General features: G+C 39.0%; 1 protein-coding gene, 1 long non-coding RNA gene and 1 pseudogene across 4 annotated transcripts; 2 read left to right on the top strand and 1 right to left on the bottom strand.

Annotated features, from left to right (window-relative positions):
* Positions 1 to 39,161: 39,161 nt before the first annotated feature.
* On the top strand, positions 39,162 to 45,189 carry LOC141576391 (uncharacterized). Its single transcript, XR_012504770.1, has 4 exons — positions 39,162 to 39,288; positions 39,398 to 39,512; positions 40,864 to 40,931; positions 45,004 to 45,189. It is a non-coding gene; the product is annotated as an uncharacterized LOC141576391 (long non-coding RNA).
* Positions 45,190 to 45,776: 587 nt separating this feature from the next.
* HUWE1 (HECT, UBA and WWE domain containing E3 ubiquitin protein ligase 1) lies at positions 45,777 to 184,256 on the bottom strand. Of its 3 annotated transcripts, none has more exons than XM_074359490.1 (85): positions 184,129 to 184,256; positions 183,831 to 183,929; positions 177,925 to 178,060; positions 154,066 to 154,134; positions 149,561 to 149,659; positions 148,643 to 148,849; positions 147,117 to 147,269; positions 132,810 to 132,872; positions 130,955 to 131,032; positions 129,987 to 130,034; positions 129,835 to 129,903; positions 129,134 to 129,233; positions 127,572 to 127,672; positions 127,114 to 127,264; positions 126,849 to 126,976; positions 126,172 to 126,312; positions 125,882 to 125,987; positions 123,628 to 123,753; positions 122,998 to 123,099; positions 122,463 to 122,543; positions 113,987 to 114,093; positions 113,536 to 113,713; positions 112,593 to 112,684; positions 111,738 to 111,949; positions 106,709 to 106,766; positions 105,540 to 105,716; positions 102,281 to 102,526; positions 101,155 to 101,288; positions 100,288 to 100,382; positions 97,961 to 98,152; positions 96,217 to 96,433; positions 95,713 to 95,835; positions 94,861 to 95,098; positions 94,256 to 94,486; positions 92,878 to 93,000; positions 92,356 to 92,451; positions 91,511 to 91,780; positions 90,095 to 90,247; positions 88,500 to 88,627; positions 88,244 to 88,325; positions 87,396 to 87,572; positions 86,757 to 86,916; positions 86,106 to 86,464; positions 83,355 to 83,550; positions 82,267 to 82,434; positions 81,002 to 81,147; positions 80,511 to 80,577; positions 79,102 to 79,316; positions 75,904 to 76,115; positions 75,266 to 75,448; positions 72,386 to 72,558; positions 71,885 to 72,033; positions 71,061 to 71,136; positions 70,135 to 70,233; positions 69,414 to 69,547; positions 69,058 to 69,226; positions 67,518 to 67,746; positions 66,711 to 66,889; positions 66,343 to 66,432; positions 66,026 to 66,180; positions 64,818 to 64,863; positions 63,062 to 63,349; positions 61,846 to 62,101; positions 61,524 to 61,654; positions 60,789 to 61,003; positions 60,424 to 60,712; positions 60,185 to 60,287; positions 58,816 to 59,362; positions 57,521 to 58,124; positions 56,633 to 56,754; positions 56,361 to 56,517; positions 55,421 to 55,553; positions 54,954 to 55,156; positions 54,243 to 54,370; positions 52,945 to 53,041; positions 51,794 to 51,949; positions 51,117 to 51,362; positions 50,714 to 50,831; positions 49,970 to 50,110; positions 48,690 to 48,977; positions 48,462 to 48,567; positions 47,689 to 47,806; positions 47,211 to 47,392; positions 46,737 to 46,927; positions 45,777 to 46,223 (listed from the first exon to the last, which is right to left on the bottom strand). In XM_074359490.1, exons 4-85 carry the CDS (start codon positions 154,108 to 154,110, stop codon positions 46,121 to 46,123), a joined length of 13,254 nt encoding a protein of 4,417 aa, XP_074215591.1. In that variant the 5' UTR covers positions 154,111 to 154,134; positions 177,925 to 178,060; positions 183,831 to 183,929; positions 184,129 to 184,256; the 3' UTR covers positions 45,777 to 46,120. The 3 variants fall into 3 exon arrangements, with proteins under 3 accessions (XP_074215591.1, XP_074215593.1, XP_074215592.1); XM_074359492.1 differs by having other exon boundaries at positions 54,288 to 54,370; XM_074359491.1 differs by having other exon boundaries at positions 61,846 to 62,086.
* LOC105081662 (tubulin alpha-1A chain-like) lies at positions 168,083 to 169,485 on the top strand (annotated as a pseudogene).
* Positions 184,257 to 243,551: the final 59,295 nt, after the last annotated feature.

Raw genomic sequence — 243,551 nt, 5'->3', positions numbered from 1 at the left:
TAAATAAGGTATTGAGATCTTAGCCCTAGATTCTATAGACAGAAATGGGCTAAAATGAAAGAGGTGATAATCCAGTTTCCTCAGTGCTGTTCATGCTAGTCTTAGACTATTTTGTTCAGTTATCAAGGCTTTAACTTGAAGGGGAGACCAGCAATTTTCAGAATGAATACCAGTAACCCCCCACAGAGTAATAGAACTCGTCATTCTCTAAGTACCTCCTTTGTGCAGGATCTGTGCTGGAGGAAAGTAAGATGGAAAAATCACAATCTTTGCCCTCCAGAAGCTCAGAGTAACTGGCAACCCAGACAAATATACGACAACTAACACACTGTGCTGAGTGCTAGTGTGAAGGAAAAGCCCAGATGGGCTAATGAGCTAAGTCACAAATCTAAGTGTGATAAGTGTCGGTTTACTGATCTAAGTTCTGCTGGGCTAACTCGTAAATCTGAAGTTTAGTGTCAGTTTACTGGGCTAACAAGCTAACTCATAAATCCAAGCTCAACAAGTGTCAGTAACGTGATCTGTTCCAAATTGATAAGCTCCAGTGTACTGATTCCTTGCTTTTTGTTGTTTGAACCTTATTGGCTAATAGCCCCATACTTGTAATTAACCCTATAAAACCTCATGTGTATGTCTTGGAGGTGCTCAGAGCTTTGGAGCAGAAGCCCCTCTGAGCCCGCCGGCGTAATAAATCTGAGTACTCCAACCCTCCGAGTGGTGCTTGTTTCTTGGCTGGCCTGTCATTTCCGTAACATTTCTGGAGGCCCCAGCGAGATACAACCACGCGGGCCCCTTGAGCCGCTGGACTGGTGGCTCTGGCCGACCGGGGGACACGACTCCGGCAGTGAACGAGGTGGCGCCGCCCGATGGTATTCCAGGTTCTCTTTCGTGACGGCAACTCGGCCCCCGGGTGGCTGGGCTACAACCAGAGCCAGACTCCGTGGAGGGACGGACAGACTCACCAGGTGGCTGTCCGGACAAGGTAGGAACCCCCGGGAGGTATCAGGTCCTGTCCCATTGGACAGAAGAGGAGGCTGATCCCCTCCTACTGGCTCTCCGTCTGATGATATTTCAGACGGGGAAATCAGGTCAGGTATCAGGTCCTGTCCCAGTGGACAGAAGAGGAGGCGGATCCCCTCCTACAGGAAACAGGATATTGGTATTGGTGGGAGGAATGTTGTTAACCTCTGTGTGTGTGTGTGTGTGTGTGAGTGAATGAGCGGCCTGTGAAGCATGCGATCAGGCTCGAGTTTGTAGCTCCACGGCATTCTGCTACGGAGTTCGAGTGAGTCCCAACCTGCGGTTCCGTGGTGACCTCATACGGCTCAGGGCGGTATCGGTCCCTCAGGGTCCCGATCAGAGTCAGTGGCTTATACTGACCTGCCAAAGCTAAGAGGCACCTTCGTCCCCGGGAGGGGAGCGGCCAGGCGGACGCAACGAAAACCCTCCCTTGTCTTGTCTGCGACACCGGCACAGGGTGGCTACACTGGGAGGGAAAAGGACATAGACAGCCAATGAGTCAACGCCCCTGTGCCCTCGGAGGCTAGGATGCTATTTCTTTGAGAAAGTCTCCTACCTGACTCTGTCACAGAACACCCGAGACTTATTGTTCCCCTACTGAACTGACCCAAGTAGTGCCCCTTCTGCCTAGCCTCAGACCCCCAGGACTCAAATTTAGAAGATGAATTCCTTCAGGACCGGGCTCACCCGGCCTCGGAGGTCCCTTTTCTAGTCCATTTGTTTTACCATCTGTCGTCAGTCCCACGCCCCTGATACGTTAGTTCAGAATATAGAGAGAATTTAATGAAGAAAGTCCCTGGAACTGCTTGAGGCCTTGAGCTCCAGAGACATCAGCTGTGACTGAAACCCAGAGTCCCTGACCAAGTTAGCCTTAAAACAACTCATAGACCCAGCAAGAGAGCAGTCTCTCTGGGAACTCCGGTGTTTTGAAGAGTAAAGAAGAAAAAGATATAAAGGCTACCTTCCTAAACATCTAAAGCAACAGATCTATTATCCTTAAACATCTAAAAAGAATGGGAGGCTCTAAGTCAAAACCCACCACTCTAGACTGCATGATTAAGAATTTCAAAAAGGGGTTCTCAGGACACTATGGAATTCGAATGATCCCCGCAGGCTCCGCACTTTGTGTGAGCTTGAATGGCCGGCCTTTGGAGTCGGGTGGCCCTCAGGAGAAACTCTGGACCTAGCAACAGTGCGAGCAGTCTATCAAATAATCACTGGAACCCCAGGCCACCCAGATCAATTCCCTTACATTGACTCCTGGCTAAATATCGCCCAGACTCTACCCCCATGGATTCAGTTTTGCTCAAATGGGCCTGGACAATACAAGATACTAGCAGCTCAGCCGGCCCAGGCCAAAAAGACAGTCAAATACTTCGAATTTATTATCTCAGAGGGACACCGAGCCCTAGGACCAGAACGAAAACAAGTTATTTGCGCCATACCCAGACCGGAAACAAAAAGAAAACTGTGAGAGTTCCTGGGCGCAGCTGGGTTTTGCCGGATCTGGATCCCCGGGTTTTCAAAAATAGCCAAGCCCCTCTACGAATCACCTGCTGGATCAGGAAAAGAAACCCTCAAATGGGAAACTAAACAAGAAAATGCCTTTAGGCAATTAAAGGAACTGCTAACCCAAGCCCCAACACTAGGCTTACCAGATGTAACATGAGAGATTAATCTGTTTGTACATGAAAGAGACCAAACCGGTCTTGGAGTCCTGACTCAGAATGTGGGGCCATGGCAGCGACCTATGGCCTATTTGTCTAAAAGACTGGGCCCTGTAACATCAGGATGGCCACCCTGTTTATGGGCCCTCGCTGCCACAGCCCTCCTGGTCAACGAGGCAAACAAACTCACACTGGAACAGACTCTAAATGTAAAAGTGCCCCATTCTGTGGTGGCCCTGATAAACGGCCCAGGTTACAAATGGGTAACTAACACAAGGATGACCCACTACCAGGGGCTTCTATGTGAAAATCCAAGAGTCCATCTAGAGACTGTGTGGACCTTAAACCCAGCCACATATTTGCCTGAGGGGGAAGGGCAGCCTGACCATGACTGAAAAAAGAATCATCAAAGAGGTGTATGCAAGCAGGCCTGATCTAACCGACAAGCCCCTGCAAAACCCAGACCTGGAACTTTTCACAGACGGCAGCAGTTACATGCAAGATGGACAGCGGCGAGCAGGTTACGCTGTAACAACAACCCGAGAGGTCATAAAGGCAGAGTCCCTTCCCCCAGGATGGTCTGCTCAGTGAGCAGAGACCTGGGCACTGGTCCAGGCACTAAGGGAAGGGAAAGGAAAACGAGTCAATATATACACCGATTCCAAATATGCATTTGCAACCTTGCATGTACATGGAGCCATCTATAAGGAGAGAGGACTTTTGACTGCTGGGGGAAAAGAAATCAAAAACAAAGAAGAAATTTTACAGTTACTGGAGGCAGTATGGGATCCAAAGGAAGTGGCCGTTATTCACTGTAAGGGACACCAAAGAGGAAATGACCCTGTGAGCCAGGGGAACAGGCTAGCTGATCAAAAGGCAAGAAAAGCAGCCGCCTGGGAACACTCAGTAATTAAAGTTATGGCAGCGCCAGAGCTACCCACTGCCCCAGAATATAGCCACGATGAAAACAAGTGGGCACAGGCTGAACGAGGTAAGAAAGGAAAGGACGGATGGTGGATCATGACGGATGGAAGGGTTTTCATCCCAGAACGACTAGCTTATCATCTAGTCCAACAACAACACGAAGCCACACATATGGGAAAAACGGCTTTGGAGGCCCTCTTAAAGCGATATTTCCTAATTTCTCGTCTCCCTACTCTGTGTGCATCAGTTTCGCAACGCTGCTTGCTCTGTGCACAAAACAATCCAAAACAAGGGCTAACTGGGCCAATGGGAATACAACGATGCGGATTGACTCCCTTTGAAGATTTAGAAGTGGACTTTACTGAACTTGGGCCCAGTAAGGGATATAAGTACCTGCTGGTTTTCGTCTGCACCTTCACAGGGTGGGTAGAGGCCTACCCCACCAGGACTGAGAAAGCAAGGGAAGTGACAAAGGCTCTCCTCAGGGATGTTATCCCTCAATTTGGAATACCTACCTCCTTCGGGTCTGACAATGGACCCGCCTTTGTGGCATAAATTGTACAGCAAGTGGCAAAGGCACTGAGCATCCGCTGGAACCTGCACACAGCATACCGGCCTCAAAGCTCAGGGAAGGTAGAACGAATGAACAGAACTCTAAAACAAATGATAGCTAAAATCAGCCAAGAAACCCAGCTCCCCTGGGTGGACATTCTACCCCTGGCTCTGTTGCGAATTAGATGCACCCCAAGATTTAATACTGGGTACTCTCCCTTTGAAATCCTCTATGGGCGACCGCCACCTTTAGTCAGGATGAGAAATCCCACCCCAGAAATAGGAAATTTAGGGCTTCACCAACAACTGTTGGGACTAGGAAAAGTACTATGAGAAGTTTGGGGTTGTGTGATAGAGAAAACCCCCATTTCATTAGGGGTCCAAGTGCGTCCCCATAAACCAGGTGACCAGGTATGGGTGAAGGATTGGAAAAAGGAACCTCTCAAACCAACATGGAAGGGACCATATTTAGTGGTATTAACTACTCCTACAGCTGTTAAAGTTGCAGGAATCATCCCTTGGCTCCACCACTCCAGGGTCAAGAGAGCGACTGCACCTCAGATGGAGGGTCCCTGAAAAATTGAGAGTGTCCCGGGAGACCCGCTCAAGATCAAGATCAAAAGGGACCAGAAAAGGATCGACGAGCCCTGCTCTAGCCACACCCGGAAGCTGGCTAGTCAACGCACGGCCGAAGCTTGAGGAAAGCTCAACACAGCTGTTAAATGTATTTCTTTTGTGCTCCCTTGCCTCTTTCCTTGTTTGCTATGCCAGTCTGTGTACTAGCAGTGGGGCTAGCTAGCGCCGCCTCACCTGACTGGAACATAGGCCATAGAATCCTGATAGCTATTTTATATCTTGTTATAATTAATGCCATCACCACAGCATCATGTCTAAGATAATCATAAGGCTGATGCTACTGACGCTAATGCCCTCACTCCCCTTGGCTTTACAATGAACCTGCATGGAACCGGGTGACAAGTGGTCCATGTACCAACCTGTATTTTCAGCTTACAGGTGAATTCAGCCACGATCTCCAACAAATAGCAAAAACCCTGGAAACTTTGCAAAATCAGATTGATTCTCTGGCCGAGGTGGTCTTACAAAACAGAAGGGGTCTGGACTTACTCACGGCCAAAGAGGGGGGACTATGCCTCTTCCTAAACGAAGAGTGTTGTTTTTATGCCAATTAATCAGGAATTGTCAGAGAAATGGTTCAAGAGTTACAAGACCGAGTGAAAAAGAAAAAACATATTTTAGATAAGAGCCCCTGGACAGGCCCCTGGGGCTGGATCTCCTGGCTGGCACCATTCATAGGTCCCTTACTCCTGATTTTTGCAGTTCTGCTAATTGGGCCCTGTGTCCTAAACTTCCTGACCCGCTTTGTCAGTGAGCAAATAGAGGCTATAAAACTTCAGATGTTAGCCTCCAATTATGAGCCCCTGCAACAGGTAAATGATGATGCTTACTCCAACAAGGGTTGTGAAAGCATCAAGAGGGGGGAATGTGAAGGAAAAGCCCAGCTGGGCTAACGAGCTAAGTCACAAATCTAAGTGTGATAAGTGTCGGTTTACTGATATAAGTTCTGCTGGGCTAACTCGTAAATTTGAAGTTTAGTGTCAGTTTACTGGGCTAACAAGCTAACTCGTAAATCCAAGCTCAACAAGTGTCGGTAACGTGATCTGTTCCGAATTGATAAGCCCCAGTGTACTGATTCCTTGCTTTTTGTTGTTTGAACCTTATTGGCTAATAGCCCCATACTTGTAATTAACCCTATAAAACCTCATGTGCACATCTTGGAGGTGCTCAGAGCTTCGGAGCAGAAGCCCCTCTGAGCCCGCCGGCGTAATAAATCTGAGTACTCCAACCCTCCGAGTGGTGCTTGTTTCTTGGCTGGCCTGTCATTTCCGTAACACTAGAAATAAGTCCAAAGTGCCAGGGAATGGAGAGCAGAGAACACCTAACTCTACCTCAGGGAGACTAGAGGAGGGGCTCAGAATGGGCTTCACAGGAGTGCTGCATGAGCTGGGTCTTGAAGGATGAGTAAGAGTTGATTAAGGGTATCCTTGGGCCTGGGGATTTGGAAGAAGGCTCAGGCATAAGTGCGGCTGCAGAAGGGCAAATACTTTGGTATAGTAGAAGCACAGGGCATAAATACATGGTTGGGGAGAACCAAGTGATGAGGCTGGAAAGGTAGGTGGCCTGTATGCTATGTCCAGGGTTCCGTGATTTACCCTGTAGGCAGCAGGGAATAATCCAAGGGTGGAGTGTGCAGAGAACAGCGAGGTCCATATGTAGGAGAGGGCATCTAAGTTAGGTCTTGGAAGATGAGTAGAAATTGAAAAGGCAGGGATATGGCATGGAGAAGGCTTCCCAAGCGGTGTGGGGTGGGGGGTGGGAGGGGGACTACTGTGAGCAAAGGTGAGGAGGCAGGAATGAGCCTGACGTGTGTCACGTGCAGTGAGGGAACCAATAATCTGGTAGGAATGATCAAAATCATCTGGGGTGCTGTTTAAACATCTCAGTGCGCGGGCTACACTACCCCCCCCTTCCCTAGAGATTCAGATTTGCATGCTCTGGGGGGTGGGGCCCAGGCCTCAGTAGTTTTTAAAAAGTCTCCCAGGTGATCTTGATATGCAGCTGGGCTTGAAAGCTACAGATGTAGGGAAGCTGTGGAGGACATGGGTGGAAAGGTAGGCTAGGGCCAGATAGTAGTGATGATAAATCAGCTAACATTTATTGAATGTTAACTATATGCCAGACACTCTGTTAACCCATTTTATCCTCACAGCCCTATGAGGATAGGTACTATTATCCTGTGTTGCAGATGAGGAAACAGACATTTGACCAAAGTCTTATACCAAAGTACGTGACAGGGAATCTGGCTTCAAAGTATATCCCAGAAGGACTTGTATTCCAGGCCAAAGAGCTTGGATTTTCTTCTGTAACCATCTTTATTAGTTTAGTGTTTATCCGTCCAGAATATCTTTATGCATATGTAAGCAAGGATGAATACATAGTCCTCCCTTTCTTAAACAAAAGGTAGCATACTAGATACACTGTTTTGCATCTTGCTTTATTAACCATGTATCTTGCTTTATTAATGATACATCCTAGACTAGAGAGCTTCCTCATTCTTTTTTAACAGCTCCTGAGCATTTGTTTGTGTGTATGTACCATAATTTATTTATTCTTGGGTTGTCTTTAGTTTCTGACTATATCAAAGTGCTGTAATGAATACTCTTCCACGTGCATTGTTTTGCATATTTCCAGAAATGGAACTTCTGGGTCAAAGGGTAATATGCATTTGTAATTTCAATGAATACTGCCCAATTGTGTTCCATAGGTCTTGTACTATTTTGTATTCCTACCTGCAGTGTATGACAGCATGTAAGCACTTTTTTTTTTATGAAACAAGTTTTACTAACCATTTCAAAGATCAATAAAATTGAAAAATTCCTACCAGGACTGATCAAGAGAAAAAAAAAGTGAGAATTCCAACAACTAACATCAGGAATAAAAATTAGAATATCATTACATATTCTACAGATAGATGAAGGATAATAAGTAAACACAATAGACAACTTGAACAATTTGATCTCTTACATAAAATGGGCAAGTTCCCTGAAAATAAAGTTATATTAGAAGAAATAGGAACTCTTCATTGCTCCGTAACTGTTAAAGAAATTGTATTCAACAACATTCCCCCACAAAAAGCTCCAGGCGCAGATGGCTTCACCAGTGAGTACTAACATCTAAAGAGGAAATAATATCAATTCTACATGCTTAATTACAGAAAATAGAGGATGAGGGATATTTCTCACCTCAGTTTATGCCAGCTTACTGTCACCGAAACTTGATTGCCTATATCTTCTTGTGTTCATTTGGTGAGTTGTATTTTTCAAGAAATTGGCCCATTTTAATCTAAGTTGTGAAATTTATTTGCATAAAGTTGTTCATAACTTTGTTTTAATACTTGCGGTGTCTGTAAGATCTGTAGAGATGTCCTTTTTATTCCCGATATTTGTTGTTAGTATCTTGTCTGTTTACTCTTGATTAGTTTTTCTAGGTTTTTATCAATTTTTAAAATAAGTTTTGTAACAACCAACTCTTGGTTATTAATATTTTATACATTTGTGTTCTTATGTTTGTTTTCTGTACTTTCTTTTTTCTATTTATAGTTATTATAAAATATTAGCTATATTTCCTGTGCAATGCAATATATCCTTGTAGCTTATTTATTTTAGGAGCTTCTACCTTTTTTTTTTCCAACATTTTTTATTGATTTATAATCATTTTACAATGTTGTGTCAAATTCCAGTGTAGAGCACAATTTTTCAGTTATACATGAACATATATATATTCATTGTCACATTTTTTTCTCTGTGAGCTACCATAAGACTTTGTGTATATTTCCCTGTGCTATACAGTATAATCTTGTTTATCTATTCTACAATTTTGAATTCCTAGTCTATCCCTTCCTACCCTCCGCCCCCCTGGCAACCACAAGTCTGTATTCTATGTCTATGAGTCTGTTTCTGTTTTGCATTTATGCTTTGTTTATTTGTTTTTGTTTTTATTTTTTTTTTTTAGATTCTACATATGACAGATCTCATATGGTATTTTTCTTTCTCTTTCTGGCTTACTTCACTTAGAATGACACTCTCCAGGAGCATCCATGTTGCTGCAAATGGCGTTATGTTGTCGGTTTTTATGGCTGAGTAGTATTCCATTGTATAAATATACCACTTCTTCTTTATCCAGTCATCCGTTGATGGACATTTAGGCTGTTTCCATGTCTTGGCTATTGTAAATAGTGCTGCTATGAACATTGGTGTGCAAGTGTCATCCTGAAGTAGGGTTCCTTCTGGATATACGCCCAGGAGTGGGATTCCTGGGTCAAACGGTAAGTCTATTCCTAGTCTTTTGAGGAATCTCCATACTGTTTTCCACAGTGGCTGCATCAAACTGCATTCCCACCAGCAGTGTAGGAGGGTTCCCTTTTCTCCACAGCCTCTCCAGCATTGATCATTTATGGATTTTTGAATGATGGCCATTCTGACTGGTGTGAGATGATACCTCATTGTAGTTTTGATTTGCATTTCTCTGATAATTAGTGATATTGAGCATTTTTTCATGTGCTTATTGATCATTTGTATGTCTTCCTTGGCGAATTGCTTGTTCAGGTCTTTTGCCCATCTTTGGGTTGTGCTGTTTGGTTGTTTCTTATTAAGTCATGTGAGATGCTTATATATTCTGGAGATCAAGCCTTTGTCAGTTTCATTTGCAAAAATTTTCTCCCATTCCGTAGGTTGTCTTTTTGTTTTATTTAGGGTTTCCTTTGCTGTGCAGACGCTTGTAAGTTTCATTAGGTTCCATTTGTTTATTCTTGCTTTTATTTCTATTGCTTGAGTAGACTGTTCTAGGAGAACATTTTTGAGATGTATGTCAGATAATGTTTTGCCTATATTTTCTTCTAGGAGTTTCTACCTCTTAATCCCCTACCTCTATCTTCCCCCTCTCCTCTTCCTTCTCCCCACTGGTTACCACTAGTTTGTTCTCTATATCTGTGAGTCTGTTTCTTTGTTGTTATATTCACTAATTTGGTTCATTTTTTAGATTCCACATACAAGTGATAACATACAGTGTCTATCTTTCTCTGTCTGACTTATTTCACTTAGCATAATACCTTCCAAATTCATCCAAATTGTTCCAAATGGTAAAATTTCATTCTTTTTCATGGCCGAGTAGTATTCTATTGTATGTATATACCACATCTTCTTTATCTACTTATCTGTTGATGGACATTTAGGTTGCTTCCATGTCTTGGCAATCGTAAATAATGCCGCTATGGACATTGGGGTGCATATGTCTTTTTTAAGTAGTGTTTTCTTTTTTTTTCAAATTATATATTGTATAGTAGTTCTATTTTTAGTTTTTTTGAGAAGCCTCAATTCTGTTTTCCATAATGGTTGCACCAATTTACATTCCCACCAACAGTATATGAGAGTGCCCTTTTCTCCACATTCTCGCCAACATTTGTTATTTGTGGTCTTTTTGGTGATAGCCATTCTGACAGGTGTGAAGTGATATCTCATTGTGCTTTTAATTTGCTTTTCTCTGATGATTAATGATTTTGAGCATCTTTTCATCTGCCTGTTGGCCATCTATCTGTATGTCTTCTTTGGAAAAATGTCCACTCAAGTCTTCTGCCCATTTTTTAATTGGATTGTTTGTTTTTTAAGTTCTTCTTAAATAAACTTTAACTAATCCCTCTTTGTTTTTGGTTGCACCCTTACAGCCAGAGGTACCTGGTACTGTTAATTTTGGAGTCTTTCGGGGATTCCACTTTCAATAGTATGCTGATTTTTACCCTCCCAACCACTAGCATATGATTTAGCTTTCTATGGCCTGCTATATCTATTATCACTCATCTATATGCTTCCCACATACCAAAATACATTCCAGAATTTTCCTCTCCAATTCTTTTTGTCCTTAGGGTTGATGTCTTTCTTTTGTCAGCATGTTTTAAAGAATTACTTAATTTTAGAATAGGTGATATGCATCTACTTCAAAAATGAAGATTAGAAGGTGTGCAGTGGAAAATTCCTGCCAATTACTGTCCATCTACCCGGTGTCCACCGTCCGTCAACATGAATCATTATTACTCATTTATTAATAATCTTCTAGTGTTTTCATTCTCTCCTGCCTCCCCCAACTCCCCTTTTCTCATAGGGATTTTAAAAATTTTATTAATGAAACTTTTCAAAGATACACAAAAATAAAGAATCATTTTGAAAGGGCAGGAACAGTCTGAGTCCTATAAACTATCAAAACAGCCACACTCAAAATACTGGGAATAGAATCCAATGTGAGGAGGAGGAACATAGAGTTAAAGAAAAAGAAGGTCCAGATAAAAGTGATGGAGGAGAACAGAAACCCCAGTATCTTGGAGAGCAAGTTCCCACAGTTCTGAGCTCTTCACAAAAACAGAAGAGGGAGCTATAGAGCCATGAAGTTGGAAAAGTGATCCTGAACCATGCTTCCCTTCTAAACATTCAAGAAAATTGATTTCATATAAAAGAAGGGAGGTCAAATCCCATATAAAGTTATTATAAGAAAAAAGAAGAGCGGGGAGGGTATATCTCAGTGATAGAGTGCATGCTCAGCATGCACAAAATCCTGGGTTCAATCCCCAGTACCTCCATTAAAAAAAAAAAAGAGGGTAAGAAGCAGAATAACATTCTTAGGGACAATGAGAGAATGTCAGAAAGACATGCCTACGAACCCAATGAAAACTCCATCCTAGTATTTCCAAATGAGCAAAGAGATTAAGAAATAAGGGCAGCTCAGTGGTAGAGTATGTGCTTAGCAATGCAGAAGTCCTGGGTTCAACCCAGTACCTCCAATAAAATAAGTAAATAAATAAATAAATAAATAAACCTAATTACCTTCCCCCCTCTCAAAAATAAAAAAGTAGTAATAATAAAAAGTTTTAAAATAAGCCATTTTATAAGAGAAAGAGATTAAGAAATGATATGAGATATGAAAAAACAGTGTAAATCAGAATGAGAAAAATTCACAAATGAAGTAATAGAATTGAAGAATTAGAGAGAGAACAAAAAATCATTTCAGCAATGAATACTAAACTGGAAGGAACATAAGAACAAATAAACACAACAGATAATGGGTTAAGAAAAATAGATGAAAAGGAGGAAAGCTTTTTTTTTTCAATTGAAGTATAGTCAGTTACAATGTGTCAGTCTCTGGTGTGCAGCATAATGTCCCAGTCATGCATATACATACATATATTCATTTTCTTTTCTTTTTTCCTCCTTTTTCAGTTTTATTAGGTAGAATTATTACAGTTCGACTGCACATACACATTATATTGCATGTAAATACATGTATACAGTATACTGCACATTTTTTTAGTTTACGTATATGTACTAATTATTGTTCCTAAGAACAGATTAGATCTTTAGCTTTTTAAACTTACATACTTATCAAAGGATATATATTCGTTTTCATATTCTTTTTATTAAAGGTTATTATAAGATATTGAGTATAGTTCCTTGTGCTATATAAAAGAAATTTCTATTTTTTAATCTATTTTAATATATAGTAGTTAATGTTTGCAAATCTCAAACTCCCAAATTTACTCCTCCCCACTCCTTTCTCCTTTGGTAACCATAAATTTGTTTTCTATGTCTGTGAGTCTCTTTCAGTTTTGTAAAGAAGTTCATTTGTATCATTTTTTTGATTCCACATATAAGTCATATCATATGATCTTTGTCTTTCTCTGATTTACTTCATTTGGTATGATAATCTCTAGGTCCGCCCATGTTGCTGCAAATGGCATTATTTCATTCTTTTTATGGCCAAGTAGTATTCCATTGTATATATATGCCACAGCTTCTTTATCCAGTCATCTGCTGATGGACATTTAGGTTGCTTCCATGTCTTGGCTATATACAGTGCTGCTATGAATATTGGGGTGCATGTATTTTTTTAAAAAAAAAAAAAGGAGGAAAGGTTTTCAGATCCAAAATGAAAATGAAAATACATTTGGTTTCAACTGGGCCGGGTAAAGAACCGCAGAAAAGAAACTCCCACCCTTACAACAAGAAAGAAGTTGGCCAGAGAGCAAATTAACAACGGCGTGAACTCATCAGATCACAAGACAGATGGCCATCCTGAAATCTGGACAGAAACTAGTGTCTGCAGGGAGACACAGGACCAGAGCATTTGCTCACCTGGGGCAGAAGCCACCAGATGCTATACGAGCTAAGAGAAATGTTAAACTAGAAATTTTGAGAAATTGTCAGAGGCTGGAGTGCAGGCTAGGGAGAGAATGTGAAGCTGCTGGGGGCTGCAGTGCAGACTTTGACTCTGGGAACCCCACCAAGCTCTCACAGGAAGGATAAGGGAGAATATGGAGAAAGTTCCTTCCCTGTCCCCATGGTGGAGGAAGGAGACAGCAGCCACAAGGCCAGACCACCTAGACTGTCTCCCTTATCTACAGGAGGCAGAGTAAGTCTTCTCGGCTGGCTGAGGGACCATGTCCCAGGTGTGCGATCTCTCAGTTCTTTGGGGATCCATGTCCTAGGATGTGGGGTCCAGGAACTGTTTGAGGCTCTGCTTCCCAGTATGTGAAGAGTTTGAGTACTTTGGTCTGTGTTTCCAGAGTATGAGCCCTCCAAATTATTTGGGGGTTACTGACCCATGGTCTGAGGTTCTGAGGTGTGTGGGAGTCTGTATCACAGGATGAGGTCACTGAGATGTTTGTGTTCCTCTATCTCCAGCTGTAAATTCCTTGGGATATTTGGGGGTCTGCAAGTCAGAGGGTGAGGCCTCTAGGCTGTACCTCAGGCTGTGAAGCATCTGAACCCTTTGGCATTTTACTTCTCAACGTGTGACCTCTGAGCTGATTTATTTTTGACCATGGCGTGAGTTCTGTGAAGTCTTTGTGGGTCCATCTCCATGGTTGTGAGGTGGTTGATATTTTGAGGGTTTGTGTCCCTGACTATAAACATCTCTGAATTTTTGAGGTTCTCTCTTTGAATATGAGGCCACATTGCTGTTCCAAGGTGTGTTTAGCCATGCACCAAGTTTCTGAGCTGATTTAGCAACTATGTCCAAAATGTGAGGTCAATGAGCTTTTTAGTGTCTCTTGACAGGATGTTAGATATATGAGTAATTTTGGGAGTCTGTCTTCCAAGTTGTGAAATCTAAAAGGCTGATGCGGGCATTTTATCATCAGGTGATACTAGCTGCTTGGGGGTTCTGTGTCCCAGGGTATGAGGTGTCTGAGCTGCGTGAGGGCCTTTGTCTACATCATGATATATTTATAGCTTAAGATGTGGAGTTTCTGTACCATGGTATGTGTTATCTGAGTTACTTGGGTCTTTGTTCCACGGAGTGAAATTGCTGAGCTCTTCTGTGGCCTGTGTCCCATGGTGTGAGGTCTCTGAGATTTTTGGTGATCTGTGTCCCAAGTATGAGGTCTCTAAGCTGTTTGATGCCCTGTTTTCTAGGTTGTGAATTCTTCGAGCTGATTTGTCTCCTTTTGGATACCTGGGTTTGAGGCCTCTGAGTGCTTTGTGCTTTTGCTGTCCAGGGTGTGGGGACTCTCAACCTTTGTGGGACTCTCCCTGGTGGTGAGGTTTTGATATTTTGTGGGTCTGTGTCCCTGAGTATAGGGACTCTGGAATTTTAAGGTTTTCGGTTCTGGTTACTGTTTGGAGGTATGTTTCAGGCCTCTGAGCTGATTGAGTACCTACATCCAGAGCGTGAGGTCACTCAGCTGTCTGGTCTGTTCAAGAGGATAGCGCCCAAGCAGGCTATGGGTCTATATCCTTGTGTGGTATCTACAGTCATTTGGGGGATTTTATCATACAATGGGATGTCTCTCCTCTGTTTGGGATCTGTTTCCAGGATGTGCTGTCTCTGAACTCTTTGTAGCGCTGTGTCTCTGGGTATTAAGTTCTCTGTGATGCTTCTGTGGAGAGGGGCCAAGTAGTGAGGCTCTTTGAGCCGATTTAAGTTTTCTGTCCTGGGATCTGATGTTTGCATTCTTTCAAGGTTTCTGTGTAAGGTCTCAAATCTGCTTAGGATTCTGCATCCCTGGTATGAGAGGTGGAGGCCTTTGGAGGTCTGTGTCCACTATACATGGCCTTTGAGCTTTTGGTGGAGCTATGTTTCAGGGTGTGTATTGTATAAGATGTTTGGGATCTGGTGTGGGATACCTCTGAGCTCTTTGAAGATTTGTGTCTGATGTGTGAGGTGTTTGAGGTGACTGGGGTCTCTGAGGCTTGGGTGGGTTTGTGTCAGTGTTGGAGGTCTCAGAACTTTTGGGGGGGTATGTGTCTAATGTATGAGGTACCTAAGTTGTTTGCAGGTGTGTTCCAGAGGGTGAGGTCTGTGCTATTGGAGGTCTGTGTCCCAGGTTATAAAATCCCTGTATTTTGGAGGGAGGGGTCTGTGTCCCAGGTTGTGAAGTCTCTGATCTTTTGGGGGATGTATGTCCAGTCTGTGAGGTGCCTGGGGGCTTGGAGGGTTATGAATTTGGGAGATTCTGTCCACGTGGTAAGTTTCTGAGATTTTCACAGATCTTTGTCAGGATTTGAAGTCAGAATTGAGGTGAATGTTTCCATGGTGAGTTGTCTCTGATATGCTGAAGTGTCTGTATCCATGGGTGCAAAGTCATTAAGATGTTTCAGTGTCTGTTTTTCAGGGTGCGATGATTATTATAGTTGGGGTACTAGTGGGGATGAGCTGAAACAATAGGAAGAAGTTGTCTGAGAGTACGATGCATGAACTTCTATGGTACTTGTTCCAGTCTGGGTGACAATGTCAAGGTTATTACTGTGGGAGTGAGTGGCTGAGAAGATCACTGGAGGAGAGGAGGTCAAGGAAGTGAGAGGCCAGATCTCTGCGTGGAGGTGGCAGGATCATTTAAGTGGAAATGAAATCACCAGGCAAGAGAGGGAGAGTCCTCTAGAAGCTAAAATTCGAGAGAAATGAGAATTGGGAGATGACTTCGACAAGTTGGGACTCTCATAACTTGAAAACCAATGGACTTCAGGGCAAAGGGAGGGAGAATTGTTTGAAAGTATTCTCTGTACAACCAGGGTTTTAAAAAATAACTCACATTGAAGAAGGAATGACAGACTCTCATCACTTTGCAAACCCCTCATGAAATAGTGGATCCAGCCAATGGCTGTCCTAGGGCCACCAAGTCACAAGAGAAAGACCCACACATGCATGCCTCTTGATGAAAGAACTCACACCACCACCTATGAAGGGTTCTTGCCCCCAAACTGAACGTTTTGCAGATCAACCTCTAGATCCAACTACCGGTTTATAGATATCCAGGCGTCAGAGGAACATGTTGAACTAGACCATAGGAAGCAATTGGCTTAACAGTCCAGGGTTCCTTCAGGTCTCTGCGGGAATGTCACCTCCTTGGTTAAGTCTGCCCTGACCATCTCATATAAAATAGCCAGCCCTCCTGATCTCAACCACCTGCCACTCCCTCTCCTTTTGCTCTGATTTGCACTCAGTATCATCATCTGACTTTCTTATTTTTATTACTTGTTTATTATTAGTCTCTGTCCTGTGAGAAAGTGACATTCATGTAGGCAAGGGGCTTTGTCTGGTGGCTGTTTTGTGTGTTCCCAGCAGCTAGAACATGACTGGGTACAGGGTTAAGCAATGCACAAACATCTGTGGAGTAAATGCATGAATGAATGGATCTGGCAGAGCCTCAGAATGGTAGTCCCAGCCCAGCTCAGCCTTCATGATAATTCTTCCACCTTCTTTTTGTCCATCAGAAAGCCCTTCCTCTCAAACCCTCAGGACGTTAAGGCAGACATGGGACTCAATGACTCATCTTGAAAGGCTACTGTACTATTGTACCTTTTGTCACAAAACAGACTCCCTCAATCCTAAACACAATAAATATGTCTTCTGCTTCTCCTTTCCCAGAGTGGGGCAGGGGAAGTGGGGAATAAAATCCTATCAACATTCACTAGGTAAGTTCCTAGTAGACAGAGTTACTTGAGCCGCAATAAGTCTGTTTAGGAATTTCCTTTTTCTTTACTGGAGAACAGTGTATATCAGGTTGAGAAATTGAGACAAATTGATGGAAGCATATTAGCTAGAGCTGCAGTGTCTAATATGGTAGCCACTAGCTACATGTGTCTGTTGACATATGAACTGATTAAAATGAAAGTATCTGACACGTGCTACAACATGGATGAACCTTGGGGACATTATGCTAGGTGAAATAAGCCACTCACAAAAGAGCAAACACTGTAGGATTCCACTTATATGAAGTGCCTAGAGTGGTCACATTCATAGAGACAGAAAGTGGAATGGTGGTTGCCAGGGGCTGGGGGAGCAGGTAACGAGGAGTGACTGTTTTAACCGGTACAGGGTTTTAGTTTTGCAAGAGGAAAGAAGTTCTGGAGATGGATGGTAGTGATGGCTGCACAACAGTGTGAATGCACTTAATGCTATTGAACTGGATACTTGAAAATGGTAAATTTTATGTCCTTTTGTGTATTTTACCACAATACCAAATTTAAATTAAGTGAAAATTCAGTTCCTCAGTTACATTTGCCACATTTCAGTGCTCAATAGCTATATGTGGCTAGTGGCTACCGTATTGGACAGTGTAAAAATAGAACACTTCCATTATTCAGAATGTCTTATTGGACAGTGCTGGTCTAGTATAATGGCAGAAAGCACTGGAAGAACTAAAGTCCAAAAGAGGTTGAAGAGATAAAAATGGTTGTCTCTGGGGCTTTGATATGGAGTCAGCAGGGGCAGGCAGAAACCTTGCTTTGCACCAAAAGCTCTCAGGACTGTGGGACTTATTCCCATGCTCGTGAATTATGGTGATAAAAATGTCTGAAGGTCAAACAGTACAAACTTTCACTTATAAGATGACTAAGTTCTGGAGATCTAATGTACAGCATGATGACTACAGTTAATGATACTGTATTTTACACTTGAAAGTTGCTATGGGAGGGGTAATAGCTCAGTGGTAGAGCTCATGTTTAGCATGCACGAGGTCCTGGATTCAATCACCAGTACTGCCATTAAAAATAAATAAATAAATCTAATTACCTCCCCACATGCCAAAAAAATTTAAAAAAAAAAAGAAATTTGCTATGAGAGTAGAGTTTTTATGTTCTCCCCATAACAACAACAAAATGATAATCATGTGAGCTAAAGGAAGCATTAACTAACCTTACTGTGATGAGCATTTCACAATATGTAAGTGTATCAAATCATCATATTGTTCGCCTTAAATTTACACAGTGTTATATGCCAATTATAATCTCAGTAAAGCTGAGAAAAAATGTCTGAAGGAGAACCCCCTCTCCCTTCCTCTACAAAGAGTTAAAGTCCCTTCTCCCTTCCTCCTTTGTTATTTTCTTTTTTTTTTTTATTGAGGTGAAATTCACATAGCGTAACATGAACTATTATAAAGTGAGCAATCCAGTGGCAATTAGTATATTCGCAATGTTGTGCAGCCACCACCTCTGTCTAGTTCCAAAAGGTTTTCATCACCCCCATAAGGAAACCTTATGAGGCTTCTCCCAGGGAAGGAGAGGAGGAAGGAAAGAAGGAAGGAAGGAGGAGAGGTGGTTCTCCCAAGGGTCCAGGAGTGCCCCACCATTCCTATCCACACCACCCCCATTCTAATCCTGCCTTTCCCAGCCCTTAAGGCTTAACTGTATGCTGGCCCCACCCCCAGCGAAATCACCCAACTGCCAGAACCCCCACACCTGCCTCGTGTACCTACCGCTCTTCCCACCATCACCTGCACCTGCCACGCACAGGCGAGCTTCTCGCCTCCCACCTCTCCCCTTCCTCCTTCTCCCCTGTGCTACCAGATTGAGTCACAGTGGAGTGTGTGCCTGGAAAACCTGAGCCCCAAGCGTTTCTGCCCTTACTAGCTCCTTGTCACTGGCCAAGCTTGGTGGGCTTTTATAGATCAGTACCTTTACACTGCCTCTGCTTGGAACACTCATCCCCCAGATCAATGCACAGCCAGCTCCTTCCAATCAATGTTCACGTGTCACCGCAGAGAGGCCTCCCCTGATCACCACTGGTAAGTGACCCCCCCATCTCACCTCCCTGCTTCACTTTCTTCAGGGCATTTGTCAGCCCGACATAATGTACTGACTTATTTGTTTGCTGTCTCTGACAGAATGACAGCTTCCGGGGTGGGGGTGGAGGGCGGGGTGAAAGGAGTTTATGTCTGTTGTGTCCACCACAGTGTTCCTGGCGCCTAGGACCGTGTAGGTGCTCAGAAAGCTCTGTACTCAATGAGTTCTAGACTATCAGTCAAGTTAGCCCTGGACTAAAAGCTGTTCAGGTCCTGCCTAAAACAACAACAACAAAAAACTTAAAAGCAAACCTCAGTTGGGGGAGGGTATAGCTCAGTGGTAGAGTGCATGCCTAGCATGCATGAGGTCCTGGATTCATTTCCCAGTACTTCTGTTTAAAACAAACAAACAATTGTGCTGAACACCGGAATTTGACACAACATTGTAAAATGATTATAAATCAATAAAAAATGTTAAAAAAATATTAATTAAAGATATAACATTTGGAAAACAAACAAACCAACCTAAATTACCTCCTCCATTAAACAAACAAACAAACAAAAAGCAAGCCTCAAAAGGACCAAATTGATGAACTGTGTCCTATAACAAAGCCCCCTCGCAGCCCCCAATTTTTCAAGTAACCAAAAAAAGCACTCAACGAGGTAAAAATTACTATGTCTGGCATCAAATAAAACAAAGAAACAGGAAAATCCAACCCATAATGAGGAGAAAAATAATCCGCAGAAAATGACCCGGATGATAGAAACAATAGACAAAGGACATTAAAACAGATATTACAAATAAAATCCATATGTTCCAGAAGGTGGAAGCAAGCATGAGCATGACTGAAATACAGCACTGAGGAAGCCCCTGCCCCCCCAGCCCCAAACGCAGAGCCAAGATCCAGTCCTTGTTGGAGAGAATATGGTTGTGGTTCATTGAATGATGAAACTTGCTAGAAATCTGCTTTCTGGAACTTGCCAGAAATCCACCCTCTAGGATGCCAAAGAAAGCTGTTCATGGGGGAGGTGTGCGTCAGAGACCCTCTGCTACAAAACTACCTGAGGGAGGCTGCCAGGGGAAGTTGCTGGCCACTAGGCACTGCTGGTTTCCAGGCATTGCACGAACTGGATCATGGATATGCTGTGTGACCGCTTCAGAATCCAGAGACAAACTGCTACTAAGCTGTCTGATGGAGGATTCCAGGGAGAAGCTGCTGGCTACTGGGAGCTACTGGTCACCAGGCACAGCAGGGGCCAGGCACTGGAGAAGGCATGAGGGCTTCAGGACCCCGGTGCTGGAGAGAGCTGTGTGTGCTGTAGGATCCTGCTGAGTGGGCACCCCAGAACCAGGAAGCAAAACCATTTTCCTCCTTGCAATGTCTCTCCAGTGCCCTCTACTGGCCAAGCTTCAGAGCCAGCTGGCAAAAGAAAAAATATTTAAATGAGCCAGATCCATTTGCACAGAGCAAGCATAAAGAATTAATTTGCAAATATTAACTATTATATATAAAATAGATTAAAAACAAATTTCTTCTGTATGGCACAAGGAACTATATTCAGTATCTTGTAGTAACCTATAATGAAAAAGAATATGAAAATGAATATATATATGTATATGTATGCCTGAAACATGCTGTACACCAGGAATTTACCCATTGTAACTGACTATACTTCAATTAAAAAAACAGAATGAATTTGAAATCAAGAGGCAAAAATCAGTATGTGGTACAGTCCACCTCTTTGACTCCTCAGCATCCACGGGCCCCCTTCTACACACATTTGAATTCTTGTACAACAAAGCAATTTTATTTGGACCTAACAAGATAGAGCTACTCTTCTCATAAGAGAGAAGTGATCACTCTTTCCCCCAAATGAGGACACGTGCAGTACCAAGAGTCATTGTATCCATTGCCATCTAGGTTAGTTAGTCCTCCAGTTTCGTCCCAGTCCCACTGATATTCTGTTATCTAAAGGCTAAATTGTAAAATGAACTTCCAACAACTATTTGTATGTAAAATAAAAATGATAGGGGTGGGGAAGGTATAGCTCAGTGGTAGAGCACTGCTTAGCATGCACGAGTTCCTGGGTTCAACCCCCAGTACCTCTGTTAAAAATAAAATAAAATAGTTTCTCCAGATTTAAAATAAATTCATTTAAATGATATAAAATAAAAATGGGAAGGAGAGAGAAGAAGAAAACAGCTGGCATACACAAATAAACACATAACTATAACAAGCAAAAAGAAAATAGGCCAAGCTACAACAGTACTCATTTCTGTATTTGATCATGAGGCTGTAATTGCCATCTTTGTCTTCCTTCTTCCATTATCCATCCTGTATTTCCCCTGTCTTCCTCCAGAGCCTCAGATGTTTTTTCACCTGACAGAGTGACCCAAATTTTTACTCCTGAAGGGTCTGAGTCCTTGATCATCCTGCCAGTTTTTGGTTGCTATAGTTATCTATTTTTTAATTTAATTTATTAAAAAATTTTGGTGGGGGATTAGGTTTATTTATTTATATTTATTCATTTTTAACGGAAGTACTGGGGATTGAACCCAGGACCTTGTGCATACTAGGCACGTGCTCTACCACTGAGGCATACTCTCCTCCTACCCATAGTTCTCTATTAACTTTTACTATTTGGCATAGAAATACTAAGAGGCACCCTAGATAATCCTCTGAGTTGCAGACATAGTCCTCCTTGCCTTCGTTGTACAGCAGCTACCCAATTTCCCCATGGTAATGTAGATAAATCATTCCAGCCAGTAAATTAACTCTACCTTCCCCCATTTTTTTTTTTTTGGCCTGTAGCTTCATTGACATAGAGCCCAAAATGTCTCATCTTCCAATTCAGTGGAACCATTGTTGTGTCCCCTGGTAGAAGCCTCTCCCACTGGAAGAGAAGACTCATCAGAATTTAGGGCACAATGTCCCCAGTTTCATTAGGGTCTTCCCACATGTACCCATTCCATCTTACAGGATCCTGTTCCTTCCCCATCAGTGCTCTCAGTTTAATTGCAGACAGTATGAAGGCTAGGAGTTCAACTTGCATCATAATTCAGCCTGTTGCAGGATGATATTCTGGGTTTGATATTTCTGCCTGAGAAGACTGATGTCCCAGCTCAAAAATAGGTAGTGAGAGAGTGAGTTCTCCTTTTTATTGTATTCAAGACTTCTATGGATTGCCTGAGGCCCACTCACATCAGGGAGGGCAATCTGCTTTACTCAGTCTACCAATTCAAAAATATTTTTAAATTGAAGCTTGGTGCAGCCATTATGGAAAACAGTATGGAGATTCCTCAAAAAACTAAAAATAGACTTACCATATGAACCAACAATCCCACTCCTGGGTATATATTCAGAGGGAACTCTAATTTGAAAAGATACATGCACCCCAATGTTCATAGCAGCACAATATACAATAGCCAAGACATGGAAGCAACCTAAATGTCCATTGACAGATGACTGGATAAAGAAGTTTGGTATATTTACACAGTGGAATATTACTCAGCCATAAAAATAATACCGATTCCAATGTTAATCTCACCCAGAAACACTCTCAAAGGCACACTCAGAATATTATTTAACCAAATATCTGGGCACTCCATGGCCCAGTCAAGTTGACACGTAAGAATCAGAGGGACTTAGATTTCCAAACTAGCAGAGCTCCAAGTTGCCAAGATGGGAAGCAAAAATTCTGTGAGTGGATTAGGTATAATAGTTAGAAGGGGGATGGTATAGCTCAGTGGTAGAGTGCATGCTTAGCATGTATGAGGTCCTAGGTTCAACCCCCAGTACCTCCATTAAAAATACATTAATTAATGAACTTAATTATCACCCCCCCCCCAAAAAAGAAAAACCAGGAAGAGAGAGGTACTAGAGGAGCCACTCCTAGTTCTACTCTTTGATTTCAGGACCCATTTATACTGGCTATGGAGGGGGAGACAGCACCATATCATGGTCTCTGATTCAAAGCATATAGTGAGTCCTATAAAAACAGAATCCCATCCTTTTAGGGTGTTGGTTCCCAACCAGCATTATAATTGAGTCTTCAAAGCCATTCCATCTCTCATTTAGGCCAGCTGCTTCCAGATGATGTGGCACATGGTGAGCCTAGTTAATTCCATAGGCATGAACACATTGCTACACGTCCTTTGCTGTGAAATGAATTTCTGGATCAGATGCAGTGCTTTGTAGAAAAGTCCACAGATGGTGGTGCTGGCACAAACATTCTGGGCATGGGAGGGAAGACCATATCCAGAAAATGTATTCCTGTGAAGATGAATCTCTGTCCCTCTCCACGATGAAAGAGGTCCAATATAATCAACCTGCCACCAGGTGGCTGACTGGTCCCCACAGGGAATAGTGCCACCTTGGGGATTCAGCTTTGGTCTCCATTGATGGCAGATCAGTCACTCAGCAGTAGCATTAACCACATCATCCTCAGTGACAGGAAGACAATGTTGTTGAGCCCGGACATAGTTTCCATCGCTGCTGTTTTGTTCACGGGCTTCTATGGACTGAATTGCAACCCTCAAAATTCATATGTTGAAACCCTTACCCCCAGTGTGATGGTATTTGGAGATGGGGCCTTTGGAGAGAAATTAGGTCATGAGGGTGTAAACCTCATGGTGGGATTAGTGCCTTTATAAGAAGAAATATGAGACAGCCCTCTCTCTCCACATATGAAGATACAGCCAGAAGGTGGCTGCCTGCAAGTCAAGAAGAGGGATCTCTAAACAAACTTATGCTTACCAAGGGGGAAGGAGGTGGGAAGGGATAAATTAGGAGTTCAAGATTTGCAGATACTAATATATATAAGATAGATAAACAACAAGTTCATATTGTATAGCACAGGGAACTATATTCAATATCTTGTAGTAACTTGTGGTGTAAAAGAATATGAAAATGAATATATGTATGTTCATGTATGACTGAGGCATTGTGCTGTACACCAGAAATTGACACACAACATTGTAAACTGATTATACTTCAATAAAAAAATATATATATGCAAAAAAAGAAGAAGAGGGATCTCACCAGGAACCAAAATCAGTCTGCACCCAGACAGTGAAACTGTCTAGCCTCCAGAACTGTGAGAAATACCTTTCCAATGTTTAAGCTACTCCGTCTGCAGTATTTTGTTATGGCAGTCTGAGCAGAGTAATGCATGGACCCATTGCTTCTTTTACCAAACACTGCAGTGGCTGGTGAAAGAGGCTGGTTGATGCCCACAGAGCACATCATTTTGTCCACCTGATTATTAGGAGTCTCATCTGTAGTGTGTGCCTTTTGGTGGGCATTCATATGGGACACAAATATCTTCCCTGTCTGTGCCCATTAAGAGGTCCATCCACCTCTCTCTTACCCAGACTTCCTTGTCACTAATATTCTAGTCCTGTTCCTTCCAAATCCCTGACCACACATCAGCATAGAGCCATACGTTTGGCCATCTCCCACTCCAGGCGCAGTGGACAATGAATATACTGCTCTGTGTTCTGCTCACTGGAGAGCATTTTCCTTCACTACTGTCATTCAGGGTCACCCCAAGTAGAGCTGTAATGTACATCGGTCCATTTTCAGATGGCACCAGCATATCAGGCAGACACATATCTAAGCCAGGCTTGAGACTTTTCATCCTCAGTCAACTGGTTATAAGGAACACCCCATGACACCATAGACATTGATGGAAGGGGAGAGGTGCAATACTACAGGAGCTGATGTCAAAAGAGTCTGAGCCACTTGGTCGTGAAACTTACTTGGACCTTCTGGACCTGCCCGACTTGGTCTCTTCTCTACCATTTTCATTTGATAATGGATTGCTTCTACTACATGGCTATGTAGGTCAGACAAGACACCCACATGGGAATCTCAAGTTGCATGGTTACCTGGTATCTCATGGTTAGGTGTTCAGTCCCTGCCAAGGCTCAGGAGTAAGCCAGCAGCTGTTTCTCAAAAGGAGAATGGTTATCTGCAAAGGAGGGCTCAAATTTGCTCTAAAATCCTGGAGGCTTACGCTGTGATTCTCTCATTGGTGATTGCCAGAAACTTCATACTGCTTTCTTTTTTGTCATAGACACTCCAAGTGTCATTGGATCTGCTGGATCATAAGGTCCAAGTTGAAGAGCAGCTTGGTCCTGCAGTCTGAGCTACAGAGCTTTAGCTCGTTCTGATCCCATTCAAAACTAGAAACCTTGCAACCTGCTGCCTACCTCCTTTCAACTGAAGAATGATGGCTAATGGATCCTGAGTACTTATTTTACCTTCCCCATGGCCAGATGTGGTAGTGATTGTACTCCCCATGTTATAGTTGAAGAAATGAGACTCTAAAGGTTAAATTACTTGTTTGAGTTATATGGCTAGGCAGTGGCAGCACCAGGATTGTAGTCCAGGTATCTGTGACTCACAGCGTCATTCTTAACCCCTGAGCATCACTCCATAGATCATCATAACCAGGCTTTCAGCTCAGCACTCAGCCAGGTCCTAAAAGCCCATCACCGTGAGGCACTTCTCCACGACTTTCCATTCTTCCAACACAGATGCTTTGCTTAAGCCAAACCCATATTCCTTCCAACTCCCATTCTTGTGAGTTTCTCAACGGTCTTGTTATCTTTGTACCACAGAGCTGAGCCTGGCTCACAGTCAGTGTTAAATAAATGTTCGTTGAATAAAGTAATGACTTGTTTATACCCCCACCTCAGAAAAAAAAAATTGGAAACCTTGTGGGCAACTCTGTAGATGGGTTCAAAGTAGCCCACTCAAATGTGGCTTCCAAAACCCAAAGAAGCCGAAGAACCTGTCTTAGTCTGTTTGGGCTACTAGAACATAACACCACAGATTGGGTGGCTTAATAAACATTTATTTCTCGCAGTTCTGGAGGCTGGAAGTCTAAGATCACAGCGCTGGCAGATTCAGTGTCTAGCAATGGACCACTTCCTCAGGTCCTTCTGGGGAAAGCTTGGAGGAAGATTTACAGTATGTTCTTGAGGCAATGGCACAGGCTGCTTTCTCAAGGGGACCTGCCACCACCCACCCCGGCACCTTTAATCAAGGGGCTCTGGTTCTGTGAATTGACTTCTGGAAACAGAGAGGTTGACTCCACTGTGGTGACTTGAGTCAGATTTTTGGCTACTAGATCTAGGACTTTTCCTATCATGTAGATTGAGCAATATTCTAGTAAGCATTCCTCTATTTTATTCCTAGGGACATCATGATCAATTTGCCTGTACATTCATGCTACCCTTTATGGTAGATGTGCCCACCTTTTCTTTGGCAGTTAAGTCCTGCCACTTGGCCTCTGCTTCTCTGGGATTCCATTATTGCCATTGAAACCAAGGAGCCTGCCTTAGCCTGTTCAGGCTGCTATAACAGAATATCATAGCCTGGGTGGCTTATGAACAACAGAAATTTACTTCTCATAGTTCTAGAGTCTGGGAAGTCCAAGATCAAGGCACTGGCAGATTCAGTGTTTGGGAAGGGCCTGCTTCCCAGTTCATAGATGGTTATCTTCTTCCTATGTCCTCACATGGTGGCAACGGCTAGAGATCTCTCTGGAACCTCTTTTAGAAGGGCACTAATCCCATTCATTCGGGCTCCACCCTCATGACCTAATCACCTCCTAAAGGCCCCATCTCCAGATACCATCACACTGGCAGTTAGGTTTCAACATACGAATTGGGGGCCCATTCAGTGTATAGCATTCTTCCCTGGCCCCCCGCCAAATTCATGTCCTTCTCATATGTAAGATATATTTGTTCCATCCCAACAGCCTACAAAGTTTTAACTCATTCCATCATCAACTCTAAAGTCTAAAATCCAAAATCTTATCAAAATATCATCTAAATCGGATATGGGTGAGACTCAAGCTACAATTCATCCTGAGGCAAACTGCTCTCCAGCTGTGAACCCAGGTTATGTGTTTCTAAAATACAGTGTTAGGACAGGCATAGGGTAGACATTCCCATTTCAAAAGGGAGAAATAGGAAAGAAGGAAGGAGTGACAAGTGCCTGAGCAAGTCCAAATCTCAAGGGACAAATTCCATTAGACCTTAGGGCTTGAGAATAATCCTCTTTGGCCAGGTGCTCTGTTCTCCAGGCCCACTGGGGCAGATGTATTGCCTTTCAGATACACTGGGGTGAAACACACTGGGGTGGGTTTGCTGAGCAGGGGTTGGGCCCCCAGGTGGTTCTCTGGAGGGCTTCATGGCTCTTGCGTCTGGAGTCCTGAGCCTGCAGCTCTCCCAGGAGGTCCAGTCCTTTGAAATCTAGGTGGAAGCATATGTCCTCTTGGTTCTTTTGGATGCAGCCCCTACCACCCTGGGCTGCTGGAGCTGCACCTGCAGCAGCTGGGGAGCCCAGTGCCAAGTGCAATAGTAGAACCTGCCGCCATGTGAGGTGGTGCCGGGCAGTGTGCCAGTGGCCCCTCCTTTGAAATTAGTCTGGCCCCAGGACCCTTGCACTCTGGGCTTGTGATCAGAGGAGCAGCCCTGATGATCTCTGGATTGACTCCAGGGTTATTCTTCCCCTACAGTCATTCCTGGCCTATGGAAGAGAGCAACCACCAAGCTTTCCAAGGATGCAGGTGTTTTTCTCATTAACGGATTTCTCCACGTCTTGGTGAAGGTAGTGTCTTCTGAGCCTTTTCATGGAACAGAGTTGGGGGTCGTGTGCAAGTCACATGATAAATCCTGTCCAACATTCCTGTCACCCTAAGCCTTTGGATTCCCTCCTTCATATCATGCCAGGGCACCTCTGGCATCTCAATCTCATTAACTGTAGGCCACAACTGAATCTCAGTTTCAGTCAACCAACCAATTAAACTCTTAGAGCCACCTCCAGCTTCTTGTGCTGCCAAATTACATCTAGAATCTCTCGTAAGTGTACCCATATCAATGAATTCTTTTTTTTTTTTAATGGAAGTACTGGGATTGAACTCAGGACCTTTTGCATGCTAAACACATGCTTTACCACTGAGCTATACTGTCCCTCCAAATCAATGAATTCTGCTCAACCTATAGTGTTATAGTCTGCCCTCCTTCATCTAATACCCTTAGAATCCTCTTCTGCATATATTCCCCAGGTTTCTGCCTATATATTAGCAAAGTCTTACGATTATTTTGGTATATCAGCTATTTCCTCCTTGGTCATAGTGTGTACTTGTTCCCCTGGACTACGCTGAGAGTTGACCTTAGTTACAGGTCTATCAGCAGTAGGGGCTAGTTGTGGCAGGTCTTGAGGAGAATGAGCATCCCTTTTCAAGGCATCTGAACCAGGTGAGTTTGTCACAGCGTTTTCAAGGCAAGAAAGGCTAGTCTCAGACACTGAAGGGCAAGCTACTGCCGTTAGTAAGGAAGGCTCAGAGTGACTTGGTAGTTCAAGATTGTCAGTTTCGTCTGGGACCAAATAGATGTCCCCATTTCAAGCTTCAGGGTCCCATTCTTTACCAGTCAATACCATAACTTTCACATGAGAAACTCGTCAGGACTGTGAATTCAACCGTCATTGTAATTCAACAACTTATACAATTAAATGTTGTTTTTGATGTTCAGCAAGATTAGTCCTGTCACTAGGCATCACGAAAGCTCTCTGGTTCTTCAATTGTGACTTGAGCTGAGAAATTAATAGACCTAAGCTTGTTATTTTCTCTTCGTAAGTGTTCAGGTGCATTCTAAATAATCCATCACACATCACAGCCTTCATAGTCATGATCATGGCCATAACAGTCAAGGGCAGTGGCCGTTTCGGCTTCCAAGGCATGTGCTTCAGTTGGCACTTCATTACAATCAGCCGTAGGTTGATTAATTGCATGCCATGGATTACTAGCATCCACCTCATTGGCAAGGAGTTCAGCACTGTGTGTAAGCCCAGAGGCATGAACTAACCAATTCCAAAGTCCCATCTCTGCAGCTCTATTTCCTGGCACCACTCCTGGTAACAATTCTGTATCAGTCCGAGTCCTATCTGGAGAGAGGAATGACACAGTAATTTGAACAGAAAAAGTTAATATAAGGAATCACCTATAATAGGGGATTGGAATAATGAGGGATTGGCTAGTGAGATGACGGGAATTCTAAAGAATATAGGAATGGCAGATATAAGAAGTAGTTACTATCTCTAGGCTGAAATAGAATGCCCCAGGGCTGAGATCCAGATTTTATTGGAGAGGCACAACTGTAGTTCACTGAATGGCAGAGAGGTCATTGTGGTGCTGCATTGGTGGAAATTCTCAGAAATGTGCCTGCTGGTGGGGCAAGAGAAAGCTGTTCACTGAGTGCTTCTGGCCTCTGTGCACCACCGGAGCCAGGTGCTGGGGAAGCTGTGAGTGCTTCAGAGGTCCAGGGGCATGCTGGTTGCTGCCAAACTGCCTGACGGTGAGTGCTGGGGTGAGGGGAAAACTGCTGGCCACGGAGTACTGCTGGCCACCACGCACTGTAGAAATCAGGTCCTGGAAGAGTTGTGAGCCCTGCAGGAGTTTGATGCTAGAAAAAGCCATGCAGGAGGAATCAGGAAGGAAACCTCTTTTTCTCCTGCAAGATCTCTCCAGCACCCTCTACTGAAAAAGTTTCAGTGCCAGCTGGCAAAGGAAAAATAGTTAAAATATGCTTCATTGTCACAGGCAGAAAGGGTGAATTTGGAGTAGAGAGGCAATAAATTGATAACCAGCACATCATGGATCAAAGAAGAAAGCCTGAGAAAAATTAGAAAGTATTTTGAACAGAATTAAAAGGAAAATATAGTGTATCAAAATTTATGGAGTGCAGCGGAAGGCAGTGCTTAGAAAGAAATTTATAGCAGTAAATGCTTAGAAAAGAAGAATAGTCTCAAGGGGAGGGTATAGCTCAGTGGTTGGGTGTATGCTTAGCATGCACGAAGTCCTGGATTCGATCCTCAGCACCTCCATTAAAATAAATAAATAAATAAATAAATACCTAATTACCCCCTTCTCCCCCCCCAAAAAAACTAAAACAAAAAGAGAATAGTTTCAAATCAATGACCTCAACTTATACCTTAAGAAATTATGATAAAAAGAGGAAATTAAACCCAAAGTAAGCAAAAGAAAGAAAATAATAAAGAGCAGAAATCACTGAAGTAGAAAACAGAAAAACAATAGAGAAAATCAAAGAAACCAAGAGCTGGCTCTTTGGGAAGATCAATAAAACTGATAAACCTCTAGCCAGACTGATGAGGGAAAAAGGAGAGAAGACCCAAATGACTAATATTAGGAATGAGAATTTGTACAACACTACAGATCCTACAGAAACTAAGATAATAAAAGGATATTACAAAGAGTATTATACTCATAAATTTGACAATTTAGATAAAAGAGACATATTCCTTAAAAGACACAAGCTACTGAACTCACTCCAGAAAAAGACAATCTGAATAGGAATATGTATTTAAAGAAATTTATTTTGTAGTTTAAAACTTTTCTACAAAGAAAATCAAATGCCCAGATGGCTTCATTAGTGAATCTGACCAAACAGTTAAGGAAGAAATAATAGCAGTTTTATACAAACTCTTCCAGGAGATAGAAGAGGAGTATATTAATTAAATGTATATTTTATGTATTAATTAAAGAAGAATGTATTAATTAAATGTATATAATTAAATATATTAAATGTATAAATTAATGTAAAGTATTACAAAAGAGGTAGAAGAGGGAATGTATTTTCTATTGCTGCATAACAAACTTAGTGCCTTAAATCGATACCCATTTATTATCTCAGTTTCTGTATGTCCGAAGTACAGTATAACATGACTCAATTCTTTGTTCAGGGTGTAACAAGACTGAAATCAAAGTGTTGGCCAGGCTAAGTTCTTGTCTGGAGGCTCTGGGGGAAAGTATGCTTCCAAGCTCATTTTTGTTGTTGGCAAAATTCAGTTTTTGCAGTTGTGGGACTGAGGAGTCCATGTCCTTGCTGGTTAGCAGCTGGGGCTGCTTTAATTTCCCAGAGTCTAACCACATTCTTTGCCATGTGGCCCCCATCTGTCTTCAGGCCAGCAACAGTGTGTCAACTGCTTCTTGTCCTTCTGATTTTGCACCTTAATTACATCTGCAAGATCCCTTCACAGCAGTAACTAGATCCATGTTTAATTAAATAACGGAGAAAAAGTATGTATACACCAGGGTCTGAGAATCTTAGGGGCCATCTTAGAATTCTGCTTAGCACCAGGAGGGTACATTTCCTATGAGTTCAGTGTTACCCTGATCCTTATATTAAAACCAGAAAAAAGAAATCCCAGCAAGTTATTTTGTGGATATTGACAAACTAATTCTAAAATGTATAATGGAGAGGCAAAAGATCCAGAGTAGCCAAGACAATATTGAAGAAGAAGAACAGAGCTGGAAGACTGATGCTACCCGATTTCAAGACTTACTATAAAACTACAGTACTTAAGACAATGTGATATTGGCAAAAGAATAGATAAATAGATCAATGGAATAGAAGAGAGAGTTCAGAAATAGACCTACATAAATATAGTCAACTGATCTTTGACAAAGGAGTAAAAGTAACACAATGGAGCAAAGGTAGTCTTTTCAACACACTGCTGAAACCTGTCAGGATGGCTATTATTAAAAAAAAAAGAAGACAGCAAGTGTTGGCAAGGATAGGGAGAAATTAGAATCCTTGCACAGTGTTGGTGGGACTCCAAAATGGTGGACTACTATAGAAAAACAGTATGGCAGGTCCTCAAAAATTAAAAATACAACTATCATAGGAGCCAGCAATCCCACTTCCTAGTTATTTATCCAAAAGAATTGAAATTGGTATCTCAAAGAGGTATGAGCACTACATGTTCATTGCAGCATTATTCACAATGCCTGAGGTGTGTAAACAACCTAAATGTCCTTTGATAGATGAATGGATAAAGGATATACATACAATGGAATACTTTTCAGCCTTTAAAAGGAGGAAAATTCTGCAGTATGCAACAACATGGCTGAACTTTGAGAACATTATGCTAAGTGAAATAAGCCAGTCACAGAAAGACAAATGCTGCATGAATCTACTCATATGAGGTATCTAAGGTAGTCAAATTCATAGAATCAAAGAATGGAATGGTGGTTATCAAGGGCTGGGGTGAGAGGGAAATGGCGAGTTACTAATCAATGGGCATACAGTTTTAGTCAAATTAGAGGAATAATGTCTAGAGAGCTGCTGTACAACATTTTACCTATATAGTTAACAATAATGATTTGTACACTTAAAAATATGTTAACAGGGTAGATCTCATGTTAAGAGTTCCTACCCACACACCTACAGTCAATCTTTGACAAAGGAGGCAAGAATATGCAATGGAGAAAAGACAGCCCCTTTGGCAAGTGGTGTTGGGAAAGCTGGACAGCTGCATACAAATCAGTGAAATTCAAACACTCCCTCTCACCATACACAGAAATAAACTTAAAATGGCTTAAAGACTTAAATATAAGACAAGACACAATTAACCTCCTAGAAGAGAACATGGGCAAACCATTCTCTGACAAATTGTAGCAATGTTTCCTTAGGTCAGTCTCCCAAGGTAATAGAAATAAAAGTGAAAATAAACAAATAGGACCTAATCAAACTTATAAGCTTTTGCACAGCAAAGGAAACCACAGACAAAACAAAAGGACAACCTACAAACTGGGAGAAAATATTTGCAAAAGATGTGACTGACAAGGGCTTAATTTCCAAAATATACAAACAGTTCATACAACTCAATAACAAAACAACAAAAACCAACCCAATCGAAAAATGGGCAGAAGACCTAAATAGACATTTCTCCAAAGAAGACATACAGATGGCCAATAGGCACATGAAAAGATGCTTAACATTGCTTTTTATTAGAGAAATGCAAATCAAAACTACAATGAGGTATAACCTCACACCTGTTAGAATGGCCATCATTAAAAAGTCCATAAACAATAAATGCTGGAGAGGGTGTAGAGAAAAGGGAACCCTCCTACACTGCTGGTAGGAATGTAAACTGGTTGGGCGACTATGAAGGACAGTATGGAGGTTCCTTAAAAAACTGAAAATAGACTTACCATATGATCCAGCAATCCCACTCTTGGGTATGTATCTGGAGAAAACTCTAATTTGAAGAGATACATGCACCTAATGTTCATAGCAGCACTATTTACAATAGCCAAGACATGGAAGCAACCTAAGTGTCCACTGACAGATGACTAGATAAAGAAGATGTGGTGTGTATACACACACACACACACACACACACACACACACACACACAATGGAATACTACCCAGCCATAAAAAATGAAATAATGCCATTTGAAGTAACAATAGATAAACCTAGAGATGATCATACTGAGTGAAGTAAGTCAGACAGAGAGACAAATATCACATGATATCACTTATATGTGGAATCCAAAACATGATACAAATAAACTTATTTACAAAACAGAAACAGACTCACAGGCATAAAAACAAACCTATTGTTACCAAAGGGGAAATTTGGGGAGGAAGGATAAATTAGGATTTTGGGATTAGCAGATATAAACTACTACATACAAAATAGATAAACAACAAGGTCATATTGTATAGCACAGGGAACTATATTCAATAGCTTGTAATAACCTGTATTGGAAAGGATATGAAAAAGAATATATATATATAAAACTGAATCACTTTGCTGCACACCAGAAACTTAACACAACATTGTAAATCAACTCTACTTGTATTTTAAAAATTTTAAAAAATTAAAAAGAACAATTCATAAACAGAAAAATGGATAAACTGAACTGAAATAAATAGATGAATTGGCTTAACACACACACACACACACACACACACACACACACACAAAAGAGTTCTTATCACAATAAAATAAATGGTGCTAAACAACTGGACATCCACATGCCAAAAGAGAAATCTAGACTCAGATCTCACACCCTTTGCAAAAATTAACTCAGACTCAAGTGTAAAATGCAAAACTAAAACTCCTAGAAGACACCATAGGAGAAAAATCTAGATGACCTTGGGTTTGGCAATGACTTTTTAGATACAACACCAAATGCATGATCCATGTAATAAATAATTGATAAGTTGGACTTCATTAAAATAAAAAATTTCTGCTCTGTGAAAGACAGTCAGGAGACTGAAAAACCCAGTCACAAACTGGGAGAAAATATTTGAAAAAGACATTATCTGGTAAAGGACTATTATCCAAAGTATACAAAGAATTCATAAAACTCAACAGTAAGAAAATGAACAACCCAGTTTAAAAAATGGGCTGAGCTGCAGGCTACCAGAAATGAAGCTAGGATCCTCCATGTCCAGGCCACTGGATGCTGGAGGCAGTAATGGACTGTATGCTCCTGGCTGCCTAGAGCTTCAGACTGCACGAGGCCAGGGGTCCTGAGGACTCTGAGACAGTGCAATCTGGAACCCTTGAGGAACCTGAGCCAGAGCTGGAAGCTGAGGCCTCTGAAGGGGCTGAGCTGAAGCTGGAGCCCCAGATGGATCCAGAACCAGCACCAGAAGCAGAACCAGAGCCTGAACTGGAGCCAGAAGCCAAGTTTGGGGTGGAGGATGAGTCTGAAGATTCCTGAAGGCCACAGCGCTGACAAGCCACTCCATGCCCTAGCAGGTTAGGATCTGGGATTCTTCCCTGGTGGAGTCAGATGCCACCAAGGCTCAGCATCACTGAAAGTGAATAAACTGTGGAGGGTCAAAAAAAACGGGCCAAAAACTTTAACAGACATCTCTACAAAGAAGATATACAGATGACAAACAAGCATATGAAAAGATGCTCCACATCTTATGGCATTAAGGAAATGCAAATGAAAATAATAATGAGATGCCACTACACACCTATCAGAATGGCCAAAATCCAGAATGCTGACAACACCAAATGCTGACAAGGATGTGGAGCAACAGGAACTGTCATTCATTGCTGGTGGGAATGCAAAATGGTACAACCATTTTGGAAGACAGTTTTGGCAGTTTTGTACAAAACTAAATATATTCTTACCATACCATTCAGCAATAGCACTCCTTAGTATTTACCCAAAGGAGTTGAAAACATATCCACACAAAAACCTGCACTTGGATGTCTACAGCAGCTTTGTTCATAATTGTCAAAACTTGGACACAACCATGATTGTCCTTCAGTGGGTGAATGGATAAATAAACTCTGGTACATCCAGACAGTGGAATATTATTCAGTGCTAAATAAAAATGAGCTATCAAGCCATGAAAAGACATGAAAAAACTTAAATGCATATGACTAAGTGAAAGAAGCTGATCTCAAAAGGCTACATATTGTATGGTTCCAACTATATGACATTCTGGACAAGGCAATATTATGGAGAAAGTAAAAAGATCAGTGGTTGCAAGGGCTTAAGGGGAAGAAGAGAGGGATAAATAGACAGAGCACAGAGGATTTTTTGAGCAGCGAAAACACACTGTATGATACTGTAATGGATACCTGTCATTACACATTTGTACAACACCAAAAGTGAACCCTAATGTTAACTATGGACTTTGAGTGATTGTGATGTGCTAATGTAGGTTCATCAATTGTAACAAATGTACCACTTTGGTGCAAGATGTTGTTAATGCGGGAGGCTATGCATGAGTAGGGGCAGGGAGTGTATGGGAAATCTCTGAACCTTACACTCAATTTTGCTATGAATCTAAAACTGCTCTAAAAAATAAAGCCCACTACAAAAATAAAGCTATTATAAGAAAACTACAGGTCAAATATCCCTCATAAACATAGATACACAAATGAATGGATAAAGAAGATGTGGGAGATATCTATCTATCTGTCTATCTATCTATCTATACACATAAACAATGGAATACAACTCAGACTTAAGAAAAGAATGAAATCTTGCCATTTGTGACAACATGGATGAGGGTATTATGCTAAGTGAAATAAGTTGATGAGGGTATTATGCTAAGTGAAATACAGAAGTTGAATTATAATGTTGTGCACATGAACCTTACACAATGTTATAAACCAAATCTCAAAAAAAAAAAAGAGGAATAGACAGTTGTGGGGATTCTTTCACAATGTATACAGATATCAAATCGTCATGTTGTACACCTTGGATATATTATAATTTTATTTGTCAACTATACCTCAATAAAGCTGAAAAAACTCCTATAAATACATGAATTTTTAACAAAATTTTAGCAAACCAAATCCAACACAACATATGAAAAGGATAATACGTAACGACCAAGTGGGATTTAATCCAGGAATACAAGGTTGATTTAACTCTTAAAAACCAATCAGTGTAATCCATCGTATTAATGAACTAATAAAGGAAAACCATATGATCATCTCGATTGATGTCAGCAAAGCATTTGACAAAATCCAATATCCATTTCTGATAAAATAAAAAAGAAGCAAAAACAGGCTCTTAGAAATTTAGGAATTTGGGGGCTTCTTCAACCTGATAAAGTGTACCTACAAAAAAGTACAGCTAATTTCATTCTTAAAGGTAAAAGACATAGTGTTTTCACCCTAAGATCAGGAAAAAGGTAAGGATGCCTACTCCTACCATTTCTATTTAACATTCTGCTGGAGGGTCTAGCCAGGGTGATAAGGCAAGAAAAAGAAATAAAAATCAGACTGATTGGAAAAGAAGTAAAACTGTCTTTACTTGAACACAAAATGATTATCTATGTAGAAAATCCTATGGAATCTACAAAAGAGCTACTAGAACTAATAAGTAAGTTTAGCCAGATTGCAGGATACATGTTTAATAGAAAAGAAAATTGTATTTCTATACATTATCAATAGTCAGAAATTGAAATTAAAAATATAATATGATAAACAATCCAATCCAAAAATGGGCAGAAGACCTAAACAAGCAATTCTCCAATGAAGACATACAAATGGCCAATAGATACATGAAAAAATGCTCAATATCACTAATTATCAGAGAGATGCAAATGAAAACTACAGTGAGGTATCACCTCACACCAGTCAGAATGGCCATTATTAAAAAGTCCACAAATGATAAAATGCTGGATAGGGTGTGGAGGAAAGGGAACCTTCTTATACTGTTGGTGGGAATGTAGTTTGGTGCAGCCATTATGGACAACAGTATGGAGATTCCTTGGAAACTAAAAATAGACTTATCATATGAAACAGCAATCCCACTCCTGGGCATATACCTGGAGGGAACTCTAATTCCAAAAGACACATGCACCCCAATGTTCATAGCAGCCCTATTTACAATAGCCTAGACATAGAAACAACCCAAATGTCCATCGACAGATGACTGGATAAAAAGGATGTGGTACATATATACAATGGAACACTACTCAGCCATAAACAAGAGTAAAATAATGCCATTTGCAGCAATATGGATGGACTTGGAGATCGTCCTTCTAAGTGAAGTGGGCCAGAAAGAGAAAGAAAAATGCCATATGACATCATTTATATGTGGAATCTATGATATGAAAATATGATACAAATAAACTTATTTACAAAATGGAAATAGACTCACAGACATAGAAAACAAACATGGTTATCAGGGAGGAGGGCTGTGGGAAGGGATAAATTGGGAGTTCGAGCTCTACAGATACTAACTACTATATATAAAATAAACAAGTTTCTACTGTATAGTACAGAGGATATATTCAATATCTTGTAGTAACCTGTAATGAAAAAGAATACAAAGAGGAATATATGTATGTTTATGTATGACTGAAACATTATTCTGTACACCATAAATTGTCACACATTGTAAACCAACTATATATTCAATAAAAAATGGAAAAAATATAGTATTATAGAAAGAAATTTAGGAAAATGCTTAGAGAAATTTTAGCAAAAGACTTGCAAATCCTTTCTACTGAAAAGCACTAAATATTTCTGAGAGAAATTCAGGAGCCCTACATATATGGAGAGATATACCATGTTCATGGATTGGAATATTGTTGCAATGTCAGTTCTCAAATTAATCTATAGATGCAAAGAAATCCCAATCAAAATACCAGGAGGATTTTTTTTGGGGGTGTATGAAAATTGACAAGATTATAAAATTCATATAGAATGCAAATGACTTACAATAGCCAAAACAATGTTATAAGAGAAGAACAAAGTTGGAGGACCTAATGCTACCTGATTTCAAGGCTTATTATAAAGCTTCAGTAATGAAAATGGCATGATATTAGAATCAAGATAGACAAATACATCAATGGAACAGAACAGAGTCAAGAAAGGAAGGGTGACAAGTTACTAACCCCAAGAGGCTTAAAGGGCATAATTAGGATGGACTATAACAAATATAACTAGTCACCTATTGACTGAAATCATCTCCATCCGTTTCCTGCAATACATTTGTGCACATTTGCACATCAGCAAATATATATCTAGTGTTAAAAGAGGTTGGTATGGGTCAGATCCTGAAGGTGGCAGGGGATGTGACTTTTTTTTCATAACTGCATATGCAGTGTCTAGTGTTTGGTATCTGGTAGGTAACAAATTAATATTTCTTGAACTGATAAACCCCATGAAAGCCACACATAGGTGCATGATCTCTGAAATGCAGAATCACAGGTGCAGACTCTTGTAGATATAGCCACCTGTTAATACAGGCTGATGTTTACCCAGTGCTTCCTGTGGGCCAGGCACTGTCTTGAGCTTCAGACAAGCATTGCTTCATTTTATGCTCCACCAAGTAGAAATGATTTGTGTTTTGCAGATGAGGAAACCGAGGAATAGAGAGGGTCAGTACTTTGTTCAAGGTTACATGGCCAGTAAGTGGCAGAGCCAGGATTTGCACCCAGGCCAGTCTGACCCCACTACCAAAAGACCCAGGACACACAGAGACACTTTTTGGCTACAAGAAACCCAGTTCCAAACACAGAAGCAATCCCACGTGGGCATGTGCTCACGTCTCTGTCTCTCTGTCTCTCTGTCTCTGTCTCTCTCTGTCTCTCTCTCTCTCTCTCACACACACACACACACACACACACACACCCTTGTCCCAGAACATAGACACCCTTAGTATTGGCCAGTTTTTCACATCAGGCATTGACTGACATTCACACAATCACCAAGCCCAAGGCACCAGATCCCGGCTAGCCGTGGTCACAGTCACACTCCTACTCTGGAATCACAGACGCACAGTAACGCGCCCCCGCCCACACCCATTCGGTTACACACAGTCACGTACACAGTCATATCCAGTCATACAATCACACAAACTCCCCGACACAGAACTAATGCCCCATCCCCCAAGTTCTCCAGTCACACAAACACAGAATCACCGAGGCTGATTTTCCAGGAGAGGCGGTCCCAGGGAGGGGCCTCAGAGCTGCCCCGGGAGAAGTCCCGCGCGGTTGCTGGGCAGAGCGCGCCTAGACGCCACGTAGCGCTCTGCCAGTGGCTGGAGGTCCGGGCAGCCCCGCCTTCTCTGCCCCGGCGGACGAGCCAGTGGGTCACCGAGGGCTCGCCCGGGACGCGGGATTTTCAGTACCAGAACTGGCGAAGTCCAGGGCACAGTTGGAGGAGTTGAACGGGTCCTCACTGCGGTAGGCGTGCTGGGCTGGGCAGGATGCTTCTAGTTTCCAAGGATTGCGTCTAGGAGGGGAGGGGGCAGGGCATGCCCACTGAAACCAGGCTATTTATTTTTAATTGCAGAAATACATGGCCACGGTGAAAAACAGACAACGAAAACACCACCACCACCACCACCACCACTACAGTAATACAGACAAAATCTCAAGCATCATCTTGAGGCTCTGGCTCACCTCAGGTCTCCAGTCCCCTATCCCCTTAACAATGCCTTGTGCCCACCGACCCCTCCCCCCAGCCCCCTCATGCATGCATAAGCCTATGAAGGACTCTTTCCAGAGTCTTGGCAGGTAACTTGTGCCCTACCTGGAAGGAGGCAGCAGCAGCCTCTTGCAGGCTTTCCTGGCCCCTACTCTGGCCCTTCTCACCCACTCTCCCCGAGACAACTTGCCATCACTCACCTCCCTAGAGCCACAGTGGTCTTCCTTCTAGATGCCATGTGTATCAGAGCCTTTACACTGGCTGTTCCCTCAGCCTGGAACACTCTTCCTTTTTCTTTGTTATTGAATTATAATTGACATACAGTATTAGTTTCAGATGTACAACATAGTGATTTGATATTTTTATACATTACAAAATGATCACAATGATAAGTCTGTTACCACCTGTCACTATACAAAATTATTACAGTATTATTGACTATAGTTCCTATGCTGTACATTACTTCCCTGTGACTTATTTTATAACCGGAAACTTGTAGCTCGTAATCCCCTTCACCTATTTCGCCTAACCCCTAGTCCCTTCCCTTCTGGCAACAACCAGTTTGCTCTCTGTATCTATAAGTGTGCTTCTGTTTCATTTTGTTTGTTCATTTGTTTTGTTTTTGAGATTCTACATATAAGTGATATCATATGGTATTTGTCTTTCTCTGTCTGGTTTATTTCTCTTAGCATAATACCCTCTAGGTCCATCCACGTTGTTGCAAATGACCAAATTTCATTCTTTTTAATGGCCAAGTAGTATTCCATTATGTATATATACCACTCATCTGTTTATGGACACTTAGGTTGCTTTCATATTTTGGCAAATGTAAATAATGTTGCTATGAACACTGGGGTACATATCTTTTTTTAAAAAATTTTAGGAGGAGGTAATTGGGTTTATTTATTTATTTATAATGGAGGTACTAAGGATTGAACCCAGGACCTCATGCATGCTAAGCATGCACTCTACCACTGAGCCTCCCTCTCATATATCTTTTTGAATTAGTGTTTTCATTTTCTTTGGATAAATACCCAGAAGTGGAATTGCTGGATCATATGGTAGTTCTATTTTTAGTTTTTTGAGGAACCTCTGTACTGTTTGGAACACTCTTCCTTGAGCTCCTCCTATGGCTTATACCCTCACTTCTTCCAAGCAGGCCTTCCAAGCTCAAATGTCACCTCCTCGGAGAGGCCTTCCTCTGGCCACGATGGCTAAAATACACTCACCCTCAACTCTCTATCCTTTTACTTTGCTTTATTTTTCTTCAGAGAAGAAAATATATCACTCACTCTCTGACATATTTGTTTATTGTCTGCCTTCCCTGTTAGAATATCAGCTTCAAGATGGCAGGGATTTATATCTGACTGTTCACTGATGAATCCCCAGCTGGCACACAGTAGGTATTCAATAAATGTTTGTTGAATGAATGAGTGAACAAAGAAGGGGGGTATAAGGAGTAGTGGTGACTGTGGGACCTGGAGGAGACATGTCCACCCCAAACCATTCATAGCAACCACACACACACATGCACACACCGTGTTGTGTCTACAAGTCAAAAAATTTGGGCTGCCAGTTTCCACTGAACTTGTGAATATTAAAAAAAAAAACATTGACTGAAGTAGGATACATATTATTGGCACTTTTCTATGTATGTTTTAAGATTCTTCATAGTGGCAGTACCCTTGCAGCCAAAGGCCAGGAGCATGAACCCGCCCTGAGTCAATCATGTTGGCAGTGAGGGAGAACACATAGCGTGGGGGTCTGTGGGGCATCTCAGTACAAGAAAAGATATATCATAGGATTTGGGCTCGTGTTAGGTGATTTGGGGATGGTTTAAGGAAGTGACGTTTTGCTCTAGATTGAATATTATCCAGAATTGGGGGTAATTTTATGATTGGGTATGCCAATACATCTCTATAGAGAGGACAGACTAGAGAGAGACTTAAGCTGTAATTGGTTAAAAAAAAACAGCAGCCACTCAGATTAATCAGGATAGGGGATGTCTGGTTTATTTTTGTGGTTTGAGGGACAATGTTTACGTATTGTCTGTGTTCAGATATGATTATGGAGTGGTTTCAATTTTATCTTTATCACAGTCGCAGAGTGGCCTTGTCTAATGTTAACATTCTGTGTTTATGTTCAACGGAACACCAAGGCCCAACTGTGAATGCCAGGCCAGCTCCCGGTGGCTGCTTTCCTCTTTCTTGGTAGATTTCACAAAATTACGCATTAGAAAGGTAGTGCCAATTTCTCAGCAGCGTAGGACAGTGCCTGTTTCTTCACATTCTCTCCCACTTGTGTTAACACACACAAAGACACATGCATGTGTATATAGTTCAATTTGAAAAGTGGTTTTTATTGGGCTTTTATTGGATCTTTGATTATTACAGAGGTGGTAATAATTATCACAGAGGTAAGCAATTATGTATGCTTATTGCTCATTTGTATTTCTTCTTTTGTGAATTGCCTTTTAGTGTCCTTGGATGTTTTTCTGTTGGGGAGTTTGTCTCTTAGTGATTTGTAAATTAAAAAAATTATACATATAGGTAAATATGTATATTAAGGATTAACCCGTTGCCTGTTAGAGATGTACTTTTTTTCCGTAGATTGCCATTGCTTTTTAGTTCTGCTCATGATGTTGCCGACGTTTTAGTAGTCAAATATATTGGTCTTTCCCATTATGATGTCTTTTGTAGTTTTTAGTTAACACTAATGATTTTCCGTATTCCAGATCAGTTGTTATCCACCCTAAAAAATAAGTTGATGTTTTTTATGCTTGAATCTTCCACTTGGATTTTAGTGTGAAGTGCGGAGCAAACTTCAGATTTTTTTCCCCTTCCGATACTTAGGCAAGTTTCCCAAACTTAACAGTGACAAAGCTATTCCTCCCCTAACTGGCTCTTCATTTTGTCTACAGTAGACCACAGCACCCTGATAATCATGGCTGAGGCCATTCTGTCAACTCTGCCCATTTTAACTCCCACCTCGTTTAGCATGTCAGATTGTTCCCCAAAGTCTCAAGGTCAGCTATACTTGTATTTTTATGCAAATGAACAAAGTAAGTCTCTTCATTTATTTGCCTCTTTTTATGCTTCTTATGAATAAGAGTTTTGCAGCTTTCTTCTTCACATGGCTCCCAAACACTGCTTCTAAAAGTTATTCTTTGGTATTTTATGTTATTATTGTGAAAGGAATCTATTTCCTCTTATGTTTTCGAACTGATCATTGTTTGTATTTGAGGAAATGTTTAATGCTGCTACCCCTGCCTGTCAAGTCTCTTTGTGTACCCATCGCCCCCTGTTCTTTCCCAACACCCACCTCCTTCCCTTCAGTGAGTTTTTGGAAAACAGACTTTCTCTGTGTTGTCAGTACATGGTAAGTGCTCAATAGAAGTGTGATGGGTAATAATTGTTTCTCCAGCCGAGACATACATGTTTCATAAGTGTAGAGCCAAGTAATCTCAGTTTATCTGGGTTCATTTGCACCTGTGGCCCTTTTTATTCTTAAATTGGCCTGTTTGGATGATAAATTATATGATCATGCTAATTTTATGAGAAGGGGACTACTTTAATAAGGAGATAACCAGTGGTAATTGTAACACACAGATCAGTAGAGAGAATTATTAGGGGGCAAAAAGAGACATGTTTGGGGGGAAGGGTATACCTCAAGTGGTAGAGTACATGCTTAGCATGCAGGAGGTCCTGGGGATTGAACCAGGACCTCCTCTAAAAATAAATGAATAAACCTAATTACCTCCTTCCCCAAAAAACCTAAATAACTAACTCTTCAAAAAAAAAAAAAAAAAAAAAAGACATGTTTAATCATATCATGCAAGCAGCTGTTAATTAGCCTTCATGTGAAATTAGGTCTATTACTGATTCCCCTGATGCCTGCCTCAAATGCACTGTGAAATTTAATAAACTGTCCATCTCAAAGAATTATGAAATATCTCAGGTATATAAAAATTATAAAGTATTATATAATACTATAAGGAACACTTATGTATCCAGCACCACTCCAGCTTAAATAAAACATTAATGTAGTTGATGCCCCCTGGGCAATGTACCTCTTGTCCCCCATAGCTTATCCTGAATATCATGCAGTACTTTGTCACACTCATGCAAGGGTTTTCAAACTTCCTACATGTGGATGTGGTTTTTCATGCTCTTGGTACCTTTGTATATAGTATTGTTTTGCAATTTTTAAATAGGCAGTTCTCGTACTTTTTGTTTACCTTTGAGACTGTGCATGTTGATATATGCAATGGATACATTTTTACTGCCATATAGGATTTCATTATGACTTTATCAGACTATACTTGTTGGGCAGTAACTGTTTACATGAATATTTTGTTCATTATAACCAGGCCTCTTGCTGGACTCACGTGTAAGTTCTGATGACTTGATTCTCTTGGTTTAGCAAACAGTTTTCCAATGGCTGTACCTTGTTTCCTGCTTTATCGAAAGGGTTAGAACTGGCAGAACAGTGTTAATGATGGTAACTGACCATCCTGTGCTTGCAGTGTGATGTTAGCTGTTGGTCTGACGCTACCTTATAGGTAGTACCTTTACCTTTAAAAGTTACCAGGAATAGTTACTGAGTGGTAGTAAATGCCTTACATCTATTGACAGAGTTTTTCTCTTTTGACATTGAGGTGGAGCATCACACCATACACATATCCCAAAGGCAAGTCATACTGTCACATTTTTGGTGGTATGCCATTAAATTAGTTTCATTTATTTCCTTCAGAAGGATTATTCCATCTATACTTCCAACTTCCACATCCAGTTCCCTATGCTTGCACCCCTTTCAAATTTAAATGTCAGAGCTTTATTCTACTTAGACTTTTCAAAGAACCAGTTAAGCCTTTTTGATCAATTCTACTCTATTTCTGGTTATTTATTCATTTTAAAGCCCCACTGGACTCCCTGCCTCATCTCAGGCCACTATCCTTTGCTTGAGCCATGCCCTATCAACTAGACTCCTGCTGCCTTGGCCTAGATTATCCTCCCCTACTTAATCTAAACTCCCATACAGCCTTATGATTCAGAATCACTGACAAAAGCAAGCCTTCCCTGGTCTCCTAGGCTAGATCAGGTACTTCTGCTCTTGGCATCCAGAGACGCCCTTCCTACGTCTGGCTACAGAACTAACCAGTCCCCTCCCCTTGACTAGAAACTCAATAGCAGGGAAAGGGTTGTTCATTTGTCTTCTCAGTGGTCAGGAGGGCCAGGAGCAGACAAATTTGAATGCTGAAATAAAGCGTCTAGTAGCCATTTGCATCAGGACCAAGGGATCAGCTTAAGGACACACACACCACAGCTTTCCTAGATCCACACTTTGGGAATTGGTCAAGGGGAAAGTCTTTTAAGTAGAGCCTCAGAGAATGAGAAAAACCACACAAAGGAAGTACCAATTGAGGTTATTTTTCTAACTGAATTTTTATTACTTTTTTCTTTTCCTCAAAGTCCTTAGATCAACTTCAAGTGCTGGATGGAATAAGAACCACAAGAGACTGCTGGGTGACCTGTGAACAGACTGGTAGACAAACAGATGACAAAACAAAAACAGTAAGGATGGGAAGACTGTTTTGGAGAGCTAGTCAAATTACTTGCTTACTAAAATTTGTTTATTTCTAAAGTAAAACAATAATAAACGAAATAAAAATTTTAAACTGAGCTCCAGACTTGAGACTGTTGTAAAGGCTCACCAAATAGATCCTTTGGTTGGTTGGGTTGAGTCAATTCTCAGAATGTTTCTTACAACCTGTTGGTTTGTTCCCCTAGAGCAAGGTGATGCTTTGTCCTTGACTGTAATCTCTACACCACCACAACCCCCAAGTGCAGATCTCATTCTGAAAAAGATTCCCCCAGTCCTGGTGGCTGCTGCTCTCTGGACTGTGGGGAAACCGACTCTGAAGGAGGATGTACCAGTGTGGTGGCAGAGATGGTTTTCTGGAGAGCTATCTGGATCTTTTCTCCAGACACCTAGCATGTGCTCAAGAGTTATTTGTTTTTAAATTTGAAAAAAACTCCATTGTGAAAAGTGAGTTATGAAGAGTGCTCTTTATTTGAAACCTCCACAACACAGACGCCAATCTTGTCTCGCATTGAATCATTAGCTGTGCACATCAACACATTCCAAGCACAAATTAAGAAATGCAAACAGAACAAAAAAATATATATATATATAATTTTTTCCCCTATCCAAAGGTTTCAAGTCTCAATGCAGCAAATCCTTCTGAACACAGAATCTGAGGAGCACACTGTTCAAACAGTTGGGACAAACAGGTCCCTGCAAAGGCTACTGCCTTTTTAACACATGGGGTAGGGATCATGGACGGCATGGAACGGGGAGAGGAGATGAGGAAAAGGGAGGGGGGAGAGAGAATGAGCACGAAAGGGGGAAAGGGTATGCGCTGGGGCAGCTGGGGCAGCTGGGGCAGCTGGGACACACACATGGTGAGTTGGTGGATTTCATTTATTGGTTTTTGACATTTTCTTTCTGGTTCTTTTTTGTTTTCATTTCCCCCCTTTCCAGGTCCAACAATGGTAGAAAAACCCCACAGTGGTGGGCGGGGCCTTATTAGGCCAGCCCAAAGCCTTCAGAGCACTCCTGGATGGCCAGTAGTAGCATGTGGCGGAGCTTCTCAAAGCTCTCATAGGCAGGCAAGTCCAGTTGATTAAAACTAGGGAAAGAAGAAAGATCAGTTTAGGACAGAAAACGATAAATCCCTGTGTCCCCATGGTGCCAACCTGACTTTTGCTTGCGAACTCCCAATCCTGTCCTAGCCCTGTCTGCCCTCTCATCTGGCCCCAATACTGGCCACCAAGCACCTAAAACATAAACCTGACCCTGTAACTCCCTCCTTAAATACCACAGCCCAACATGAAAGCTCCAAGCAGGCACTCAGGGTCATTGGTCACCTCTGCTGAGTTCTTCAGCATTCTGATCCCTGCAACTCCTCACTCTAGCCATGCTGAGCCCTTGGAATACACCTTGCTTGCACGTAGTAGTGCTCACCTGCAATGTCTCCCCAGCCTCACTGTGAATCTGGGCCAGCTTCTCATCTCAAATATCACCTTCTCCACAAAACCACCAAACTGTGAGCTACCCCAGGTCCAGGGTAGGTGGGGCCAGAAGTGACAAATATGCAAGTTCCATCCAAATGCTGAAAAGGAGAACAAACCCTTCCTCTTACCATGTGTGAGCTGAAGGCAGGCGGTCTGTGGACCTGTCATCTCGATGAATCTGAAACTTCTGAATGCCATTCATGCCTTCAAGGGCAGCAAAACCTTGCAGGGGCACCTTGGAAGTACCCGTGACAAACTGGAGGAACTTGGCACGGTCAGCTTGATCGAAAGAACGCAATGCTCTCCAGAACCACTGGATCTGCACGAAAGGACACAAGAAGCCAGCATGAGGCAGAGAGCTCCTGGAAGGAAGGGGGATGGGATTTGCAGTGTTAGGCAAGTCCCTTCTGTGAGATAGGTTTTAGTTCCTCCATTCGTAAGATGAGCAAGAACATTACCTGAAAACAGTCCAGAAGAGTTAAGGGTTAGGTACAGATAAGCTGTTACTCAAATCACCCTTCTCCTAAGAGTACTGGTTTATTTGGTGTCATAGAAACTAGCACTGCTTACGGATTCAGGGAGGGATACCAGCAGCAGCTCACCTGAATAGAGTTGGACTGGTACTTGTGGTATTCAGTGTTGGATTTCAAATCATCAATGTCAATTGTGGGCAGTCCTGATATAAGCAGCTCTAACTCCTGCTCAGTGAAGATGGAAATGAGGCGCTTTGGAATGATCTCATAGAAGCCCTCTAAGAAAGCCGCCAGCTGTTTGCGGATGGCTCCTGGAGAGAGAAACAAGCCACGTGGCACCCAAACTTATGCAACTGTTAGAGGTCAGAGATCCCCAGTCTGGCCGGATGCTGACCGATCTGCTTACTTCACCTACCACTCTGTTCCTAGGCCCCTGTATGAGGGTAGATGAAGGGAAATACATGTTTGTCAGGTTTCTTAACTCCTTTTATGCAAGGCATTTGTGGCTGGCACAGTGGAAGAGAAGAAGCAATGTCTGTGAAATGAGTGAAGCCTGACCTCTTCCCATATTGAGCAACTAGGGGGTCTACGGGACCATTTCCCCTACCTGTCATTCTCATCTGGCACACCAGGTGTACATACTCCTTCTTATTCTCCTCTGTTACCAAGATGTTGGCTCCATTGGGTTTGAGGTCACGAACTTCACAGACTCCAAACTCTTGGACCTAGAATATCCAAAATACCAATAACATGAATCAGATTTGGTCTAGGATGGGACTTACTTACATAAATACCTGGTAACACATCCTAAACTCTTTGCTGTGTCCTGGGCAGAAAAATGAAGCAAGGTCATAAAAAAACAGTGACTTTTCTCATGAACTTATAACTCACTAATAGGGAAAGGGCAAGAGTTTGGCCCTAAAACACATAAAGGCCAAAAGGAAGGAAATTTGTCAGTGGTAAAAGCAAAAAGGGCATGGCTAAAATACATTAACAAAACAAAACATATTCTTTATGGGAAACAATTTGGGAGAAGAGTAACCTTAAAAAATTGCTTTTCTTTTATCTCTATTTGTACAATTTTTCTATAGTAAACTACCTTTGGGAATAAAGAATAATGTACTAGAGTACTTTTTTAATATAAGGGAAACTAGGAAACAGCCTGGATTGTTTTACAAATTCTGCTTTTTTTTTGTTTGTGCTGTCTCATACAAATATCCACTGCTCTCTGTTGGATGGGGAATGGGGCATAAGACTTTAAGACATCAAGACGCTTCTTTAGAAGCATGAAAGGTTATCCAATGCCAGTTCAAGGACAAGCCCACAATGAGTTTCCTAGACTAGCAGGGGATGTGCTGTGGTCAGGATTTCCTGACCTACCTCAGTGCTGAAGGTGAGATCATAGCCTAGCGTGGAGACATCATTTTCCAGCAGATAAACCAGGCCCTGATAGAAGTGGTAATCTTCGCTCTCCATATCCGTATACCTAGATAAACACAATTAGGATCATGAGCTGAGATGGAGGAGAGGCAGTCTAGGGGTGGGACACAAGAAAAGGACCAATTTTTCAGGACTGAGGACAGTCCCAGGACTGTCCCACATCCTCACCTGACAGACTTGCCCAAGATGTGTTTGTAGAAGGACCGAGTAAAGTAGCACTCCAGGAGGCGGTTGTCATATACAGCTTTGGCCACAATGCGTCCAACAAACTTGAAGTAGCTGAGGTGGTTGGGGTTGCAGTGGGAAGATGGATTGATGGTGTAGGTGACCCGATCACCGGGTGAGGTACGGAACAAGGCATACATGGGGTTAAACATCTCTCGAGAGATGATCATATACCACTCCCGCAGGAGCCCTCCAGCATCCTGCCCTTCTTCTCCTTCAAAGACTATATACCTGCATAAGAGAGCAGAAACAGAGATGTGTGGAAAGCCTAGGACAAATCCAGTCATTTGTGCAGCATGACCCAAGTGAGTGACTGAAGCAGTGGCTGAGGGGGGTGCAGGGTCAAAGAACAGTGGTAAATGCAGTGCCAGGAGAGCTCAGAGGAGGTGTGGATCTGGGACAAAAAAGGGTATCACTGATGGAAGAGGTGTTCTGAAATATCAGTTAAGGCTCACTGATATTCCAGAAAATGCTAATAGGAAAGGTATAACGGCCTACTAAGGCCTCCCTTAGGGAAAGGAGGGAGAGGAGTGATCAAATGGTATCAAAGAGAGCTGAGCTCAGAGTCTGATGTCTTTAAGGATTTGGTGGTGGGGGAGCAGGGCTCAGTTGGTTTTGGAGGACTCTCTGACTTCCTGTGTGATTATATGGATAGTAAGCCCATTCCACAAGGGAAGGGAAGAATCAAGTTTTTGAGTTCAGGAGCATCAAACTACTTCAATAGGTCTATAATCTTATAGGCTCCCATGACACTTGGTATTGCAAACTGCCAATCTCCTCTAGGTGGCATCAGAATCACCAATGAGCGGATTACCAATTTGGTTGGGGGCCACTCTTGCAAGTATGGTCTTCCCCAACGCAGGGTACCATTTGCTCAGCAGGCTTCCCGTCCCTAGTGTGGCAATGGAGAAAGCTCTCTTTGCAAAGCCATTAGGTGTACCTTTATAAATGCCAAAGACTCTCCTGTCTGTCTAGGAACTGTTGGGTAGCTCATCCCAAGGGCCAGCTGGCCAGCGGAAGACCAGTCTCATGAGACTGAGCAGAGAAGATGGGAGACAGCTCAGTGAGATTTTCTATGCTGGATTCCTATTAGGAATTCCTACTGAGGAGGGTAGCACCTCCCTAAGTTCCCCTACACATTTGGGCCCCGAGTAAGCCTTCACTACCACGCAGGAAGGGCCCCAACCCTCCCATCCTGTCTATTCTCTGCTCTGGGCTCTTACAATCGATTCTTCATTTCTTCAGGGGATTTCCGGTGCAGCTCACGATAGGAGTCTTCAAACACATGGTCACGGCGGACGTGCACAGCCATGTCTTCTTTCCGGAGCCCCTCGTCCAAACGCTCCAGCTCTTGGCGGAAATATCTTGGGAGGGAGTAAAGGAAGGAAAATAAAGTTAGGAGTGGCAGAGCAAACTTCTCCCCACCTGTTTCCCTGCGGAAATGCCCAGGATTTGGGAGAGGTAAGTCATTTACTACCAACTCTTAAGTTTTTTTCCATCTCCATCAAGTAAGGGCCAACAGACATTGTGCCACAGAATTTCTGCAACAAGCAGGTAAGTATGTGTAGGTGCACAGGAAGGAAGAGAAAAGTAAAAGCGACAAGAGTATTGTGGAACCCCTCCACTCCCCCAAGCCCTGCTCTAAGTATATATTGTGGCTACCTGGATCTCCTTGTATTACCCCAAAGGCTGGATCGAGACTTTAGAAATCGTAAGGTTAAACAAAGGCTCACATTCCTCTAATGAAGAATGGAGACTGGGGTTGAAGAAGGCCAGGGAGTATTTAGGTACGATGACTGTCAGTGGCACAGATGACTGTCTCCCCCAACCAAGTGCCATTCCAAGGGCTGCCACCAAGGGAAACTTCTTTCCCTGAAAACCCCACCCCAGGAAGAATTTTAGTTCCTTTCTGGGAGGGAAGATACCAATTAGAGAGTTCCCATCTCCACAATATCCAGGGCACATACTTGCGCTTGACATCAAAGTCGAGGACACGAATGTAGTCTACCAGGACAGCAAAAGGCCCATCAGCCAGGTGGGTGGTGGATTGCCGTAGGATCTGGTTTAACACAGTGCGATGAGTCTCTAAGGGAATAAAGGACAGTAGGAATCAGCACATCATGGGTCCCAGAAGAATGGATGACAGCCAACCAGCTAGCAACTCTCTCTTCTTTGTTTCAGGGAAAAAGTATGGCATACAAGGACTTCCAGACCCAGTCCCTACCCCATTAGCCTCACTTTACAACTCTCTGTCTCTTGCTCTCTCTCCCTCTCCCACTACAAATCAGCTAAGGATAAAATGTATGAAATGACCCTGTAAAAAAAAAAAATGAAGCCTTGTACGTTTGGGGGCCTAAGAGTTCCCTGTACCTGCAAAGCGAAGAAACTTCTGTGTGTCAGGGGGCAGGCTTGAGGAGATGTGCATAGACGAGGGCTCCCGGGAGAAGAATGGGTCAAGGGAAGAAGGAGTGGCTGGGGTTAAGGGGGCAGGAGAGAGTGGAGGAGGCTCGTCCTTGATGTGTGCCAGCTGGCTCTCACGGGTGTCTCGGACAGGAGGCTTGCTCTCCCGTTCTGTGGCATGGACCAAAAAGAAGGCCTCAACAGCAGGCTGTAGCACTGGGGGAAGGAATGAGAGGAAAGTGACATTTTACTTTACAAACTTCAATATACAAACCTCTTTGCCTTCATACTCAAATTTCAAAAGTACCGTATTAAAAAGTAATGAAAACTTGCAAGACAAATACAATGGTACCATAGAAAAATGAAACCATAGAGGAAGGCAGAACTTCCTGAAGCCAAAGAAAACTGGGATAGGCAACCAGTTACAAAAATTCCCTTGGTCTAAAAAGTAAAAGCTACCAGCTACCAAAAGAGAAGGCAAATTTTTTTCTGACACTGAAGTCAGAGGGAAAAAACCTCTCCTTTGAACTCTCATTACAGAGACACTAAGGGAGAGGAGTAATCTGGACGGAAGAAAATTAAGCTGGCAAAAAGGGCCCCATAGCAGATCAGTGGGTCGGGACCTGGGTCCTTAAGCCACAACTCACCTAGCACCGCATGCTGGTCATGGGATTCCTCCAGCTCCTTTAAACACTCTCCCAGCATGTCCCATAGCTCGTCCAAGCTCAGCTGCTCACTGAGCAGGGGTAATTCAGGTGGCCTTTCCTCTTTCTCCTTCTCCCCTTGTGGAGTTCCATCTGAGCCTAGAGGCCACACAGAGGAGAGAGTCAGAGAGCCCTCAAAGCTTTTCCTTCATTTAGATTTTTCCCAGACCAAATGCAAAGGCCATTAGACAGATCAAGCAGGTTGGCCCACTGGCTACTGAGTAACTGAGTGATATCTGAAAGCAAGCTCTAGTCCTATAGTGGACAGCATTTAAACTGAATAAAATTAATGCAGGAAAAAACTTGGTTCCTCAGTTGCACTAAACACTTTTCAAGTGCTCAGTAGCTACATGTGGCTAGTGGCTACTGCAGGAAAATTCTACCAGACAGTGCTGGTCTACTCATTGTCTTATTAGCTCTCAGAGAACCTGTGAATTATTAAATTATTTAATATATTTTAAAAATGGATGTCCTATGATAACACTATCTGTATCTACAGGAATGTGTTAAAAGGGTGCCAACAAGTATTCTATATGACATTAACCTTGGGAAATGCTGCTAATAATAGCATCCACTGTGTGCCAGGTACTGCTCTATGTGCCATACACATACTTGTTAACTCGTTCAATACTAACCATGAACATCTCTACCTACCTACCTATTTATGGAGGCACTTGGAATTGAACCCAGGACCTTGTGCATGCTAAGCATGTGCTCTACCACTGAGCTATAATGCCCTCCCCCCACCCCATCTCTATTTTAAACGAAGAAAATGAAAGAGGTTTGCCTCAGGTCCCAGAGATAGAAACAAAGAGCCAAGACAAACACATGTTGTCTCCACACACGATATCATATTATAGTTTCTATACTACAGAAATCACAATGTGAGCTATGAATCTCCAATGAGGACCATATGGTGATGGTTAGTAATCTTAGTTGACTGTTAAGTGCTTATTAACATACAGAAACTACTGTTCACTTAAGCAAATTGGAAAACCCTGAGCTTTTGTATGTTGAAAGCAGGGGATCCAGCAGATGTTCTGTGAAGACTGGCTCTCCCTTTTGTTGGGCTAGAAATAGGAATAAGTACTGACCAATGGACTGAGTATCTTGAGCACTGGGAGATGGCTGGTCCACATCCATGGGTGATTCTTCCCTTCGGACAGATGCATCTGACTGGCTTGACTCCGACTGGATAAAAGGGAAACAAAGTCACATAAAGGGTGCAACTCTGCTTTCCTCAGGGACAGGATAGAGGCTGCCTACAACCTCTCACATATCATAAGCTTGGAAAGAAGCCTCCCATATATTCTCATATGGACAGAAGTTTCATTATGTAGCTCTCCAAGACAAAAGAATGGCCTTCCTACTTCCTTTGCTGCCTTCCACCCTGAGCTAGAAGCTTTTCCAAAGAGCTCCCTGGATGCGTGCATGCGTGCGTGCGTGCGTGTAAAGCTCAGATGGGTGTGTGTGTGTAAATAAAGCTCAGATGGGCAGAAGATAAGTTTGCAGGGGAATTAGTGCAATCTTTGATGAGTGGGATTATTTGAAAAGCCAACATCTGTCCTATCAGGTGTGGAAAAGAGACTGGGCAGAAAAAATACTCCAGAATAATAGTTTCTCTGTTCTCCTTTCTACCCTGTTGGAGCCACGGCCCTCAAATTCTAGGCTGTTTCCAGCATGCTCAATGAAATCACACTGCGTAATAGTATTACATACAAAGGATAAACAGGCCATGGGATACTTTTATTTCCTGCATCTGGGGTAGATGACTTGCATGTTGTGCAAGGACAGGAAAAGAACCGAGTGCCACAGCATACATGCATGATGCCAGGCTTTTCCTGCAACCACTCTGTGCTGAGATCCCAACAATGAATGGACTACCTAGGAACCTGAAAGGCTTCCTCCTCAAAGTGCCTGAGTGCCTGGGTACCAACGGAGAATGAAGAATAGAGGAAATGGCCAGGGTGGAGGGACCAGCCACAGCCGTAAGAGGCTGAATGGGATGTGTACCAAGCTTGGGGGATTTTCAAGGGTAGGATTCCTGAGATGTCTCTGATGTACTTGCATTGTTCCATGAGACTGAAAAAATCTTTATCCCACATCCCCTCAGAACCCAGACACTTAGCATTATGCAGTTTGCAAAGCGCCACTGTTGACTGGATAGCTGAGAGTGGGGTATGATAGCCAAGCTTTAAATCAAACCAAACCAACAAACCAATGAACAAACAAAAAGAAAGCACCAAGATAAAATAACCCTGCTGTTCAGAAGCATTCATATAGCAAACTTGATGCAAAAGCATACAAGGTAAGGGCAATGAAACCCCACTGATGATGTGGTGGGGGAAGGAGGAGAGACAAATGAATGAGGGGCCACAGGCATCATGCTAACCGTTGCTGCTTGTTGCTGTCTCCGCGCCCTTTGACCCTCACGTACCATTTGTATAATGGCATCAGCCTCAGCCTCCAGCTGCCGAACAGCTGCCTGGATGCTGCTAGCTGAGCCTAAACCGGAGGAACCTGGGGAAAAGAAAAAAGAAGGTAAGATGTAAACTGTATAAAGAGGGAGTGCTCAATATTTTCTCTCTTGTCTTCTGGGCTGCCACAGGGCATCTTGCTGAGGTCTTTGAGCTTTAGCTCAGGCAGCCCCAGAATGCTCATCAGCAGGTACTAAGAGCTATTGTTATAGATGAGGACAGGGGAAATGGAGCTGAGCAGACAGACAGTGGCAGGTGAGAGGGTTCTGTGGGGCAGGAGGAAAGATGTAGGATTTGGCAGGCTGCAGCAACATGGCTGCAATGTTTTAGCCAGGATGATCAAGGAAGCAAAAAGGAGGAACATTCAGTGAGTTAAATCTTGTGCAGCAAAAGACCTGCCCCCAATTTCCTTGCCAGATTTCCACTCCCCTTGCCCTAATGAAATGTCTTATGTAGATAGCTTGAATGAGACACAAAACACAGCCACCAACATTTCAAGAAAGGATCATCACTTCCTTTTGAAAAGGTCAAACAGGGAGGAGACACGACATTAAGTCCTGCCTTCCAGGGTCTCTTGTTTTTCTACCACCAACCCTGCCCCTCAACTGGACACCCCAGTTCCATACCTAGCCTGCCTGTCTGCTTGGCTTTCTTGTTAGCTCGGCGTGTGTCGTCCCGGAGCTGGATGATGACCTGCAGTACCCTCAAGAAGAACTTCTGGGTAGATGTCTTGGAAGTCAACATGGACATAGAAGGCAGCTGGAGCTCCCGGCCACCCAGAGGTCGCTTCTGAGATGCCACGATTACCACATTCTCAGCCATGTCAAACCTGGATAGTGTAGAGGTGGCTCACGTATATTGAGCATCAAAGCATAAACACCCATAGCAAGCAGGGCTTTCTGGCGTCAACTAGAGGGGTAAGGAATCTCCAAAGGAAATCTCACAAGCAGGAAAAAATAGGGTTAAGTGTATACAGGACAGAGAGAAAATCTGCCCAGAGAGGGGGAAAAAAATAACCAGGAAACCAGCAAGAGCCACCTTTCAGAATGTCCTGAATTCCAGCCCCATAGCCAAATGAGTGGTTACCACTTACCTGCTCTGCATTTTGCCTTTCAGCTTGGTGGTCTGTGGCTGCTCCTCAGGTAGGCCGTCAGGAGAGAGGGTCTCACACTGGGCTCGCCGCTGCTGTTCCAGGTTGTATTCCCGTAGCTCAGCCAGGAGGGTACCTGAGCAGGGAAAGGAGCCAGCAAGTGTTTGGAGACTTCCCTAATGAAGCAATTAAAAGCCAAACCTTTCCAAGAAACCTTCCTAGGCCATCTTCTTTGCTGGAGTGAGCAAGAATTTTGCTCCGTTCATTTTACTATGTGTGCTCATGGATCAACTGCCCAGAGACCACTGCTTTACCTGGCCTCAAGAATTTATTGAATCTATACAAAATGCAGCTCAGTGCTAAGGGGAAAAAATATCCTTTGAGGCCTGTATACCTCTCGAACTTCTAAGGTTTTTGTGGTAATTTCAGGCAAACTGCTTAACCTCTCCCACAATTTGCTTACTCATCTCAATAATGGGATTAATACTGCCTAATCTCGTAAGGCTGCTTTGAGAATTAGGAGATAACTGTCTAGCAGAGTGTCTAGGACACTGCCTGGCCCATGGATGCTGAATAAATGGTAGCAGTCAAGAAAGGTCAGAGGCCTGCCTCTTCTGGGAAAATCTTGTAATTCTCATGTAACAAAGAAGACCCTGGGTTATACAGTCTGATTGACTTTCATATCACTTCAGCTCCAGGGACATTTGTGAGAAGGAGATAACTAAGCAGGTAGCTGAGATCTAGAGAGACCCATGATTGGGATGAGAGTGGGAGAGAGCAAAGAGAGTCTATGCTGAAAGGAAACCCAGCTCCACTCCTTGATTCTATCACTTTATCAGCCTCCTGCCCCTGACCCCATGTGGGTTCAGGGAAGGCTTCCACAAAGAGGTGACACCTAAGTGGAAGGTTTCAGAAAGACAGGATGCTTTACTTCTATTATTACCTATCTGTTTACAAAGAGTATAACCCAGATGGCGGGCTCCATTCAGTAGCAGCTTCAGAACAGTGTCCCGGGTACCAGAGTCCCCCCGAGAGAGCTGCAGTAATACGTTGGCTGCATCCTCTAGGCCTTCTTCAGAACAAGAGTGGGATGTCAACACCTGGGGAAAAGAAGGGAGATGGGGTAAGCCCCAACTTGAGAACTAAAACATTATCCACCCCAGTCAACTCTTTCTTCTCCCCCTACCTTGGGAGGTCAGAAGAGCTTGGACTCACCTCCACAGAGAGCTGGAGCTGGTTTTCAGTGAGGCCAGAGGATACCATCTTAAAGTCCACAGTGCTGCTGCCCATATCACCCAACTTTGCTGGAGATTTGCTGGCCTTAGTAGTAGTAGAAGCTTTGAGGAAATAGAAAGAACACCGTAAGCCTCTGAAGTGCGCATGCCAGAGACTTAAGTGGCAGAGCCAAAGAATCGCTGCACTGTACAGGGCTTCAAAATGCAAAAGTAGTGAAAATGAAGATCCACCCACCATAGACAAATCCAAATGACTTGGGATGCAAGACTCTGACTGTACCTTCTTAAGTGACCAAGTATCCCAGACATTTCTCTCAACTGTTCCCCTACCATCAGAGTGCCCTCTGAAAGCTGCCTCCTTCAAAATTTGTTTCTTCAGATGATTCTTACTAGTCTGCTGCAGGACTCATTCCCTTCACTCCCTAGGATGGCCTGGCTACTTGACTCTACCCTGATTCACATTGTATCCTGCCCGCTCTTCAACTGTTACCTCTGAGAACTAGCTTCCTAAACCAGGTTAGAAAGGTTGGGAGTTCTTTGAAGACAGGGGCTCTCTCTCTCTCTCTCCTCCTTTTGGTGCTTAGCCTAGGGGAAGCCACATTCAGTGAATGCCTGCTGGTCCTCACAGGAGTGTGAGAGTGTGTGTGTGTGTGTAAGGGCGGGGGGGTGGAAGGAAGAACAGGAGAGGAGTGGGGGAAGACAGAGAGAGAGAACTTGGACCGATGAAGGTGGGAATTAATACATCTGGTTCTCACAAACACAAACCAAGCTGACAGATATCATTAAGGGAGGAATACCTGGATGGGGAGGGTGGGGGGGTGAGGTGGGTGTATGCACCCCACAACTCCCAGCCTACATTCACACTTACTTGAAACAGTAGTGGTAGCAGTCGTGGGGGTAGTCACTGTGGTCGAAGCGGCTACGGCAATGGTGGATATAGCCGTGGCAGCAACCAGAGCTGGAGCAGAAGTGACAGGGGTGGTTGCAGCAGGGGGAGTGGGCGTGCTGGAGGTGGCAGTGGTAGTGGTGGTAGATGTGGTTGAGGTGGCAACAGTGGTGGAGGAAGCACTGCTGCCAGAATTAGCCTGTGCTTCCGATACTTTGTTCTCTGGGAGAGCAATTGAGATGAGAGAAAGAAGCCTGAGGAGTTTCTCAGTTAAGAGAGAGCTCCGTCGGATGACTGGGTGTGACAACATGTTCATGAGTTGCCCCAGTGGAGAGGCCTCGAGGCTGTATGGGGAGGTTTCTCCCTCACCACCAGCGCTCACTGGCACTGACTTCACGGAGTTCTTGCCTTTCCGGCTGACATTCATGTTGTCCAGTTTTACCAATAAGTCCCAGAAGTCTGTGCAAATGCCACTGCTTGAGGACTGTGAAGAGCATGGGCTGCAGGACTGCTTACTGCCCCTCTCCCGATCACTCTCACAGTTTGTTTCTTTGGTCCGCTGCTGTGTGAAGTGGCTGGGAAACACCTGCCGGGAAAAGAAGGATAGACTTGGTCTAGGAGGTCTACATAGAGAATACATCTTCCTGACAAGAAAAAACAAGTGGCTCCTAATTCCCCACTCCTTTCGACATCTTTGATAACATTGGAGAGATGTAATGTAGGGGTTTTATCCAACTGATGATGAACCAGCCTAGAGAAATGAACAAAAGCTTTGTAGGGGACAAGCGATAGCAAACTTCTGAGCACTGATCTCTACATTAGTCTACCTTGATCTATACTGTCTTGCAAAATTGTTGAGATTAGAGGAAATGTATTTTGCATGGTGCCCTGATATAAGGCAGGCCCTCAACAAGTGGCAGCAAAGCTTATTAAAAAGAAGACTGAACTAAGTTCTAGGTCTAGCCAGCTCCATCACTTACTAGCCAAATGACAAAGCCACTAAAAATTTCTGGGTCTCAGTTTCTTCATTCATAAAATGGGAACCATACAGACCACTGAGGGTTGCTTTGATGATTAAATGAGGTAATGCATAAAAACTGTAAAGAGTGAGGATAAAAAATCTACAATGTTACTTAACCGGACAATTACCCAGAAGCAGTACAGCCTTCAGCACTAACGGTGAAGACCTGCTAACTCCCTCAGAGTTCAGATTTCACCTAGGCTGTGGCTGATGCTCCTCTTCCATCCCCAGGAGTTGGGGTCCTCAAGCTCCTCACCTTGGCCAACTGAATGAGTGTGTCCAGAACGTGTCTGCAGACAACAGGAGCAGCCTGGGGGTGGATGTGGACAGTGGAGCCACTGCTTGCATGCTTCTCAGTATGTTTGCGCCCCCCTGAACGCTGAATCTGGAATATATTAGTCCTGCAGCCTAGGGCTGCATCCATGGATACTGAGAGCCAGGAGAGCTGGTTGGAGCTCTTAGACTCCACCTTGTGTAGCAGGTCCAGGGGCCGGTTCTCATGGCTGCTTGATCCACAGCTCTTGCTTGATTTTTTGCCCTTTTCCTCACTTGAGGAGAGCTTGGGTGTTTCAATGCATAGCTCACTCTCGCTGCTGCGCTGCAAGATGGAGAGTAGGCTGCGGATGACCCAGTGGCGGGTCTGGGCATGGTAGCAGAGATTTCTCAGTACTCGGTGTAGACGGCTAGTATTGAGCTTCGGCTCATCCACGAAAAGTAGGACCAGGAGACAAGACAGGGCTTCATGATCTAGGAGAAGCCGTCCTCGGAGGCGTAGTAGAGTATCCACATTACTTCCAGAAGGCCTGGAACAGAGCATGGTTTCTGTGTAACACTTTGGCTAGAGCTCTGGGATTAGGCATAGACCTAAGGGAGGGGGGTGACATACATAACCTCCCAGGAGGCTTGAGAAGGGAGGGTATCCAGTTCAAGGACTCTTAATAGTAACAAGAGCTGCCCTCTTGAGTGCCTAGTAGGTACCAGGCACTCTATAACATCTTTGACAGGTTCCTCATGAAGCTACTGTAAAGACTAGAGAACCACCCACTTTTGAGATGATGAGTAAGAAGCTCAGATAGGTTAAGTGACTTGCCTTACATCACACAACTGAGAAGCAAGCACAGATTCCAGCCCAGTCAGTATCATCAACTAGTAAAACTGGACTGCCCCTAAAGTCTTAGGAGACAGTGCTTATTTCTGCTTTCTCTAGACTACCAGGAGGTTGCCTGCTATATAGGGACTAATCACTTCCTTCACATTTTGGCATGTTGGGTCCATTCTGCTTTGGCCTGAACAATAATGAACTCTTTTCTACTCTCACAGCCTAGATGCTATAATCTCAAGGGATGTGGATCATTGTTTTCCTGTTTACATGGGAGGCCGGTGGCTTTCCTTTTAATCACACCTAGCACCTGCTGCCAGCCTGCCTTACTTTGTGAGTATGGTCTACAGTAGCTACACTAGCCCAAAAATGTGGCTTTCTGAAGGCAGAGTCCAAGGATCTGGCTTCCCAACTCATTCAAGTAAACGTCCTAGAGAGATCATCCAGCCTCTCCACATACAGAGTTAGACTAGTAGTAGACCTGACAGGTGGTGTGGCAAGGTGAAGTAAAGACAGGCAAAGTTACCTGTTATGGCTGCTGCTACCCCCCATCTGGAAGGTGCCGCCTCTCTGCACAGCAAGGCGAGTGTATTGGACCCCACGGTTGCCACTCAGGCGACTGGTGAAAGCTGAAAAAGAAGGAGGAAACTGAAATTACGGAGGGGTTGTGTGCTGAGCTGGGTCCAGGTAATACAAAGGGGAATGAGAGCCTCATGTGGCTAAAGCTAGACATTCCAGAGCCCTCCCACTTGCCTCCCTCTGTACCCGGGCTTCGGAGAATGGCAGAGAGTGCAGAGGTGCTGCTGTGCCCAAAGAGCCGTTCGTGCATCAGCTGTCTCTGCCGGGCTTCCTGCTCTCGCCTCAGGGCTTGAGCCTCGGCTGCAATGTCAGGTGGCATCACAGCCAACACGCTATCCTCCATGTCCTCTAGGACACTACGGCGCAGGTCGGAGGGCAAAGTCTGGATGAAGGTCACAGGGTCCATGGGGGTGTCAGAGCTGGCATTCTGTGCCAGTTCCCGTCGCTGTTGCTCAGCTCTCTGCTGTGCCAGCACCTATGGAGCAGGGGGAGTCAATGGGGGCATACCCATGGCCACGCAGCCTAGCTCCACCAGCCCCCTGCTCACATACTTCCTCCTGGATGGCTGGAGGTAGGGCAGCCAGGAACTCAGGGCTCACTTCGGTCACACCAGGATTCCCCACCACTGCAGGAGCTGAGCTATTTGTCGAGGGGGCAGTCCGTGTTGGTGGACGGATGCCCAGTTGGTTCTGTAGGACTTCTCGGCGGATGTCATCAGGCAAAGCAGCCAGAAAAGAGGGGTCCACACCTTCAGGGAGACTGATACCTGAGGGAAGATGCAAGATGTGAAAGAACTCTCACTTCTACTGATGCATAAGATGTATTTGGATGGATGAAAGCAATGGACTTGCTTGAGGGAAACCAGCTTTGTTTGTCCTCACTGCATGCCAAAGACACACAGAGAAGGCCGACCCACTTTCCCTAGATTCAGAACAGCTCTTGTTATGAGCCAGGTTCTGTGTGTGTACTGTCTCTTAATCTTTATCAAGACCCCACTGTGTAGCTATTATCACCCTCTCAATATGAATGAAGATCAGGGAAGTTAAGTAATGGCTCTAGGTCCTGAAAGTAGGAGGTGGCAGAGAGGGGAATTTAAACTGAGATCAGTTTGACGCCAAAGGCTCATTCCATTGTGCAGTGTCAGCATCCCCTTACTTCAGGCCCTCTTCCCGTGCATATGCTGCCCTCCGTCTGCACAGAATGGTTTGACTGGTGGGCATTTCCATACTAAGGGCTACTAGAAGCCTAAACAACCCCAGGATGGCCTGAGGACACATGGAGCTCACCTGCAAGAGGATCTTCTTCTTCACTGCTTGTTGAAGGCAGTGGCTCTTCTAGGATTCCCCGGGAATCTGCTCCAGAAATGGCCACAGCGGAATCTCTGGTGGAAGAACTCTCAGAGGATGCAGGGGGAGAGCTGAAGGAAATCATTTTCAGGTTGTTTTCTGTATTCTATTTTCTCACTTACAAAATACTCCTACATACCCTTTTTCTCACAGAAGTTGACTTCCCCAGTGTACAGAGCATGTGCATTAGTTAACAAGTATGAACGTAGCTTGAAATACCCAACAACACACCCTGCCCTCCTCTTGCTCACACAGTGCTTACCTGTCCTCAGGGGGCTGGGTAGGTTCCCCTGACCCATCACCCCTGCTTTGTACTTCTGTCACAACTGATGGGGCATCCCCAGGAGTAGAGCTGCCTGCTGTGGGCTGCTCAGAACTGCCAGCGGCTGAGGTGTCACCCACAGCCTCCTCCAGGGTACAGGAAGCAAGGCTGCTGGTGTCCATAGGAGAGCCTTCCAGTTGACTGCTGACAGCTGTCAGAGCATCAGAATCTTCAGCTCTCTCTGGGGAAAGAGAGGCTAGGAGGAAGTCACATGGAGAGGTTAGATCTCTGCCTCAAAGAGGGGGCTGAATTAAGAAGCAGCCAGATCAGACTTTTCACCTCTTCACCTTCACTTCATGCTGGTCTGATGTTTCCCCTTAATCTAATTGCTTAAAGGACTCAGCTCAAGCCCATTCTGTATCTGTTGAACATTTATAGTGTTCCAGGCATGCCTGTGAAATATCTTCCCTAGGCACCCCAGGTAAGGGATCCAGTCACTTTCAGATTTCCTGCAGGCACCATTTGCATACACACTTTGGTTCTGTTTATCTAAATAAATAAGGTTCCTTGAAGGGAAAAAAAATCCTACAACTTAAGGTTTCTCCAGAGCATGTCACAGGCAGTATGGTATAGAGCAGGGATGGTAAACAGGTTTCAGTTCACCCTGTTGGAACACTGCTGAGAATTTTGAGGCCCCATTTCAAACCAGTGGGAAATAGTGCCATGAGATAAGATGGTGTTTGCCAGGATGGGAGAGCTGTTATGTGTGTGGCCATATGCTTGCCATTCCTGGAAATGTTGAAGGAGAGCAAGCTTTGGAGTTACACAGATCTGGATTTTAATCATAGCTCAACCACTTACTGAGTCACCTTGAGCTAATAATTTCACTTCTGAGTTTCAGTTTATTCATGGAGAGAACACCGTTTACTTCGGAAGATTGTTTTTAAAGAAGTGAAATAATAATCCTGATAGCCAGGAACAGAGTAATTACCTCAAACTGTTGGCATTATTACTAGTATCATTAAGACACTCAGCTGAGAACACAAAGAAGAAACCTCAACCCTAGCTAAAAAGGTAATGTGCAAGCTGAGATCCTACTATGAAGACCTGAGCTTCTAAGTATTTCTCTACAGTAAGAGAATAAAGAGAAACTACAAAGATGCCCATTCTTCCCTCCTGTTCAACCTCCACCCACAAACCTTGAAATTCTACTCACTTATAGTGGGAGCTGGGGATAGCTCCATCTGAGTTGTTTCTGCTTCTCCACTTGGCCTTGTGGGACCCAATTCCTCTGGTTCTACAGGCATCAATAACTGTGTAGAGCTACCCCCTTCTCCAGTTGGGGACTGTAGCTCTTGAGGAATCTCTCCCAAGGCTGGTGGGGGTGGGAGTGTTGGCTGCTGTTGTGAGGGCTGCAGAGTGACAAGGGTCTCCTTGGGTTCAGATGTAGCTGCATCAGCTGAAGATGGGGTTGTTGGGTAGCTGTCAGGCATAGGTGTCCCATCTTCCTCGGAAAGAACAACAATGGAGTTGTTAAAGGGCAATCAGCCAAGGACCCGGGGAGCCAATCGGCACATGTGGTGTGACAAGTATCCCACTTAGTCAGTGATGCAGGATTCCTCCCCTCCAACCACCAATTGCTCCTAGGAACAGCTCGTGGCTGGTCTGATATACTCAGGATGAAGGCTAAGGTATAGTGCTATCTTAGTCCATCCCAAGAACTAAAGATCTGACTCTTTGTAGATCCTAAGAATTAAAACTTTCCTGTGCCCCAGGTGGAAGGGGGAGAATTCAAGTCACTTTGTAGTATTTGCCTCACAAATATCACCTGTCCCCTTCCACCTCCCTTTTCTTGTAGTCCTGATTATCCAAGGAACACCTGCAACTCTGAGAGGCAACAGTGTCAAGACTAAATGTGAATATGCTACACACCAGGGAAAGTAGTAAGTTGTATAGTTATCTTCTAATTGGGGCCTAAAATCCCTACCCCACAACAATACAACTTACTACCTCACCCCGGCACGAGCAGAATCCTCTAACAAGGGCAGTAGGCAAAAGGCCATTTTACATGACAGATCCTAGATTAAGGGCATCAGGATATAGGACACCTACCCTCTTTCACTGCTTTAAAAAATATTTTGTAGGCTTTGGTACAATCATTTCCCAACTCAAGTGCCAAAGGAGACAGAAGGTATAAGGAAGCAGAAGAAAGTTCTGAGGAAATAGGGGTGGCGGAGACATATACCACATGAACCAGTTAACAGAATCACAAAATGGCTATTGACATTAAGATTAGAAGGAGGATTAGAAAGCATACAGTAATAATACCATTTAACCCACAGAGCTACCTTCACCCAAAACAGATTGCTCAAGACAACATACCTAGACTTTTAAATTCCACATGAAATTTATATAAAAAAGGAAAAAATAAAAAGAGACTAACATAAGGTCACCAATATTTAATTTAGCCAAATAAGAAAAAAAAATCCTATTAATATCATTTGGATCCAAAAAACTAGGAAGTACATAATCGCTATAATTTACAACAGTCCTTTAAATTGCGTAAATTTAGCTTTCTGAAAAACTCATTAAATCTCCCTTATTCTATCAACTTCCACTGAGGACTAGCATTTAGGGACCACTGTCATCAGGTATTCTCACGAAGCACCACACCATGGTGGTCACCAAAGGGGACAGGACACATGGCCTCACTACACATGCCAGAATGCAGCACAGCATGATCAGAATGAGAACCTAAACAGCATGTCGGATGGGAAGTGTACCACCGTGGGAAAGACAGTAGACTGTATAGTTATCTCCAAGATGGGGTATGACCCTAAAACTATACAATCTACTACCTCATCCCACAGAGCACCAGCGTTCATCTTCAGCCCACTTGGGCCAGCTACTTGGAAAGGTCAGGAGAAAGAACCAACCAATTAGCAAGAAGGGGAAAAGGGAGGGGGAGTTACCTGAGAGGTTCTGTTCAGTGGAGTCATTTGTCTTAGATGCAGTACACTGCAAAGAGAAGGGACAGACCAATGTGGGACTTTGCAAGCACATGGGATAGAAGTCAATTGTAATAGTCACCATCTCCCACATATGCCACAAATGACCTGGATGGGAAACCAGCACTTCAGTGTGCAAATATATCCCTAATTTCTCTAATACATACTCATGTTCAAGGGTGGCTTGGGGACAAAGGGAATTCTCTCAGGGGGCTGAATAAACAATGAGAAGAAAGGATTAATAAAAACCATGTTAGAGCTGGGCTGGGCATAGGACATGACCTGAACACAATCGTTGAGACAGTAAGATTTTCAAGTTTCATCTCTATGTATTTCCCTTCCTTGGGCTCATTTTGTACACTCCTGTTTTTTAGATCACATGCCAGGCTTGCTTATTTTGTATCCCTTTTCATGTACCTGAAACAACTATTACTATTAGTTAGGTAAAAGTTATATACAAAGGTATTTGTCAGATCAAGTTTGTTATCATAACTGAACATTTCAATATCCTTTAAAATCTATCTGATACCCCGACTGCTGAATGGGGTATAATAAAGTCTTTCATCAAGTCTTTTAAATTTCTTTGTACTTCTATCAGCATTTACTTCATGTATTTTAAAACTATACTGTGCAAAGTTCCAGAAGTTTCAGAAAAACTAAAATCATGTTAGACTTTTCACAAATTGAACCCTAGAAAATGACATGTGGTGATGGGGTTCAGCAACATTTTCTCTGACCTGAAGCCCAAGCTGAACTTATTCAAATGATGGAATGGATCATATTGGTAAGGTTTCCCTGACACTTGGTGAACCAATCCAGAGAGAAACGGAATTAAACCCACCAAAAGCATGGGCCTGGTCAAAGCTATTCTTCCTGTCTAGTTGTAGTCTCTGAAAGTAGACTATACAGTGCAACTGGCAAGTCAGGAGCCACTCTGGTTTTGGCTCCAGTTTTCCCCAGTGAAACACTGAAGATAATTTTTGCTCTGGGTTTGAATTCTTCCCCCTAAGAACCATGTGAGTGTACAGTGAATTTAAAATGGATCATTTCTCAGGTTCAACATGAATACCTTAGACTCTACAGTGGTTCTTGGTGCCATGTGTATGCCGAAACCATGGGAAAGTTAAGGCAGACACGGCCAAAGATGAATCCTCCCAACTCTTGGGAATCACCTGTGCACTCTGATCCCTGTTCTCCTTATCTTCTTTGCCTTTGTCAGTTATCTTTGTTTCTTCCTCAGCCAGTTGTTTCCTGCGCTTCTCCCGCCTTTCTTCCAGCTCCTCATCCCTCAGGAATTCCAGGTGATTGACAATGGGCACTTTAACAACTGGACCAAAGAAGCAAAGATCAGAGGCTGCTCAGGGGAGGTGGGGGAGAAAGCCAAGAGGCAGAGCTTGTAGCCATGGAGAAACCAGGGAAACAACTTTCCATGCACTTGTCTCAGCCCTGGAAGACTCACTACTGCCCTGATAACCAAGCTGCCACACACCTGAAACACAGTCATGCATGCTCTCAGCATCAAGAACTTTGCATTCCTCTGTCCAGCGGGTCAGGGCTGTGGGGATGCTGGACAGGGTCCCTGTAGAGAAACAACGGAGAGTGAGACCCTTGGCTCTGTCATACACCAACTGATCCAAAAATTGCAGTATTTCTCTAATAGCACCCAATAACTACCACAAAGTTTGGCATATCACAGGTATCTAGATGTAATAGTTTTTATTGCCCTTGGCTAAATCATCCAGTGGTTCTGGATCCTATAAAATGGGGTTTCTCCAGGCAGGGCAGATACCGTTCTGCTTTCCCTCAGCAAGGAAAAAGAGGACAAACGTTACCCTCTCTTTCACCACATTAACTTGCCTGCTTGGCTGGTAGCTGTGCTCTGATCATGGAAGAAGTCATCCAGCAGTTCATCATCAGATCGGGCGATGATGTGGACATCATCATTGCCCACTAGGAGTCGGGCCCGGCCCCGGCTTTGTAGGGGAAGGCTGCTGCTCAGCTGAAGGATGTCAGCAGCAGCAGAGGGACCAAGCAACCTGTAGGGTGATGGTGGGGTGCCATGGTCACTGTACATCCATAAGGCCCTGCAACCTGGTATTGTGAGATCCTTTTTGTATCCTCTAGGAAATGCACAACACTATTATGGAACCCGATTATACTGCATGTAAGTCTTAGTTACTTTTCTAACTACACCACCAGTTTGGGAACTTTTTTGGGCTGAGGCTGCGTATTTCTCCATAGTTTCTGGAACAGAGTGGCACAGATAATGCCAAGCACTGTGTTAGGGTATAATATCTCTTTTGTACACTCACTATAGTCTGTACATGGACCATTATGACACCTATATCCCTTTCGTTCACTTCTAAAATTGTTTATCCCTAGTGGGAGAAATCCTAAGCCCGAACGTAGGGAATCCTGTCGGGTCTGTATCTTAAGTGCTAAGTGCTTGGAATGTGAGATGCTTCATGACTGCTGAATGTATACACAGGACACTTGAGCAAAAGAACATGTTACACAATTTGGTATTCCCTCAAGGGCTGCACATATAATCCACAAAGAAACAGGACAAATACATTATCTGTGTGGATGTGACAAGAACATTATCCCTCCAGGTCAAGACAATGCTGAAGCCCAGTGAGCCAAACAATCTTTCTTATGACTCACCTCTGAAGTATAAGAGGAGGATTGGGCTGGCGATTCCCAGGGTAGTGAACGTGAATGGTGTGGCCTGTATTGGCCGTCAGCTGCCTTAGGGTCCGCTGACTGCGCCCGATGCCCTGGGTGAGACGAGTTGTAGAGGAGCCACTGCCCAGTGTCAGGGAACTGTGGTCTGCATGGCGTACCATCAGTGGGTGAGTGGTAGGGATATTTCCTGGGGATGGGGGGATGTCTGCTGCAAGGACAATATGCAAAGGGGTCAATGCCAAAAAGAAATTTCTTCCATGGTTGTTCAAGCAGAACCATGTCTCCTGGGCCTTACTTCCTCACACGGAAACCTGAGCTTTGTCCTTTCTCCCTCATTCCCACACCTCATCTATGATCACTGGTACTACCATGGCTTATGACACCATCTCTATCTAGATACTGCAACAGCCTCCTAAATAATACCTTCTCCCAATCCATTTTCTAAACTAAGCCACAGTGATGCTTCTAGGCCCCTCAGAAACATGCTGCTCTCTCCACCTTGAAGACTCTCCTCCCTCTTTTTCACCTGCTCTTTTGTTCTTTGCCTAGATATCATTTCTTCTGATTCTACAGATTGGCTTAGTAATCCTTTACTTTGTGCTTTCTTACCATACTACAATGTAATGCTTGGTTACTCATAATTTCTAATAGATCATAAGCTCCTATGAGGGAAAAGGACTGTTTTCTTTTTTACTGCTGTATTTCTAGTACCTAGGACACTACTGTGGACACTCAACTCAATAAGGAAGATTGATAGAAATACACAAATGTAAAGAAAAATCACAGAATAGGAAGTGTCTTATGTAATTAAACAACCCACTCCATTTTTTTCCTTTTCACATTTTTCATTTACAGGTGACAAACTGAGGCTCAAAGAGGTAAGACACTACTTGGCCAAGAGAACAGACCAGAAAAGTTTAGTGTTTTCTGCTATACCATGCTTGTGATTTGGGGTTAAGACCTGCCTTCTCAAGACAGCTTGATTTTAAGAACCTGATGCTAAAAGGGAACTTTGATGTTGATGGAGGAGGGAAGAGATTCACTCTCTCCTCTGAAAAGATGCATCCTTGATGAACAGGGTGAATGTGTTCAAATCTATTCCCCAATGCCAAGCTCAAAGGTGTCCATCCAAACTCTAAAGATCCAGTGTTACAGACATAAGGATTAGTGGTTGCCCTACCACTGTAGTGTGCAAGACATAAGGATTAGTGGTTGCCCTATCACTGTAGTGTGCACATGGGTACCTGATGCAGTCAGCCTTGGTCTCATTTTTTTTTTTTAAATTCAAGTTGGCCAGGCTCTAAAATGGCTGCCTGTTTACTAAGGTGGAGAGAACAAAAGCAGCCTCTCACAATCCCTTCTTCTAGGTATACACTTATTGAGAGAGATGGATTCAGATATCCCTTGCCCTAGGAAGTCAGCATAGGAAAAGAAGTGCTTTCTGTATCAGACTGATAGCTACTCTGGTTCAGGGTATAAGAATCAAGAGAGAAAACCCAGCTGAGCCCCTGTATCTTACTAGCACTGGAGAACATGTTGTCAAACTCAATGATGAGATCATCCTCCCGGTCAAAGCGCTCAAATCGGACCAAGGGAGAAGCGTTCATATCAGGATAATCCTCATCCAATTCCATTTCAGAGCCATCGTCGTCATCGTCTTCATCTCCCTCTTCACCTTCATCATCCTCCTTAAGGGGAAAATAGGAGATGGAGAATTGCTGGAGGTAAGGATTTTCTGAAGTCTGGTGTCATGGCCATATTTGGACATGAGGGAGGGAGGCGCTGAGCCTGGCAACCCAGACTGTTGGTTTTCTCCAGCTCTGTGTTCCCATGGAAGAGGTTGTCTGAACCAACCCAAACACAGTCCCCCCTCACCTGATCATCTTCCTCATCTTCCTCCTCCTCCTCCTCTTCATCCTGACTATCATCCTCATCCTCGTTACTGCCACTGCTGTCCTCTTCCTGAGTGTGCTCCTCCTCATCCTCAGGGTCCAGGATATTCATGGAATCTAAAACAAAGGGAGCACATTGGAGGACTATACTGAGTAGCTAGAAAGCAGGCTACTGTGCAGGCCAGCAGATTGAGTGGGAAGGCGATGGGGTATTTGACTCTAAGAGAGGAAGAACCAGATCTTGGGTGATGTACAGACTTAGTGAGCCAGCCCCGATTTCCTGACAGTGCCAACCAATGCATCAACACGCTGAGCAGGGTGGCTGAATGTGGAGGCTGGCTATAGGGTGGTGCTTGAGGAGCCATGGTCTAGGACTTGGCCAAGTCTGCTGGTGCCCCCTTGCCTTTCCATCCCTACTCTGCTATTGACTGCATCCTGTTGTTAAGAGGGAATCTGGAGCGATGATAGCAGGTGGGTGAGAAGAAAGCGAACCAAGTAAGAAGTGACAAACTTTTGGGCAAGCAGTAGTAACATGTTATTTGAAAAACTGGCTGAGGATAAAGTGGATGGTGTATGTCAGCGCATGCAGACAGATGCTTCCTTATTCTGCACATGTGGGCAGCTGCCTCCAGGAAAACCCTAGTGTAGTGTCTGTCAGACGTGCAGGGCAAGAAGGGAGGCCTTTCTGGCCTCGGCACTCTCACCTTCTCGGTTGGCCTGCAAGGTGGAAGCTTGGCTGAGGTTGGAAGGAGCTTCATCCATCAGCACGTCCTCTTGTGATTCATCCTCTCCACTTCTGCTCACTGAAGGTTACAGAGCAGAGCCTTCACTGAACAACAGAGGACTTCCCCTTCTAGATTGGGTGCGCCTAAAGTAGCTATGTACACCCAGCAGATATCCACTTTTTTTTTTTTTTTTGGATGAGGGAGAAGACCTGGATTCTCTGCTGTCGACTAGCTAAGTGAGCTTGGCCAGTCAGTTTACCTGTCAGAGTCTCAGTTTCCTCATCTGTAAAATGGGATGATCATATCTGCCCTGCCAATCCCACTAATTGTGAAACCACAGAGGATAATGGGTGTGAAAAAGCCTTGTCAAATTTAAGAACACATGTCTATTTTCATTTATCCTTTGATTTCTTTCATCAGTAAAATAAAAACAAGTAACATATACCCTTGGAGCCAGGTGACAGTAGGGTACCTTTGCATTTTCCCTGAATTGTAAAAAAGGCTATCCTTAGGGAATGATCACTCTTTTTATACCACTGAGACTCAAGAGGCAGAAAGCCCCTGGATTTCACTGAAGAACTGAAAGGAAAGCACTTTCTCACCCTACAGCCTCTATAGCCTCCTCGGCCTCCATGAATAAACACTCTTGATGTGCCTGATGTATTATCTATACTGATGGCCACCCTCTCCACCTCCCCCACACAGGCAACGCTTCAGACCAGCCACAGGTCTGTAGATGGCTTGTGAATTTCTCATTTGTAAGACTGTCAACATCAAGACAAGCAGCGATCTAGGCTGGCTATGAGCCCTTAGGCAGAGCTGAGCAAGCAGATGATGAGAAAAAGGGTCCTCCCAAGAGAGACTGAGGCAAAGGAAGAGGCTGTACTCAGTTCTGGGGCTCTCACCTATAATTGTACTGTTCCCAGATCCGCCATCCCTCTCAAGCAACTCATCTATCAGGTCCTCCAGCTCATTCTCAACCTGGAGAGAAACAGAACATATATATGGATGCACACAAGTCTATCATTGTGCTAGCACTGAAACCCTAAAAAAAAGCCAGCAAGGGAGCACATATTTCTAGGATAATATTTGACAGAAGATATTACATAAATACCACACACTTGGTGCGAAGAGCACAGAAACTACCACGTGCTGCCAATCCACACTCAGACTGTCCTTCAAATGGGTCCATCCCAGTTGTCTGAGACCATATTAAGTCTTTATACTGTTCAGGAATACATGCAGATCTCCTTAGTACTAGCTCAGGACTGTAGGCCTCATTTCTTACCACTGCTACCAGCTCCAGAAATTACAATGCTTTCTTTAGGGTCTTTAGAAGACTGCCTTTTGAATGCCCCAATGAGAGCAGGTGCTATAGGTACAATAGTGATGTTACCGAGCTTCCATTAATGACCAGAGCCAAGTAAATCAAAGACCCCAGGCCCAAAGGGCTCAGGCCAGCTTTCTACATCAACATTTCACCCATTCCTAAGTTTTCTTGTTGCGATCTATTCCATTTCATAGTACATGGCATCCTGGCCCTGCACCCAACCCCTCATTTAATACAATTCAAACACATTGACTGAGCATCTATTAAGCATATCATCTGTGTTCCTCTGCAAAATAGACAGCATTTAGGCAAGGATCTAAAGTACTCACCCACCCACACCAATAGGGGGTTTGGTTCAGTGCCGCAATAGGGATAATGCTGGGTGATCTGCCTCCCTACCTGCATCTCTTGTGAACTGAGCACCTCAGGCTGCCCAGCAATCACCACTGAGTCGGTTTCAGCCTCCCCATCCATGATATCCCCATCTGCCACCTCTGTCTGAGTGACATCATGATCCTCCTCCTGCACTTCTGCTTCCCCAGGCTCGCCTGAAACAATCAACCAACCAGCAAAATAATCAAAGGGTGCCTATGTGAGGGGTACAACGAGGCAAGCATAAAGACAATAAGGTCCCTTCCCTGGGCAAATTTACAAGTTCTCAGAGAATAAATGAATGGGTGACAAAGGAAAAGACAAGGCTACGTGTGAGGATAGCCAAATAAGGCTGCAATTTTAAGGAATTCTTTGTGGGGCAGATTCCCACGCCACTATGACATATCTGTGGAAGGCCAGCAAGTTCCCAGGGAAACAATACCAAGCCAGAACAGCTGTGATGCCATGCCCATAAAATAACTATGCCCACCCAGCCAGCTCTCCAGTCCACTGACTCTGATTCCCTACCTGGGTCCTGCTGGTTGCTATTAGAGTCCTGAGTAGCTCCTTGGGCATCCTGCTCAGATTTGCTCTTGCTAGAAGCACTCTTGCTGCCAAAAAGGCTACTGGGCTGGTTCACAATCCGGGAAAGTGTTTCCAAAGGCTTCAGAGCAGCATTGACTGTGTTGGCCATATTGGGACTGAGATAAAGGAAGATACAGAGATGGACTGAGCACAGAAATCCATGCTAAAAGGAACCAAGGCTCATCAGAGTAACAACTGATCCCAGGAATGGAGCATGGAAGATACTAGCTGAACCTGGGATATCTTGTTTCACCAGAAGGCTTTCAAAAGCAAGAAGGCTTTAAAAAATTAACAGAGTCATTATTACCACAGGTCAAATTTGACAAACAGAAAGAATAATAATGGTAACACATTAAATAAAATCTGCAGCCACAGGGATACAAAAGCAGGCAGAAAGAGGTCTTCATTATATAAGAATGCCAGCTAATAACCAGGAATGAGAGGATCAGAAAATTATCACTTTGTAACCAGCAGCGTAAGTGATCTAGGCAAAGATCGCCACTGAATGTTGAAACTACTGAGTTTAAAACTTTCAGGACATAGGATATTCACATGATCTTTATATGAACTAAAAGCATCACACCTCATAGATAACTTACTAAATACAAAGATAAAATTTGACCATTAACTATGTGATCAAACTTAGCACCACCAATAATGGGACAAACTGTCATTATGTGCCTCTTGATGTAATGCACTGAGAAAGGCAGACATCAACTATAATATAGTATTCCTGCCAAAGAAGTTTATCCTGAACCTAACCATAAGGAAGCAATTAGACAAATTCAGATTATGCATTATTCTGTAAGACATTTGACCTGGATTCTTCAAAACAGTCAAACATTATAAAAAATAAGAGACACGTGACAATCAAATGCAGTAAGTGGTGCTCATTAGATTCTGGATCAACATATTCTCCCCCAGGCTATAAAGATATTCTTAGAATAATTGGGGATAGATTATGATGACTATGAAGTATAGAGTGAGTACTATTATATTAATGGTACATTTCTTAGAGGTAAAGATGGTATTCTAGCCATGTAAGAGAATGTTTGTTCTTAGGAGACACATGCTGAAGTATTCAGAAGTTAATTAAGCATCACGCCGTTTACAACAAATTTCAAACGATCCTTAGCTCCCAAAAAGGGGAGGGGAAGGGGGACTAAAGCAAATAGGACAGAATGCTAACCACTGGCTAATCTAGGTGAAACAGTGCTCATTATAGTATAGTGATCTCAAAATTTTTAAATGTTTAAAAAAATTAATGAGGCTGTATCAAAAGGACAAAGAAGTCAGCTTGAGGAGGCCCCCACAAGGCCAAAGGTATAATGAAAAAGAGCATGAAGGATGAGCATGAAAAGAAGGATGACTGTAATGATCCAAACAGTTCAATCAGATTTTAAAAATCAATGAAAATTCATGAATCCATAAGACTACTTATAAAACAAGAGTTCACATTTGAGGTGTTTAACCTATCTTTGACTTTACTCTGAAAACTGGTGACTTCAGGGGAAAATATTAAATTTTTATCCTGCCTTTTTTAAGTAGGAACTATATTTCAGGGTAACCAGACTTTCCCTCTTGAACTGGCACTATATCACAGAAAAATGGCAGCTAATAATGTAGAAGGAATGACAGAAATTAGAAAGTTATCACTGATAGCCCTCTAGGAAATTAAAAGATGCAGGCAAGGATTATTAACTGGTGTTAAGACCATTAAATAGGTTTACGGTTGACAGGGAAATAGATATTTACACTGTGCCAAAGTAATAACACAGTTTATTTTCTAGTAAGAAAGGGGAAAATATAACAGTACAACAATTATCACTTTGCCCAGTGGTCAATCTTATCATGATTAATGGTACTTCAAAGATGCATTTTCCCATGATACAATATGGGATGTATATCATCTGTGATATACCCTAGCCAATGTTAAAATTGCTCCATTAAGCCTCTACCTCTAACTATAAATTTATGGCAAAGAGGAAGTAAAGGAACAAGTTAAACTATACTGCATGGAACCAAGCAGACCAAATCTAGGAGAAACATTCTGCAGGAGAGTAGGTCTGGTCACTTCAACAATTTAGTGTCATGAACAACAGCAAATAAAGATTAAAAAAATTAAGGATCTGTCTTAGAGAGTCAGAGGACATGCTCAGATATAATGCAAGGTCCTTAACTGGATTCTGGTTTGGACAAAATTTTTGAATGTGGGCATTAGATAGGATGAAAATTTACTTACACAGAAAGGTAGAGACTAGTAACTGTAACACAAAAAACCCCCCTAAAAGACCCCTCCAAACCAAAAACAAACCCACCCCAAAACAAAATACACACACAACTCCCCTCCAAGCCCCAACCCAACCCAGATTATACAACAGCACATACTATGTTATTTTAGTAAAATATACATTATATATGTAAAGAAAACGACTGAAAGATATACAGTAATGTAACAGTGGTATCTGGGTGATATAGGACTATGATGTCTATGTGTGCTCATCTATATTTCTTACTGATACACACATAATCTTACAATAAAAGGTTATTTTAAATTAAAGGCAGGGGGGAACTTGGAAAAAAATTACCAATACTGTCCAACTCTTGAATTTGCAGCAAATGAGAAAACTAAGGCCTAAAAAAGTAAAGTGCCTTGCTTGAAAGTCACAATACTAAGAACTCAGGTTCCCACCTACCCCCAAACTTTACCTATTGCACTACTCACCTGGTAAAGATACACAAAATACTAGGCAAATGGAGAAGTCTGCAGCATGATTAAAGAGAGGGTAAAGGCCTGGGGCTGGAGCTTGGGAATCATTTTACCTGGACAGATCCAGGCTGTGAGGAACTCTGGCCAGGTCATTAACCAGTCCCTTCTTCAGGAAGAGTCGAATGATGTTGTTCATGCCATTGTGTTGGGTCTTGGCTGTGGCACTGCTGTAGAAGCTGGAGGTGGAGGGGCAGGACTCCATGATAGTACTGATGATACACATCACTGCCTGAAGCCTGGGAGAGAAGTTGGATATCTCTATCATGTGAATATAGCCCATTTTTAGGTCATGTCATCACCAGCTCATTGCAGATAACCCAGATAACCCTCCTGTGCCCTTTATGTTTTATCTAAACAGGTTAAGAACTCACTCCCTGAGTTGGAGGCATTCTTCATTGTCTTTAAACATAATTTAAAAATGTGAAGTTGAATAACATCTTCAACTTCTTGCTTAAAGGCCCTACAAATACAATGAAAAAATCCCTTTGTTTTCTCTAAGGTGCTTACCCACCTCCTCCAAGTGTAATCAGTGCTTTGGGTATTTTGTACCACTAGAACTATCTGAGAGAACCAGAGAATGTTCAGTGCCAGTACGACAGAACTCTTGTTCAAGTGCAAGAAATCCCACAGGCCAAGAATGGAGTAAGGGGATGCTACTGGTTATCAGCACTAAGTCAGGTATGGATTTTACCTGGCATGTTTCTCTGTACTCTCAGCCATAGCCAGTGCCCGGCCAAGGGCTGCTTTTACTTCATTCACAAGGGCCACTTGAGCATCTGTGCCACTCCCCGCGGCAGCCAGGCTTGCGAGGAATAGGCGGGCTAGGGCAGGTGTGTCCTTGTCTTCTGCATTCTGGGTATGTGGGAGGAGGTGGTCCAGAACAAAAGCTAGCACACTGCAGTCCTGAAAAATCATTAATCATGACATTTGCTCACAAGCACAATTATAGCATACCGTTTGTACATCAAGGTCCACATACACAGAATTGATCCTTAAAGTTACCCAGTTAATGATTATTAGGCCTACTTTGTAGATGAGAAAATAAAGGCCTAAAAGTTAAGTGAGTAGCAAATCTAGAGTTTATGCCTCCAAATCCCATTCATTTCTTACAAGTTTTCACATCTTCCTTAATTTGAAGCCCAAAGAAACATGGCTTGCTTGCATAAAGAACTTAGGTAAATGGTGATGATTCAAATCTTGATTCCTGAGTGCTATAACCACTCTAATATCTAATTGAACTGTAATGTTTACTGACACCTACAATGTGTCCAGGACCCTGGGCTAGAAACTGGCAGGTGTTGAATGAGAAACACAGAGCATAGTCAAAGATATGGATATGCAGAAACTCTTAATGCAGGGTTACTTAAAATAGCAAAAAGGGCCCAATAACAGGGAAGGAAATTAAGTCAGACTTTCCTTTTTCTTTAACTATGATTTCTGCCCTGATAATTCTTCATCTTAGAAAGAAACTTAGTTCTGTTGTCATTCAAGCAGATTTTGGATCAAAATGCACTGGCGATTTTGGAACTAGATAGAGATGATGATGGCTGCACAACACTGAATGTACTAAATGACACCCAACTGTATACCTGAAAGTGCTTAATTTATGTAAATTTTACCTTAATTTAAAAAGTGCACTGATGAATTCCAGGCTCTGGGAAATAATGTGATCTTGTTAAGACAGAACTATTAGAAATAAAAATTTCCCAGTAGTGAATAAAATACAAAGTTAAATAGTTTTCTGAAATAAAAGTGTAAATAATGTTATGTGATGTTTCAGCAAAAACTGGAAAAAAACCTTTGCAATTTGGGAAAGCAGTGTGACTGAGTGGAAGGAATTTGGATTCGAAACCAGAGTCCTGCTACTCTGTGGTGTGGCCTTGGGCAAGTTACTGAGCCCTCTCTTTTCTTTGTTAAGGGGAGCAATACCAACAACCTTGCAGTACTGAGATGAGGATTACCAATAGTACCTTTAAAGCACCTGTAAGTATTCAGTGCCAGTAAGTAGGTCACCTGCTACATATTAAAGCAGACACTTAAGAAATTTGCAATTAAATATCTTACTCCATAAGTAATGCTAATATAAATTTTAACTTCAACTGGCATAAATGAGTGTAAGCTTTGAAATAAATGTCTAATGTATATTTAATATACATAAATCCATAAAGGACTTATATCCAGAATATATAAATAACTCAGTAAAAAAACAAGAATAAAAGACTCGGATACTTCACAAAAGAAAATATCCAAATGGCTAATAAAGACAGGGAAATTGTAATCATATAACGCAATACAAACCCACTAAAATGGCTAAAATGGAAAAAAAAAAAAACAGGAAAATTACCAAGCATTGGCAAGGAAGTGAAATAATCTGAACTCCCATATGCTGTGCTAGTGATTATATAAATTGATGCAACTTCTCTGGAAAATTTCTGACACCATTTGCTAAAGCTGAACAGACCAGCAATTTTACTCCTAGGCATATACCACTCAACAGAAATGCTTATATGTGGTAACCAAGACATGTGTTAAGAATGATTGTAGCTACTACTACTTTTAATACTTTCAAAAGGAAAACTACCCAATTGTCTATCAGCATTAGAATGTTAAGAAGATCGTGTTACATTCACACAATGGAATTCTACACAGCAATGAAAATAAACAATTACATATGAAGATGAATCATGCAAACATGTTAAGCAAAAGAAGCCAGACATAAAGCAGTGAAAACTGTAAGATTCCACTTATATAAAGTGCAAGACCGATTTATGAACTCAAGATAATGGTGACCTTATGGAACTTTAAAGGGGAGGGGAGAAATGCACAAAGGGACGAGAAGGGTAGCTTTTGTAGCGTGTAATGTTTTATTTGGTGGTGGTCATCCGAGAAAAATTAACTGACAAATCACTTAGAAATTGTGTATTTTTAATGTATTTTAAAAACTTGGATTAAGATAAAAATAGCTTACAAAATGACAGTTGCTTTCATAGATTCTTTGCCGGCAACATTGTTCATATTCCATTCTCACATCCTTTACTGCTTACTAGTCATAAAATTACTATGTGACCTCCAAAACAAGGTCCACTTTATGAAAAAACCTCCTTGGGCACTCCTTTTACATATATGTGAACATGATATGGTTTCTTACAGTGTCCTCTCACTTGAAAAATCGAATCTGAAGATAATTCTGCATTAGAACATAAGAAATATGACTTCATTCTTTCCCAGAGCTCTACTGATGAACATTTTTACGCTTTTCTTATATTCTGTTTGTTACCAATATTGCTACCACAGCTGATCTCTTTGCACAGGTGTGAGTACATCTGGAAGATAAATACCAATTTGGTTTATTCTCCTGTTCCCTAAGTACCTCTACTTAGGAGACACAGATCCTCTCAAATTCCACATTTTCTCTTGGAATCATTTCCTCTTCTAACAAAAGGAATTAAAAAATAAAACAAGAAATATCTCCAAGTCCCTGATTTCACCTTCATCCTCTAAGTCCAAATCTTGTCCATCTCTACTTTTAAAACATCTCTTCAACTCACTCATTTTCCCAACTTCACCAAAATTCTGTATTACCTAGATTACTACATCAGAGTCCTAATTGGTCTCTTTGACTCCAATCTTGCCTTCTGTAGTCTCTATAAGGCAGACCAAGTGATTTTCTACAAAACAAATTAACAAATTGCACCAACTCACTTCCTGCAAATGAGCCTGATGGCTCCACATCATGGAAGAAAAGGCCTAGCTCTTTAATGTGTCTTAAGAGGCCTCTGCCTCTCTCATCATCGGGCTAGTATGCACAGGTTCCCAGTAAAGCATCCAACACATAGCAGGTATCCAAATGATGACAGCATAAAATCTTAAGCAGAAATTAGAATATTACCTCTTTTATCAGCTCAGACTGGCCCACAGTATAGCTGTAGTTGGCAATCAGTGTAGCAATACCAACATAGGATCTCACCAACTCTGCCAGAAGACGAAGAATAGTGGAGGTGGGCATTAAAGGTTTGCTGCCCTTGCCTTTCTGCTTGCCTTCCTCAGAGGCCCGGTCCCCTTCTTTATCTTTCTTCCCATCCCGAGACTCCTCTGGAGTTGAAGCTGTTGAGAAAGAGCCAAACATTGGTTTAATTACATACCAGAATACTGGTGAAATCAAACCTTAGGAGGAAATAACACCATTTCTTCTCTACTTTAAGGCTACTAGTACAAATTGAATGCCCGCCTCCTACTGCAGTGGAAGGAGACAGCTAAGATGACTCAGGTCTCAGACATGGATATAGTACGACAGAGGGGGCTTTACCCAACTGTTCCCACATATTCCACTATTTCCCTCCTATTATACATTATATTTTCCAGAAATACTGTACTAATAGTTCTCCAAAAACATGCCTTCTATTATACTCTTTTACCTCTTCTTCCCACATGTCTTTGAGGCACATATTTACTTAATCTAGCTCAGCTCAAATGCTGATCTCTTCTATAAATGCTTTCCTGTCTCATCCAGGCATACTGAGATACAATTGAATCATGTGTCCATTATATCTTATTCCAGCATGCCTCCATTCCAGCAGTTATCTTGTATTATAACCACTGCGGGCTTCCCATACTAGACAAAATTCTTTAAGTGCAGGAATGAATATGTTTCATTTTGGTGTCTACTATAGTCTGCCACTTAGTGGGTAAAGATGCTTCTCTTGAATGATGTTGCCATCATCCATACTATACACTACATATGAGCAATAAGTCCACCAAAATGAGTTAACAAATATTTTACTAATTATTAGCCTTTAAATTTATCTCCAGGGACTCGTCTGGTATTAAGTACAACATCTCTTAACTTAGATCTCAAAAGATCTTTCCTATTGAGAAGCAGCTCTTGAAAGGTCTCATTAGAATTGCTTCCACATGATATATCTCTAATTCTTGGCAAGTAGTCAATGGGCTCTGTTGAAACTGCTAGAAGGTAAGAATGCACCATGCAAATCTTACAGCTAGAATAGTGTCACTGGCACCAAAGCTCTATAAGCCAGCATGGAAGCTACCAAAAGAAATATACGGGAAGGTTTACTATAGCTACCACTACTGGGTTAGTGAAGTTACAGTTCCATTAATTTTAGCCTATAGAAACCCTTTATTTACAAAATACTGAGCTCAACCCTGAGAAAGTTCACTTAGACAAGTAAACATGACAATTATGCCTGTATCCTCCTACCTCCTGCCCAGGACACCTAGTTTCTTCAAATTGTCCTCTCAAGAAATAAGAACAAAAGAGGGAGAAAAGTGAACCATTACCTTCTCCTTGGGATGTCCCAGATGTGGAAGTCTCGGTGGAGGCACCATCTGCAGCAAAGACCTGACTCTATGGAAGAAGAAAACTCCTGAGCCATTACTGATTTCAAAGATAGTTGTCCCCAAAAAGCAGGACTCCTTTCCAGGGTACCAGCTGCAAATGTTAACAGATTCTCTTTGGCCCACCTTTTAACCACCTTTCCCGTCTATATACTATAATCTGTGGAAGCCATCATTATGGACAGCGACTGGGAGACTGGGGGGAAAGGGAATAGGGGAAGATGAGAATGAAAAATGAATTAAAGAAACATTTCCAACCCAAAGAGAAAAAAAATCCCATGGACAACTCAATCTTATCCTCACTGTTAGGCACAGAAAATTTACAGATGTATCAAAAGTAATGCCTTTGAAATTTCCTTGGCATAATCCTAAATACTAAAAACACACAGGTATTGAAAAGGGAGACAAAAGACAGGAGGCTGGAATTGACTTACATTAATGGAAAAACCTGACTGTGTATCAAAGTCACTGCTCTGACGAGTAAGTGACCGATACTGCTGGTATACATCATCACCCATGTCTTGCAGGAGCTGGCCAACCTCTTGAGTCATACCCCCTGGTTTAGGATCAGATTTGTCTGCTAGAAAAACAAAAACAAAACAAAACTCTTTAAATTGTGCAACGTTAACGCCCATTTGGTAGCTTGGTCAATTTTGTTCCAAGTTGCTACAACTGTTAACGTAATAATATTGCTAGGCTTTTATTTAAGAATGAGAAATGTAGTATAAGTAAGAGAGCATGGTCGAAAGCCTCATTCTATCACTAGTTTTAACCACAGGCAATTTACTTAGTCTCCTCACTGTCCTTAGCTATCACTACTAAGCTTAAATGAACATATCTGATATTTTGCCTAGTACAGTGGAAAGTCAGTAAGTAGTTCCTATAGCTATATAACTATTTTTTTTTGTTGGGGGGGAGGGCTTATGAGATAGGGTAAAGGTTTTGCAACTGTAGGAAAAGCAAGGAGCTCTATATGGATCAGAGTGCTGTATGGATAAAAAGTACCAAAGTAAAGACTCAAATTTTCTTGACTTATTAAATGCACTATTCAACAATTTTGGGCAATTCTATGGGACCTATCAACTAAGTATGTCCTGAATAAAATCCAGAAGGATTGGATTGGATTCCAAGCAATTCTTCATGACTTTTCCAGTACTTAAAAGCAGCACCTTAACTAGGAACAAAGGATTGGGATGGTGGTCCCAAAGGTCAGGAAGCCTAGCCACACCTTCTAATATTGTTCCCAGCTCTCTGGGCAACAAAGATGTCTTGTTTCCAAGAGTAAAAGCATTACAGAGACTTCTTGGTATTTTATTTTGAACCTACTTGTAAGATGCTATAATCGCCTTCTTAATCTTTTTTCATTCTGCCCTCTATATGGGATATACTCTCATACAACAGAACTCCAGAACTCTGGCAACCTCCTTATCATTCAAGACTTATTTCAGAAATCACTTATTCTAAGAAACTTTCCTACAGGTCCCACCCCACCAGGCCAGGTGCCTTGCTCTAGGACTCACCACTACCTTGTCATCTGTCATACTGTATGACTATTAGTTTCTTCAGAGAAGTGGACTGTGTGTCTAATTCATTTTGATTCCCAGAGCATGGGCAAATAGTTGAGTTCTCACTAAGCCATGATTTGGTTGAAATGACCCAGTCAAAGTGTCCAGCCTCCTCAGGTGGGACAGTTACATACCTTCCTCTGGAGCATGGTATGCGGCCAAGGCATTTAGCATGTCGTAGATTACTTCCTTTATAGTATCAGGAATGACAGGCAGAGGTGAGGGCTTCAAAGGAGTTGTCTTCACCAGCTGTACAGCATTAGGGCCTTTAATTCTAAGATTCTCAAATTCGTCATCTGAAGCTAAGCCAAAGTGAAATAGAAAAATCAATGAATAATGAACCAATACCTACACTTGGTTACTGATAGATTCAGAAGGGAAGCCACTTCCAAACAATGTTCAAGTAGTCTACTAGAAAACCTGGTTTTTACTTTCCTTAAATCCCACAGGATTTAATACTGGATGTTTATTTTACTAACCTTTGAACTTTTTTGTAGGGTTGTGAGATCTTTTTTTTAAAATAAAAAGTTGGGAGAGAGACTAATTACCTACCTCTAAATACACTTACCTGTACCTCCTAAGATCAAGGATATTTTTTTACATAACCAGAATATCATAGTACCCAAGGTATTTAATATGGATATAATTATATTATCTAGAGTCAGTATTCTAATTTCTTCAAATCACCTTTACCTAGATCCAGAATCCAATCAAGGTTGGTAGTTTTCTCTCTAGTCTCCTTTTACCTAGGAGATCCTTGCATTTTTTCTATTCATGAGATTAATATTTTTGGAAGAGTCTAGGCCAGTTCTTTCATGGAATGTATCACAATTTGTATTTATCTAATTGTTTCCTCATAATTGTAGGTCAAACATTTTTGGCAAGAATACACTAATGATACTGTGTGCTTCCTACTGCATCACATAAGTCACATGTCCATTTGGCCCTCAAGTATCGCTCTTGCCACATCAAGATGAGTTCTTTGAAGGCAAGGACTAGACTGAAATGATTCCTTGGTATCTCTGGCAGGAATTACCACAGGGCAAGGACCAGGGAAGCTCCTGAACTACCTCTGAAGTGACCCACCTGATAGACCAGCCAATGTCTCAATGATTGCCTAAGGAGGTTTCCCAAGTTAAGAGGTCTCCTTACAGAAAATCTCTGGAGTTATACTGTGCCACTGACCTCAATGTCTCAAAGGTCAGGAGATGGTCAAACTCACCAGTTCCTGAGCCCCGAGGGGCTGGAAGGGCTATGCGGATACAGCAGTTGGCCACTTCTGTGAAAATGTCTGGATTGCGGCATGCGGCTGGCCCAAGGACACGAAGGATGTAGTTGATCTCCCGAGAGCCGAGGCTGCCAGATACAACACCAGAGGTAGTGCTACCAGCTCCACTTGTAGCTGCTGAGCGAACAACCTAGTAAAGAGAGGGAGAACACTGCTGATTAAAGACCACTTTCTAAAACAGAACTGCACTCAAGGAAGAGTTACCAAGGATTAAAATACTAACCAAGCTCTGCCTTAAGACAGTGGATGACAGCCTTTGATCTCTGGGAGAAAGATACACCTGATCTTTTAAGTTCTATCCCTTTCCAATTCAAAAAATGTGGCTTATAAAAAAGTTACAGCATTCACTATACTGGCCCAAGTATCAATTATTAGACCAGATGGCATGTGATCTTTATAGAAATTGGGAGATGTATCTCAATCATTGATTATCCATCCAGATTATGGCTCCCAAATTTAAGTGCCAGTTCCTAACCTTCCCAAATGCTGTCCCTATTTTAAACCAGAATTGTTCAAACTTTAAAAACATGTAATTCTGACATTTACTTAATGTATAATAAATTGAAGGTATGTTTCAAAGTCAATCATCAGTCTTGGATAATGATAGCCACAGGAGATATCAAACTATTTATGGATTGCTTGCTTTGATAAAAAAGGGCTTAGATATCTTCATGCTTTGGTTCTTCTCATAAAATGACTTGTTAATCATGGAAAATACAGGACAGTATAAAGGAAATAACTCCATTGTATTTTCCGTTATCTATTTCTTTGTGAACTACGTTCATAAAGATAAACATCTTTTGGAATCTTAATGTTTTTCTTACCAAATCAGTCATGCTCTTCAGTTTAGTATATTAATCACTATTACCTTGTCTGCCAGGCTGTAATCGTAAAATAACTCCCATTTTTTAAATACAGAAAAGTGTAATTCCACTATTAAAGAATGTGCCATAGTTTACATATTTAGTCATCTGCTGGACATTAGATGTCTAGTTCTTGATATTACAAGCAATTCTACAGTGAACATTCTTGTATATGTACCTTGGCATACGTGACTTTAGTTATCAGATAAATTCTTAGCCATAGAATTTCTAGGTCAAAGGATATCTTAAACTGACAGTACCAAATTGCCCTCCAATGTGGCTGCACCAATTTCCACTCCTACAAAAAGTAAGAGTATGCCTGGTTCTCCACACCCGTACCTGCAATGGATATTATCAAGCATTTACATTTTGCCACTTGATACGTGAAAACTGCCACTGATCTTCCTTTGTTCCCCACACCCCCAAATAAAATTTCCTTTAAGCTTAGAAAGTTTTCTGTCATCCAACAAGAACCTATATTTTTTTCTAGCATTTTTTGAAGTTGTATAAGCTTTAACCATTTCAAATATTTTTGCTTTTAAGTCAGCATCCTGTCCGTATATAGTTGTTTCTTCTCTGTTGGGCTGTCTCCTGACCTTGGACAGTGTACATGCTGCCTCTAACAGACCCCCCTCTTTTGACTTTGCTCATGTTAAGTGAAATCAAACAGGCTGGGTGAAGAACTTTTTGAAGAATGTGAGATGTAAGTCACATACACATAAAGTGGTACCACCTTTCTGGCAAGCAAGGTAAAAAAATAATTTATACCTTTTGATCTAATTTCTAAGAATCTATAAGAAAAACAGTCTTAAACATGACAAAGCTCTGCACAAAAACATAAATTGCAACACTACTTATAAATGTGGTAAATAATGTCCCAAGAGAGGAAACTGGAAGTCCAGTAACATTCACACGATGGATTGCTGACGAAGAATTAGCAGAGAAAATAATTTGTGAAAGTACTGAGGAGAAAGCCTTACTAGAAAGATGTTAGCCCACAACCCTTCTGCTAATGTCTTAATGTTGATGTTATAAAGGTCTTTACTTTTCTAATTACTTTTATTATTTCTTTTACTGCTTTATATGCTTCCTAAAATGAACATAAAGCTTGTTTTCTCATGTGCACAATGGGTATTTGTAAAGAGCTTATCACAGTCATATACATTACAAAAACTTTACTATAGTTGACCCTTGAACAACGTGTGGGCTAGGGGTACCAATCCTCTATGCCACCGACAATCCACATATAACATAGTTGGCCCTCCATATCCGGAGACTGACCGCACGGATTCAACCATGGATTGTGTAGTACTGTTGATTATTGGAAAAAAATCCGTGTATAAGTGCATCTGTGCAATTCAAAGCTGTGCTGTTCAAGGGTCAAGTCAACTATACTTTTACAACCCCAAACACAATGTTTGGAAAATAGGCTCTTGGGTGAACATATGACAAGTATTCTTATAAGGGAATAATCTTTAAGACATGAATTTGGTGGAAAGTATTCCAGTGCTTTATTAACAATGTTTGGTTCAAGAAACCTATATGGCTAGAGAGGGCTTTCTAGATAAGAGCTATCACTGTAGTAAATTTAAGGGTAGCAAATGAATTTTCTAGTACCTTTAAAATGTCACTCAATAGGATTATCTACCATACCTAAGCAAACACCTGAGCACACAGCTGGAAAATTTTGCTGTGCAGAGCATATCATCTGTAATACCTGGTTATATACCTGATGATGAACCAGAAGTCTATCTGTTCTGAGACCAAGGAGAACAAAGTATGATATAAAGCTAAACCAGCATTGGACACCAAAAAGACTCACCTTTTCCATGGTATGACGGAGGGTGCAGGGATCCTCAATAATGTGTCTTAAGAGAAGGGTGACCAGGGGAGTAAACCCATTGAAGCCTGAACTCTGGGTCAAATTCAAGATCATGCGGGTACTCTTCAGCTCTGCAAACATCATGGCATATTTGTGGTCTCGGGTGAGCCTCAGGCAGAGGCGAAGGGTGGCATGCAAAGTGTCTGGGTCCACAGGGACTCCTAGCATGCTCACACAGGCCCGGATTAAAACAGTCACCATATCCTCTGTCAGCCCCTGGATCAGGATCTCCCCAATTTTTGTTTCTTCCAGGCTTGTCTCCTTTTCAGTATCTGTAATCTCTAGGGTCAAGGGGGTATCTACAAATGGGAAAGTAAGAGTTCAGACAGTTTAACCTGACATTTACTTCCATCCTCTCCCTCCTAAGTAACCAGTCAAGCACTTGTGTCTTATTAAGAGAAACATATCAAATACCAATTCTAAGATCAGATGAAAAGGTGTATAAAAAGGAAGACTGTATATCTTTCAGTTACCAAGTAATCTGATGGATAAGAAATTGCTCATGATGAAACTGTCCAGAATTTAAGCCCTAAGGTCACACTAACTTTATGTGAGACACTCCTTGAAAAATTCAAAACTAAAAGTCCATACCACTGGCTTTATTTTCTTTACGTTTGATATCCATTTCTTTGCTTTCTTCCAGTGTCTTCTCTAGTTCCTGTCCATTGCTGTTTTTAGAGTTTTTATTCAGCCGTGGTACCCTCAGGAGTGTCAGCATCACAGGACGCCGGTTCCCTGTTTCCTCATTAACCTAGGAATTCAAGCAGACAAAAACATGTCTACCAAAAAAATGACTATAAGGGGGTGGGGGTGGTGTTGGAACTCCCTGGAGAAATAGTGTAATAGGAAGGAACCCTGGCAATTTATCCCATCTCTATCGCTCACAGAGAGAAAGCCTGAAGGTCCCCGTAAGGAAAATGGTATACACAAAGCCCCGTAACAAATTATAAACTTTCCAACAAAGCAGACACCATCACCAACCACTCCCTAATCCTTGAATGAACACTTAAAATCACTTCTGGGTGGGACAGTATCAAATTGCTGGACTCACAGCCTAACTAATGACTTTAGAGGAAGACTCAGTTCTCTGAAAACTATACCCTACTTAGTGGTAATATTGTCCTTATAACACATCTCAGGACTGCTGGTTCAGGAAGAAGCATATGGAAAAGCATACCTAGCACTTTCCCCTCTTTTCAATCAAGTTTACAGCATCGAGTGAGCATGTACCTGAACCATTGTTGTGAATTGGACAGTGTATCTCCTTCGGCCTGCAGTGAAACGCACACTTGTCTCTCCAGATTTCCATGCAGAATCAATAGTGCTGTTGTTGCTTGCACTATAACTACACCAACGCCCAGAGCGGTCATCAAACCAGCGCCAGTTGTTGTTGTTGGACTGTAGGTACTAAATATAAGAGCACAAAGTTTCTATTTCCTACAAGGTTGACTGTCAGAAGCAATAGTAACTTCATCAATGTTCACTGCTAAAGCTAATCTAAGAAAAAGAATATACTGGATATTTAACGTATTTTGAAAACCAAGAGTAGTTTTCATATACGTTAATCCTCACATTTCTGGGCCTCTCTCCATAGGCACAAAACCCTCTATACACAAAATCCTTATTCTGTGATCCTCTGCTTTCCTTTTGTTTCCACTGTCTTCCACAAAAGGTAAATGTTATTTTAGATATTCTGGAACAAAATCTCTATTTCTGAGAAGGTACTGAGATGATGTAGTATTTATCATTTTTGTGTAAGGAGCATGTGATTTTTGAGGAATTGTTGCACACTCAGTCCTTTACATAATAGAAGAGCCACTCCTCCTCTGGAGACAGCACACTTTTTTTAACATTTACTTCTAGCCTAAGTTTTTGGGCTCTTTAGTAAGCAGCTCCATAAAAAAAAAATTCTAATTCCCCATTCAGAAGAGAAATCTAGCCATCAAGATCCCTCAAGAAGATTTATGACCTGATGAGAAAGCTTTATATTTTTTACGACTATCCTGCATTCTCTTCTGGTCTATTCTTGCCTCAAGAAACTAAGCAGTTCTGCCCACCATATACACCATAATATGTACCTTAGTCATTTGGGCTCTCCTTTTTGAGGAGATGGCTGTCTTTTCATAGAAATCAATCAAGAGCAACACTGGGGTGATCCACCTAAAAAAGGAGAAATGATTTACTCTGAGCAACCTCACAATTTTTAACTTACAAAAAATATCCAAGATTTGTCCCATATATTCCCCAGAAAAGTGCCTGATTCAAGCCTTAAGCCTGAAGGTCCAAGTCCCAGGGCAATAGAAATGAAACCAGGAGAGATACAGGGTCACTTACTTTGGTGTCTGGACCTCCTTTTGTTCCTTGGCGGCCTGTAGGCAGGGCTGAACCACTTCCAAGAGTTTGATTAGGACATTAAGGATGCCACTAGATTCAACCACCCAAGCACAAGGTAGCTTCAACTCCTGATTGATAGATCAAAGAAAAAAAAAGCAAATATCAACTTCTGCTCAGTATCAAGAATTAGCATGGTATAGAACATAAGAGTGAATGCTATCAGCACTGGTTGAATTCAAATTCTACCTCCACCACTTAGCCAGCGGTGTGATCTGAGATGAGTTATTTAAATTCTCTAGGCCTTGGTTTCCTTATGGGTGAAAGGGAATAATAATTTCTACCTCCAGGGGAAGTGTGATATATAGTGCCCAACACCGTGCCTTGTACATTAGTATGTGCTTGATATGGGAACTGTTATCAGTAACATTAATGTCATTAAGAACTGTCATCTAGGCTAGTTGAAAAGCTTCTGATTTATAGAGAACTTTATTTAATCTTCCAAGGAAGATAGAATAATTAAACACAGCAACACAGTTAATGGTTCCCCTTGTAGAGGATATATAAAGTGTTATTTATTTAACAGAAAATCACTGGAAGTAATTTAAATGTCCAACAATAGGTAATTAAACTAGGAAATGTCCAAAAAATGGAGTAATATATATACGACATGGAGAAATATTTATAATATAATACTGAGAGAAAATCTGAGCACAAAACTTTCTAAATAGTCTGATCCCAACTGGTTAAATGCATAGAAAAAAGACTAGAAGAAAGTGTAAGACTGTTGTTTGTGATAAAAAGGGGGGGGAGCCTCATGAGTGATTTTCTCTTTATTATTATATTGTTATTGGGGACCCTCAGCATTCGGTACTTTGCAACCTTTCCCACAAATATCTATTCACAAATGTTATAATAACAATCAGCATTTCCATTACAAAGGAAAGCCCCAAGACTGCAGACACATAATTTGACACATATAATGGACTTAACTCTTGAGTTTCTATAAAGGGTTTATTCCATTAAATCCAGGTTTTATCATTAAACATGATAAGCTACAGACGAGTCACTTGTTCAAGGTCAAAAGCCTCCTAATTCCTATGTTGGCTGGAAAAAGAACATGTCCTGGCCAAACCACACTTTACCTCAAATAATCTGCTGACTGACCAGGTAGGAAGAGTCAGATTCTATCTGATACCTATTATCTAATTTCCACATCTTACCCTACCTACCCTTTGGCTGCTAGTTAGGTTTCCTCAGAAAAGCCAAAAGTATTCCACAACTTAATTGTAATAGTCACTCTAAATACCTTCTTTTAATGACCACTCCCCAGTTCTCTAAGAACCAATTCAATTAACTAACACTTGTTCTGAGAAGTCCATCTTTCATTATCCAGAAGTGATGCACATTGCCCTCCCTGAATTCAGATAAAATTATTTATACCATTCATGTGGCATAGAATGCTGAATTTTGTACTTCATTATGTGTGTTACAACCTATCATGCCTTACATTTCTATCTTCTTCAGTGTCTCAAGTGGTAGGTATTTGATGATTCTCTGATGAATGAATCACAGGGACCAAAAAGTTTAAAGCTTACCTCAAAAAGCAGGGTTAAAAGCAAGATTCTAGTAGCCAAATTGGAGGCCTGGGGCAGGGTGGCCATCTGACTGATCCACTCTGACACAGTTTTTGTGTCGCTTGTTGTCAGGGGAAGAGCGGCTTTGATCAATACATCAGCAGCTTCCCATACCTAGAAAAGCAGAGAAGTGGCTAAGTCAAGGAACTATAGATAGAGTATGATGAAGTTTGTTAAAACATTCTCAACCTTGTAAAATACTTCCTCCACCTCCAACACATTTGCTGAAGGAGGGTGGGCAAATAGTAACATATTTACTATAGGGATTTAGTGTCTGTATCAAAAGATGATGTATGCTACTAAAGGAGCACCTCTAAAAATTATTTTCTTATGCTAGATTACAAGAAACCTAAATTCTAAGTTAAAGGAAATGAATATTTAAAAAATTCCTGGTTCATATAAGTCAACTCCACAAAGGTTCTACCAACTTATAATCTTTCACTATACCCACCCCAGAATTATCATTAAAAACAAAAATCCAGAATGTCAGAAACATTGGTCTTGTGTTAGTATTCATGTTAAGAATTTCTTGTAATGAATTTTATATAATTGCTCTTTTCTATTAAGGTTTTCATTTTCTTAAAATCACCTCTATAAGCTTTTAATACAGATGAAAGATAACTAAACTTTAGTCGTATCTTGTGAAAAAATGGTTTATCCAGTTTGCCTTTCACTTTTGTGGTATTTCCATACACTAAAGTTATATTTACATACATCACTTTTTGATTTTTTTCCTCTGTCTCTCAACTTGAATAAATATATAAAACAAGACTCCAATGAGTTAAATACATAAATCAAAAAAAAAATAGTAAAGGAAACGCAACCAAAATGTTAACTGCCTGTTTGTGTGGGAATTCAAGGTAATTTTTTTTATTCTACTTCACCAATTGGCATACATTAATTTCATGAGGAAAAACACTGCTTAAAAAAAAAAAGACAAACATCAGGTCACAACTACTCATCAGGATGGGGACTCATTTGTCTAAGCAGTTGTTACGTAGGAGAAGAGGGAAAAACATTTATTGTTAGTCCAGGGATCCTAATTTGGCTCAAGAGTGAGACACATTTTGGACATTTTAGATGAATCTAAGAAGAGATGCCTAGAAAAAGAGAGTTTTGTTTTTTTCCTTTCGAAGACAGTTTCTTTGGAAAGTAGTTAATTCATGTTTTGTAGGAAACACTCAAGAAAGAGCTAGATTACTAGAGAATGAATAGAAAATTCTATGAGTTCCACAGAATTCAAAGAATATATCCATATCAGATAAAAATGCAAAAATACTGATTTTTTTTCTTTTTCTTTTTCTAGAAATCAAGCTTTGATAAATGGCAGGAAAACCACTTTACGTACTCTCCTCTTCTGGCCCCTGGAGAACTTACCTGATTGACTACTTGCTTCAGAATCATGTCTCGATAGTCTGCTCCATTACGTTTGATTGCTGTCATGATTAGATCACAGACCCGGTACACCGTGTCCGGCAGCTCATCAAGAAGGTGGAAGCAGCCTGGCAACATGGTATCTGTGAAAGTGTGGAGCTCATCTTGCTCCAATGGATCAGCATCTTGGAACTTCTCTAAACATTTAGCCTCTTCCTCTTCCTGCTTTTCCCGAGCTTTCCGTTCCTCCTCCTCCTTTCGGCAAGCAACTTCCTGGAGGCAGGGAAGGGAAGAGTGATAGCATATGGAAAAGTTGAAGAAAGAAAGTGAGAAGACTAAGAATGTATTCGCCCTACCATATGAATATTCTCTACCTTCTCAAGCAGGTGATACATTTATCAATGCATGGTAATGAGTATGAGGACAGCCACACAGGGAAAGCAAAAGGGAAGGTCACCTCCAATCCTCAAAGCATTGCCAATTTATCTGCAGCATCCTACATCACCTCCCACAAAATCATTTATGGACAATGTCCTGCATTCTCTGCCAGTATGGTAAACTGAAGTAATTACTATCTAGGAATATACAGCCAAATTTGGCCTAAAGGGTACTACCAAGTACATTTTGGGCCTTTACCTGACAATAAATATTAATGCTTTATCTGTCTCACTCATAGCTTCAGGCCAATACAATGTAGATTAGGGATTGGCAATGTTAGGATGAATGAGTACTCCCATGTCTTTTTTTAGACTTTTAAACTTCATCAGTTATTTTGCAGTAGTAGAATGTTCATAGAAATACTAAGATTAATGTGTGAAACCTTCTTGGATGCCCTGTTTCATACTTACCTCAGGTGACTCTGCCCTCTGATCCATTGGGATATCCTGTCCCAGAGACATGGCAATTGCTCTCATCATCTGGTCCTCTTCGGACATACTAAGATCCTACAGAGAAACAACAGAAAATCCAGCAACTGCACACACCCTAACTCATAAGGAATAAGACATCCTGTGCTCAAGCTTTAGAGAAGAGAAGGGGGTTCTAAAATGCTGTTCTCTGGAATCAAACTCAATTAGGCTTACCCAGTCACGAGAATAAAAGGGAAAAAACCTAATGAAATTCAGTATATGAAGGGAGCTTCAATGTGGCCATCTATTCTGCATCTCAGAAAAGAGAGCCTCTCCTATTACTTTCTGGCTACGGATAATTTAAAAGTTCTTCTGCAAAGTCCAGTAATTTGCATGGCTGGGAGACAGGAAGCTTCTGCTCCTTATATTCTAGAGCTATGAGAGCACATAAAGAAAATACTGGCGTGGAGAAGTAAAGCACATCAGCAGGTCTGAGGGGATTAGAGCTCTGAGACAACTCACCCGAACAACTCCTCCCATGATCGGGGGAGGGTGGGTTAGAAGGTACTCTGTGGCCTGCTCCATGGTGCTGGTGTTCAACAAGGCCTCCATGGCATGTTCCCTTGTGAAGCCCATGTCCATGAGCTATAAAAAGAACGCAGGATCTCAGAACCATGGTAAAAGAGAAATCCAAACACATTTAGAAAGAAAGGAATCCTTTTAAGATGGAAGCAAGTCTTCCTAACTTCACGTGAACTGAGAGCATTTGTAAAGCTAAGGCAGTTAGGTAACACAAATGATCCTTTCTGCTTGGGGCTTCCATATCATTCCAACAGAGCTACACATTGAGGCAGGGAGCCAAGGTGATTCTCAATTCTAACCTTTAAGAAAATTCAGCTAGATGGTGAGTATCATTAACAAGATTATTCTAATTCAAAGATTGAGATTCACAAAGAGAAGCAAAAATTGGCCCCACTTTTCTGAGACAAGCTAGCAACAGAACAAGACCCTGAAAAACCAACCCAGGAAACTTACAACTAGGAAATAATCATTAGATACACAGAAAGATCTGTACAAAAAGAAACTATACATCACAGCTTTACGACATCAAATAAGATCAACACATCCAGCAGTAAAAGAATGACTATGAAGTAAAAAAAGATCCATTTCTTAATGACAACAGTGTACATCTACATACTATATGATGTCAACTATGTAACAATTAGGCTTAGAACTAAGTGATGAAAAGAAGACACAATTATCTTGTGTGGTGACATTATGAATGTCTTTAAAAATACTTTGATATATCTCTAAATTTTCTTAAAGTGAGCATTTTTAATTGTTATAATAAAAAACGTGGCATGTATATATAGAAGACACATTTGAACCAGACTCTAGATATAAAGAGAACACACATACATACACACAAATTCCCACATGAATACGCTAAATGCTGAGATTGAAATGTCAGTATCATAAGTGCTCCCCCCACCTCTAGCTTTCAATTTATTTTTATTAAAAATGAAGAAAAAAGTTTTGTAGGTAAGACTTCAGAAAGCTCTTGTTGGAAAACAAATTTGGGTCACAACAGACCTTTTCACAGATTAATCAGAAAGCAGATGAGGACAGTTTGCCTCCAAAGAACATGGCAGCTGCAGCCTACTGAGAATACTGTAAAAGAGTTCCAATACTAAATAACATGCTTGGGAGGACACAAATCTTTTACCTATTAGGAGTATTGGGACTACATTCCAACTTTCTCAGAAGAAAAAAGAAACACTAAAAGAGGAAGCAAATTTGAATCTATCCCCTAACAGGACCAGGCACTTAGAAAACCCACAAGCATTGCACTCCATCAGGTGTAAAGTCTGGGCCCTGGAGTGTGAGGCCAGCACCCCACCTGTTGTAGTTGTTGCTGGTTGACTTGAGGTTCCCGGCGGGAGCCACCTTCCTCTTGCCCTGTATCCTCTTCTCCTCGAGAACCCTCCTTCTCTTTGCTCAGTCTCTCTCGAATCACAGGTTCTCCTCGGAGGATGTGGCACAGAATGGCCAGCATGGACTCAGCCATTCGCCCGCCATACACCTTCAAGGGTTTCCGGTTCCACAAGTTCTTGATGCAAGTAAAGGCTGCCTGTAAGTCATTTGAAAAGCTGTGTGAAGATCATTTTGTCTCAATTCAAAGCCCCAAGAAGAATAAGTCAAAGACCTATAAGATGGTCCTTCCACAATCAGCCAGTGCCAGTACTAAGAGGGCCCAAGAAAGCAAAAAGAAGGGGCATTTAACCCAATGTGAAGCACCAATCTGAAGCTTACAGTCCAAGTGTTTACAATACAGAAAATTATCAAGCGGCCGCTCTATCCTCTTCTGTAAGCCAGCCCTATCTGGGAGTAGGATCCAGTGGTTCTCCAACAATCAAGTTATTTCACTAAGGAGGACAAAACAGAGTAGAATCTACCTAGTTGGCATGAGAAATTCCTCTTGGTTTCAGAATGCTGAATACTCACTTTCTGAGTTACCACAAGGAAGCGGAGAGCACTGAATTGTGGAAAGTTCTGAACACCTCCAGGTAATTTGGCAGGCAGTGAATGTGGAGACTCAAGCACCGTGGTGGGATTCACCATCTTCTCCACCAGCATTAGCCAGGCATCTAAGAATTCTCCTGTGCCATCAGGTAAGTCTGAATGTTCTAATCCCTCAGCAACAGGAACTTTGCCTCCCATGGATAGGGCCCAATTGAAAGTTCTAAATTCAAATAAGAGAAAGTATCAAGATAGAATATTAGTATTTTAGACTAGGGAAGTGGTGAGAGAAAGGTTCCCAGTCCCTTAGAGCTACGGTTCCAATCTGTCCAACACTTACTGACATTATCTTTTATTTGGGTTTTTATTCCAGCTTTATTGATATATTATTGACATACAACATATGTAAGTTTAAAATGTACAAAGTGATAATTTGTTACACATATATGTGGCAAATTCCCACCTCTAGATTTACTTCTGAAAGTTAAAACAAAAAAACCCAAAGTGAAACTTAGCTTAGAATCTTCTGACCAAAAGAAAGCAGAAAAATTATCATATTTAGAGAAATAGTAGAAAAGGACAAGTCCATTAGGAAAATATGTACCAGGCAATGAAACCAAATGAGGAAAAGTAGAGACCTTTACAAACACCTCCAGGACAGGCTTAATCCCACCCTTCAAGGAAGATGGAGATAAATATGGTTAGTTCCCAGAACATGAAAGGGTACACTCAATGGCTGTCTCTATGTATCCCACCGTCATAGGATAAGTGACTTAGAAAGTTGTGAGCTGCTAAGGCACAGAGAAAAGACCAAACTCCAAGCAACATGATCCTTACTCAAAAAGGGCATTGTGGCCTCCAGAGCAGAGAAATTTCTGCAGCATGAGGTGGTAGGGATACTTCCTCTCATCAAACAGCATTGGGGATGTAAAACCAACTGAACAGATGAAGAATGTCAGCCTGAAAGATGGAAAAAGCAAAATTTAAACTTCTCTGAGGCAGACACAGAAGCAATGGGAAATTCAAGTAGAAGCCATGAGGAAAATTTAAAGTTGCACTGAAGTGACTGATTGGAATGCAAGTGGGTGACTAGTCTGGTTATTAAAATTTCTAAGGCAAAAAAGGTGACAATTTCCACTAAAACATTATAGGAATGCAATTTGATTACAAATGCTTTTAAAATCTGTTTTAAACTAGGTAGAACCAAAACAAGTATCTTAAACTGTATTTGGGGTATCCATCTAGAGTAAACAATGGACCTCCAAGTCTTCTAATTCAGTGGCTCACTTTCCATTTAAGCAGAGAAGGAACCAATTAGATTCTGCATCTCAAGGAGCTCACCTGAAGCGAGGAGTAGGTGTATATGGTGGAGGCTGCCAAGATAAGCCCTTTGTGAGGAGCTTAGTGAGGGCTGAGGCTGTTGATCGAGCAGCAGGTGTTGGTGCTGTGGTGGTACTAGCAGCATGATGGCTCCTTCTCTGGCGGACAGGAGACCCCACACAGAGTTTAACAAGTAGTCCAAATAGCTCAGCAAGTGCTCGGCCTAATCTGGAGGAAGCTGGAACGCAAAAGTCAGAACAAGGTTGTACAGTATTTTCAGAATGGTTTCATTATAACAGACACATTACCATTAATACATGTTTATGACTGACTACTCCCTCTTACATAACACCTATGAAACACTTTGTTTCTACATATGATAATCTAAAAAGGAAGTTCTACAGGAAATAAATGCCTCTTTTGAAAGCAAGAGACAGGGAATTATGTTGGCACTCAATATATAACAAATGTGAAAGACAAAGTAAGCACTCATACTGTTAGAGGAGGTATAAATGGAAACCACCCTTGTAGAAAGCAATACATAATATAAACTAGTAAGTAAATGATACACCTATGTGTTCAATTATGAAGTCACTTAAAATGCTTACAAAGAACTTTAAAAATGCCAAAAATGTTAACAACTTAGATCAGAAAAAGAAAACCATATATATACTTATATCTGATTGCAACATTAAATGTATGGTCTCCAAAGGAAAAAAGATTGCTAGGAAAAGCATAAAAATTTAAAAAGTGTCCTTCTTATAAAAATCTTATATGGTGTTAGGTATATTATAAGCATTTCAAATTTTCACCTTTGTAGAATGCTTTTTGGTATATACTGCTGAACCAAAAAAGGAGAATCCAAATACAAACATGTAAAAGGAAATGTATAGAAAAAGGGAAAGAAAATATGTTTAAACATACTGTATTTGGGTGTTGCCTTGTTTTTCTTAAAAAATCTCTACTTTTTCTACAATAAATATTTATTACTCTTTAAATCACAAATGAAAATGCTGCCACAGCATTTCTGGGTAAACAGATTTTTAAAAAAACTTTTGGGGGGAGGTAATTAGGTTTTTATTTATTTATTTTTAATGGAGGTACTGGGGATTGAACCCAGGACTTTGCACATGTTATGAACGTACCCTACCACTGAGCTATACCCTCCCCTCACTGCCACAGCATTTCTGAAATAAACATTATTTCATCATGATCCAGAGATAAGAAAAACTAGGTCTGAATCAAAATACATGTCTTAATTATATATACGTACATATGAACCCACTAAGAAAAAACAGGCTCTACTTGAGCTGGCACCATATATCATACCCTCAAAACTCAGGAAGCTCTGAGGCATACAGCATAAGAAGAAGAGAACAGGCCTTTCTTCTTCCTAATCCATCCAAATTAGGATCTCCCAATCTCAGTGAAGGAATAGGCTACAGATTCTTGCACTGCCCAGCTGGAGGCTGGTGGTGCCCAGATTCTGAAAGCCTAATGCATTTAAACATTAATTTTGCACTTTTAAACAACCGCTTTCAGGTGAATAGACAGCAAAGAGGCTCAAAGGTAGTCAGCAAGGATAAGAGAGAAAGACAAAAGGCCAGTCACCACAGAGAAATAGACATCAAAACTATGACCCACACAGAAACCTCAGAATGTTCCAAGGTCACAGAGGTCTAACAAAGAAAGGGGAGGTAAATATTAGCATCTTGGATAGTCAATTTTACTTCCAGAAAAGAGCAGAAAGAAGAGACTCACTCACCTGACAATAAAGGCTTGATTTGCTTGATTCTAGCAGCCATGGCAGGTGTGATTTTAGATTTGCCTTTAGAGTCTGAAGCAGTAGGTTCATCTGTCTCCATAGGAGCAAGCGTGTCACCATCAAGCCCAATGCCTTCCAACAAGCCCTGGGTAGAAGCATCCATACTACCAGCAGTTCCATCCTGTTCTCCATCTGTAGACATAAGGGGGAGCAATAAGATCATGTTGAGCCAGCACTTACCTGATTCCTTGTTCTGAAGAATCCCAAGAGTTAATTAAAGTGCTTATTACTCTTGAAATGTCCATGACTTCCTATATCTGAAAAGAAAACACAAAAACCTACAAAATTGTACCCGTATGCTTCTCTCCCTGGAGCCCTTCTAAGTAGCTAATACTAACATCTTCTAATGAGAGCATATGAGAAGCCTTAACCCAGGGCTACCTTGGAAGACGGCGTAGACAAAAATGTGCATGGTGTCCCAATACTGTCAAGTTGCATGACCCACTAGAATTTTATAGCTTGTTAATAAACTCAAATTAGACATCATAGATTAGCACTGGAGAAATATATTTCCTAGCATTTAAGACTTTTATACATGATTTTCTTTGGTGTGTGCTCTTTGATCTAAGAATCAGCATTAGGCAAACTTTATAAAACACATCAAGTTTTCTTTGTAATGTTCTGGAAAAACTATGTGGAAATAGAGTTATCGTTGTTAAATGTGTAAAAGAAATTGCTGGGGGAAAATATATCTGAATTGTTATGCAAGGCAATTCTTTTGATAGTTTAATTTTGTTTTCGGTTCTCAGTAAATTATTTTACTCTTTCCTTGAGTTAAAGTTGGTATACTCTGACAAAATTTAAGATTCTAACTTTTGGTGTGGTCCATTTTCTCCAAAATTAGTCTTGCCAGAGGTTTGTATATATTTTATTAATTCCATCCCCTCCTCTCACAGTACAATAGCTGTCATATAAGTCCTTATTTGTTGTTTCATAAATTATGTCTGCTTTCTTTATTAGTTCCTTAGCATGTTCCCTATCTTCAGTAACCTCAGTACAACTTTTAAGCATATCTGTTAGGTTTTTATACATAGAATTACCTTCACTGGTTTCTTAATAGTTTATCAAGTTTATTTTCTCCCTGAAGCAGAGTATAGGTGAAAAAAAAAAAACTTTCTGGAAAAGCTGCTTTTATTAATTTTAGGTCTGTTGTATTAGGTCAGAATACTGTGCATAATTTCTGCTTATGGCAATTCGGAACTTCTATTATAATACAACACAAAAAGCTATTTTCTAAAATAGCATTGTCCAACAGAAATATAACATGAGCCACATATGCAATTAAAAAATTTCTAGTAACCACTTCAAAAAGGAAAAAGAAACATCTATAATTTTAAATAATACAGTTTAACCCAATGTAATCAAAATTGTTTCAACGTATAATCAAATATAAAAATTGAGATTTTATATTTTATACTACGTATTTTTTAAAAGATAACTATTTTATAGCACTTTTAAAGTCAGACATTAAGTTTTCATTAATTGATCTATATTTATATTTCATATAATTTACTGAAAAAAAAATTCACATACCCAAGCTGTTCCAGACATACTTAAGTCTTCCAACCACTGAACAGAGTAACAGTTGTTACATTTAAATTAATAAAAATTAAAAATTCAGTTTCTCCATCCAACCTCTGCCTGCATCTTTTCTGTTCTTTTTGGACTTCATCTTAACTACATCTACAACAACCCTATTTCCAAATAAGGTCACATTCTGAGGTGCTAGGGGGTTAGTGCTTCAATATTTAATTTTTTGGGGGGGAAGGGGGGTGGAGGACCACACAATTCAACCCATAGCGCCATCCCCTGAACAAGAGGAGAGCGAGAGACAGTGAGTGTGCAAGGAAAGGAGGAAGGAAGGAAGGAAGGAAGGAGGTAGCAAAGGAGAAAGAAAAGGAAATTCAGTTTTTTAATATTGAGTGAAAAGAGACCTATGACATACTATACCTAAGATAATCAATTATGTCAATAAAACAAATCTTCAGGGAAAAAGATTAGGCAGACACTTCCAAAATATTGTTTTTCATGGTACAGATATGGGTGATTCTTCTTTTTACTACATTTAAAAATTTTTATCACTGTGTGTATATATATTTTTACAGAGAAAGTAACTGAAAATAGTTTAATTTTAAAATAAATATGAAAGAAAAAAATGGAACACTACAGATGATAGAACTAACTAAAATTTCATAACATACCTATAAAGGACACAGAGACAGGACTTTAAAGAATTAATGGCTAGGATTTTAGTTTCTTGGAGTTACCTGATCTTTTTCCGCCCTGGGTCGTACCTGCCTTCTCATCCTTTGGAACCAGTTTCTGCATGTCCGCCTGACCAAATTCACACCCAGATGGTAGGCTGCAAGAAGAGAAATAGTGAGCAAAAAAATCCTGATAGCTCATCTTTTTATGTTGTATTTGGTCTCTGACCTACTTGGCTGACCACTATCCCTCCTATAGATAAGTTAAGATAACCTAATAAAGCATTTGCAATGATGGAATTCCTGAGGCAACACTCAACAAGGTTTCCAACCCAACTCTTTAGATCTGGCTAACAATAGGATCAAATTTTAAACACCCACCAGTACTGACACAACATAACAGATATTATGTCCAAGATGCACAAGATGACACATCTGTAAGCAAGTCCTTCAGCTAGTAAGTGGGAAGGACAATGCTATGGACCAAATGCTTATGTCCCCTAAAAATTCAAATGTTGAAATCCGAATGCCTGATGAGATGGTATTAGTAGGTAAGGCCTTTGGTTGGTGCTTAAGTCTTAAGGGTAGAACTCTCATGAATGGGACTAGTGCTGTATAAAAGAGGCTCCAGTGAAATTCCTAGTCTCTTCCACCATGTGAGGATACAATGAGAAGTCTGCAGTGTGGAAGAGAGCCCTCACCCAACCATACAGACTCCCAGCCTCCAGAACCCTGAGCAATAAATTTCCATTATTTCTAAGGACCCAGTCTGGGGATTTTGTTATAGCAGCCTGAATGGATTAAGACAGACAAGAAAGCCTCTGAACTCATTACCTTTCTATTCTTGACCAAAGCAATCCTCCAGGCTCACTAAGCTTAGTCTCTGTTAGGAATGACAACAGAGATATTAAGAGAAGACCATTTCCTTACCTGTTTGGGGTACACAGGGAGAGGAGAACAGTGCTTTCCCACACCAGGGAACAGTATAACTGGCTCAGCTTGCTCAGAACACTCAGACCCAACTGAGAGCCCCACTGGTTTACGGAAATGGAACGAATTTCACTCTGCAACCAAAGTAAAGACGGTGATCTTTGGGATGCCCTCTGAACAGTTATATTCAAAACCAACTTTTAGTTGTTCAAGAAGGGTAAGAGATTCTTTTTCATCCCTTATTATTCTCAGAGTTATCTACTTCATCAAAATTTCTACATTTACAGGCAACTTTTTCTAAATCAAAAAAAGTCTTGCAGATTCACTGACAGCTTTCTAATTTTTTTAGGTGGTGAGGAGCTTGTTAATTCCCTCTTATTTCTTTACTCCAATAAATAAATAAATCCCTAAAGCTTTGTTACGTAATTTAATTATTTTCTAAATAGTTCATAACTGTGCTCTTCATTTAATTTCATCCAAAGAATACACTTCTGCTCAACAGCATATAAAATAGGGCTGCTAAAAATATTATACCATTAACCTTTAGACTTGCTTACTTGTCAACTAAAGGTAGTAAAACTGTGAGTACTTAGAAACAAAATAACAATAAAGAACCCCCCATGGGTTGCAGGCATAGGGTCTGATATTTAGGAAATCTTTAGTATTCTGCTAATTACCATTGACTTACATGTTCTGTGGTTAAATTTCCTTCTTGCTATCTCATTACCAAGCCTACATCCCTTTATAGAAAGATTAGGAAGTAATAAGGCCAGATGAGCACCAATTGAGGCTTGCCTACTAAAAGGGCTGATTATTCATCCCTAAATGCCTGTTATTATCTCAACTTCTTTCATTCTCAAGAAGGTCCAGTTCTCAAAACAAATTATATGGTCACCCAACTTCTAATGAAAAAAATATTGAGAAAGTAAAACTAGACAGCAACTTGAAGCATAAACTTAAGTTACCACCAAACAAAACAAAACCAAAAAACCAATTTACCCTAAAACTGTTCTTTTAGCAGCTAGTGTAGGAAGAACTGCTTCGAAGCCCAGTAAGATGCCAGATATATGTCCTAGGTATTTCACTGGCTTTCAACCAACATGTTCACCCTTAAGATAATTCTTACCTGTCCAACTCTGCAAGTGTGAACAAACATCATGATGTAGGCATGGGCAGCAGTGAGCGCATGCAGTAGAGGTGTGGCCTGAGCTGAAAGGGTAGCATCAGCAACATTGCCAGCACAAGCCAGTTCTCGCAACAACACTGAGCCCCCAGGGGACTCAATTGGGCGGTGTAAGGGCTCCAAGGAGGAGAGAATGGAGTCCAACTGAAGGAGACCCTCCTGAAGGACTTTGGGTTCATGTGACAGTGTCTGAAAAAAGAAGAGTAATTAAAGCATTAATGTACAATGAGCTTCATATGCATATGTCTTTAGCAGTCACAACAAAAGAAGTGTAAGACAAGTCTCACAAATTTCAGACCTGGCCCTGTCTCTCACCTGGTAAATATGGTGGAGCCAAAATATGAATGCAGGTATGACATATCTAAATGTCTCCTTCTAGAGCAACACATTATTTCTCATAAATGAGAGGCTTTCAAAACATGGTAAGCCAATCATATTTAAAAGATTGTGATGGCCAAACTGGAATACTGTTTGTTACAGCAAGGACTCCACGCTATAGGATTAACTTCAAATTCTGCTCAACAAGGGGCAAAGTTAGGCAAGGTTCCAAAGCATGGGAATGAACCACTATTACAAATGTTCTTCTCTTCCCACATTAAGAGAGACAATTCTAGGACAGGCACCAGCTAGGTATTTTCTTTTTCTGGAGACAACTCTAGGGCCCTTGTAATTTCTTTTTGAGTCTGCAGAAAAAATCTGACAATAAACACTATCACTTGCCATTCAAAGATAAGAGAACTCATTTGCCTTTCCTATGGCTTTAAATAAATCTATCCACTCTCATACAGTATCTTAAGAGGTAGGACAGATGGAGTAGCCCTTTCCCCGCCTCTTATAAATAGCACTTAATATTTGTAAAAAGTAAAGCAAAGTAAAATATTAAATGCAGATATGTCACAACTATGGATCTTTCCAAGTCCTCAAGAAACTGGATTTCTGATTTTTATCAGAAATTACTTATCATTGCACAACCCAGCTAATACAGAAGCTTCACAGATTTAGTGCAACCCCTATAAAAATCCCAATGGTGTTTCTTTTGTTTTGTTTTTTTGCAGAAACAGAAAAATCTCTCTTAAAATTCACATAGATTCTCAAGGAAACCCAAATAGATATGAGAGAAACCCAAAAAGAACAAAGAGGTCTTATACCTCCAGTTTTGCAAACTTACCACAAAACTACAGTAATCAAAAGTGCAGTACTGACATAAAGACAGACATCAAGACCAATGGAATGGAATAGAGAGCCCCCAAATAAATTCTTGCATATACGGTCAAATGATTTTTGGCAGTTGCCAGGACAAGGGTACAATAGGGAAATGACAGTCTTTTCAATAAATAGTACTGGGAAAATTGGATGTCCACATACAAAAGAATGAATTTGGACCTTACCTTACAACCATATAAAAAATTAACTCAAAATAGATCAAAGAGCTGAAACTACAAAACACCTAGAAAAAGCCATAGGATAAAAGCTGCATGACATCGGATTTGGCAATGATTTCTCAGATATGACACTAAAAGCACAGGCAATGAAAGTAAAACAACAATAAAACTGGTCTTCGTCAAAATTAAAACCTTTTTTTGCATCAAAGAACACTATCAAAGGAGTGAAGGTAACCCATGGAATGGGAGAAGATAATCTGCAAATCACTTATCTGATAAAGGATTAATAACCAGAATATATTAAGAACTCTCACAACTCAACAACAAAAAACGAACAACCCTATTAAAAATGGGCAAAGGATCTGAACAGACATTTTTCCAAAGACAAAAAGATACATGAAAAGATGCTCAACATTGCTAATCAACAGAGAAATGAAAATCAAAACCATGAGATCTCACTTCACATCCATTAGATTGGCTAGTATAAAAAAAAAAAAAAAACCCAGAAAATAACAAGTGTTGGTGAGGATGTGGAGAAACTGAACTCACGTGCATTGCTAGTTGGAATGCAATATGGTGGAGCTGCTGTGGAAAATATAGTATGGCAGTTCCTCAAAAAATTAAAAATAGAACTAACATGTGATCAAGCAATCTTACTTGTGGGTAGATAATCAAAATAATTGAAGGCAGAGTCTCAAATATGATCTCACTTTAAAGTCAAACTCAGAATCAGAGTAGAATGGTGTTGCCAGGGGCTGGGGGGAACCGTGGACATGTTGGTCAAAGGGTACAAACTTTCATCTATAAGATGATTAAGTTCTGGAGATCTAATATACAGTGTGGTGACTATAGTTAATAATACTGTTATCATACACTTGAAATTTGCTAAGAAAGTAGATCATTAAGTGTTTCTACCACACACACAGAAGCAGAGTCTTGAAGAAATACTTGCACACCCATGTTTGTATCAGTACTATTCATAAAAGGTGAAGCAACTGAAATGTCTACTGATGAACAAATAGCTAAACAAAATGCAGTTTATACAAACACTAGACTATTACTATTATTCAGCCTTAAAAAAAGGAAATTCCGACATATGCTACAACATGGACGAATCTTGAGGACATTATGCTAAACAAAATAAGCCAGCCACAGAAAGACAAATGTTATGAATTGCACTTATACGACGTAACTATAACAGTCAAAATTGAGAGACAGAAAGTAGAACGGTGGCTACCAGTGGCTGGTAGGGAGAGGGAAGTTGAAAGTTGTTGTTTAATGGGTACAGAATTTTAGTTTTGCAAGATGAATAGAGTTCTGGAGATAGGATGCACAACAATGTGATGGTACCACTAGTAAACTATACACTAAAATATGGTCAAAGTGATATCATGTTATGTCTATTTTACCACTATTTAAAATAAATAAAGACACTTCATTTTATGGAAAAATTTGAGCAATGAACTACAGGTCAATCATGCTTAAAATACATGACTATAAAGCCTAAGAAAGGAAAAAAAACTTACACGACTAAACAATATCATATTGTGTTAAAACCGAGCTCCAAAGCGTTCTTGGATATATACCTTCAATAAACTCACGTTAGAATTATATACCAAACCCAGGAACAAAGAACAAACACTTTGACTTTTCAATGAGAAATAACATGACACACTATTTATTAGTCACAAAATTCACTTGTAGTACATAACCACAAATTTCTTCATTATTTTTTTAGTTGAAGGGGAGACCACAGTAAAAACACGTATATAGAACTGATTTCTAAAAGAAATGAAAATATTTGGCCAGATGCTTCTTACCAATATGGATTTGCAGACACCTGCAACAGCCTGACAGGCTGCAGATGTGGGAAAGTCAATGGGCAGATTGGGAAGACCCAAAATGGTAACCAAAGGCAAGAGTCCTTTCTGATTCACAAATTCCTGGCAGTGGTCATCAGTTGTATTGTTGCTCAGAATAGATTCCACAAATTTCATCTAGGTAATGAAAATTAAAAAAAAAAAGTTAGTGCCTAACACTTGGAACTAAAATGCCAGCTTGGAATAAGGACAGGGATAACCTTGTAGTCATGAAATTAGTATTTTTTAGAATACCAAAAGCTCGGGTAAACAGGGATAGGTATATGATATGGCCCCTAAACATCCATAAAATAAGGAATAATTACAACTTTTTCCCAATCTACCTTTTCATCCACACCTAAAGTCATATAATTTGAGAACACAGAACAAGCTAAATGACTTGCTCAGGGCCATACCATGAATTAGTGGCAGAATCAGACCTAATCTTTTAATTTGCTCATTCAATGCTTCTTGCATGATAATGTGTTACCTCTCCCCTGGAAGCAAACATCATGGATACTTTCCTTCAAATGTACTTACAACAAAAATGAAACCTAAAACTGTGGAAGAGTGATTCAGACCAAATAAAGCATTTTGTAAGGATAAGAAAGTAAAATGTGGGCAACAAACACATAAGCAAAAGAGAAACCATCTCTGGAAGTGCTTACTGGGCTAGAACAAATGCTAAGTGGGCTTCCCCTTACAGGTAAATAATTCTGGGAAAATTCAAACTTCACTTTTTCCTGTGCGACACACAAAGTTAAAAGAAAACATCACACTAATTTTTACTTTTATTTTTTGGTAGAAGAGAAGTTAGTGGGAAAAAATGGCAAATAACGGGGGGGGGGGGAATATATGTTGGACACATTCAAAGAACATAATACTGGATTGGCCTAACAAAGCCCACTCTCCTCCTGTTTGGATTCCAAAGGGGAATGAACAAAAAATTGGGAATACTGGCTAATTTTTGGAAAACCAGTCTCACAGAACAAGATCTGCATATCTTTCCTCACTGCTCCATACTTTAAGGGCCCCAGTGAAAATAAACACAAACCATCAGACTATTTGGTAACCCTACATTTTCCGAAAAGTACACACCTTTACTCAGTCTGCCCTATCGTTAATCTTACCACATTAAGGATGTAATCCATGAGGGGAATAGGAATACGTTCCTCTGTACCAACAACCCTGTTAAGGGAGAAAACAGTGAGTTACACAGAAATTCACAATACCAGTGCAAGAGAACAAAGTGAGGAAAAGGAAACAGCATGAAATGCTAGGCCTTTTTCTAAGTTAGACTTATAGCTCTTAGTATGTAGCACAGAAAAAAAAAAAAAAAGAGCTGAAATAATTCTGAGGTTAGCTTTCCCAGCCTGAGTAGGTTGAGAGCACAAAAGGAAAAAGACCAAGCTTTCACAAACTCAGCATTTGTACATATCTCAAAAGAAATGATTCTATCTTAGGTATCTATAGAAGGAATTCATCAATATGCCAATATTAAGAATAAACAAGTTCAATTAAAAGACCATTTAAATATTTGAAGAAAGGAGTTATGCAACAAAACAAATACATAAACATCCTACCATAATACTGCATCAGATTTAAAGTTACAGAGAACAGGAAACAGAATTTAATTTTGTACAAATTCCATGCTTAAGATTGACAAGACATTCAGAACAAAGTTGGTCAAAGGTGAAGTCAATACCCAAGGCCTCTTTCTCTAACAATCTGTTCCCAAACTATCTCAAAATTGTGATCAGGTCTTTTGCTTCAGATGCTTCAGTGCTGTGCTTAAGATAAGAAGGCTGCAATAATGCCACAGTTGCAGAAAATGCAGTCTTTGGCCCAATGGCTACATCTTTGCTTTTCTAAGAAATAGAGAGAGAGGAAAAAAAATACCACAAAGTATACTGAAATGAAACAAAATCTACCTAAAAGATAAGCTCTAGGAAAGGACAAAACTTGAGTCAAATAAGGAGCATTTTACATACAGGCCCTTGGAAGAAATCTGAAAGCGCAGAGACGGAAAAAAGGAGAGGCTGGGGGTGGGGAGAAGGCAGGAAATTGCCAAGAAACTAATAATTTTCATCTCTGAGCAAGATAAAATGTGAACAAAGATATGCCAGGCATTAGGACATTGGCAGCAAAATGGAGGCTAGGCAACAGGCAAAGAGAATGGAGAGAAATGTTGAATGGCTTCGGAGATATCCAGAGCTAGGGCTTGGATAGGATGTTGTGTGTAACATGCTCAATGAAGAATCTGGAGAAGAACTTTGCACAAAGGGAGGACCTAAAAGCCAGAAGTGAAATGATTCCATGGGAAGACTATAAGCCTTCCCCTGACTGTAAAGTTCCCTCTCAGAACCACTGCAGCACTCCCAGATACTTACAGCAATTATCTACGCCAGCACAACTGTGCCTCCTTGGGAAGAACCCAGAGATCCACCTCTACTGCTAAGGAATATGGGTGCGGCAGAAGCCCAAGAAGACACCTGCCCCTTTGCAGAAGTCAAATATAATGGTAAAGAACCAAAGCACTATCATGAACTGGGACCCAGGTACTTCCTTCATTTGCTAGATAGAAGTAGAGGAGAACAAGAGAGAAAACAAACGAACAGTGGTTCTTAATCGAACTCCAAGAACAAACTTGTTTAGTAACCACTTTTCTTCCTACCCTCATCTTTTTGGCTTCCAAACTCAAGATACCATACAGGAACAGTAAAAATGATCAATTCTCTCCAGTAGAAATCCCCCTACCAACTGGCTTTAAGAGAAGTCATTCTAATAATCCTAACCTCAAATGGAACTTTGACCTTCAGCATCTTTTCAACAATGAAAGACTGAATATTCCCATGACAAATTAAACAATTTATCTTAAATATCAAATTAAAAACTTCTGCCTCACTCCCTTTTTTAAAACATACACACATTCCTAAACTTAATATTACTCTGGTCAGTTTTACATGTATATTTATGGTGCTGGAGCCCTTAATCAGACTTAGAGGAGGATTCCAAGTGAATGCCATAGTACATGGATATAGGACAACAGATCTCATGGGTTTTTTTGGTGGGGGGTGGAGGGGTGAGTGGGAAAATCAGGTCTTTCTTCCTGTTCTTGAGGAGACATAGTTGCCCTTGAGCAGAGGAGCCCTCCCAGTGGGCCACAATTCAGGGAACAACTACTTCTCTGCATTTGCTACCTTTAAAGCCCAGACAGTTGCTACTCAAGTTCCAAAGACCACATAAATTTATATAAATCATTTCTTCCAAGTTGTTCAGGATAGGCCATTAGGTTAAGCAAAGTAAATGGAATCAACCACAAAAATAAACCGTGGTGCCCCAACTAAAAACCTTGGTTACTTACTGGCAAATATATACATCTCCAGCAGTATCAGTTTTCCTTAGATCAAACAATTTAGGAGGTCAAAAAATAAAGAGGCCAAAATATAAGTATTTACAGAACTGCTTGTGGCGAATGTCTTCAAACGTGGAACAGAATTCCATGTATTTGGGGTAGACTGTAGTGCCTAAGTTTCCTTATTCCAGCTCTCTAGCACAAAGCCATGTGTCTCAAGATCAAATACAAAAATTTTTTTTTTCAAATGCTAGCTGCTGATTTTTGGGGGGCAGGGGGAATCAAGGGAGAAGAACACTATCTTTTAGCCTGGAAAAAACTGGGAACTCAAAAGTTCATCAACAGGAGAATGGATAAACACTGTAGTATATTCATACGATAGAATAACATGGATGAATCTCAAGAACAAGCTATGCAACAGAAACCATAGATAAGAAAGTACATACATTAGGTATGATACACATATAATACTCCATTTCTTTTATTTACATGATGTTCCAAAATAGGCAAACTTATCCTATGAATGACAGAAATAAGATATATAGCTGTCTTACTTTAGGGTAGGGAAACAGGAAACTTAGAATCTGTAGTTTACTGTACAGAAATTATACTCCAATAAAAAATATTGGAAAAAACTTACACTCATGTGCACTTAAGGCACTGGAAAACAGATGAGGGCATGGGAGACAAAAATTTGTTTGGGCATCCCATTGAAGAATTTTGCCTTGGGTGGGGAAGGGATACAATTAAAGAGTTTTGGGGAGAGGGGTGGCACATAACTGCAATTTTTCCTAAGCTACTTTCCATGTTGGCCAAAAGTACATAGTAACTCCCACCATAACAACTACCTGGGATAAGGAGATAAAAGAACTTTACCTTAAATAGATTGTGGCTTTCAAATGCAGGTGGAGTTGAGCTGCTTTCCTTTCCAGCCCTAATAATCCATGTAATGACCCAAATGAAGCTTGTGAAGGTAGCCGAAGTGGAAAACTATAATGTGTCAACATTTGTAAGACTCTTACATATGTTATGTGAATGAGGTGGTGAGGAACACCCAGACCATGTGGACTACAGAAAAACATCGATACCATGGAACAGCAACTACTACAGTCCTTTGCAGCTTAGAAGCTACATATGACTAATACTATGACAGAGTATTAATGCTGTGGGTCTAGATTTTTACTATTTCTTCATTTTTGTTTGTGCTTCATTAGATCCAGCCCCCTTGGCATTTAAGATTCAGGAAATCCTTAATGTAATGCTCTTGATTAACTCCATCAACCCACTAAATAAGCATTTATTGACTGATTACCTACTATATACAAAATGACTGGGATATCCTGCTGAATGAGATATTGTCTCTGCCTTAGAGAAGCATAGAGACTAGGGGGGAAGCCATCAGAATATATGAAAAATTTTAACAAAACTGTTAGGAGAACACAAAAGATCAACTTCCCCTCTGGAGGTAAAAGGAAAGGTTCCTTTAAGCATAAGACATTTGAGCTGGACTTGCAGGAATTTGGTAGATGGAAAAGAAGCAGCAAGATAATTTGGGGATCGGGATAAATACAGATAGAATAGTGACACATGATATCCCAAGAAAAGCATGGAGAGTGAAGACATACGAGGGCTTTAGAAAATGTCAATTCATCACGACAGCTTAAAATCTGGGCATGTTAGACAAAAGGTATAAGATGTCCAGGTAGAAAAGTTATATACAGATGAATGTACACAGCTTGACTCAAAACCACCACCACTATTCACATTTAAGAAATTCTTCCCTTGTTTGTAGCCAGGAAAGGGAACCCCAGCCCAGCAGGTTGGCTGACAATTAAGGGTGTGGCAATGAAGCACTAGGATCTGACTCCTTTGCAAATAAACTCTTGCTTTCTTTCAGGGTATCTTCCTTCTCCAGAAAGAGAACATTTAATTTAAAACAGAAGATGCTGCTAGACGAAGGCAGGTTTGCCTTCTCAGACAAGGGTAATACATCTGCCTAAGAAAGCAACATTACTTAGTAGTTAATGCCTTTCCTTCAAAAAAACCCCTCATAGCAACAGACTCATTATTTTCTAGAGTTCCAGAAGGGCATACCTGTTTTGGTGTCTAGATCTCTGCTTCTGCTGTCTACTCCACCATAATCTTCTCAAGTTCCAAATCACCCTTTGAGATCAGCTCAAACCCATTTATATTCACCCCTAAAATGTTCATGCTTTTCTCAAAACTACTTATCTATACACCAAGAACACTTATTAAATGAGTGAATGTGACCGTCCAGAGGGATCACACCCACTTCTAGCATGAAAGTGATTAAGAGTTACAACTAAATAATTGCACTTCATCCCTTACACGCAAACACAGTAAGCTCAAATTAATCAAATGACAAAAATAAAGACCAACCAACAACAAATCCCAGTATCTCTTAAGAACTTCTTAGGAGACAGCTTCAAAAGTGCCATGTGTTTCATATGTGCTTCCTTATGGAAAACAATCAAGCAGTTGATGACGTGGAATACCAAATCAACAAAGGGAAAATAAATCCTGAGGAAGGCCCTTGAACTTAATATACTGAATTCTGATTCAATCTCATGAACAGTTTTAAGAAAGATAGCTTGCTAAGGCAACCAAAACAATTAGAAACACCAAAGCACAAATGACACACAAAGGTCAAAGAAAGAAAAACTACACACATGTAGGGCCGGAAGAACCTTACAACTGGATCTAATCCAATTCCCTCATTTTTATAGACGAAAACGACATGCTCAATATCACAAGGCTAGAGAACCTGTCTTGTGAACACTTACTGCTGATTAGGCTCAGTTTCATTCTGCTGGGCAGAATTAAAGCTCTGCATGGCCTGTACTTCCTCTTCCTCCTCATCCTCACTAGAGGCCTCTTCTGCAGCATGATTAGACCTTGGGGGAGGAGCAGTGGCAGTGCCATCTGCCTTCTGGATTGATGGCTTCTGACAGATGTATTTAGGGTCTCTTCCAAGGTTACAGATTTCCTCAAGTAACTGAAAGGCACAGGAAGTAAGATTATTTATCAGTAATTAAGGAACAGGGGGATGACTAACATTTTTGGAGCACTTTCTATGTGCTATACACAGAAATGCCAAAACATTTTATGTACATGTTATATACACCATTCCTGGAGTGTAGTCATTAATTTCACTTTACAAAACAAGGAAACTGAAGTCTTGTGAAGTTAAATAACATCTTCAGGGTCACATGGCTGTTAAGTGATTGACTGATCTGATTCCATGTTCTGATTCACCAAGCACCAGTAACTCATATACTAGTTTCAACAATCTTAAGAGGCAAGACAGGGCTAGTACATGTGAAAAAAAAAAACAAACCCAAACTAAAACCCAAAAAATCAAGCAACAAAGATCAGAAATGGCAATATGCTTTTACAAACAGAAGCTAAGCCTTGGCAACTTCCTAATATTCTATATAAGACAGCAATACTTAAGTGACTTTTGGGGAGGGTGAAGGGGGGAGACTAACCCAAGGACTTGGATAAAAATGAGGCAGACATAATCCTCTTATAGGCATAGTCCAAGAATCTAAATGACCTCCAGTAGGCCAAACCTTCTCCTAAAAACTCCCACTTCACTGCTCTCTCATGCCCATGGTCAAAGCCATATCACTTCCCACCTTAATGATCGCAGTCGTTGCATCTGTTTTGAGGGTGGGCTGATGTCTCATGAGCTCATCAACAGCACTCCCCAGGTTGGATGCAGTATCCCCTTTAAAGCAAAAAATGGAACTGTCAGAAAGACTGAAGAAGACAGAGCTTGAGCTATTTTCTGTGCCAATGTAAGAAGGAAAGAAGAAATTGAGCTGGTTGTTATGATTTTCTAATGTCATGCTTTCTTGAACGAAATCACACCAACTTCTGCAACCAAACCACTGGGAAGGAAGAAGGAAACTTATCAGTCTAGTAAACATATTTTAAAGTGTGTACTACATTCCATCCTAATAATCTTTACTGTCAGGGTCTGAACTAGCACTGTCAGGTGAGAAAAGAAGCATAAGCCATTAATCCTCTGATTGCCCCAGTAACGAATGATAGTGGCTAGAATGCTACAGTGGTAGCTGAAAGCACAAAGCACATTCTTGAAAATTCGATTTTTTCTGGAGTCCTACCTTCTTGCTATGCTTCAATGATCTGCTCTCAAATACACTGAGAAGGAAATCTATTCATTTGTGACTGACTATCTTAGGGACTTGGATATTAGAACACAGGACTGTGAGGATCATCATCTTGTGACTGTTGATCTGTATGTGTGACTCCATATCTCCTATTGCTGTAAATGGTGGACCTGAAAGTCTCCTGCTGGTACTCTAATACCTATTTCTCACCAGCACCATGAAAGTACATTTAATAGTGAATTGTTGAGAAGCAAGGAAATATATTATGAATTACCTGTAATAGAATGTACAGTGATAAATGCCATTAAGCTTAGCACACCTAGCCAGAGAAATGAAGTGAAATCAAGGAAGAGTTTCCTTGCCAGTAGGTGGCTTGATAATCACCTAAACCTTGGCACAACAGCAAACCAATTATTTATAATAAGATAAATCCCTGGTGATTTACCAAGAGGATCAGAACTCCTCCTCCTCCGCATTGCTGGGAGGTAATCTGGAGACAGAAGAACTTTGAAGAGACGTTCAAAAGGCTGACATTGTACAAATGACTGAAGACCTCGGGCATTCAAGCAGAGTGCACTGAATACATTTGGGAGAGAGCCAAGGACTTCACGGGTAGCAGGAACCTAGGGAGAAGATAAAGTGAGCTTGAAGACATCTGAAAGAGTCCACGTGTAGACATTAGGAAACTGGCCAGGGGTACTGCACAGAGATAAAAAGGATCCTGATAACCAGGTCTCAATTAGTTTCAATACTACACAAAGTAGATAAGAGAGGATTTTCATGCCATAAGACTGCTTTTCAAGTCTATGTGTATTCATGTTTCTGTATTTTGTTTTCACAAACAAAATAAGGGGTATGCATGGAGCATTTTTTACAGAGCAGCAGAAAGAACTCACATCTTTGATGAGCAGTGCATGCAGCATGACATCAGTCAATCCATTGTCCTGGAGTGAGGAAAGCAGTGATGGTTCTTGAAATACAAACACAGTCACCACTTCAGTAGCTAAAAAAAAAAAGATGAGAAATATAAGAAACTTAGGGAAAAACTCCAAAGGCTCAAACAAAACAAAAAAGAGAACTTAATGTACAAGAATTTAATGCACGTGCTTACTATGAAATAAAAGTTCTTAATAATGCTTATCAGAGATTGATCACTATTAGGAATTTAGTGACTTATCCTTTAAGATTTGTATGGGGCAATGTACAGGCATGACAATTATAGTCAATAATACTGGACTGAGTAGTAGAAATAGCTAAAAGAGTAGATTTCAGGTGCTCTCATCACATTAAAAAAGGTTAACTATGTGAGGAGATAATGTGTTAGTTTGTTATCTTATTAGCTTGACTACAGAAATCATTTCACTATGTATATCAGATCATGTTGTACACCTTAAATATATACAATTAAAATATATATATAAATAAAACCTTCCAAATTTAAGATTTTTATGAGCATATTTATGAGTGAGGTTAACTTGTTTTTTCAATTGTAATATGTACCATATAACCTCCTTTATCTTTCCTTTGTCACTGCAACTCATTCAATTTGAATGGCTGCATACTGTTCCACTAAATACATACATCACCATATATATAAACCAGTCCATAATGGTGAGAATTGATAAACCTAAATATATATCTTTTTTTGTCTGCTTAAGCAGGAAAAAAACACAAGATGGGTATGTATGGGTATGCTGGGTTAAAGTGAATGTAAACCTACTGATGAAATGGACAAAATGTCTTCTAAAAAGCCCTTTCAGCAACTTTAAAATACCATCAGCAATGTGAAGAGCCCTTGGGTATTAATCTGATCAATTTTTGACAACATTTAGAAATGCACCATAAAACTACTATCAATGCTTCTAGAACATGGCAAAAACTCTACTCAGAGGGAACAATACAGCATTAATGCATTAATTAAAAAGTAACCAAAATCGAAGCTAGAAGAAATCAACAGAAAAAGCAGAATTTAGTGAAACTATAAGCAAAAAGCACAAATAAGTAAAACCAGTAAGCAGTCCTCTGAAAAGACTGAAAAAGTTTACAAACTTATGGGAAATCAAATAAAGAGAGTAATACACATTAGCAATGAAAACAGGATTTAACTGGATACAGAACAAAAAATTATTTTATAAACTATGTTAACAATGAAATGCAATGCTTTTTAAAGAAAATGTCGTAAAAACTGACCCTCAAGAAATGATAGCAGGGGGAGGGTATAGCTCAGTGCCTAGCACGCACAAGGTCCTGGGTTCAATCCCCAGCACCTCCATGGAAAAAAAAAAGGAAATAAGTAAACCTAATTACCTCCTCTTGCCAAAAACAAAACAAAACAAAAAAACCCAACAACAACAAAACAAAAAACTGGATTTTCTGGTCAAGATGGAGTGGTAGGACCACAACCTCGCCTCTCCTCCTGACTATAACGAAACCACAACTGACTGGTAGACAACCATTGAAAAGAACACTGGAACCTAGCAAAGAAGATCATCTTCAAATGCAAACATAAAGAAGGAACCACAGCAGGACAGTAGGAGGGGGTGTGCTTGATATATAATTGGGCCCCATTACCCCCCAGGTAGGTGACCCACAGACTGAAAAATAATTAAGTTGCAAAGTCCCTCCCACAGGAGTGAGAGTTCTTAGCCCCACGTTAGGCTCCCCAGCCCCAGGTTCTCATACTGGGAGGAAGAGGAGATCCCAGGACATCTGGTTTTGAAGGCCAGTGGGGCTTAAGTCCAGGAGCCCCCTGGGACTGGGGGAAACAGCGACTTCACTTTCTTGGGAAGCGTACACAGAATCTCACGTGCACCAGGTCCAAAGGCAGAGGCAGTGATTTCACAGGAACCTGGGCCAGACCTGCCTGCTGGTTTTAGAGTCTCCTGGGGATGTGGGAGATGGCTGCAGCTCACCCAGGGGACATAAAAGCTGGTGGTGGACATTCCGGCAGTGTTGATCTACATGAGCTTTCCTGGAGGCTGACATCTTGATTGGATCATTAGCACCAAGAACTAGCCCCACCCAACAGCCTGTAGGAAAGCCTCAGGCCAAACAACATACAGGTGGGAACACAGCTACACCCATCAGCACACTTCCTAAGCCACATAGGCCTCTAGACAAGTCCCTATCCACTGGAGGTCCAGGACTAAGCTTCACCCACCAGTGGGCAGGCACCAGCTCATCCTGCCAGGAAACCTGCATAAGCCTCTAGTCCAGTCTCATCCACCAGGTGCAGATACCAGAAATAAGAAAACAACAATCCCAAAGCCTGTGGAAGGAATCCACAAACAAAGGCCAGACTCTACATTAGGACTGGCTGGACCCTGGTCCTTGGTTGACAAGAGAGAAGTGTACTGCTGCGATGCACAAGACATCTCCCACAGAGGGTCACCTCTCCAAGGTTGAGAAAAGTAACTAACTTACCTAAAAATACAAACAGAAAGATAAATATGAGTTGGCAAAGGAATATCTCCCAGGCCGAGGCACAAGATAAAATCCCAGAAGAAATATGTGATGAGGAGATAGGCAATTTACCTGAGACTTTAAAGTAATGATGGCGAAAATGTTCAGAGAACTCGAGAAGTACAGATGCACAGAGTGAAGTTTTTAGCAAAGAGTTGGAAAATATAAAGAATACCCAAACAGAGTTGAAGAATAAAATCACTGAAATGAATAACACACTAGAAGGAACCAAGAATAGACTAAATGAGGCAAAAGAACAGATCGATGAGCTAGAAGACAAATTAGTGGAAATCACTACCATAGAACAGAAAAAAGAAAAAAGAATGAAAAGAAACAAGGACAGTTTAAGAGAACTCTGGGACAACATGAAGCATAGTAATATTCGCATTACAGCGGTCTCAGAAAGAGAAGAGAGAGAGAAAGGACCTGAGAATATTTTTGAAAAGATAATAACTGAAAACCTTCCCAACTTGGGAAAGGAAACAGTCAACCAAATCCAGGAAGTGCAAAGTTCCACACAGGATCAACCCAAAGAGGAACACACCAAGGCACATAGTCATCAAATTGACAAAAATTAAGGATAAGGAGAAAATATTAAAATTAGGAGGAGAAAAGCAACAAATAACATACAAGGGAACTCCCATAAGGTGATCAGCTAATTTTTCAGCAGAAATTCCACAGGCCATAAGGGAGTGGTGCAATATATTTAAAGTGATAAAAGGGGAAAACTTACAACCAAGAATACTCTATCCAGCAAGGTTCTCATTCAGATTTGATGGAGAAATCAAAAGCTTCACAGATAAACAAAAGCTAAAAGAAGTCAGCACCAGCAAACCAGCTTTACAACAAATGTTAAAGGAACTTCTCTAGTCATCAAACCACAAGAAAAGAGAACAAAAAGGAAAGAGAGAAAAAAAAAACCTAGAAAAGATTGTTTTGGCAGTTCGGGATCTTTTATGGTTCTACACAAATTTTGGGATTGTATGTTCTAGTTCTGTGAAAAATGTGAGGACTTTGACAGAGGCTGCACTGAATCTGTAGATTGCTTTGGGCAGTACAGCCATTTTGATAATGTGGACTCTTCCAAGAGCACAAGATATCTTTCCATTTCTCTGTATCACCTTCAATTTCCTTCATCAATGTTTTACAGTTTTTAGAATATAGGTAACCCCCTTGGTTAAGTTTATTTCTAGGTATTTTGTTCTTTTTGATGCAATAGAAATGTTTATGCCAGTTACAAAATTCTGGTTTTTGAAGCGGAAAAAAGAAGTGAATGAAGGTCTGCAAATGCAAAATATCCTTCTTACGGGTGAGCTGTATTCCACTACATATATACACTGCATCTTCTTTATCCATTCATCTATTGATGTGCACTTACGATGCTTCCATATATTAGCAATTATAAATAATGTTGCTGTTCACAGCAGGGTGTATGTATCTTTGTGAATTAATTCTTATTTTGTGGTTGGCTTTATTCCTTTGATAACTATGTAAGTTTTAAAAAAAAGCTAAAGCTCTAAACATTCTTAGAAACAATGAACAGTACATATATGTAAATTTAAAAATATGTGCAGTATATTATGTATATATTTGCATGCAATACATTGTATATGCACAAACTGTAACAATCCTACCTAATAAAACTGAAAAATAAACAAACAAAAAACAAAACAAAACAAAAAACTACCAAGTAACAGAAAGGAACCAAGCCAAACAGTTTTAAATGTGTTATTAAACCTTCTAGGGGCAGTTAAACAAGACTTCTTAACTCATTTAATGAGATTTTTAAAACTTTGATTTTAGGCTGCTCCTCTCGCTCCCTTCTCTTTGGAGACGGCCCCCACTCTGTCTATGGAGTGTGTATCTACTTTTATTCTAACCCGAGCACCCAACCTCCACACCTCGTGGCCTTTCTCTCATCTTCTAAAACAGCCTACACTCTATGTACTATGTATCTCTCTAAATTAATCTACCTTTAGTCAAAAAACAGAAGAAAACAAACAAACAAACAAAACCTTTGATTTTAAAACCTGACAAAGGTGCATGCACATATAATATCCATAGACCATGTATAAAAAAACTTGTAATACAGATACCTGAGATCTAAAAGAAATCAGGATTTTCAGTTCAAGACTGAAACAGAGCACCTCTCATCTATTCCAAATGCCACTGAAATGGCAGATATATGACAATTAGTGGGACCGACAGTTGTTAATGGTTTTTGTGATTTCTGATAGCTATAAACTTATGGAAAATTTAAGTCCTTTTCCGGGTTTCTACTGGTATTTGACAGACCCCTCCATAGATTTTCATCTGTGCAAATGTCTAAATTCTAAGGAGCTACTAAAATTGAGTATTCATAAACTGAAATTAGTGTTTATTAGAGATTACTAAGACATTCAATCTGTTATTTTAAGGAGGTCTAACTATAATGCTATGTCATAATGCTACTGTGCAACAGGGATAGTTTAAACCCTCTTTTAGAATTAACAGATGATTAAGAATTAGAGTTCTAAAAAGGATACACAAAAACTAATTAGCTCCAGATGGGACTAAGCAACTAATTCCTAAAAGAGCTACAATAACTCTCAAAAATTTATGATTAAAATAAAATTCTAGAATCCACTAACTCCATAAAATAGCAATAATCTGTTAAGACATACAGTCTCTTAAAAATAAGGAAATAGCTGGCAATTAAAAACATTTATAAAAAAATAAAAAATTTGATAATGCAATAGGCATCTTGAAAGATTACACAGAGAAATTCTCTCAGAAAATGACATGAGAGCAATATGGCAGTCTTATTAGCCACACAGTAGGGTTTCCAGAAGAGAATATGCAAGTTAAAAGGAATTTTCCTGAAGCAGGAAAAAATATTGAGAGTTTTAAAAGGGCCTGACCAAGTGCTATGAGGGAACACTGAAAAGAAATAGAACTAAATACATCCTGGTAAAATTTGTGAGCTTTAAGGATAAAGAGAAAATTAAGTTACCTACAAAGGACCAAGAATCAGTTTAACATGATGGTTATCTACAATATGTAACATAAAAGGACAATGGAGAAACACCCACAAAATTCTGAAAGAAAAGGAAGTATCACCCTAAAAATTACCTAAAGATGTAGTCCAACAAAATTTAAAAATGAATCAAAGAGAAGGAAAAGTCAAGGATTACTAAAAAAGAGAAAACAAAGAGAATGCTGAAAAAGAAGTGAAGGCAGGCTAAAGGTCTTATTTTGTCCAGTTTAGCAGAAGACAGGATAAGAAATTTTAAGTTTAGATGTTGATAAAATATAAGGATAATCGTTACAAAAAAGGCATTAAGAAAATTAATGTAAGATTCAGAATATGAAAAAAAGCATTAACATAAAACACAAGACTTCAGAAAAAAGAAAAACAAACACACTAGAGATCACAAAAATTATGTCTCCTATAATAAACGGGCACCTCCAGCATGCCAAGGCCTGTAGACCACAGGTCTGAAAATATCATGGAACGTTCTGGCTCTCATTGGCCTGGCAATGCCTCATTTGCTTGGCCTGCATCTGGGATTCTACCACTCCAGCTCAATTCCAAACTCCCTGGGCTCTTTTTTGCCCATGCTGTCACCTCACTTGTTTGGGGTATTCAATCAGCTCAGCTTTCTTGTAAGAAATTATACTCACAACTCCTGTTGGAGACAATGGAATATTGATTTTCAGTCACTTTTGTAATTATTTCTCAAATGCATAAAACTTTCCATCGAAGTCTTGGCGCTAGGCCAGGACTCCCATCAATCGAGCATCCTAGATGATTTCAACATACTTGATAGTGCCACCCTCGATGCTGATACCCACAAATGTTTTAACTGTCCCTAAACTGCTGCCACATCACTCATAACAACTCCAAGGCCCCATGGGCTAAGATTTCCCCTCATACACTTGGCATCAATCACCATCTTTGGTGTAATAGGCACAAGTTTAAGTATTTTCAGTTCTGTAACAGGCTCATCTCATAGAGGCTGCCCAGACAACGGCATAACTCCTGGCCAACCACATAAACCAAACAACTCAAGACTTAGAATCCCTCATTGAGGGAGGCCATGTGGTTGCTATGATAATTGGTAACAGATTAGCATTAAACTACCTACTGTGCATTTCAAGGTGGAGCTTGTGCCTTAAAGGGGACCTCCTGCTGCATGTGGGTTAATATAGGAAAGGTATCCAGAATAGTTTAACAAATAGAACAACAAACCAAAACAGTCAATTATATTACTCCAAGAGATTCTCAGATCCCCATTAATTTCTTTCCCTTGTTGTCGTCTGCCTGGGGTGAAAGGCTCTACACTATCATTTATGGAGCTAAATTAATAATTGCTGGACTGATTATTTTGGGTTGGCTTTCTAAATTTGGTCCCTCTGAAGTATAAGTTTATTTACAGGAAACCTGGGAGGTTGTTATGATAATTCAAATGCCAGGGATGAATTAAAACTTTACAGAAGGAATTTTGACCTCCATTGATGTTTGCTTTTGTGCTCTAAGTCCTGCTTTCTGCATCATCCTGAGAGGGGTCACCTGCTCCTCACCCCTACCCTAACAAGCACATATATCCTCTTGCTGCCTCTTTTAAACTTCTCCTTCATAAAAAAAGGCCTGTGCACTCGCAGTTTCTCTGTTCTGGGCTTTCTTCCAGAGATAGATAGATAGAGATAGAGAGAGAGGGGGCCATCTTTCCCTGCCCCTTGACTTGGGACTTCTCCAACTGTGTAACAAATCTTTCTTTGACCATACCAAAAGACTACTGTCATGAGTTTTTCCACCTGAAAACTAACCTTGAAAGAGAGTCTCTCCATGTCAAGATGGAGCTGCTATAACACAAGGAACATTTCCTCAACCTGATCAAGAGGAACAAATATTCAACACAAAATCTTCTGCTAACCTCAAACTTAGTGGTGAAATACTGAAGCTTTTCCTTCTGTCAGGAACAAAGCAAAGAAGCCCATTCTCACCACTTCTATTTAGCAGTGAACTGGAAATTTTTGCCAGTGTAGTAAGACAAAAATTTTTTAAAAATTAAAACAAAAAATAGAAAGCATAAAGATTATAAAAAAGTAGAACTATGTGCAGACTATGTAGAGCATCTTAATCAACAAATCAATTATGAACTACTAATTTAGCAAGGTCACAGGATACAAAGCTAATATACAAAAACCCTATATTGCTTCAACAAGGGAGTTAAGTATCTAAGTTTGAGTAGCTCAAACGACTCCCTCCAGACACCCCAAAATATTAAAAAAAATGCACGCTACTGATACAAAGAGGCTTTCTTTATTTTTATACCTCCCACTAAATTCTTTACAGTTTTAAGGATAATTCTAGAAACCTACATATCTTATGTATTATCCTGTTTATGTATGGCACTCAGTAAGTGCCAGTTAATAAAAACAAGATTTTAATAGCAGCAATACTCAACATAGTGATAATGTCAAAATGCAAAGATATCTATAAATAACTGTAAAGTACCCACAGATTCCAAAAACTGCATTTTTCTACAGTGAGAAACAATTTTCTATACTACAGCTTACAGGTCTGACATTCAACTCTAAGAATGGAAACCATTCTGACTGGATTTTCTAGACCAAGGTTAGGGACAACCACTGAATAAAGACATGTTTCTTATCACACTTGCAGCCTAAGTATAGTACAAAAAGCCAAATGTACAATAACAATACCTATTACAAATGATTCACAATATACTACAAATAGATGTCTACTGCAAACTGAATTCTGATCTTTATTTCATCACCAACTAGAAAGATACATAATCACACAGTGGACAAATGTGGATAGTAAAATCCTGCAAGGATATTAAAACACAAAGAACTCTGCCAGGTCATTCCAGCTTGGTATAAACAAATATCAACTCCACTTACCTAGGAGAAAGAGTGATGGGCCATAGTATTCTGCATTGCTGATGATGTGTTTCAGGGAGGTAGGCAGAGAACCATCCATCACTAAGAGAAAAGGAAATATCAAGGAGAATATGATCAGACTGGGAGTATTTTGATGCGTGGGGATGATGGAGCAGTGTATTACACATACCACACTGTGGTTAAAAAAAAAGTCTATGTTGATTCCAATCTAATGGCCCTTACTTGTCTCCTCCTTATATTCTATTTATTCCTTGTCCATGCAATAACCTTTTAACAACAGTAAGTCAAAGAAAAAAGACACAGAGAGACAGAGTCGGGTAGCAGGCTGGAAGTGAACACAAATTCAAAAGCTAGAAAAGGAAAAAAAATGAATCATTATGAAAACAGTTGAACAATCCTTGTATCTAGGAAAAGTGATACTAAAGGACTAACTAAAAGCTATTCAAAATGGCATGGCCTTTTCCTAAAAAGTATGAAAAGGACAAATCTCTGAGAGAGTCAAACACTCTTCCAGAAAGTATCTAGAATCAAATACCATGTCGTATGCCATCTGAGAAAGCAGGGTCTTGAATAGCCTTCTTGAGGAAATTCAACATGGATTTGAGAAGTGCTGCTCGTTGTGGAATACACTGGACTCCTGGCAAGGGAGAAAGAGGATTATACTGGGTTCACTGTTAGAACACAATGAGCAGATACATAAAACCAATTTTTAAGAGACCCATGTACCTACAGTAACACTAGCAGACATTTTAAGTGAGATCTCTGGGTGTTGGGAAGAATACTTACCTAAGCTTTGAAACTGGAAAAAAATAAATCACCAAGGACTACACAAAACTAATACTAAAACTAAAAGCCTAAAGTAAAAAAGAAAAATTATAAAGTAAAAAGATTAAAACTCTCTGAGCCTCAGTTCCTGTTTTGAATATTATCTGCCCTCAATCATGGCTGCTTTGAAAAAATAATCAATGGATGAATAGTTAGAAAACCATAAAATGCTGAGATAAATGTTAATATGAATAAATGAACACCAGAGTGGCAAAATAATACACAGTTTTAAGAAGCAAACCTTCAAATGAACCACGTAAAGCTCCCCACAAAGCACTCTTTTTCACTAGTTTAGTAATTCACTCAGTGTGACAGGCTGTCTATCTATGTGTCTACGCACCAGGACGAGAGCCGGGGCCAGAGGAGATACTAGTGCTGCTGGAGCTTGATGCCCGTAACTCAACATCCAGCCGGTGTTCCATAGAGATGGAAGAACCAGGACTACTTTCCATAGTCACATCTGCAACTGAAGGAAAAGTTATGATAAATTAGATAGAAAAAAAGGCACCAACAAAAGGAATATTGCTTGAGACAATTTTTTCCATAAAGTGAGATGAATGATATCAAAATGCAGAAGGATTAGAATATTGAAACCCAAAATGAAAATACAGTTAACTACTGAACAATTTAAAGGTTAGGGGTGCCAACCCTCCATACAGTTGAAAATCTGCATGTAACTTTACAGTCAGCCCTACACATCTGAGGGTCCACATCAGTGGATTCAACCAAATGTGGATTGTGTAGTACTGTAGTACATATTCACTGAAAAAAATCCACTTATAAGTGGACCTGTGCAGCTCAAACCTGTGTTGTTTGAAGGTCAACTGTACAACCTTTCCACCAATAGAAAGGTATTTAATACAATTGGTTATTCAAGACATGCAAATTTAAAACAATCCTACAAAAAGAAGTTCTTCAATATTTCTTATCTACCAAATTTGGGTGGAAAAAAGGCGGTAAGTAAAATATGCGATTTCATATACTACTGGGGTAGAGCTTTCTTGGAGAGTAACTTAATAATAAATATTAAAGGCATTATGATAATAATACTGAACATATGATATGGAAAAGTGTCTATGATACATTGAATGAACAACGCTAAACTGAACAGTATGTTAATGACGTCATCTTCCTATTTTAAAAAGTGATATACTTATGTCAATATGTATTTGAACATGCATATAAAAAAAAGACCAAAAAGAACTATACCAAAATAGCAGCTATGGTGGGTGGGAAGTGAGTATCCCTTTTACTTTACATACTTGGATATAATTTGAATTAATCGACAAGATTCACAAGTACTTATTAAAATTTATAAAATACAATAAAGCTCCATTAGTAATAAACTACTATTTACTTTTGAAATATTTTCTTCCAGTCTTTTATATACATATACAAACATTCATACACGTACCTACTTATACACGGGAAACACAAGCTTATGGTTTTATAACCTGCTTTTCATTGAATATAAAATTTTCTCTACCAGTACATCATAATCACCTGGATTAGCTGTAAAAACGCAGATTTCCTGATCTTCACTTACAAATTTACTAAATCTAAGCACTGTAGACAGGGTCTAAATCTTTAGCAAGCACTTTATTCTTATGCTTACTAAAGTTTGACAACCACTGATTTATAGTTAACAGTGAGTGAGTCTTTAAATTGTCTTCTACACTACACCATTTAGGAGATGTCACATTTTAATCAACACTTGGCTCTGCACCATTAACTCAAATGCCAAGTTGCCCGCTGTAGACTAGAGATAGAAATTGGGTAATTTCTAGGGACAGCAACATACATAGGTAACTATGTTCACACACACACACACACAAAAAAAGAGAGAAAAAAAGAATGACAACCTATGGATATTTAGTGTCAAGAATGAAAGCGTTATAAATCCTAATACCTTTATCATTAGCATAACAGATACATGTAATGACATCTTAGGTCATCAAGATAAGAACAATTTAAATTCTAAGAAAGCTATTTTGTGCAACAGTTCTTAATTTTTGGTACTATTATTAAGAACTATGCACAGTGGGGGAGAGGGGCAGGGAGGTTTTTAAAAAGGACATACACGATGCACCTGGAGAATATTTGGTCTTCTATCTTTCCGATTTTATGTTTTAAAAGTTGTCCTCTACCCAACTTTTTCACCTCTCCCTTCCCTTCTCAAAATAGCCAGATAGTTTCAGAGTGTCCCATTTTAGAGTCTACACTCTCTGTATCTTTCCCTAACACATATTTAAACACCTACGATGTATCAGGCACTGTTGGAGAAACAAACAGTATCCTGATTTCATGGAGTTTACATTTTAGTGGGAATAAGAAGATAATGAACCGATAATTAAGAAAACAGCTAGTATGTCTTGAAATAAAACCGATTAACACCATGGAGTGACTGTAGGGCTCTACTGCAGCTCTACCATCTGCTTCACTTTCCATCTCTACTCCCAACAATTGTTTTGTTGCTGAAAATATATTCTCAAGTCAGTTGTGCACTTTAAAATTTATAAGGAAGAATGAAAACTGAGGTTGGATGACAGGAAAATGTCAAGCACAAAAATATTGACTTAGTAACTATTAATTACCATCCATATCAGTTTCCATTTCTTCTCCTTCTTGTGTAGTACTGGGTCTCTGGATCTTTGGCTTGATCACAAATGGACATTCTTTTCGGCACAAATCTACTTCATGCTACAATCAAGGGGAAAACAATAAGGTAATCTTACATGTATATACCAGGGATTAAAAAGAATTACAACGAAAGAATGTCACAGGCAGCTTACAGAATTGGTTTCTAAAAACAAAAGGAATAAGATCGCTCTTTAGGGTTATTAGGATAGTTCCCAGGCTCAGATCTCACCACGCATAATAATACCTCAAGTCTATAAATGAAGATAGAAAGTCCACTATGAGATTGAAAAGCTGCCATGTCCAGGTTGGTGATGAGGTCAACTACTCTGACGGCTCTGGTGACAAATGTTATCTGGTCCTGTTCATCGCCTAGAAACTTTATGACCTATCAGGGAGAGAAAAAGAGATAAAACCAATCAAATGAAAAGACACGAAACTGTAAAAAACGTGCTCCTTTGGAAACAATGCAGTCTAAGGTCTCAGGGAGTCAGTACAGTACAGGAGAAACATGTGTTTGATTCTTGGTGCTTGCCAAATGACAGTTCTATCACTTCTGGCAATTAATCTTCTGAGGTATTAGGGACATGAACTACTTTTCAGGATTAAGCTGGTGCCCAGTATCCAGCACATAGGAAAACATATCCCCACTAAGGTCATGATAAGACGTGGCAATGTCTTAATTAGTACCCAGGGCCTCCTATCATACCATGCTGGAAAATAATCAATTCTTAATAATGGAAATAGCTGCTCTTAAAAGTTGTTAATGAGATAACCGGAAGGCCAAACTTGAGAAATTAAGTATAACATTTTCTGGGTAAGCGTTCTTATGCTAACTGCTCTCACTGTGAACCATTTCAAACTTGCAACTCTACACTCTCTTTTAGTTGACTTCCCACAAACATATTTTTTAAAGTAGAGTACCTTCAATAAAGCTTCCATCATTCCACAGGAGACCAAGGCTTCACCACCAGCATCATAGCTGGCCAGATGGTATAAAAAAGAGAAGAGAGCAGTGGCAAACTGGTGAGGGTATGGATCCATGGAAGGATCTAAAAGGGAGATTGGGAGAGGACAGAAAGAGTAAGATCAGAATTTGCTGTTAAGTTGGCAGGATATTAAACAAAAGCAGACAAGATGAAGGGTAGGGTTCCTCCTGGTGCCTAGGATAATAACCATCAAAACTTACCAATCATGGCCTGGATACAGTTCCGCACAAGTACAGGCAAAAACCCATGGTAAGAGGCAGTTCCAGTACAATCAATAATACTGCTGAGTTTGGGAGTTCTCTCCAAGTGGACAATTGATGTTAATGTTCGTAAAGAAGCAGCTTTAATCTCCTGTGAAAACAGAAGGTAAACGTGGGATGTTTTAAATAAGAAATACATGACCAATCCAAGTTGCTAATACCCCTAACTCTAAAACTTAAGTCATTTTACTGGTAATTGCTTGGGGTAGATGGAGGTTTGTTGAGAATAACACTGAAAACCCAGCATTTGTTAACTCTGCACCTAAATATTCAAAGAGGAAGAAGTAAAAGGGCCAAGCTTCCTTCCCTCCTGGGGTTCATTCAAAACCTCTGGGAAAAACCAAAAGGAAAATACATGTAAGTCTGATATACACAGGAGAATACTAATAAATACTTACCATAAGCTGCTTATCTGTTATTTGAAGGACATCTACCAACTCCTCTATCAACCCATTATACAAGATACTGTTTGCTGACTCCTGCAAGGCATTGGAATACACTGCAAAAGGAGAAATAAACACTTTAAGCAAGAAGGCAGTGGTCAAGCCACTGCCTAATGACAAAACCTTTTGGCACCTACTGGTTCTGGGGAAGGACTCCCTTCCCATCAGCACTGGAGGGCAGAATCACTGAATTCTAGAGGACTGGATCAAATATAATGATAAGCTCCAAATACCCACCAAACTGACCAATTCTCCTATTAATGGTATCGACTGTCTTGAGCAAGGATTTTCAAGAATAAAAGTATGAAAAGATAATAAAGAGTTAATTTTTTATAACATTATTACTTCAAAACTATTATGCCTTGGACTCCATTTTAGTCTCTCCATGTGTTTCTATTTTTTTACACGAAACACACAAGCTATAAAGAACAGAATTTATGGACTACTGTAGATTAAGTCAGAAATTTGTATGACACTGAAGTAAAACTTGAGAATACAGGTAATCCACTTCCAATGAATCCTACACGGAGGTAATATTGAACGTAGTCTCCCGAAGTACTAAGTAATGGGATTTGAGTACATTTGTTAAAAACTGAATGTGCTAACCCACTAACACACCAGAAGTTATGCTAGTTACGAGTAAAAACAGAATAACAGGAATTTCAAGGACCTACTATATAGTATAGGGAATTATATTCAGTAACTTTTAATAACCTATAATGGAAAAGAATCTGAAAAAGAAAAAAAAATCTATGTATGTATAACTGACTCCTTTGTTGTACACCTGAAACTAATACAACATTGTAAATCAACTATATTTTAATTAAAAAAATTACAAACTTCACTTTAAGGAACTCATAGTTTAAAAGAACAGAAAAACAAGTAATAACATAATAAAGAATAGTAACATTAATAGCAGCTACCATTTTATACCTTTTATGTGCCAGGCCTGTACTTTAGGGGTTTTCATTTAATCCTCAGATCAGCCTATAAAATACATACTATCCCAATATTAAATGAAGAAACTAAGGCCAAAAGGATAAACATATGCTTAATAATCTGCAGAATCAGGGTGAAAGCCTAAGACTGATTCCAAAATCAGTGTGTTTTCCACTCTATCACTCTACAGGAAAAAGTAAAATGCATAGTATCGACTATTTAATGAATCCTTTCTGATTTATTTCAAAATTATACTCCTATAGAAGAGGAAGATGAAATGGGAAGAGGGAAAACAGGGCCCACTGGGAGATGGCTACCTGAACACTCATTTAAAACAAAAGACCAAAATAAAAATTAAATCTATATATGTCAATAAGCATCATTCTTTCTGATCCAACATTAAGGAGTCCGAGAATGATGAATATGGTGAACACTAGGAATGCTGGCAATTGTACAATTTCACTTGTCACCTAGGTAACTTTAATAAGCCTCATAGCAACAGACAGTTGAAGTTCAAAGGAAATCAAATCTAAACTGCCTAACCAGGGCCTGTTAATTATACCTTGTTGTTCTCTTACCTAATATAGATATTGCATGCAGCCTGGCCTGAACAGCCTGTAATCGCTTCCTGTGATTAGAAAAGCCATGGGCCAGCCGTATGTGTGTAAATAACAGCATCTGTAAAGACATTAAGACCTAAATTAGGACACCAATGGAAAAGGTGAGTATACTTTCTGGGGGCTAAACCTTACCCATTGGGCTACTTGGTTTATTTTTGCTATTTGTGATCAAAAAGAACAGTTCCATTTTGAGGTCAGATGACAAAATGGGAGGGACAAAGGCTCACAGAATCCTAATATCCTAACATAAGCCAAGAACTATACTGGAAGGTGACAAACTGGAGACACTTTGGCAAGAGTTCTGATTATCATTAATCAAATTAAATATTTGATCACCACTACAATGAGCAGAAAAAAATAATACAACTAAATGTTTTCTCCTTTGGTATCCAAAGTGTTGAGCTGCCACCACTTCTTAGATACTCATGGTGAATAAGGCAGCTTATATTTTCTTCAAACTCTCATAAGGACTGAGGAAGTCAGTTAATTGTTGACCTTACTAAAGGTGAGAAAGGTGAGGAAATTAAGGCCCACAGAGGCTAATCTGCCCATGGTCTGACTCCATTCTTTTTGCTATGCTATCTCCTAGCTCCCGCACATATAATTGATCCATATGGCTAACAACCACATGTTTTAGATATTTTTAAGACATATCATACCTGCTTATCCTTAGGAATGCTGTACATTTTGGTAAGAGATTCCATGATTTCAGAAGGGCTTTCTGAAATCTACATTAGAAAAAAAAACATTTAAGAACAAAAAGTGAACCAAATGTTAAGAAATCAGCCAATAGTCAAAGATTCCCCCTTACCTTGTCAAGTTGCTCTATGTGAATATAGTGTAGTGTGTTACTAGTTGTCTGAAATTAAAAAGATAGGAGAGTTGTTAGGAGTCACTGTCTGTCTATCTTAGCTTCCCCTTGCCATAGGACTGTAAGAGCTATCTGAAAAACAAGATATCACCCTAGGTGGAAGCCTCAACTGAATGCTCTTAAAATCAAAGTATCTTTAGAGGCTCCCCAAATACCCATTTTATACAGAATATTCTCAGGAAAGCTTCTTTGAAACCAGTAGTATCAAAATATAATGCCCACAGCCAGATACATTTCATATTCTTCCTTATCCGTTTTTAACCTTCATTGACTTAATATTCACAGCAAAGAATGAATCCATGAAAATGGTTTCCCTCTAAAAGTGCATTAGAACTATTTTCAAGGCACCATTAATCTAGAAAGATTATTTATTATTATATATTCTAGGTAGAAAGAAAAAAAGGTATTTTATATACATATTTATTATTATATATTGTAGGTAGAAAGGAGAAAAAAGATCTTATTCACCAGGCTACTTCTAAACCAAAGTGAATTTTGGGATCTCTTCAAAGAATATGGAACGACCAGATAATTGAAGCAGGAGCCTGCAAGCAATATATAGACTTCCTGCAGGCTGGTTTAAGTAAAGAAAATTGAGCCATCACTATCCAGGTTATTATACATATAGCATGGTAGAATTCTCAACTGAGACTGAGGAAAATACACAAGTCATAACAGTACCCCATAAATGGAGTCCTGTCTTTTGGCAGTTCCAATGTAAGTAAGATTCAAACCTATTAGAACTGGGCATACAATGAACACTTACTCCTCAGAAGCTGCTCAGTATATTTAGCTTGGGAGAGTAGCACTGTAGCTCAACATCATTCCCTCATTTTCCTGAGGACTCCTAGGAAGTCAACCCCTGTTACAGATCAGACTCTATTAGAATAAATCTGAATGAGACTCACCCTTTTCTCGATTTTGACCTCGGCCCCAGGGTCTGCATAGAATTCAAAGTGTAGTGTAGTTGCACTCGGTGGGTATTTCTGTGTATAAAAGCACACAAAGGAATCAGATACCATTTTCTCCCTAATCTTCCCTCAAAGTCCTAGCCAGTTATCCAACTCACTGTGGCAGCAGAATGAGCAGTGTAGTCAGCAGCTACAGTGCCTTCACTCCTTGTTTTAGCAGAGCTCTAAAAGCCTTCATATTCCTTACTTGTAAGTTATCAGTTGCTCTTTCTTTCAAGAAATCATTTTGACTGCAGCTATTCTCAAGAGGGGAAAGAGGGGCAAGTCTGCACCCAGTAATAAGAATCCAAGGATGGAGGACAAAAACAAGGGTGTAGGTATCAGCTTGAGAATGTAAAAAAAATATTTTATTGGAAGCCTTAGAGTATACTGTGACCTTTTGATAATCTTTATTCAAGCTATGCCTCATGGACATACACTCGTAATTCTTCAAATACTCCTTTCCTTACCATTCTATACCATTTCTCATGATATCCAACTGCTTTTCTGCACAGGCAGATAGCAAGTCAATATAAACCAGACCCTGACAACAAATCCTCTTTAACTCTAGAAAAGCAACATGAAAAACAAAGTAAGACTGCAACAACATGCCCATTAAAGCATATCTTTGAAAGAAATCAGTAGCAGTGGCTGGGGATGGAGATTGTTGTATACCTCTTTATACTCTTTAAGAATCTTTTAACATGTATATATGTGTATTGCTTCCTTTCAAAGTACACAAAGTTTTCAAAGTCCCATGACATGCCAATAGATAAAAAGGATTTCTTAACATAGGCTGAGATCAAGATGGGCAATGGAAATCGTATAAGCCCAGTAAAGAGTATCATACTGTTCTCTCCAAGTGGCCAAGAACAACCTTAATATACGTAAGAAATCTCAGAAGTAACCAACTAAACTTTAAGGTGAAAAATTATTTTCTCAGCATTGGAACTCTAAACTGAATATCCTTTAAGATTTCTATAGCTTTGATTATTAAGAGAAAACACTCACCTTCCAAATTACCCAATGTCCATTCATATAATGCACACTAAAGAAAGTATACCAGCAAAGGTGAGAAAGTAATTTGTTCTTATTTGTAGTTTTTTTGTGACCAGAAAAAGAACCATTTTCACAGGGGGAATAAGGCTTGCTAAGAAAAATATACCACATTTCATTGCAGTCATTTGTCCTATACATGACAAATCGACAGAAGCAGTATATCTGCTGGAAAATATAGTTGCTTCTTGGCACAGGACTGCTATAATAATCCAATTGTGCTTCGTGGTTCTACAGCAATGTATCAAAGCAGAAGGGAGGATGGCCTGAGCTTATAATCTAAATGTGAGTGAAAGATAAGAGCAGGACAGGGCATGAGGGGTAAACACGGAAAGCACACAGAACATTATAAGTTCTCAATAACTGAAATGGCAGAACCGTTCTCCAGGCAACTGTTCTTAAATCATGCCAGACTGCCCAGAGTTCTGATAGTTCCAGTGAGAGAAAGCAAGGAAATGCACTTTCTGGGATTTTTCAGCACTTTCAAATGGATTCACCAAATGCAGTTTCCTACTCAAGAGCTGGATATGATAATATACTGTGTTTCTGAGATTCCTCATCTACCTACCACCAGCACATTGAGGACCCAAGTTTTTCTAGAAAAGGTATGCTATATTCTCAACTGAACTCGGGTTCCACAAAGGTCCTGATTTAAAGTAGCAACGTTAAATACCTTATATTCATTGTAAAGTAAGGCTCAGGAAGAGGCCACACACAGCTCTGCAAAGAGACACTCACATCCCAAAGACTTACTTACCATCATATGCAAGTCTCTGCAACATTCTGCAAGTCCAAAGCCATTCTCCTTTCCACCCCAGCTCTTAGAAAAGGAAAACAACAGCGTTAAAAACAGTGCTTAAGGTAGACGTGTGTATAAAATATTAAGAGTATATGTCTGCTTGGAACACAGTGTTGTGAAGACACCCAACATTAAAGTCAAACCAAAAAGAGGGAGCAAACAGAAGCAAAGACTTAAGACTAAAGGCAAGATGGTCTGCCTAAAGGTGATTTCTCCAATGAGGTCAATTTCATTGTTCTGTAAGGATGTTACTGGGAAGAACATGAGCAGCTATTGTAAGCAAATGCATTTTACATGCCGACAGTCATGCTTGCTGAAAGGTGAGTCTTAATCCATCAGGTCTCCAGCACTGTATTATGCTTTCCATGCTCAGCCTGTTCACCTCTCTCACTAGAGTAGAATCACATACTCTCTGGTTCCTCACTTTTTGACATAAGCCAAAGTGCAAAGTAGAAGATTCTGCACTGCTTATTACTACTGTACTGTGCTACCACAAAGTCTTAAAACTCATCAATAAGTACTAGCCCCTAAGGGAATGGGGGAGAATGGCTCAACTGTATACTATTATTAACTTCCAAATCTAAAATCCCAGCCATACAATCTTGCTTAAAAACTAGCCTGTATTTTCAATAGCATTTGAAATATCAGTCATTTTGCCTAATTCAAAACCCTCCCAGGAGTAGGGTGGGTATCTGTTGAAAACATTCAAGAGCAAATGCATTAGTCCCTGCTTCCTGGGACAAGGCATACAGCTGGGGTAAACAACTGACAAACTTGGTGAATAAGGGCTTCGAAAAGTTCCACACACTCCTGGGAATCTTCAAGGTCACATGCATGCCCAAGCTTGGGTACATTCTCAGAAAAGACCTGAGAAGGCCCTAAGTCTAGCTGACCACTAAGCTAATAGAGACTTCAATGATCACATGAAACAAAGAATTATGAAAACAGTTCAGAAAAGTCTAAATAAAAGTCTAAATAAACAACAACAAAGCATAACAACAAACCCTGGGGAGGGGTGATAATCTGATTTCCAAGAGTTGCTACACTGTACTATTCAAAATGTTCACCATTCAACAACAAAAAAGTGAGGCATGCAAAGAAACAAGACACTATAAAACACATGCAGGGAAAAAACAAAACATTATAGCAACATGACGAGTGACATCAGCACGATGGCCAAATACGATGTCTGTCGCTTCCCATTCCCTCCACCCCAACAATAATTTGGCATCCATCCATGGACAAAAGTGCCTTTATGGGAGTTGTGGAATCCAGCTCCATATGCAAAGGGATCTGGGAGGAGTCCTGCCCACCCGATCGTTGGCTAAGACATACAGAACTCAGTCCGAGTTGTAGCCCCTGCAGTGGCCTGTGAACCGGCTGCAGCCACTCTCAGTAGCTGTTTGAAAAACTCTAGTAGAACACTATCTCAAACAGTCACCCATGAATGATAAAGGTTAAAGGACAAAAATCTTTTTTAAAAATAAGATCTAAAATACTTTGTTTATGAATATACAATATAAAAAGAGGTAAATTGTGACATCAAAAATGTAAAATGGGACAGGAGTAAAAGGGTTTTTGTATGCAATCAAAGTTAAGTTGTTATCAGCTTAAAATTGACTATTATATGATGTTTTATGCAAGGCTTATGGTAATTATAAAGCAAAAACCTAGATTAGATACGTGAAAGATGAACAGAAGGGAACCAAAGCAAACTACATGAAAAATCATCAATTCTCAAAGAAAGGCAGCAAGAGAACAAGGGAAATATAAAACAATCAGAAAATAATTAATAAGATGGTGTTACTAAATCCATGCCTATTAATGATTACTCCAAATGTAGATGGATTGATTTTTCAATCAAAAGGCACAGAACGACTGGATGGGAAAAAAAAAAAAGACCCAACTACATGCTACCTACAAGAGACTTGCTTCAGCTTTAAGGACACATGTAGGCTCAAAGTGAAGGGATGGAGAAAGATATTCTATGCAAATGGAAACCAAAAGAGGGACAGAGGTAGTTATACTCATATCAGACAAAACAGGATTTGACTCAAAACCTGTAACAGGATGCAAAGACGGTCATTATATAATGATAAAGGGGTAAATTCAAAGAGGATATAACAATTGTAAACTATATGCACACAATATTGGAGCATCTAAATATATTAAGCAAATACCAACAGATATGAAGGGAGAAACAGACAACAATACAATAATAATAGGGGATGTCAATATTCCACTTTCAACAATAGATAGATTGTACCAAGAGAAAAATCAAAATGGAAACAGTGGACTAGGAAACACTGGACTCAAACTATACTTTAGACCAATGGATCTACTAAGCATATACATAACATTTTATCCAACAGCAGAATACACACTCTTCTCAAACCCACGTGGATCATTCTCTCAGATTATATGACAAGGTCACAAGACAAATCTTAGCAAATTTAAGACTGAAATCATACCAAGTATCCTTCTGGACTCCAATAGTATGAACTGGAAATCAATAACAGGAAGGAAACTGGAAAAGTTCACAAGGATGTGGAAATTAAACAATACACTTGTAAACAATCAATGGATCAAAATAAGAAACCAAAACGGAAACTCAAAACATCTTGAGACAAATGAAGATGGAAATACAACTTACCAAAACTAATGGGATGGTGGGGACTACCAAGATGGTGGAATAGAAGGATGCATCATAGCTCATCCTCTCCCACAAATACACCAAAACTAATGGGATGCACCAAGAGCAGTTCTAAGAGGGAAGTATACAGGGATAAATACCTACAAGAAGAAACAAGAAGTCCTTAAAAAACAACCTACCTTTATACCTAAAGGAACTTGAAAAAGAAGAACAAACTAAACCCAAAGTTAGTAGAAGGAAGGAAATAACAAAGTTCAGAATAGAAATAAATGAAACAGAGACTAGAAAAACTATAGAAAAGATCGATGTAAATAAGAGCCAGTTTTAAAAACTACCCAACAAAGTAGACAAAACTGGCTAGATTGAGGGAAAAAAAAGTGAAGAGTCAAATAAAATCAGAAATGAAATAAAAGACATTACAACTGATACCACAGAGCTATAAAGGGTCATTAAGAGACTACTATGAACAAATTGCCAAGAAACTGGACAACCTAGAAGAATTGGATAAATTCCTAGAAATATATAGCCTACTGAGACTGAATCACAAATAGAAAATATGAATAGACCAGTAACAAGCAAGCAGACCGAATCAATAATCAAAAAACATCCCAAAAAGAAAATCCCAGGACCAAATGGTTTCCCTGGTGAATTCAAACATTTAAAGAATAATTAGCACCAATCCTTCTCAAATCCTTAACAAAAAATTGAAGAGGGAACACTTCCAAAATTGTTTTACAATGCCAGAATTACCCTGATAACAAAGCCAGATAAAGATACTACAAGAACAGAAAACCAAAGGCCAATATCCATGATGAACAAAGATGCAGAACTCCTCAGCAAAATACCAGCAAACCAAATTCAACAGCACACTGAAAGGAACATACAGCACAATTAACTGGGATTTATCACCGAGATGCAAAGATATTTCAACACATGCAAATCAATAAATGTGATACCACATCAAGAGAATGAAAGACAAAAACCACATGGTCATCTCAACAGCTGCAGGAAAAGAAATAACAAAATTCTGCATCCTTTCATAATAAAAACTAAAAAAAAGGGGTATAGAAGGAACATACCTCAACATAATAAAGGCCACATGACAAGCCCATAGCTAACATTATACTCAAAGATGAAAGGCTAAAAGCTTTCCCTCCAAGATCAGGAACAAGACAAGGGTTCTTGTCACTCTAACCTCTCCTATTCAATGGAGTACTGGGAGTCCTAGCCAGAAAAATTAGACAAGAAAAAAAGAAATACAAGGTATCCAATTCAAAAAGGAAGAAGTAGAACGTCTCCATTTGCAAATGATATAAACTTATATATAGAAAGCCCTCAAAGCTCCACCAAGAAACTATTAGAATTAATAAATTCAGTAAAGTTGCAAGATACAAAATGCAGAAATCAGTCATACTCTAACAACTATCTGAAAAAAAAAATAAAAGAAAACAATTCCATTTACAATAGCATTAAAAAAACAGTAAAACACTTAGAAGTAAGTTTAACCAAGGAGGTGAAAGATCTGTACACTGAAAACTATAAAAACTTGATGAAAGGTATTAAAGAAGACACAAACAAATGGAAAGATATCCTATGTTCATGAACTAGAAGAATTAATATTGTTAAAATGTCCATACTACTGAAAACAATCTACAGATTGCAATTACCATCAAAATTACAATGACATTTTCCCTAGAAATAGGAAAAACAATCCTCAAATTTAAATGGAACCACTAAAGACCCCAAATAGCTAAAGAAATCCTGCAAAAGAACAAAGCTGAGTATCATATTTCCTGATTTCAAACATCATTACAAAGCTATAGTAATCAAAACAGTGTGGTTATCAGCATAAGAACACACACAGACCAATGAAAAATAATCAAGATCCCAGAAATAAACCCTCATTTATATAGTCAACTAATAAAAGGGAGCAAAGAACAATCAATGGGGAAAGTATAGTCCCAACGGTGCTGGGAAAACTAGATAACCAGTTTTCTGATAACATAGAGAAAAATGAAACTGGACCCCTACCTTACACCACTAAAAAAATGAACTTGCAATGAATCAATGACTTCAATTTAAGACCTGAAACCATAAAACTCCTATAAGAAAACATAGGGTAAAAGCACCCTGATATTGGTTTTGGTTGGATATGACACCAAAAGCAAAAAGGGCAAAAATAAAGGAGACTGTATCAGCAAAAGAAATAATCAACAAAATGAAAAGACAAGCTGAAGAATGAAGAAAACACTTGCAAACCATTGTGTCTGATAAGAAATTACTATCCAAGATATAAGAACTCATACAACTCATTAACAAAAAACAACAATCTGATTTCAAAATGGCAGAGGAACTGAAAATTTTCCCAAAGACAAGATACAAATGGCCAAGAATTACAAGAAACAGTGCTTAATATCACTAGTCATCAGAGACATGCAAAATGTAACCACAATGAGATATCACCTCACACCTGTTAGAATAGCTATTTCCAAAAAGATGAGGTAACAAATATTAGTGAGTATTTGTAGAAAGGGGGACCCTTGTGTACTGCTGGTGGGAATGTAAATTGGTTCAGTCACTACAGAAAACAGTATAGAGGTTCCTCAAAAAATTAAAAATAGAACTACTATATGATCCAAAAATCCCAGTTCTGGCTATATATCCAAAGGAAAGGAAATCAGGACAAAGAGATACCTATGCTCCTATACTCATTGTAAAATTATTCACACTAGCTGTGGTATGGAAACAACCTAAGTGTCTGTCTATGGATGAATGGATAAAGATGTGTCATGAATGAATGGATAAAGAAGATGTGCTATGTATATACAACAAAATACTTTTTAGCCATGAGAAAGAAGGAAATTTTGCCTTTTGCAACAACATGGATGGAACCTGAGGGCATTTTAGTAAGTGAAATAAGTCAGAGAAAGACAATTACTGTCTAGTATCACTTATACATGGAATCTAAAAAAGCTGAATGCACAGAAACAGAGAATACAATGGTGGTTGCCAGGGGCTCGGGGTTGGGGAAAATGGGGACATGTTGGTCAAAGGGTACAAACTTCGAGCTATATGAAAAGGATCATGGGGTCTAGTGTATAGTATAGTGATTACAGTTAAGAATACTGTATTATATACTTCGAAGTTGCTAAGAGAGTATATCTTAAATGTTCTCACCATAAAAAGGAAATAGTAACTGTGTGAAGTGATAGTGTTGAGATTAATCCTACTGTGGTAATCACTTCACAATATATAAGTTTATCAAATCATCAATACATACCTTAAGGTTACACAATGTTTTCTTTCAACTATATCTTCATAAAGCTGGAAAAATTAATAGAAACTGTCCCTGAGGAAGTCTAGTCATTGGATTTAGTAGGCAAACACTTTAAATCAACTATTTAAAATATGTTTAAAGAGCTAAAGGAAATCATATATAAAGAACTAAAGGAAATCATGAGAATGGTATCTCATCAAATAAAAAATGTCAATAAAGAGTTAGAGGTTATAAAAAAAAAAAGGAAGCAAACAGAAATTCTGGAGCAGAAAAAGCATAGTAACAGAAATGAAAAACTCACTAGAGTGGTTCAACAGCAGATGCAAGCAGGAAAAAATGAAGTAAAGTATGATAGGGAATATAGAAGGTCTTCCAATTTTAAAACAAGATGGTAGGGAAGACTTCACTGAGATGCTAGCTCTTAAGACTTAAAGAAGATGAGGGACTAAGCTATAGACACAACTGGGGATGTAGCTGCATAGAGGCCCTGCAGCAAGAGTGTGCCTGGCACTGTAAAGGAAAGCAAGGATGTCAGGTACCTGAAATGGACTGAGCCTAAGGGAAAGAAATGTGAGCTGAGGTCAGATGCTTGATTTTACATATGTATTATAATTGAAGTATCTATTGAAATTGGGTAAGATCACCTAAGCAGAATGTAGCTAGATGAGAGACAGAGCCTGGGGTGGATCCCTGAGCCACTCTAATACTCAGAGGCTGAGCAGAGGAGGACATATCACTCAAGCAGATAGAGAAAGGCAGGAATGGAGAACTACAAGAACCAGGAGGGTGGTTTGGAAGCCAAGACTATTGTTCAATCTTTAAAAATGATTATTTTGGAAGAATATTAATGCTGTGGGAAAATACTCACCATAGGTTATATGGGTGGAAAAGCAGCATATGAAACATGTTATTTTTTCCACATGGTGGTGGGTTGAGGATTGTTATTTTCTTCTTTAGAATTTTCTGTATTTTCTTAATTTTCAACACTGAACATGTATTACTTTTGTACAAACTTTAAGACAAAGGTATTTGAGAATAAATATTGGAAGGTGAAAAACAGAATCAATGAACCTAAAGATAGAACAATCCAGATTATTCAGTCTGAAGAGCAGATAGGAAAAAAACATAAACAGTCTAAGAGATCTGTAGGACTTCATCAAGTGTACAAACATATACATAATGGAAGTCCAAAGAGAGAGAAAAAGGGGCAGAGAGAGCATTTAAAAAATGGCCAAAATGTCAAGTTTGACAAAAGACATTAATCTAAAAATCCAAGAAGCTCAATGAATTCCAACAGGATAAAACTACAGAAATACATAGGAAGACATATTATAATCAAGCTCTCAAAGGCCAAGACAGAGAATAATCTTGAAAGCAGCCAGAGAAATGTGACTTGTTCTGTACAAGGAATCCTCAGTGAGATCAACAGCTGATTTCTCATCAGAAACCACGGAGGCCAGAATGCAGTGGGAAGCCAGATTCAACGTGCTAAAAGAAAATAACTACCAATCAGAATTCTATAGCTGGCACAATTATCCTTTCAAAATCTAGGAAAAATCAATACTTTCTCAGATAAAAGCTGAGAGAGCTTGCTGCTAGTAGACCTGCTTACAAGAAATGCTAAAAGGGAGTCCTTTAGGCTGAAATGAAAGGACATGTGACAGTAACCTGACTCCATATGAAGAAACTAAGAACACCAGTAAGGTAATTACACAGGTAAATACAAAAGGTAGTATTCATGTATTCTTGGCTTTTAACTCCTTTTTCTGTGTTTAAAGGACAACAATACGAAGTGGGATAACAGAGCTATATAGGCGCAAAATTTTTGTCTAATCTTGAAACTAAGTATTAATCTGAACTAATTTTTCATTAATGAAGATGTTAGCTATAATCTACAGGGAAAACATTAATAACTAAAACAAAAGATAAAACAAGAAAATAGAAGACAAACATTAAATCAACTAGACTTAAGAGACATATATATATACACACACAATATGTAACAATCCACCCAACAGGAGAATACACATTCTTCTGAAGTCACATATAGTCTCTCTGTGTAGACCATATGGCTGTCCACAAACTTCAAGAAACTTAAAAAGAATAAAATACAAAGTATCATATCCAAAAATAATGGAAAGAAATCAGAAATCCGTAACAGAAGGAAATCTGGAAAATTCACAAACACGTGGAAATTAAACAATATACTCATAACCAATGGATAAAAGAAGAAATCACAAGGGAATTAGAGAATCAGCTAAAACAGACGAACTTTTAGATACACCAAACAAGAAAAAATTCATGTTCTTACTTTCTCATGCTCATTCTTTTAAAATATACAAATATAGATAGAAGGAATCAGTGAAAAGGGAAAGATTTATGACAGCTATTATGTTCATCTTCAACAACACTCAGAACAAGTTAACTTGATTTCTCTGATCCTTATCTCTAAATTGGGCTTATGCACAAGCATACCTCATTTTACCGAGCTTTGCATTATGCTTTGCTTTATTACACTTCACAGCTACTGTGTTCTTTTACAAATTGAAGGTTTGGGGCAACCCTGCATTGAGCAAGTCTTGGTTTTTTTCATTTTTCCAACAGCATTTGTTCATTTCACATCTCTGTATCACATTTTGATAATTCTTGCAATATTTCAAGCCTTTTCATCATTATTATATTTGTTACGATGATCTGTGATTAGTGATTGTTGATGTTATATTGTCATTGTTTTGAGGTGCCACAGACCATGCCCATGTAAGATGGCAAACTTAATGGGAAAAAAATGTGTGTTCTGACTGCTCCATTGACCAGCTGCTCCTCCATCTCTCTCCCTCTCCTTGGGCCTCTCTGTTCCCCGAGACACAACAATATTGAAATTACTTTAATTAATTAACTTACAATGGCCTCTAAGTATTCAAGTGAAAGGAACAGTCACATGTCCCTCACTTTAAATCAAAAGCTAGATTAAGCGTAGTGATTCCTACACACTGGATCTATTTCTGGAAACTTTCCACTGTTATTACCACACTATTTTAATTCCTTATAGTTTTATAAAAAGGTAAATACTCAACAGTAAAAGTACTTCATCATTCCATTTTCAGTATTTTCTTGGCTATTCAAAGACTTCCAGTGAAGAAACATAGAATTTGCTGAAAACCATTAGGATAAGGGATTTAAGTATTTGATGCCACATAGGAGTGACAGGTTAAGTTAAATCCAGGATCTGAATTTGCAAGACAGTAAGCTTGAAAGGTTATACATCTTCACAATTACTTTCATTTCTTCTGTTGCCACAAATAATTGTTTTAGAATACTTCTACTATTACTGTCACCACTAAATCTTTCTATCTTCGTGATCTAATAAAAATTAAGCACCTATGATTAGAAAGTTGTGGTGTGCTGGGATCCTTAAAAGACCATGTCAAGCCAAATTTGATTCATGAAAGTCTGTGATGTGGTACTTCTGAGATATTACCATTATTAAATACAAAGAAACATTTCTTACAAAATTATGTAAAGTTAACATGGGAAAACACTGATGCTCGTATGTTAAGTAGGGTATAAAATTACATATACTGTATGTGCTCAGCTATATAAAGAAATATGCTTACAGACTAAGAAAATGTACCAAAATGCTAAGAGCAGACACATAATTATGATAAATTTTCTTCTCTACATTTCTAAAATTTTAAAATATTGAGCACATGTTTTTATTATGATGTTTGTTTGCAGCCAACAAGATAAATCTATGAAATTTTTAAGATTCCAGGTTACTTATTAGTACTACTCAGACCAGCTAGTTCTTGGTCCTTTTAATTATGCACGTATATCACTTTCTCAACGACTATGTGAGCTTTTTAAAGAAAAGAACATATTTTATACTATATCCAGCACAGGGTTAGTCATATACTTCTTGAATGTTACCAAGTGGAGGGCTTGAAAAAAAAACTGCTCAATCAACTCCAAATGTCTAAGACAGGAACAGCAGATACCATATTTCACACTTTAACAGGGACTAAAAGTCCAAAGGCGTTTCCTGAAAGTAATGTAACTTCTGAATCTCACTGTCCTTACCTACCTCCTGGTTACCGTATGACCCTGGCAATTAAGTAACATCCAATAAAAAACATTTATATCAACCATGGCATATTTGACACTACCTCACTAGATGGGATTTGCTAAAGAATGGGTATGTATTCAGACATCAGGAAAAAGGTCTTGATGCTCTTTGAGATGGAACTATGAGATTTGGAAAGATTTTGTAACTTAGCTCAATAGGATAGCCTAGACCAGTGGTTCTCAAAGTGTGGTCCCTGGACCAGCAGGCTTATTTGGTATCACCTGGAAACTTGTTAGCAATACACATTACTTGGCTCTGTCATAGGTCTACTGAATCAGAAACTGAAGGCAGGCTGGAGAGTGGGATTGAGGTCAAGGGGTGTGAGCAGTGAAGGGAGATCAATCTATTCTTTTAATAAATCAGTTCTTTCTCATGCATGCTCAAGTTTGAGAACCAGCGCCCAAGACCTTCACAAAGCCAACCAACTGGCTTTTAACTGATTCAATAAGTCTTCCTGGAGAACTGCTGCTACATGCTGCTACATGTGCAGTTCACTAATATCTGTGAATATTACAACTGGCTCACATTACTGGGTAACTGAGTAACTAAAAAACTACCATCAGAAAACAGTTAAAAATAATCTCACTTTAATATACATTTCCTCTGATTATTTCTAGTGTAATCTTTTCATATTTTATTGGCCAATTTTAAAGAAATATTCCATACTCCTCTGTGAATTATCTGTTCATAAGCTTACACATTTTTTAAAAACTAGGTTACTTACATTTTTATTGATTTGTAGGAGCTCTTTATATACTTATTATTCTTTTGTTATATATTGCAAATATTTTTTCCAGTTTAAGAAGTCATCTGTCTCATCATACGGAAGTTTTAATATTTTCATATAATGAAGTTCGTCAATTTTTTAAATGGCTTCTAGGCTTCTTGACTTTAAGAAATCCTTCCTCATGAAAGATGTCAAAAGTTGCCTGTCTTTACCTCTATGTTTCTAGGATTTATATGAATAGTGTGACACATTTTCCCTCAAACAGCCAACTGTACCACTGTTTTGATCATAAGTAACACGAGGCTTACGATTTCATCCTGCAGACAAATTTGTCTATTCTTGTGACAATTAAAAAACAAAATTACTATGCTTACGTTATTTCGTTCTCTGCAATAGTTACCTCTCTACCAGTATTTTCTCAGATATATTTGTGCACTTCCATTTTTCAGATGATGCTCTTAACAGGCCTCCACTTAACCAATTTGACAGATTAACTGTATTCTTCATGCTTTCTGTAAAACATACTGACTGACGCAGCCTGTTGCAGGCACTCTTTTGCTCCCACCAGTTAACTGTATATGTACCAAGTAAGATATGTTTGCCCCCAAACTCATTTATGTCACCTGCGTGTACTATAATTATGTAATTTTAAATACTATGTTTAATGACAACAAACTAAAAAGGAAATTATCAAACTAAGTTGAATATTTTGCAAAGACCAAAAGGCAAGATGCTAAAATAAAAACAGTGTCAAATTAGGGAAAAGAGATTCAGGGTAGATCTTAAAAATTTACAATTCTGTATTTTGGCTCCTTCGTAAACTAAAGCCTTTATACTGTTGCTCCACTTTAAAGAAATCACAGATTATAGTCCATGTAAGCAAGATAACAGACTATTTCTTACTCAAAGTCAAGTCATTGGCCCTACATTAGAAAGACAGGTAAGGTAACTGACATTTGTGTTTCAGTTTTTAAAAAACTGATACGTTCTAATCACCTACCAACTATTGGACCCTAACTGCATCAAAGAGGGCTTCTACTATACTATATTGAGTCTTGTTATGCAAAAAATGGTGTCTGTCTCTGTTAACAAACGTAGACCATCTTTTAAATCTGTAAGTAAAGGGCTTAGTTTTGTCCTAACAGATCTTAAATACTGCTGGTTAGGCTTTATTTTCTTTTTACTTGTTTATATAAGCCATCTGTCCAATTACTGCCCATTCACATTCCTTTCTCCTCACCAAAGGCAATATTTCTGGTATCTATCCTTTAATTTTTGTCTTCTAAAACTCTATTTTGCTTTGTGTATACATTCTTAAGTTTCAGAAATGGTACTCAGCAATAAACATCTTTAAAAATGTTTTCCCCCTACTCGGCATTATCTTTAAAAGCTATCAATATTGCTATGTGTATTATTTGGTCCACTACTTCTAACTGCTACATATTCCATAGTTATGCACACACATTATCCAATCTACTAATAATGGACACCTGGGTGGCCTCCAACTTCTCACTACCACAATGATGCAATATTCTCACAGATGTCACTTTATGGAATAAAGTAATACCATCTTTGGGCTATATACCCAGGAGCACCAGTCTACACTCCTATGAGCAATACAAAAGGGTTCCTATAGCCTCACATGCCTCCTAGCACTTACCACTACAGTTTTCTAATTTCTGCTAATCTGATACATTTTATAAGCTCTATCTTATTTTATTGGTATTTCTTTAATTACTAATGAGTCTGAGCATCTACTCACATGCTGGATTCCCTGATCTATGAATTATCTATCCATATCCTTTGTCTGTTTATCCTTGTTGGTTTGGAGGAGTTCCTTGGATATTCTACACTGACAATCCCTCTTCAATTTTAAAACATTGCTACACTTCTTATCTGTATTATCAGTATTCTTAACAGTATTATCAGTCTGTTAATGTTTGTCTTTAGCAGTGCCGCTTAATGATGTCCACAGAACAGCTGTTATTTATTCTACCAATTGCTTGAATGTGTTATTGGTTCGTGACAAAACAAGTTTGCACCAGAATGTTATTCAACCACATCAGTTAGGACATTGTTTAGTTCAAAAGACATTTTTCTTTATGAAGAAAATAATGTGCTGATTTACATTCCAGTGTAAGTGACTTCCTTAGGAGTAGCACTGAGCTATGATGTTTTTTGTTGAAAATGAAATCTTAATTTTGTAGTATAAAACTCAAATTTTTACCCTGTGATTTATGCTCTGGAGTTAAGAATTCCTTCCCCACCAATAGGTCACAATATAACCCTCTACATGATATTCTCTTGTTCATTTTTCTTGCCATATTGGTTAGATTTCGTACTACAATAAACATCTTTAAGTGGCCAAAGTATAGGCGGCATTTTGAATTCAATGGATATGCGTCAGTTTTCCCATTATGACTTCTAGTATCTAATTTATAACTTCAAAGTTTCTTTTCCTGGCTTCCTAAGAGTTAGTATTAGTTTTTATTAATGTGTTGAATTTTATTCAAATGTTTCTTCTTTCTCTTTTTAAATGTTACTTGGGGATTCAATGTTCAACTATCTTCCATTCTCGTAATAATATAAGAAATTATTTACAATATGTTAAGAAAACAGGTTGCATGCCTGTATATACATATTTGTAAATCCAGGAAGAAAATATGCTCAAATTTTAAAGGAGGCTCCATCTGGATGAGTATCAGGTGATTAATATTTTCTTTATACTTTCCTGTATGTCCTAGAATTTTCACAATATATGTTACATTTATAATCATACAAAAATGATTAAGTAATCATGTACCTAAAAATAGCCTAAACTTTGAGTTTTATTTTTGTGAGGTAAGCATTTTTCAGCTTTTAAAAGCCTACCAATTTTTTTCCAAGAAAGCTTTCTAGCAATGGCTACCTCTCTCAAACCCAAGTATGTATTATCAACTTGCTTCTAGGAACACTGGATGATAGTTTGGCTGTACTGAATTTTAACGAGTGCTTTTGCCTTCAATTAACAATTACCATCACCACAAACCAATTACTGAGTGCAGCACTAAGTACCCTATATTTTATTTTATTCTGAAAGTGTTACAGTAAATATAACTAAATTCCCAGATGAGAAAATTGATGTCAGAGCTAAAAAGCTGGGCCAGGATTCAAAATCCAGATCTTTTATTGCACTCAGTAGTTCCCTCGAAGTAGAATCTGATTCTAAACTTTCTTTCCAGAAGAGAAATTACCGTTTTTGAACAAAGAGAGATTCTCCTTTGTGAGAAGAGATTCATAAAATCCCTCAAAATTACTTCATAACAATTGAGAATATTTTCTAGGATTTGGGGGGAACTTAGCTAAACAAGCCCCAATAGTTCTACTCGATTAGGCCAGTAAAGCTAACTTAGGGACTCCTATCCATTTTGACACTGCAAGAAACACTTGTGAAAAGTAACAATATGGAATTTTTGTGCCCTTTCAACTCTTCACCCATGACTCACCTCTGCCAAATGCTGCAGCCGGGTTAGCAGTGGGGTTCTCTTATCAGATCCAAGGCGTGTGATGTAGTTTGATCTTTTGCTAAATACGTACAGAAGGTTAAGGACTGCCAGCACCACTTGCATATCAGAGGAAGCCAATAAAGTTGTCAAATGCTGCAGGGCATTAAAAAAAAAAGGGGTGCAAGTTCATGGTATCAGGCATACAAGGCTTTGAAAACCTTAAAATGCCAATGGATGATAGATTTATCAACATTTACAAGGCTATCAAGAAGTTTAACAATACAAAAAACATTTATAAATATCTCAGCACCTACAACATACAACCTTATCCCCAAGCATCTTACAATCTGGCAGCAAGCCAGAAAAGCCCAATTAAGGTAAAAAAGAGAAAGTGAATAGTAGTTCAAAATTGCATAGGTATCTCCATAGGAAGAAACAGATTACAAGAGACAAATGTGATATTTTAATACATAACAATTCAAGAAAATTGTCTCCAACTAAACTAAAAGTATAAACTCAGATAATTTTATGCTCCTTCTGTATCCTTTACAACAAATACAAAATTGGAATTAGTTAAACACAGGGTCCTCACATAGAAGCTAAAAATAACAATAGCTGGTGGCATTTATGACTGTTATGATAAAGTGTACATAACAATAACCTGAGAGTGACTATCTTGGCTTTTTGATACAATCAAAATTCACCAATACATTGAAACATTTGGTCAATGTTAAAATCAATACGTAATTTAGCTGGAAATGAACCAAAGTATTTCTGGTTGCTGATTATCCAGAAGACCTTGAATTTCTTTTTGCAGCTTATCTATTTTAATTTCAACGGACTGCTTATTCATTGCCCACTTAAAACTGCAGGTGCTAGATTTGTAGTTATTTCACTTCTTAAGCCATTTGCTTTCTACCTGTTTATTCTGATTCTGTTTCTTGAATAAAGACAGGGAAACTAACACATAACAGGGCACTAAAGCAATAGTGATAAGAAGTCTAAAGTTAGGCTAAAGGAAGATAGTTTCTTCTTATAGTGATTTCTGACCAATTTGAAAGTTCACTGATTTCTGTGCCCACTTTACTCTAAGAATACATAGCATGCTATTATACATTTTGGGGAGCGAGGAGAACAGACTGAAAAGAAGCACATTAAAATTTAGAGGAGCAATGAGTACAGTAATGGGTCAAGGAAATCAAACTATGTATAATTTAGGTCTGCTCTGATAACCTGGAACAAAGATCAATTCCTGTAGATTCCCAAGAATAGTTCAATACATGTATTACATTCTCATTAATTTCTTGAATCTTCTAAGGCAGGGTGACAGTAAAGTACCTTCTGATTAACCCTGTGAAGGGTATCTTTAGTCAAGAAACATCCTATCATTGTCTTTGACACTCAAAACCCCAGAACTCCATAAAGAAAAGGAGAAGAAATCATCAGAAAGAAATAGCAATTTCCTTATTTTTGGACACGAACAATTCTAGTTAAGAACAGATCACATAGGCTTGAACCTCTCCTACCTCTATGGAACTATACAGATGCCGGGAAAAGCTGTACTCGATGAGCAAGGCTGTAAAGTTCAACACAGCCAAGAGAAGCATTTTCAGTTGTTCTCTTTCTGGCCTATCACACACAAGCATCCATGACATATTCTCCACTGTCTGTCCAGCATCTGCCAGAATTCCATCGAAGCGGTCCAACAGATCCACCCAGTGATATAACTCGCACTGGAGAGGGGAAGAGAAAGAGAAAGATACAATAAGGTAAAAGTACTATGTGGGTGCTTTGTAGCCGAGTTTCACTGCAATAGATTGCTGAGCATGACACCTAGATAAGTTCACTTCCCACTTTTGCTTCTCTTCAATCTTCCACCAATATAGTACTTATATGAGAAAGATCATACTCTAAGTCAAAAGGACCTGAGTTTATGGTTATATTCATCAAAATATGTATGTGCTAATACCAGCAGACACCACAAAACCCCTAACTAGATCTTCAGAGGGAGAATTCTGGCTGCACTCTGAGGTCTACAAATACAAGGACTTTCTTTGCTAGGACCCATTTTATCAGAAGTGTTCATTTTTAGAATTACCTAAAGAAGAGTCTTTTAAAAGAAAAATAAAAATCCTGAGACTAACTCAAACGCATACAGTCAAACTAAAGGAATTTTGTGGTTGAGATTATTTATCATCACCTGTGTAAATATTCCTCATCCTTGGCCAGCAAAATTTTCTTTTTACATTTCTTACAAAATTTCCTTGGCAACCATTCACAGGCTAAAAGCTACCAGTCTAGCACTGTGCCAGCATATACTAGATGTTTATTAAGTAACTGCTAAAAGAGGCTACCCTACTATGGTTTCCCATTGCATATGAGAGCATATAAAATGATGTACTAGACCAGAGAGCCCTATCTTTTGGAAACATGGGTTCACATACCTTTCCGATGTTCCATGTTTTGATCTGCTGCAGTTCCAAGAGGAGCTGCTCATCATTACAAACTTTGAGTTTGTCTATTAAGGCCCTGCAGTCTGCAGGCTGAGAAAAACAAACAGGTATTCACAAAAGGGTGTTTTGGAGTATGAGGGAAACACAAAAAGGAAGAACAAGAAAAAAACTCTTACACCAATACACTCAACAATTTGACTTTTGACAGAATGCAAATTCCACTTAAGAAAAGTGGAAACCTGCCACACAATCACTTGAGATTAATATGGAAATCTTATCATGAAACAATCCATCTGTATATTTTAGCCTGGATAAACTTGTAGATGTAGATAAACTATTTGGAAGACTACAGACAAAAGAAATAAAGGAAAAACTAAAATCAATGAAAACAAAATGAAGGCATCTGTATCATGGTCTGAAAGCAAACCAGAATACCTGATAAGAAATGCTGAATCAGAGGAACACTACGAAGCCCTAGTGAATTCACAAAGGTGAAGATCAGCACTGGCTATATTTTTCTGCAATATTAAACTGTCCAATTATAGGAGGCAAAGAGCTTCTGAACTGTGTAAAACGAGGACTCCATCCTTACTTGGGGTTCCTATTTCCATATATTCCTGTTCTCTTTTACTGATGAAAGGGGCTGCTTCTCACGTAACAAGGTGTGGACTGAGAGGTCATAGTAAATTTTCTGAAAGGGGTGGGAAGAGATAGGGACTGGGAGACAGACGTGTCTATTAATGTATGGCAGCTGGAAGCAATTACACTTGCTCTTTAACTTTGCAAAGCAGTACAGTATCCTGGCAGTGGGCCTAGATTTGGAATCAAACAAACCTGGGTTCAGCTTTTAGCTTGACGCTAAGTTGTTTGAGCACGAGCAAGTCCAACTTCTCAGCCAGTTTTCTTACCAAGAAAACAGACCTAAGAAGTACCTCAGAAGTGTGAAGCTCAAATATTTGCACATACATAAAGCACTTATCTCATATAATAGGAGCTTAAATATGGAAAGACAGAATACTATTACAAAGAGCATGGGCTTTAGAACTAAGACAGTTGGTAAGCAACCTCTTCGAATCTTAAGTATTCTCTTCTGCAAAATGAACTAACACAACCTATTTATCCAGCAATGTTGAGATTTAAACTAGGGGTATTTTTCACACCCAAAACAGAACATGGGTGGAATAACAGGGGCTTAAGGGCAAATGATTTTTCTTTAAGCTAAGTCTGAAAACTTTTCTCTCTCTAAAGCAAGCATTATTAAGCGCTACCTCAAATTTCTGTGGTAATTAAGGTAATTAATTTCTTCCTCTCCTTGAAGTCATACAGGTTGAGGTGGTGAAGCAGTAGAAACAGGTAACATGGGAGTCTGAATCATCTGCTCATGCAGTTCATTTGTGCCCTTTGGACCTACTCAGGCCTACTATCAAATATACCACTTCGATTTCTAATGGAATGCAACCATGCAGATCCAATTTTATGATTCTGTGGGTTAGATAACACCCAGTTCATGATGAAGATCTGGGTCCTGTAATCATTTGGTATCTCAAAATCAGGCATTCAGTCTTTATTAAGGTCCAGTAATAAGCCAAAAGCTGCTTTTCTGCATGTTAGAAAAGCTGTTGGCAGAGAACAGCACGGCCAAAACTCTTGGAGGGGGGCGTCTTAGCTGTGATTGTCCTTTTGGGGCTTGCCAGAGGCATCACATGGTATCAGCTGACATTTAAGTCACACAGGTGGATCTACTAGGTCATAATGTCCATGGAGAAAGGCAGCTTACATCACAGCCTGAACCTTTTGCAGACTCTTTTCTAGATCCAAACCTCACTGTCACTTGAGAAGTTATCCAGTAAGTGAATCAAAACAGTATGCCTAAATGTGATATATACTGGCTCCAAAATTCAAAAAGGTACCACATATACTGCTCCTCTTTCTTCATGGCGTGTGGTATAAGGTACAGAAACTCACCTGTCACTTTAGAAGGGAAATCTTGATATTTCCCAGACCTTTGGACCCCTAATAACTTTAATTTCCTGATGTGGTAAGCTCTCAACCTTCAAAGGGTACTCTCCGGCACACATTAATGTCTAAGGCATCTAAGGTGCTTGTGTTTTCTGCTCACAAGACCCAGTTAGCATAATGGCATCAATTTAACATACCAGCACAATGTTCTGTTTGATGAGGAATATCGAGATCCCTCTGGACCTTGCAGTTTGCAGAATGCATCAGGGACAAAAGTGTATCTTTACCATCTTGTCCTTGCTACATGAATGCAAACTGAATGTGATTTTCCTTACTCATTGTAGTGCAAAAGGAAGCACCTGCCAGTTCAATGCTGCATACCAACTGCCATGGTTTATGATTTGCTCCAATAAAGATATCAAATCTAGGGAAAAAAATCCTTGGTATAGCTGCTGATACACAAAGTGATCAATAAATGTCTTTTTTTGTACAGCCATTAAGGAAAACAGTATGGAGGTTACTCAAAAACTTAAAAATAGAACTAGTATATGATCCAGCAATTCCACTTCTGGGTATTCATCTAAAGAAAATGTGACACTAATTTCAAAGGATATGTGCACCCCTATGTTCATGGCAGCATTATTTATAACAGCCAAGCTATGGAAACACCCTAAGTGTCCACTGATGGATGAATGGATAAAGAAGATGTGGTATGTGTTTATGTGTATATAAAATGGAATACTATTCAGCCATAAAAAAGAATGAAATCTTGCCATTTGTGACAACATGAATGGAACTTGAGAGCATTACTCTAGTGAAATAAGTCAGATAAAGAGAAAATACCATATGGTCTTACTTAAATATGGAGTTTAAAAAACAGAAAACAAACAACAAGAACCCCAAGCTCATAAAGAGAATGGACTGATGGTTGCCAGAAGTTGGCGGTAGTAGGGGAGATGAGTGAAGGGGACCTAAAGGCAAATAAATAAATTAACTAAGTGTCTTTCTTAAAAATAATACCTAGTATTGACCACAGTATGGGAAACTGGATGTGCTGCTTGAGGAAAATAGGCATCTTCAAGCCTTAAAAACATACATAATCAATGATCTAAAAATTCCATTTCCAGGAGTTTATCCTAAGTAATTTTCTAGTCACTATCAAATGTTGTGAGTCAGGAATTTGTACGTGTGACTCCAAGAACAAACCCATTATCAACAATCTACTAGGTAAAAGAAAAAAATTTTGAATTTCTCTGAATTATTCTGGAAGTTTAATGACTTAAGGCAAGTTTCCTTTTTGGTCTTCAGTTTCCAAAAAATTTGAGCATAAATTTCTAGATGCCAAAACACATCAAAAAACAAAATGAAAAGGAAATGAAAGTATCTGCGACAGGTATGTAAAATGAATATACTCAATATATGACATTCAATAAGAAACTGATGTTTCAATGTCAAATAAAAAATAAATAGTGTAAGTAGGCAACCATTATAAGGCCAATAAATTTGAAAATATATGTATTGAAGCATGTAAATTAGAACAGTATAATATTCCCCACCCCCCCACCAATAACAAAAATTTAAGAGATAATCTGCAGTGTTGAAGAGGATGTGGGAAGACAGCACTTCTCATACTCGTTAGTATAATGCTGAATGAAAAGGGCAGGAGAACTGCCCATGCAATAATCTTTTAAAGAGAAATACAGCAGAATGTTAACAGTGGCACCTGTGGGTGATACTTGCCAGGTAGCTATAGTTTTTATTTTAAAAATGAACTAATTGATTATACACCAGATACTTTCTAAGCAACTGCCTCACATCAAGGAGGGAGGAATTATCAACCCTGTTTTATAGCTGTGCAAACCAAGCAAGTTAGTAAACTCTCAGACACAAAAAATCTTGAAAGATTCAAATCCATGTGTACTTCCAAAACCTGTGCTCCTTGAACACATGGAGTCTACAGGAGTATCATAACAATGCAATACTTTCTTAACCTCAGAATGCAATTTAAGCTAGAATATTGGACAGAAACTGGGATTTCTACTGCTGACATAGGATCAACTGACACAGTCAACTAATACATAGGTTAATACAGGTTAAGCTGAAGTGTATAATCAAGAATCAGTAATAAAGAAAGCTAAAACACTATCTTCACAAGAAATCTAGTAAGAAAGGTATTACCACTTTGTCTAGAAAACAAAATTGAGAAAGATCTTGCAAGTTGACAGAATTTGAATCCACACACCTGCTCTTTCCATTATACCATACTGCCTTTAATGTACAGGAACAGCAGCCAGACAGCCTACTTTAGATATACACAGCTACAAATTGTTTAGTGCTCACTCTCCATTGGTCACTAGTTTATTCACTTTTTTAACCAAGGGAAGTTCAAAAGAAAATTTGGCTGTTTCAAGACAAGTTGTTGTTTTACTGCACTGTGTATATATAAGTGATGATATATCTGGAAGATCAGTATGAGTGAACTGACTGCCAAAGATTTTTTCTGAAATGAAAAAACAGGCAAACTTTTGGATACTTACAGCCTCAGTAGGAGTCTTTTTCAGTTTAGTCCTGTCCACTTTCATGTTTTCGATTTTATGGTTTATGATCTGAAAAGAAAATCCCCCCCAAAAGTGAGAACTTGAAGTTGCAATCTTGAACTCTACATACCTGGACATAAGACAATATGGAATGAAGAGGATGCAAAATGCTCTAAGTAAAACTCTGGAGTTATGATGCAGGCCAGCTTGGAGGCACAGTTATGAGGCAGGGAGGAGTAAAGAATCCCTCCAAATGAAACTGGCCCACATCCATATATTACATAAGCTGTAACCAATTTAAGCCAAAATTAAAATGCACCCTCATTTTTACAAACCTCTCAAACTCATACCTGAAAGTAAGAGTAAAATGTTTTTAACACACCTCAGGATGAAAAATTCCACCATATCCTGCAGTTTTCTGGAAAATTTAGCAATACCACTTCTGGGAATTTATCCAAAGAAAATCGTAAGAATGTATACAAATATTCAATCACAAGAATCCATATTGCATGACCATGTATAATAGTGAAAAATTGAAGAGGTTCAAATATCCCAAATAACATTGGTTTAAATCAGAATATTACACAACTGTTAAAAATACTGCACACAATTATATAACAGCAACGATGTTCATGGTGAAATAAAAAGGTTACAGAATTAAATGAATAGCATAAACCTATGTCTAAAGAAAACAGCTTAGAAGGGATATACATAAAATGTTAACTTAACACTAACCAAAAGGAATACATACATATGATTGTTCTTACCTGTGCTTTTTTGTATCTTTTACACAATCTTTTACTAAGGCCATGTAATTTGGAAGGCTCAAAAGTGGGCAAGTCTGATGAGACCCATACTATATGCCTAGGTCATCTTTGATGGCAGACAGGTCCTTTAAGCTGCCTGGCCAAGGCACAGGAAGAAATAAAGGTTTCCCTCATTAGCAACTAGGACATATGCAGAGGTAGAAGTGAACTGCAGGCTCTTTACTACTAATAATAATGTATTTGCTACATAGCAGTCACTGGAGATCAATGTCCCGCCTCTAAGAAGGCTGGCATAATATATAAAGCTGACCAAGCACAAGTATAAACTTTAGGCAGCTTTTGGCCTAAATTTAGTCCAACACACTCAGTACTTTGGAAATAACACGTATTTGCCTATATGGCTGGCATCCATTCAACCAGAGCTGGTGAAAAATCCAGAGTATATTCTAAAACATTTCTGAAGAAAAAAGATGTTTCCCCTCTAAGATTCACGTTTAGGGTACGTGATTCCAGATTACTTTTTAAAAAATGACCCCAGCATCTAGTAGAAAATAAACAAAATGCCTGCTGCCAACAATTTCCAAATATCTAAAACGAGGCCAACAGGATTCTGGCAATAGTCTGATCCAAGTAGTGGAAACTGTAAGTAAGCTATTTGTACACTTACTCTCAGGTTTGCTTTTTCTCATAAAACTTCACACCCATGATTTAGAGCAAGTGGCTGTCACACCATTGTGGCTGTAGTCATTTGAGGGAGGCTATTAAACTGCCTCTGCTATAGGAAGTAGCAGTCAGCCCCAACACCATACAACCCAAATGCTCTCCCTCCAAAATTAGGAACAAAGTAAGGATGTCTGTTCTTACTAATTTTATTATCTAAGTAGAAAATCCCAAGGAATCTACAAAAAACCTCCCAGATCTAATTAATGATCTCAGCAAAGTTATAGGATACAAGATAAACATATACAAATCAATCATATTTCTGTATACTGGCAATGGACATATGGACTCCAAACTTAAAAGTACACTACCACTCACAACTGCTCAAAAAAAAATGAAATACTTAGGTATAGATCTAACGAAGCATGTACAGGACTTGTATGCAGAGAACAACAAAATGTTGATTTAGAAAATCAAAGACTTAAATATATGAAGAGATATTACTATATTCACGGAATCAACACAGTAAAGGCAAAGAACTACAACAGCTAAAACAATTTCGAAAAAGAAGACAGAAGAATCACTGTATCTAATTTTAAGACACACACACATTTCCTTTATCTATATATATTTAAAAATATATAAAATGGAGTATTATTAGGTCACTAAAAAAGGGAAATCTTGGCATCTGCAATAACATTAATGGACCTTGAGGGCATTACGCTAAGTGAAATAAGCCAGACAGAGAAAAGACAAATTCTGTATGATCTCACTTATATGTAGAATATCAACCCCCACTACAAAACAAAAATAGAACTTATATACACAGGAAACAAACTGGTGTTTGTCAGAGGCAAGGGGTGAGGGTAGGTGAAATGCATGAAGGTAGTCAAAAGACTCAAACTTCCTGTTATAAAACAAAGAAATCATGTGAACGTAACATCAATCATGATGACTACAGTTAATAATACTGTATTGTATAGTTGAAAGTTGCTAAGAGTAGATCATAAAAGTCCTTTTTTTTTTTTAATGGAGGTACCAGGGATTGAACCCAGGACCTTATGCACACTAAGCATGCGCTCTGCCATTGAGCTATATACTTACTCCCCTCCTTAAAAGTTCTTATCATAGGAAAAAAAATTTTAACTGTGTGGTAGTGGATGTTAACTAGATTTACTGTGATTATTCCACAACATATACAAATATGTAATTATCTTGTTATACACCTGAAACTAATATAATGTTTTATGTCAACTACATCTCAAAAAAAATCATAGACCTAAATGTAAAATCACAAAACCTATTGGGAGGGGGGTATAGCTCAGTGATAGAGCGTGTGCTTAGCATGCCTGAAGTCCTGGGTTCAATCCCCAGTACCTCCATTAAAAATAAATAAATAAATAAATAAATAAATAAATAAATAAATAAATAAATAAATAAATAAAATAACTAAAAATTAAAATTAAAAAACCCACTGGGAGAAAATACTTTCAAACCAGATATACTACCTAGAATATATTAAAAAAAAAAAAACTCTCAAAACCCAACAGTGAAAAAAATCAAACAATCCTCCAAAACAAGAACACTAACTTGTGCAAATAACTCACAACTATTTTACTGATTAAAAAAAAATGTAGATGAACACTGGAATTTGACACAACATTGTAAAATGACTATAACTCAATTAAAAATGTTAAAAAAATGCAGATGAGGTCACTGGCAAATCTTCACACAAGTATGTATCACTTTAACTAAAACTATTTAGACTTATGATTCTGTACCAGTCAAGGGGCTGGGTTGAAAACAGTAGACTCTGGCTATAACTAATGCAGAAAAGTGATTTACTGGAAGGATAACTGATAGCTCACACAATCAACAGGAAGGCTTAGAAATCCACATTCAGAAAACAAGAGGAACCAAGGAAGATAGGTAGCCTGGAACTATAGCCAAGGACCTCCCACAAACATAGCTTAGTTGGGGGTGCCTCTGTTGCCAACACCAGACTCTGGACGCCTAGAAGCCACTGCTGGTGGCAGTATGATTTCTAAATGGTCTCAAGTTACTTGCATCAGTGGCTCTAAATGCAAAGTCCCAAGTGTGAGCATTTAATTGGTCAGGTTTAGGTCCCATGCCTATGCTCTAGCTGTCAAGGTTTTGGGAGAGCAAGTACATTTGGCTTTTCTAGTTTCCATATTGTTCAGGTTCCAAACTCTTCATAAACATATTCAGATAAGCATCCAATTAAAAAACTAAACCAAAACAAATGAATAAACATGCATACGTCCTCATAACAAGTGCAATGTTAACCTAGTTTCTGTAATTCTGTTGCAAGACATCTATAGTTTAAAAAAGAAAGATCACTGTCCATGAGAGATCAATTTTAAAAAGTTCAAAAGTTCTTTTGTTTCTAGTATTCTATTTCTAAGCTGGTTTAATGGTGGGAAGGGAGAATATTTTTTTACTGCCCACTACAAGCCACACAATAGTTAGGCTGGTGTTTCCCAAAGCATTTTAGAGCACCTAACTCCACGAAGACTAGGTTCCAGTAACTTGGGGAACGTTCCAAATGTAATTTTCTTCCTTTAGGACAGTCCCACGGCTGACTGACATTACTAACGGCTCCAAAAAATCCTGGGTAAAAGAAACTTTATTAGAGCATAGAATCATTTTTTTTTTCAGGTGGCATCTACTGAAAATCCACCGATTTAAGTATCCCAAAGAATGTACTTTGAGACATGCTGCCCAGGGGCTTCATGTAATAGTCTTTCATACAGTCCTCACCATTCAAGCCAAGTTTTGTCCCCATTTACAGATAGAAAACTGAGGTGCAGAGAAATTAAGTATCTTGCCTGGTTAGTGAATGTTGGCCCCAAGAACTAAATCCAGGACTTTCTGACTCCCAAATCCATGCTTCAGTAACATGCTGTTCACTTTATTTACTACTTTTATTACTATAATAAATACTTGCAGATAAAAATATAAATTGTGACAGATTCCTCTACACTGCTGGATCCCATTGTTCAAAAAATTATTGCGAGAGGAAGCTGAGGCACAAAGTGAAAAGCTGAGATACTGTCAAACTCACTAATGATGAAACACTAGGGAATGAGTTCCACCTAATGCTTAGAAGTTAAACAAGTGAAAATTCCATTACACAAAAAAGCCTCTAACAAAAATAAGTTATTTCTAAACAAATCCCTGGAAATGGTTTACTGCCTTTTGTTGGGTCAGACGAGAACTCTGTGCACCAAGCAATCTCTATGCATAATATTTCTTCCTAAACTTAGGTTAGAAAGATAAACTTTCAGAAAACTAATTAAGTATTATGAACCACCATCCATAGCTACACTTAAATTAAACTTAATTATTTCTAATTAATTAACCATTTCTTTGTTTTTACTTCCTCATTCCCCTCAACTTCACTCAGCTCTGCGGTCTGAATCTTGGTTTTGCAGGGTTTACATCAAGACAAGTGTGTACAATTAAAATATACTGAGGGAAGTCACTCTTTGGGTTAACTCACTTGGTAGTAATCATCTCCAGTTGATCAAATTTAAAATGACTTAAGGACAGAGGACACCTGTAGTACCCAAATCTGGGTCAACAGCAGTTGAGCATAGTGGTAGACTGGCCTTACTATTCAAAGTATGGTGGAAGGATCAGCAGCACTGACATCATCTGGGAGTTATTAAAAATGCAAAATCTCAGGCCCCACCCAGACCTGAAGAATCAATCTGTATTTTAACATCTTCAGGTGATTTATATTAAAGTTTGAGACGAACCAGAACATAATACAATTTCCAAATCAGGAAACCCAAGTTAGAATCCCTGCTATATCACTTACTGTGTGAGCGTGGACAAATCAGCCTTATGTGCACTTCTGTTTCCTCAACTGTTGAAATATGGATAGCCAATCTCCCCACTTCCACATCCACTTTCGTCCAATCCACTCTCCAGGGAGCAGTAAAAGTAATCTTCTCAAAACATAAATCAGCTCATGTTACTTCCTTGCTTAAAACATTTCAACAGTTTCCCTAGAATTATTTCCTAACTCTAACCATGACCCACAGGGCCCTGACATGATCTGGCTCCTGGAACTCTCTCCGATCTCTCTGAACAACCACACTAATCTTTCTGTTTAGTTTCTGGAACACTCTAAATTCCTTCTGGCCTCTAGACTGTTACAGGTGCTATTCTTACTGGAATGCCTCTGCTCCAAACTCCCATTCTTCCCACAGCTAGTTTCATTTCAGGAATTGACTTTAAGACCCAAAATGGCTCCCCAAGGCAACTCACCTAATGCTGGTCTAATTGTTATTTTTCTATTATAGTACCCTGCTTGTTTCTCTCATATCAAATATCAATTAGTACAACTGGTTTGATTTTCTACAGTGTTTAAGCTCTCAGCACCTAGCACAGCATCTTCCACGTGATAGGTATGCAAGCATTTGTAGAACTGAGTTCAGAAAAGAAGTATGCACTGAGAATAAAATCTGTGATTGTCAGCATACAGACAATACCTGAAGCCATGGGTCTGGAGATGTCACTTACAAAGAAGAAAGGAAAGAGGCCCAGAACTGAGTTCTTATTTGATCTAACACTTAAAAGTAAGGCAAAGGAGGGGAATCCAGCAAAGGAGTAGCCATTGAGATAGAAGCAAAACTAGTTCATCATGTTATCATGAAAAACACAAGATGGCAAGACTGATCAACTGGGTCAAATGTCAAAGAGAAAAATGTCCATTGAAATTGGGAATAGAGATAACTTGACAAGCATTAGTTTCAGTGGGGTGGTTGGAAGGAAAGCCAGACTGTAGTGAATTAGGGAATCTACAGGAAGTGAGACAATACAGATGGCACGCATAGACCATTCTTTTTAAAAGGTTGGCTATAAATGCAAGCAGAGAATTCTGGAGGTCTCATTGAAAGGCAGAGGGTAAGGGAGGGGAAGAGGAGATAATGGAAAGAAAATCCCTAAGAAAGCTGAGGATAGTGGACTATTTAGCCTCTCACTATTTCACCTTCATATAATGAACATTAGGTTTTGAACTGCAGAAACAGTACTAACCAGAGTAAGGACAATCCTCTCCCTAATCTCTTAAAACTTGACTGAGTGTCCCTCCCTGAGTACTCACATTGTACCCTGTATCTATCACTTTCTGCATATTAATGAGAAAACGTCTGCCACAGGGTGAGGAAGTGTAAAACAAGCAAACAAAAACCTAACCTGGGAGGAGAATATAAAAGATTATCAGTGGTTGCCTCTAGGTGGCAGAATAATACATAGTTTTATTTACGCTTCATGCTTTTCAGAACCTTCCAAATTTTCTGTAATTGTTCATCCATTTAAATGAGAATTTTTCTTCTGTACAATTTTTCTTAAGGTAGAAAACAATGGCTTCTGATCCAAAGGGCATGCATCAAATTAAGAACAATGTCATCTAAACAAACGCCTTGGATTGGTTGCTGCCTTTTCTTGGAGCTTCTTTCCCATACCTCCTGTTTAATTCTGAAGTATGGCACACAGCAAGCACTCAATATTTATTGACTTGGTTCATCATTGATAGGTGTACAAATGCTGTACACATGTATGAGAGCATGGGTCAATTTAAGTCAGCCTAAAATTCCCACTGAAATCATGGAAAAACATGGTGGTTTTTAAGCAAGGCTTACAGAGAGCACTAAACTCCATAAAGCAAAACACTATTTCCCCTTTGCTTCCCTGCAGTCTCTGAAAATAAATTCAGGTGAGAAATGCCCAGACCACCCACTATGTCAGGAAACAAGCTGAATCTTGAAACCCAGCCTGCTATTGACCATTTCATTAGACACAGAGACATCACATTCACTGATTTGTTAAAGGGACATCACTTGATTATTAGGCCTTTTCATACACTCTAGTTTCTGATTATGTACATTAATACCCACCCAATATATATTCTGAAAACCCACTTATCATTATAATAACAGATAACATTTACTGACCACCTATTATGAATTATCTCTAATCCTTATAACTACTGAGAGATCATTCCTGGTTTACTGAGGTCAAGAGTAGCCACATACCCAGTAAGTGGTAGAGTCCAGATTCAAACCAAATTAGCTCCACAACTCTATGGTACGTAAAATGTCTATATGCACAGTCCACCCTGCTACCCACCTACTACTGACACCAATATTCCTATCCTTGGCCACATAAAACATGACCCTGAGGACTACTGACCCAGATATTATTGGACACTGATAGTAAAATGTAATAATAAAGCAACTGAGGAACAGCCTTTACTCACTCAAGACAAATTTGGAAATTATCTGTAGAAATACCTTGAGAGTCTTTCCCTCAAAATCTGAAAACACTATACCTCAGGTAAGTATATATGCTTGCTCTTGGTGGTTTTCTGCACTGCAGTATACTCAGAATAAGGGTAAGGATACCAAGGAAGAGGAATTTGAGACCTCTAACACTGACTTAAGAGGTGAGAATGGTGTCTAAGAAAGCACTCCTTAGGCATCCTCTACCATACAGTCCTGGGAAGCTGCAGATCCAGGAGTTATCCTTCTGGTCATTACTCCAAATTACTTAGAGAGAGAAATTGGCATCACAAGAATTAGGCAACAAAACAGGGCTCACCAAAGTTGTAAAGCAGTTTTGCCAGTAGAAAGGAAACGGCAGCACACCAAGGAGCCCTTCCTGGCATTCCCAAGAAAAAAATAAAAAACAGCAACTTCTGCGTGAAAGTTATGCTCATTAAGGAAAAGAAGAAGAGGTTCCTTGTCTACACATTTTACATTGGTGCTCTGGAATAATCTCAGTCTACCCTTTAAGAATAATCTTGTCTCCCATCATCCCCTTCCTTATTTGTTGCTAGATTTGGTGCAAAAGATCAATTATAACAGACTGGTTATTCCCTATCTCATCATATCCAATTTCAAAGACAAGTGTTTTTTCAGTCTTGTCCACCTCTAATAGAAAATTAAGACATCAGCCTTTAAACTAATATCCTTTATTGAACTGTCAACAACTTAACCACACAAAAGCCTGCCACTATCTAATAGGTGAACTTCACCCAGAAGAGCCACAGGAAGCACTCAGAGAGTTTACGAAAATACACTCACATCAGAAGTCAAAACTAATTTTAAAATATCTTTAAAAAAACTTACTTAAAAATTAAATCTAGCGTTCGCAACCCTGGCTATGCAAAATCACCTGAGACTTATTTTGAAAACTAAAACTGTCTGGCCATACAAATATCTGTCTTGGTAGATATGAGGTGGAAACTTTTTTTTCAAGCTATATAGGTGATTTGGCTGTACCGCCAGACTTGAGAACCGCTTTGTTAGATATTAATTATGCTTTGCCAATCTGTGACTCATTTAAGAATTTGCTTTAAAATAATGGGGGAGGGAGTGGGATATAAATAAATTAATAACAGCCATGTGCTGACAACTGTTGAAACTGGTAACAGGTACATGGGAATTCATTATACTATTTTCTAACTTTAGTGTATGTTTGAAAAATTTCATAAATTAAAAATATTTTAAATTAAAACTCATCCTGCTAGATCTCTCTACTCCAATCTCCACATTGCTGCCAGAGCAAATCTCCCCCAAACTCAAAATCTACCTACATCATCAAGTGTAAACTCCTTACCTAACCAGCATCCAAGACCTCTAGGACCCAATCCCTACTTGCCTCTTACTAGGGCCATGACATCACACACACAACAGTCCCCTTGACTCCCCCATGCTTTAACCATGCCAATTTTTCTTTTTTTACAGTTTCCATACCATTCAAGACCTTTGATACCTTGACTCAGATTGTTCTTTCTGCTAAAATGGCTGCTCCCTGCATATCTCCTAGACCTCAGCGTAAATGTCACCTCCTCTATCACGCCTTTTCAGATATCCTCTCTCCTAGAGGAAAATTGATCACTCCCCTCCTTTGTGTCCCTACTGTATCCTGCATACACCCTCAATCAACGCACCTCTCTTTATTTACATGTCAGTCTCCCCACTAGAGTGAGTTCTGCATGAGTCGGGCTGTGTTTATCTTTGCATTCCTGTTGCCAGCATAGGAACTGTCACTTAGTAGATCAGTAAATGAATGAATGACTATCCAGTAAATGTTTAATGAAGTTAAAAAATTCAAGTCACATTAAACTCTTTTGGTGACAATTTCAACTGAGAAAATCAATTTATACAATTCATGCAATCTCCATCTTTCATTCAACAAATAGTTATAAACATACTATATGCAGGGCATTGCGATGGGTGCTATGAGATGGCCAGGTATAAATCAGAGGAAAAGATTAGAAGCAATGGTAATATAAAAGCAACAGAAGCCAGTACACAAAAACACAGTCAAATTACAACTTCCTGGTGGGCAAAGCAAAGCTGGAAACACAATTAATTACAAGATCAACACAATACATAAGGTAAATACTTATATAACACCAACCATAATCCTCTTTTTTTAAAAATTTGGCTTTTGAGATTAAAGTTACATAAAGCAGAGTACACCTTTAGCAAAAGAGAAACAATTAGCCCAGCTTTCACCTTTGGGTATAGGGCTTTGGCAGAAAAATATATGCTAGGAAATAAAAAAACAAACAACCCAGAAATTTGGACAACCTCTTAATGACATGTGGAAAAATCTTTAGATTTCTTTGTGTCCTATACTGAGGGATCACTACAAAATCCTGAAATTCTATGGAAAATTTTCACATATGTGGGTATTTTTCTGAGAAGACAGTTGATAGCTTTCACTGCCTTCTTAAAGAGATCTTTGACCTGAAAAATATTAGAAACTATCACCCAACAGAAATATCTCCAAGACACTGTCTGCTTAGCCACTACAATGTTTCCACTTTCATTTATGAAACATAGACATATGGTATTTCCCCTCAAGCCGTAAGACAGGCCACTGTCAAATACAATAAAGACAGTACAAGAAACCAAAGAAACAGAATTCCAATGCTTTTGTATTATTCAGCTCCAATTCACTCATATCCCTAGGTTTATAAAGAAATATGCAGCATCTCTAAAATTAAACCTCCTCTATGTAAGGGGGAATTCTGTAGTCCTGGATAAAATCCTCTATTTCTGTATCCTGAAGAAAGGTAGAGAAGGCACACACCTTCTATAAAGGCTAGGTTAAGTATATTTCTAAATAAAAGCTAGGTTTTAATGCCTTAAAATACTCTGATAAAAGATATATCTATATTAGAGGAGAAGAAAACTTATTTATTTGCTACCATACATGTGGATTAATTAATTTTTTTTTTTTTACTTTAAAGGCAGAAACTGAGGACTACTGCTAGAAGAAAGAAAAAATGAACTAGAGGAGAATGGAAAGGCCTGAAAGTGAGGCCAATTGGGCTTAAATTCCATTTACTAGCTGAATAATTTCAGACAAGTTACTATACCTTTCTGAGTCAGTAACCTCTGTAAAATAAACAAACACCAGTCTATCTCACAGGACTGTGCCTGGCAAAGAGTAGGCCATATTATTGTTTTCTTTCTTTTAGCTCCAGGTTAATCTAAGGGCAGCAATCTTAATGCTGGATCTCTCTCTCTCTCTCTCTCACTCACTCACTCACACATACACACAATCAAAAGCAAAAAAACTGTTTTTTCCCCAGTCTTTCTACATGTTATCTGAATATGAAGAACATAAACTACACATTAATCTCCAAACTAGTAGCCTTAAGTACTGACTAAATTCAACTTTGATGATGAGATTAGGAAGCTCCACGTCTTATTCTCGTCTTATTCTCGAATTAGTTATAGGTCTCCAAAGGTTAAATAGTTTACTAAACAATGTTCAGGCCATGCCACTTAAGAATCAGAAATGTTAAGTGTATCTCAGCTATTCTGAGCTACTTCAAATGAATTTGGAAAGAACAGAGAACAAGATTCTTCTATATGGTTAAAAGAACAAGTTATTTATAGCAATTATCAGCATGGTAGCAAACTCAGCATGATGAAAACAATTTCAACTTTACAGGTTTGGTATGAGGATCAAATTAGTTCACTGATATGAAAGCTTTAAAACAGAGCCTTTAGAGAAAAGATTATGTCCCAACATATAGACAAAACTGGCTCTGTTTGAGTAAATTTAACACCACCACATACTGCTTGGCACTCAGTCATTTCCAATGTTCTTTAAATAAACCAAACAATGTGAACAATCTGCTGCCTTAAAACATTTATAACATGAAAGGTGTTGGCTGAAAATTAAAGAATAGCATGCAAAGGTACTCTAGTTCCCTGTCACAAACTGACTTTGTGACTTTAGGACAATCTGGGCCTCAAACATATATAAAATGTAAATATAATAATCAAGATCCCTTAAAGCACTGTCTATAATACTATGCCTTCAGTTCAAGACAAATGTTAAGTATTAAACATGAACAACCTGAATTAGTCTCAAAAACTAAAGGAAAGAAAAGAATTTGACTACAAAAAAATTCCAAACCATAAACAGAAAATATCTGCAACAGGATAAAAAAAGGGTTAATATTTCTTTCTTTTTGGGGGGGAAGTTATTAGGTTTATTTATTTACTTTATTTAATGGAGGTACTAGGAACTGAACCCAGGACCCACTAGCATGCTTAACACACACTCTACCACTGAGCTATATCCGCCCCTGCAAAACTTCTAATATACAAAGAACTCCCAAAACTCACTAAAACAATCCAATTGAAAACCAAGTAAAAAGGAACTCGCAATTTGCAGAGGATATAAACATTTGCTCATCCTTACTAGTAATTACAAAAACACTAATCAAAACAAGGAGATGCTATTTTTCACTCATCAGACTGGTTAAAAGGAAAAACAGCAGCTTGTTTTGGCAGATGTAGGTGGAGAAAGGGCACTCACAAACACCTTGGTGGAAATGGCGATTCAATATAGCCTTTCTGGAGGTCATTTTGTCAGTATCTTATCAGAAATTTAAATGGGTACCATTTTTTGACCCAGAATGAATTCTACTTCCAAGGCACAACAACAAGGAATGATTAAATTACAGCCGATCCAAGCTTTGGGATGCAATGCAACCATTAAAAACAATGGAGTTATGTCCTAACATATGCATAGTACATAAATGGATAAGCACAGTATGTGAACACTAAAAGGCATAAAAGCATACATACAAATTGTTAACAGATATAAAAGGAGACTGTCATTTGTGGGGGTGGGAGCTAATTTTTAACTGAAATGTTTATTTTGTTTGAATCTTCTTTTTTAAGAGTAAACATGTTACTTTTATACTTTAAAGCAGCTGAAAAGAAAGGGAAAGAAAATAGATAGGCTTAGACATCACTTTAGTTTCAAAGTCTTACAATCAGGAAATTCAGCCCCATCTATACATTTATGGCATCCATAAATATGCATGAAAACCCAGCCAAATCGAATTGTCTCATTAAAGAGCTCCAAATTGACCTCATGTTGAAAAGTAATAATCATGTCAAAAGGGCAAAGAAACTGAGCTTTCTTTGGACTTGTGACTTATTTACCCTCCTACTCCCTTAAATATTCCCCATTTTTTGGTTAACTTTCTTATAGGAAGAGGGTTACTTATTTTGCAATTCTAAGGATGACACCTGCTGGCACATTTAGAAATAGAGATAAATTCAGTTTTAAGGAAAGATATAGCATAGTAGAAATATACTGGACTAGGTAACCTGGGTTCAATGGCCAACTCCACCACTAACCAGCCATGCTACCATGGACAAGTCATTTCTTCTAATTGGTAACTATAAAATAAGGAGTTTGATATGGATAATATCAAATATGAGGGTCTTATCCAGTTCTTCTGTTGAACATTGAGAAGACCACAATTTTTAAAGCCACTGGTAATTAGTTTTGCTGGAGATAAATGTTTGAATTCTTCCATGCAGGCAGTCTGCCTTTACTTTTAAAAAGTAAAAATCTAAAATGCTCTATGTAAAAGATTATATTCAAGTGACAGCTGTACCTCTCCAGACTATACTTGGCCTCACCAAGAGTTAAGGAAATTTGAGGGGTAGGGAACTGGAGCCCCAGATTAGGTCAACAAACTGCAAGGTACTAGGTACTCTGAACTGGAGAAGTCAAGCTACTCCCTGCAAAATATGGCAGCAGAGGTATAAGGAGAGCAGGCTCTGAAGCAATGATACTGGATATATCCAGGTTTATGCTCTTCACTCACACTAATATTATCAAGGATTACCCTGAAGTGCTGTCATAGATCACATGCTAAACATACCACAGTCAATAATGCAGGATAGTCTTTCTATGGGACAATTTGGCAACAAGTATCGAAAGCCTCACATTTTTTTGTATTCTAGTTCTAGAAACGTGTTAAGAAAATAAACATGGATGTCACAAAGATTTCTCTATTAGGCAAGTTCTCTTACATCGACCGCTTAAGAGTCGCGCTGTAAGAAGAAACAACCTCTCCTCTTCCTCTCCGCCATCTCCTCGGCAGCCACAAAACAGCAACTTTGCGTGAGTGCCTCTCCATCCATGTTGGCCAGGCTGGTGTCCAGACAGGCAATGCCTGCTGGGAGCTCTACTGCCTGGAACATGGCATCCAGCCCAATGGCCAGATGCCAAGTGACAAGACCACTAGGGGAGGAGACAACTCCTTCAACACCTTCTTCAGTGAGACAGGCGCTGGCAAGCATGTGCCCAGGGCAGTGTTCGTAGACCTGGAACCCACAGTCATTGATGAAGTTCGCACTGGCACCTACCGCCAGATCTTCCATCCTGAGCAGCTCATCACAGGCAAAGAAGATGCTGTCAATAACTATGCCTGCAGTCACTACAACATTGGCAAGGAGATCATCGACCTCATCTTGGACCGACTTCGGAAACTGGCTGACCAGTGTACAGGTCTTCAAGGCTTCTTGGTTTTCTACAGCTTTAGTGGGGGAACTGGTTCTGGGTTCACCTCCCTGCTGATGGAACGTCTCTCTGTCGATTATGGCAAGAAGTCCAAGCTGGAGTTCTCCATTTACCCAGCCCCCCAGGTTTCCACAGCTGTAGTTGAGCCCTGCAACTCCATCCTCACCACACACACCACCCTGGAGCACTCTGATTGTGTCTTCATGGTAGACGAGGCCATCTATGACATCTGTCGTAGAAACCTCAATATTGAGCCAGCAACCTACACAAACCTGAATAGGTTGACAGTTCAAATTGTATCCTCCATCACTGCTTCCCTGAGGTTTGATGGAGCCCTGAATGTCGATTTGACAGAATTCCAAAACAACCTGGTACCCTATTCTCACATCCACTTCTCTCTGGCCACATATGCCCCTGTCATCTCTGCTGAGAAAGCCTACCATGAACAGCTTTCTGTAGCAGAGATCACCAATGCTTGCTTTGAGCCAGCCAACCAGATGGTGAAATGTGACCCTCACCATGGTAAATACATGGCTTGCTGCCTGCTGTACCGTAGCGACGTGGTCCCCAAAGATGTCAATGCTACCATTGCCACCATCAAGACCAAGCGTACCATCCAGTTTGTGGACTGGTGCCCCACTGGCTTCAAAGTTGGCATCAATTACCAGCCTCCCACAGTGGTACCCGGTGGAGACCTGGCCAAAGTACAGTAAGCTGTGTGCATGCTGAGCAACACCACAGCCATTGTTGAGGCCTGGGCTCACCTGGACCACAAATTTGACCTGATGTATGCCAAGAGTGCCTTTGTTCACTGGTATGTGGGTGAGGGAATGGAGGAAGGAGAGTTTTCTGAGGCCCGTGAGGACATGTCTGCCTTGAGAAGGATTATGAGGTTGGTGTAGATTCTGTTGGAGGGAGAGGAAGAAGGAGAGGAATACTCAAGTTAAAATGTCACAAAGGTGCTGCTTTTACAGGGAAGCTTATTCTGTTTTAAACACTGAAAAGTTGTGGTCTGATCAGTTAATTTGTATGTAGCAGTGTATACTCTCATATACAATTACTGACCTATGCTTTAAAACACTACGCTTTGTTACAGGCCCAAGCTATCCATTACTCTGATGGATTTGAATAAAGTATTCCCTGTCTTAAATGAAAAAAAAATTTCGCTGTTAGGATATCCCTATGCCTCTTTCCTTCATTCAACACTTAATTTACTGAACACCTATTGTGTGCTAGGAAGCATTGTTTAACATCACGAAAAACAAGGATTTAAAGGTCTGAACATAGGGAATTGGTTACGAAATTATAAATCATGCATACAACAGAATATAATGCAGCCATTGAAAACATTATAGAAGTATACAGTATGACAGGGAACAGGGGTCCATATATTAGGTGGTAACAGCGAATCTAAAAATACAATTTCTATATTGGTTTGGAGAAAAAGCTTAAAAAGAGACAATTTGAGAAAAACTGAGGAAATGTGAATATGGACTGGATATTAGATAATATTAAGAAAAAAGAACAAATTCCCTACATGTGATAATGGTAATGTGGTTTTGTAGGTACTTATTTGTAAGACATGCATGCTGAAGGATTTAAGGATGAAGTGTCATTCTTCCTATGCTTCAGAAAAATTAAACATGCATATGTCCATATAAATCAAATATGGTGAACTCTTAACAACTGTTGAATTTAGCAGGTGATACACAGGTGCTCATTGTGTTCTTTCAGCATTTTTATGTTTGAAAATTTTAATAAAAGGTTGGAAGGAAGGTAATTTTTTAAAGAGTATTTTTGAAAAAAATGTATCTTTATGCTACACAGGCATAAAGAAAAGACCTGAAGAATATACTGTGCACCAACATGTTAACAATATTTGTCTATGAATGGAAGGATTTCAGGAAAGTTCTATGTTTATTAGTACTTTTTAACAATAAAGCCATGTATACTTCAATAATCATGAAGAACAGTACTTAAAAATGAAGTTAGGAAAGCATTTTCAAACAAGAGTTTGAAATAAATGAGCAAATGACAACTAAAGTTCCATTCCCAAAGCATTATTAAATGGTTTTGCAAACTCTAAAGCAACATGCAAATTTAATATTATACAAGTAATAACAGATTGTTGTCTGGACACCACAAAGTTTTTAAATTTCTACTTACATGAGTAATTTATACCATTCTCACAGTATAAAAATTCAAGCAATTCATGGTAAAGACTGCAGGGGGTGGGAAGGGACTACTGGGTTAAAGTATTATTAAAATTACCAACATCCTCAAAACACTTGATGCAAAAATGTTAAAAAGGATCAATTTGGGATAGGGTAGAAAAAGTTTTTGCTGCATTATTCTCAGTACACTTCAGTATATTTAAAATTTCTTATAACAGAAATGCAAAATTACAAAAAAAAGCTTAAGTTCCTTGACCACTCCTCCCAAATAAACTCATCAGTTTACCCTAGTTTTTAAAAAATATATAAACAGCATCACACAGTATATACTATCTTGCAACTTGCCACAATTATCTCCAAAACAGCTGTATTAATTTATATTACTTGTGGGTAGTATTCCAAGACCAGACTCTTCCCTATATTTTTGTCATTACTTGGTATCACCAAATTATTTTTTGCCAATCTAATGGTTAAAAAGATCTCACTTTAATTTGCATTTCTGATGTTTAGTTTATCTTTTCTGGTTACTGGACATTTTTCGTTCCTATTCTGAGAAAAGCCTGTCCCTAATTTTCTATTGGATTCTTAAAATGTTACTCTTATCATTAAGGTGAGAACAATCCAAGAAAAATGTTAATGGTGACTGAATATCATTGTGGGAGTAGGCATCTTTTCCCAAAGTAAGAACACATTTTCTAGTTTTTCCTAAATTAATTCAGTAATAGAAACTAGAAAATGATGATAAAGTGGGTAAAAAAAACCCTTCTGGATGAAAGTACTACTTTCAGGGTACTCTAATACAGGAGTACATAACACCCTTAAAGAGCTCATAAAATCTAGCTCAAAGAAATAAACATATCTAAAGTACAAGTCTAATGAGGTAAAGAAATAATGGTTGAAGCTATTAATTCATTTGGAATATATTTCACTAACTTTGTTTGCACAGCATTTTTGAGTTGATGATATACTTTTCATGTATCTTGTTTAACTCTAACAAAATTGTGTCACATTCTCTGATGCCCTCCTATAAACTGCTATAGCACTTTTTTTGTTTACTCATATTATTATACTCATTCCTTTGAGTATGATTTACAAGTCTTCCTGCCCTGGTAGACCACACTGTCCTCCATTCTTCAGTTGTTCATATTTGTATTTCCAGCATCTGGCACTACTGAGTACATTCTCAAGTACTTGTTGAGTGAATGAGATACCATCATTCTCATGTAAAGGATGAGAAAACTGGCTCAGTGATGAAGTAATTTGCCCCAAGTAACATAGCAATTAGGTATTTATTTTACATAAACTACAATGGCCTTATCTTTGTAGGGTACTCTATAATTTAAACATTTTAAAATACATCATCTCACTTTAATGCTCACAGCAACCTACGAAGCAGGCTTTTTGATTATCATTTTGTAAGAATGAAAATTTAGTGATAAACCCTAGGCCCACTCAAATCCTAGCTTATATGAAATATAGCTGTTTCTTTACATACTGTGTATAGGAGCCTCAATGTTTATGTAGCAAACATCTTGGAGGGGGTGGAAAGGGAAAGAAGAAGGTGAAAGATAGTTAAAGCAACAGGACAGAGGCTGGAGACCAGGTGTAGGTCCACCTAAAGACCATAAACTTGTGATATCGCAGTGTCAACTGCATGTGCCACTTTGAAATCCAATCTTGGCCCAAAGGTTTTTCTTGACATTACCCTGTATTCACAGAAGACAACTGCAGGCTTTCTCACCTATCAGCAGTCACAAAAGCTGGGAAGGGATACAGAGCTAAGGAGGGCTTTGATAAACAACAGACAGGTTGTATCATGCAGAGACAAAGCAGGGGAAGAAAATGGTAACACAAAGGAAAAGGCCAAGGAACTTTAAATATGATCTCACATACAGTCCTAAACTGGACTGTGAGTTTCTCAAGGGCAGAGACTAACTCTCATTCATTTAACGTCCCTAGCTCCTTGTACTTAGAAACACTTAGTGAATGCTTGTTGAACTGAAAAGAGGTAAGATGTGAGGGGTAAAAAGAAGATATAATATTAACATCAGTAACAACAGCGACACCAACAATGGTTTCCAATTTATTGAGCACTTACTATGTGCCATGTGCTGTATTTTATGTAATATATGAAATGTTAAAAGTGCTACTCAAGTATGTTAACAGTGGTGATACTGATGACTATTGGGAAGACTCATCATAGGTTACTAAGATTACGGCAGAACCTTGAACAGAACAAACTAAAACAGCACGGGGCTGTGTAGCTGGAGGGAGGGAAATCAAGGAAACCAAAGTATTGCACATCACCACAGAGCTGGATAAGATCATTCTGAGGGTATGAGTGTCACTCCTAAGGTTTGGCAAAGTGAAAAACTACTCTGGTGGAACATTCAGTTATCACTGGCCAGAGACTCAGACTCAAAATGAACAAAGAACAAATATCATTCCTTCCTACCACAGACCTGAAGGGCCCAGAAAGGCTTTGCTAACTGACCATCAATCACTTTACTGTGACTGCCTATCCTTGAGCTATTAGAGGGGTTAAGTAAAATAATACATTAAAGAAATTACCGTCTCTTGACGACCTACAGTTTACTAACTACCTTATATTTTCTCATTTAATCCCAATAACCTTACACAAATAAGGTATTTTTCCAGAAGAGACAACTGATAGGTCCAGGAACAAAACTAGTTAAGTGGCCAGCAAAAAATTTAAAAATTGAGCATTTATTTATTCTGCCTTTCTTATATAAATATCACTTGCCAATATATGAAAATAAAATGATAGAACATCACCATTTTGCAACTCCCAATGAATTAATAATGGACCTAAGCTTTTAGGCAGCAGTGGCTGTTAACATCAAAAAAAGAAGAAGAAAAAAAGAAGAGGAATTCAAGACACTACTACAACTTAACAAATGTGAATGAACACATCACCACCAATGTCCTCGCCAAAGGGAATGAACCTGAATTTATAAAGCCTCTTGATCTAGCTGTCAATTTTCAGGAAATACAGAGGACAGAACATGTTGAACTGTACTGAGCATGCAATCAGCAAAATTCAGCCTGTGGAAAACTCTACAGGTCAAATGGCCTGAGTTCTTCAATAGATAAAAAGTATAAAGAAAAGGGAAAAAAGAAAGCTACAGATACTTAAAACAGAATATGAAAAAGCTACTACAAAGTCAGAATAGTAGATATTTTCCAGAGGGAGGAAGGATGCTGTGATGGGGATGGGCACATGGAAAAACATCTAGGGTGAGAAGAAAAGTTCTATTTCTTGACTTGGGTGGTGGTTACAAAAGTGCCTTAAAATAATTTATTAAACTGTAAATTTGTTTTGAGGTGGTTTTACATATCTGTATTCTATATATTTTTTACAATAAAAGGAAAACATTTAAATCACATTAAAGCTACTTACATAAAGTATGATTCCATTTGTATGAAATGCCCACGATAGGCAAATCTATAGAAATATAAAGTAGATTAGTGGTTGCCAAGCACTGGGGTGGTTGGGAGAAAGAAGAAGGGGAGTGACTACTAATAGACACCGGGTTTCCTTTAAGGGTGATGAAAATGTTCTAAAATTGATGTAGTAATGGTTGTACAACTGTGAACATACTAAATAAAAACTGTTTAAATGGATGAATTATATGGTATCTGAATTCTACCTCAATAAAGCTGTTTTTAAAAAAAGTGTAAGACACCCCAGTTAAACCAAGACACACTTTTAAAATAAAACTAGGGTGGAGCCTGAGAACCTGCATTTCTCAAAAGTTCCCAAGTGATGATGCTGATCTAGGGACCACATTTTGAGAACCACTGCAACAAAGGATTTCAAAACTGCTTCAAGCTGAAGGCAGTACTAACCAACACTGAAGAGTCAAGTGTTCATCAGGACTGGCAAAGTAGTCCTGAATAAAAAATTAACACTGTGCCAAACACTGTTCTATTCCATTGGTTCCCTGATCATCAACACCAGCATCTCCTTGGGAACTTGTTGGAAATGTAAGTTCTTGGGTCCCATCCAGACCTACAGAATCAGAAACTCTGGGTTAAGGCCCAGCAATCTGTGTTTCAGCAAGTCCTCTAGGTGGTTCTGATGTTCCCTAAACTTTCAGAACCACTGTTCTAAGCACTTTATATGCATCAATTCAGCTAAATATCTCTAAAACCCTATGAGGTAGCTAACACTATTATTAGTATTTTACAGATTAAAAATTGTGGCACTGAGGTTAAATAACCTGCACAAGATGACACAACTGGTAAGAAATGGAGTCAGAACTTGAACCCAGAAAACCTGGGTTCTTAATCACTGCTGGGAGATCGCTCTGCTTATAAGAACTCAATCAGCAGAATGCAATAACTAGTGGTGGAACTTCAAAAATAAAAACCAAAGACCCGGAGAAATATGCCTCACTATAAAGACAGGCAAATAAAATAATTGCAGCAAATAATATAATCATTAAAGCAATCCTCCAAATGTGTTCCGAAATATAAGCAGCCAGCAAATACAATATACCTAAATATTTCCAGAGCAATTATCTCTGGTCCCTAATTATTAGGACTTAAAACCTGGGTTATGCTAAAGATGGTACATAAATTCATGACAGTATGTTCACACTTCCTAATTGTTAAAATCTAAATTATTATACTAAAAAGTCATTCCAGAATAATTTAGATCTCCCTACTTCTAGAAGTCACTTTTAGTCACTAAAGATTATAGAAAAGGAAAAACTGCTTTCTTTCAACATCTAAGATTATACAATCAGAATCTCAGAGTTGAAAAATAATTTTCACATTCACCTAGTCCAATCAGCAACCCAGACTGAATCAACCTGTAATACCGATCTCCATTTAATGATACAATCATAAGAAGCTAAAAGAAATCCCAACTTTCTATAAAATCACATTCTGGAACCAATCCATGTCACCACTGTAATTTTTAAAGTCAAATGATTAAACCTTTTTAAGGGAACTAAAAGTCGAAAATGTTCAGGTTAACATCCCAAACAAAACCTACAGCTGTTTTACTAACAGAGAACCACTCCTTCACTATCTGAAAGTGTTTCTATAACAAAGCTGGTCAACAAGTACTTCAAGTTTTAACAACTCAACCCCTATGACACATTAAATGAGAAGGCTCCCAAAGAATCTTCTGAGCTGAATTATTCCTGACATTAACATGTAAACATCTGGTAACCAGTTATTGAGGAAACGAGTCAGAGAACAATACAGCAAAACACCCAACTGCTTGTGACTTGAATCAACCTTACAGATTAGTGAGATCACTGTAAAGCAGCCAAAACTGGTTACAGCTACACATCAGATTTTAACAACTTAATCCAACTGCAAGAGAGGTAACATGGAATGTGAAGGGCAAATATTTTCAAAGCAACCAATTTTGGCATTTCAGTAATACTTCGAATCCATGGTTGAAAACACACAATGAAAGGGGAAAAAAACCAACAGAATTTCCATTGTAAACTTGTAACTCTGGAAAGCTCTGTCCCCAAAATCTATATTTATGCTAGTTTCACAAACTCAGGATTAGAAGGTTTAAGTGATCTTCTTCAAATTCCTAACTACAGAAAACTCAGGACAAGGGTAAATATCTAATCACTCTACAATGAGTGCTCAAATTGTTTTGTTGAATGAATGGATTTTAGTGTAATTCCCAAGAAATCACTTCTTTAATACTTAAGTCAATTTACAACTAGGGATCCGATTTCTTCATTAATGATCAAAGAAGCAAAAGGCCTGAACTCATGATCCATAGCACTGGTGATTCACAATCATATTTCATCTAAATACTTCAGAAACTTTCATTCACAACCTCTAGCCCTCTCTGCCCCTTCAATTTGAAATCACTTTCATTTTAAAGGTAGGCACAAGTGGCCTTGCTCTGCCCTCATGTGTGCTTAAGTCAAAGGCTGGCTGTGCAACTTCCATCCCCAGGTTTTGACCATGGAAAGGACACATAGACCCTATGATGGTCAATGCTGCACAAGGAAAGAAATGAACAGTTTATATGACTCTATACTGGGAGGACAACATTTCCTGAAGAAATTAAAAAAAAAACAAGAATAGGAAAACCACAGTTGAGTATAATAGCTGAAAATCAGGATGTAAGTCAAAGCTCTCAAAAATTGTTCAGTACTGCCATTTCAAAAATTGTATTCGAGCCAGAGGAACTCATCACTAAGTCTTAACAACTTAGAAGTTATACGCCAGAGCAGGGGAGATACCAACATCAAAAGAATAAAAAGCAGCGTTATAAAATAGCATAAAAATAACTAAACCACCTAAGGAAATTGAAACCATGATGAAAAACCCCAAAGGCACAATCAGGTCATTATCTAGGAAACATTAGCTTCTTCCACAAGGAGGCCTACTTTTCATGCAGAGCAGTAAGCAGGGCCAAGACATGGAACTGAAGTCAGGTATCAATTAAATCAGACTACCACAGAAAAAGGACTCCATGATTAGTTATTTTGGGATAGTGCCTAGGCCAGCATTATCAACTCCAACTGGGATACAGGAGATTACTGTCATTGTTCCACTATAATGGGGTCCTCCAGGGTCTTTAACTTAGGAAGAATGGGTTAGATACCACTTTTGGGATGTAACAACCAGACATGGGGGGAACCCTATAGGACAATTTCTTCAACAAATAAATCTGAAGGGAGAAAAAAGGGAGGCAATGTGCAGATTAAAATAAATTTAAGACATGTATCAACCCTCCTTTGTGCTAAATGGACTTTCTTTGGATCCTGATTCAAACAAACTAAAATTTGAACACTAGCTTCATATTTGGTATTTTAAAAAGTCAGTTAATTTTTTGAGTTGTGGTAATGGTTTTGAAGTTATGTTTAAAAGAGCCCTTTGTCTTTTAGAGATACAAATATTCTGCAAATAGAAAGAAAACAACAGCAGAGGTTTATTTCAAAAATAACCCAGGGGGTAGGGAGTGAAGGGCTGCAGTGGGTAGAAGTATAGACGAAATAGAATGGCTGTAAGTTGGTAACAGGTGATGGATACACAGGGGGATCATTATATTATCCAATTATTTTCTGTTTGAAAAACTTCAAAGCATTAAAAAAGGATTGGTTAAATATAGAATCTTGTAATTTTATCTTTTAAATACTTAAGTTGGCTGAAAAAAATCAAGTATAGACAATTCATTTAAATTTTAATTTAGTAATGAGCTCTATCTACCTCAGCACAAGAAATAGCCAGTGCCACATCAAATCCAGACAATAGAAGAACCAAAGGGGCTCAATTACAGAATGGAAATACATACACTCCCACAATCTCCATTCCAAGAAATAAAATACAAACACTATCCACAAAGATCCACAAAAACTAACCTAAAATCACAGCCAATCATACTCATCCTGGTGGGAAATTCCAATGCTGCTCCAATAGCTTCCTGAACCTTCCTGACCAGTTGGTCTTCTGGTTCCTCTGGAGCTCTAACTCACTCAGGTCAGACTACTGGAGGACCTACAAAAAAAAGGAGGGGGGAGAGACACACAACACGTTTATTAGGGTGTGGGGGAGCTAACCATTATATAAATGTTCAAACATAATCACAGTTATTATTTCTTAAGCAATAGCCCTCACATATCAATTTGCATTTTTTAGGACCTGCTTTGAGCAATAACAAGAATTCACAACCAAAACTAAAACAATTCTTTTAATCTGACATTTAGACAAAACCTCTGCAAACTCAACTCAGTTCTCAATCCAAATGAAATTATAGGGAGTCATTATTTTATACACAATTTTATATCCTCACTGTGAACTGATACTAAGGCAATGTTAAATTCATTACTTTTTTTGTGAAAAAAATTGCATACATAAATTATTTTTCACCCTCATACATACTTTTTGGCCATACTGGGAGACAAATGATAAAACACCCTGGAAACTCAGGTTGAACTTTGCTACTGAACCTTAGACAAAGTTTTTAACTGGTATTGCCACTCCTTCCTCTCTTCTCAAAGATCAACCTAGAATAAATTAAACTTTTTAGATCATACCTAGATTATCATTCCCAGATTTATTCTAGTTCTGAATGACACAAGTCAAATTGAGGTTTAATTTCTGATCACTGCTTGACCGACTATGAAGAACACCAAGGCAAAACAGAAAGCAATCTCTCCTATCCTACAATGGAAAAGGGGGAAAATTCTATTACTTTCAAAGCACTTCAAACTGGAATAAAGCAAACCCTAAATCTCAAAACCAGTGAGTGTCTGTCTGCACATAGTTAATTACCGTATGGTTACCCATGGTAAATTTTCAATCCTACATAAATTTTTATCATTATATTCCTATTTCAAACCCCATCATCCATCCTAGGTAATCAGAAAAAAGCATTCACTTTAATATTGGTCTAATTAAAATACTAACAGTAAGGAAACCTACATCCAAATTGATTATACTCACTTCCATTTAGTAAGAATGTTGGAAAATATAAAATGGCAAAAACACAACCAGAAGTAGTGTATTAAAGAAATGTCAGTAATTCACTTTGGAAAAGAAGCTTGGTATCCCAAACAACCTTTCTAAACCCTCTCAAATAGGAATTATCCTGCTCAGGTAAGGCCAAATAACAGATCCCCAGAGATTTGAAGGACCAAAGAAAGAAGGTAGGGGAAAAGCAGGATGAACACTTAAAAACTAGCCAGCATAAGTTCTCTATATTACTGTGAAAAGTATGGCACCAAATTTCATTACTTTTGTAGGGTGAATGACAGGACCAACTGCCTTTGAAGGAGTGGAAGGAGGGGGTAGGCAAGGGATGAAACACTCCTTCTAAAAGGCAGGACACCTGGGTGTGGTTCATGACAGGAACATTATCGTCGGTCATTCCAGGATGGTGATTTTGCACTAAAATTCTTAGGCTATACGGTTAACCCAGGTGGGAATCACATTCAAACGTAATGAACCATTGGAGATAAAGAGCTTGGCCTATGAGGAGGAAAAAAATACAAAAATGATAGGATTGACCTAGAAATACACTAAAAATTTACAGTTAAAGGAATAAAAATCTTGTTCTCCTCAGGTCATAAAACTACCATATGACACAGATGCATCTGCTAAGGTATTCTTACACTAAGAAAAAGTAATCACAATTTATTGTGTGCCCACCATAAGCCAGGCACTTTATAACTTGTTTAATTCTAGCAACTATTAAGCGCTATATTCCCATTACACAAATGAAAAACTGAGAATCCGAAAAGGCCACAAAATTTGATTGTGAACCCAAAGCACAGTTATTTCTACCATACCAGGCTGCCTCCCTTGAATGAGGAATGTTGGTGCCTCCTCAATCTACGAAACACTGGGGCTAAGAGAAAACAATGCTGAACATGTAATCTAAAACGGAAACAAATGATAGGGAATTAATTGTCTACAGTAATGGTGGAATAGGGGGAGGGTAGAAAATGGCAATGACTGAGGGGCAGGAGATAATCTATCAAGGCTATTTTATTTTCTAGCACAAGGAGGGGGATAAATTTAGTGGAGCCTGACATGAGACTATCTCCTCTCTAGGGGATTCAGCGCCCATAAAAAGAGAAGGGGGCGGGGACTAGAAGGATCAAGAAATGAGAAAGATGTAAGAGGTGGTTAGCAGCAAAAAGAGACCAAGAGGCCACAGGAACTCGGAGCAAGGCTGGGAAAAGGGGAGGTTCACGAGCTTGCAAGGGGGATGGCGGGGGAAGAACAAAAAGTTGGTTTACTGGAGGGTTATCCTCTACAGCTTTTTTTCAAGTTTTTTTGTTTCTTTTGGGGGGGGGGGGTGGGTGTTAAAAGGAAGGGAAGGCTAACAGCCCGGAGAAGGAAGAGGTCACAAAGACAGCAATCATCCAACCACCAACCCATTCACTGTTCCACCTAAGAGTGGCTGAGCAGCAGAGTTGTGGAGAAATCAGTGTCCTGTGCTCCGATCAGGGTCATACAAGTGTGAAGGCTACTATGACTCCATACACGAAGATGGAATAAATGCAGAGAACAGGAAAGAGTATTCAACGCCGTGTCAAGGAAACCAATGGAAGAGGGGAACGGGACGGGTTAGGGGACTTGTGCTAAGCTCTTCCTTAGCAGGACCGGGGAAGGGGTGACAGGGAAAAGCTTTGACTCTTTCTCTTAAATACGAGCCTCAAATATCCATGCAAATGAGGAAGATTCAATCAGACGATGGAATTAGGGGGAAAGTGGGCGAGAAATATCTCAAAGGCACCAAAGCTTAACCCCTATACCTTAGTTCAAAGACCATGGAAGCTGGGGAAGTAGAGCCCACTTCAACTCAAGAAAAACTTGGGGATTCATTTGAGCCGCCGAAAGAGCGGAGAACCGAGGCGGGCCCGCGAAAGGTAGGGTGGAGGGAACCAGTCGTCGTAGGTTGATCCCCTCTACCCCACGGCCCAACTAACCCCCGACCGCACTCCCCAATGAACTCCAGGACTCTCGCCCGCCACCATTCCCAACCCGCCCACTGCGGCGGCGACAACGGAGGCGTTGACCGATTGGTGAGGTAAAGGCGGGCCCACACGCGGCTGAGGCCCGGGAAATGGTGTCTCCTCAACCAACTAGAGACGGGGTGGTCTTTACCTCAGGTTCGGTATTGGCACCTCAGTTTTTCGCCAATCGTCACCTCCTTAATGTCGGGTACCTTAGAGGCGTCACAAACGCGGACAGCCAACACCTCAGTCCCGGGTCCTAGCCGGACAGACATCAGCTTCCGCCGCCATCTTAACAGCAGGCGGACCGACCCTAGTCACTGCCCCCCCCAACCCCCGAGCTACCTCAGCCACCGCCAACGTATCCCACGAGGACGTAACCCCGCTACCGCGAGAACTCACCGGCTAAGAACAGCCCAAGCCAAAGACGTTGCCGCCGCCTCCGCGGCTACTGCAGTCTGTAGCCGAACCACGGCCACCTCCGCGCGATCCCGCGAGAACCTCTACCCGACGGGAACAGCCTGAGCCCAACCCTTCCCAGACCCCTCCTCCCACCGAAGCCGAAGTCGCTACGACTCCGCTCTCACCCTACGCGAAGCGAAAAGCAAATGACGCACCACCTCACGAAGCACCGAGGGGCGGAGCCAATCTGCCGCCGCCGGCTCCCGCAAGTGCCGTGAGAACTATCGCGATAATACGTTTTGGTATCTGCGAGACCTTCGAATTCACCGCAGGATGCCGCCCGCGCCTCGCCTTTAGGAAACACGAGATCTCGCGAGACCTGGGGCACGCTCCTAAAAAGGAGAGAGGTGGGGCCTCATGAAAATGACTGGGAGTTTTCGGGGGAAGGGAGGAACCTCCCGTCCTGCAGGGATCTCGCCTACCACGAGGTTTCCGACCCACTGCGGAGCTGGCTGCCAAACCTCGCGATGACACAGCTCAGCGCCAAATCTCGGCCATGTCCTGAAAACTGCCTCCGCCCCCGATCTAAGGTGTCTAGAGCCTAGTGCTTGAGGAAAATTTAAAAAGTCAACCTGTTTATTCTCACGCTTCCGGGCAGAGCTGTACCAATTAGACAAACTCCATTCTGGAAGAGGAGCAATGGGTCTGCCATTGTTACCTGCCTCCAGGAATCACATATTATCCTGGACTAACACATAAAAGACGTTCAGTCTCACAATAACCACGCAAATGCAAATGCAAACAATGACATAACATTTTTTTGTCCATCAGATCGGAAAAAAAATTAAGACCGATAATATCCAGACTCCTTCCCTCGCCGCACTGCAGGCTTACTGAATCCATCTTAATCTAACTAAAGACTCATACCGTTCGTTCTTAGCTCCAAAGCCACTAATTTTAACTCCTGAGGCTTTACCTTGGCATAACCAAAAGATCCAATAAAGTGGTTTTCTCCAAACAAAGGAGTCTGCCCTCAAAGGGAAATTCAAGCTTCCAAAGGGGTGGGGGGGTGGGGGGAGTGCGTGCTTGAAGCCTTTAATATGGCAGTTTTTCCACGTCTGGCCAACAATGTTTCTCCAATAAATCTTGGGATCCAATCTGGTTCGATACGTGGGCTTTCCTATTCTAATGCATTGTTTTGTCTATTCTAATTTATATATTGTTCTTTTAGAGTACATTTTTAATAGCTGGTAGTACAAATACCCCCATCTTTACTCATCTTTTAAAAATATTTTGTCGGTTATTCTTAGCCATCTTTTTTCCGGATGAACTTTAGAATCGTATTAAGTTCCAAACACTTGATGTATTTATTGAAATTGCATGAATTGTATAAATCAACATAGGAAAAATGGACATCACTACAAATTTGAGACTTCTTATTCAGAAGCATGGTATCCCTTCTCCCTGTATGCAAACGTTCTTTTATTATATTACTCAGTAAAGTTTTGTAGTTTACTTCTAGGTATTTTTATTCGTTTTTCTTGCTATTGGGAATGGGTTTTTTTAAGCATTAAATTTTCGAGATGTTTATTGCTTATAGATAGAAAGACTATTGATATTTGCCTATTTACTTTTGTAATTGGAAAAATAAAAAATATGTTCAACTTCACTAGTAATCAGGGAAATGCAAATTAAAACAATGACATACCATTTTTTGCCCTTTAAGTTGTCCAAAATTACAAAGATTGATAATAATTCATGTTGGCACAACTGTGGAAAAATGGACACTCGCACAACAGTGAAGAGTAAATTAGTACAGCCTTTTGGGAAGGCAATTTGGACAAATCAATCAAAAACCAAAACGCATATACACTTTGACCCAGCAATTACTCTTCTAAGAATATCTCCTACAGAAATACTCATACACGTGCACGAAACATATATATTTTTGTGTATATATAAATATATATATATATACGCACACAAGCCCATTCATTATAGCATTGCTTGTAACGGCCCCCTCCCTCCCCCAAAAGGGAAACAAGCCAATGTACATCAATCGGGAAATGGTTAAATAAACTGTAGTACAATCATACAATGCAGCTGTTTATAAATGAGATAAATTTAGATCCCTGATATAGGAAGATCTACAAGATATATTAAGTTTTTAAAAAGCAATTAGCCGAAATGAATGTGTGTGCGTGTGTGTGTGCGTGTGTGTAGTACCTTTAGATACCAAAACATACGTATACAACACCTAGTAGTTCCCCGCGAAGCCTGCCTGCCAGCCCCTCATCTTCCCCCTCCTGCGAGGCCGCCTTCCTCGAACCCCTGAGAGAAATGCCGAAGGCCCGGCCTTTACTCCCTCTCTAGGGCCACTCGGCCACGACTAATGCCGGTACCTCGCATCCCCACTGTCGGCCGCTCTCTCGCCGCGCTGCCGGCCGCTGCCGGGCTGCCCCCAAAGATGCGGCGAGCTCACCACTGGCGCCGGCCGAGGCCTGGGGGAGGGGAGAGAAGGCGGGGTTGAGGGAGGGCTGAGGCAGGCCTCCGGGCCCCTTCACCAGCCTCTCCCGCAGGCTCCCCAAGGCCGCCACCTCCGCGCCTCCGCGCAGGGTCCCGTGGGAACAACCCCCCGAGAAGAGCCGAGGACGGCCGCGAGAGCAAAGCCCGCCCCCCAGACCAGGGGAAGACGCTCACCTCCGCGGCGGTAGCTCCGCGGGGCCCGCAGGACCGTTCCGGGTCCGCGGCCCTGCTTCAGACCTGCTCCCCTCGCTCGCCCTCCGTCGAAAACCTCCCCCTCCGGCTCTCCTCACACTCGATCTGAGGCTCCGCCCCCCGTGCGAGAAGCCCCGCCCCTGCCCCTTGGGAGGACGCTCCCTCCGTGGTGAAGCCAGGTCCCCTGCAGGGTACCGCGCCTGGGCTACTCCAGGCCCACCAAACCCAACCATAGAGGATAGTAGGGTCGCTAAGGAATTGGGACTTGATTCGAGGCACGATGGAAACCGCTGAATGGTGACGTGATTTGATTTGACTTTGTTTAAAAATTAGTCTCTCCAGCTGCCTAGCGAAGAATGGGGGGCAAGAGGGCAAGCGGGGACACAGTGTGGAGGGCGGGAGACGACGGGAGCGCCTATCACAGTGAGTTCACACGGGCAAACCCTTAGAGCACTTACTTCAGTCACATAGTAAGCCCTCAATAAACATTCTCTTTTTCTCCTTGGTATTATTTGGGGTGAAGGTGCGATTGGCAAAAAGCTTATAGAGGATCTACATCTGTGAATGCATAGGAATAAAAAGGATCTGGTGGGGATTAGCGCTATTTATTAACAGTACTTCATCTGCGGTGCAGAATGAGATTGGAGGGTGAGAAGAGCAGGGAGCTTTGACTCGCAACTAGATAATTCGCTAAGATTTGAATTTTTAACAAAAAACATCTATTAACTCAGTATTTTAAAGTACAGAGACAAAAGCACTATCCGAACTACTCTTGAGACAAAGAAAATAAAAACTGTAGTTATAACCTCCAGTCCTAATTCCAACCGTCCAGAGCAGTGGTTCATGCCCCGAATTGAGAATATGATCAGTGGATTCACTGCCCGCCAAATATATATTTACATAAGAAATTTTCGGTATAATCTTAGCTTTATGGAGGCCCCTTTGAGACAGATTGACCCATTAAATATTCTTACAACACTGTTTATAATGGGTAAACGTTATTCCCATTGTAATGCTAATTATTTATTTAACCAAGACTGGGTTTTAGGTCTTTCTTAAATTATAAGAAATACAGAGATGAAGTTTGATGTAACTAAATATGTGTATATTTCTGAGAATTTTCTCAAGGAGAAATTTGTAGAAATGGAGTAGTTGGAGTCAAAAGGTCACTACTCCCCAAAACACAGACCAGGCTCTCTAGAACAGTTAACAATATACAGTCCCACCAGAAATATATCAGAATTCCAGTTTATTTAAATATTCCCATACTGTCATCAATACTGCTATTATAGTTTTCAAAAAAACTCTTTAATTTAATAAGGACTTTGATTTTAATTCCAATCTCTCACAGCATCTGCATTAATTCTTATAATCCACTCCTAATTCTAACCCTTAAATTTCTACTGTCAATTCCTAGGCCCCATAAAGTCTAGTTCTCCAACTCCTAATTCTAAAATCCCACATACCCCACAACCCTAGTTTTATTTTATTTTTTTCTCACAACCCTAGTTTTAAATTCAACCTGCAGCAGCCTTAAGTTCTCTTGCCAACTCCACTTTTACAGTCCTAATTTCAACCAACATCCCCCTACACACACACACACACACACACACACACACACATGTTGTTTCTATTTTTTAATTGTTGACTATTTAGAAAATATATGAAAGCATAAAGAAAATACCAAAAGATAAAAAACTTGTAATCCTATCACCTAGAGAGGATCACTATAAATGTTTTGGTTTTATGTCCTCCCAGCTTTTTTCTATGCATTATATATGTGTTTCTTGTTCTAAACAAAAATATTATCATAATATGTTATTATTTAATAACCTAGTGAATATTTGTCATGTCATTAAATATTTGTCTATAACATAATTTTAATGGCAACATGAAGCATCCCTTTCTTTAACATGTAATTAGCTTTGTTTTTGTTCTTTTTTTCATTTAAAAATGTTTGCCTAATTACACATGAATGAATGCATTATTGCAAAACACTAAAAACAGATAAATGTAAAGTTACTCATACATTTCTATATACATATAGAAATAAATAGCTTTGTTTTGTGGTTTTTACTTTTTAAAAATATAAATGGCATCCTATTTTATGTATTGTTCTAATTGCTTTATTCACTTACTATGTCTTTCTATGTCAAAATATTTTCATATGTTTGTTGGCTATTTGCTTGTGTTGTGACTTTGCCTGTTTATATCTTTTATCTGTTTTCCAACTGGATTGTTTGACTTCTTATTATTAAATTATGTAGTCTGGATATAAATCTTTATTACATGTGTGGGAAATTTTTTTGCAGATTTTTCCTTATTTTTAACCTTTATTTATGGGATCTTTTTGGATATAGATGTTTTAAATGTTGATGTATTCATATATTTGTCAATCATTTCTTTTATGGCTTTTGCATTTGAATCTTGCATCAGAATACCTTTCTACTCCAAGATTAGGAACATTGTTGTATATTTCCTTGTAATATTTTAGAATTTTTTATATTTAGCTCTTTAATTTTCTGGATTTTTTTGGTAAACATTTTTCTAAGTCATTAAATATTCTAACAATAGTGTGTTTAATAGGTGAATATTACTCCATTGTAATATGAATTATTTATTAGTATTTTCACAGGGCCCTAAACGTTAATTGAACAGATTATTCTTTCCTTTTATCAAAAAACAAATTCCTAAGTATATATATGGGTTTGAATGTAAATCATCAGATCAATAGTCCTAAAATCCACCAGCATCAATGCCAAACTTTTTTAAGCACTTGAGGTTTAATTATTATTATTTCATATCTGCTAGAGCAGGCTCCTCTGTCTTTTTTTTTCACAGAAATTTCTTGACAATTCTGGTGCATTTTCTTTTCCAGATGAATTTTTAAATTAGCTTGTAAAGTTCTATAAGAATTCCTGTCGGGCTTTAGATTGCATACATTAATTTCATCAAACGGGCATAGGATAGTATATTTGACAAACCAGTCTTCTATTGCCATATATTCATGTTGTATCTAATTGTCCACTTTATAATCAATTCTGTATAGGACATTTAGAAAAATCTTTCCTTACCACTATAATTATTGAACTGCAATAAATTTCAATAAGGCAAAGCATAGCCACATTTTGGGGGTGGTTGATAGGCATTGCCCAATGTACTTTGAGAAAGATTTTACCAATTTACATTTCCATGGGGTGTATGGGGTGTCATCTCCCTATCCTGTTGCATGACTGGGTCATTAACAGATTTTGAACTTTTGAATTCCATAGGCTACCCATCATTGTTTTGCTGATGTAACGTATTTTGTATTTGTTTTCCATTGTCGAATAACAAATTACCACAAACTTAGCAGTTTAAAACAACATCTTATTGTCTCACTTCCATAGGTCGGAAGTCCTGGTGGGCTTGGCTGAATTTTCTGTTTAGGATCATACAATGCCAAAATCAAGGTGTCCCTAGACTTGGCTTTTATCTGGAGTTCTCTGGAGATGAATCCACTTCAAGCTCATTCAGGTTGTCAGGATTTAGTTCCTTACTGTTGTAGGACTGAGATCCCTGAGCTTCTAGAGGCCACTCACATTTTTCCTTATGTGTCCCCTTCCATCTTCAAGCCAGCAGTGGCACACTGAATTCTTCTTTTCCCTGGAATATTTCTGACTTTCTCTCCTGCCACTAACCTGAGAAAACTCTCTGCTTTTAAAAGGTTTATGTGATTAGATTAAGGCTGTTGGGATAATACAGAATAATCTCCCTATTTTAAGGGGAACCTTAATTATAACTGTAAAATCCCTTTTGCCAGGTAATGTAACATAATCACAGGTATGATATCACATCATATTCAAAGTCTGGAAATTAGGGTGGGAAATCGGGAGGAGGGGCATTCTAGGATTCTGACTACTAAATATTTATTTTCCTTTTTTTCAAACAAGTACATGAATCATTCTGGTTGTAAAAGATTCAGGCATCACAGAAGTACTGTACTCGGAGTAAAACATGAAGGACATGTTTCACCACCTTTCCCCTCATACTACCTCTATTTAGAAGTAGCCCTCTATATTTTTTGTGCATGACGGGACATCTTTTTGTAACTGGCTACCCTATTTACCTTCCTTATCAGTTCTAATATTTTTCCTATTCATTTTCTTTGGTTTTCCAGGTGGATAATGGTATCATATGCACTAATGATTTCCCTTCTTTATCATATTTATAATTCCTATATGCATTTAGTTGACATATTTTGTTTTATTGAATTTCTAGAATAAAAGGTTAAATAGTAGAAGCAACAGTGGACCTCTTTGTCTTTCTCCCAGTTTTAAGGAAACTTCTAGTGCAGTGTTTCCCAAACTCATATTCTGGGTGATAATAGGTTTTTATCTATTTAATTATGCACACTTCAAACATACAGCAAAGTTGAAGGAGATTTACAGTGAACACTTGCATACCCACAACATAAATTTTATCATTAATGTTTTGCTATGCTTGTTTTATCACATAGCTATCATCTGTCTGTCCATCAATCAAAACGTGTTATTATTTTTTTGATGCATTTCTCTCTCTTTTTACTAGATTATAGAGGATTCTCTGTTTGTTGATATTTTCAAAGGACTATTTCTCAGATTCATTTTCCTATTCTACCTTTTTCCTTTTCCTATTCTCTACTTAACAAATTATTTTTCACTTTTATGTTTATTAATATCTTCCTCTAGTTCTCTCTTAAGTTTGTTTCACTGTTTTCTTTGAAATGGCTTACATTAAATGTATGGCTTATTCATTTTCAGTCTTTCTTATTTATTTCTAAAATCATTTAAAGTTATAAATTTTCTTGTGTTTGACCTTAATATGTAGTGCTTTCATGTTCATTTATTTCTAGTCTATAATTTTGGTTTTGATTTCTTGTTTGGCCATGAGTTATTTAGAAGTGTTATTGGATTTTTGAAGTGACAACTTTTGGAGGTGGGGCTGTTTTTTGTGGTTAGAAGTTAGTTGTATTGCACTGTGGTCCAATAATGTGGCTTTTATGTTGCCTACTATTGGAAATGTATTGTGCTTTCTTTTGTGACTTATAGTATATGATCAGTTTTCACAAGGGTTGCATAGGTTTCTTTTTAAAAAACTTTACAGGATATAACTTATCTGCTTTCCTAACTGTTTTCTTTATATATTTTAATGGAATATCATTTGGAATGTATGTTTATGACGGAAGATATTCTTGGTAGCTAGTATCTTTTATATCTCCCTTTATCTTTTTAAAACTCTTTGCCATGAATACTAATATTTCTAACATTCATGCTGTTGCTCTTTTTATATATATATATACGTGTTTATATATATATATATATGTATACATATTTTTATTATTTTTTCTGATTACAGAATGTCAGACAGACATAAATTATTCAAATAGAGTTAACAACTATTAGTATGGTATACATTCTTCCAGATCTTTTTCTATCTATACATGATATATATATTCTTATAATACAGATTTTTTAAACCATAAAAAGGGAAGGAATCATGCTATATATGTTTTACAGCTTGCTTTATTGACTTAATATATTCTTGACATTCTTTCTATGTCAGTGTATATATATCTACCTTATTCTTTTTAAACTAATCTCTGGAGTGGGCATTTATACAAAGTGCCTGGCCCATCATTATCTTTTTAAAATTCAACCGTCACTTCTCTGATCCCTCTAAAACAAGGCACCCTGTGATACACTTTCATGATACTCTGCTATTTTACTTTATAGACACCCAAGACAGTTGTACAGTTGTGTGATTAATGTCTTTTCCCCTCTACTACACACAGACATACAAACACCCTACACACACACCCTACAGTGGACGGTGAGCTCCTCGAAAGCAAGGACTATGTCTGTTTTGTTTATATTTATATCCCAGCACCTAGCACAGTGCCTGACAATTGTATCTGTTCAATAAATATCTTTTGAAGGAATGAATGAATAAACAACTCTATGAGGCAAGTATTATGATTATGCCCATTTTACGGATTACAGAGATATACTAATTTAAGTAATAGTCACCCTATAAAAAAATCTCCTGAGGATCTTCAAAAATAAGTAGATAAGGTAACAATAGATTAAGGGTTTCTTAATATGTCAATACTTAAAGATTTACCTTATTTTTGAATTAGTTGCATAGGGTGGTTTTCATTATTATAGAGTGTTAAATGAACATCCTTGTAAATAGCTTTGCATATGTATGTGCTTCCATAAGACAAATACCTGGAAATGGAATTGCTGCAATGGGTAAGCACATTTTACAACTGGATAGCTATTACCAACCTGCCCTCTAAAAGAGATCATACAAATTTATATTCGTGATACCAGAGTGTGAGAATGTTTTTCCCCCATCCCCTTGCCAAAGCTGTGCATTTTCACTCACTTTTTTCTTTCCTAGATGGATACAAAGTGATACGACATTGCTTTCATTTTCATATTTTTGATTTTCAGTAAAGTTGAGCACTTTTAATTTGTTTCTTAGCCATTTGTATTCTTCCTTTTTCAAATATGTAGCCTGTTTATGTTGCTTGCCCATGTTTTTATTGAATTTAGTATTTTCTTGCTGATTAGGAATAGCTGTCTTTAAAATTTTTGTTTAAAAATTCTTATTGAGGTAATATTGGTTTACATTATGTTTCACGCATACATTGTATTTCTACTTCTGTATGCTCTACAATGTGCTCACCACCAAAAACTTATTTTCTATCCATCACCATACAGTTAACCCCCTTTGCCAATTTCACCCACACCCCTGCCCCTTCTGCTCTGGTAGCCACTGCTCTGTTCTGTATACATGTGTTCATTTTGGTTTGGTTTGGTTTGGTTTATTCGTTTATTTTGTTTTGTTTGTTTTTTATATTCCACATATGAGTGAAATCATTTAGTATTTGTCTTTGAATTATTTCACTGAGCATAATACCTTCAAGATTCATCTGTTTTGTCACAAATGGTAAGATTTCACCTTTTTTTATGGCTGAGTAGTGTTCTGTTGTATATATACACCACATCTTCTTTATCCATTCATTTGTTGATGGGCACTTTGCTTGTTTCCATATCTTGACTATTGTAAATAATGCTGTGATGAACATAGGGGTGCACATATATTTTCAAATTAATGTTTTTGTACTCTTCGGATAAATACACAGAAGTAGAATGGCTGGATCATATGGCAGTTCTATTCTTAATTTTTTGAGGAATCTCCATACTATTTTCCATAGTGGCACAAATAAATGGAAAGATATTTCATGCTGATGGACTAGAAGAATTAACATTGTTAAAATGTCCATATTACCCAAAACAATCTACAGATTCAATGCAATCCCTATTAAAATCCCAAGGAGAATTTTCACAGAAACAGAACAAAATTTCTAAAATGTATATGGAACCACAAAAGACCCCAAATAGCCAAAGCAATCCTGAGAAAAAAGAACAAAGCTGGAAGTATCACATGTCCTGATTTCAAACTATATTACAAAGCTATAGTAAACAATCATGGTATTGGCAGAAAAACAGATCCATAGATCAATGGAAGAGAACCCAGAAAATAACCCACCCATATATGGACAATTAATTTACAACAAAGGGGCAAAGAACATACAATGGAGAAAGGATTGTCTCTTTAACAAATAATGTGAAAACTGAACTTGTGGGGGAAAAAAAGTGAAACTAGACCACTATCTCATACCATCACAAAAATCAACTCAAAATGGATTAAAGAATTAAATATATGGCCTGAAACCATAAAACTCCTAGAAGAAAACAGAGGCAGTATGCTCTTTGATATAGGTTTAGCGATATCTTTCTGGATGTGTCTCCTCAGGCAAGGGAAACAAAAGCAAAAATAGACAAATGGGACTACATCAAACTAAAAAAGCCTCTGCACAGCAAAGGAAACCATCTTCAAAACAAAAAGACAATCTACCAAATGGGAGAAGATACTTGCAAATAATATATCCAATAAAGGGTAAGTATCCAAACTATATAAAGAACTCAAACAACTCAACAACAATAACAACAAAAACCCAAACAACCTGATGAAAAAATGGAATAGCTCTTTTCATATTGTGGATTATAACCCTTTGTCTTCCTGTCAGAAATATTTTCCTCAGTTTGTTGTTTGTCTTTTAATCTGGTAAATTTGTTTCTTAGAATATACAAATTTAAAATATTTTGTATTATCAAATTATTGATCATTTCATTTATAATAGCTGGCATATATGAAAAGCTTTGAAAAGCTTCCCCTACCTCAGATATTTTGGAGTCAATTTCTAGAATCTTATGTTCCATTGTGTAGTAGTTAAGAGTGCAAGCTCTGGAGGCAGACTACCTGGGTTCGTACCCAGCTCTGCCATTTACAGTTTTTGCATTTGTAAAATGGGGATAATAATACCCACATCATAAGACTGTGATTACAAGTTCATTTATGTACAATTATTAGAACAGTGTCTGCCACTGAGTACTGGTATTTTTGTAATATTTATTATTAAAGATTTTTATTATAGTTTTATCATTTTTCATAGTACATGATATCATCTGCATATGATGATATTTATATTACCTTATTCCAGAATGACTTCTAAGCAATTTGAGTAATTGGCACATGACCTATAATAACTACTTATCCTCCAATCTTATATTTCATATACATTAGGCATCTTAACACTGGGCAGTTAGTGAGGGAGAGGAGAGGAAAGAAGAGGGAGGGATAAAACTGTCCCTATTCGCAAATGACATGATTGTCTACACAGTCACAAATAATATATAGAGACGCACACACACACAACTAGAACTAATAAATGAATTTAGTAAGGTTGCAGAATACAAGATCAACATACAGAAAACAATCACATTTCTATGTGCTAGCAATGAACAATACTGTTTATAATAGCTACAAAAAATGAAATAGGTAAAAATCTAACAAAAGGTGTTCTGGGTCTTTATGCTGAAAACTGCAAAATGCTGATGAAAGAAATTTCCATGGTCTAAATAACTGGAGAAACATACCATTTTTATGAACTGGAACTCTCAACCTATTAAATACGTCAGTTCTCCCTAAATTTATCTGTAGATTTAGTGCAGCTCCTATCAAAATCCCAGTAAGATTTTTTGTATATTAGATGAGTTGACTCTAAAATTTATTTGGAAAAGCAAAGGAAGTAGAAGTAGAATAGCCAAAATGATATTGAAAATATTGCTAAAGTTGCAGGAATCACACCACCTGATTTTAAGACTTACTGCTCAATATTGCTAATTATCAGAGAAATGCAAATCAAAACTACAATGAGATATCACCTCACACCAGTCAGAATAGCCATCATTAAAATGTCCACAAACAATAGATACTGGAGAGGCTGTGGAGAAGAGGGAACCCTCCTACACTGCTGGTGGGAATATCGTTTGGTGCAGCCATTATGGAAAACAGCATGGAGATTCCTCAAAAAACTAAAAATAGACTTACTACATGATCTAGCAATCCCACTGCTGGGCTTATATCCAGAGGGAACCCAATGGAATACTACTCAGCCATAAAAAGAAATGAAATAATGCCATTTGCAGCAACATGGATAGACCTGGAGATCGTCATTCTAAGTGATGTAAGCCAGAAAGAGAAAGAAAAATACCACATGATATCGCTCATATGTGGAATCTAAAAAAAAAAAAAAAAAAGAAAAGAAAGAAAAAAAAGGACACTAATGAACTCATCTACAAAACAGAAACAGACTTGGAGACATAGTAAACAATCTTATAGTTACCAGGGAAAGGGGGTGGGAAGGGATAAATTTGGGAGTTTGAGATTTGCAAATGTCAACCACTATATATAAAAATAGATAAAAAACAAATTTTTTTCTGTATAACACAGGGAACTATATTGAATATTTTGCAATAACCTTTAATGAGAAAAAATATGAAAACAAATACATATGTATATATATATGCATTACTGGGATATTATGCTCTGCACTAGAAATTGGCACATTGTAACTGACTAAACTTCAATTTTAAAAAAGACTTATTATATAGCTACAATAATCAAGACAGCATGGTATTAGAGAAGCAATAGACATATAGACAAATGCAACAGAATAGAGAATGCAGAAATAGACCCACACAAATACAGTCAACTGATTTTTGACAAGGATTCAATGGAGAAATAGCAGTCTTTTCAACAAATGATATTGGAACGATTGGACATCCATATATAAAAAAAAATCCTTGACCTAAACCTCACACCTCATGCAAAAATTAACTCAAAATGGATGATAGATCTGAATGTAAATCATAAAACTATATTATTTTTAGAAGAAAATACAGAGAAATGTCTGGTACTCTCTTATATTGCTATGTTGCTCTTATATACAAAGTGGTACAGCCACCCTGGAAAAGAATTAAGTAATGTCTTATAAATATACACTTACCATATGACCCAGTAATCCTAATCCTAGTTATTTACCCTGGAGAAATAAAAACTTACTTTCACACAAACTTGTGTTCTATTCATAATCACCAAAATCTGAAAACAACTCAAATATCCTTTAAGAGATGAATGGATAAACAAACTTTGGTACATCCATCCAATGGAATACTACTCAGCAATAAAAAAGGAATGAGCATACAACAACTTGAGTCAACCTCAAAGGCATTGTGCTGAGTGAAAGAAGATGATCACAAAACACTCCATACTGTATACTTCCATTTATATGACATTTTTGAAGGAGAAATTATAGAGATGGAGAACAGATCAGTGGTTTGGAGTAGGGGAGGTTGTGACTTCAAAGCAATAGCATGATGGAATTTATGGGGCGATGAAACTGTTCTGTATTCTGATTACGGTAGTGGTTACACATATCTATGCATGCATTAAAATTCATGGAACTATTCATAAAAAATCAAATTTACTATATGTTAATTAAAAATAAAGTACAAAAAATGATGCTAAAATTAGAATGACACATGCTATGTTTGGTAGGTCAGTATACAATTGCAGCTTTGTTTCCCCATTTTTTATTTGTATAATTTCTTCTGAGAATTCTAAGTGTGCTATGAAATATCCTAAGTACAGTTAGACCTCTACACTCGAACTAGTTAACTGTGTCATGTTCTGCAAGGTGCATCAATTAGAATTCTTGCACTTGAAAGTAACAGCAAGGCCAACACAAAGTGGATCAACCAATAAAGCCATTTTATTATCTCTCAGACATGGAAGGATTCAGGAGTAAGTTATTCAGCAGTTCAGCAACATCATTAAGTACCCACTTTTACTCCATCCTGTTCCATTAGCCTCAGCCTATTCGTCTTTCACCTTATGATCCTGAGATGGCCGTAGCTACTCAGTCATCACATGGTCATACAGTAACATCAAGATGCTGGAAGGAAAAACATAACTGTCATGTGTCCCTTATTAAGTCCAGGAGCCCCCAGTAGACATTCCCTCTTATCTCAACGGTCAGAAGTCATGTCTCATGCCCTAGCTGAGCCCAATCATCTGGCAAGGGAAATAGAATTACTATGATTAGTTGCCTCAGACCAGTGCCACTCTCAGTGTGACCCCTGGACTGATTCTAGTCTGCAAACTGTTGGTTACCAACCAGGTGCAAAAATTGAAATTATATGTTTAGAAACTTTTGTAACAAGTTGACTGAGTAGTTGTTATGTCTTTTGAATATAATAAAAATTAGGGGCTGGCATTTTGTAGGTAAGTCTTCATTTGAGAATCCCAGCTCCCATGATACACAAGGTCACCCTAAATATTCACAAAAATAGGGGTTGTATTAGAGTGGAAGAAAGTGAAAGATGGCCATTGGGTAGGGTACCAACAGTGTGGGCCATACCGAAAATGATGGGAATGATGTTGCTCCTAGAAACCCTGGAAAATTTTGGACAAGAACAGATTTGGGGTCCAACACTGCAGAGCAGGCTCTCCTTTTGGTTTCATTTGCATACTCACCTGTGGTGCTACCACTCCCAGGGGGAGAGTCTGGAGCAACCAGGTGGAGTTGTGTCTCTCCTGAGAAGCCACACCCCGAAACCTGTTTCCCAGCTGGCCCAATGTTACCTGTGTTTTTTTTTTTTTTTCCTGCTACCAGAGAGTCTGCCTTAGAAGGCTATAATCGGCCTGCATCTGCCATTCTTGCTCACAACAGCAAAAACAAAAACAAAAGAGAAAAAAAAAAAGAAAAGAAAAAATCCACTGGACATGCCAAATTCAGCACATCCAGTCAGCTGGCCACAGTGACTCACTCTTTAGCCTGTGACAAGGACTCTCAAACTTTTTTAAGCTCAATTCACACAGTAAGAAACATATTTGACATCACAACTCAGTACACGCACACCTGTGCACACAGGCACAGACACAGATCTGAAGCCAGCATTTCACAAAATGGTATTTACTGTGTGTAATGCACTGTGTTGTTTTTTTTTAAGTTGCACTTATTTTTTTTTCATTAAAAATCATGATCTCATCCCACTAAATCAATTTCACAGCCCAGCAATTTGTTACAACCTGTAGTTTGGAAAAAGGTGCCCTTAAAAGGGGAGATGTAATGATTCTCAATTCCAGAGGCCTTTAGAGCGGCCACCAGCAGCTCTGTGTGGGATGTTGTGGTTCCCTTCGTATGTACTATTGAGACTTGAGCCCTAAACCAGGACAATGCTTCTGCAACCTTATCTTTTTCCTCATAAGCTTCCCTGACCTCAGAGCTCTGGCTTCCTAAATCAGCTGCCTTAGCAGTGAGAAGGCCAGAGGCCCTCCAGGCTGTTCATGGAGCCTGAGTTGCCCTAGCAACACTTGGCTGTAATTGACTCCCGCTGTCACCTGCTCCAGCCTAGCCTGCTTCACCACACTGCGGGCTGTGGCCCTCTTTTCTCCTGCCTTTCATAACAATTTCTCCATCCTCGTAACGTAGACAGATGTCTTCTTATCCCTCCGCCTCCTGATGGATGGTCAGATTCTTGGCACACGCCTCCCTGGCATTCTCCATATTGCCAAATACTCGCTCTGACATGATTAAACACTTACAGAGATGGATGATTTGCATGTCTTTCAGATCACACACAGTCTCTAATGCTGGTCAGTTTAAATCAGAGATCTCAAACTCAAATGTAGGCAAGGGCTAGGCAGGTCACACAAAAGGCTACACAGAGACACTGCCTTGTCCTAAAAGAAGCAGTGGCTACTCTGTCCAGCTGATTTTGCCATATAGAAATGCACATCCACAAGGCCAGAATCTTCCACCTTTTCTGAAGAAGCCATAAAATCTGTGTTCTTATTATATGCTGGCAAGTAATTTTAAAATATTTTAAAAAATTCTTATGGGCCAGATCAAATGTATCTGTGGACTGAAACTGTTCAGCAAGTTATCAGTTTGCAACCTCTGTTTTTTTTTAAAACATTTTTTATTGAGTTATAGTCATTTTACAATGTTGTGTCAAATTCCAGTGCAGAGCACAATTTTTCAGTTATACATGAACATACATATATTCATTGTCACATTTTTTTTTGCTGTAGCTACCACAAGATCTTGTATATATTTACCTGTGCTATACAGTATAATCTTGTTTATCTATTCTATATTTTTAAATCCCAGTCTATCCCTTCCCACCCCCTGCCCCCTTGGCAACCACAAGTTTGTATTCTATGTCTATGAGTCTGTTTCTGTTTTGTATTTATGGGTTTTTTTTAGATTCCACATATGAGCAATCTCATATGGTATTTTTCTTTCTCTTTCTGGCTTACTGCACTTAGAATGACATTATGCAGGAGCAACCATGTTGCTGCAAATGGTGTTATGTTGTCATTTTTCATGGCCAAATAGTATTCCATTGTATAAATATACCACCACTTCTTTATCCAGTCATCTGTTGATGGACATTTAGGCTGTTTCCATGTCTTGGCTATTGTAAATAGTGCTGCTATGAACATTGGGGTGCAGGTGTCTTTTTGAAGTAGGGTTCCTTCTGGATATATGCCCAGGAGTGGGATTCCTGGGTCTTATGGTAAGTCTATTCCTAGTCTTTTAAGGAATCTCCATACTGTTTTCTACAGTGGCTGCACCAAACTGCATTCCCACCAGAAGTGTAGGAGGGTTCCCTTTTCTCCACAGCCTCTCCAGCATTTGTCACTTGTGGACTTTTGAATGATGGCCATTCTGACTGGTGTGAGGTGATACCTCATTTGCAAGCTCTGTTTTAAGTTATCTTATCCTCTGTCTTGCATTTGGGCTTGATGTCTTCTGCCATTTGGGGCAAAAAAAAAACCCTACCAATAACTAGGCTTAAATTAGCTTTAAGGTTCTCTCTCTCCTCCAGATGGCCACAGTAATCACGCAAGATCCTTAAGAGGTGTTCATGCGGTGAAACTAGTAGGTTCCACTATTTCTACTGGGCACTGGAGCACTCATTTCCACACATTACTGTGTTCTAGTTTGTTCCAGTCATGCAGTGAGGATGGAAGGCTGGCCACTGGGGAAAGCCCTGGCCTCTTGTGGAGGGAGCCCTTTTCTTGGTTCTTCTCCTTTGACCATATTTATTAATTGTATGATATTTCCCTTCCTAGTATTCCCATCTGCACTGAATTAGAAACTTTTGCCCTTTTGGGAGTATTGGGAAAGAGAGCTTCCCAGAATCCCCTGCACTACCTCTGTCTTCACTCACCTCCTCCCCACAGTGACTGATGGGTAAGATTCCAAAATGTCATCAAAGGCTTATTGCTCAGCTCCTACTGAGCATCTTGCTCTCTATTTTTCAGAGCTCCCTTGTTCATAGCATGCCTGTGTCCTCCTCTCTGCCCCTCCATGTCAGCCCCATTAGGGTGAGCTCAGCAGGATGAGGATCTGCTGTACAGACCCATCTATTCTCTTAGGAAGGTCTAGGCTTGGGATGAAAAAGTTGAAAACCTGATTCAGGCTGCAGGCCACAGACCCATTCTCCAAACTAATCTTGTCAATAGGAAATCTCAATATTCTGATCCCTCTTTGATTCCTATATATATATTTCTCAATTAGTTTGGAATTCAGGGGAAAAGTTAGGGTGATTATAGGACCTTTAGAGAGACCTCATGGGTCGAGAAACTTTAAGAAATGGATACAATGACTGGCATTTGAGATCTGGAGTAACATTTGAAGAAGGCATTTCTCCTTGTGGGTGTACAGTGGACGGTATGCACAGGTGTTACAACTGCTATTTTTTTCTTTCATAAGGGGAGGCCTTAGAAAGCACTGGCCATACACAGCATTGACTTGGGAGTTTGCAGAAGTTTATATTATGATTGATGTCTGCAGGCATGCAACTGCTTCTAATAGACAACAGCTTTAGAAAGCACAGGCCTCATAGGTTTTCGAACTTAGAACTGTGGCTGGTGTCTGAAAGTAGATGGGCCCAGGTGGACCCTAGTAAGAACAGACTGTGCATGCTTTTGTGGCAGAGGCAGGGATTAGAGTATCAAGAAAAGAATATTTTGGTACCAGTTAAGTTTCACTTCAAGACAGCTTCAGAACAGCATCAGAGGGCTGAAAAATTTTTGCTCCCTTTTCCCTATTTCTCAGCCAGGACTATAGGCTGGGGTTTTTAATTGCAAAATAACTAAATTCCAGGTGAATTGCAAAGTACTAAGAAGTAAGATTATATCTTTACATTCAGTAGGTGGCATTCCATCAGTGCTGTTTCTCTATCTTGACTTGAATTGCATTCTCTTCTCGAGGCAAGGAAAAAACTATGGAGAAACTGCTGTCTTGAATTTTTATGGCACATCCACAGACTTCTAGACTCACCCTACCACACACACACCACCCCCACATGGTGTCAGGTTGACTCTGGATTTATTAATTACATGAGCCATGACCATGACTTTGGATTTTAAAGACTCAGACTATGTGCTTAAGGCGGGTGATTTTTTTACTAAGATACAGATTGGGAAATGGGAGCCCTTACCATGTACAGCATTTTCTTGTATTTAGTTGGAGAAACATGTCTTAAGGTTATTAAAATTCCGAAGCCCAAACAAAAAACTTTAAAAACCACCTTCTCTAGGAATATGGTTTGTTCACAAAATCAAAGAGGTACTGGATTTCTTTAAAAATAATGGTTCATACCAGTTTATTTGTGAGTGATAGGACATGATGTTTGAGATTTGCTTAATATTCCAGAAAAGTATACGAATAGATGAATTAAAATTAGCAAGATGTCGATAATTGTTGAATCTGAGTAATTCATTATGCTACTTACAGTAGTTCATTATAATATTCTAATTTTGTGTATGTTTGAAATTTCCCATAATAAAACATTAGAAAAATAAAAATAAGCTTTGGTCCTACTGTCAGAACAAGATCAGCAATAGAGTAAAAGAAAAAAGATCCAAGAAGATATGCTATTTAAGCTGGGGAAAGTGGGATTTTCTTAGGAAAATGCAATCTTGGGGAACAAGCTAACCAGAGATGAAAGGGGAAAAGAAGATACACTCAGATCTAAAGATTCTTAAAGATGTTTCTAGAAAATAGAGATATTTCGATTGTTAAGAGGTCAGAGAGGTTGTTTGGGTCCCAAAGAAACCAAGAGAGATAGGGAGAGAAGAAAAGAACGCACCGAAATTACTCTAACAGCCAGAGTCCAGATCTACAATGCTATAAGCAGGTAGGTGTTCCCATATAAAGGTGTTCTCCAAAAGCTGACCTTAGAGAGTTTGTATTTAGAGCGGTTGGAGAAAAACCACATAGTATAGGCAAAATGTGCCTCCCCACAAAGATTCACACTTGAATCCCTAGAACCTGTGACTATGATATATTACATGACAAAAGGGACTTTGCAGATGTAATTAAGACTTTAAGATAGGGAGATCATACTGGATTTTCTGGGTAGGCCCAGTCTAATATCAGGAGCCCTTATGAGCAGAGAATCTCCCCTGGCTGGCAGCAAAAGAGATAGGGCAGGAGAAGTCAGAGGGATTCCAAGAGTAAGATGTAGGGGTCCATGTGTAAGGACTAGAAAGAAGCCTTAAGGAGCTAAGGGCTGCTGTCAAGTGATAGCCAACAAAGAAGCATGGTCCTCAGGTCTACCAGAGTGTAGAACTAGATTTTAACTACAATCTGAATGAGTTTGGAGGCAGATTCTTTTCAGCACCTCTGACAAAGAGCCCAGCTAGCCAATACCTTGATTATGGCCTTGTAAAACCCAGAGCAGAGAAACCAGTTGAGGCAATCCAGACTGCTGAACAGTGAGACAGACCATTTGTATTGTTAAGCCCTGAAGTTTGTGGTAATTTGCTACAACAGCAATAGAAGATTACTATATACCATAATATTAAGTGAGTACAAAAAATTGGACAAATTTATGAAAAAGAGACTAAGAAGATCATTATAAAATACTTCAAGCATTTTAGATGAATTTCAAGGCAACACAGTTACGGATGGGGAAGCAGGTATGACACCTCCTTGTGGGCACAAGCTCAGAACATGTGTCGGGTTAGGATACCAAGAGAAAGAAACAGGGAAGATGAGACATATAACAGGGGAATGAGGTAAGACGATAACAGATTGAGTTAAGCCTGGAATAAATATTGATTTCTATGGGAGAATACCTCCTGGTAGAATTACAGTTCTGGGAGGCGAAGGCAGACAGGAATTGTTGGACCATGGTTGCTTTTCCAGATCCAGAATTTCCTTCTTTTCTCCTTCAGTTTTATTGAGGCATAATTGACATAGAACATCACATCTTGTAAGGACAATTACAAAACCTTTATCACACCTAAGGAAATGAAAAATAATAGTCTCAACAAAATTTTAATATCATCTAATAATATCATCCAAGCCATATTAAGATTTCCCTAGTTGTCCCCCAAGTGTCTTTTCATAGTATTTTTTAAAACCAGGATCAATTGCATTGCATTTTGTTGTGTCTCTTTAGTTTGTTTGAATGTGAAACAGTTGTTCCACATTTTTATAAAATATTTTTAAACTTAAAAAATGGACAGCTGAGCTTGAAAATTAACAACAACAACAAAAAAGGAGCTCTCCAGGGTCAGCAACAGAGAGAGAGTCCAGTCTAATTACAATCACGTGAGTCTTTAAAAGTGGAAGAAGAGTGAATCAGAGAGATGCGATGTGAGAAGGACTTGACCCACTTTGCTGACTTTGAAGGTGGAGGAGGGGGCCACAAACCAAGGAATGTAGTTACCTTCAGTTTATAGCCAGCAAGAAAATGAGGACCTCAGTCCAATCATTGCAAAGAACTTAATTCTGCCAACACCAAACAGATTATCCCCTGCAGCCTCCAGACAGGAAGAATCCTGGTGAAACTTGATAATCAGCCAGTGAGAATTGTGGAGGATATCTGACCTCCAGACCTGTAAGAGAGCACATGTGTGTTTTAAGCTGCTATGTTTGTGACAATTTGTTCCGGCAGCAATAGGAAACTCCTGTGGCAAGATTCTGAACCAGGCTCAGAGCCATGCTTCCTTCAGAAGAAAGTGGCTGTTCACAAGAGTGTGGTGGCTATGTCACCCCACCAAGCCCGTCCTCAGGGCAATGCCAGGATGCCAGGAGCATGGGGTTCAAAACTGGGATCCAAGTGGTTTCAAATAGGAATGAGGATGACCTGAGGACTAGGGGTGCCACCCCAGAAAACCTCTTAACTTTTCAAGAAGATGGGATTGTCTCAAATGCCGCTCTCCAAGAGAGGAAACAGTAAACATATGTGGAACTCCACCCTGCCCCATACGGTAAATCAAGTGATGGTATTATGTACTAGTTTCTAGCAACATAATTTTGCTTGGGATAACTGCTTCAGGGGCTGAGTTTTGTTTGTGGCTAAGAATTTTTCTTTTAAATAATTTTGTATTACTACAGAAACAGTGTCGATGCATTGTGGAAAACTAGACCATATACATAAGCAGAAATAAAATACATTATTAAATAAGTAAAATTTCCACTACCCAGAAATCACTGCTGTAAGACCCTAGTGCATAACCCACAGGCCCCCCCCCTCCTCTGTGTTCATACACGCTTTTATTTTATTACCAAACTGAGATCTTACTATACATATCATTCTGTAGCCTGCTTTTTTCAGTCATGAACCTCTGTTTTGCTATTTTAGTAAATTTTCAACTCATCTAACACCCAGATCATATTCATATTTCCCCAAATGACCTAAAAATGTCCCTTACAATTTCTTCATCTGGAGCAGTACCCAATCCAGACCACATGTTGCATCTGATCCTCATGTCCCTTAAGTCTCTTTTTATCTAGGACAGACACCATTTTTTAATGATACCAATTTGCTGAAGATACCAGGCCAATGGTTCTGCAGGATGTTTCATTTACTGGGACTATCTGATTGCTTCTTTGCATTATTTTCTTCTAAAATTTGTACATGTGGCATTGGTGTAGGGAAAATCTTTATGTGCCCAATTAACTTTTCAAACTCTTAGACAGTGGGACGTATGAGAATCTTGGAGTTAGAGTAATTCTTTTTTGGAAGTCCTACATGAACTTCAGCTATTCCACTGGATGACAGCCCAGGTTGCAGTTGCCAAAGGAACCTCCACTCTCCTCACACCTCAGAGTGAGACCCTTTAAGCTGAAGGTGAGCGGAAACAGAAATTGAGGAGGAAATGATTATGGACTTAAATTTCTTTGTACTTTTGGAGTTTATTTTCTTCCCAAGAATTTCAGAAGAGCAGAGATTTCACATTGTTCAAATCTAGGACATTTATACATTATTTGGGACTTTTATGCTAGCATTTGGGCTGAATGTGTAGCTTCTGGTAAACTATATTGGACAATATGGCAGGGCATCATTTAGAACGGGAAAATTCAATAGGGATAGAACTTACAGTCTAGGAGGCAGCAGGGAACTTGGAGTTAATTTGGTTAACGTCCTATTCTGATCCACTTCAGAGCCTTCTGGAGACAAAGCAGAGGTGCCCAACATTGGTCCTGAGAGAACAGTGGTTGGGATTGGGAGAATGGTCTGGTGAAGGTAGAACCTGGACTGCCCTGTTGAACTCTAGCCTCCTACGCCTGATGCAGGCAGCCACACTCCCAAAGAATCATCAGTTTGGCTATTAAACCCCAGAGGTTAAGATAACAAAGATGTTGAGGAGTGTTAGAGGAACCTCTCCTTTGTTATGGGCTGAATTGTGCCCCCTTCACCCTATTGATATGTTGAAGCCCTAACCCCCAATACCTCAGAATGTGACTGTATTTGGAGACAGGGCCTTTAAAGAAGAAATTAAATTTAAATGAGGCTGTTAGGCTGTTAATCCAATCCGACTAGTGTCCTTACAAATAGAGGAGATTAGGGTACACAAAGAGACACTAGAGGCGAATGAGCACAGGTGGATGACCCTCTGAAGAGGCAGCAAGAAGACATTCACGTGCATGTCAAGGAGAGAGGTCTCAGGAGAAACCAATCCTGCTGACACCTTAATCTTGAACTTCTAGCCTCCAGAACTGTGAAAAATAAATTTCTATTGTTTAAGCCACATAATCTGTGGTCTTTTGTTATGGCAGCCTAAGCAGACTAATACATTCTTTTTCCTGTGTTCCTGCCAGTCTATGATATAGAAACTTGCCCTCTTTCAGAAGTATAGAGATCACCTGAGGTGTTGAAAAAAAATACTGACGTTTGGGTTCCACACCCTAGAGATTCCTATTTAATTAGTCTGGGTGGTCTCCTGGGCATCAAGTAATTCTAAACTGTTGAGAGTCTGAGAACTGTTAAATAGGGGGTAAATCAAAAGTTGTATGGCACAGCAAGCAGAGATGGTTGAAACCAGGGCTTCACCAGCAAAGCAGGAGAATGGTAGGAATCCAGCCATCCATAAAACTTTTAGGGAAAATTGGTGCTATTACTGGGAATTGGGCCCTATAGACTGTTCAGTGCAAATTGCTTTCTCAGCATTCAGTGATTCTACTAAGCCTTTCATTACGCATATAGATGTCAGTTTTTAGGGTCTAGGAATAAATAGGACTATATCAAGACAAAAGGGGAACAGATTTAGCCTTCAGTAGGAGCCTGAAAGAAAGCCATGCCCCTCCTTCCAAACTTGGATTCCTGGCCCCAAAATGGGCAGTCACTCACAAGCTTTCAAATTTCATATTTGAGGTGGCTATTGAATTATGAACGGACAGCCACATAGTAATTTCAGATTAGCTGGAGACACTGTCCTCCATTGTGGTCATGTGCCTACTTGCTGCGCCACTGCACAGCCATAGTTCACACGTGGAAGATGGATATTATAGCACTCATTCTTGAAAGTTTTTAAAATTTATTTTTAATTCACATACAATAAATTTTACTCTTATTAGGGTATGGTTCTATGAATTTAGACAGAGCCTAGAGTCATATAACCACCACAATCAAGATATAGAACAATTCCTTCACCCCCCAAATTCTCCTACCAGCACATGTATACTTGGTATGAAGATACCCTCCATCCATCCCCCTAAGCCCCAGATGCTTAGAGCCTCTGTGGACGGTTTTGGCACAACACCAAATGAAGGCCACTTTGACCCTCCTGAAGTGGACACAGCAGGTGGAGATAAATGATAAAGGTGAGTCCTGAGAGTAACCTAGAGAGGTGATGGCCCCATGGCCTTCCCAGACAGTCCCACATGACTGGAATTTGAAGTTTTAGCAAGAGGTAACCGTATTTTGGTCAAGTTTCAGGCCAATATTAGTGCCTTATCATTTAAGGCTAGATTCTGTACCAGATCATTGAGAGAGAACCAATCGCTTACCAGATTTCAAATGTATCAAGATAAACTTTGAAAGCCTTCCTGCCAGCACACACTGGAGCAGCAGACTCAATACCAGGCAGTTATTGCATCATCTCAAAAAGAAACATTCTTATAATCAATTAAACTCATTACATTTGAATATTTAGCTCCTGCCAAAGCATATTTTAAATTCCCATTTCAAAATAATGGATTCACAGAGATCAGGTCTACTATATGAAGGGTGTCATGAAACTTGTTATTTCAAAAAGCATTATAAAGTGTTTTTTTGCTGGGGCAAAATATCTTTAAAAGGGGCTTTCCAACATTGCTCAGAACATCCGTGCTCACTGATACTAAACTAGATACTGTGGGACAATGGTGGGTAGCCTTACTGTTTCTAATTTTAGCATTCATGACAGAATGGACATCTACCAAGAATCCCCTTCAACTCTCCCCGGGGACCCAAAAAGCCCTTTGGGACTTCTCAGAAGTAGGACAAATTCCTGAAGGAGATATAGCTGTGTATCAGTCCAGATCTTTGATTGCAAGCAACAGAATTGAACTCTGGATGATTTAGGCAGGAAAAGAATTCATTAAGAGGATATTGGCAGCTCCCAGAATTAGCAGGTGGGCTGGAGAAGCAGGTTTGCAGACAGGAACAAACACTCAAACCACGCTGCAGAACTGGTCTGGTGAGGAGCCCACTGCAGCACCACTGAGCACTCCAGTCTGCAGCTTTCACCACTGTTGCCCTACAAGGAGCTCTACGTTTCTGTGAATGCTAGTGCAGCTGGAGAGAGAGACTCTGCCTGGGATTCCTTTTTCTCTAATTCCTAGAAAAAAGTCTAGGGTAACTGGTCTAGGTTATGTGCCAACACCCTAGCTGCGAAGAAGAGTAAATGTGGCATTCTTAAATCTGTAGGGGGAGGCAGGCTCTGCCTCCTTCCAAGAATCATAAGATGGGGAAGTCCCTAACCAGAGGAAGTGGGTTCAAATGCACACCCAAAAAGAGTAGCAAAAGACCCAGCACAGGCTGACGGTTGGTGGCTGCTTGGTGTCACGTGGCACCAAGTTAGTCATTGCTACCTCATTTGGGGGCAGAGTAGAGAAAGACAGAATGGGCTGACCCTGAGCTGAGGAAAGTGATCCAAGAAAGAAAGAAGGATGTCTATTTCCCTCAAGGTCTTAATATTTTCCTGCAAGTTTGGAGGGGATGAGAACTGCCTAAATGGTTGTAGGTGGGAGCTGTACTGGGAGCTTCTGTGCCCTGTACAAGGCAGAAAAAGCAACTGGTGTTGTCCTCAAAATATAACTTCCTTTTCTAGAGGCCATGGCGTGGTGATTTGGGTGATTTGGGAGCAAGTGGGTGGTGGTGGTGGGTGGTGGGTGGTGGGAGAGAATTTAGAGTACTTTTCTCAGCAAGCCATTGCCTTTGATCCCCCCCCCCTTTTTTTAAATGGAAAAACATCACATCTTTATTCATTGGGAAAAATATTATTAAGATGTCAATATTACTGAAAGAGATCTACAGGTTCAACACAATCCTTATTAAAATCACAATAGCATTTTTTTAAGAAACAGAAAAATTCATCCTAAAATTCATATGGAATCTGCCTTTGATCCCTTGATGAGATACACCTGAGCATACCTGGGGATTAAAATCAGGCACCACATTTTCTGATTGCAGCCATTTGGTTCCAAAGCTAGGAGGTCTATGTATAACAACATTAGGAATTTTCTGCTCTAAAATTCTCAGCATATGAACTCTCCCCTAGATTTACATTCGCTGACAATGTTACTTCAATTAACTAGGGTGCAGAGATTCAGGAATGAGCCCCACTGTCCCTGAAGAGATCCACAACCACGGGGTTTAACTAACTTTTATTAAATATATTTGGGATGCTGAGGCTGGATCAGAAAATGCAGTGTAACCAATATGAGGCATTCTTGGCACATATCTGAAACATCACCAGGATGAATTAATGCCATCAGGATGAATTGATGTCATAGGTTTTGCTGCTACTTTTTGGTGTTTGGAAAATACACCTGGCCACTCACACTGATCTCTGATTTGGAATGGGTGAGGGAGGCAAAACTACAGGGAACTTCACTCATTGTTCAATTACCCTTAGTACCCCTAGTAATGGCTGGTAAACTAGCCGCTACTGCCTCTTACAATGAACAAGAGGAAAAAGCAAGGGAAACAACAGGATAAGGGATCTGGGTGCTGCTGTGAAATTTGGGGCTGCCCTATGAGCCGTCACTAGACAGCAACTTCGTAGCATGAGGTAAGGAAACCTGGGTCCTTCTACTGTGTATATAGTCAGAGAGTGGGGCAAGGCAAGTCCAGAAAAAGTGATCTACTAAAATAACTTATTGCTCATAAAGGAATTGTTTAGGAAAACTGCCACCACATACCCCAGTGTAGACAAGGAACAATCCACACCCAGAACAGAAGGCAAGAACAAATCCTTTGAGGGATTCAGCTTTGTATGAAATTGAAGGAAACGGCACCTTAACCATCAGAGAGTGAGGGAGTTGGATAGTGAATTCAAGTGGGGATGTGGAGGCAGCCACCTATCAAGCTGCCTATCCCCCTACAGCCCTGGGGAATCCTGTTTAGTACCCTGAACCAAACTGTATGTGGGGAATCTGGAGGTAGGTGGGTAAAACAGACAATGCCGGTTGTTTGCCGACATCTGTTTCTCCCTCTTCATTGCTGGCATGGTCCTGAAATGGGCATGTGCTTAGGGATGGGTCGTACCCCAGCCCCGTGTTGGGGTGGTGATAGGATCTTGAATAATCAATGACAATCAGTGATGGTCCCATTCTGTTGCCAGCAGTTTAAGTATGGGAATGTTACCCAGTCCTAGGACCTGAGGGGAAGTCTACTGGGGGATTTTGGGAATGGTTTTCCTCAGTAATTAAAGGAGATGTATAGTGGGAAACTCCCCTCTTTTTTAACAGGATGTTTCTGTGTCTGCATGCAGTACTAGAACTGTTATAGCCATTGCAACCAGGGGAAAAAAATGTGCTGTCAGTAGAGGAAGGCAGAAAAAAAAAAAAAGCATGGAAGCCCCTGTGCCTTTGATGACATCATTTGATTACTGATTCAATCAACCCTGAAACTACCATGCAGGAATCTTTGAACCAGTTCTAGAAAATAACCCATTCCTTTTTCTCTTGGAGAGGGATGTGGGATGAGGAGTGAGTTTTCCTTGTGGAGGCACAAAGAGTTTCACTGGGAGCATAGCGTAGTAGGTTATGAGAGCTCCAATGTGACACACATTGTGGCAAGAAGTCCTTCTTGGGGTTAGGCTGAGATCTTGAAAAAAATGAAAACATTTACCTATCCTTCAAGGTAATGGAGACCAGCCACTGGGTGTAGTTACATGGCTGGTCTGTGGCCTGAGATGGGATGGGGCATTAGACCAGGGGTATTGCTGTGATAAACACTGATTTGGACCAGAAAACCAAACCTAGATCCATGGCCAGGGGCTAAGTCTCAAGTGTATCCATCCCATCAATGGAAACATTATCTTGTGCTTTGACATCTTGCCACCTAAGCATCTGCATAAGTGAACAACTGCCCTGCCTGTACCCCCCAAATCTCATCTTCTCACTGCCTTCTTGTCACATGAACGGAAACAAGATCCTGTCTGTGTTTCTAGACCTTGTACCACAATCATCTAGGCAATGTGTGAGGACTCTTAGCCATGGCACTTGAAGGGGTGCTTTCTGGTCACCTTGGACATCTACAAGTGCAGAGAGGAGCTTCTATATCTACACTTTGAGACAAGGACTGGGGCATGCTAGTACACCACTAGCTAGGTACAGAGGGGCATAGAAACTGTTATACACCTGACAACTGAAATAATACGCTTTAGTATCAACCTTAGTACAAAAAGCAGTGATAACATGGGTACTAAAATTAAATGGCTGGACTTGACTACAAGGCAGTCATCTAAATCTAGAATCATAATTGTTGTATTTAATTATCATCAAAAGAAAAATACAAAATCAAAATATTTTATGAAGAATTTATGGACAACTGAGAATACAATTTTGCCCCTTCTCCCTCCCCCACCATAGGCCACGGACCCTAGTTTGAGAAACATTAGGTTAGGACAGTCTCAGAAGGGATTATCAATATGGAAAGAAATAGTATTAGAAAGAAACCTAAATTGGACTTTTTTTTTTGTATAACATAAGTGTGACAATTCAAGGCTTAATCCAATGTTTCTTAAGTGCAATATACCTAAGAATCACCTAGAATGCTTAGTGAAATGTAGATTCCTAGGTCCCCAGCAATTTTGATTCTATAGTTCAGGGATGAGGCCCGGGAGCTGCATTTTAAACAGGTAATTCTGATTCAAATGCTTCAGGGGTCATGCTTTCAGAAACATTGAATCCTCCAACAAGAAGTTGGCCACTAAAGTGATACAGCCCCAAGGAGAGAAATTCTCCACAATAACCATCTTCTAGGGGGCCAAGGGGAATAACAGGCCAGAGAAATTTTCCCAAGACAGACACAGAGGTGGGAGCAGACACACTGATTGATCAAGGGATGCATTCTACTATCAGGGGAAGGGAATCTTTGCTAACCAAGGAGAGTCTGAATTTTGGACTGGTAGCGACTGCTATATGCTGTTTCCTTTTCTCTTTTCCAAATGCTAGTTTCAATTTCAGTTATCTGGTTTTCCTTCTACCATTGTGCAACTGGGTATATTGGAGGTTGGTTAAATGTACCATTTAGACATAGTTTGCCTAACAATGATGATTATATCAGTTAAAAATTTAGTTAAAATGATATAAAAGCCATCTAAACTTGTATAAACAGATATTTTATTTTAAGATTTTTATTGAGATTTGATATATAATAGGTTGCACATATTTGGAGTACACAATAAGTTTTGACATGTATGTGTGCATATATATCAAACCATCATCACAATCAACATAATGAATATACCCATCACCACACCAAATTTCCTTATGCCCCTTTGTAATCCTTCTCACCTACCCTTGCTCCCTTACCTGACTCCCAGGGAACCATTGCTCTGCTTTTTGTCATAATACGTTAGTTTGTAATTTCTAGACCTTTATATAAATGGAGCCATGAAGTATGTAGTCTTTTTTGTCTGGTTTCTTTTACTCAGTGTATTTTAGTTTGAGATTCATCTGTGCTGTTGCATCGTAGTTCATTAAGTTTTATTGCTGAATAGAATTCCATTGTGTGGATGTACCACAATTTGTTTATCCAATTCACCTGTTGATGGATCTTTGCACTGTTTCCGGTTGAAGATTATTAAAGTGGCTATAAACATTCTTGTCCAAGTCTTTGTGTGAAAATATACTTTCATTTCTCTTGGATAAATTCCTAGGGGAAGAATGGTTGAATTATATGGTAGATGTGTATTTAACTTTTTAAGAAACTGCCAAACTGTTTTCCAAAGTGGCTGGATCATTTTATATTCCACTTGTAGTGTATGAGAGTTCCAGTTTCTCCACATACTCCAACAATCAGGTTGGTTAGGTTTTTAAATTTTAGCCATTCTGTAAGGTAGTAGTAGTATCTCATTGTGATTTTAATTTTTATTTATCTAATGACTAATGATGTTTAGTATCTTTTTATGTACTTATTGCCATCCCTATATTCTTCTCTGGTAAAGACTCTGGTCAAATACTTCTCCTGTTTTTAATTTTAATTGTTTTTTTTTTATTATTGGGTTTTGAGAGCGCATTATAGATTCTGGATTCAAGTCCTTCATATGGTATATGATTGCTCCCATTCTGTGGCTGTTTTTTCATTTTCTTAACAATGTCTTTCAATGAATAGAATTCTTTATTTCGATGAAGTAAAAAGAATTTTTGACTCATTGTTTTAATTAGAATACCTAACAGAAAATGTAACTCAGTGTGAAAATAATAATTAAATATAAGAAAATTATATTAACTCATATAATAAGTTCTGAGGTAAGATGGCTCCACTGTTTGTTAATTTAGCTATTCAACAATGTCATCAAGGACTCAGATTCTTTTCATCTTTCTGCTCTGCCATCCCCAGCCTCCTGGCTTTATCCTCAGGCTAGTCTCCTCATAGTTGCCAGGTGCTGCTGAAGTTCTGTGTATCACATGCAAACATGCAGCATCAAAAGGAATAATCTGGACTGTCTCTTCTATGTGTCTCTCAGAGTGAGGAAACCTTTCTTGGCAGACCCTCAGCAGACCTTTCCCCATATCACATGACCATCCATAAACAAGCATAAACCCCTCAGATCAGGGGTTGGCAAACTACCACCAGTGGGTCAAATACAGCCTACTGCCTGCTTTTATAAGGTCTAAGAACTAATAATGGTTTTTACATTTTTAAAGGGATGAAAAAGTCAAAAGAAGAATAATATTTTGTGACATGTGTAAATTATATGAAATTCAAATTTCAGTGTCCAAAAGACTTCCAGTTTCTACTTGGAGATGTAGAGAGCTAGAAAGATGTCACTGCCCCCCTAATAAGAAAAAAGCTGGACAGACTGCAAATTAATGGCTCTTCATGAATCCCTTAGAGAACTGAGGCCACAAGCCAAATGACCTGTAGAGACATGAGTGCCTGCAAGGAGACACAGGACCCAAACACTTGCTTCCATGGGGCAGATACTGCTTGATGCCATGTAAGCCAGTAAGAATATTAAACTAGAAATTTTGATGAATTGCTGGAAGCAATTGCTTAAGTGTGAGCTAGTGTGGCAGTATGGATCTCCTGGGAGCTGTAGTGACAGGGGCATTCTCAACTTCTGGCTGCATTTTCCTCCAGGAATCCCCCACTCCGGGTTCTCACAACAGAATGGGAAGAATCAGAAGCTCCCCTCCTCCTCTCTCTTTCCTTCTGCAATGCTGGGAGGGCGTGGAACAGCAGCCTCTGTGAAACCCACAATCCACCCAGTATCTTGGTCTTATCTCCTTTATGGAACAAACAACTCAGTCTGCAACGGGTAGGGAGCCTGTGGAAGACTCTTTAAGGGTTTGAAATATATCTGTGCCCCTTCCCTTAAGCAGTCACCTCCTTTTGAGTAACACATTTTGGTTTGCTCTGGTGGAGACTGAATACCTTGACCCTAGGCATACAACATCCTTAGGCATACAACCCAAGCTGCCTTTCATTAATTTTTTTTTCTGATCTACCAAGCAATAGCATATGGTGTTCCCACCAGTATTCCATAATGAAAGGGAAGTAAATACAAGATTATACTCAAGCAGATCCTGGAGGCACAAGTAAGTTGCATGAACAGGAGGTTCACATTCCCTGGATCTCACACCTGTGGGATCATGAAGAATTACCTATGGCCAGATTATAGAGGAATAAAAAAACTATTTGGCCTAGCTTACAGATTGTTCCATGTTATGTTTGCTGTTACCAGTTGGAAGTAGACTGCTATAGTGTTGCATTTCCACTCAAGGATGGCCTTGAAGGACAATGGTGAAGGGACATCTTATCAGTGAGCAGAACATCAAGCAATGAAACTGGTTGTTCACTTGCCAGGAAGGAGAGATAGTCAGAGGCGTGGGATCTACATTAAATCACAAACAATTTCAAATAGCTTAGTTGGAGGGCTGGGAACTGGAAAGGAACAAGATTAGAGGTAAAATGGCATAGAGATCTGGGGAAGAAGCATGCACACAGAAATCTCAAAATGGTCCCAGAGTTTGGGACTGTTTACATAACTTGATAATACTCACCAAAGCCCCCAGCTACAAAAGAGGCTCTCAATAATCAGGTGGACAAGATGATTCATGCTATGAACATCAGTCAACTTCCCTTCCCAACTACCCCAGTGCTTGCGCAATGGACTCATGAAGGAAGGGTCAACTTCCCCTCATAAAGCTGAATTGATCTTTGCTTAGTGACAATTTGGTTAGCCCTGATTGCTTGTCATGAGCTTCCAGTGAGGGATTATGTCTCATGAGGACAAACCAGCTACATAGTGGCATGTTGATTATACTAGACCCCTCCCCTCATGGAGCAGGCAGTGATTTGTTGTCTCTGCAATGTCTAATTATTCTGGAAGTGGATTTACCTTCCTTACCCACCATGCTTCCGCATATTTCACTATCCACGGACTTACTGAATACTTCATTCACCATTATGACATTACGTAGAACATCGTTCTGACCAAGGAACTCATCTTACAGCAGAAAAAGTCAGGCAATGAACTGATGTTCATTGGTGTTACCACATATCCCATCACCCAAAAGTAACTGACCTTATAAAATGGGAAGGGAAGTTGTGGCACTAGTTGGGAGGTAGCACCTTGCTGGGTTGGGGTACCATTCTATAGTAATTGATAAATATATGCTGCATTTATCTCATAGCCAGAACACATAGATCCAGGAGTCAAGGAAAGAAAAAAAGGAGGGATCTCACTCACTATTACACTTAATAAATCACCTGTAAAATTTTTGCTTCCTGTCTCTGACCCGGAATGCTCCTAGTTTAGCAGTTTTAATACTGAAGAGAGGAATGCTTCCCCTGAGGTATATTTGACAAAAGCCACCTTGTCCTTTCAAACTTCTCATGCCACTGGAAAGGCAGGCCAGAAAAAAGAAAGGGAGTTACTGGTTAGGTTGGGATGATTGACTCTACCAAGGGGAAATAAGGTTGCTACTGCCCATTGGGGCAAGGGTGAGTATGGATGGTACCTGGAGGAGTTCTTCTGGGAGCACTACCTGCTACCACCATGTCCAGAAGTAAAAGCTAGTGGAAGACTAAAACAACTCCGTATAGGCAGAACCAATGAGGGCTCAGAATTTAGAATGGGCAGTTGGGAAGGGAAGTCATAAATACTAGCCACATGCTCCTGGCCAGGTGTAGAAATGAATATTTCCAGTTGAATATCTTTACTTTATGTGTTACACATGTTACACATATGTATGTACAGATTTACACATGTTTAAAACTTATTTTTCTTTCACTCTCTTCCATTGCTATATGTAGGAGTGATGGATAGGAGGGTGAACGTCATCATTTAGTCCATAGCTTACAGATTGTAAAGATCAGGATGGAATTGGAGAAGGAAAGACATCATATAGAGATCCTGGACTTGGATCTGAAATGTAGTAACTGATGAAACTTTTGCTGACTTTCTATGGGGAAAGTAGTGAGTGTGCTTTCAGTTGTACGTAGAATAGTTGCATCATGTAAGGGGTTGCATTATGCAATTTTTGAAATTGCAGGTTTAGGAAGGTGGCTATTGGGCAGACAAGGAGAGGCCTGTGGTGGACAGCTATTGTTTTTGCCTGTGCAGCATCCTCCTTTTAGTAAAAACTCCTACTTTTTTCCTGTGGGGAACTATCCCACCCCAATAGTGACACACACTCTTGATGAAACTGCCATTTAAGTCCTTTTATTTCCCATGGTGAAAGGGTGAGCATGGAATCTAGTTTAGACCAGTAAGACTCTCTCAGGCACTTGAAACTTTGTGTAATAATACAAATATAGGAAAAATATCATTGGAGTAGATCCATCTCAACAATGGAATCCTGTTCATTAGAACTGACTACCTAGATCCTGGGAGTTGTCCTGGCTCTTGTCCTTTCTGAAATTCACTTGTTTATTTTTTTCCCTTTAATTCTGTGAGTTACCTCATTCTTTCCCAGTAAATTCCCTTGGTTATTTTGTCAGAATAAATCAGGTTTGGTTGCTTGCAATCAAGGAACTCTAACTAATACTCCAATCTATATTGCTGAATGAAAAGGGCAAGACATAAAGCAGAATGGAGGAGAGTAAGGAGATCAAGATGGAGGACTAAGCACATGCTCCAGCGTCCTGCTCCTACTCTAAATATTTGGAAATAACAGAAATGGTATATTTTTAAAAGAAAGAAATGTAATGTTTGAAAACTGGAACAGATATTCCCAGTACACCCACAATTATGAGGAATCTGTGAAAGAAGGAAGGCAAATGTGATTGGAAAGACAAAGGAAACCAAACTCTCTAATCACAAAAACAGGCAAAAATTACTACAAAATGTGGAGGCATCTTGGAGGAGGAGGTGTTCCAAGCTTAGATATAAAAGAAACTTGTAGCAAAAGAGAGCCAAGGGTGATTGCTTGAAGGATGAAACAAAAGCAGTTGTGTGAGGAGAAGCACTTCAGCTGCAGAGAGAAGGTACCCAGGCAGCTGATGTCCACTGGAAGGCAAGGAATTCTACCCTCTGAAGACTATCTAGGAGTGTACTCTGTCCAGCAGCACCCTGACTCCATCCCCCAACACTGAGTGCAGGCTCTGTTAACACAGTGTAGCACTCAAGGTTCAGAGAAAATTTCAAACCAGCATGTAGTATGATTCCATCTATTTGATCTTTGTGAAAAAGAAAAAAAAAACTCACCAAACCTATTTATGGAGAATATATATATATTCTCCATAATGTATATACATATACAGTTTATATGCATAACAAAGGGTCTGGAAGAATATACCACAACCTACTAACAATGGTTAATCATTAGAGGTGATCAGGAAACTACTTCTACTTTTTACTTTATAGAGTTCCTTATTGTTTAGATTTTTTAAAAAAGAATAAGCATGTATTTTTTTAAAGGTCTCTTATTTTTTTCTCATACAGTTATTTTATTGAATTGCTATCCACATACCAAAAAAAATCACCCAATTAAAGTGTACAATTCAATGATTTTTGGTGTATTCACGAGGTTGTGTAATCATCACCAATATCTAATTCTAGGTATTGAATGTTCTAGAATATTTTCATGCCCCTTAGCAGTCACTCCCCATTCCTCCTTCCCCCAGCCCCTGGCAACCATTTCTAGTCTCTCTACATTTGCCTGTTCTGAACTTCTCATATAAATGAAATCACACAATACGGGGCTTTTATGTTGGCTTCTTTTATTTAGCATGCTTTCAAGATTTTTCCATGTTGTAGCATGGAAATTACCATGTAGTATTATCCCTTCATTCTTTTTTATGGTTGAATAATATTAACTTGTATGAATATACCACATTTTGTGTATCTATTCATCAACTGATGGACATTTGCATTGTTTCCACTTTGGAGCTATTATGAATAATGCTGCTATGAATATTTTTGTACAAGCATTCGTGTGGACATATGTTTTCAATTCTTTTGAGTATATACCTATGAGTGGAATTTCTGGATCATATGGTAACTCTACGTTTCACTATTTAAGGAACTGCCAAATGATTTTCCAAAGCAGTTGCACCATTTACTTTTCCACCAGCAGTGAATGAGGGTTCTGATTTTTCTACATCCTTGCCAATATTTGTTATTGTCCAATGTATTTATTTTTGTTATTAAAATAATCTACAGCTGGCACTTCTTCTTAGAAGGACTTTGGGAACCACCCTGGATACACAGATGTGGGCTTCCAGGCACCAAATTTGCAAACATGACCCTGCTCTTTGGCCACAAATGATTGGACTAGGAGTGGGCATCTTGTTCAAACAGAATAAACCCTTTCCATGGGGCTCTTGGAATTGAGACTAAGAGATTCCAGTCTCAGTTTGATAGCTCTCTTAAATGATAGAGGACATGGAAACTCTTGAACTGTTAACAATCATTTCCCACCCTGTGGACCAGGAAGCAGCGAGAATCAATAGGCAGTAAGAGAGAGAAGAATGAAGCAAATATGTATTGAGAAGTGGAGAATAGAGGTGGAAAGAGAGGACTTCTGAGTGTTTGAGACTTTGACTCCTTCCTTAGGCCTGGTTTCTTTCTGTTTTTGGATTTCTCTAGCCACTCTTCTGTCTTTATGAAGCATTCCCTTATCCAATTTTGTTTCTGTTTCTTGCAAACAAAAGAATATTAACTACTACAGAAATAAAACATGAAAATGACAAAAGGGGTTTTATAAAACAAAAACAACAGGCAGCCTCTTTAGATAACCAAGGACAGGAAGATAAGTCACTGTCTCTCTTTCCTTTCTCTTTCTGGATCCAATCCATTCTCCTTCTTTCTGCAAATCAGATTCTTCCTCTCTCCCAGAGTTTCACTCCTCCACCATAATTTCAGCTTGCAAGTCTACAACGCTAGTGTCTCCCATCCTGACTCTAAATGACGTTTCGATTCAAACGCCCAGAATTATCTCCTTGTCCAATACCTCAGGGTTCCATTTCCAGCTCTCAGAATAACCTGATTGGCTTAGTTTGGGGCATGTGTTCAGCACTGGTACAAAGATCTGTGGCCAGGTTTTTGGGGCCACCTTCCACGGTCTGTGCACAGGGAATTTTCTCTACAAAGTCAGATTGATCATAGAGGAAATAAATGCATATACCTTCTGAGTCCCTGCGTATCTGGGAACATCTCTTTTTCTGCCCTCATATGTAAGGGATAGCTTGGTGGGATATAGAATTTTTATGTCACAACCTTGGTTTCCCCTAAAACTCCACTGATAATGTTTAGTCGTCCTCTCACCTTTTGTGGTGTGGAAGGAAGGTGACCTGATTTTTTTCCCCTTTGTGGTTAACCTGTTTTTTTCTTTCTGGATTCTTATAGGATTTCTTTCCTTACTCAAGAAATTCTTTCATTTTGCTTTCTTTTTACCTATTATCATAATCTTTTTATTTTTTAGATCACAGAAGAATTTCTCTAGTCTTTATTCTCAATAACTGACTTGGTTTGCAGCAGGATCCAATGTACTGTTCACTATCTCCTTTGTGTTTTTAAATTTGGTAATTAAGTTTTCTGTCTGAAAGTAAGCTTGAATTCTTCCTTCTTCAGATTTGAAATGTCTTCTTAAATCTCACTGAGAATACTAATCTGCAATTTTCTAAATCTGTCACCTGTTTGTTTCCTATTATCAAAGGTAAACATTTCTTCAGAATGGTCTTTCATAAATTGTTGAATTTTTTTGCAAGCTCATTACTTGTCTCTGACTGCTCATTCTGAGAAGGTGGCCTGTATTTGTCTATTACTGACATTAGAGATAAATTCTCTTTGTCTAGGATAGATGCTATTCTAGACCAAGGGGAAAAGATAAAGTTTATATTTTTTGTAGTTTTATTTTGCCATATTGGGGGAATTCAACTGGGACATAAAGAGCATGGAATGAGCTAGCAAAAGGTGATCAGATGTCAGGGAGGTTAACTGTTTTGTAAAGTGATCAGTTTTTTTCCCCCAACCATTCTATGTGCCAGCACATGTCTTTCATGACTCAAAGTTTCTCCCTAGAGTGACCTTTCATTCCACTCTCACCTCAGGCTCCCACTGTCTGAAATTTGGAACTCCTGTGTTGGGCCATAAATCTAATTGCCCATGGAAAATACGGAGATACACAGAACAACAAGGAATGTTCCTGATGTGCCAATGCTTATTTGTGATAGCCTGAAGCTTAACGTGGCACAATGGCCATTCTCTAACTGGTTCAGCTACCTTTTTAAGAATCTCTCTATGGTGATGCCTCCCATTTTGCTTGCCATCTGCAGCAAAGGAAGGCTGGAGTCAGACTTCAGCCAGTTGGTTCACACGTGGGGTGCCGGAACAGTTACCCAGTCCTTTGGTTTTCTCCCTGGCATCTGTCTTATGGCCTGCCTCTGTTCCCAGACCCTGCTGCTGACTTTGGATATGTCTAAAGCTCTTCTGGGGAATAGTTCTCTTACTTCATAGATGGAACTTCTACTCTGAGTGGAATTATAGGTTACTCACTGCTTTTATCTAACTGTCTTGTAGATGTTTTAAAAGTTTTCTGATCTATTAATTGCTAATTCATAAATATTTTCCCCTACTTTTATAGTTTTTGGGTTGTTTCAATGGGATTATGAAAAGAAGAGATAAACATATGTGTTGAAATCATTATCTTTTATGCATACTGAAGTCCTTAGGGATAAATGTCTCTAACTTATTTTGAAATGTATCAAAAAGTAGTAACTTTTGCCTTCTCAAGAACTTCTCTCCTTGGATTATCCCCTTTCTTGCAGAATAGTATTTCCTTTTCAAGTAGATTATTGATACACTTTAGTTTATTAAATCTTAAAAACCCTCCTTTGGGTCCTTATCTAGGTACTTTTCCACATTAGGGCATGTACCATCCTCTCTTGTTCACAGATATATTCCCAGATCCTAGAAAATGCCTACCCTATATTTAGTCATTCAGTAACTATTTGCAGAATGAATGAATGAATAACTCCGTTCTCTTCACAGCCACACTTCTCAGGTTCTGTGACACCAGTCACAGAAGACTTGTAGCCCCTATATTACTGGCTTCCTTTTCTCACAGTTCTTTTATGACTTATCTTCCTCTATGTATTAGAGTTCCTCAGGATGTGGTCTCGGCCCTTTTCTCTCTCTACATGTCATCCCTAAGTGATTTTGTCTAGTCTCATGGCTTTAATCTGAAGATTCCCAATATAAACTCTCTAGCCCAGACCACTCCTCTAGGCTCTAAATTTATACATCTAACTGCCTACATGACATCTCTGCTAGGAAATTGCACAGATATTTCAAATTTAACATGTCCAAAATGAAAATGCTGTTTTCCTCGCCCATCCCCTTGAAATTCATCTCGGTCCCTGTCTTCTCTATCTCAGAAGATGCCAGATATTGAATGGTTTTTGTTTTATTTCTTTCTTTTCCTCATTCACAATGCCCAATCCAATAGCAAGTCCATTTAATTCTGTTTTCAATATATATTTCAGATCTGTCTGTATTTGATTTCACTGCCATTACTTTAGTCCAAGCTACCATCTCTGTCCTGGAACAGTGTAACAGTCCTCTAACAAGTGTACATGCTCTATCTTTGCCTCCATATAAGCCAGACTCTTACAGAGCAGCCAGAAGAAACATTTAAAATTAATTTCTGGACTTTCAGTTCTTTCCAAGATGGAATAATCCCATTCCTCCCAAGGACTATAACTAATAAACTCTGTCATAGCCCAACAAATTAACATAGGAAGACTCTGAAAAGTGGAAAAAAGATAGACTGCCTGGGGATGATGGGACTTGAGGAACAATAGAGCAGTGAGTTCCCTGGGTTTCCTTGGTGCCTCCCATATATCACCATTGGACAGGGGACTGCAGAAGCCTCCAACTTGAATTGCTAACAGGCACACAAAGCTCCAAGAAAAGCCTGTTCCCCTAGCCAAAGGACTAGGAAAATAGCTTACAGCAGAAAGCCTTTTGGCTTTTGTTTCATAACAGTCTACTCAGGAGGCTGCCATAGCTTCAGACATCAAACTCCCATACAACCACATGAAAAAATAGAAAAGAAAAAGATTTTCTTTGCATTTTTATCAGGAGATAAATCTTTCCAAGAAGCCTCACAGCTGACTTCTTAGGTCCCATTGGCTAGGATTGGGTCACATTCCTGTCCCTTAGTTGCAAGGGAGATTGGGAAAGTGAGTGTTTAGCTCTCTCAGCCTGTGATAAGAAGGGGGTCTCTGTCAACAAATAAAGGGGCTGGGAATGATTTGGAGTGGGCAACCAATAGTACTCATCACATCTTCTAAATAGGGTCTCCCATATTATTCTGAATCATGACATTCTATTTGTTTCCTTTATGGAATCTATCTCAGTTTTGAAGTATTTCCTCATTTGTTTCTTTGCTTATTTATTCTAAACCTACCTCAACCTCACAGTACTTTGGGGGAACTTCATGAGGTCAGGAAACATATTTTTATTTTCACTGTTTTATCTCCAACTCCTAGCACATTGCCTGGTACAGAATAGGAGCTCAAACTATCTTGAGAATAAATGAATGAAGTTGAACACATATTTATATTTCCTTCATATATGAAAGACATCTTGGCTAAATATAAAATTCTTGGGTCACAAGCATTTCCATTAAATACTATAGACATAGATCCATTGTCTTTAGGCATTTTCTGTTACAAGGAAGGTCAGCTTGATTTGTGTAAGCAACCTGTTTTGTTTGTTAAAGGAACTCTTTATTTTGAACTTAGTATAGGTTCACAGGAAGTTAAAAAGATAGTACAAACAGGTCAAGTGTACCCTTCACCCAGTTTCTCTAATGAGCATTAGTATAAAGTACATAGATATGTGTAACTACCAGTCACCTGTTGATGGACATTTAGGCTGTTTCCATGTTTTGGCTATTGTAAATAGTGCTGCTATGAACATTGGGGTGCAGGTGTCATCCTGAAGTAGGGTTCCTTCCGGATACAAGCCCAGGAGTGGGATTCCTGGGTCATATGGTAAGTCTATTCTTAGTCTTTTGAGGAATCTCCACACTGTTTTCCATAGTGGCTGCATGAAACTGCATTCCCACCAGCAGTGTAGGAGGGTTCCCCTTTCTCCACAGCCTCTCCAGCATTTGTCATTTGTGGATTTTTTAATTATGGCCATTCTGACTGGTGTGAGGTGATACCTCATTGTAGTTTTGATTTGCATTTCTCTGATAATTAGTGATATTGAGCATTTTTTCATGTGCCTTATGATCATTTGTGTGTCTTCCTTGGAGAATTGCTTGTTTAGGTCTTCTGCCCATTTTTGGATTGGGCTGTTTATTTTTTTCTTATTGAGTCATATGAGCTGCTTATATATTCTGGAGATCAAGCCTTTGTCGGTTTCATTTGCAAAAATTTTCTCCCATCCCATAGGTTGTCTTTTTGTTTTACTTCTGGTTTCCTTTGCTGTGCAGAAGCTTGTAAGTTTCATTAGGTCCCATTTTATTCTTGCTTTTATTTCTTCTAGGAGAAAATTTTTGAGATATTTGTCAGATAATGTTTTGCTTATGTTTTCCTCTAGGAAGTTTATTGTATCTTGTCTTATGTTTAAGTCTTTGATCCATTTTGAGTTGATTTTTGTATATGGTGTAAGAGAGTGTTCTAGCTTCACTGTTTTACATGCTGCTGTCCAGTTTTCCCAACACCATTTGCTGAAGAGACTGTCTTTATTCCATTGTATATTCTTGCCTCCTTTGTCGAAGATTAGTTGACCAAAAGTTTGTGGTTTCATTTCTGGGCTCTCTATTCTGTTCCATTGGTCTATATGTCTGTTTTTGTACCAATACCATGCTGTCTTGGTTACTGTAGCTCTATAGTATTGTCTGAAGTCTGGGAGAGTTATTCCTCCAGCCTCTTTCTTTCTCTTCAGTAATGCTTTGGCAATTCTAGGTCTTCGATGGTTCCATATAAGTTTTATTATGATTTGTTCTAGTTCTGTGAAATATGTCCTGGGTAATTTGATAGGGATTGCATTAAATCTGTAGGTTGCCTTGGGCAGTGTGACCATTTTAACAATATTGATTCTTCCAATCCAAGAGCATGGGATATCTTTCCATTTTTTAAAGTCTCCTTTAATTTCCTTCATCAATGGTTTATAGTTTTCTGTGTATAATTCTTTCACCTCCTTGGTTAGATTTATTCCCAGATATTTTATTACTTTGGGTGCTATTTTAAAGGGGATTGTTTCCTTACTTTCTTTTTCTGTTGATTCATCATTAGTGTAAAGAAATGCCGCTGATTTTTGGACGTTAATCTTGTAACCTGCTACCTTGCTGAATTCTTCAATCAGCTCTAGTAGTTTTTGGGTGGACCTTTTAGGGTTTTCTATATATAGTAACATGTCGTTGGCATATAGTGACACTTTTACCTCTTCTTTTCCAATTTGGATCCCTTTGATTTCTCTCTCTTGCCTGATTGCTGTGGCTAGGACTTCCAGGACTCTGTTGAATAGGAGTGGTGATAGTGGGCATCCTTGTCTTGTCCCAGATTTTAGTGGGAAGCTTTTGAGTTTTTCACCGTTGAGTACTATGCTGGCTGTAGGTTTGTCACATATAGCTTTTATTATGTTGAGATATATTCCCTCTATACCCACTTTGGCAAGAGTTTTTATCATAAATGGGTGTTGAATTTTATCAAATGCTTTTTATGCATCGATTGAGATGATCATGTGGTTTTTGTCCTTTCTCTTGTTGATGTGATGTATTACATTGATTGATTTGAGTATGTTGAAACACCCTTGTGTCCCTAGGATGAACCCCACTTGGTCATGATGTATAATCTTTTTTATGTGTTGTTGGATTCTATTTGCTAATATTTTGGTGAGGATTTTGGCATTTATGTTCATCAGTGATATTGGCCTATAATTCTCTTTTTTGGTAGTGTCTTTGCCTGGTTTTGGTATCAGGGTGATGGTGGCTTCATAGAATGAGTTTGGGAGTATTCCCTCCTTTTCAATCATCTGGAAGAGTTTGAGAAGGACTGGTATGAGTTCTTCTTTGTATGTTTGGTAGAATTCCCCGGTGAAGCCGTCTGGTCCTGGACTTTTATTTGTAGGGAGGTTTTTTATTGCTATTTCGATTTCATTTCTAGTGATCGGTTTGTTCAAGTGGTCAGTTTCTTCTTGATTCAGTCTTGGTGGACAGTATGTTTCCAGACGCTTGTGCACCTCCTCTAGGATATCCAGTTTGGTTCCATATAGGTTTTCATAGTATTCTCATAGGATATTCTGTATTTTTATTTTATTTGTTGTAATTTCTCCATTATCCTTTCTTATGTTGCTAATTTGTGCTCTCTCTTTTTTCTTCTTTGTGAGTTTGGCCAGAGGTTTGTCGATTTTATTTATTTTTTCAAAAAACCAGCTTTTGGTTTGATTGATTTTTTTTCTATGGACTTTTTAACCTGTATTTTATTTATTTCCTCCCTAATCTTTATAATTTTCTTCCTCCTGCTGCCTTTTGGGGGTTTTTTGTTCTTCTTTTTCTAGTTCATTCAGCTGGTGGGTTAAATTGTTTATTTGAGATTGTTCTTCTTTTTTGAGGAAGGCCTGTATTGCTATAAACTTCCCTCTGCGCACTGCCTTTGCTGTGTCCCATAAATTTTGTGTGGTTGTGCTTTCATTTTCATTTGTCTCAAGGTATTTTTTAATTTCAGCTTTGATTTCCTCATTACCCATTGGTTTTTTAATAACATATTATTTGGTCTCCATGCTTTCCTTTTGTTCTCCTTTGTTTCTCTGTTGTTGATTTCTAGCTTCATGGCATTGTGGTCAGTAAAGATGCTTGAGATAATTTCTATCTTCTTAAAATTGCTGAGGTTTCTTTTGTGCCCAAGTACATGATCAATCCTGGAAAATGTTCCACGTGCACTTGAAAGGAATGTATATCCTATTTTTGGGGGGTGTAATGCTCTGAAAATATCCACCAAATCTAATTTTTCTATTGTATTATTTAATTTCTCTGTTGCCTTATTTCTTTTCTGTCTGGAAGATCTGTCTAGTTATGTTAATGTGGTGTTAAAATCTCCAACTATGATTGTATTCCCATCAATATCCCCCTTTATCTCTGTTAGTAATTGTTTTATGTCCTTAGGTGCTCCTATATTGGGTGCATATATATTAACGAGTGTAATATCCTCATCTTGTATCACTCCTTTAATCATTATAAAGTGTCCTTCTTTATCTTTCTTTATGGCCTTTGTTTTAAAGTCTATTTTGTCTGAAATCAGTACTGCTACACCTGCTTTTTTGGCTTTTCCATTTGCATGGAATATCCTTTTCCATCCTTTCACTCTCAATCTATATGTGTCCTTCTCCCTAAAGTAGGTCTCTTGTGTGCAGCATATTGAAGGTTCTTGCTTTATTATCCAGTCTCCCACTCTATGTCTTTTGACTGGAGCATTTAGTCCATTAACATTTAGCGTAATTAATGATAGATGTGTGTTTATTGCCATTTTGAACTTATCTTTGCAGTTGATTTTTATTTCCTCTTTGTTCCTTCTTCCATTTGTGGTTTGGTAATTTTCCTTTGTATTATCATGGATTTTATTTAGTTTTTGTGACTCCCTTGTAAGTTTTTGGCTTGTGGTTACCCTTTTTTGTAAGTCTATTAGCCCATTACTATAACTGTTTTTATTAAACTGAGAGTAACATGATCTCAAACCCATCCTACCGAGAACAAAAAATTTAAAAAAGAAAGAAAAAAAATATTCTATATTTTCCTGCCTCCCTCTCCCACTCTCAATGATTTGTATGTCTTCTTTTATAATTTCGTATTTACTTTATTTGTAATTCATGAGTTATCACCTTTCCAGTTGTGAGTTTCTCATTTCTGTAGCATCCTGCTGCTTTTCTATTTAGAGTAGACCTTTCAGTATTTCTTTTAGCATGGGTTTAGTGTTGCTAAACTCTTTTAGTTTTTTCTTGTCTGTGAAATTCTTTATGTCTCCTTCTATCATAAAGGATAGCCTTGTTGGATAAGGTATCCTAGGCTGCATCTTTTTTTCATTCAGGACTTTGAATATATCTTGCCATTCCCTTCTGGCCTGTAGTGTTTGTGTAGAGAAATCAGCTGAGAGCCTTATGGGGGTTCCCTTGTAACTCACTCTTTGCTTTTCTCTTGCTGCCTTTAGGATCATTTCTTTATCCTTGACTCTGGCCATCTTGATTATGATATATCTTGGTGTGGGTATATTTGGGTTCTTTCTGTTTGGGACCCTCTGAGCTTCCTGTACTTGGATATCTGATTCCTTCTTTAAGTTTGGGAAGTTTTCAGTCATGATTTCTTCAAATACCTTTTCAATCCCCTTTGATCTTTCTTCCCCTTCTGGGACCCCTATTATGCGAAGATTGGCACGCTTTATATTATCCCATAGGTCCCTTATGCTGTTTTTATTTGTTTATCTTGTAGCTGTTCTGATTGGGTGCTTTCTATTGTTCTGTCTTCTAGGTCACTAATTTGTTCCTCTACATTATCTAGCCTGCTTTGCACAGCCTTTAGATCATTTCTCATCTCAGCCAATGAGTTTACCCATTCTACTTGGCTCTTCTTTATAGCTTCAATTTCATTTTTTGACATATTTTATATCTCTAAACACTATCTCTTTTAGTTCCTTCAATACTTTGATCACTCCTTTTTTGAAATCTTGATCTAGTAGGCTATCGATGTCTATTTCATTGATCGTTCTTTCAGGGGATTTCTCTTGTTCTTTTAATTGGGAATGGTTTCTCTGCTTCTTCATCTTGCTCATACCTCTCTGGCACTGTGGTTTATGGAGTATCAGTTACCTATTTTGGTCCTTATGAAGTTTATTTATTTATCTATCTAATTCCTATGTAGGAATAACACAGATTTTTGGCATCTCTGTCTTTTGAAGAGGATGATGTTCTGTCAGAGTTCCGCGGGTGCTCTGGTTGTCTGAGTGGGTCTGTGGATGTGAGTCTTGGTGTATTTGTTGGAGATGGTGAGCTACAAGTGTCCTTCTACGCCACCATCTTGACCTCCTCTATCTGACCATATGGCTTTTGTCTTTTATTCTGTTACTATGGTATATTACATTACTTGATTTTTGAATATTAAACCAATCTTGCATTCCTGGATTAAATCCCACTTGGTCATTGTGTATAATCTTTTTTATATGCTGCTAAGTTCAGCTTGCTAATATTTTGTTGATGATCTTTGCATCTATATCCATAAAGCATATTAATCTTTACAGTTTTCTTTCCTGGTGATGTCATTGATTTTGGTATCAGGCCTCATATAAGAAGTGTTACCTCCTATTGTATATTCCAGAAGAGTTTGTAAAGGATTGCTGTTAATTCTTCTGTAAACATTTGATAAAATTTACCAGTGAAGCCATTTGGTCCTGGGATTCTCTATGTGGGAAGTTTTTTGATCACTGATTCAATCGCTTTACTTGTTATAGATATATTCATATTTTCTCTCTCTTCTGAAGTCAGTTTCAGTAGCTTATGTTTTTCTACACAGTTGTCCATATTATATAGATTATCAAATTTGTTGGCATTTTTCCATAGTATTCATCTATAATCCGTGTTTCTTTAAGCTTGCTAGTGGTGTCATTTTTCATTCCTGATTTTAGTAATTTGAGTCTTTCTTTTTTGTCAGTCTAGTTAAAGATTTGTCAATATTGTGGACCTTTTCAAAGAACCAATGATTGATTTTGTTGATATTCTTTATTATTTTTCTAGTCCATATTTCATTCATTTCCTCTCCAATCTTTATTATATTCTTCCTTCTGCTTGCTTTGGGCTTAGTTTGCTCTTTTTTGCTTGGTTTGTTAAGGTGGAAGGCTAGGTTATTGATTTGAAGTCTCTGCTTTTTAAAATGTAGGCATTTATACTTCAATTAAAAAATTGTAGGCACTTATGGCTATACATTTTCCTGTAAGAACTACTTTAGCTGCATTCTATGAGTTTTGGTATGTTGTGTTTTCATTTTCATTCATCTCAAAGTATTTTCTAATTTCCCTTATGGTTACTTCTCTGAACCATTAGCTATGTAAGAGTGTATTGTTTAGTTTTCATATATTTGTGAATTTCTCAAACTTCTTCTGTTACTGATTTCTAGTTTCATTCCATTATGGTCAGAAAACATACTTTGTATGATTTCAACATTTTAAATTTATTGAGGCCCATTTCATAGCCTAGAATGTGGTCTATTTTGGAAAATGTTCCATGCATACCTGAGATGAATGTGTATTTTATTGTTGTCAGTGTTCTATAGATGTCTCTTATGTCTAGTATTTGTATATAGTTGTTCAAGTCTTCTGTTTCCTTGTTGATCTTCTGCTTAGTTGTCTTATTTATTTTTGAAAGTAAGGTATTGAAGTCACCAAATAGTATAATTGAATTGTCTGTTTCTCCATTTAATTTTGTCAGTTTTTGCTTCATGTATTTTGGGGCACTGTTGTTAGGTGTATTTATGTTTGAAATTGTTGTATAGTCTTGATGGGTTGACACTTTTATCAATAAAAATGCTCTTTCTTGACTCTAGTAACAATTTTTATCTTCAAGTCTATTTTGCTTGCTGTTAGTATAGCCATTATAGCTCTCTTTTGAGTATAGTTTCCATGGTGTATCTTTTTCTATCCTTATACTTTCAATCGATGTATGTCTTTGAATTAATGTTTGTCTCTTATAAGTAGCATATAGTTGAGTTATATTTTTTTCACCCACGTTGCCAACCTCTGATTTTTTTAATTGGGGGATTCAATCCATTTACATTTAATGGAATTTTTGATAAGGTAGGATTTTATTATTTGTTTTCTGTATGTCTTTTGTCTTTTGTGTTCTTCCATTCCTGTAATGTTGCCTTCTTTTGTGGTAAATAGACATTTTCTAGTATACTATTTTTATTCTCTCATTGTTTCTTTTACTATATTTTGAGGTATTTTCTTAATGATTGCTCTGGTGATTACAATTCACATCTTTACTTTAAACACTTGAGTTGGGATTAATTCTAGCCTAATTTAAATAATATACAAAAAGTTTGCTCCAATATATCCCTGTTTTCCCCTCTCATTTGTATCATTATTTTTGTACAAATTACATCTGTACCGGATGTAAAACCAAGAATTGTAGACCCCACTGAAATTACTTTTATTACACCCCATGTATGTTTTAATATATTTAAACTATTTTTTTCTTCTCATTTTTTGCCATTATTTTATGTGGGGGATGTTGGTAGTGAGGGTAAACTTTACAATTTACACCATAGTTGCAGAATATTGAGATAGTATTGCATCAGAACTAGAGGAAGGATGAACATTACCCAGAGATCCTAGAACTGGAGCCAGATGCAGTACCTGATGAGACTTTGAGATGTCCTTCTTTTTAAGGAGAGGATGAACCTGTTGTCAGTTGTAAGAACTTTAGCTGCATTATGTTAGGTCAGAGCAGTCTGGGACACAAAGTGTAAACATGGAAATAAGGGTATATGCAGACTTTGAGCAAAATGGGAAACTTCAGTGGGCATTTATCATCATAGGTACTATCTAACATCAGAACACCCTTTCTTTGGGAGGATCATCTCCCACAGTGAGTCTTGGTAAGTGATAGGACCTTGGGTTTTTCCCATAAGATGCTTTCATCACAATGTTGAATCTTAAGAGAGTGATGCAGAGTCACAGACAATGTTGAGAAATTATTTACAGAAGTTACAGTAGCATCAAGATTCCATTGACAGTGGTGGCATACTTACCAAACTTTCAATGGAGTGATCTTGGACATAGTCAATTCTCATTATTCATGGATCCTGTATTTGTGAATTCACTTACTCTTTAAAATTTATTTGTAACCCTAAAATCAATACTCACAGTACTCTTACAGCCATTTGCAGACATGCACATGAACAGAGTGGCAAATAATTTGAGTTGCCTAAACTGCATGTTTCCAGTTGAGGTCAAACAAGGTGACTTTTTGCCTTCTTGTTTCAATCAACATGCTGTAAACAAGTATCCTTTCTGTGGTATATTTAGTGCCATGCTTTTCACATTTTGTGACTTTTATTGGTGATTCACTGTTTAAAATGGCTCCCAAGAAAAATGCTGAAGTGCTATCTAGTTTTCTAAGCCCAGGAAGGCTATTGTGTGCATTATAGAGAAATTATGCATATTAGGTAAGCTTCATTTAGGCATGAATTATAGTGCTGTTAGCTGTGAGTTCAATGTCAATGAATCAATAATATATATTAAATAAGGTGTCATTAAACAGAAATACACATGAAGAAATTTCACTGAGGGCTGGCACATGAACATATAAAAAATTCTACATCATTAACCACTCTTAAAACTCTGAAAGGATTCTTTCTCAGATTGCTTCATAATCCATTTTAAGTTCATGCTCCACTTTGAAGAAACCAAAACTATAGCTCACAGATAATGCACTGTATTATTTATGTAGGGAAAATGAGACAAAAGGCCAATTAGTAGGAGTGTACACAAATAAAAAGCCTTGATCTTAAATAAAGATTGGTGAATGAATGTATATTTATAAGTTTTAATTTAAAATAAAAATTTTACTTTATTAATATATCATGTCTATGATTTCCTGCTTTACTTTTTCCATTAGCTGATTGTCTACAATTGTAATTGCATCAGGTAAAGGGGCTTCTATTCTACCAAATCACTCTTCAGAAACCTTGTTTTAATGCAAGATTTTCAACAGTTTTGTACCTTTATACTTTATCTTCCTGTAAATTTGATATTTTATACAGTTGCTGCTTAGAACCTCAGAGTTTTGTCCTGATAGAACATAGGAATATTAATGGTGTGTTAGTCATCTCATCATATCATTTTGAGCTTTGGGAGGACTGATATGATTTACAAATAGACAAGAATATTTGAGTAGCGTGTCCATGGGAACAGTGTGGTGATTATGCACATCATCTCCTTTTCCTTTTGTTCTCTTTACACTTTTGGTTGTTGCTCAGCACAAACATCTGGGAATTGGCTCCTTAACACTGCCCTCTCTCTCAGCATCATTTGGGAAGAGCCTCCAATTTTGCCTTTTGTGGCATATTTTATTTTATAATTTAAAAAATACAGAAAAATACGAAGAATAACACCCACACATGCAGGATTCTCCATTGTTAACACTTTATCACATCTGCTTCAAATCTGTGTTTTTAAAAGTGATAATGGCAATTAGGCAGTTAAGTCGAAATACCCTTTGTCCACCTCCTCAATCCTGTTCCTCTCTTTCCATCCACATGCAAACACTATAGTGAATTTGTTGTTCATGTTCTAATACTATTCACAAACATTTGTATCTCCATAAGCAACAAAATATTGCATTGTGCACTTAAAAATTTTACAGAAATAATTTCATACTATACATATTATATAATATATATTTTTGCATAGTATATATTTATAATATATATTATTTTGCAACTTACTTTTTTCACTCAAGTTTTGTTAATAAATAAATTCAGTTCATTTCTTTTAGCTGATGTGTAGTAGTATTTGATTGTAGAACTATACCACATTTTATTTATCCATTCACTTACTAAAGGACAGTACACATTTTCCAATTTTATACTATTACAATGCTGTAATGAACACCTTAGTACATTCTCCTTGTGCACATGTTGGTGAATTTCTATAAGGAAAATAATTGGAAGTGAAATTACTGGGCAATATGGTAAATATACCTTTTGTATTATTAAATAGCATCAAAATTCTCTCCGAAGTGATTGTTTCAATTTACACTTCCACCAGCAGTATGTGAGGGTTTCTGTTGTTCCACATATTCTATGTCAGAAGACTTAAATTTTTGCCAATATGACAGATGTGAAATAGTTTCATTGTTTTAATTTATATTTTCTTGATTTAGTGAGGTTGAATATCTTTTCATTTGACTTACCTTTTCTGTAATTGCCTTTTCATATACTTTTCTTCTTCCTCTGTTGAGTTTTGTTTGGCTTTTTCTTATTGTGCTGTGGGAATTCTTCATACCAGTTTTTCTGGTTTGTTTTTGTGTTGCAAATATCTTTTCTTAGACTAGCCCTTGTCTTATAAATTTGTTAATGGTACTTTTAAAAAATAGATGTTTTAATTTTAATAAAGTCAAACTAATTCTTTTCCTTTATGGTTTGGGCTTTTTGTAACTTGGCTAAGAAAATCTTTTTACTCCAAGGTCATATTATATTTTCATGTATTTTCTTCCAATAGGTTTAAAATTTTGCTTGTCATATTTAGAGGTTTAGTCCATCTAGCATTGTTTTCTGTGTCAGATACAAGGTAGTGATCTAATTTTTTCCATGTAAAAATTTGTTATTCCACTGCTATTTATTGCTGTTGAATATTTATTGAATATTCTTTCCTTTCCCCAGTGGTTGAAATGCCACTTCTGTAATATTCTAAATTCCACAGACTCTTTTGTGGGACCTTCTATTGTCTTTCAGTGGTCTGTTTGTCTATTCCTGAGACAGACTCGCATTGTTCTAATGACTATAGCTTTAAAATAAATCTTGATGTCTGATAAAACAAGTCACATTCTCCCTTCATTCTTTTTCAGAATTGCATTCATTATTCTTGAACAAATCTATTTCATATAAATTTTAGAATCAGCTTGACAAATTCCATGAAAAACCCTGTTGAGTTTGGGAATTAATTTAATTTAGAGATTAACTGGGGAGCATTAATAGCTTTGTGATACTGAGCCTTACCATACAATAACTTGTCATAGCTCTCTATTTATTCAGGGAAGTTCTTTTTGGTTGCCAATAATGTTTCATATTTTTTTCTCAAAGTATGTTGCACATTTTTGTTATATTTATTGAGTAGGCAGAATTCTAAAATGACCCCCAAGATTTCCACTGTCTGATATGCATGCCCTGTATAATCATCTTCCCTCTAGTGTAGATATGACTATGATGGGATAGTTGCTCCCTTGATTAGATTACATTATATGGCAAAGGTGATGAGATAGTCACCCCATGATTGCCTTACATTATGTAAAACTCCATCACAGCAGACTAGGGTGAGATTTTCTTGCTGGCTTTGAAGAAGTCAACTGCTATGCTGTGAGAAGGCCTTGTAGCTGGGACCTGAGGATGTCTTTTAGGAGCTGAGAACAAGCACTTGGCTGACAGTCAGCAAGTAAACAGGGCCTTCAGTACTACAGCAGCAGGGAACTGATTTCTACCAAGAGTGATGTAAGCTTAGAACAGGATCCTGAGTCTAAAATGAGACCACAACCCCTGCCAACACCTTGATTACAGTCTGGCGAGACCCTGAGCAGAGGATCCAAAGTTGTGCCAAGACTCCTGACCCACAGAAACTACGAGATAATAAATGCCTGTTGGTTTTAGCCTCTAGTTGATGATAATTTATTATGCAGCAATACAAAACTAATACACCAGATATTTCATTTTCTCCCCCCTTATACTGTGAATGAGTTTGTTTCCTTCTTTCTGTGAATGGGTTCTTTTTTAGATTTTATTTTCGAATGGTTATTATTGCTTATAGGAATGCTATTTTTAAAATGTTGATCTTTACCCAGCAACCCTGGTGAACTCTCTTAACCTCTTATTAGGTCGAATAATTTGTAGATTTTCTTGGATTTTCTATGTGGACAGTCACATTGACTAATAATGATGACAATCTTGTCTTTTATGTTCTAATTCCTATTCCCTTTCTTTATTACTTTTTCCCCCAATTTTGTATAAGTCAAGCCCTTTAGTACAACATTGTGATAGAAAATATAAGAACTCTTGTCCTGTTCTTGACTTAAATGAAATGATTCCATTAATTCCCCACTAAGTACAATGTTCGCTGTAGGTTTTTGTAGACACTCTTTATCAAGTTAAGGACTTAGTTTTTTGTTCTCTTTTTTCCAATTGTTTGTTTTATCCAGTATGACTCTCTATATCCTATCTTTACCATTCAATCTATTTACCTTTGAAATGGCTACTGATATATTGGAGTTTAAATCTTCTATCTTATTTGAGCATTCTCTTCAGACACCCATTCTATTTCTTTTTCTCTCCTTTCTTGCCTTTTATTCCTTGTGTATTGAATATTTTTATTCCATTTTTTCTCTCTACTAGTTTGGAAGTTATATCCTTAGTTTCTATTTCACTGGTTACCCTGCATTTGATCAAAGTCTAAAGCTCATCAAACCTCATCCCATATATCTCCCTTTATTCCCTCCCAACCTACATGTTATTGTCTGGTACTTTATTTAATCGTTCTAGACCTTATTATTACTATTTAATATAGTCAGTGTTTACTTACATATTCTCACATATTTACCACTTCCTTTGCTCTTTATTCCTTCTTGCACCTCAGATCTTCCAGAAGTACATCCTGTGGGATCCTTTCTAGTGAGAGATTGATGATGATGAACTCCCTAAGTTTGTTGATTCTCAGAAAATGTCTTCATTTGCCCTTGTTCTTGAATGAGAAGGAGCTGGGTGTATAATAATATACAGGCTAATATGGCTTCCTCTGTATCCCCTAGAGTTAAAGAAAGGAGATCAGTTTTGGTTTGCCCTTGCCCTGACAGTGCAGATCTTTGGAGTCCCCAGTTAATGTGGGGAGGCTCTCCTTTATCTTCCCCACCTAGAAAGAGCAGCTAAGCCTTCATTTCCATCCCCTTCACCATTGAACAGAAGCCAAGTGTGATTGTGGACAAATATCCTCAGGGAAAAAGCCTCTCTAATGTTCTAATATTCTCTTTATCTCTCTGGATTTGGGCTTTGCTTCACCTTCATGCATTCCCCCCAAATATAGCCTGGCAGTTTACCAATTGTCTTTTCAGCTCATCAGTGTTCCAAGGTTCTTATATGCACACACATATACATACATGCACATTTTATATATATATATGGTGAGATATATATAGTGTGTGTGTGTGTGTGAGTGATGTATATCCTATAATTTTTAGTTTTATGTGGGACAGTTGATCCAAATAACCTAGTCTGGCATCACAGATCAGGAAATCCTTGCCATTTTTTTTTTTTTTAATATTGTCTCTCCTTCAGTGTCTCTCCATTTTTTTCTTCGGAGACTCCAAAAATTTGTTAGATCCTCTCATTCTGTTCTCCATGACTCTCAATCTCTCTTTAATGCTTTAAATCTCTGAATCTCTTTATGTTGTTTTTGGAATAAACTCTTCCCATATATATTTCAATTCGCTAATTATCTTTTCAACTATTGCTGATCTGATGTTTAACACATGCAGTGAGTTTTTTATTTCAACAATTATATTTTCATTGCTCAAAGTTCAGTTCATTTTCTTCAAGTCTACTCATTTCTTAGTAATTTTTATTGTATGCTTATCTTTGTAAATTTATCCTTTATTTCTTTAAACATTACATACATAACTATGACATATGGGATTGTTTCAACATCTATCATCTTGAGGATTTACATGTGTTTTTATTTTGTCTTATTTCTACTGATTCTCACTAATGGATGAGATTTGGTGCTTGGTAATCTTTATTTCTGAGATCATGCTCCATTTAGTTTTTTTTTTTTTTTTTTTTTTGCTCTGTTTAATCTTGTAAGATTTATGGGACTAATTTGGGGAAAACTTCCTTCCCAAAAGAAAGGGCCACTTCAGGCTTTCCAAGATTTGGCTCTGACAAAATAGACTTAGGACAAAGGCCATAAAGAAAGATAAAGAAGGACACTATAAAATGATAAAAGGAGCAATACAAGAAGAGGCTATTACACTCGCTAACAGACATGCACCTAATATAGGAGCACCTAAATACATAAAACAAATACTAACAGACATAAAGGGAGAAACTGATGGGAATACAATAATAGTAGGAGACTTTAACACCCCACTAACATCATTGGACACATCTTCCAGACAGAAAATCAATAAGGCAACAAAGATACTAAATGACAAAATTGAACAGTTAGACTTAATTGATATTTTAAAGACATTATATCCAAAAACAAAATACCCAGAATATACATTCTTTTCAAGTGCACATAGAACATTCTTTAAGACTGACTACATACTCGGACACAAAATAAGCCTCAACAAATTAAAAAAAATAGAAATTATTTCAAGCATCTTCTCTGACCACAATGGCATGAAACTAGAAATCAACCACAGAAAGAAAATGACTGCATGGGGACTAAACAACATGCTACTAAAAAACCAATGGGTTGATGATGAAATAAAAGTGGAAATTTAAAAAGACCTTGAGACAAATGACAATGAAAACACAGCAACACAAAATCTACAGGATGCAGCAAAAGCAGTCCTAAGAGGGAAGTTCATAGTGATACAGGTCTTCCTTAAAAAACAAATATCTCAAACAAACAACCTAACTTACCACCTAAAAGAATTAGAAAAAAAGGAACAAACAAAACCTAAAGTTAGCAGAAGGAAAGAAATAGTAAAGATCATAGAGGAAATAAGTAAAATAAAGGTTTTTAAAAACAATAGAAAGAAATCAATCAAACCAAGAGCTGACTTTTTGAAAGTAAACAAAATTGGCAAACCTCTGGCAAGGCTCACCAAGAAGAAAAGAGAGAGGACACAAATAAACAAAATAAGAAATGAAAGAAGAGAAATTACTACAACCAACACCATAGGAATACAAAAAATTTAAGAGATTACTCTGGACAACTATATGGCAACAAATTGGACAACCTAGAAGAAATGAACAAGTTTCTAAAAACATACAGTCCACCAAAACTGAGTCAAGAAGAAATGGATCATTTGAAGAGAGCAATCACTAGAAATGAAATAGAATCAGCAATAAAAAAAACCTCCCTGCAAAGAAAAGTCCAGGGCCAGATAGCTTCACTAGGGAATTCTACCAAACATACAAAGAAAAACTCATACCAATCCTTCTCAAAATCTTCCAAAAGATTGAAGAGGAGGGAATACTCCCAAACTCATTATGACGCCATCATCACCCTGATACCAAAACCAGACAAAGACACTACCAAAAAAGAAAATTACAGGCCAATATCATTGATGAATATATATGTAAAAATCCTCAAAAAATATTAGCAAACAGAATTCAACAACATATAAAAAAGATCATACATCATGATCAAGTTGGATTCATCTCAGGGGTACAAGAATGATTCAGCATATGCAAATCAACTAATGTGATAGACCACATCAACAAGAGAGAGGGCAGATATCACATGATCATCTCAATAGATGCAGAAAAGCATTTGATAAAATTCAACACACATTTATGATAAAAAAACCTCTTACCAAAAGTGTGTATAGAGGGAACATATCTCAATATAAGAAAAGCTATTTATGATAAACCTACAGCCAACATTATACTCTGGTGAAAAACTCAAAAACTTCCCACTAAAATCTGGAACAAGACAATGATGCCCACTCTCACCACTTCTCTTCAATGTTGTATTGGAAGTCCTAGCCATAGAAATCAGGCAAGAAAAAAAAAAAAAGGATCCAAATTGGAAGAGGTAAAATTGTCACCATATGCAAATTGTCACTATATCTTAACCCTAAAGGCTCCACACAAAAACCACTAGAGCTGATAAAAGAATTTGGAAAAGTAGCAGGATACAAGATTAACATACAAAAATCAGTTGCATTTCTTTACACTAACAATTAAATGTTGGAAAAAGAAAGTAAAGAAACAATCCCTTTTAAAATAACATAAAAATATACTTAGGAATAAATCTGACCAAGGAGGTGAAAGACTTATACTCAGAGAACTACAAAACATTGATTAAGGAAATTAAAGATGATTTTAAAAAATGGAAAGCTATCCCATGCTTTTGGATTAGAATAATTAATATTGTTAAAATAGCCATACTACCCAAAGCAATTTGCAGATTTAATGCAGTCCCTACCAAATTACCCAGGACATTTTTCATAGAACTAGAACAAATAATCCTAAAATTTATATGGAATCATAAAAGACCAAGAATTGCCAAAGCAATACTGAAGAAAAAGAAGGAAGCTGGAGGAATTACCTTCCCAGACTTCAGATAATACTACAGAGCTACAGAAATCACAACAGCATGGTATTAGCACAAAAACAGACATGTGGATCAATGGAACAGAATAGAGAGCCCAGAAACAAAGCAACAGGCTTACCGTCAGTCTTTGACAAACGAGACAAGGATATACAATGGAGAAAAGACAGTCTCTTCAGCAAGTCGTGTTGGGAAGAGTGGACAGCCACATGTAAATCAATGAAGTTAGAACACTCCCACATACCATACACAAAAATAAACTAAAAATGGCTTAAAGACTTAAATATAAGACAAGACACTATAAACCTCCTGGAAGAAAACATAGGCAAAAGATTTTCTAACATAAATCTCAGCAATGTTCTCCTAGGGCAGTCTACCCAGGCAATAGAAATAAAAACAAAAATAACCCACTCCTGGGCATATAATCCAGAGGAAACTCTAATGTGAAAAGATGCATGCACCCCAATGTTCATAGCAGCACTATATACAATAGCTAAGACATGAAAACAACCTAAATGACCTAAATGTCCATCAACAGATGACTGGACAAAGAAGTTGTAGTATATTTATACAATGGAATACTACTCAGCCATATAAAAGGAAAGAAGTAATGCCATTTACAGCAACATGGATGGATCTGGAGGTAAGTCATTCTAAGTGAGGTAAACCAGAAAAAGAAAGAAAAATACCACATGATACCACTCATATGTGGAATCTAAAAAAAGAAAAAAGAAGACAGTAATGAACTTATCTATAAAACAGAAACAGACTCACAGACATAGTAAACAAACTTATGGTTACTGGGGGGAAAAGGGGTGGGAAGGGATAAATTGGGAGTTTTAGATTTTCAAATATTAACTGTTATATATAAAATAGATGAACAGCAAGTTTCTTCTGTATAGTGCAGGGAACTTTATTCAATATCTTGTATTAACCTATAATAAAAAGAATATGAAAATGAATATATATATGTATATGTATGACTGAAACATTATGCTGTACACCAGAAGTTGACACTTTGTAAACTGAGTATACTTAAATAAAAAAGACATATTTTAATAAAACTGTCTAAAATCAAAGAAAAGAGAGAATTTTAAAATAAGCCAGAGAAAAAAATTCCTCACATGCAAGAGAACCTCCAAAAGGCATTCAGTGGATTTCTCAGGAGAAAACTTGTAGGCCAGGAGACTGAGATGATATATTTGAAGTGCTTAAGGAAGGAAAACTGCCAAGAATACTTTCCCTGGCAAAGCTGTCCTCCAGGAATGAGAGAGAGAGAAATACTTTCCTAGATAAACAAAAGCTGAGAGAGTTCATCACTACTAGATTGGCCTTATAAGAATTACTGAAAGGGGTTCTTCAAGATGAAATGAAAGGATACTAATTAGTAACATGAAAACATGTGAAATATCAAACACACTGGTGAAAGATAAGTACCCAGTCAAATTCAGAATATTTGAATATTGAAATATGATGATGTGATAATGATTTCGCTTAAGTAAAAAGATTAAAGGACAAAAACATTAAAAATAACTATAGTTACAATAATTTGTTAATGGATATACAATATAAAGTCAGGGGAATTGTGGTGTCAAAAATATAAAACGAGGGAGGGAAGGGTAAATGGGTAGTGTTTTTATGTATGGTTGAAGTTAAGTTATTAGCTAAAAGTCAACTGTCACAACTATAAGATGTTTTATGTAAGGTTTATGGTAATCACAAAGGAAAACCCCACAGTAGATACACAAATGATAAAAGGGAATCAAAGCATACCACTATGGAAATTATCATTTCACAAAGGAAGACAGTAAGAGAGGAAGAAATAAACAAGGGGACTACATAACAGCCAGATGGCATTAGTAAATTTTACCTATCAAAAATTTATTTAAATGTAAGTGGATTAAATTCTCCAATCAAGGCACTATAACTTAATAGATTTAAAAAACAAGACCAAACACTATGCTCCCTATAGGAGACACACTTCCGTTTTAAGGATACATATAGACTTAATGTGACGGATGGAAAAAGGTATTCCATGCAAATAGAAACCCAAAGAGCGTGGCATAGTTATACTTATATCAAACAAAATAAACTTTAACTCAAAAGCTGCAACAAGAGACAAAGAACATCATTATATAATGATAAAGAAGTCAATTCATCAAGAGCAAATACTAATAGGTCTAAAGGGAGAAACAGACAACGATACAGTAATAGTAGTGGATTTGAATATCCCACATTCAGCAATGGGTAGATCATCCAGACAGAATATCAATAAGGAGACATTGGACTTGAACTATAATTTAGAACAAATGAGCCTAAAAACATATACAAAACATTCCACCCAACAGTTGCAGAATATAAATTCTTCTCAAGTGCAGAGAACATTCTCCTGGGTAGGTTATTGTTTTGTGCTGGTCTCAGCCTATTTATAATCAATGATGTAGTTGGACCAGCCTTGGTGATTCTTATGATTGTAAGACACCCTTCAGCAATGACCATCAGGAAACATTGAAAAATAGCAATTTATCACTTATAAGACCTGGAAATTACATAGCATACCTGGGGCAACACAGTGAGGTCACAGGTAGGGAGAGAGTGAGCACATGGGCCTGAGGTTCTGCTTTTATTGAGGTCAAGGGTGGGGGCCCAGGGTTTTGCAGGCTCATTTTTATTGGTGAATTTAAAACATAAGAGCAGGAATTTAAAATGTGGGAAGAGAAAAAGCAAGTAGCCCAAATGGTCAGTTATTGAAGTCAAACAAGAATTCTAAAACAAAGGAGCCTCAGCTAGGGGAGGCAGCCTGACTCTTTATCTAATCACGTGGCTGGCAATTGTGTTTATTTGAGATAGACATCTTTGAAGTGGATGCCTCTTTGAAGTGTATGCCTTTGCAATTAAAGCTTAAGTCAGGCACTTGCATTACAAAAAAAGTGGAAAAATAATCCAACAACTGTCAGGGCCCACACTACAATTATATATTAATTCACAAAACAAGTTATAACAAATTTAAGAGGACTGAAATCATACAAGCTGTCTTTTCTGATGACAATGGTATAAAACTAAAAACCAATAACTGGAGGAAAATTGGAAAATTCACAAATATGTGGAAATTAAATACAACCTTGAACACACAGTGGATCCAAGAAAATCAAAAGGGAAATTTAAAAATATATTGGAACAAATGATAGTGGAAACAACATACAAACTCATGGAATGCAGCAAAAGCAGTTTGAAGAAGAACATGCATAGCGATAAATATCTACATTAAGAAAAAAGAAAGAGCTCAAAAAAAAAAAAACAAAACCAACCTAACTTTATACCTCAAGGAACTAGAAAAGGAACAACAAAACTAAGCCCAAAGTTAGTAGAAGAAAGGAAATAAAGATCAAAGCAAAAATAAAAGATCTAAAGTACAGAAAAACAATAGAAAAGATTGGCAAAACTGCAAGCAGTTTTTTGGAAACAAATAGAAAAAAACAAAATTGGCAAACTTTAAGCTAGACTAAGAAAAAAAGAGAGATGACTCAAATAAACAAGATCAGATATGAAAGAAGAGCCAGTACAACCAACACCACAGAAATACATAACATCATAAGAGACCATTATGAACAGTTACATGCCAACAAATTGGATAACCTAGAAGTAATGGATAAGTTCCTAGATATATAGAACTTACCAAGACTGAATCATGAAGAAATAGAAAATCTGAACAGACCAGTAATGAGTAGAGATTGAATCAGTAATCAAACATCTCCCAACACAGAAAAGCCCTGGACCAGATGGTTTCACTGGTGAAACCTACTAAATATTCAAAAAATTAATGCCAATCCTTCTCAAGCTCTTCCAAAAAAATTAGAGGGGAGAACACTCCCAAACTCAATTTAGGAGGTCAGCATTACCCTGATACCAAATCCAGATAAGGACACTGAGAGCAAAGAAAACCACAAACACAAGCCAATATCCCTGATAAACATAGATGCAAATATCCTCAACAAAATATCAGCAAACTGAATTGAACAGCACTTTAAAAGGATCATACACCATGATGAAGTGGGACTTATTCATGCAAATCAATAAATGTGATACATCACTTAATAGAATGAAAGATAAAATCATATGATTATCTCAGTAAATGAAGTAAAAGCATTTGACAGAATACAGCATCCTTTCATGATGAAAACTCTCAACAGTTTGGGTATGGAAGGAGCATACTACAACATAATAAAGACTGTATATGAGAAGCTCACAGCTTACATCATAGTCAATGTTGAAAGGCTGAACACTTTTCCTCTAAGGTCAGAAACAAGACAGGGTGCCCACTCTCACCATGCCTATTCAATATAGTACTGGAAGTTCTAAAATAGCAATTGGCAAGAAGAAATAAAAGGCATCCAAATTAGAAAGGAAGAAATAAAATAGTCTCTGCTTCAGATGATATGTTTTAAAAGCAGAAAACACTGAAGACTGCACCAAAAAAACTGTTAGAACTACTAAATGAATTCAGTAAAGTTTCAGGATACAAAATCAACATACAATAATCAATTGCATTTCTATCCAGAAGAAGCAAAATATCTGAAAAATAAACAAATAATTCCATTTACAATAACATCAAAAACAAAGTACTCAGGACTAAATTTAACCAAGGAGATAAAAGAGTTATACACTAAAAATTATAAGACATCGATGAAAGGAATTGATAGAAAGATACTCCATGCTCATGGATTGGAAAAATTAATATTGCTGAAATGTCCATACTACCTAAAGCAATCTACAGATTCAATGCAATCCCTATCGAATTCCAATGGCATTTTTCACAGAAATAGAAAAAACAGCTCAAAAATGTATGTGGAATCACAAAAGCCCTCAAATATCGAAGGCAATCTTGAGGAAGAACAAATCTGAAGGCATTAAGACTTCCTGATGTCAAACTATATTAAAAGCTGTAGTAGTGAAAATAGTACGGTACTGGCATACAGACAGGCACATAAGCCAATGGAACAAAATAAAGATCCCCTAGAAATATACAACATAACACAGTCAACTAATCTTTGATGAGAGTGCCAGGAATACACCATAAGGAAACACTTCAATAAATGGTGTTGTGGAAGCTGGATATTCACATTCAAAAGACTATTGGACCTCTTATTTTACACCACTCAAAAATTAACTTGAAATGGATTAAAGACTTAAATGTAAGACCTGAAACCACAAAACTCCTAGAAGAAAACATTGGGGAAAAGCTTCTTGACATTGTTCTTGGCAATGATTAATGATTTTTTGATATGTCACCAGTAGCACATTCAACAAACGCAAAAATAAACAAGTGGGACTATATCAAAGCATCTACCCAGCAAAGGAAGCCATCAATAAAATGAAAAGACAACCTACCAAGTAGGAGAAAAAATTTTCAAACTACCTATCAGATAAGAAGTTAATATCCAAAATATATAGGAAACTCATACAACTCAATATCATAAAAGTTAATCTTATTTTAAAAATGGGCAGAGTATC

This window comes from Camelus bactrianus, chromosome X, assembly GCF_048773025.1.
Source record: "Camelus bactrianus isolate YW-2024 breed Bactrian camel chromosome X, ASM4877302v1, whole genome shotgun sequence".
In the NCBI taxonomy this organism is placed as follows: Eukaryota; Metazoa; Chordata; class Mammalia; order Artiodactyla; family Camelidae; genus Camelus; species Camelus bactrianus.
This window is presented reverse-complemented; position numbering and strand designations above follow the sequence as displayed.

What these genes read in the sequence shown, in the direction of transcription:
- HUWE1 (XM_074359490.1), bottom strand. Translation starts at nt 154,110, where the DNA reads ATGAAAGTGGACAGGACTAAACTGAAAAAGACTCCTACTGAGGCT. An exon ending in TCCTTGTGGTAACTCAGAAA is followed by an intron (nt 94,487 to 94,860) that starts GTGAGTATTCAG and finishes AATGACTTACAG; the next exon opens with GCAGCCTTTACTTGCATCAA. An exon ending in AGTCAGGTTTTTCCATTAAT is followed by an intron (nt 80,578 to 81,001) that starts GTAAGTCAATTC and finishes CTTCTTCCATAG; the next exon opens with AGTCAGGTCTTTGCTGCAGA.